At 49.1% G+C, this 281307-nt stretch overlaps 10 protein-coding genes and 1 long non-coding RNA gene across 17 annotated transcripts in view; 5 read left to right on the top strand and 6 right to left on the bottom strand.

Annotated features, from left to right (window-relative positions):
* The window catches only part of PRR30 (proline rich 30), an 8985-nt gene extending 4390 nt beyond the window's left edge, over positions 1 to 4595 (top strand). The window contains exons 5-6 of the mRNA XM_082217466.1: positions 2112 to 2331; positions 2368 to 4595. Of these exons, the coding sequence (XP_082073592.1) occupies positions 2112 to 2331; positions 2368 to 4416 (2269 nt within the window). The 3' untranslated portion in view covers positions 4417 to 4595. The remainder of the gene's footprint in view (positions 1 to 2111; positions 2332 to 2367) is intronic.
* A 1393-nt stretch (positions 4596 to 5988) lies between these two features.
* Positions 5989 to 19502, top strand: ESCO2 (establishment of sister chromatid cohesion N-acetyltransferase 2). Of its 2 annotated transcripts, none has more exons than XM_082217577.1 (11): positions 5989 to 6094; positions 8771 to 8830; positions 10073 to 11069; positions 12658 to 12754; positions 12939 to 12999; positions 13183 to 13306; positions 14157 to 14288; positions 14727 to 14816; positions 16035 to 16172; positions 17258 to 17442; positions 18664 to 19502. In XM_082217577.1, exons 2-11 carry the CDS (start codon positions 8787 to 8789, stop codon positions 18794 to 18796), a joined length of 2001 nt encoding a protein of 666 aa, XP_082073703.1. In that variant the 5' UTR covers positions 5989 to 6094; positions 8771 to 8786; the 3' UTR covers positions 18797 to 19502. The 2 variants fall into 2 exon arrangements, with proteins under 2 accessions (XP_082073703.1, XP_082073702.1); XM_082217576.1 differs by having other exon boundaries at positions 5999 to 6094; positions 8712 to 8830.
* Positions 19503 to 20860: 1358 nt separating this feature from the next.
* On the bottom strand, positions 20861 to 35794 carry PBK (PDZ binding kinase). Its single transcript, XM_082217868.1, has 8 exons — positions 35678 to 35794; positions 34313 to 34384; positions 32352 to 32448; positions 30550 to 30692; positions 28403 to 28572; positions 23493 to 23622; positions 23123 to 23293; positions 20861 to 21496 (listed from the first exon to the last, which is right to left on the bottom strand). The coding sequence occupies exons 2-8, from the start codon at positions 34368 to 34370 to the stop codon at positions 21291 to 21293; spliced, it is 975 nt and encodes a 324-aa protein (XP_082073994.1). The 5' UTR covers positions 34371 to 34384; positions 35678 to 35794; the 3' UTR covers positions 20861 to 21290.
* Positions 35795 to 39041: 3247 nt separating this feature from the next.
* Positions 39042 to 93900, top strand: SELENOI (selenoprotein I). 3 transcript variants are annotated; one of them, XM_082217800.1, is made up of 10 exons: positions 39042 to 39222; positions 71254 to 71322; positions 71715 to 71823; positions 73948 to 74022; positions 75277 to 75539; positions 82064 to 82172; positions 83843 to 83891; positions 85332 to 85512; positions 87618 to 87800; positions 89415 to 93900. In XM_082217800.1, exons 1-10 carry the CDS (start codon positions 39166 to 39168, stop codon positions 89535 to 89537), a joined length of 1218 nt encoding a protein of 405 aa, XP_082073926.1. In that variant the 5' UTR covers positions 39042 to 39165; the 3' UTR covers positions 89538 to 93900. The 3 variants fall into 3 exon arrangements, with proteins under 3 accessions (XP_082073926.1, XP_082073927.1, XP_082073925.1); XM_082217801.1 differs by lacking the exon at positions 39042 to 39222 and adding an exon at positions 49443 to 49550; XM_082217799.1 differs by lacking the exon at positions 39042 to 39222 and adding an exon at positions 49650 to 49776.
* A 2165-nt stretch (positions 93901 to 96065) lies between these two features.
* On the bottom strand, positions 96066 to 96658 carry LOC309529688. The gene is made up of 2 exons (XR_014218309.1): positions 96535 to 96658; positions 96066 to 96485 (listed from the first exon to the last, which is right to left on the bottom strand). It is a non-coding gene; the product is annotated as an uncharacterized lncRNA (long non-coding RNA).
* Positions 96659 to 97396: 738 nt separating this feature from the next.
* On the bottom strand, positions 97397 to 101895 carry LOC309530039 (sterile alpha motif domain-containing protein 12-like). 2 transcript variants are annotated; one of them, XM_082218490.1, is made up of 4 exons: positions 101560 to 101895; positions 100631 to 100805; positions 99450 to 99741; positions 97397 to 97692 (listed from the first exon to the last, which is right to left on the bottom strand). In XM_082218490.1, the coding sequence occupies exons 2-4, from the start codon at positions 100712 to 100714 to the stop codon at positions 97688 to 97690; spliced, it is 381 nt and encodes a 126-aa protein (XP_082074616.1). In that variant the 5' UTR covers positions 100715 to 100805; positions 101560 to 101895; the 3' UTR covers positions 97397 to 97687. The 2 variants fall into 2 exon arrangements, with proteins under 2 accessions (XP_082074616.1, XP_082074615.1); XM_082218489.1 differs by having other exon boundaries at positions 100631 to 100781.
* Positions 101896 to 110089: 8194 nt separating this feature from the next.
* ADGRF3 (adhesion G protein-coupled receptor F3) lies at positions 110090 to 134240 on the top strand. Of its 2 annotated transcripts, XM_082217463.1 has the most exons (12): positions 110090 to 110305; positions 113555 to 113773; positions 115108 to 115317; positions 117628 to 117771; positions 117892 to 118088; positions 122935 to 123120; positions 125861 to 126625; positions 127346 to 127972; positions 130009 to 130050; positions 130747 to 130794; positions 132778 to 132835; positions 133426 to 134240. In XM_082217463.1, exons 1-11 carry the CDS (start codon positions 110107 to 110109, stop codon positions 132814 to 132816), a joined length of 2676 nt encoding a protein of 891 aa, XP_082073589.1. In that variant the 5' UTR covers positions 110090 to 110106; the 3' UTR covers positions 132817 to 132835; positions 133426 to 134240. The 2 variants fall into 2 exon arrangements, with proteins under 2 accessions (XP_082073589.1, XP_082073588.1); XM_082217462.1 differs by having other exon boundaries at positions 132778 to 134240.
* Positions 134241 to 134384: 144 nt separating this feature from the next.
* On the bottom strand, positions 134385 to 158426 carry HADHB (hydroxyacyl-CoA dehydrogenase trifunctional multienzyme complex subunit beta). Its single transcript, XM_082217755.1, has 16 exons — positions 158287 to 158426; positions 154702 to 154776; positions 153811 to 153852; positions 152049 to 152145; positions 151181 to 151225; positions 150243 to 150342; positions 146983 to 147070; positions 144947 to 145134; positions 144328 to 144508; positions 141516 to 141637; positions 139865 to 139944; positions 139696 to 139743; positions 137383 to 137470; positions 136743 to 136817; positions 135129 to 135293; positions 134385 to 134895 (listed from the first exon to the last, which is right to left on the bottom strand). The coding sequence occupies exons 2-16, from the start codon at positions 154766 to 154768 to the stop codon at positions 134860 to 134862; spliced, it is 1422 nt and encodes a 473-aa protein (XP_082073881.1). The 5' UTR covers positions 154769 to 154776; positions 158287 to 158426; the 3' UTR covers positions 134385 to 134859.
* Positions 158427 to 158643: 217 nt separating this feature from the next.
* Positions 158644 to 193255, top strand: HADHA (hydroxyacyl-CoA dehydrogenase trifunctional multienzyme complex subunit alpha). Its single transcript, XM_082217511.1, has 20 exons — positions 158644 to 158777; positions 165336 to 165377; positions 166552 to 166622; positions 166920 to 167053; positions 168956 to 169094; positions 169859 to 169978; positions 170077 to 170179; positions 171419 to 171541; positions 171652 to 171770; positions 173631 to 173687; positions 177690 to 177799; positions 177936 to 178070; positions 179434 to 179605; positions 181890 to 181976; positions 183597 to 183737; positions 185158 to 185226; positions 186822 to 187017; positions 188649 to 188763; positions 190662 to 190807; positions 192756 to 193255. The coding sequence occupies exons 1-20, from the start codon at positions 158693 to 158695 to the stop codon at positions 192899 to 192901; spliced, it is 2310 nt and encodes a 769-aa protein (XP_082073637.1). The 5' UTR covers positions 158644 to 158692; the 3' UTR covers positions 192902 to 193255.
* Positions 193256 to 194011: 756 nt separating this feature from the next.
* Positions 194012 to 235796, bottom strand: GAREM2 (GRB2 associated regulator of MAPK1 subtype 2). Of its 2 annotated transcripts, none has more exons than XM_082217464.1 (6): positions 235575 to 235796; positions 226617 to 226757; positions 214351 to 214481; positions 211377 to 212585; positions 209712 to 209875; positions 194012 to 199115 (listed from the first exon to the last, which is right to left on the bottom strand). In XM_082217464.1, the coding sequence occupies exons 1-6, from the start codon at positions 235687 to 235689 to the stop codon at positions 198251 to 198253; spliced, it is 2625 nt and encodes an 874-aa protein (XP_082073590.1). In that variant the 5' UTR covers positions 235690 to 235796; the 3' UTR covers positions 194012 to 198250. The 2 variants fall into 2 exon arrangements, with proteins under 2 accessions (XP_082073590.1, XP_082073591.1); XM_082217465.1 differs by lacking the exon at positions 235575 to 235796 and adding an exon at positions 227607 to 228295.
* A 6919-nt stretch (positions 235797 to 242715) lies between these two features.
* RAB10 (RAB10, member RAS oncogene family) lies at positions 242716 to 271341 on the bottom strand. The gene is made up of 6 exons (XM_082217991.1): positions 271133 to 271341; positions 251122 to 251182; positions 249325 to 249463; positions 247445 to 247534; positions 246064 to 246165; positions 242716 to 245208 (listed from the first exon to the last, which is right to left on the bottom strand). Exons 1-6 carry the CDS (start codon positions 271257 to 271259, stop codon positions 245125 to 245127), a joined length of 603 nt encoding a protein of 200 aa, XP_082074117.1. The 5' UTR covers positions 271260 to 271341; the 3' UTR covers positions 242716 to 245124.
* Between the last annotated feature and the right edge of the window lie 9966 nt (positions 271342 to 281307).

Genomic DNA, 281307 nt, shown 5'->3' with positions numbered 1-281307 from the left:
AGGCTGTTTAGGGCTTTCAAGGTCAGCACCAACAATTTGAACTGTGCTTGGAAACGTACTGGGAGCCAGTGTAGGTCTTTCAAGACCAGTGTTATGTGGTCTCGGCAGCCGCTCCCAGTCACCAGTCTAGCTGCCGCATTCTGGATTAATTGTAGTTTCCGGGTCACCTTCAAAGGGAGCCCCGCATAGAGCACATGACAGTAGTCCAAGCGAAAGGTGAAACACAAACCGAGCGGATCAATTTTCCAGGGGTTCCAGGCACAGGGTCTATGTTTCCTTTTGGAAATGATGCACATAAAGACACCACAGATATATGGTTTATTCACACATATATACAAGCTGAGCCTACGATGTAGGGCTTCACAGCATTAACATCCCCAAAGGGCCTTGCTTCGCCAAGCCACAGCCTTGGAGTCAAACAGATATCAAGCATCTCTCTGTTTCTCTCAGGAAAGGGACCCCGAGGGTCATCCAGTACAACCCCCTGCAATGCAGGAACCTTTTATCCCCACATGGGACTCAAACCCATGACCCTGAGATTAAGAGCCTCATGCTCTACCAGCTCAGCTATCTAAGTTCCCATTACCTCACCAGGAAGCTAGCCTAGCTATTCCGAGAATTAGATGTATGCCAAGGCTTTCAGCCTAATGCCAACTCATAACAATATTTTATTATCTTTGAACTTTTGTCCCTCTGGGCAACGGTGCTTTGTGGTTTATTTCTTTTTACCCTTCTGTTTTCTTTCACAATGTTCTTCTTCTTGTTCTAAGAAAACTGCTCCCTTTCCCTTATGGGGTATTCTAGAACCTGGATAGCATGGGTAGGCAAACTAAGGCCCGAGGGCCAGATCTGGCCCAATCGCCTTCTTAGTCCGGCCCAGGAATCAGCGTGTTTTTACATGAGTAGAATGTGTCCTTTTATTTAAAATGCATCTCTGGGTTATTTGTGGGGCATGGGAATTCGTTCACCCCCCCATATAGTCCAGCCCCCCACCAGGTCTGAGTGACAGTGGACTGGCCCCCTGCTGAAAAAGTCTGCTGACCCCTGCCATATAGAGTCCTTTTGTAGGTTCTCTGTTATTAGGAGAAAACAGCAGAGGCCAAGCAGGGAATATTGAGAAGCAAAGCAGCTAGTAAACCTAATCTTTATTAAACTGCTGCAACAGGGCCCCCGCTCCCCACACACTGGAGGGATAACCCCGAACAGTGGTGTGCAAGCTCTTATATAGACTTTTGAAATTGCCCACCCTGTAGCCCAAGAGCAACCCCCAAAACATCATACATACATCACAGGAGGAGGCTATCTACAGTAGAACTCCTGCCTGCCAGGATACCTGATAATGGTCACTGATTACATTACCTGGGCAGCCTGGTCATTCTTTTGTGATGCTTAATACTTTACAGATAGGTAGCCGTGTTGGTCTGCCATAGTCAAAATAAAAAAATTCCTTCCAGTAGCACTTAGTTGATCTTTAAGGTGCTACTGGAAGGATTTTTTTTATTTTGCTTACTACTTTAGTTCCTGAATCCAGGTCACAGGCTCACCTTATTCATACACAAATACCCCCTTAAGAGAGGATTGCAACTAAAAAGACAATGGGAAGGCTTTCCCCATTTGCCTCCCTTCCTGCAGGGGAATATTTAAGGTCACTGGGAGAGCTGAAATGGCTTCAGGATTGCTCTCCCGTACCTTTTCAGACACATGGTTCATATAATTAGATAAGTGTGCGTTTATGAGTACAGTCATACCTTGTGTTGCGTTTGCTTCAGGTTGAGTGTTTTCAGGTTGCGTCCCGCGGCAACCTGGAAGTACCAGAAAGGGTTACTTCCAGGTTTCGCTGCTTGCGCATGTGCAGACGCTCAAAATGACCGCATGTGCAGAAGTGGCGAATTGTGACCCGTGTACGCGCAGACATGGATTGCGTTCTGTTCATGTTGTGAATAGGGCTCCAGAACGGATCCCGTTCGCAACCAGAGGTACCACTGTATTCTATATTTGAGACCTTAAGATTCTTATAACATTCCGTTGTTGGTGACAAACAAGACGAACTGAAAGAAGGCCTGTTCTGACCACCTTCCTTTGCCTTTCTGCCTCTCCCCTACCCTCTCCAGGATCTCGCGGACCCCGTCCAATGTCTCCATGGGGTCCGTCACCTCCATCTGCAGCTGGGGCCATTCCTCAGGAGGAGGAGGAGGAGATATAGAGGAGGAAGAGGTCGAAGTTGACACCACCTGCTACAGCTGGTCAGCAGTGGCCCCCTCCCTGGCTCCTACCTCCCTGAACAAAGCAGCGGCAGCCCCAGCAGCTCATCTCCCCAAACCCCCCAGGGGGGTCTGCCACCAGCCCCACCACCAACCCCATCACCAGCCCCACCACCAGCCCCACCCCTGCCCCAAGCAGGACTCCAGCCTGTACCAGAAGCGGCTGCAGGGGCAATGGGGGAGCACCACGCCCTGCTCAGACTCCACCACCAGGCGCATCTGTACCCCCCCTCCCTGGCACCCCACCAACAAACACCCCAGCGGCCCGGCCCACCCACCAAAACCGCCCAACAGGATCGGCTTCCTAGACTACAAGTCCCAAGAGCTGCTCAACTGGCACGTCCACACCAAGCAACGCCAGAAGGAAGAGGACGCAGTGCTGGCAACGCTCTCTCGCCGGGACCCCAGCCCCAAAGGCAGGGCCTGGGTGGTCAGCCTCGAAGCTCCCAAAGGCGGGGTCCCTCAGTGGGCTGCCAGCCCACAGCTGCCCACAGGCCAGAGGTCGCGCAGCCGCACGCCCCCTCAGCCCCACCCGGCAGGCCACCAGAGCCCGCCCAAGACCCTCCACGTGCGCAGCCCGTGCCCCAGGCCCCCCACACCGCCCCGGGAAGAGCTACTGACTCCCCCCATCCTTGTATGCAAGACCGTGAGTCACAGCAGCCTCCGGGGCCTGGCCGCGGGCGAGGTGGGCAGTGAGGCTGCCAAGGAGGGCCTGGAGACTCTCCTTGGCCTCTTCGGCCCTGGCAAAAGCCCCCTGGCCAAGGAGCTGAGCAGACCCGGCACCCCCAAGGAGAAGCAGAGGGATGTCGGGGGCAGTCGGAGGCCCCACAGCAACCCCAAGGAGACCAGAGCCGCCAGCCCAAAGGCCAGAGCTGCCAGCCCAAAGGCCAGAGCCGCCAGCCCAAAGGCAAGAGCCACTAGCCCAAAGGCCAATCCCTTGGAGATCGAGATCAGCGCCACCCTGGACCGCAAGGTGCGCCGCCTGAGCTGGGCCGACGCCACTACACCCGAAGCCCCCAGGCCGCTGGCAATCCGCGACGTGATGAGCACCACCCGCCCACCAGTCCTGGACCCGTTATTCATGTGCCAGGCGCAGCTGGAGATGCCCTGCTTGGCCCTGGGCCCAGCCAATGTGCAGCAGGAGGTGTGCCAGCCTGCTGTGCCACCCGGCAAGACCCCATGCCTGGCCCACGCGCTGGTGGAGTCGCTGGACCAGGCGCAAGCCGTGCAGGACCTACACCAGGCCCTGGCCAAGGGGCTGGGGAAGGGGCGCGGCCGGCCGTGCGTGGAGTACCCCGTCTGCCTGCTGTGCGGCCGCTGCACCCCCTACTGCCCCCACCCGCCCACGCGGTACAGCCCTTCCCTGGTGGTCTACCCCCGGCTGAGCGTGCGCGAAGGCGAGGTCCACATGGGCCTGGGCTTCTTGCTGAAGATCAAGCGGTCCGAGGCCAACGAGTGGGGGCTGGTGTGCAAGCCGGACGCCTCCCGGACGCGCCCGGGCAAAGAGGGGCTGCCCTCCAAGCCGGACAGGAGCAAGGGCAAGCGGCGGAAGAACAAGGCAGCCGCCCCCCAGCCTCGAGACCCAGAGAAGGTTGTCCGCGTGCACAGGCAGCAGTCGGCAGAGAGGCTGGACACGAGGCCTAAAAACCACGGCCGGAGCGTCCCGAAACCCGTCCCGCCACCGAAAATGAAGCCCGAGCCGGAACTCCGAATGCCGGCCCCCAGCACGGTGCTTGCCGTGCCCCCCAAGAAGCGCCCCAACATCCTGAAGCGGCTGCTTCTCTGCATCAAGAACGCCTGGGCGAAGGTGCGAGGCAAACCTGTCAAGCCCCCCAAGAGGCAGGGCTCCCCGCCTGCCCTGCCCAAGTCCCCCGAGAGGCCGTGGTCCCCTTCGTCCTCTCCCGACGACTCCAAGCCCCCAAACCACGAGGGGATCTTGCTCCACAGGCAGGACTCTCTGCTCACAAATATAAATGCCTTGGAGCCCAGCCCCAGGCAAAGTTCCCGGAGGGTGTCTCTGCAGCTCGGCACGCCCAAGGCGCCACGGAGCCCCCAAAAGTCCGGGGCGCTGAAGAAATTGTCCAGGCAACCCTCCCCGGTGCAGTTCAAGAAGGCCTCGTCCAAGCAGAAATCCCACAGGAGCAGCGTGCCCTAAGGGCCTCGGCAAAGGCGCTCAGGCCGCTTGCCTTGGCGCGGAAAAGGCTCCGTGGCCAGAGGGCTGGGGAAGGGACTCTCCTGCAGAGACCTTTGCTTTCCTTATCCTACTCCACAGGCGGGACACAGCTGGTCTGTGTTGCTTCGTTCCAGGCTGCAAATAAATTGGCTGGACGTTTACATCTTTGTTCCCCCATCCTCTTGCCGGTCCATTTGCACTTTCTCTGTGAGCTTGTGGGTGGGGGGTGTGGGTGGGAGTGGGGCAGAGAAAGAGGCCAGCTAGGTCAGCATCCTGTTCTCAGATGCCCCTTTTGGGTGTTAACGGTGAAATCTGAGGGCTCCCTTGGACAAAAACCAAGGACCCCAGCCAGGAATAGCAGAGCAAAACAGCAGCCAGGAGGCTTGGTCTTTATTGAAGACTGTTGCGACAGGACTCCCACCTGCCACCAGGTGAAACAGGATGGAAACCCCAAACAAAAGAGCCCCCAAACTTTTATTAGCTGCTCATCCCCATGTTACACCCCACCCCAAACTACATTACTAATACATGAGAGGTCTGGGGGCAGGAATCTGAGTACAGTGGTGCCCCGCAAGACGAAAAACTCGCTAGACGAAAGGGTTTTCCGTTTTTGCGTTGCTTCGCTAGACAAATTTCCCTATGGGCTTGCTTCGCAAGACGAAAACATCTTGCACTTTTTTAAAAAAGCCGCTTGAAGAGGCGCAGACCGTGCTTCGCAAGACAAAAAGACTCGCAGAACGAATTATTTTCGTCTTGCGAGGCACCACTGTATCCTGGACCCTGCCCCATGGTTCTCTTTGCCCTCCACCAAACACCCATCAAGTGGAACAAAAGAGGTATTTACACTTCCCTGTTTCCAAGTTAATCACACCCTTTTGTTTTCATCTGGAATGGCTACCTGTCTGGCACTCAGGTATCAGGATGCCAGGGATTATCCCTCAGGCAGAGGGGCTGCTGAGGAGCTGAGCTCACAGGTCTAGATGAATTTCTGAAGTTTCCCCAGTGAGCCAGTACAGAGATACATTGATCAGTATCGTGCAGCAGAGGCCCTTTGAATACATGGGAAGAAACTCTAATGAGGTGTTTTGTGGGGATAAATCACAAAAGTCACAATAGTGGACATTTGTTTCTGAGTAAGCAAGCAGAGAAGCAGCAGCGACCCTCTCTGAGATTATTTGGAAGGGATCACTAAGGATCATGTAGCCCAACCCCATGCAATGCAAGAAACTCGGGATCTCCCTGAGCTGCCCTGAGCCTAGCAATCCAGCCAGCAAGCCATCAGACGCGCAAGTTGATCCGTCGGAATCCGGGCAAGCACGCTGCCTGCCCCTCCCGTTGCTCCACGAGAAAAACTACAATCCCCACAATGCCTTGCACCCAAACCCGGGCTTCTCCCATCACTTGATTGGCTAGGACTTGTTGACAGTGAGAGATTGGCGCTTTCTATTGGTCGGGGAGCCCGCGAAAGGCGGACTTCTTCCTTTAGCCCCGCCTCCAGAGGCTACGCTCTGTACTCGGGCCAATGATCGCCGAGGCAGCGATGGGACTGGCGGCGCGGCTGGCCAATGGGCGTGAAGGCGCGAACGGGGAGCGTTTCGAACGGAGCCGCGGCGCCGTGAGGGGAAAAGAGCGGCGGGAGCTCTGAGGTGGGAAACGTGAGGTAAGGAATGGAGCAAAAAGGGCGGCTTTTGTGAGGGGGAAAGTGGCGGGAGGCGATGTTTTTAGGGTTTTAATGGTGCCTGAGATCTCCCTAGGCTCCTTTCCCGGGCGAAGAAGCCTCGGTCGAGGCGCCTCGGCCCACTTTGGCGCGGAACTCCCCGCACGTAGAAAAGGAGCCCCTCAGGGAGAAAGCGCGGAGGGCTTGACCTCAGAGATAAAAGATAAAGCGATAAATAAAACGAAGGAGGGGGAGAAGAGAGACATAGAAGCGGCTCTTCTCCCTCCTGCCATGAAGCTGGGGTTCAGGACAGAGCCAAGAAAGGCAGGGGGAAGCTGCGGAACTCCCTGCCACCGGAGGCAGCGGTGAGATAGCGGGCGGGCGGGAGCAGCCAAAGGCCACGACAGAGGGAGAGAAATAACTATATGGAGAAGCAGAACCTCTCCCCCCCCCCATATGTGTGTGTGTGTTTAATCTATATAAAGATAGCTTTAAAAGAGGATTAGACAAATCCACGGGGGAGAGGGTTGGGGCTGGACTAGATGACCCCTGAGGTCCCCTTCCTGTTGGGTCTGGTTTCAAACCCTGAACTATCTTTGCAATAGAGAGCCAATGAATTGCAGACAGGGAGCATCCATGAAAAGATCTTTATTTTACCTAAGTACAGTGGTACCTCGGGTTACAGACGCTTCAGGTTACAGACTCCGCTAACCCAGAAATAGGGCTTCAGGTTAAGAACTTTGCTTCAGGATGAGAACAGAAATCCTCCGGCAGCGGGAGGCCCCATTAGCTAAAGTGGTGCTTCAGGTTAAGAACACTTTCAGGTCAAGAACGGACCTCCGGAACGAATGAAGTACTTAACCCGAGGTACCACTGTACATAATAATAATAATAATAATAATAATAATAATAATAATAATAATAATTTATTATTTGTACCCCGCCCATCTGGCTGGGTTTCCCCAGCCACTCTGGGCGGCTTCCAACAAAGATGAAAAATACACTAAAATGTCACATATTAAAAACTTCCCTGAACAGGGCTGCCTTGTACAGAAAGTGTGGCCGGCCCTGGAGGACTCTTGGTAACAGGCTTTTAAACATTCATTTTCTCCTTACACCGCCTGCAGAAGCAAATAGAGCTGGTTATTTTATATAAAAAACCGGACCAGTAATCATTTCTGACCCCACATTCCCACTCTACAATTCTCTTATTCTGCGCTTGCGAGAGGCAAGGGATAATAATAATAATAATAATAATAATAATAATAATAATAATTTATTATTTATACCCCGCCCATCTGGCTGGGCTTCCCCAGCCACTCTGGGCGGCTTCCAAAAGAATATTAAAATACTATAATACATCAAACATTATCTCTGTGGTTCTCCCATCAGACGCAGCAATGCTTCTGAATACAGTGGTGCCCCGCAAGACGAATGCCTCGCAAGACGGAAAACCCGCTAGACAAAAGGGTTTTCCGTTTTTGAGCTGCTTCGCAAGACGATTTTCCCTATGGGCTTGCTTTGCAAGACGAAAACGTCTTGCGAGTGTTCTGATTTTTTTCGCTCCCCCCCTTTTTCTAAGCCGCTAATAGCCTTTTAGCCGCTAATCCGCTAAGCCTTTAATAGCCGCTAAGCCTTTTTTAAAAAATAATATTTTATTAGGTTTTATCCATAAAAAAGTTTAGAAAAATACAAAAAACGAAAAAAGTACAAAATTACAAAATACAGAAAAACAAACATTAAACACAAAATAGAAAAGAAAAAAGCACATATAAAAAGACAAAAAATCCTTCTTTCTTAATTTCTCTTCTTTGATTAACTTATTTTCCTGACTCCCTCACGTCTCCCATTTTTGTATCCCTTTTAAAAGTTAGTTCAGCAAATTCATGTCCTGTTAGTCTATCTATTTATTAATCCAATCTTATAATTTACCTTGTTGCTAAAACCCCTGCATTTCATTTCAATGTCCTCAACATTCAAAATTTTTACAATATTTCTGCAAATACATTTTAAATTTCCTCCAATCTTCTTCCACCGACTCTTCTCCCTGATCTCGAATTCTGCCAGTCATTTCCGCCATCTCCATATAGTCTATTAGTTGCATCTGCCATTCTTCCAAGGTGGGTAGGTCTTGTGTCTTCCAATGCTTTGCGATGAGGATTCTTGCTGCTGCTGTAGCATACATAAAAAAAGTTCTATCCTTCTTTAACACCGATTGGCCAACTAAGCCTTTAATAGCCGCTAAACCGCTAATAGCGCTAAGCCGCTAATAGGGTTGCTTCGCAAGACGAAAAAACCGCAAGACGAAGAGACTCGCGGAATGGATTAATTTCGTCTTGCGAGGCACCACTGTAGCAGTTGCTGGAAAGTGTGCTTTTTCTCTAAGCTTCTTGTGGGTTTCCCTGTGGGGCATCTGGTTATCCGGATGGGCCCCCATTTAGCCTGATCCAGAAGCCTCTCCTTCCTTAAGCGAAAAGACCCAGGCTGTTTTATGCTGCTGTCCCAAGGCTAAAGGGTCTACCAGTGTAAACTGGCCTGGGTGGGGGAATCAGGAATATCAGTGGCTTGCAAAGATAGGCAAGGGATGCAAACATGAGCTCTCCTAATCCCGGCTCTGCAGGCAAATAGACCACACCTGTCAACACAGAACTGACTAACGCACCTGCCTCTGACTCGTAGGCGCTTCGCTGAGAACATGGCGTTTGTTACTCCGAGGAAGCGAAAACGCAGTATTGACAGGTGAGATTGCCGTTGCAAGTTATCCGAGAGCTTTAGCTACTGTTGTGAATTGAAAAATCAGAGGGATTTATTTTTATACATGTATTACTGTTGGTTTTGGGATGCTACAAAACGATTGGAATGTACAACATCCTGCTCTCTTCCTCTTAGGTACTTTCATTCTTCACTTTCCGAATTAATGATTAAGAAATTTGGTTTAACGTTGTCCAAATTGGAGTAAGGTGTATTGTAAGTGTTATGTACTGAAGTTCTCACCCTGGGCCAGCAGGGGGATACTGTAGATAGTTTTTCACTCAGGTCCACATATGCAAATAAGGAATTGAAAGTGACATTCAGTGATTGGATAGTTACAGAAAGTTGTTACTGTTGCTTTGTAGTTGAGCTCCATATAAGCAGGCTGGCTGAACCCTTCAGTTCTGTTCTGGCCTGTGAATAAACAAGAGCTGTTTGAAGAATCGCTGTGTGGTCTGATATGTTCACCCACAACTCAACAGTAAGAGACACTGTTGTGTTATTTCATTTAGATCCAGTTTGTGATCTCCAATATTTTGCATAATTTCCTGTGATAATACAGGGAACCAATTATGTTTCTTCTGAATTCACTGATTGCTTAACATAATTTAATAGGAAGAACAGAGGAAGGAGTAGGAACCCATATCCTTACAAGTAAATCTTTATAACTTGATTTTTTTATCATCTTCCAATATGTATTTGTCATCTTACACATCCATCACATGTGGAAATGCATCAAATTTCAGTATCTTCAACTGGCTAATCTAGCTCTTTTAAAAGATTGCATAGATTCTGCTAAAATTAGAATGATGTCATGTGCAAAAAGTTTTATCCCCCCCCCCTTTAAGTAAAGAGTCAAATATTTACTTTATATTGTTGTAATGGATTACACTTCCTCACACCAGCCAGACCCCAATCCCCAGTCCAGTGCCCGAACCATCAAGGATGTAATGACTGTCCCTCAGGAGCCTCTGGGTAATGTAACGGAAATTCTTACTGTGATTTTCTTTTCCCAGAGTCTCCTGAAGGACAGTATCCACCACACTGGGAGAGCCTTCATGGTTCACTAGTTGTATCTGAAGGAAGCAATTTAAACTCAGTGCACTAACTTTTCTTTTATATGGTCTGTGTATGATACTTCGGATACGGAGTCGTCACCAGCTATGGTTGGTGTTTTACTGTGTTATGTTTATGCATAGTGAAAATAAACATTAACTTTACATTTTGCAGCTTGTTACTAGTACACAGGAATCCAGCGAAAAAACTGATGATGGAATTCGCTAAGGATCTGCCTATGACAGATCCTGCAGGACACCGTACTGTATCTCAGATGCTGAGTTTCCAAGATGAAGAAAAAGAAAATCAAAACCTGTCCCAAGCATCAAGAATATCACAGAAGCTTGATAAGTCTCCACTACAAGCAGCCGGTGTGCCAAAGGGGATACAAAGGGAGTTTCCACAGAGAACGTCTCCTGAGTGTGGCAGCGCATACCGTTCCATTGTACCCCCCAGCTCCTTTTACAACAAAGGGAAGCAATATCTAAACCTACTGGAGAGGAAACTAGCAAATGAAAGCCATCCTCTGAATCCAAGAAATGATGTCGGGAACCTACCTGTTGCCAACAAGACTGAGACAACACAGCTGAAAGTGATGACGAACAGGAGCAGGCCTTCAAAAGCATCCAAGCGGCCTGCTGCTTCCAGGCAGGCCAAGGCTTTGCCGAGAAACACCAAAAAAGCCAAGGTAGAGGTGGTGCTTCCCAAGCCTGTGGAGGGGAATAAGGATGCTAACTGTGCTATTCAAAATAAAGTGGAGACTGCTTTTAAAGTATTAAGCATGAAATTCAAACCTGTGCCGAAGCTCCAGACGGGAGCAGCATTCTTTGCCACTGGAAAGAAATGGCAGTCGGGTTCTAAGAACATACTTTCATCTCTATCGTCCCCCTGCTCAGTTAGCAAGCCCACAGTAAAAGAGAGACAGGGCAGACACCCAGCTCATTCCAAGCTCTTTTTGTCCACTGAAAGCGAAGCAACGGAAGCAGACAGGAAAGGAAGCCCCAAAGAGAAAAAACATGATCGTGTGGAAGATGGTGTGAAATTGATCTGCAATACAAGCCAGGAGACTGTGTGTGAAGGGAACCTGTTGCAAGATACCAGCCCTCTCCAAACGTCTCATTCTGGTTGCTCAGAGACTCTGGTAGAAAAGGAAGCTGATGCTGGAACTCAGGTATGTAGAATATATGAAAACTGGTAACCAAAGTTTGCATTTATGGAACTTCTGCTGCGATACACATTTTTGGAACTTCGCTGTGTGTAGACAATGTTTTGTCCATTGAATATTTATTTAATTTGTATACTGCCCTTCACCCGAAGAGTGATTCAAACATAAAAATACAAAATGAGAACAGAAAATACATAATGCATAATAAAGCAAATAGCAAATACAAACCAATAATCCCCCTCCCACAAACACATTTTAAAAAGCCATAGAATGGTAATCAGCCAGATGCCTGGTTGAAGAGAAATGTTTTCACTTGGTGCCTAAAGATATGTAATGAAGGTTCCTAGTGAGCCTCCCTGTGTGGAGCAATCCACAAAATGGGAGCAGAAAATGTCCTTGTGTTGTCACCCTCCCGACCTCTCGTAAAAGAGGCATAAAAAGAAGGGCCACAAATGATGATTGCAGGGTCTGGATCTGTTCATATGGGGAGAGGCGATCCTTCAGGTATTATGGTCCTGAATGGTGTTGAATGCACTGTACATCAGCAGGTTATATGCCATCCTTTAATTCTTTTTTAAATCTCACAAGCAAGCAAAGAACATTTCAATTAATATAACACAGTATAATGAACACTTTATATTAAAGCAGGTGTTAAAACCAGTAAGATCCAATAAAGCCATAAATTAAAACTACTTCAGAAAAAAATACTGAAAGGCCAAGGCCAAAAATTCATAAAATTTGATATCTGGGTAGCCTCTCTGCTGTAGGCTTTCCATGTATGAGATGTCTGAATTGGGGGTGGGGGGAGGATGGGAACACCTCTAGTCACCACACATTTTAACTTTCAGCAACTTGGAGACTTGAAAAAGGGTCTCATAATGTTCAGCGTGCTCTGGTCCATGGGGTCACAAAGAGTCAGACATGACTAAACGACTAAACAAGAGAGCCAGTGTGGTGTAGTGGTTAAGAGCGGTAGTCACGTAATCTGGGAAACCGGGTTCGTATCTCCGCTCCTCCACATGCAGCTGCTGGGTGACCTTGGGCCAGTCACACTTCTGTGAAGTCTCTCAGCCCCACTCACCTCACAGAGTGTTTGTTGTGGGGGAGGAAGGGAAAGGAGATTGTTAGCCGCTTTGAGACTCCTGAAGGGGAGTGAAAGGCGGGGTATCAAATCCAAACTCTTCTCTTCTTCTAAACAACAACAACGTTCAGCAGTAAAAATGAGGAATTTGCAGAAATCTCTGCCTTCCATTCACAGAATTCACTGGGTCAACAAGCCTGTTAGCATGGCAACAGTTTTAGATATGTTACTATGCCATGGTCACTCTGGCATTCCAAGACAGCTAGTGAATCTTATTAAATCCCACCTTTCTTCCATGACATGGAAGGTGGTGTTTGTAGTGGTGGTTTTCTCTTAAGCCACTGACCAGACCTAGATCTGTGCTTTTCAGCAAGGTTGCTCCATTGCTTTTCTTCATATCATTCCCTGAGACCTTAAATGGAAACTTCTGAAGGGGTAACCAAGTAGCAAAACTTATTATTGGGGCACCTTGAAAATTTGCCTACTCGAAAAAACATTTGTCTTGTTCATTAGGACCCTGAAGAAGTCTTGCAGGGATCACCAAAAAACGTGGACAAGCATGAGACTGCCTCTTCCAGCAAGCTTTCTAGTACGATAATCAAGGATAAGCGTAAGTAACATTGAGAATATATTACAATTTCAGATGCATCTGTTCTGTGGTCATAGAAAGCTTGGTAGGCCACCCTATCCTGTTCATCATAATATTCTGAATAGAGAAAGTTCTCCGTGTCATTGGGACCTGGGACAAATTGCCCATGGAGGATAGAAATCACAATATTTTTTTCTTTCCTCAGAGCCATCTTCAGCAAGTGACACCCATCCATTTTTCAGTACGCCTTCCAGCAACAAAAAACGGTATGGCAATCTTGTTCTGATATTCAGTTCTGATATTCTGATATTCAGTAGTGATATGTAGGTGAAAAGAGTTCTTCAGTTTTGATACTTTTCTTTATGAACCTGTTTCCCCCTGTGAATATTTACTATATAACCCATTACTACAAGATAAATTCCTTATATCATGTATTTCTTAAATTTCAGGCCACACAGTCTCTCAGATGAGCAGTCTTCAGCTGTCGCATTCAGTCCAGTAGGACAGAAGGTCCCTGCCATTCTGAGAACCAGCAAGAAAACAAAGGAACTGAGCAAAGATCAGATGATCATTGTGAGTATATTTCTGAATATATTGTTAATGACTGTCAGGTCAACTAATGCCATGCAACTTGGAGCTTCTATTTTAGAATAGAAAAGCCCATCTTAGCTGCTAATCAGCTTTATATGCACTCCTAAATCATTGTACAGTGGTACCTCGGGTTACATACGCTTCAGGTTACAGACTCCACAAACCCAGTACTAGTGCTTCAGGTTAAGAACTTTGCTTCAGGTTGAGAACAGAAATCGTGCTCTGGCGGCGCGGCGGCAGCAGGAGGCCCCATTAGCTAAAGTGGTGCTTCAGGTTAAGAACAGTTTCAGGTTAAGTACGGACCTCTGGAATGAATTAAGTACTTAACCCGAGGTACCACTGTACATGGAAGTGAGAGCTGGACCATAAAGAAGGCTGATCACCGAAGAATGGATGCTTTTGAATTCTGGTGCTGGAGGAGACTCTTGAGAGTCCCATGGACTGCCAGAAGATCAGACCTCTCCATTCTGAAGGAAATCAGCCCTGAGTGCTCACTGGAAGGACAGATCCTGAAGCTGAGGCTCCAAGACTTTGGCCGCCTCATGAGAAGAGAAGACTCCCTGGAAAAGACCCTGATGCTGGGAAAGATGGAGGGCGCAAGGAGAAGGGGACAACAGAGGACGAGATGGTTGGACAGTGTTCTCGAAGCTACCAGCCTGTTTGACCAAACTGCAGGAGGCAGTGGAAGACAGGAGGGCCTGGCGTGCTCTGGTCCAGGGGGTCACGAAGAGTTGGACACGACTAAACAACAACAACCACTGTGCAGTTTTTTCCTGATGCCTCAGGCCGGTTTGGACATGGCAACATGGTAACTCCCTCTTTCCCCTGACAGGATGCTGGCCAGAAACATTTTGGTGCCACTGTCTGCAAATCATGTGGTATGGTCTACTCAGCTGCAAGCCCAGAAGATGAAACACAGCATGCCCAGTATCATCAGCGGTTCCTGGAAGGAATAAAATATGTGGTAAGACACAAACTAAATGCACCATGGTATTCTTTGTGAATTGATTTTTTCCCTAGAGCATACCTTGCTATATAGAACAGGGAATTCTTAGCTCAACAATCCAGCACACACTACAGCATTTTGTGTGACTTGCCATATTAAAATTATAGAAGTACTTCACTTGAGTGTCTTTCGCATGGCTGAGACTCTTCATTGTGCCTTCCAGATGTTTTGGAGTACAACTCCCATTGTCCCTGAATATCAGCCTTGCTGGCTAGGACTGATGGGAGTTGGAGCCCAACATCTGGAGGGCCAGAGGTTGGGTAAGACTACCGTAAAGGGACATGCAGGTTGTTTTAATCATGACTTTAATATATATAGTGGTTTACAACTCTCACGAATTAAACTCTTGGGGATCTACACTTTTTGCCCTCTTCTGTCTTTTTCTACTTTTGATAGAGCTGGAAGAATGAACATGTCGCTGCAGAATTCTGGGATGGAAAAGTTGTCTTGATTCTTCAGGATGATCCAAAATATGCCATCAAAAAGGTGCGGTGCTGACTTTTCTTCTAGTCTTGCTCCTCCAAATGGGAGTGGTCCGCTACTTGATGCAAAGGAAGAATCTGGAGCATACACTCCTGGTTCTTTTTTCTTTTAGTTGTGGATTGACCCTTCTCACAAAGGTGGGTGTGGTTCACCCCAAACAGCTTGGTAGGCCTGCAGGTTGGAGATTCTCCACAACTGGTGTAAAATATTTGCCCTACCTCCAAGTAAAATGAACTAATTTTAAAGTGTGTACAGTGGTACCACGGGTTACATACGCTTCAGGTTACAGACTCCGCTAACCCAGAAATCGTACCTCCTATTAATAACTTTGCTTCAGGATGAGAACTGAAATCGTACAATGGCGGCAGTGGGAGGCCCCATTAGCTAAAGTGGTGCTTCAGGTTAAGAACGGACCTCCGGAATGAATTAAGTACTTAAACCGAGGTACCACTTTATGTGTTCTTTTTTTTCTTTTTTCTTTTAATAAGGGAAAGTCTCCACCTTCCTCACCATATCAGTTCTATTTCCTTTTTCTGGCTCTTTTCCTTTTTAGTTTGTTAAATTTGAATTTAAATAAATTACCGTGTTTGGAGCAAAATTAGGATGTTTTTTCCAGCCACACTTCTTGTATTGTTACAAAAAAAAATACCTGTTGCCTCAGATTTTAGGATTTACCGTATTTTTCGCTCTATAAGACACACATTTTCCCCTCCAAAAATTAAGGGGAAATGTGTGTGCATCTTATGGAGCGAATGCAGGCTCCTTGGCTTCAGCGATAGCAACGTGAAGCCTCCGAAGCGCAGTGGGAGCGCTCCGGAGGCTTCGGGTTGCCTTCACTGAAGCCTCCGGAGCGTGGCGGGAGCTCCCGCTGCGCTCCAGAGGCTTCGGGTTCCTTTTGCTGAAGGGTAGGCGCCCCTTCAGCTAAGCGGGAGGAGAAATGGAAGGGGCTCCGTTTCTCCTGCCGCTTCGCTGAAGGGGTGCTGCACAGAGGGGGAGAATTTTTTTTTCTTGTTCTCCCCCTTTAAAACAAGGTGCGTCCTATGGTCGGGTGCGTCCTATAGAGCGAAAAATACGGCAATCAAGAGTTCTTCAGTTGTTTCTGTGGATAACTGCTGGAAGGCACAGCTGCAATGTATTTAGAAAATAATGTTTGTTATGACCTGGATTGAGTTTTGTCTGGTTTAGTTGCTGAGCTTTATATATCACATTTTCCTTGCACAGGCTGAAGCTGTACGGGAGCTTGTAGATAATGAGCTTGGATTTAAACAAGTTGTGTTGCGCTGTCCAACCCAAACATATCTGTTTGTATCCACTGAAAAGAAGATTGTTGGCTGTTTAATTGCTGAGCCGGTCAGACAGGTGAGTAACTTGTCAAGTGGAAAGAGCGATAATCTGGATCAGGGCAGACCCTTGATACAGGAGTTCATCCTTAGAGGTGTTTATGACTGGGCAAAGAGAAGGAGCAATGCAGTTGACTGGACCTCTTTCAGCCATGTGTCTTGCTACTTGAATAAAGCAAACCACTTTAGTCCTAAGAACCCGGTCTGCTGGTAACTCTTACTGCACTGAAAGCAGGATTTTGTCACTTGGAGCAAACTCTTTTGACAATATGGAAACCATTTAAAAGGAGTTGGGAGTGTCTGCTGTTCATTCTTAGATATGAAGGGAAACATATTGCTAGAAACGGGTAGTAAAAGTTCCTCATCAAGTTTGATAAATGTGGAGTGGAGCTCTGGCTGCAAGTCTCCACCGTGCCTGCCAACTCCTCTTTCCGCTTGTAGTTCTAGGTCCTTGCTAGATGGGACTCAGCGGGCTTATCCTTTCCTTAGCTAGTGGATTCTGTTGGGTCAGTTCCCTTTACGGAGAAAGAAGTGTCATCTGCTTAACGAAAGCTGCACAATATACCTCTTCCAGAGCATTAAATCGCTCTTGTCCTAGATAAAGGAAAAAGTAAATGGGGAGGAGAGGCCAATTGCAAGAAAAATGAATATGCACATTTTCTCTGCTGTCTTGTATGTCAGAACAAATCTGTCTTTTAGAGCCTTTTAGCTGGTCCCTTTTTCTGATCTAAGAGCATTCTAAATGAGTTTCTGGGCTGGTCCCATTCCACTGTGGCTCTCCCCCAGAGATGAGCCCACTCACACATTCCCATGCTTAGATGGCTGGCTGTTCATACCATTTTAAGTGTGGCAATTGTTAATCTGTTGCTGTAAAAATAGCTTTTTAAAGGCTAACAAATGTTTTATGGATAACATTTGTAGGTAGCTCTCTACTTCAAGAATAATTGAGGCACATCTGGCATTTGGTACAGACGCTCCAAACATGATGCTTTGGGCATCGTGGTGCGTCCCATTGAAGCCTTGCATAAAGCGTGCTTTGTTAGAGGCTTGCTGCTGTTTTCCCCACCCCACTGCCTTGTTATGAGCGTATCCTGTTGTTCCTAGGCTTACCAAGTGCTTTCAGAGCCTCCACCAGTGTCAGGGTCTCCTACTAATGACAGTCTGGAGCCTCAGCGTGCCTGGTGCTGCTCAACAAAGCCAGAGAAGGTGTTTTGTGGGATCAGCAGAATCTGGGTGTTCAGTCTGATGCGGAGAAGAGGCATTGCCAGTCGTCTAGTGGATGTGATGAGGTAAGGAAATGTAATATCTGAAATAAAAGTAGAGAGTGTTCTCAGATATGACCTTCTGGGATTACAGCCAGTTTTCAGCTTGCTTTAAAGGAGGTTTACCAGCAGGTAATACTTAGGAGCTTAAGATCTGATGTATGAACCACAATACAGCAGGGTGTTGAGAGAACCTTGGACTTAACTGCCTCTCTGACTCCCAAGCCTGGTGCATATGCTTTGGTCAGTGATAGTTTGGGGCTCTGTATAACAGAAACGAAACAATCTTCGTTCCTCCTCACCCCACCCCAAGGCCCACTTTCTGATGCAGATCACATCCTTGCAACCACCCCATGCATAAAACATTCTTCATGAACCAAGGCTTGTGAGAATACATTACCATACAAGTATGCCCCAACCACGAGAGGTTTGCAGATCCTATACAACACATTGAAGCTTGGTGGGAGTCTTACCGTATTTTGCGCCCCATAGGACGCTCCGGCCCATAGGACGCACCTAGTTTTTTTTGGGGGGGGGGAATAAAGAAAAAACAAATTATTTCCCCCCCAGGTGCGGGGCTGGAAGAACCAGGTCAGAGAACAGTGGGAAGGCACGCTCTGTCTCCCCGCTGTCCCCCGAGCTTGTGGGGCTGGCAATGGGGAGAAGTGCGCTGATCCCGCGACTGCAGGCAGCTCTGCACCGCCATCCGGAGCGGGGCGGGACTTAGCGCCCCGCTCCCGATGGCCGCGCAGGTCTGCCTGCAGTCCCAGGACGGCAGGCAGATCTGCGGCGCCATCCTGAGCGGGGCGGGACTTAGCGCCCCGCTCCCGATGGCCGCGCAGAGCTGTGCTGAGCGAGGGACTGCAGGCAGCTCTGCGCAACCCTCGGAGCCGGTCTCCCGAGGGTTGCACAGAGCTTCCTGAAGCCTGCATTCGCCCCATAGGACGCACCCAGATTTCCCCTTCATTTTTGGAGGGGGAAAAGTGCGTCCTATAGGGCGAAAAATACGGTAAGTTTCCGATAACACTAGTTTTTTAAAACAAGCTTTTCCTTCTAATCCAGAAAAATGTGCCCCCTATTTGTGAGTGTTCAGTGATGTGGGAAAAGGCACTCCTTGTATGTCTGGTGTGTTCCCCATTTCTTTAATACTGACAAATTTAAATATACAAACTGACCGTAAATTGAAATGAGCATGAAAACAGGATTGGATCCTTGCATTACATTGATAACTTTTCTTTTCTTTTCCAGACGTACATTCTTATTTGGCTCTTTTTTAAACACCAACGAAATTGCTTTTTCTGACCCCACACCAGATGGCAAGCTGTTTGCAGCCAGGTATTGCCAAACACCCAACTTCCTTGTTTATAATTTCATTAGTTAAGGTCAGTTGAGGGTGTCTTCCTACGAAGATTCAACAAGCTATTTTGTCGTTTTCCTTGTGTTATATTCTGCATTTTAACATTGTAATATAAATTAGGAGCAGCAACAAACCATGTTTGTGTTGCTTTAAAAAGTTTTATTCTGAAAGTTGAAACTTTCAAAGTTGATTGTAAGTTTTAGATGGTACGAAGAGAAGGCCAATTTAATCTATCTACAGCTGACATCTGCTTGAGCTATTTGTATCCTCTGCCTCCAGCGTTCCAAAACTTTGAACTCCTTCTGTCAAGCCTATTACTATAATAGAAGGTTGGCTTCTTTGTTTAGCCGGCTGGATCTGAGGTGAGAGTTTGAAGCCAGGGGCCAGTGCTCCTTCAGATATTGGACCTAACGGTCAGAGATGACTGGAGGTGTAGTTCTGCAACATCCAGAAGGTGACTGATTCTCCATTCTTGCTTTAAGCTAAAGAAAGTCACTCTTGACAAAGAGTAAAATCTTCCTTACAGAATGGAGGTAGGAAGAGTCTGAGATGTTCTAATGCTGCTATGGGCCAGTTAAATAGTCTTTTTGCACCTGTTGGTAGCGCTTCAGGCTACTTTTGCAATCCTAAAGCATTGGGTTTTTAATCCTGAGCCTGCGTCTGGGAACTGCTGCAATTATTGCACTAAACCTTGTTCGAACGAGTCTGTTCAAATAAAATATTTGTGTAATTTTGTCTCTTTGAGTTCATGTCAATATTGCTGTGTCTGGTGGGGTTTGTTGGCGTCCATCTGTCTTGGGAGACGATGGAAAAATGAAGGAGGCTGCCTCTGGGTTTATCAGAGTAGAATCTCTGAAACGAAACCCTCTTCAGTATCATGGTCCTAATCCCCACATGGAATCCTTTCAGATGTCTTGTACATGAGGTGGGATCGTCTTCTATAACCCACACTGCTTTTATGTCCACTATTCTGTACCAAACACTACTTAAGTTTCCCCATCTTGGCTCAGAGCCTTATGGCATCAGCATATAAACAGCTAAACTTTGTCTGCCTGTATGGTTGTCATGCCATTTTGTTTGCCATTGCAGAGTTCTATCCCACCCTACATGAATGATCTGGAATAGGAACACCCCAATATTTGTCCCAGTTTCTCCTCAGTAATTAACAAATCTAAGCCTCAACTCCACCATCTCGGCTGTCTTGTCTAGTTTTGACTCCCAAGCATGTTGTAAGAAGAACTGGGAGTATACTAACAAAGGTACTGGATTTCAACTTCCTACCTAACAAGCTCCTTGGAGGTTTGGACTCATCTGGGAATGAAACCCAGACTGTCAAGATCCTTAGCCCAAAAAGTACCGTATTTTTCGCCCTATAGGACACACTTTTTCCCCTCCAAAAATGAAGGGGAAATGTGTGTGCGTCCTATGGGGCGAATGCAGGCTTTCGCTGAAGCCTGGAGAACGAGAGGGGTCGGTGCGCACCGACTCCCTTCGCTCTCCAGGCTTCAGGAGACCCCCACCGCCAGCCCCGCAAGCTCGGGGGACAGCACGGAGGCACAGCGCACCCAGGCTTAGCTTCGCACAACTCTCCGCAAGCCGTGGGAGCCCGGCGCTGGGCTCCCACGCTTGCGGAGAGCTGCATGTTCTGGGGTCGGGGGAAGCTCGGGCTTCCCCCGCCCCAGCCCCGCGCCTTTTTTCCCCTTTATTCCCCCCCCCCCCAAAAAAAATTTAGGTGCGTCCTATGGGCCGGTGCGTCCTATAGGGTGAAAAATATGGTAGTTGAACACAGAGGGACCTGACTTTACATCGGACAGGAGAGCCCAGTTTAAAACCAGCAGCCACAAGAATGAGAATGCAGGTGCGTGGGTGGTGCAAAGCCAAAAGATAACCAAGGAACATCACAAAATAAAAAAAAATACCTTCCAGTAGCACCTTAGAGACCAACTAAGTTTGTTACTGGTATGAGCTTTCGTGTGCATGCACACTTCTTCAGATACATCAGATACAAGGAACATCACCTCACTGCCAAACAGCCAGAGGAAACAGGCATTTTCTAAACAAGAAAATAAACCAGTTTTTGTGCCAAACTGACAAGTTTGAAAGGTTTTATTTCAACAGCCACAAATGTTCTGATATTTACTCGTAAGAGAAAAGTACAAGTCAAGATCAAAATGAACAACGCAAACACAACCAGGACAAGAGGAGGAGCAGGGAAGGGAATTGAAAGACCTGACCATGTTGCTTTATATTTACAATACTGAAAAACTAACTACAAGGCTGCGGTGTGTGTGTGTGTGTGTGTCACTTAAGACACAACTTTGTGGAATACGGAATATTTACAGTCGGTGTCTAAATAGCTTGAAATGAAACCTTGTTAAAAGCCCCCCGTTCTAATATAAAACTATGGGAAACTAAAAATCCATATCCCCATGTATGAACACTACACAGAAAGCAATAAAAGAAACTTCTGAAAGAAAATGAAGTTGCCATAGTAGCGCAGGGTTGTAGAAGAGGGCACTTATTGTATGGATCCTTCCGCCTCCAAAACATCCACGATATGTGCCGCTGCAGGGCGCTTTTCCGGCTCCTCCATAGTGCAGAGAGAAAACAGCTCAATGACCTTTTGATAGGAAGAATCCAACTCTTCCATGTTGAGTGGTGGCCGAGTCCCAAGGGCAGCGTAATAAGCGTCTTCATCAAAGTCATCTTCATCAAAAGAAGACTCTACAGAGACATGACAAACAGGCCTGAGCAAGCCAGTCACCAGATGAAATAAGGGCCCTCACGGTTGCTATGCTGGTATCGAAGGAGGAGGGAAAGGGGATAGAAGGAGCATGCTCTAGGAAAGGCACAAAATTAAATCAGTTGAGGATCTTTTTAAAATGCAAAACTCAAGCAGACTGTTTTACACACACAAAAGTATTTCTCTTATCCCCTGGAAGTGTTAAATAAGTACAACTGAGTAAAAGTTGTATTACCGTATTTTTCGCTCCATAAGACGCACTTTTTTCCTCCTAAAAAGTAAGGGGAAATGTCTGTGCGTCTTATGGAGCGAATGTGTGGTCCCTTGAGCCGAACTGCCCAGGGGCGAAAAGCAGATCGTGCTTTTAATTTTTTTAAGAAAGAGGGAAGGGGGTGTTGAAACGAAGCCGCTGAGCAGCTGATCGGCAAGCGATCAGGAGGGAGATAAGGGACACTAGTGATAAAGGAGGCTGCCTGGGAGGGGGGAGGTAAAAGCACATGGATCCTCAGGAATTTTGCATTGGGTCACCCCAAATTCAACATCAGATCACATAGCATGTCCATGGCTACAGCCTGCACCAAAAAAATCCCCTGTTTCATGGGGCCAAAATGGCGCAAAAACATGGTTACAAAGCATGGATCCACATGGATTTTCAGGATTTTTGATTTGGGCTACCCCAAACTCACTGTCAAATCACATATGTCTGTGGCCACAGCATGAACCACAAAAATCATACATCCACTGTTTCATTCAGAATATTTTTTTTTCTTGTTTTCCTCCTCTAAAAACTAGGTGTGTCTTATGGTCAGGTGCTTCTTATGGAGCGAAAAATACGGTAAATCTTTAAAGTATTAGGCTGTAAAATAATGCTCAAAAGTCCCTAGGCCAGAGCCTGTTCCCCAAGACCATAGAAAGTTTGGCCCAACAGAAAGCCAGCTTCATGAGCAAGTCTGTGTGGGAATGTTCAGGAGAGGATATATTGTCTGATTATATCCTTATCCAACTTGTGTTAACAAGTTTCCCAATTTCAGCAGAGTAAAACATTCCCCTTTATTTTAAGTTTGCAACGGCAGCGTTTGCTCAGGCTCGCTAAAGCCTCTATGATAACTATTCTGGTAATTTCCCCTTATTCCCTCATAAAATATAAGAGACGACACAGTCTTTTACAAAAGTATGAAAAGAGTTTACTCACATTCTGTTCACAATCAGATCCCAGAAGGCAGACTTAAGCTTAATGAAATAACATACACTTGGAATCTATCTTATAGGAAGATAGTCCCTTTGTCCTCTCTTGGCTGGGAGCCAAGAGGGCATCTTTCACTCAGTAGATGTTGCTTCTTCGATGAAAGTAGTGAGAGAGAGGTAGATGGCTGCCCTGCCCAGTGCTTTTAGCATTACCTGCACAGGTGAGGCCACACCCACCTCTAGTCACATGTAGAGGAAGTCTGTCCCAGCCCAGAAGGAAACAGGAAGTTTACCTGCTGGCTGGACAAACATTCCTCCCCATGTGTAAACATGTACACTCTAGGAATGTTGTACTTGACTGCTCTTGTGTTTCACATCCCACAGTCTGCACTCGGCTGGACCAAAAGGAAGCACAAACACACCTTCATCTTCTTCCTCCAGGTTAAGATGAGGTATCGAGAGAGTCATCATTTCCCAGAGTGTAAGCCCAAATGCAAAGATGTCAGCCTTGTCGGTGATGGGCCCATCTCCCTCCAGAGCTTCCTTGGGCTTCCAGGGCTCTGTGCCAATATAATGAGCTTCTGGGTCACTCACTGCATGGAAACAGAAAATCCAAATCAAGATATCAAGAGCCATCCTCATGACCTGGTGCACACCTCCCAGTTGCCAGGAGTAAAGCAGAGCAAAGGCAGACACAGAGATCCAGGGGCAGAAAGCAGAAGGGAAGATGCAGCAAAGAGGACTTGGCCATTGAGACAGCAGCCGTAGGACATTAAAAGATGCCACACATACCCATCATATTCTCATCCAGAGGCAGTGAAACGCCCACGTCGCAGATCTTTATTGACTCAAAATCACCTTTAATGACAACATTGGAAGATTTGATGTCACCGTGCAGCAAGTTCTTGTCGTTGTGTAGATACTGAAAGGCAGAGGTTGGGATGAGTGCCTTGCTACTTTAATTCTCTACTTTACGATCTTTTGAGTGATAGTGCAATCTACAATCTATCATTGATTTGTAAGAGAAAACTGGATTCGATAGGGCTCACTCTAACTGACTTTGAAATCTCTGATCCCAAAGATACATGGGAAATTATCAGAAAGACTCTCACAGAAAAAAGTGTTCTCTCCATGCTTGAGGTTGCAAAGCACAGCACCTGCTCTCCTATCCACTTAAATCTCCCTTTGTGTAGAGATTTCCAAAAGGGATACATGACAAATTTGAAGAAACATGAATCGTGTAGGCTGTTTATGTTGGCCAGATTCAACATGTTTCCCTCGATGGTGGTCAGAGGAAGATACTTAGCTATCCCAGAATTAGAGCATCTCTGCAAATGCAGAAAACAGGAACCCGATACTCTAGAGCATATATTCTTTTCCTGTGATTTCGGCAGTTATGCCAGAAAACAATTATTTGAGGCCCTAAAATTTAATAGACAGATTTTTACACAACCAACTGTTCAGGACCTGCTGGCGGACAGCGATGATCAAATTACATTAATAGCGGCTGAATTTTTAAGTGCTGTCCATGAAGAAAGAATGGGCCATGATAAAGAGACTTAGTGGTTTTTAATGGTAGGTGATGTTGCTGTGTTGTATTATCTTTGTACATCGATTCATTTCTTGGAGTTAAGAATAGGACTAGGATAAATTGTGTTCGTTGAGCCCGTATTTTATACAGTCTGTATATGATGTTTGTTAATGAGTGGTGTGTTATGCCTAATAAAGGATTTTGAATATAAATAGAGTGCCTTGCTACCAAAGGGAATCAGAACCGAAAGATAATTTCAAGGCAGGTGTGGGCTTTAATGCAAGTCTCTCTTCAGAAAATGCCTCTCAAGTTTTCACCTCAAGTGCCAAGCACTGTTAAGGCAAAGAGTAGAGATTCAAGGCCCCCCCGCTATTAGGGATCCTGCCCTAATTCACTCAGGATCCTTGGACCCACACATCTTGGAAAGGCCTCATCTTTAAGCAAAGTAGATGCTGGTAGACACCCCAATTTAAAATCCTGCAATGTGGTACCTTCAAAGGAGACAAATCGCGTCAGTAAGTGATTTCAGTGAGTTAAAGCAGCTTGCGATGGTGCCAGCATTGCCAAGAGACAGAAATGTTAAAAAGGCATGTGACCAACATAAGGTGACAAGCCAGATAACTCACCTAGCTAACTGTAAACCCCCCACTGGAGTTTTGGAGTCTTGGTTGACCACAAACTTGACATGAGCCAACAGTGTGACGCGGCAGCTAAAAAAGCCAATGCAATTCTGGGCTGCATCAATAGGAGTATAGCATCTAGATCAAGGGAAGTAATAGTGCCACTGTATTCTGCTCTGGTCAGACCACCCCTGGAGTACTGTGTCCAGTTCTGGGCACCACAATTCAAGGAGGACACTGACAAACTGGAACGTGTCCAGAGGAGGGCAACCAAAATGGTCAAAGGCCTGGAAACGATGCCTTATGAGGAACGGCTAAGGGAGCTGGGCATGTTTAGCCTGGAGAAGAGGAGGTTAAGGGGTTATATGATAGCCATGTTCAAATATATAAAAGGATGTCACATAGAGGAGGGAGAAAGGTTGTTTTCTGCTGCTCCGGAGAAGCGGACACGGAGCAATGGATCCAAACTACAAGAAAGAAGATTCCACCTAAACATTAGGAAGAACTTCCTGACAGTGAGAGCTGTTCGACAGTGGAATTTGCTGCCAAGGAGTGTGGTGGAGTCTCCTACTTTGGAGGTCTTTAAGCAGAGGCTTGACAACCATATGTCAGGAGTGCTCTGATGGTGTTTCCTGCTTGGCAGGGGGTTGGACTCGATGGCCCTTGTGGTCTCTTCCAACTCTATGATTCTATGATTCTATGATTCACTGACTTCCTCAGGACACCTCTGCCAAATTCCCCTCCTTCTGTCGAGTCATCCCTACTCAACTGTCCTCCTGAAATTCCTGCCCTGGTTCCTTGCCGCTCTTTGTAAATAGGGGTCACATCACTTCCGTGCGTTATATGTTTCTGAGCACAATTCAAAGTGTTGGTGCTGACCTTTAAAGCCCTAAATGGCCTCGGCCCAGTATACCTGAAGAAGCGTCTCCACCCCCATCATTCTGCCCAGACACTGAGGTCCAGCTATGAGGGCCTTCTGGCGGTTCCCTCACTGCGAGAAGCCAAGTTACAGGGAACCAGGCCTTCTCAGTAGTGGCACCCACCCTGTGGAACACCCTCCCATCAGATATCAAGGAAATAAACAACTACAGTGGTACCTCTGGATGCGAACGGGATCCGTTCTGGAGCCCCGTTCACATCCTGAAGCGAACGCAACCCACATCTGCGAGTTGTGATTTGCCGCTCCCGCGCATGACGTCATTTTGAGCGTCTGTGCATGCGTTAGCAGCGAAACCCAGAAGTAACATCTTGGATGCAGTTCATCTGGCCCTGGAGACTTGAATACATCTAAACTAGACAAGTATTCTTGTACTATCTCCTTAGTTATTCTGGGCTGTGTTTCCTTTGCTGAATCATTTGCTCCAAATTCTTCAGGTCGGGCATTGTTTTCTTTATCGGAGAAGACTGAGGCAAAGAAGGCATTGAGGAGTTCAGCCCTTTCTGTGTCCCCTGTTTGCATTTCACCATCTTCTCCTCTGAGTGACCCCATTGTTTCTTTGTTCTTCCTTTTGCTACGAACATACCCATAAAAGCCTTTTTTGTTGTTTTTAACCTCTCTAGCAAGCCTGAGTTCATTCTGTGCTTTAGCTTTTCTGACTTTGTGTCTACACGTGCTGGCTATTTGTTTGGATTCCTCTTTGGTGGTTTCCCCCCTTTTCCATTTTTTGTACACATCCTTTTTTAATCTTAACTCAGTTAAAAGTTCTTTAGATAGCCACCCTGGCTTCTTTAGGCACCTTCCATGTTTCCGTCTCATTGGTATTGCCTGACGTTGTGCTTTTAGTATCTCCCTCTTAACAAACTCCCAGCCATCATGAACTCCCTTTCCTTTTAGTATTGTTGTCCATGGGATCTCACCCAGCACTTCCCTAAGTTTTATGAAGTCGGCTTTCTTAAAGTCAAGAAATTGAGTCCTAGTATGCTTGGCTGCTCCTTTCCGCTGTATAGTAAACTTCAGAAGAGCATGATCACTCGCGCCTAATGATCCTTCCACTTCTACCCCACTAACCAGGTCATCAACATTGGTTAGGACCAGATCTAAAATGGCTGTTCCTCTTGTTGCTTCTCCCACTTTCTGGACAATGAAGTTGTCTGCAAGGCCAGTGAGGAATCTGTTTGACCTTAAGCTCTTGGCTGAGTTTGACGTCCAACAAATATCCGGGTAATTGAAGTCCCCCATTACTACTATCTCCCTTCCTTTTGCATGCTTGGCCATCTGTTCCAGGAAGGCATCATCTATGTCCTCCGTTTGGCTTGGGGATCTATAGTAAACTCCCACAATGAGGTCTCTGTTATTCTTCTCTCCCTTAATTTTGACCCAAATGCTCTCACTTTGGCTTTGAGGTTCTAAATCTTGGATCTCTTCACAGGTATACACATCCCTGACATATAACGCCACTCCTCCTCCTTTCTTGTCTGGTCTGTTTCTCTGAAATAGATTGTATCCCCCCATTATTACATTCCAATCGTGGGACTTATCCCACCAGGTTTCAGTGATGCCTATTATGTCATATTTAGTTTGCTGTACCAAGAGCTCAAGCTCATCTTGTTTATTTCCCATGCTTTGCGCATTAGTGTACAGACATTGAAGTCCATTAATCATTCCTCCGTGTCTCTTATTTAAGGATTTTTTCCTCCCACCACTAGGTCTGCGTGCTGTTTGCTCCATTTGGTCTATGACATTTGGATGATCACTACTCTGCATTCTAAGGGGCTTTCCAACCGTGAACCAGTCTTCCCCAGTCCAAATTCCCTGTTTGCCCCCTTCACAGCTTGCTGCTCCTGCTGTGAACTAGCCCAGTGTTTCCCAACCGTTGTTCCGCGGCACACTACTGTGCCGTGAGACATTGGCTGGTGTGCCGTGGGAGGGAGGCGGGCGAGTCGGGCGGTGAGAGGCGGCGACGGCGAGGATCCGCGTCGAGCCGGGGGCGGCTCCGCGGTGGTGGTGCCGAGCGGCGGGGCAGCGCGTGCAAAAGGGAGGAGCGCGAGACAGCGGAGGAGGAGGAGGCCGGCATGTCCGGGCAGCAGCAGCAACAACAGCAGCAGCAACTCCCGGCGACGGCTCCTCAAGCCCCGCCGCCGCCCCCTCCTCCGCCCGCTATCGCTGCCACCACCACAACAGCCGCCGCCGCCTCAGTTGCCGCCGTCCCTCAGTCCCTCGCTCTGCTTCCTCCTCCCACCCCCAAAGCTTGGAGGTTCCCCGGCAAGGGGGAGGGGAAAAACTTTCACTTTCGTGCGTCCCTCCCGGCGTGACGCTGTGCGCTGACGTCACGGGGCGGGGCTTTAATGGTGGTGTGCCGCGAGATTTTTTTTCAGTAAACAGGTGTGCCGTTGCCCAAAAAAGTTTGGGAAACACTGAACTAGACCTTTATTTGTCTCCCAAAGTCCCTTGGGACCTCTTATCCCTGACCCTCCAACCTCAGTCACTTCCCTCTGAGAGAGACTCTTCCCTTTGCTTCAGAACCAGAGAAGCCTTTTAGCCAAGCTAGTTTTCTCGAGACCAATGACTCTCCGGTCGCTACAGCATCACACGCCAGCCTCCAGAGACCTACCTTCAGGCCCCTTGCCATGTGCAAGGCAACTTTCAGGATGGTGGCAGCTGGAAAGGGCCCCAGATGTTTCGTGTTCCTTTCTTCAATTAGGTCATTGAGAGACTTTTCTCCTCCGTATTCCATGGCCAGGCACATGCTCCCATCTTTAGCTTCTGCAAACGCACGGTAGCCTTCAAAGACAAGCGCACAGCCATTTGTTTATGGGCCAGAAAAGCTATCTCCATTTAATACCAGCCCACATTGCAGTTATTCCCAGGTTTTATCCTTGTCACACAATTTCCCCCATGTTCACATATTCCTATTTTATTGATGAGGCTTCTAGCGCTATTTCAAAACAAGATAAAAGATAACACATATTTATAATACAGTCGTACCTTGGTTCTCGAATGTAATCCATTCCGGAAGTCTGTTTGACTTCCAAAAACGTTCGAAAACCAAGGCACAGCTTCCAATTGGCTGCAGGAGCTTCCTGCACTCAATTGGAAGCTGCGGAAGTCGCGTTGGACGTCCGCATTCCAAAGAACGCTTCAAAACTGGAATACTTACTTCCAGGTTTTCAGCATTCAGGAGCCAAAACGTACAAGTACCAACCTAGGTACAACCGTAATGGTATTAAAAGTACACCTTGGATAAAAATAAGGATAAAATAAAATAAAATAATAATGATAAAAATTTTGCAACTACATATGCCTCCCTAGGACACGGGTGGTGCTAGGATGCGGGTGCCGCTGTGGGTTAAACCAGAGAGCCTAGGACTTGCCGATCAGAAGGTCGGCAGATCGAATCCCTGTGACGGGGTGAGCTCCCGTTGCTCGGTCCCTGCTCCTGCCAACCTAGCAGTTCAAAAGCATGTCAGAGTGCAAGTAGATAAATAGGTACCACTCCGGCAGGAAGGTAAACGGCATTTCCGTGCGCTGCTCTGGTTCACCAGAAGCGGCTTAGTCATGCTGGCCACATGACCCAGAAGCTGTACGCCGGCTCCCTCGGCCAATAAAGCGAGATGAGCGTCGCAACCCCAGAGTCAGCCACGACTGGACCAAATGGTCAGGGGTCCCTTTACCTTTATGCCTCCCTAGGGAGAAAAACGGGGCACCACCATCAAGAAGGCTCTCAGCTCATCACCCATCTTAACTCATGGCAGAGAACGTGGAAGAGCATCCAAAGATCACTTCAATAGACAGGCAAGTTGGTAGGGTGCTTTGCAATTCCCAGCCACTAGTTGTGGCAGGTTCCCTATTCACATTTTACAGCTAGGGAACAAAAGCTGTTTGGACACCCCTGAATAATTTAATCCCATTGGCAGCAACAGAGCCGGCCCTGTCCTCATGGGCTTAAAGGCAGGCTTCTTCAACATGCCATAGCCTGGCAGTCCACAGCTGGTCTACCACCGCCAACCCTGCCCACTGCTACATTCCCATGGGACAGAACAGTGGACCGTACTCTTTAATGCCAGTTATGGCTGGCCCATATGAGGCTGCAGGCTCCGGCATGTCTGCACATAAGCAAATATCAGCCTGGGAAAACCCTTTGAAGGTGACCCAGAAACTACAACTAACTCAGAACACGGCAGCTAGACTGGTGACTGGGAGTGGCCGCCGAGACCACATAACACCGGTCTTGAAAGACCTACATTGGCTCCCAGTACGTTTCCGAGCACAATTCAAAGTGTTGGTGCTGACCTTGAAAGCCCTAAACAGCCTCAAAGGCCCAGTAGACCTGAAGGAGCGTCTCCACCCCCATCATTCAGCCCGGACACTGAGGTCCAGCTCTGAGGGCCTTCTGGCGGTTCCCTCACTGAGAGAAGCCAAGTTACAGGGAACCAGGCAGAGGGCCTTCTCGGTGGTGGCACCCACCCTGTGGAACGCCCTCCCACCAGATGTCAAAGAGAACAACTACTAGACTTTTAGAAGACATCTGAAGGCATCCCTGTTTAGGGAAGCTTTTAATGTTTGATGTATTACAGTATTTTAATATTTTTTGGGAAGCTGCCCAGAGTGGCTGGGGAAGCCCAGCCAGATAGGTGGGGTATAAATAATAAATATTATTATTATTATTATTATTATTATTATTATTATTATTATTATTATCCCGCCTCTGGCTAATAGGTCTGAATGAGGACTCCGCATTTCCCCCCATTCAAAGCTTACCCACAATGTTTGGGTGCTGAAGGGTTTTTAGAATCTTGGCTTCTTCATTCAGCCTTTGCTGATATGTACTTCTCCGGCTGGCGTCACATTTGAGATTGATCTTCTTCACAGCCCAGGGAGAGCAAGAGATACCTTTGGGAGACCTGGAAGCAAACTATGGAAATCAGAGAAAGGGATCTGGGCAAACCAGATTTCTTGGATCACAGGAACATGTGTTTTCTTCCTGCTCTGAGGACGGCCGACGTAGCAGATTGAATCAGTTTTAATCAAAGGCCATATTATTATGGCATTTAGGAGGAAACAGCACATATTTCTCTTACCCCAACCCTAGATCAGGTGCTCTGACAAATCCAGAATTAATTTTACTATAGTATGTCTCTAAATACACCCTCAGTCCAGAAATCCTTTCAGATCCTCAGTCAATCCAGATTGCAAGTACATTGTAAGTACATATTAAGAACCACCAGGAGATGCCATATGAATTAGCCTGCGCAGCAGTTAAGTGTTTCCACCATCTGAGCCACAGGGAAAGACAACTCACCCAAATAGGCATACTGACCCAGGGGAGACCACCTTCTCTACCCCAAATCTGGCAGGTGCTTTACTAAACCAAATATTCCTGGCAGCCTTTAAATTACCGTATTTTTTGCACCACAACACTCACTTTTTTCCTCCTAGAAAGTAAGGGGAAATGTCTGTGCGTGTTATGGAGGGAATGCCTGCGGGTGGCGGGGGGATCTGCTGCAGTCGTGAGCAGAGGATCCATGATTCCCCATCCTTCCCTCCTCCGTGGCTCGTTTTGAAACAGCAAAGCGGGAGAAGAGCCGCTGAGTGGGGAGGAGAGAGGGACAGAGAGCCTGATTCTTTAAAGGAGCAAAGTGGGAGAGGAGAGGAGCCGCTTACACGAGTGTAAGCGGCTCCTGTCCGGTTGGCTCCTTTAAAGCAAGCAGGCTCTCTGTCCCTCTCTCCTCCCCACTCAGCTGGCTACATAGCAGCAAAGTTTTTCAGCTCGCTAAGCCGGGGATGAGCGGGGAGGAGGGAGAAAGGCAGAGCCTGCTTGCTTTAAAGGAGCAAAGTGGGAGAGGAGAGGAGCCTTCTCCCCTTATACCCCTCTTCTTCATTATTAACAGCATCCTTCTCCACCCACCCCACGCATGCTCCTTGTCCCTTGAGTGCTTTTCCTTCCCTCCCCACTTAAAACGTGGTTACAAAGCACAGATCCACATGGATCCTCAGGATTTTTGCACTGGGTCACCCCAAATTCACCATCAGATCACATAGCATGTCCATGGCTACAGCCTGCACCAAAAAAATCACACATCCCGTTTCATGGGGCCAAAATGGCACAAAAACATGGTTACAAAGCATGGCTCCACATGGATCCTCAGGATTTTTGATTTGGGCTACCCCAAACTCACTGTCAAATCACATATGTCTGTGGCCACAGCATGAAGCACAAAAATCAAACATCCTCTGTTTCGTTTAGAATATTTTTTTTCTTGTTTTCCTCCTCTAAAAACTATGTGTGTGTTATGGTCGGGTGCGTGTTATGGAGCGAAAAATACGGGTACTACCCTTGAGAGTATCTGTTTCTAGAAGCAATTGTTTTATTTTTTTAATTGCACTTGTTTTATTTTGAGATTTTAACTCCAATGTGCCCTGGGCTCCTTAGGGAGGAAGGGGCAAGATAACACATTTAATAAATACATATTCTTTCCCAGCCCCCAGCAGCATAAATCCACTCCACTTGGCAATATCAGTCTTGCTGCTTGAAGTCCCCACCATCCTTTAAGACAACTTACCTTTTCATAAGATAAACATTGACTCCAGTTCCATAGCCAAGCTTCTGCATGAAGGGAGAGGCCGGAATAGCTATTGAGGGTGAAGAGCCACTCTGCCCTGTATTTCCAAAAACAGAGATGTTGCTTTTGTTATTAGACATGCAAGAAAGATCGCCACCCCATGTAAAAAGTAGAAAACCCAAGAATTACCAACGATAGAAGAATGGCAGATGAAGATGATGGATTTTTCAGAGCTACCCGACCTAACCGGAAGAGTCCGCGACCAGAAAGAGGAGGAGTATCAGGAAGAGTGGATTAAATTTAATGATTACTTAGTTAAATATGTTAAGTTAAATTAACTGAAAAGAGCTTGCAGATACTTAATTGGCTTAGAATTTTATTTATGTTAAGTGATGAATTAATATGCTTAATTTCATAATGTGAAGATTTAAGGGTTTTAATGTTTAAGTTAAATTTTATAACAACTGTGATTTGGAAAACCGTTAAAAGGATATGCAATGAAATTCAACCAAGGGGATGCGAGGAAGTCACTTAACAATGTTAATAAGTGTAATTTTTAATAAGGCTATGATTTATGATTGTCTTATGTGTTTGTTTGTTTGTTTGTTTGTTTGTTTATAATGTTGTGAAAACAAAACAAAAAAATTTTTTTGAAATAGAAAGATCGCCACCCCATGTGTTTTCCATACACAACGGAAGAGTAACACACCTGAGACTTTCTTCCCCTTCTTAAGGATGGCAAACCCCCTCCTGCTACAAGTTTTTCAAAGAGAGCAGGGTATGGCAAGACTCCATTTGAATCCTTCTAACCAGCTTTCCCCAAACCTGTGCCCTCAAATGGTCTCCACTTCAGCCTCCACCTGCCCCACCCACTATGGCCAATGGTGAAGCATGATGGGACCTGTAGTCCCAATATTTAGAGACCATTCACTCACTGCCCTGGAGGAGAAAAGCAGTGGGAGCAAAACAGAAACCTCTCATCTGCTTCTGCCAGGGAGATTTAGCTACAGCAGGGATGGGGGCTCTGTAGCCCTCAAGATGTGGTTGGATGCCAAAGCCCATGAATCCACGCCAACAGCCTTGGTCCAGTATACCTGAAGGAGCGTCTCCACCCCCATCGTTCTGCCCGGACGCTGAGGTCCAGCGCCGAGGGCCTTCTGCAAGAAGCCAAGTTACAGGGAACCAGGCAGAGGGCCTTCTCGGTGGTGGCGCCTGCCCTGTGGAATACCCTCCCACCAGATGTCAAGACAATAAACAACTACAGTGGTAGCTCAGGTTAAGAACTTAATTCGTTTTGGAGGTCTGTTCTTAACCTGAAACTGTTCTTAACCTGAAGCACCACTTTAGCTAATGGGGCCTCCTGCTGCCGTGATTTCTGTTCTCATCCTGAAGCAAAGTTCTTAACCTGAGGTACTATTTCTGGGTTTGCAGAGTCTGTAACCTGAAGCGTCTGTAACCCGAGGTACCACTGTATTTTACTTTTAAAAGACAACTGAAGGCGGCCCTGTTTAGGGAAGTTTTTAATGTCTGATGCTGTATTGTATTTTTAATATTCAGTTGGAAGCTGCCCAGAGCGGCTGGGGAAACCCAGCCAGATGGACAGGGTATAAATAATAAACTACTATTATTATTATTATTATTATTATTATTATTATTATTATTATTATTATTATTATTATGTGGCCAGTGCTCAGAGATTCTGGGCCACAGATTCCCCATCTGTAACACAGAGGGAAACATCTATAAAGATGCTTAAAGATTCTTTTAAAGACTGTCTTCAGGCAAAAAGTCTTGTTTCTCTTAAGGGAGTTCTTTTTGGATCATCTTTTTATAAAGCTTTTTTTTAAAAAAAAAATCTTTCCTCTTGTTATTTATTATAGAGGGAAACATTTATAGTTCAAACGAGCACCCAATTTTGCCTGTAACACTCCCTAACACCCGTTGACAAAGCACAGCCTCACCTGATCTCTTTCCCACAGGTGGCTTGCTAGGGGTCTTGAAAGCAGTTTCTGCATCCATAGCTGAGAATTATTCTGTTGGGAGAGAAAGAAGAGTTCTTAAAGTCACAATTGCTCCCCCCACAGTTATTATTATCGCCATTATCTACCCACCGTTCAACTCTTAAGTTCCCAGGATGGGTAGGGCACTTAAAACCCCACGTTAAAAGCAGTTTTAAACAACTTTCAATCATAAAAATAAAGGGGGGAGTTCGGGGAGCATTCGGGCTGTGGGTGTGTAGGGACCATAGCTGTCAACGTTTCCCTTTTTCAAAGGGAAATTCCCGCATTCCAAATAGGATTCCTCGCAAGAAAAGGTAAAAGTTGACAGCTATGGGACGCAGGTGGCACTGTGGGTTAAACCACAGAGCCTAGGACTTGCAGATCAGAAGGTCGGAGGTTCGAATCCCCGCGACGGGGTGAGCTCCCGTTGCTCGGTCCCTGCTCCTGCCAACCTAGCAGTTCGAAAGCATGTCAAAGTGCAGGTAGATAAATAGGTACTGATCCGGCGGGAAGGTAAACGGAGTTTCCATGCGCTGCTCTGGTTCGCCAAGCTGTACGCCGGCTCCCTCGGCCAATAAAGCGAGATGAGCACCGCAACCCCAGAGTCTGCCACGACTGGACCTAATGGTCAGGGGTCCCTTTACCTTTATATGGTAGGGACTGGGGCTCGTGCAAACCCACTGCACCCCACTTCCCCATACATGACCACCATGACCCCCCAATCCTACGAACCCCCCCCCCGAAGTGCCACATCCCGGGGAGGGCACCTCTTCTAGGTTTCTAATTTCCACAGGGACTGGGAGGAAATCCCTAAATGAACTGCCCCCCCCCCAGCCAGGGTCCTTTGCAACCCCCAAAATAAAAAGCTGCGGCGGAGGTTTGGGAGGAAACAGGGGAGGATGGGGGGGGACAGTTAGGGGAGGATGGGGGGACAGGGGAGGATCTGGGGGGGCAATTAGGGGAGGATGGGGGGACAGGGGAGGATCTGGTGGTGCAATTAGGGGAGGATGGGGGGACAGGGGAGGATCTGGGGGGGCAATTAGGGGAGGATCTGGGGGGGCAATTAGGGGAGGATGGGGGGACAGTTAGGGCAGGAGCTGGGGGGGACAGGGCTTGCGAGCCCCCCAAGGCCCTGCACAATCCAAGGACCCCCCCCATCATCACCCCCCCTTCCTTGGGAACTTGGGGGGCGACGTCCTGGGGTCGCTTTTCCCCGCTTTCCTTCCTTTATTTGTTCGTGCGTTTTGAAGGGGGGTGTCGCCCGACGCCCCCTCCCTCTGCGACCCCCGCCCCCCCCCCGCGCGCCTCCTTCGATCTTCCCCCCACCTGGGAGAGCCGGACACCGCCCAGTCCCTGCGCAGCTGCCTCCGTTTGAATCTTGGCGGGAGCGAGAGGCGGCGACGGTGGCCGGCGAGGCTCAGGAAGGGGGCGGGGCAGGGGCGGGGCCAAGGGAGGAGCCAGAGATGGGAAAGAATTGGGGGACAAAGAGTTTGGTGGGGGCATTTGCAAGGGGGGGGGTGTCTGTTGTGTGCTGGAGGGGAGGGAGTGACACCCCGCAATCTTGATAAAAATTCCAGTAACAGATGCTTTATCGTTGGGTCTCAGCTTTGCTCGTGCAGGTTCTTCGCTGTTCACTTGTGTTCGTACTGTACATAAATTAAGTTAAATAGAATTCCCCTGGCAAATGGAAGGGGAAGAAATGGAGGCAGTGAGAGATTTTACTTTCCTGGGCTCCATGATCACTGCAGTCACGAAATTAAAAGACGCCTGCTTCTTGGGAGAACAGCAATGACAAACCTAGACAGCATCTTAAAAAGCAGAGACATCACCTTGCCGACAAAGGTCTGTATAGTCAAAGCTATGGGTTTCCCAGGTTAGCATAGGCTAGGCAAAACTATCACAAATGGGGAGCAGACATGAAGGAAAGAGGAATTATGGTGATTAAGCAATCTGTGGTCCTAGCAGTTTGGAGAGCAAATGGGCAAAAATATGGTCTGAAGCTCAACATCAAAAAAAGAAGATCATGGCCACTGGTCCCATCACCTCCTGGCAAATAGAAGGGGAAGAAATGGAGGCAGTGAGAGATTTTACTTTCTTGGGCTCCATGATCACTGCAGATGGTGACAGCAGCCACAAAATTAAAAGACGCCTGCTTCTTGGGAGAAAAGCAGTGACAAGCCTAGACAGCATGTTAAAAAGCAGAGACATCACCTTGCCAACAAAGGTCCGTATAGTTAAAGCTCTGGTTTTCCCATTCCACCGCCTCCCGCACTTTGGTCAAACTCATGTTCGTAGCTTCAAGAACACTGTCCCACCATCTCATCCTCTGTCATCCCCTTCTCCTTGTGCCCTCCATCTTTCCCAACATCAGGGTCTTTTCCAGGGAGTCTTCTCTTCTCATGAGGTGGCCAAAGTCTTGGAGCCTCAGCTTCAGGATCTGTCCTTCCAGTGAGCACTCAGGGCTGATTTCCTTCAGAATGGAGAGGTTTGATCTTCTTGCAGTCCATGGGACTCTCAAGAGTCTCCTCCAGCACCAGAATTCAAAAGCATCCATTCTTCTGGAGATCAGCCTTCTTGATGGTCCAGCTCTCACTTCCATACATCACTACTGGGAAAACCAGAGCTTGAACTATGCGGACCTTTGTCGGCAAGGTGATGTCTCTGCTTTTTAAGATGCTGTCTAGGTTTGTCATGGCTTTTCTCCCAAGAAGCAGGCGTCCTTTAATTTCGTGGCTGCTGTCCCCATCTGCACTGATCATGGAGCCCAAGAAAGTAAAATCTCTCACTGCCTCCATTTCTTCCCCATCTATTTGCCAGGAGGTGATGGGACTGGTGGCCCTGATCTTCGTTTTTTTGATGTTGAGCTTCAGACCATATTTTGCGCTCTCCTCTTTCACCCTCATTAAAAGGTTCTTTAATTCCTCCTCACTTTCTGCCATCAAGGTTGTGTCATCTGCGTATCTGAGGTTGTTGATATTTCTTCCGGCAATCTTAATTCCGGCTTGGGATTCGTCCAGCCCAGCCTTTCGCATGATGAATTCTGCATATAAGTTAAATCAGCAGGGAGCTGTTATGGGACTGCAATTCCCATCATCCCTGAACACTCGTCTTGCTAGCTAGGGATGATGGGAGTTGTACTGCAAAAACAGCTGGAGACCCAAGCTTGGGAAATACTGCTCTAAAGCATTGCAATACTGTACAGGAGAAGCAGCGCCAATCAAAGCGTGCCACAAAGCCATCAGATTGGAAAAAGACACAGATTAAAACCCAGTACTCGGGGCAGGAGACGCCGGGGAGGCCTGCGTGTTCCTAAAGGCTGGCAGGATGCTGATGGCGATGCGGGGCAAATTCCCTGGTATTTCATTTAAAGACTACTTGCAGAAATACTGTAAAATTAATGAATGTTAAAGGGATGTTGGATTGAAAATAAGCAGTATTGGTAAAAAGATTAACAAGAATATGTAAATACGGATTGACAATGGTTGAAAATATATAGTTTATAATAGGTTAAGATATTGAGTAAATAAAAATGATAGAGGGTAAGGATTTGCTGAATTAACCATGTGAACTGGAATACAAAAAAGGGGGGTGTGAGGAGGTCAGGAAACAAGTAAATGAAATATAAGACATGAAAATATTGATTTCTTTTTATTTTATTTATTTTTACTTTTTATGTATTTTGTCTTTGTATTTTTGTATCTCTTTTTCTTTTATTATGGTTATTCTTTTTTATTTCTTATTTTTAATTTTGTAACCTGTTATTGTCTGTAAAATTTCAATAAATATCATTTAAAAAAAAGAAAATTCCCTGGCATTTCATCCAGAAGCGCCGCAGCAGAGGAAAGAGGGCAGCGGAGGGCAGAGGAGCGCGGAGCCTGGGCAGAAACGGAAGGAGAGCGCCCCTTCCGGCGGAGACAGGAATGGCGCTTAGGGCAGCGGGCGGCGGAATGACGGAGGCAGGGAGGCGGGCGCAAGTAAAGAACAGCCGCCCGCAGCCTCCAATCCGGCGCCTGCAGCCCTCCGTAGCTTTCTCCCGCCCAATCAGAAGCTTCCAGGCAGAGTGGGTGGGCGGGAGCCGCCCATCAATCAATCAATAGGGAAGGCGGGCAGCGGGAGAAATTAAAGGACCCCTATTGGACCCCAAAGCCAAGAGTGACAGGGCTCGCTACCAATTGGGCGCCGGGGGATCGCGCGCGTCAGAGGGTGCCGCCTATGCCGGCAACGGGGGAGGGAGGTGCCTCGGAGACGTCACGGGCGGGCCGCTCTCGCGTCGCCGTCACGTGCCCAGAGGCGTCGTCGTCAGTTGCCTCTCCCAAGATGGCTTCTCCTGAGCGAGGAGCCGCGGAGGGAGGGAAGGGAGCGCCTTGCTGACGTCACGAGGGCCTATCTCGCGACGCCGTCACGTGCCCAGAGGCGTCGTCGTCCGTTGCCTCTCCCAAGATGGCGTCTCCTGAGCGAGGAGGCGCGGAGGGAGGGAAGGCAGCGCCTTGCTGACGTCACGGGCGGGCCGATCTCGCGTCGCCGTCACGTGCCCAGAGGCGGCGGCGGCGTCCGTCGCCTCTCCCAAGATGGCGTCTCCTGAGCGAGGAGCCGCAGGGGGAGGGCGGGGAGCGCCTCGCTGACGTCACGGGTGGGCTGATCTGTCGCGGAGGCGGGGCGAGGTACGGAAGCCGGCGAGGGCGGGCCGCGGCGCTCCTTCGCCAAGGCGGGCGCGCGCGCGCTGTGAGGGAGCTTGTGAGGGAGCTGCCCGGCGGCGCCTGTCACGGCGGCGAGGCGCGTCTCTCTCTCTCTCTCTCTCCCCGGCAGCCTCCGCCATGGGCGGCTACGAGTACGTGAGCGCCGAGCAGCTGGCCGGCTTCGACAAGTACAAGGTGGGCGCGCTGAGGGGGCGGCGGGGGACCGGCTGGATGACCTTTGGGGGACCCCTCTCCCTTCCCCGGGCTCCTTCTCCGGGCTGCACGCGGGAGCCGCCCTTCCTCTCAGGCGCCGGAGGGGCCTCCTCCTCCCTCCCGGCCTTCCTGCCTTTCCCCTCACAGGGCCGGCTATGGAAGCCCCCCCTCCCCTCTGGCCGGGCGCCTGCGGAACTCACCGCTACTGCTCCCCGCCGGGCAGCAACGCCGAAGGGAGCGAGCGAGCGGCTGCCACGTGTTTGCCGGTTCTCACGTGCCCGGGCTGCAAGATGGGCAGAGCCGGTTGGGGGGCTCCTTCGTGCAGCTTCCACGCCGGCCTTCCGGGGTCTCTTCTTCTCTTCGGAAGCCGGAGGGGTGGGGGCGGTTAGGGGGTCAAGCGAGACCCTTCAGCTGGACTGCGAAGCTCCCCGGGTGCGGCCTTGGGCCTCGCCGCCCGACCTCCTTCGCGGGGGTGTTGGGAGGGTGGAATGAATGAGGCGGCGGAGAATGGCATGGGCACCCCCTGGAGCTCCTTGACCCCAGTCACTTGATAGGATTCTAGAGTTGGGAAGGGACCCCCAAGGGTCATTTAGTCCGACCCCAGGCAATGCAGGAAATATACAGTGGCACCTCGGGTTACAGACGCTTCAGGTTACAGACTCCGCTAACCCAGAAATAGTGCTTCAGGTTAAGAACTTGGCTTCAGGATGAGAACAGAAATCGGGCTCCAGCGGTGCGGCAGCAGCAGGAGGCCCCATTAGCTAAAGTGGTGCTTCAGGTTAAGAACAGTTTCAGGTTAAGCACGGACCTCCGGAACGAATTAAGTACTTAACCCGAGGTACCACTGTATTTGGATGCGGGTGGGTTAAACCACAGAGCCTAGGACTTGCTGATCAGAAGGTCAGCGGTTCGAATCCCCGTGATGGAGTGAGCTCCCGTTGCTCGGTCCCTGCCAACCTAGCAGTTCAAAAGCACGTCAAAGTGCAAGTAGATAAATAGGTACCACTCCAGCGGGAAGGTAAACGGTGTTTCCGTGCTCTGCTCTGGTTCGCCAGAAGCGGCTTAGTCATGCTGGCCACATGACACGGAAGCTGTACACCGGCTCCCTCAGCCAGTAAAGCGAGATGAGCGCCGCAACCCCGGAGTCATCCACGACTGGACCTAATGGTCAGGGGTCCCTTTACTTTACCTTACCACTGTAATCAGATAGAATCGTAGGACAGATTCTCATTAATGATTCCCACGTTGGAAGAGAGTGTATGGGGGCAGCTGCAAGCACATGAGAATCCTCTCCTGCAGTGAGCAAGGGGCAGCCTGCGCATGGTCTCCACACAGAGGACTTGTGACAACTTTTGGGTTATTCAGGTTTCTCCTTCTTAGCCCTGTGGTACCGAGGTTCTAGAGGGACCTTACACATCCCCAAAGGGTCGACATGCGTTCTTCTCCTCCGTCCCCATCCCTGCTGTTATTTTAATTTTGCCAGACATGTGCTGACTGTCAGGGCTGCATCTGGTGAAAGAGCCATGTGGGAATGAATGGTGGAATTGCGAAATCTCAGTGGCTTAGTTCAGGCAATACCAAATGTTCTTTCCTTTGGCAAGGAGCAGATTGCAGGGCGTGGCTGGTAGTTACAACTCGGTGGTGGAGCAGTCGCGGGTTCAATTCCCATCCTCTCCAAGTCTGGCTCAAAAAGACTCATTGTCCAAAGTCCTGCGAAGCCATCACCTGTCAGCTAGAGGAACAGTGATCATGACTCAGTATTTATATCCCACCTTTTTGGCAAGGAGCACAAGGTGGTGTACCTACTTCTCCCAATGTTATCCTCATGGCAACCCTGTGATATATAGGGGTTTTTTTATGATACATCATGGCCAAGTGGGTGTTTGAATCCTGCTCTCCCAGGTCATGGTCTGGCACTCTACCCACTACACCACACTGCCTTTCTTAGCAATGTAGTGGCCAAACCACTCCTGCCTTTCCTCCCAGTCTGGGAGCGGGGTAGAGATGCCTATGAAACTCCAGGGCTGATCACCACCAACTTTTGCAGCTCCCAGGCTGCGAAGGAGGCTCATATTAAATGAGTCAGGGGAGAACCATGTGTGCCACCTTGAGCTATTTGGAGAGGAAGGTGGGATAAAAATGTCACCCTGAGCATCTCGGAGCTCCTTGGCTGAGTGGCAGCCAAATGGGCGGCTTCATTTTCCCAGGGAAAGGGCGACTGGAGTCTTGCTTGGCAGCCATGTGGCTGAGACACCTGGAGCACATTGCCCAAGAGAGGACCACACATGCTAGGCTAGCTGCAGGCCTCCTGCTCTTGTTGGAAAATGAGATTGGGCTGGGGCTTCCTTAGGCACAAACTGTCCAGGGGCAAAGGCAGGCTGTCACCCATTTTTTATCTTTGTGAACAAGGCTAGTCAATTGTGCATCCCTGTAGATGAGTGGAGGAAACCATTTCAGTTTGCAAAACAGACCCACTAGTGGGGTTTTCCTACAAATATCTGTTACTCTCCTGATGATATTTTAGGATCGGGGTTGGTGAAATACAGGGGGGGGGCGTGTAACCAACTGCTTCTCTGTGTCCCCAGTCTGCTCCCCCCTTCTCTTTCTCTTTCCCCCCAAAACCGCTTACTGTTCTTCCTGTTTCCATCCTCCCTGCTCACAAAGGCGAGGCCCAGCATAAATGTTTGTCGTCAGAGGTTAAAATTCATGCTGCCCTGTGCACGGTGGTTTTGCTCAATGCCCCCTCGCTTTTCTCTCCTGCTGTTGTCCCCTTGAAGCAAGCACATTTATATACAATTCTTAATTTTTCTGGTGCTTTGGAGGGTCGGAGGAGTGTTTTCTTGTTTTTCTGGTTGTTTTTTACTTCTTTAAATCTTGGGGTAGAATGCCTCTGTCTTTCCTTTCAGTAGGGCAGTTTTGCAGTCAGAACGGCTGGCCAGTCACCATGGTTCTGCAGTCCGTTGGGACTGTGGTTTTCTGCACAGATCATTCCTCTAAAAATCCACCTCTGAGTGGTCACCCACATCACGTTCAGTTTGCATAGTCGTAGTTGCTGAACCTTAGGCGTAGGAAGGCACCGTGTCTTGTCTGTGGCCCAGCTTGCCCCCTTAGGAATAATCCTTTTTGCTTCCATCTGCACCTTTTTGCCATATGTGAGACTCAAATGGTCAGACTTCCTTTCTCTAATAGAAGCTGGTTCAATAAGAGACAGAGATTTCCCAGTTTTGAATATTGCTCCGTGGTGCCGACACGCTTAGCTGCATGTCTTGCAATTTTTGTTGATAGCTGTGGATTTGGAGTGGCCTGATTATTACTAGCTTAACTTGAGGGGGCCGAGTCACCTTAGATTTTTGAATTGCTCTTGAGAGTTATAGGAATGAACTGATTATCTGAGAGGCAGCCTTTTTTGGGGGGACACAGCCTCTTTGTCAACAGGAGGAGCTCATCTTCTCCAGGCTAAACATGCCCAGCTCCCTTAGCCGTTCCTCATAAGCCATTGTTTCCAGGCCTTTGACCATTTTGGTTGCCCTCCTCTGGACAAGGACACTGACAAACTGGAACGTGTCCAGAGGAGGGCAACCAAAATGGTCAAAGGCCTGGAAACGATGCCTTATGAGGAACGGCTAAGGGAGCTGGGCATGTTTAGCTTGGAGAAGAGGAGGTTAAGGGGTGATATGATAGCCATGTTCAAATATATAAAAGGATGTCACATAGAGGAAGGAGAAAGGTTGTTTTCTGCTGCTCCAGAGAAGCGGACACGGAGCAATGGATCCAAACTACAGGAAAGAAGATTCCACCTAAAGATTAGGAAGAACTTCCTGACAGTAAGAGCTGTTTGACAGTGGAATTTGCTGCCAAGGAGTGTGGTGGAGTCTCCTACTTTGGAGGTCTTTAAGCAGAGGCTTGACAACCATATATCAGGAGTGCTCTGATGGTGTTTCCTGCTTGGCAGGGGGTTGGACTCAATGGCCCTTGTGGTCTCTTCCAACTCTAGGATTCTAGGATTCATGTCTGCATCTTAGATCGTGAGACGAACCCTACAGGATCACACCAAAGGCCCACCTGGTCCAGAATTCTGTTTTCTGCTGTTAATCTGGTATTCAGAGACATGACACTGGAACTCATAAATGGCCATTATGAGTACAGTAGTAGCTTTTGATAACTCTAGCCTCCATGATGCTCCCTAAACCATGGTTACCAGATTTTTTTCAATGAATCCAGGGACACTTTTTTTTTTTTAAGCTGAGTAGCAACAGGGAGTCAGTAGCGGGCAAGGGATGCAGGTGGCGCTGTGGGTTAAACCACAGAGCCTAGGACTTGCCGATCAGAAGGTCGGCGGTTCGAATCCCCGTGACGGGGTGAGCTCCCGTTGCTCGGTCCCTGCACCTGCCAACCTAGCAGTTCGAAAGCACAAAGTGCAAGTAGATAAATAGGTACCGATCCGGCAGGAAGGTAAACGGCGTTTCCGTGCGCTGCTCTGGTTCGCCAGAAGCGGCTTAGTCATGCTGGCCACATGACCCGGAAGCTGAACGCCGGCTCCCTTTGCCAATAAAGCGAGATGAGCACCGCAACCCCAGAGTCGGCCACGACTGGACCTAATGGTCAGGGGTCCCTTTACCTTTGCCTAGCAACAGGGAGTCAGTAGTGGGCATGGTGAGGAAAAAGACTCTGGGCCCAAGCATTTATGCATATTGTATAAAGGTACAAATCCCTTCTTTCGCATCCTGTGAAACATAAATGCGCAGAGTTTTTTTTTAAAAAAACTGGGCAATGGCCACCCACCCACAACTCTTGAGCCTCCCCCACATCAGTCAAAACAAAGGGGGAAGGAGATCTATACTGCCAGACGTCCCTGGTTCCCCTTCAGCAGTGGCAGCGGGAGTCAGCAGCCTGTAGCCAGCCTGGTAGTGCAGTTGGCTCTGGCTGGCTGCAGGAGCTGCTCGCTGCCATGGCGCCCCCCATTTTTCCTCACCGGAAGTCCTCGTATGATGTGTTATGCACAAGACACGTCATATGGGGATTTCTGGAGAGGAAAAGTTGCAGACACCACAGCAGCGAGCAGCTCCTGAAGCCAGCCAGAGCCAACTGCGCTACCAGGCTGCTGACTGCCGCTGCCACATTTCCTGGGGACAGATTTGCAAATCTGGAGACATTCCGAGGACGGAATTTGTCCGGGGACAGATTTGCACATCCGGGGAGTGTCCCCAGGAACTGGGGACGTCTGGTAACCCTACCCTAAACGTCTTTTTAAGCCATTGATGTTGATGGTGGTTGCGACATCTTAAGAGTATCAGATTCCATAGTTTAGCCGTGTATATATTATGTGAAGAAGGTTCTCTGATCATTTTGGTTGCCTTTTTTTGCACCTTTCCCACCTTCTATATTCTAATATCCTTCTTAGATGCAAGAGCCAGAATCGGTGAATTGGATCAGAAGCAGATTCAAAGGTCTCTCGACTCTGAATAATCACAGTGCTACAGCCTGTTAAAACCCTTTTCTCCCTGTCAAAACAGGCTAACCACCTAATTGTAGTTTCTGTGGGGCTTCGGTTTTGATTTCCAAGAAAGCAAATAACAGGAGACCTAGGAACTTTAAGCTGCCCGAGGACAAAATCAGATATATTTTTCAGTTAGGAAATTGGAGCTTATAACTGTGATGGTCACGAAGAAAAAACAGATAATGTGTAGGCAATTTCCGTTGAAGGTGAAGGCTGTCCGGATTAAACTTTCATTAGACACATAACACAGTTGTTTGTCCCTCTCTCCTGACCTCATTTTCTTTGGTTTCGTTGCCAGGGAAAATACCCAAAAGCCTGCCTAGAAAGATTTATATAGCTCCTGCCCCAACCCATATTGGGGCAGCCGGAATAATACTTTCACAAGGATAAGTCAGTGCACATGCACACAGATTTAATAATTCATCCTGTTAACAAAACCTGATTTCTGGAAAATCTGAATATTTATTCTGTAGTGATTATAACAGGTTATAACTCAGTCGGCAGAGATGTGCATGTTTCTGGAAATTTTGAATAAGACACTTTCTGGAAAATTTTCTAATAATCCTAAATCAATCAGAAACCAACTAGCATGTCTAGATTATTTATAATTCAATGCTTCCCTCATCCAACCCCCCACACATTCATAAATCACATTAATGTGCAATACATATTGAATGCTTTCAAGGGTTGGTCACCTGGAAAAATGAATCACAACTTTCAGATTGTCCAACTTGACTGCTGTACTTTTTATTATTATTATTTAACGAATTAATTTCACGAAACAAGGCATTTCTAGAAGTGGAACATGTTATTTGGTAAAACGAGGTACCGGTAATGGAAAAATTTCCAGCCCTTTCACTGGTGCTCAAGTTACTCTGTTGATTTTTTGCCACTAAATTGCATTGTGGTTTAATGAGGGGTGCAGGATTCCCTCCCCACCAGCTCCCCCCTGTGTCTGCTGTGGGGTAGAAGCTTGCCCCAAGCAGATGAGGCTGTGCAGCCTCCTTTGCAATTGACTCGAACGCTGCAAGATTCAATTAAAGAGCTGATTCCAGGTTTTCCTGTTGGAGCTTAAACTGAATACTCATACGAGGTTATCCTGGGGACACTGATCTGATGGTCTTTAATTGCAACAGCCCCATCGAACTCCACTGTTGAAAGCAGCATGGGTGGCAGCCCGGGCTTGTGCTACTCAGAGTAGACTCCTTGAAATTAATATACATGACTCCCAATCGAAAGAATACAGTCCCGACCCGCAGTCTTACAATCTAAAACCCACAGCACACAAGGAAAAAGGAAGAGGGCAGGATGAGGAAAATTAAAACTCAGACACCAGATTCTAAACCAGCAGTCGGCAAGGTTTTTGTGGCTTGGGCCGGTTCACGGTCCCGCAGATGGCGCGGTGGGCAAACGCTATTTCTAGCGCGGAGGAGGCATGCACAGCTTCTCATTGGCTTCAGGAGCTTCCTGCAGAAGAAGAAGAGTTTGGATTTGATATCCCGCCTTTCACTCCCCTTCAGGAGTCTCAAAGCGGCTAACATTCTCCTTTCCCTTCCTCCCCCACAACAAACACTCTGTGAGGTGAGTGGGGCTGAGAGACTTCACAGAAGTGTGACTGGCCCAAGGTCACCCAGCAGCTGCATGTGGAGGAGCGGGGAAGCGAACCCGGTTCCCCAGATTACGTGACTACCGCTCTTAACCACTACACCACACTGGCTCTCACTGCAGCCAACGGGAAGCCGGCCAGTGTCACGGAAGGCAGTCCCCGTGCCGGTTTAGCGCGGCACACGGGAGCTGACCAAGCTTGTGGCCCGTGGGCCTTAGGTTGCTGACCCCTGTTCTAAACATTTGCTCCGATAATGATCTGCTGGCATAGTTGTGCTGCTCTTGCGTTCGAATTCTGTTTGTGGGCTTCCCTTTGGGACATCGGCTTGGCCACTGTGAGAACAGGATGCCGGACTACGTGGGCCATTGGCCTGGACCAGGACGTTCCTTTTATGTTCTTAAGTGAAACTTCCTGATAGCAAAACAGCCTTCTAGAGCAGACACCCCAGTGCTTGTCTCTTCCGGAGGCCCCTTTTCCTGTCGGAGCCGAGGTTGGATTGTAGAGCTCTGCTGCCTTTTTTCTTCAGGGGTTCTAGGTAAGCAAGGAATTTCCCTGCCCTCTCATGCACGCCTTTGCACACTCCCCCAAACAAGGAGGCATTGTGCGGCAGCCCTGGCTTCTTAACGTTCAGAGTCCAAGCTGGAGCTGCGTGAGGCTCACGCTGCCGTCCTGTGACCCTGGCTCCCTGGATCCTACTTCTTCTCCAGGATGCAAAGTCCTCCACTCTTCCGGTTTCCAGCTCAATGCCTCTGGGTGGAGAGTTTAAGGGGAGCGATCAGTTCGCCTCATTCACTTTGACATGAGAACAAGCTGTTGCTGGAACGAGTGGGAGGTTTCCGAGAAGCCGAAGCAGAGCTGAATGCTGTGTTAAATGATGGCTTTTCATGGGGCAGCTTTTGCCTCTTATTATTAGGAAGCATATGGAGAACACCAAGATAAGCATGTGGCAACAGTACCTTAAGCTTCTCATGCCCTGGTATCTGTGTTCTCCGTTCAGTCCGCACCCCAAAATCTGTGTGCGTTTGACATGTTTTTATTAGGTTGCGTTACTGGAAAGCTGTTTGCTTAAGTCAAGCAATTCCTAAGCAATCAAATAATTATAATGACTAACTTGTAGCAGAGCAAATTCAGTGTACGTCTCCTCACCTTTCCTCCCGAAGGTATGTGCACTTTGGCCCCAGGTATATGAGGCTGGGTATATCACAACAGCTGAAAACCTGTTCGTTGTCAGGGCTCATGCCTCGGCTGAATTGGGGCACCAAGCTTTTGCCTTTTAAGAGCTAGGAGTCTTTTAGCAAGAGGAAGGGGTGGAATCGTGGAGCTGTAGAGTTGGAAGGGACCCCAAGGCTCATAAAGTCTGACCCTCTCCTCCTCCATGTATTTGTCTAATGCTCTTTTAAAGCCATCGAGTTTGGTGGCCATGCCTGCCTACAGGAATGCACTGCTTGAATACATTCTTTTATCTGTCCTGAGCCTTCCAACATTCAGCTTCACTGGAGCTGATGGGAATTAGGAGTCCCAACAACATTTGGAGGGATGCACAGTTCCCTCTTCTGCATTGTTGTTGTTGTTTAGTTGTTTAGTTATGTCCGACTCTTCGTGACCCCCTGGACCAGAGCACGCCAGGCACTCCTGTCTTCCACTGCCTCCTGCAGTTTGGCCAAACTCATGCTGGTAGCTTCGAGAACACTGTCCCATCATCTCATCCTCTGTCGTCCCCTTCTCCTTGTGCCCTCCATCTTTCCCAACATCAGGGTCTTTTCCAGGGAGTCTTCTCTTCTCATGAGGTGGCTTCAGGATCTATCCTTCCAGTGAGCACTCAGGGCTGATTTCCTTCAGAATGGAGAGGTTGGATCTTCTTGCAGTCCATGGGACTCTCAAGAATCTCCTCCAGCACCAGAATTCAAAAGCATCTATTTTTCGGCGATCAGCCTTCTTTGTGGTCCAGCTCTCACTTCCATACATCACTACTGGGAAAACCAGAGCTTAAATTATACGGACCTTTGTTGGCAAGGTGATGTCTCTGCTTTTTAAGATGCTGTCTTCTGCGTTACCGTGTTGCTAAACACAACACTTTGGTGGCCATTTCTGGCTTTGGAGACATTGTTTACTCCTCTTCAACTATGGAGGCAATCCTACAGCTGCATTGAAACTAGAAGCTCTGGCCTGTGAGAGAGAGGCCGAGAGTAACCTAAGCCTCTGAGCCTGGCCACTTCAGTGATATTCTAGACCTCTTTAGAAGGAAACCTGTCTTCGGTTTCTGGATATACGAGGGCTGGGCCAACATGCAGGCTGAGTAATGGCTCAGTAAGGCATAAATCATTGTTCACTTAGGAACATAGGAATCTGTGTACATGGTGGACGAATGCCAGGGAAAGCAGCACAAAAACAAATTCTGAAACGGCACCGTTTTTGTAGGAACAGGAAGCTGCCTTAAACAGATGAAGGATATTCCCAGATCCACCTGCCTTGACTCTGGGACCTTCAGCGAAGCAGATGCTCTCCTGCTACTGCCCTTGGTGAAGGGAAGAAGGAGCAGGGTGACAGTACTTCAGAAAGATACACAGGGACACTTGCCGTCTGGTTGTATTAAAGCCGCAAACATAAACATTGAATTAAGATGCCCATCCCATAATATCAGACATACGGGGCTGGCTTGTGGCTGCTGCATTTCTTACAGTTTACTACTGCAATCTCATATACGGCACTCTTAACTTTCCCCTGGGATCTGCAAGACTAAAAATAATTTGCTCCCCTAAGCGTGCTACCTTTATGTTCAGCAAAACAACTGTCAGCTGGTTTGAGAAAAGGGCGCTCAGTAGGAGGAATCCTCTCCTCTCCTGTCCTCTCCAAACCCAGGAAGGTGTTAACGCACATGATGTCGCGTTGGCTGTAGGATTTCATCTCAGTTTGCAGTTCAGAGAAGGTCATGTGTGTCTCCACCACCAAGCAAGTTATTTTGATGTGGAGCTTATTTTGATGGAGTTATTTTTTTATTTTTTTATTTTTATTTTTTTTGATGGAGTTATTTTGATGTGGAGCAAATCATTGTGGGATTTGTAGTTGGTGTAAGGATAAAAGCAGGTGGCGGGGGGAGAGAAGAGAACCACGTAGTCTATGCTGTTGGGATTACTGGAAATCCTGACTTGTTTTTAGTGAGAGGAAGGAGGAAGTTATAAAGGGGAAAGATGGTGCAGTGATGGGTAGGTGAGAGTCTTGTGGCGAACGGAGTGAGGATCCCAGGACTGTGGAACTGGCGCACAGTGGCAAATAGAAATTGCTCTTTTTAAAAATATGCTTGACCTGTGGTGCAAGATTTCCAAGGAGCAGCATCCTTTGGTCTGCAGGAGGGAAAAGGATGAGATGTTGGCAGCCACCCTGGCACCTGGACAGCAGGAAGCTAGGATGGAGATTGCAAGCACAGTTTAAGAACGTATGAACTGCTCTAGGGCAAACATATCACACATTCACATCTGAAAGCAAGGCTTCTGGGTGCTTGGGTGTGGTTCTTTGTTTGGGGGGCAGGAGGGCGAGGTGGCGGTGGATGCGTGGGTAAGCAAGAATCCCAAAGACTTGGGAGGAGGGAAGATTATATGGTGATGCAATGGCTGATAGCTGGGGAAGGAGATTGGGTCAGGGACTGCCTCTTTTGTAACTTTTGATTACAGGTAGCTGTTGGCAATGTTGCAGGTGTTTCTTGAAGCTCACCTGGGGTTGAAAGCTAGCCAGGAAGGTTGGGCAGGGCCACTTTACCTGCAACTCAAGGAGCAAGCTGGGGATTGGCATGCGCTGTCTTGAGGTTAGGGGACATGGGTGGCGCTGTGGGTTAAACCACAGAGCCTAGGGCTTGCCGATTAGAAGGTTGGCGCTTCGAATCCCCGCGACAGGGTGAGCTCCCGTTGTTCGGTCCCAGCTCCTGCCAACCTAGCAGTTCGAAAGCACATCAAAGTGCAAGTAGATAAATAGATACCGCTCCGGCGGGAAGGTAAACGGTGTTTCTGTGCGCTGCCCTGGTTTGCCAGAAGCGGCTTAGTCCTGCTGGCCACATGACCCGGAAGCTGTACTCCGGCTCCCTCGGCCAATAAAGCGAGATGAGCGCCGCAACCCCAGAGTCGGCCACGACTGGACCTAATGGTCAGGGGTCCCTTTACCTTTATCTTGAGGTTATAATTGAGGTATCCCATTCCTCACCACCACAAAAATAATAATAGTTCAGCTGCATTGTGTAATGTACTGCAGACCCAGGCAGTGGTCAACATGGGTTTTGAGGGAGGGCAGGGTGGTCATAGAGATGATATGATTGCATCAGCCTGTTGACTTGACTTCCTTTTGGTGGTTTTGTGTGTGTCCTTCTGGGGGTCATGTGGCCAGCTGTCGTGGGCCCTTGCGAGTTAAAGCTGCTTGCAGCCGGCTTCTCCATCCTAGGCCCCCACAACATGTGCTAGGAAAGAGTTTAGGCCCTGCGGGGCGATCGGGTGGGTCCTTCTCAGTTGCCCTGCCTGCGCTTTGGAGACGCATTTGTCTCCTTTCCTGGTGACCTTCCAAGATGAAGTGTTTTGTCCTGGCAAGCCTTTGGTTGGCTCTTAGAGTCTGTTCTTGTTTGACTTTTCTGGCAGCCTGTTTCCTTGGCAGTATTTGATTTATATTGTCTGCTGTCTCCTGGGAATTTTTTGTAGTGTGCCTCTTTATTGACGTGTGTGCGTCTTTCATCTTCTTGTGAGCCACTTTGAGTGCCTCATGTGGAGCAGGGATATAAACCAGGAGTGAGGAACCTGTGGCTCTCCAGATAATGCTAGACTACAACTTGTAGCAACTCCCTTCATGTGTGAAAAGGATCTGGGGGTCTTAGTAGACCACAAGCTTAACATGAGCCAACCATGTGATGCAACACCAAAAAAAGTGAATGCTATTCTAGGCTGTATCAACAGATGTTGAGTGTCTGTATCAAGGAAAGTAATAGTACCGCTCTCTTCTGCCTTAGTCAGACCTCACCTGTAGTCCTGGGTCCAGTTCTGGGCACCACAATTTAAGAAGGATGTGGACAAGCTGGAAGGTGTGCAGAGCAGTTCAACCAAGAGGTTCAAGGGTCTGGGAACTAAGCCTTATGAGGAGTGGTTGAAGGAGCTGGGTATGTTTAGCCTGGAAAAGAGGAGACTGAGAGGAGATAGGATAGTCATTCGAAAGGCTTCCCCAGGGAAGATGACGCGAGTTTGTTGTCTCCTGCTCCGGAGGATAGAACCCAAACCAATGGCTACTAGTTGCAAGAAGGGTGATTCCGACTAAACACCGGGAATAATTTTCCAACAGTCCGAGCTGTTTGACAGTGGAACAGTCTCCCTCAGGAGTTGGTGGACTCTGTTTCCCTGGAGGTTTTTAAGCAGAGGTCGGATGGTCACCTGTCATGGAAGCTTCAGTTGAGATCCCTTCACTGCAGAGGGTTAGGCTGCACAATTTCATGGTCCTTTGGTGAGCCTGGCTGGGGCTGATGGGAACTGCAGTGCCGCAACGACTGCAGAGGAACAGGCCAGGGAATGCTGGTCGTGGCTTCCCAGGGTTTCTTTCCAGGGACTTTTCTAGCACTACCTGGATATTGTTCCTACAAGGGTGACTAGGAGGCTACCTGTTGTTGAGTCAGAGCGCTGGTCCGTCTAGCGCAGCACTGACTTGCAGTGGGTCTCTGGGGCTTCAGACAAGGAATCTGCCTGGAGATGGTGTGGGTTGAACCTGGGTGTGATTCAGGCACTCCACCCACTGAGCAATGCACCTTCCCTGGGGAAGCATTCTTAGATGAGCAGGCAGCCAGAGGTGCATTGCAGTAAACTGCCCTTTTCTTGCTAAGGGAGCTGTAATTAGCTGGGCAGCCTGGCTGACTTTTAATTTATGAGCAGATCTGCGCAGGTGACCAGCACCTCCCCACCATTCTCCTCTGACTTTCTGGGGGCCCATTTGGGAAATTCCTTTTTGCGTGTTGCAAGAGCGCTGCTTTCCCGAATTGGGTGCAAAGTGTGAAACATCCCGCGTGAAGCATGATGGATTTTTTCAGGACTAAGCTACCAGACTGGTGATCCTCTTTTGAATGTCTGTAACCAGAGAGGGTTTTTTTTTGGGGGGGGGGTGTTCCGGTGATCAGAGAAGGGAGGTGAGTGGGACATTTCTCACTCTTCTTGTCCCCCTCCTTGCCTCTCTTGAGCCCAGCCCATCTGCCTCCATCTCCTTGGACAGAATAGTACCGGTTTCCGGAATTGATTTTGTACACTAATATCCTGCCTCTTCCTTCTGTCGGTAGGTAGCTTGCTGCCTCTTATTTATTACTGTCTAGCCACAGTGTTTGCTCTGTCCTGCCTTTCATTGAATACATGCACCCAGGAAGGTTTCTCAAACAGAGCAGGAACAATAAGTGCACAACCAGCAGACTGTGGAACAATAAAATGGTCTGTAGTGTCATTAAGCATGCATAGTTCAAGTTGGTTAACTGCATGCTGGGATAAAGCTGTCTTTGTTGCCCGCCGATAGGCAGGCAGCGAAGGAGCCTGGGTGGGCCCTGTTGTGCTGGGAAAGCAGGCAGGAAGCCTCCATCTCCATCATCCTCCCTCCAGCAAACTTGAAAGAGCAAAAGCAATAAGGAAATTTCACTAGAGAGGGGCAAGGGCAGGCATAGGCAAATTCGGCCCTCCAGATGTTTTGGGACTACAACTCCCATCATCCCTGACCACTGGTCCTGTTAGCTAGGTATGATGGGAGTTGTAGTCCCGAAACATCTGGAGGACCAAGTTTACCTATGCCTGGACAAGGGGAATGCCGCTCTGAAACCAAATTGGACGGGGATGATAAGTACTGTGTACTGTTCTGGTCTCCTCACCTCAAACAAAGACATTAAAGACCTGGGAAAGGCTCCAAAAAGGGGAAGCAAAATGATCAAGGAGATGGAACAACTGGTGTTGTTTTGTTGTTGTTTAGTTATTTTGTCGGGTCCGACTCTTCGTGACCCCCTGGACCAGAGCACGCCAGGCACTCCTGTCTTCCACTGCCTCCCGCAGTTTGGTCAAACTCATGCTGGTAGCTTCGAGAACACTGTCCCACCATCTCGTCCTCTGGCGTCCCCTTCTCCTTGTGCCCTCCATCTTTCCCAACATCAGGGTCTTTTCCAGGGAGTCTTCTCTTCTCATGAGGTGGCCAAAGTCTTGGAGCCTCAGCTTCAGGATCTGTCCTCCCAGTGAGCACTCAGGGCTGGTTTCCTTCAGAACGGAGAGGTGTGATCTTCTTGCAGCCCATGGGACTCTCAAGAGTCTCCTCCAGCACCAGAATTCAAAAGCATCCATTCTTCGGCGATCAGCCTTCTTTATGGTCCAGCTCTCATTTCCATACATCACTACTGGGAAAACCAGAGCTTTAACTATATAGTTAAAGCAACTGGTGAGCAAATGTTAAAATGTTTGCAGAGGACCCCTGCAGAGTGTTTGGTAAAATTCCTCCCCCACTTGCGGCCCACAAATAGCGAGGAGAGTTTTGGCTCACCCCTGGTATAAGCTGCTCTTCTGAGAAGCTCCAGGTAGCTGCTTAGCTTGACTATTTCCCTGTAATTGCGCTGTGCTTGCTATTTCCGCATGCAGCACATTGCAATTGTGTCATTTTTTTTATTTGTAGCTTCCTTGCAGGAGGGACCTGTCTTAAGGTCACCTGGTGAGCTCGTGGCTGAGGAGGGGAGGAGAGCCACAGTTTACCCGCACAAAAATCTCAAACTTGACGCGCCATGCTTGCTCCATCATCAGTTCACCTTTAGGTTGGGAAACAATTTGGGGCATTTCCTGAGGAAGCTGGACCTCAGTGGCGTTGGGGGGCTGCTAGAACTGCTGTGTGTGCGTGGATGCAGCAAGGAGCAGGTAATGCAGGAGTTCAACAAAACTGGCGTCCTCCTCAGCTTGCATGTGCAGTCCTTTCCTCCGGGTCGAGAGATGAGCCCAGGAGCTGTTCAAGGTCGCCTGCTCTGCTTCGCTGCAGTTTGCTCAGGGAAATACCTTTGATCATCGTGGAAACTGAATGATTTCCACGTAGGAACTTCAAATATTTGTTTTATTTCAGTGGCTGACAAAACGGAGATTAAATTTTAACAGTCAGGCATCGCAGCTCCTGCCTCCATCAGGTCCTCTGACGTGAATCAAAGGATGCTGTTGCCAAGGTGATTTTTGTTTAGATTTTGCTGCAATCTGCCAGAACCCAAACTTGTACGAAGCCCCCAAGCAGGATGGAGTTGATTTAAATGAAATCGATTTAGATCACAATTTAAATCACTAGTCAGTAAGACTTGATTAAATTCATTTTTTTTGCAGAAAGGTTCAAACTTGCTGGTGTAATCTCAATATTTACAACCAGATGAAGGTTTTGTTTTTGGAGTCATAAATTTTCAGAGTAGTTTTTACAGTTATATCAAAAATTACTGATTTGGTTATACCATTAGAAATACATAGACAGATAATTCTGAAATTATTGTTTATATTTAGACAACCTTTCTGCTGTACTTTATTGGAGAAAAATAACCATTTCCTTAATGACAATTGAAACAATTTATTTAACTAAAACAACCCCTCCTGCCTCTTTTCCAAGAGGCAGCCAGCTCTCTGAGTGTCTGTCCCTTGTGTTGGGCTCTGAGAACAGGCTGGGGATTCTGAGTGTCCTTCGCGCTCCTCTGCCCGTTGGTCTCTCTCTGCCTGAGCAGAAGGAGATTGTCTTGGATGTGGCACTGAGCACCACGGAACTGCTGTCCCAGGGAACAGGGTGGCCCACTTTGTGGTTGCCGTGACAACCGTGGCGCTGTCCCAGTACGTTATCGGCCTGGCGCACGTGGCAGGACACAATATTGATCTGCTTTTTTTCAGGCAGGGAAGAGGGAAGGGTGTTGGAAAGCGGAGAATTTTAACACGCAGTCCTTTGTCATTGTCAGACCAGTGTCAAGGTTTAGGCTAACAGCAGCCTTTTTCCTCTGCAAGGGGTGAGGGGATTTGTTAGGATCGTCTGGATCCGATGGCTGATGGATCCAGATGTATCTCAGAGGACTCTGGGCTGGGAGATTTTCCATCTGATGTGGCTGGTGCTTCTTTCAGAGTTGCCGTGTGGGATGTGAAGACGACTGGAGCCGTTGACGTGATTATATATTGCAGTCTATTCTGTTAAAATTCAAGTTCCGTTGAGTTCAAATTCTAACCTCATAATTACAATCTAAGAAATGAAGGAAGTAATAAAAATACTGTTGGAAATAAATATGAATACAGTGGTACCGCATGTTGCATAACCTCCTGGTCACAGAATCTTCGGGTTACGTCCATGGCAAACCTGGAAGTGTATACTTCCGGCTTTCGCCGCATGCGCAGAAGCGCTCTGCATGCCATGTGCATGTGCAGATGCAGCACCTCTAGTTACGGATGGCTGCCCGAAGCCCGGGGTGCGCAGCGCTGCGCTCCCCGGGCTTCGGGCTGCAGGCTGCTATCCGCAAGCCTTCGGAGCCTGGCGGGAACTCCCAGAAGGCTTGCGGATAATTTCCTGAAGCCTGGAGAGCAAGAGCCTGCATTCGCTCAATAGGATGTACACACATTTCCCCTTCATTTTTGGAGGGGAAAAAGTGCGTCCTATAGAGTGAAAAATACGGTAAATACAATATACTCCCATAGAGACTAGCTTACAGTGGGTTTAAAACCAAAATCGCATTTGGGTAGAAACTGTTTCTCAGGCGGCTAGTCCTAGTCTTTATAACCCTGGACCTTCTTCCAGAAGGCAGAAGCTGAAAGAGATCATTTCCATGGTGCGCACTATCCTGCGCTATCTCTGCAGCTTTCTTATGGCACCTGGAAGCATAGATTTGATCCAAGGTGGGAAGATGTGCACCCAATTATTCTCTCCGCAGTCTTTACAACCCTGGACAGCATTGTTTTTCCCCTGACCGTGCAGCTCCCAAACCACACACACACCACGTTTAGTGCAGTTCCATTAGTGGAGGCGTCCTGGGTGCTATTTGACCCGGTGCTGTTGGCTGTCTTTCGATGGTTGAGGCCTGAGGATGTGGGAAAGGCAGTTGGACGTGTTTGGCTGGTGGCTACCTGCCAATGACACTTGGACCGGTTAGGTTTTTGCAGCACATTCTCTGCAACATTATTTTTGAAAACAGCTTAGAAACCTAAGCTGATCGAAAAGAGGGCGGTGAGATTGCAACTGGGGAGTGGTAGATATGATCTGCTTGCAGGTTTCCCGTAATGGGCATCTGGGTGCACCACTGGCCTGATCCAGCAGATGCTCTTCTTGCGTTCAGCAGGACCTGAACACAAGAACATTCTTGATGCCCCACACCCACTGTGGTTTCCGGCAACTAGTATTCATAAGCATTGCTCTTTATGATGTGGTTGCTTCATTTTGTGTCCTGGGGGTTTGGGTTGGGTGTTCATCAATATGCGGATGACACCCAGCTCTACCTCTCTTTCAAATCAGAACCAGTGAAGGTGGTGAAGGTCCTGTGTGAGTGCCTGGAGGTGGTTAGAGGATGGATGGCGGCTAACAGATTGAGGTTGCATCCTGACAAGACAGAAGTACTGTTTTGGGGGTACAAGGGGCGGACAGGTGTGGAGGACTCCTTGGACCTGAATGGGGTAACTGTGCCCCTGAAGGACCAGGTGCGCAGCCTGGGGGTCATTTTGGACTCACAGCTGTCCATGGAGGCGCAGGTCAATTGTGTGTCCAGGGCAGCTGTTTACCAGCTCCATCTGGTAAATAGGCTGAGACCCTACCTGCCCACCAACTGTCTCACCAGAGTGGTGCATGCTCTAGTTATCTCCCACTTGGACTACTGCAATGTGCTTTACGTGGGCTACCTTTGAAGGTGACCCTGAAACTACAACTAACCCAGAATGCGGCAGCTAGACTGGTGACTGGGAGCGGCCGCCAAGACCACATAACACCAATCTTGAAAGACCAACATTGGCTCCCAGTACGTTTCCGAGCACAATCCAAAGTGTTGACCTTGAAAGCCCTAAACGGTCTCGGCCCAGTATACCTGAAAGAGCATCTCCACCCCCATCGTTCTGCCCGGACACTGAGGTCCAGCTCCGAGGGCCTTCTGGCGGTTCCCTCACTGAGAGAAGCCAAGTTACAGGGAACCAGGCAGAGGGCCTTCTTGGTGGTGGCACCCGCTCTGTGGAACGCCCTCCCACCAGATGTCAAAGAGAAGAACAACTACCAGACTTTTAGAAGACATCTGAAGGCAGCCCTGTTTAGGGAAGCTTTTAATGTTTAATAGGTTATTGTATTTTAATACTTTGTTGTAAGCCGCCCAGATGGGCGTGGTATAAATTATTATTATTATTAATCCCAGTTGGAAGGATGAAGGGGCATTTAAAAGTAAATAAATAAAGGGTTGTGGGGGAAGGGCATTATTTTTGAGGGGTTTGTGATTATTTTGGCTCTGTGTGCCATCTAAAACTCTGCAAGCACAATAACATACTATGAAACACCTTGGGAGCATGTGATTCCTTCTTTGGAGGTCTTTAAGCAGAGGCTTGACAACCATATGTCAGGAGTGCTGATGGTGTTTCCTGCTTGGCAGGGGGTTGGACTCAATGGCCCTTGTGGTCTCTTCCAACTTTAGGATTCTATGATTCTATGACTCCTGGTGTGGTCAACTCAGGGCCCACCAAGCATCTGATACATGAAACTCAAGTTCCTCCAGGTTGCTAGTAGTCATACTCAGTAAGATATAAATACTTTCTTGGGCAGTATCCAGACCAGTCAAGCTGCCTCCTTGCAACTGTGGGTTGACTGAGTTCATGTTGCCCCCGGTATCCTCTCCTCTTCTCACTCCGAGATGTGTTGGTCCACTGGGATAAAAACAAATTAAACCATCAACAGGATAATGTTCCCTGAGGAAGACCAGCTCAAAGCTACAGAGTAGGTAGCAAGCTTCGAAGAACTCATCTCCATTTTATGTTCAATAAAGATTATTGGGCTTGAGGGCATGGTAAGAAAAAGAAGCCCCCAGTATTGGCCAAGGTGTCATTTCAGAAATATAGGAAATGTCATTTCAGAATTAAAATGGAAGATGTTCTTTCTTGGCTCATGACTGTGGTCAGCATTCAGCTCTAGGTTTTACTTGGCATATACCAGGCATAGGCAAGCTCTGGCCCTCCAGATGTTTGGGACTGCAATTCCCATCATCCCTAGCTAACAGGACCAGTGGTCAGGGATGATGGGAATTGTTGTCCCAAACATCTGGAGGGCCAGTTTGCCTGTGCCTGATGTATACCCACTGACAATGCATCTAGCGAGGGCCTTCCCAGATAGCTCAGACAGCAGAGCATGAGGCTCTTAACCTCAGGGTTGTGGGTTCGGGCCCCACATTCAGGGTGAAAACAATTCCTGTACTGTGACCCTCATGGTTCCTTCCAACTCTACAGCGTGATATGATTCTACATTAATTTCAGTGGGTGCATTCTGAGTAAACCTTAGTTGAATACCACCCGTTGTATATATGGGATGGGAGCCTGATATGCATGGGGGACAGGCTCCATGTAGCAAGCTGGTGCTTGCCTCCCCCTCAAAAAAAATGAATGGTTGGGTCCTGGCCAGCAGATTCACATTGCATGGTGCTAAACTGCTTCAGCGAGCAGAGTGGTACAGCCATCCACTTAATGAACTCAGGACGCAAGGGAGAAACGTGCTAAGAGGAAGGCACACTTGGCAAATCCACACCGTGATCAATTCCTGCCCAGAAACCAATGCCCCCACTGTGGAAGGACATGTGGATCCAGAATTGGCCTCCGCAGTCACTTATAGACTCACTTTTAAAACCGTGTTTATGGAAGACAATTTTACTCGGAAAGAAGGGATCGCCAAAGTAGAAGTATAACCAAGGAGCCTTTCAGTCCATATTTGTGGCAGACCAGTTTGCATTGACACCGGCTTGCAGGATCAGTGGCTCTGACTCAGAGCATTCTTAGAAAACACTAAGGATATGGGAATGCTGGCAAAGAATTGTATCACGAAAGCTCTGAAGAGCTGGTAGGACTTGTCAAGGCTCCCAGTTGAGTGATCCTCTATCTGCATTGCGTGAAAGTTCAGGCAGGCTGCCTAGACGCAGCATCCTTCAGACAAGGGTGAACTGGGATGCAAGCTCGCCCGTCTATTTCAGGATGAACGCTTGGCATTTCTGTGGCGCACTTCAGGTTATTTCTGTAATCCTTAAAACACTTCCGTAAGGCAGACAAGTGCTCTCAGTCATTTTGAGTGGATATGCAATGGTGGTATACCCGCCTTAGGAGAGAGAACGCAAAAGCACTTCATGGTATGGCAAGTCCTGCTGGGCATGTTCAAACCCTTAAGTGTGCCTGAAGTGGCTCCTTGGATCATGGCCACAGAGAGCTTGCCACATCCAATAAAAATATTCTCATTTATTCCCTTCCTCCCCCACCCCACCCCTGTGTGTGTGTGTGTGTGTGTGTGTGAAAGAGATGTGGCAATGTAATTTGTCAATGGCTTCCATATGAAAGAAATAACCTGAAATGGTTAAAGGTATGACCTCTCAGTGGAGGTGTTTTTTTGGGGGGGGGCAAGTTTTCTCACACAGAGGCCTGTAATGAAATCAGTTTGTGGTCTTCTCCTACCTGGGGCAAGGTTCGGACCACCTTGGCTGTTCCTGACATACCTAGAGCTTCAACACAGGGAAAGCAGCCCGTGTAGACACCATTCCTTTGCTCTCTGCAGTCCTGGAAAGAAATCTTTGCTTTTGCCTTGTCAAAAGCCTTGATCCTAAGAAGAACCTTGTGCAGCTGGATCAAACCAAAGGCCTGTCTAGTCTTCCTGCTTCCCACAGTGACTGAGAAGAAGACCACAGGCAGGGCATGAAGGCAACAGCACTCAGTGGAAAAGGAGGATTTTGAAGACTCAAACCTTGGCTTTCAAGGCTAAATTAATTTTTATTTAGCATGTTTTTTATGCTGATTTAGAAAGCATTTCAAACAGTTGGAAAGCAAAGTGCAATCCATTAAAAAATGACAAGCAGTGAAATCTACCGTATTTTTTGCACCATAACACTCACTTTTTTCCTCCTAAAAAGTAAGGGGAAATGTCTGTGTGTGTTATGGAGGGAATGCCTACGGGTGGCATGCCTACGGATTTTCCTCCTCTAAAAACTACGTGTGTGTTATGGTCGAGTGCGTGTTATAGAGCGAAAAATACGGTAAAACTGTCTGACAGACGGCAAATAAAGAGCAGCAGGTTTCATCCCTGATACGGGCCAGCAAAAAGGGCCTCTTTCTGAAAGATCCAGCAGAGCAAACCTATTTTTGCAGGTCTCCAAAAAAGAGGAGAAACAAAAATGACAGGTAGCCGCAGTGATATGGCACACCTTTTATTAGGACCATCTACATTTTTGCACAATAGTGAGCAAGGTTGAACAAAGGTGACTCTGGCGTGTGAATCTAAATGGAGCCACAATTGAAGCCATTTCCCAGGCAGAGCTTTGAATGGAGGGGATTGGCTCAGTCCAGAATCTGCATTTCAGCGGCGTTGACTGCTCTGCCTGCCCTCCTCCTCTGGGATCCCAGCGGAATGATTAAAGTCTTGCGGCTCAGGCAGTCTGAGGCCTTTGGTGTGCTTCTGCAATGCGCACAAAGGACGGAGAGCTGGGAATGGCTCTCCCTCTAGCTTGCCACTTGGCAGCCGCTGCCGCCTCTTGCTGACATGTTAGGAGGCCAGCATCGTGTGCTGCAGCCCCAGAGAAAAACGCCACAGGGCTTTGAGCAGGGCTGCTTCCCTTGCACGCAAGTACCGTCTTCTCCCCATCTGGCTGCCTTTGGGAAGAAAGGGGATCCAGCAATTTCTCCCCTAGGGAAGAGGAGGCTCCCTCTTTCACATGGGTCAGTTGCATTGCATCAGGTGTGGGTTGCCTCTGTGCAAGCAAATTGAATTCTGGTGCTGGAGGAGACTCTTGAGAGTCCCGTGGACTGCAAGAAGATCTAACCTCTCCATTCTGAAGGAAATCAGCCCTGAGTGCTCACTGGAAGGACAGATCGTGAAGCTGGGGCTCCAAGACTTTGGCCACCTCATGAGAAGAGAAGACTCCCTGGAAAAGACCCTGATCTTGGGGAAGATGGAGGGCACAAGGAGAAGGGGATGACAGAGGATGAGATGGTGGGACAGTGTTCTCGAAGCTACCAGCATGAGTTTGACCAAACTGCGGGAGGCAGTGGAAGACAGGAGGGCCTGGCGTGCTCTGGTCCACGGGGTCACGAAGAGTCGGACACACGTTCTGCAGGCAAAAGCCAGTGATGCCTGATGCGGTTATGGGGCAGAGCTGAACCTAGTTGTACCTGGGGAGGCCAGAGAGTGGCGTCTGGCTGTGCAAAGATGGGCTGGATGTGGGGATGCAGCAGGCAGAACAAATGACATTAGCTGTGGATCTTGCACAGCAAGCTTTGCACCCCATAATTCCTCCTGCTGCACAAGACTGTCTCCCTCCTCTTTGGAGCACCCTGGCTCCTTCAAATTGTATAATTCAGCAACCTCTGGCTTCTGAAACTTCATCAGGCCACACACACATTTCAGTCCCAGGTTTCCATCCAAAGGGACAAGAAACCTGCCTTGGAAATGCGGAGTTTCTTGGAAATCCTGCATCCTAGCCAATGTGCATTGTTTGCCAGCAGCTATAGAAGGGTTGCGTGTATTAATATAGTTCCAAGCAGGTTTAGAATGAAGGCCAGGCCTGGAGCAGTTTCAATTCTGTGTTGGAAAAAGAAAGACTGGAGCCAGTGGGAACTTGTTTTGGGCTGTTTGCAGTGGTCCTCCCTTAAACTCCAGATACACGAGGGGCACAAAGCAAAGGTGTCACTCTTGCAAATGTTGTTTAGTCGTTAGTCGCAAATAGTCTAATTATTTTTACAGGAACAGATCCCTAATAAGGGTAGTGCACATCTGCCACAATCCAGACCTACTATCAAATGCAAAATGTTTCATAGTTTAGCATCCAGCTCACGGGTACCCCTTTCTAGCTCAGAGCTTGGAGGGTGGGTTGATAGTTTTGATACTAGGTTGTTGGTTTTTTTGCTATTACGTTATGAATTTTGTGCTTTTATGTTGTAAACTGCCCTGTGATCTTCAGATGAAGGACAGAGCTAAACTGTGGAACTCACTTGTGCAGGTGATGCTGAAAGCCAGAAACCTAGATGGCTTTAAAAGCGGAGTGTAAGTCTATCCATGGCCACTATCCATGATGGTGCGTGGAGACTCGCCGAGCGGACGGCTCAGTTCAGAGGTGGCTCATGGGCCATTTAAATGACCCCACATGGGCCGTTTGTGGCCCATAGGCCGCAGGTTGCCGACCCCTGGTTTAGCTCGTAGGTTAACTTTTGCCTATGTGATGCCATAGCCCAGGGGTCAGCAAACTTTTTCAGCAGGGGGCTGGTCCACTGTCCCTCAGACCTTGTGGGGGGCCGGACTATATTTTGAAGGAAAAAATTAACGAATTCCTATGCCCCACAAATAACCCAGGGATGCATTTTAAATAAAAGGACACATTCTACTCATGTAAAAACACACTGATTCCTGGACTGTCCGCGGGCTGGATTGAGAAAGCGATTGGTGTGGATCCGGCTCCCGGACCTTAGTTTTCCTACTCCTGCCATAGCCTCTAGAACAGGCTTCCTCAACCTCGGCCCTCCAGATGTTTTGAGACTACAATTCCCATCATCCCTGAACACTGGTCCTGCTAGCTAGGGATCATGGGAGTTGTAGGCCAAAAACATCTGGAGGGGCGCAGGATGGGGAAGCCTAGTCTAGAAGGAGGAGAGGAGTATCTGTTACCGTGTTTTTGAATTCCGACATCAGCCCAGGCTCATGTTAACCTTCCATTTGGCCCTGAGATGCTTCTGGAAACATGAGTCCTTTGAAAGGGTTGCGTATATCTACCGACAGACTTGTGTTTTTATCCTGATCGAGAGAGGTTTGGTTTTGCTGTCTTCCGGCTAAAGAAAATGTTGCTTCTGGCTGATTTACAATGGGCTTAGTAATTGAACGTGGCTAATTAGGAGGGGCATCATTGCAGGGCAGGCTTGAGCGAGAGACACAGTCTCCTGGCACTTGAGCCTTGAATACTGAGATGATAGCTGGGAGGACGCCTCATCAAAAGGCAGTTTCTGTCGCTTGGCTGTGAAATGCTATTTGCTGTGCTTTGCTTTATATGGCTGCCCATCAATAAAAATTCTCTCAGAGGCTTGCAAAATCAATTCCTCAGTATTTTTAAATACAAATTAATTAAAGCAAAAAAAATCGGTAAGAACAATGCCCTATTACAGAGACAGAATAAAACAGTTTGAAGCTCAGCTCAAAGCTGCACTTTGAGAGACTGCATAAGGCTTACTTGAAATTGCATTGAAACAGCAAAGGTCTGCATTTACTGTTAAATATTTGTGGGTTTTTTGCAGAATATAATCCCACCCCATGCCCCCAGTAAAATAGACTTGGATTTTTATATTTGCTGTTTTGTAACCAACCCTTTTACTGGGACACGGGTGGCGCTGTGGGTTAAACCACAGAGCCTAGGACTTGCCGATCAGAAGGTCAGTGGTTTGAATCCCGTTGCTCGGTCCCTGCTCCTCCCAACCTAGCAGTTCGAAAGCACGCCAAAGTGCAAGTAGATAAATAGATACCGCTCCGGCGGGAAGGTAAACGGCGTTTCTGTGCGCTGCTCTGGTTCTCCAGAAGCGGCTTAGTCATGCTGGCCACATGACCCGGAAGCTGTACACCGGCTCCCTCGGCCAGTAAAGCGAGATGAGCGCTCCAACCCCAGAGTCGACCACGACTGGACCTAATGGTCAGGGATCCCTTTACCTTTTAACCAACACTTTTATAAAGAAGAGAGGAGATTGGCATGATTTTTCATTGACTTCCAACGAACCTTACCTCTCTGATGTAATTATTTATTCTTCTGAGTTGCTGTGGACTCTCCTATGCTTGGGGTGAGTCACGAGGTGGCTAAGATCACGGATGATGTGAAATGGTTCAGGGTTCTTAAAGGGAAAAAAGGATTGTGAAAAGCTCCAATAGGACCTCTCCAAAGTGAGTAAATGGGGCAGCAAATTTAGTGTAAACAAGTGCAAAGTTATGCACGTCGAAGCAAAGAAATCTAAATTTCACCAATAGGCAACTCCCCATTTTCACAGGGGTTGCGTTCTGAGGCACCAATCCCGCCCTGCTCCACCCCCGCCCCCTTGCAGTGCCGAAATTGGTGCACGCATGCCAGTCTTGCTCAAATGGGGAGTTGCCTATGCACACTTGTGGGATTTGAAGCAGTGCTGATGGCCCAGGAGCCGGTTCTTGGGGTTGGCGTGAATAGCTGGATGAAGACATCAGCATAGTGCGCAGCAGCTCTGGGAAAAGCAGGCTCCATGCTTGGGAAATAATTTCTTACGAAAACAACGTCAGAATTAACAAATTATACACAAGAAGACTGGTGTGTAATTTCTTCAGAATTGGAGAACATTCATGGATGAGAAAAATAAATCATGCACTTTTATGATGTTTTAGACATTCATGTTCATACTAACATGCGAAATAAACTTCATGGAAAGGAACGGAGGGCCGTGCTCAGGTGCTTTCTCTGTAGGCTGGAGTTGCAGGTATCTTGTGTTCTCTTGGCAGCGGCTGGGCTCTGAAACCAGAGCAGGTGCTTCTGTAATGGGACCCGAGGCTACGTGATATCCAGGCTAAAGATTACACCAGTAATTGTGTCCCAAATACCTTCCCTCCTGCCAGGTGAACTTCAGACCATGCCAGCCAGCTGCCTCCTCCTCCTCCCCACCCCTCTTTGCCAGAAAATGTCCCTGCATTGAAAGTCTGTTTCTCTGGAAACTGTCTGTGCCAGCCTTATTCAAACTGGTGCCCTCCAGACATTTTGGACTACAACTCCCATCAGCCTCGACCATCGTAGACCTGCCGGCTGGGACTGATGGGAGTCGTAGTCCTGAACACCAGGTTAGGCAAGGCTGGCATCTAGACAGTTTAAAGTAGCACCATGCTACTGTTTTCAGAAGGAGAAGCAGAAACTCTGGGTTTACGTCTCTAATTGAAGTGCGTTGTTTTCAAACTGCAGCACAGGACTATACCTAATCAGTGGTGCTTCTAGAGAAAATGAGCGACTTGGCTGCGATGGAGATGAACTAGTTTATTGTGGTTCCAGTTACAGATATGTAGCCGTGTTGGTCTGCCATAGTCAAAATAAAAAAATTCCTTCCAGTAGCACCTTAAAGACCAACTAAGTTAGTTCTTGGTATGAGCTTTCGTGTGCATGCACACTTCTTCAGATACACTGAAACAGAAGTTGCCAGATCCTTCTATATAGTGAGAAAGTGGGGAGGGGTATTACTCAGAAGGTTTCAGAAATAGACTGGAAAGAGAAGCTGCTGAATTGCAACTCATTACCAAACTTAAAACCATGGAGAGACCTGGTCTGAACAAAGACATTGGATTCTTATCTCATTATATATGACTAAGCCATTTTTCACCTTCTCACCCTTTGCCTTTTCCTGTAAGACCTATTGCAGTCCTTAAGAGTCGTCAACAGGCTCATCTCAGCTATCTGCCAATCTCCCATTCCCACCACCCTTCTGAGTAATACCCCTCCCCACCTTCTCACTATATAGAAGGGTCTGGCAACTTCTGTTTCAGTGTATCTGAAGAAGTGTGCATGCACACGAAAGCTCATACCGTGAACTAACTTAGTTGGTCTTTAAGGTGCTACTGGAAGGAATTTTTTTATTTAGTTTATTGTGGTGTTAGTTTTTGTAGGCTGGAAGTTCTTCCACCAAACTGGAACCTTCTGTCCACCAGGTCTGCCTTAGTTTCCAGCCAGAAACCGGAGTTAGCATGGCCCCTTGACTCTGAAATGATGAGTTCCAAGACAGCACAGTGGTACCTTGGTTGTCAAACGGCTTAGTGTTCGAACAAATCGGCTCCCGGACGTCGCAAACCCGGAAGTGAGTGTTCCGGTTTGTGAACAATTTTTGGGAGCCAAACGTCTTCCGCAGCTTCTGGTTGACTGCAGGAAGCTCCTGTAGCCAATCGGAAGCCGCACCTTGGTTTTCGAACTGTTTCGGGAGTCAGACGGACTCCCGGAACAGATTAAATTTAAGATCCAAGGTACAACTGTACAAGGCTATGGATGATACCTTCCCTAGCTTCTGAGCTCGGAAAAAGGGCAATATATGTAAGACAAAGGAATGCTGTGTGATTTGGCATGGTTATGAGTTTTCTGGCCTGGTTTCCTGGCTAGTCTGGGCCATTCCTTTGAAATGGTAAATACCTATTGATACACAAAAGATGCTCATTTGGCAGGTCTGGTTTGCTGTTAACAGAAATTTGCCAGACCAACTGGAAGGATTTGTAAGTGAAAGAGCTATTGGGAAAGGTTTTCCAAGATGAACAGAGATGGTTTTGGGTTTCCTCATCCCAAATATTCAAATGAAGTTTAATTTTCTCAGGGAATATTTCCTAAATTTTGAAGGGCAAAGGATTGGTTTTCTGTGGAGTGTGTGTCTGCTATGTGTCTGCACCCTAAGAAAATTATAACACCCCTCAACCATGAAGCTTACCTTGGGCCAACCACCACCTCTCAGCCTCAAAGTTTACCTTGTATATCTCTGGGGCTGTCATTGGGGAGAGTGAAGTGGCCACCGCTTCAAATGACCCATGCCGAAGGCAGCCTCAAGCTGCAAAGTGCATTGAGGTGTCAGCCTTGCGTATCTGCAGGAGGAAAGACAAGGAGGTTCCTTCACTGAGGCCTGGGCTGATGGCTCAGGTTAGGAGTCCTCGTCATGCACTCACTAACTCTTTGCACCAACCACTTGCAAAATAATAAGTGACCTGATTGTTCGGCTTTGTAAGCTGAGTTTAGGGTTATTCTAGAAGGAGTCCTCCTAGGTGATTAAATTGAAACTTGATCTTGATTGCCTTCAGGTTTGAAGATTGATCTTGATTATCTTCTGGTGTGAAGATTGTGCCATCAAGCCAGCCTTCCCTCTAGTGTTGCTCTGTCCCAGATCACCCAGCCTTCTTTTCTTCCTCCGCCTCCTATTCAGCACTTCCCATAATAGTAATCTGACTCTCTGGTGCTTAAAAGCCAAACAATTGAGAAATGAATGGTCTGGGGCTGCATCTCAGCAGGAGCTGTCAAGGGAAGAATGAATGGGATTATTATCTTCATCTAGTCCTTGGTGCTGCCCAAAATTACAAATATTAAGGTTGACTGATCTGTGGCAGGGCTTGTTTGTGTGTAAGCACTGGTGGCAGTGGTACTCAAAACTCAAACCCAACACCACTATAACCCACGTTCTTCTCTAAAGCAAGCAGAATTCTGTGACCTCTTTAAATTACACGTATGAAGCAAAATAAAAAAATTCCTTCCAGTAGCACCTTAAAGACCAACTAAGTTAGTTCTTGGTATGAGCTTTCGTGTGCAAGCACACTTCTTCAGATACGTATCAAGCAAATTGCTGAGTACTGTAGATTTGGATGTCCTGGTCGGGTTTCCCCTCCTCTCTCGCTCCTGATGCTGCCAGGATACAAACCATGGTCTGGCTCAGCATTATGTCTCAAGCCGGGCTCATAGTCTGCTTCTCTCCAAAGAAACCATGAAAAGTAACAGGGCCAGCCCACCCATGAGGCAAGGTGAGGTGATCGTCTCAGGCAGCAGGATACACAGGGACGGCAGATCCAGCAACCAAGGAATGCATCGCTCACTGCCACAACAGCGGCTGCAGCAGGCTCCTTGCAGGCCAGATCAGCTGGTTCTCACCAGTCCTAATAATAATAATAATAATAATAATAATAATAATAATAATAATAAATAATAATAATAATTAATAATAATAATAATTTATTATTTATACCCCTCCCAACTGGCTGGGCCTACAGCTGCCTTTCAGCAGATAGGAGAAGCTGCTGGTCCCAAAAGACCAGTAACAGCATCTTGGGCTAGTCACCCAGCGCAAACTGCCTCACAGGGTTGTCGTACGGGTTAAATGAAGAGAGAACCATGTAATCCACTTTTAGCTCTGTGAAGAAAAAGGTGGACTATAAATAAATAGAGTTAGTAAGTAATAACCAACAAAATGAACCCCCAAGCACTGAGTTTGCTGGTGGTGCTGAATACCTGGGTATACAAACAGCTTTAAGACCCTAACCCAGCCTTTGCCAACCTGCTTTTGACGGCAACTTTCTTGCTATGGGAGTTGTAGGCAAAAGCAGTCAGTTGGCAAAGGAGGTCCTCATCCCGCCTTCCTTTACCTGCAGAAAAGAATAGATTTGGGAGAGAGCTTTGCTTATCAGGAGGTATGAAGCCAACAAGAGCAAAACCTTTTGGCTTTGCAGACGGGATGCTAAATGTTTGACAGGTTGCCTTCTGGTGTTCTGGTGCTGCTGCTGCTTGTCTGCCATAGCTCAAGGCACAATGTTTACAGCCCTTCCTGCAGGACCAAAATACTGGGTTTGCTACAATGCAGGCAAAGCAAAGCATTCGGCTTGAGGGATCTCTTCCACTTACTCCAAATGCTCAGGAGCAGCCTTTCCCGACTTCCGCAAGAAGGATAGAGATAATGGGATTTGAACAAATCTGCCAAGCACCCCCCTGCCATTAACTGAAATCTCATTACCTCCTAAATCGCTTGGTAGTTCCATCCTTGGAGACGGAACGGAGCTGGTGAATCAGGTGCCAGGGAGGTTGGCCGGACGCCACTCAAGAGACCCAGCGGTGTAGCAAGGCGTCACTTGCCTTGCTGGCCTGAAGCAGGTGGCTGTTGCACAGCAAAACTGACTTTCTGACTGACGTTGCCCATTTCTCAAGCGCTTCTGGGGCTGGACATGACGTTTGAGAGGGAGGGCGGTTGGAAGCATATATGGAGGGAAGCTCCATCATCTGGAATAATAACTCGGGTGGGATTATTGCAGCACCTTGGTGTGTTTGTTGTTATTGTTTAGTCGTTTAGTCGTGTCCGACTCTTCGTGACCCCCTGGACCAGAGCACGCCAGGCACTCCTGTCTTCCACTGCCTCCCGCAGTTTGGTCAAACTCATGCTAGTAGCTTCGAGAACACTGTCCCACCATCTCGTCCTCTGTCGTCCCCTTCTCCTTGTGCCCTCCATCTTTCCCAACATCGGGGTCTTTTCCAGGGAGTCTTCTCATGAGGTGGCCAAAGTATTGGAGCCTCAGCTTCAGGATCTGTCCTTCCAGTGAGCACTCAGGGCTGATTTCCTTCAGAATGGAGAGGTTGGATCTTCTTGCAGTCCATGGGGCTCTCAAGAGTCTCCTCCAGCACCAGAATTCAAAAGCATCCATTCTTCGGCCTTCAGCCTTCTTTATGGTCCAGCTCTCATTTGGTGTGTTTAGGAGTCTTCTAACGTGCGGTTGGTCCATGGGGTCACGAAGAGTCGGACACGACTAAACGACTAAACAACAACAACAAGCGTGCAGTTGTATGTGGCTGAGCTTCTGGCCTGTGGACGCAGGTTGAGCCAGAACTCTCTCCCAAAAGCAACCTCTGCCAAGCTGTTGGGCGCATGCCCTTGGCACCCTGAACCACCGCAATGGAAGAATTGCCCTCTCCTCCATGCTTTATCCCAGCTTTCTCTAACCTGGTGCCCTCCCATTCTTTTGGAATACGGCTCCCATCAGCTCCAGCCAGCCTGGCTGTGTTGGCCTGGGCTGCTGGGAGTTGTCGTTTGAGAGCACCAGGTTGGGAAAGCTGGTGTTTGGTGCGCATTTCTCACTATAAGAACATAAGAGCCTGCCGGATCAGGCCAGTTCCCTAGGAGTGGGGAGTCTGCCATCATAATGCTTGCTTTCCCCAGTACGTCTTGGGGACAGCCTGATCCCTGCATAGATCCAAGAGTGCCTCGTTTGACAGCCTGTTCCCTCCAGCTGCATCCTGCCTTGAAGCTCAGACTAGGCGCAGACGTGGCATTGGCACCTACCGTGTTTTCCCTCTGTCCCACCCCTTGCTTTGCTTACCATCTAGCCCGGTGGTTCGCAAAACGGGCCGTATCTCCCACCCATCCCTTTGGGGGGGGGCAGTGGGATTACCTGGGGGGGTGCTAAGATGCAGGGAGGGGGGACTGGAGGTATAAAAGACGTATCAGACTCTTAAAACCTGGTGTCACTACATCAAGTTATTTTTATTATTTATAAAGTTCCTATTCCACCCTTCGCCTGAGGACCACAGGGCATTTTACGATATAAACAAGGAAGCAAAAACAATAACCCTCGCTCTCACAATCTTTGTTCTTTATTGAATTTCATCCATTTTGTTGATTTAATTAAGTAGTTTAAATTGGATTTCAAATAAGTGTGCAGCTAATTGTTCCTGGATGGGTTTTCATCGTGTTATTGCCTTCCTCGGGGTGTTGTGCAAACCCCTATCCTGAATAAGACCTCCTATAGGACAGGGTGCATTGGGGATGAATTTGGTTGCTCAAAAAAGTTCGGAAACTGCTGCTCCAGCCTGATGTGATTGTTTTGGAGAACTCAAAAGCTTGCTGGTGACCTTTGTGCCATTTTGGTTGGCATGACACAAATACAGTGGTGCCTCGCAAGACGAAATTAATTCGTTCCGCAAGTTTTGCCGTCTAGCGAATTTTTCGTCTTGCGAAGCACGGTTTTAACGGTTTAACAAAGTCGCGAGACGTTTTCGTCTTGCGAAGCAAGCCCATAGGGGAATTCGTCTTGCGAGGCAAATCGAAAACGAAAAAACCTTTCGTCTAGCGAGTTTTTTGTCTTGCGAGGCATTTGTCTTGCGAGGTACCACTGTACGGCTTTAGGTATTTCTCTGTAGCTCTTGCTGGGTTAGAAAATCTCCAGCCTAACCTCTCTCTCCTCTCTGTTTCCTTCACAGTACAGTGCTGTGGACAACAACCCCCTCTCCCTGTACATCATGCATCCCTTCTGGAACACAGTGGTCAAGGTGAGTTGGCCCTCCTGCCTCCCTCCATGCCCTGTCGAGTGCGCTTTCTGTGCTTGAAGTAGACCTCTTGGCATCCCTGTCAGTGGAGAAGTTGCCAGTCCCCTTTCTGGCTGGCGCGGCCTCTTGCCTGTTCTGATCTGTGACTCATTCAGGAGCTCCTTCTCCTCCTCTTTGAGGGGGCTTAATTGTCCGGAGATGCACAAGCTACACTCATGGCCTGAACTCCTTTTTGTGTTGCTGCACGAAGGATAAGCAAGGAAGACGAACGTCACCCTAACTCTCAAGGAGAGTCTCTTTCTCCTCCTACCTAAACGTCACGGAGGGGGCTCGACTGTACATGGCTGATCAATTAATGTGGGTTTTCTGCATGTGTTTTTCCTGCTTTCTCACAGATTTTCCCCATGTGGCTGGCCCCAAACCTGATAACGTTTAGTGGCTTCCTGCTCCTTGTCTTCAACTTCTTCCTCATGGCATACTGTGACCCTGACTTTTATGCATCTGGTAAGACAGTTTTTCTTTAAACAGGAACAGCAAAAGCTGTATACACATTTACAGGCATGAAAGTGATACGAGCTGAGATGGCGCATGTTCTTCACTCTGTCTCTGCGCATTGATGACATCTTGACTTCCTTGTGTCTACGGTGACACACTCAAATGTCAGTTCTGGACTGCGGGAGGGGGGGGAGGCCCATGACTGTCTCATCACTCCACACATCTAAAGGGGAGCAGAGTATTGTGTGTGCCTAAAGGTGGCCAAGGGATGCGAGTGGCGCTGTGGGTTAAACCACAGAGCCTAGGACTTGCCGATCAGAATGTCAGTGATTCGAATCCCCGCGACGGGGTGAGCTCCTGTTGCTCGGTCCCTGCTCCTGCCAACCTAGCAGTTCGAAAGCACGTCAAAGTACAAGTAGATAAATAGGTACCACTCCAGCAGGAAGGTAAACGGTGTTTCTGTGCGCTGCTCTGATTTGCCAGAAGCGGCTTAGTCATGCTGGCCACATGACCCGGAAGCTGTACACCGGCTCCCTCAGCCAGTAAAGAGAGATGAGCGCCACAACCCCAGAGTCGTCCGCAACGGGACCTAATGGTCAGGGGTCCCTTTACCTATAAAGGCGACCAACACTGCTGGGTACCTTAGGAACGGCTACTGCTCTTGCGCTCAAATGAGGGGGCACCAAGCTGGGAGAGGCTGCCTTGAACTGCTGCCATAGTCCTAGCTCCCGTCATTGCAGGGGGTTGGGCTAGATGTCCTTTTGGGTCCCTTTGACTCTACAGCTCTAGGATTCTACCCAGATTGGCTGGGAATGCCAGGGTGGTACCCTGTGCCTTGGGAGTTGCCTTCCAGCCTTGGAAACCTGACAGCTAGGAGAAGGCGTTGGTGGCAAACCTCTTTACAACCTGGGTGATAAGCTCCAGGACTCTGCCCTTGGCTGAAATGAGCAGGGAGTTGTCAGTTTGCAGAGGTGATGATCACCAGTTATCTGATGGCCTTGATCTCTCTGTTGAAATCCCACCAGGAGTGTTGTGGTCCTGTTCTGGGCCTTCCCTATCCTTCCTGGAAGTGTCGCCTGTTCTTTGGCCTCTGAGCATCATTGGTCATCCCACAAGTTGGTGAGGCTTGATTGACAACAAAGACCTTTGACGCTGCTAGAGATTCTGTTGCAACATTTAAACCCCTGCCCCAAACTTAACTGCCAGGCTGATTTGGGCAATAAAGAAGACATCTTTCGGCAGTGGTTAATTGGCATCTGTTTTAAACCTCTTGTTGCAAGGTGTTAATGGTTTTATTGCTGCAAACTGCTTTGATATATTATTTTCTGTTCTACAACGGGATACAAATATTATTATAAATAAATAAAACAAATATAAGTCCCATCTTCTGGCTGCTCCTGTTGCTGCTGCTGCTGCTTGTGTGGCCTCCTCCTTGTCGTCCTTCACAGTTACATCTCAGTGAATCGTCCCAGTAAATTGTCCTGGATAGGCCTTGCAGCATCTCAAATCCAAACTCTTCATGTTTCCCGTTAACCTGTTTATTGTCCTGACCTTCATTTCTGATGCCTCTTCAGTCTTGGGCAGGGATCATGCCCCTTCCTGTATGTCTTATGCCAGGCGTCAGCAAACTTTTCCAGCAGGGGGTGGGTTCACTGTCCCTCAGACCTTGTGGGGGGCCGGGCTATGTTTTGGGGAAAAAATATGAACGAATTCCTATGCCCCACAAATAACCCAGAGATGCATTTTAAATAAAAGCACACACTCATGTAAAAACACACTGATTCCCAGACCATCCGCGGGCAAGATTTAGAAGGCAATTGAGCCGGATCTGGCCCAATCCAGCGTGTTTTTACATGAGTAGAATGTGTCCTTTTATTTAAAATGCATCTCTGGATTATTTGTGGGGCATAGGAATCCGTTCATTTCCCCCCCCCCAAAAAAAAATATAGTCTGCCCCCCAAAAAAGATCTGAGGGACAGTGGACCAGCCCCCTGCTGAAAAAGTTTGCTGACGCCTGTGGGCCTGAGTCTTCAGATGAAGGGCAGCATAAAATTTAATAATAACAGTAATGATTGTGCAGCAAACATGTCCCTAGAGGTTGTGTTGACGCTCAAAATGGTTTTCTTTCCACAGCACCCGATCAGCAGCACGTTCCGAACAAAGTGTGGGTCATGGTGGGCCTCCTCAATTTCATGGCTTACACGCTAGGTAAAAGCTGGTTCTTTACTGTGTCTTTGTGTCTGTGGGCGGTAGAAAGGGATGCGGGTGGCGCTGTGGGTTAAACCACAGAGCCTAGGACTTGCCGATCAGAAGGTTGGCGGTTTGAATCCCCACGACGGGTGAGCTCCCGTTGCTCGGTCCCTGCTCCTGCCAACCTAGCAGTTCGAAAGCACGTCAAAGTGCAAGTAGATATATAGGTACCGCTCTGGCGGGAAGGTAAACAGCATTTCCGTGTGCTGCTCTGGTTCGCCAGAAGCAGCTTAGTCATGCTGGCCACATGACCCGGAATCTGAACACCGGCTCCCTTTGCCAATAAAGCGAGATGAGCACCGCAACCCCAGAGTCGGCCACGACTGGACCTAATGGTCAGGGGTCCCTTTACCTTTAAGAGGCGGTAGAATGGGGTATTTGCAACAGTGGTCTCAGCAGTTGTAGGGGCCAAACGACTTGCATGCAGGAGCCCCCTTCCATCACCACGGTGTTCATGGCCCTGCTCTAACAATGGGTGCTTGCAAGAGGACTCTGCTTTCACCTTTGTACTGAAGCTGCTTTTAAAAGCACACCTTGAAAGAAGCCTCTGCTCAGACAGAGGTGGCCAGGGGTTCAGCTTCCCTGATTCTTTAAGTGATGCTTTTAAAAAAAAATATTTCCCCCTTTATATTTCCCCCAAATCACACACCCCCCAACAAAAGATTCATTATGAAAACCTGCATCCATGAACACCGCAGCTTACAACAGTATATATGTGTTAAATATATTCTTATTAACCGATCCACAAGCTACTATAAATCTTTGGGACTAGGCTTTGGTTTTCTGGAGTGCTTGTGAATGAAAGAAATCCCCACCGTTCTCCAACAAAGGTCTCTTTGTGCTTTGTTCCCCTTGCCCGTCTCAATTTGTGGGTCAGTTTCTCCGTAAGGGCATCGTGCCACCCTCTCTTGTACCAAGCGTTCACATTCGCGCCTCCTAAGCCCTCCCAGAACATGGCCGTAAGAGAAATCCCGTTAGCGGTTTATCCACCGAGTAGTCCTGATTCTGTTTAGGAGCACAGGAAGCGATCTTTAAGGTCTTGCAAGGCAGGCACCCTACCCCTGATCTAAGGCCCTCCGACAGATAAATACAGATTCTTTAACACAAGCTCTGGCTTTGGGGCTTGTGCCTCTCCTCCCAGCCAGCCACTGGGACTGCAGGGAGTTGACCCGTGCCTCTGACCCCCCCCTCCTTTCCTCATCCCCACCCCAGATGGCGTGGATGGCAAGCAGGCCCGGCGCACGCAGTCCAGCACCCCTCTGGGAGAGCTCTTTGACCACGGCCTGGACAGCTGGGCCTGCATGTTCTTCGTGGTGACGGTCTACTCCACCTTCGGCCGGGGGCCCAACGGCGTCAGCGTCTTCGTCCTCTACATCCTCCTGTGGGTGGTCCTCTTCTCCTTCATCCTCTCCCACTGGGAGAAGTACAACACGGGGGTTCTCTTCTTGCCCTGGGGATACGACATCAGCCAGGTGGTAAGTGCGGCGCTTCCTGACTCTCCGGTTCCCTCTTCCCACTTTTGCTCTACTTCATTTACAGTGGTACCTTGGTTCTCAAACTCAATCCGTTCCGGGAATCCGTTCGACTCCCGGAACCGTTCGAAAACCAAGGCACGGCTTCCGATTGGCTGAAGGAGCTTCCTGCGCTCAATCAGAAGCCGCGCCGGACGTTTGGCTTCCAAAAAATGTTAGAAAACCAGAACAGTCACTGTTTGCGGTGTTTGGGAGCCAAAACATACGAGTCCCAAGGCGTTCAAGAACCAAGTTACGGCCGTATAGGCTGCCTTCTCCTCCCAAGGAAGTCAAGATTGTGCACATAGCTCTCCTGCTCCCCATTTTGCTTTGGGGTTTTTTAAGTTTCAGAAAGTTTACAAATTTGATACGTATTTTCCCAAATCATGTTTGTTTCAGATTTGACTTCCCCTCCACCCCCTCCGTGGTTTTCACGTGTTTTCTAAAATTTCTGCGTATTATGGTCATTCTGTGTCCTGCCTACTCCACAATATTCTCCAACAAATATTTTGCCGATGTTCTTCATTCAAATCCTACCTGTGTTTTTACATGTTTACAGTCATGCTTTAACTATTCAACAAAAGGTTTCCAGTCCTCCTTATAGCCTGCCTCTTCTAGCACTCCTGCTCCCCGTTTTACCCCACAACAACTCTGTGAGTTATAGTTTGGCTGAGAGGCAGCAATTGGCCCCCAGAGTCACACCCAGTGGGAGGATTTGAACCCAGGTCTTGGTCCAGCACTACACCGCGGTGGCTGCCTATCACCTTTACCTGCATGTGGATTTGCTTTTATTGGTTTGTTTTTCATGTGCTGTTTTATTCTGACAATTGAGTATTTTTTATTTTTTTTGGTGTTGTGAAGCCCATTGTGGGGAAAGGGGGCTCGTTTGAGAGGCAGAGGGTGGAAAAGAAACACTCAAGCTCCAGGAAAAAACCTCTGGCCTGGCTTGCAGGGCTGTGTAGTTATTAAGGATGCCTTTCTGCAGTCGGAGTGGGTGGAGTGTTTGTCACAGCGGCACAGAGCGCCTCCTCTTAAGGAGGGTTGCCTTGGGCTAGTCAGTGTGACAACAGAATTTCACTGCTGGGAAAGACTTAACGATCTGCCCCAGGCCAGCTTGAGCAAGCCATGCCGGGAAACGGCAGACTGTTCCCCTCCAAAGATTACAAAACGGTCTTGGAAATCTTTGGAACTCTCTGCCTATTGATGCCAAGCAGGCACCCTCACTGTATTATTTCTGGCACCTGCCCAGGTGCTTAGAAAACTGGTGTGGATTTTAACCAGGTTTTAGTATTTTAACTTTTTGTATGTTTTAAAATGTTTCCCCTTGATTTCCTTGTTTTGTCTTTTTGTAAACCACATTGAGGTTTTTTCCCTTTTGTTTGCAACCAAGTGGTGTATAAATTTTTATGAAATAAATGAAAACAAAATAAAAAAATTCCTTCCAGTAGCACCTTAAAGACCAACTAAGTTAGTTCTTGGTATGAGCTTTCGTGTGCATGCACACTTCTTCAGATAGGAAGAAGTGTGCATGCACACGAAAGCTCATACCAAGAACTAACTTAGTTGGTCTTTAAGGTGCTACTGGAAGGAATTTTTTTTTATTTTGACTATGGCAGACCAACACGGCTACAGATCTGTAAATGAAAACAAAACATTGCGGGTAAAAGTTACAGTGGAGGAGTTCAAGAAAGTCTCTTGCAAGGAATTGTGGTGTTGAGTCAGATGGCGCTAGGAGGGACCGAACTGCAAAACAACAGGGCTGCAACATTTTATGGGGCAATTGATTTCCCAACAATTTGCATCAGTTTTTTATCTGTGCCAGTGATAAGCCAGGCAGCTGAGGAAAGGAAGCCAATTTCAAAAGCTTCCATGCAAGAGGCATCATCTTGGAAGAGGCTGTTCTGCCTTCCGTCCACTGCAACACAGCAGTCGCTTCTCCGATGGCGCCTGCTGTGACATCTGAGGTTCCCCCCCTTCCTTCCTGCTGCTGCTTCACATTTTAATAGATGAGTCTGTCAGCCAAAGCAGTCAACATTCATTGACTAAGATCTGCAGAGTCCTCTCTGACTTAATTACTTGGCTGACGTCGTTGCCTTGGAGTGGGGAGGAAGGGTGTTGTGCGTTCTGCCAGCCACCAACAAATCGGTCAGCTGTGCTTACGAGAAGAAATTGCTGGATCACATCAAGGGCCCATCTAGTCCAGCTTCCTGTTCTCACAGTGGTTGACCAGATCATCATCACCATCAATTTTATTTATACCCCGCCCTCCCCATCCAGAGCTGGGCTCAGGGCGGCTAACACCAATAAAATAAAATCACAGTAAAAACAGAAGGAAGAGGGAGGGAAAAAACTGCAGTTTAAAATGCAGCCTCATTTTAGTAGTAGCCCATAGATCAAGACCATAAGGGAAGGGAAACATAAGGGTCAGACTGAGTCCAAACCAAAGGCCAGGCGGAACAGTTCTGTCTTGCAGGCCCTGCGGAAAGATGTCAAGTCCCACAGGGCCCTAGTCTCTTGGGACAGAGCGTTCCACCACGTCGGGGCCAGTGCTGAAAAGGCCCTGGCCCTAGTTGAGACCAATCTAACCTCCTTGAGGCTCAGGACCACCAAAGTGCTGTTATTTGTGGACCTTAAGGTCCTCTGCGGGGCATACCAGGAGAGGCAGTCCCATAGGTACAGTGGTGCCCCGCAAGACAAATGCCTTGCAAAACGGAAAACTCACTACACGAAAGAGTTTTCCGTTTTGGAGGTGCTTCGCAAAGCGAATTTCCTATGGACTTGCTTCACAAGACGACAATGTCTTGCGAGTTCCTGCTGGTTTTTTCCCCTCCCCCCCTTTTTCTAAGCCGCTAAGCCGCTTATCAGCTGATCCGATCAGCAAATAAGCCGCTAATAGCGCTAATCTGCTAATCCGTCAATGGGCTTGCTTCGCAAGACAAAAAAACCGCTAGGCGAAGAGAATCACAGAACGGATTCTTTTCGTCTTGCGAGGCACCACTGTACGAGGGTCCTAGGCCATATAGGGCTTTAAAGGTCAAAACCAGCACCTTAAACCAGACCCTGTACTCCACCAGGAGCCAGTGCAGTTGGTAAAGCACTGGATGAATGTGATCCCACGGCAAGGACCCCGTAAGGAGTCTCGCTGCGGCATTCTGCACCCGCTGGAGTTTCTGGGTCAGCTTCAAGCCTGTGGGAAACCAGCAAGCAGGACCTGCGCATGAGAGCCCTGACTGTGGAGGCAGAGCAGAGTCATCCTGGCTAAGTCCCCATTGCTAGCCACCTTCATGGGTTTGTCCAGTCCTCTTTGGACCATCGCTGCCTCCCGTGATCATCTGCAGGCGCGCAGCTTCTGCCTTCTCTCCCTCTTGGCAGGAAAAATACCTCTGGGCAATCATTTCCCTGCTGTCCTTCCCCTCCCCTCCCCAGCCCACGGCCATGGATCGCTTTCTGAACAGCCGCTCACCACGCTGGAGCCTTGGAAGGGCCCTTTGCCCCCGGATGTTTGCCTCCTCACACAGGCAGTCAGAGAGGTTTTGTTGACTTGGACTTGGCTGAACAGAGACCTCTGCGCAATGCTGTCCCGTAAATTGCAATGGGGGGAGAAGGGTTGTTGTACCTGCGTTGGCCAATAGATTTTGCAGGTGGGAACGTAAGACTCTTGGGGCAAATTTCATTCCTGAGCCGAAAGGGAAGAAGCAGCTTGACATGTCCCTCTTCCTGTCCACCTTTGGTTGTGTGTTTTCGAGAGTTACATTATCTTCCCACAAGAGGCAAGGATGGCCACCAATTCATGGAGGAGAAGAGGGCTATTGATGGCTCTGTTCTGGAGGCAGCAGTACATCCAAATACCAGTTCCTGGGAAATGCAGAAATAATAATAATGATGATGATGATGATGATGATTTATTTATACCCCGCCTCTCTGGCTGGGTTTCCCCAGCCACTCTGGGCGGCTTCCAACAAAATATTAAAATACTCTAATACATCAAACATTAAAAGCTTCCCTTAAAAGCTGCCTTCAGATGTCTTCTAAAAGTCTGGTAGTAGTTGTTCTCTTTGACATCTGCTGGGAGGGCGTTCCACAGGGCGGGTGCCACCACCAAAAAGGCCCTCTGCCTGGTTCCCTGTAACTTGGCTTCTCGCAGTGAGGGAACCGCCAGAAGGCCCTCGGAGCTGGACCTCAGTGTCTGGGCAGAACGATGGGGATGGAGACACTCCTTCAGATATACTGGAAGGGGAGATGGTTGCTGTGGTGCCCTGGTCCTGCTTGCAGATAGGTTTCCCTTTGGAGCAGGCACAGGCAAACTTGACCCTCCAGACGTTTTGAGACTACAACTCCCTCCAAGTTTGCCTATGTCTGCTTTGGAGCATCTCATTGGCCCCTGTGAAAAGAGGACTCTGGACCTGATCCAACAAAACTCTTCATATGTTCTTAAGACTCATGTGAATTCAGATCCCTCCCTTTCTCATGGGAGTTACCATATTTTTCTGTCTATAAGATGCCCCCTATTTTGGGGGACTCAGATTTAAAAAATGGGGGAGGGAGAGATGTATCTGTGTATAAGACGCCCCCTAATTTTTGACATTATTATTAAGGGGGAAAAACCTAGTCTTATACATGGAAAAATACGGTAACTTTTACAGGCTGTGCAAATTGCCCATGGGGCTTAGCTCGCGCAGAGCGCTAATATTTCGGACTCAAATCCCTGTCTAAGCAGGAAGGCACTGACGCCTTCCTTGGAGGTTTTTAAGCAGAGATTGGAGGGCCATCTGTCAGGGATGCTTTGCTTGCATTGCAGGGGGTTGGACTAGATGACCCTCAGGATCCCTTCCAGCTTTATGGTCTCTTCAAAAAGCTCAGGACCAATTTTTTTAAAAAAATAATATTTATTAAATTTTCCATTTAACATTCCAATCAAATCACATCATATATTCCGACTTATACAAATTATTCAATAATTAAACAATCCAAATATTTCGGGGAGACTTCACCATGCTCTGAGGTTGGAGGGGATCTGATCATCTCATACTTCTACTGCTTCTCATATTCATTTCCGGTGGTTCCCATAAGTCATTCTGATGTTATTCATTCATTCATTCATTCATTCGTTATTTTCCACAGCTTCTGAGTTCTTCCAACAAGTGAGATAAATCAAACAATATGTTTCTGTGTGGTTTTATGTCCAGGGTTCCCCTATATAGAATTGCAGCGTCTCTTCACAGGCTGGTATTTCTGCCAAATCAGTCCAAGAATCCTCCCATTACATGCAGATGCAGATGTCCAGTCCATTCTGTCCAGATAAAATCCAGTCAAGGCCTCTGCCCCATACTTTCCCCAAACCAGTTGCCACTCAAACGTTAGCCTTTCCAGGGAAGGGTTTTAGTTAAAAATACAAACATAGAATATTGAAGACTCACCACCCCCACTCAGGACCAATATAAGTGGTTTTTATCCGCCCCTCCCATGAGGTCAGGGACGTGGGTGGCGCTGTGGGTTAAACCACAGAGCTAGGACTTGCCGATCAGAAGGTTGGCGGTTCGAATTCTCACGACGGGGTGAGCTCCCGTTGCTGGGTCCCTGCTCCTGCCAACCTAGCAGTTCAAAAGCATGTCAAAGTGCAAGTAGATAAATAGGTACCGATCCAGCGGGAAGGTAAACGGCGTTTCTGTGCGCTGCTCTGGTTCGCCAGAAGCGGCTTAGTCCTGCTGGCCACATGACCCGGAAGCTGTACGCCGGCTCCCTCGGCTGATAAAGCGAGATGAGCGCTGCAACCCCAGAGTCGGCCACGACTGGACCTAATGGTCAGGGGTCCCTTTACCTTTACCCATGAGGTCGCCAGGGAGTGGGCTTTGTGACTGAGCAGGGATGTGAATCCTAGTTTCCTGCCCCGCTTTCTCCCCTGCATGTCTGGTGGTGGAAAATGGGCTGAATCAGGTTACAAACAACCTCTTACCAAAAGCAAAAACTCAAAGGAGTGGTTGGCTGGTTCCTAGAACCTTTATAAATAAGCGTGTGTCTGTCTGCCTATTCAGAGACCACTTCACGTTGTGTTGCCGGTCTTTACAAGAGCAAACCTCTGATACAGACCAGTACAATCCCTGTGTTCCAGCTGAGGCTGCGGGTGACTCTCCCAGCCGTGGCGAAGCTGGCATCCTCAAGATTTTTCAGGCTTCAGCTCCCACCAGCCTCAGCTGCCGCATTCCAGGGGAGCTTCAAGCTGGGCAGGTTTGTGGGTCTGCTGCTTGCAGCCAGCAGTTGCACTGGGAATACATATGTAGGAACAGGGTGGGATGGAGAGGGGGAAATGGCTCTGTGGGGTCTGTTTTTCCACCCTAGGGGCATAAGCCCAGGCTCCTTTGGGCGATATCATAACGTGGCTAAGAGCTTTCTGATCGCTAAGCCATTCTATTCAAACACCAGCTGGCCGGATGAGTCTTTCCAGATGCTGCAATTCTGCCTCTCTCTCTCTCTCTCTGATTACTTTTCAGACCATTTCCATCGTGTACATTGTGACGTCTATTGTGGGAGTGGAGGCCTGGTACAACCCTTTCCTCTTCAATTTCTTGTATAGAGACCTATTCACTGCAATGATCTTTGGTAAGGTGCTTCCTCTAAAAGCGTGTATTTTAAAATTTCCTAATATCATACAGTGCCATAATCCCATGTTCAGCTTTCTATGTTTCCTTTTGTTTGCCATGTGCTCCCCGCACCCTTTCTTTGGAGTACACAAACTGGGTCACAATTGAGAAACTGCTTGCTCCAGAATTTTAGACCCTGTTTAAGATCCCTGAGGTATTCTGGACTTGTCGATAGTGGCAAGATTTCATTGAGGCTGGTCTGGGGCAAATTTGTTGTATAATTACAATGTTAGTAAAAAATCTGCCTAGCTTTTTATTTGCTATTTGTTTTTTCTTGGTCTTCCATCTTAAGGTCCTTGGTAAGGTTACATTGAGTGTGTATTGCAGGGGGTTAGACTAGATCAAGCATCCTCAAACTCTGCCATCCAGCTGTTTTAGGACTACAACTCCCATCATTCCTAGCTAACAGGACCAGTGGTCAGGGATGATGGGAATTGTAGTCCCAAAACAGCTGGAAGGCCGAGTTTGGAGATGCCTGGACTAGATGACCCATGGGGGTTTCTTCCAACTCTGATTCCTATAAACTAAAATGCAAAATAATGAATAAGCCACAAAGCATAAAATGGTGATGATTTTATTTTTACGCCGCACATCTGACTGGGTTGGCCCAACCACTCTAGGCTGCTTCCAACAAATTATAAAACCACAGTAAAGCATCAAACATCAAAAAACTTCCTGATACAGGGCTGCTTTCAGATGTCTTCTAAAAGTTGTGTAGTTCTATATCTCCTTGACATCTGAAGGGAGGGCTTTTCACAGGGTGGGTGCCACTACCGAGAAGGCCTTCTGCCTGGTTCCCTGTAACTTGGCTTCCCGCAGTGAGGGAACCGCCAGAAGACCCTCAGAGCTGGGGTGGAGGATGCTGGGGTAGACAAAGGCCTTTTGGCCTGAACAGGCAGAGCTCTTATTAACATCTCCTGCTCCCCTTTGCTGACCTCAGGAATCCACAGTATTTCTAAGTTGTTGCACTGATTCAGCTTTTGGGGGGTTTGCTGTATTGATGTTGAAAAAAAAGGAACCCGAACAGTCTCAATGTGAAATACAGTGGAACCTCGGGAAGTCGAACATAATCCTTTCCAGAAAGACATTCGACTTCCAAAACATTCGAATTCTGAGGCGCTGCTTCCAGTTGGCTGACAGCTAGGCTTTTTTGCAGATCGGAAGCTGCGTCGGATGTCCAGGTTCCAAGGAACATTCGAAAACCAGAGCACTTACTTCTGGGATTTTGACGTTCAGGAGCCGAAACATTCGAGAATGGAGCGGTTCGAGAACCGAGGTTCCGCTGTGTTTATTTTTATAGCCTGCCTTTTGGTCCTCAAGACAACTCACCTCTGCACACTGCCCATTAAAGCCGTATTAACAGAACAAAGCAAATGCATTCTTCCATGAAGGATAGAAATGGCCAGCACTGCAGGGTGTACAGCTGCTTAGCCAGCCCAACTAAAGCTTCCTTTTTCACCAGAAGCTGCTCCCCCCTTTTCGGAGACACTCGCATTCCCCTGCCTCAAGTTGCTGTTACAAATCCAAGGGAGGGTTGTGGAACAGGCTTTGCTGTGTGGCGGCGTCTGTCTTTGTGTGAAGGGAAACGCGTGCCTGAGTCGTAACCTGGCCCTCCTCTCTCCCCCTTAGGTTGCGCGCTGACTGTGACCCTCCCCATGAGCCTGCTGAACTACTACAAGTAAGTCCTGTCTGAGCTGGGTTGTCAGCACCCCATGCGACCGGCTGCCCCAGTTCTGCTGGGGTGTCAGCGCCACTCAGTGTCTCCCCCAGTGGGGAGAGTTTTGAGAAAGCAAAAGGGGCACGAGTGATGCCAGGGGCAAGCCTTTGCTTTTGAGACTATGGAGCAGAGAGATTGGCTGCGCCCGCTCTCTCAACCAGCTGGGCCTCTTGGACAAAGCCAGGCCTCCTATATGTATTTTATTTTATTTATTTTGAGGATTTTGTGCCCCGCTTTTCAGCCAGGAAGGCTCACAGAGTAGCATAAAGGTAAAGGGACCCCTGACCATTAGGTCCAGTCGTGGCCGACTCTGGGGTTGCGGCGCTCATCTCGCTTTATTGGCCGAGGGAGCCGGCGTACAGGACTAAGCCACTTCTGGCGAACCAGAGCAGCGCACGGAAACGCCGTTTACCTTTCCGCTGGAGCAGTACCTATTTATCTACTTGCACTTTGGCGTGCTTTCGAACTGCTAGGTTGGCAGGAGCTGGGAGCGAGCAATGGGAACTCACCCCGTCGCGGGGATTCAAACCGCTGACCTTCTGATCGGCAAGTCCTAGGCTCTGTGGTTTAACCCACAGCGCCACCCGCGTCCCCACAGAGTAGCTTACATACTATCAAAACAAGACCGTCTCGCAGAATTATACTGCCCTCCCAAAAAACCCACAACACACAAGGAGAAAGGGACAGGGAGGAAAGAGGAAAATGAAAACTCAGGCACCGAATTCTAAATAGTTGTTCCTCTAATGACCAGCTGGCCCAGTTCAGGGGCAGGAGGTGCCCGGTGGAGGAACTGGACCTCCGGAAAAGCTGGTGGAATGAGCCCCGCTTCTTTTCTGTCTCTCCCACTGAGGCAGCCCGAGGCACTGGCTGCCCCAGGTGACCTTTGAGGGGAGAGGAGACCTGATGGGGCTGGCCTGCTCCCGATGGAGGGAGCTTTGCTTCTCAGCCCTAATCTTAATTTTGCTGGCCACACTGCAGCCTTGCAGATGAGACCCCATTGGAAGAACTATATCAGGTTCTGCCTCCTTCAGAATTAGTCTGATGGTGCTCCCAGCTGCCTTTCATGGGACACCCCCCCCCCTTTTTGAAAATTTTATTTATTAAAAGTCTCTTATACCGCTGTGTCATTTAAAAAAATCAAAGCGGTTCCGTACAAAGTTAAAAACGGACATCAGTTAACCATTGCGGAAGGATGCATTTGTGATTGCCTGGCAGGATAGAAATGTTTTCAGCAGATGTTGGCACAGAAGCTCCTGCTCAGTCTCCAGTGGCAGAATGTTCCACAGGACTGAGCAGGTGACACTAAAGGCTGGGGTTTTTGTTGTCGAACGAGCCTCACCAGCTCTCGACCGGCAACGCTCCTGCAGGCGACCTCTTGCTGACGCCTCTCCCGCCTTTCAGAGCCTACAGAAGCAACACCCTGAAGCACCACTCCTTCTACGAGGCGATGCTGCCCTTCCTCTCGCCCGTCCTCCTCTTCATCCTCTGCACCATTTGGATCTTCCACTCGCCGACGCAGATCCTGGAGACCCAGCCCCGCCTCTTCTACTTCATGGTCGGCACGGCCTTTGCCAACATTTCTGTAAGTTCCTTCTGCTGCAGAGACGCGTGCGCAGAGGGGCTTGGCGGGGCAGGAGGAAAGCCGCTTTGCCTCGGGGTGGGGAACCCTGAGTGCTGCCCTCCGGCCCTCTTTACCCAGCCCTCCGCAATCTCCCTTGGCCACGCTCCTCTCTGGCCCTGCTCCACTTCATTATTTTCCCCCTGGCTTCCCCTTACATCCTTGAGCTGTAATCAGTTCCTCCTCCTCCGGTGGCAAGATGCGCGTGTCGAAACCTCTGGCTTCCATGTGGCTGGACTCTAACCTCCTTGTGCAAGAGTTCACCCAGGAGACCGCTTTGCCCTGCATGTGCCACTGCTTTGATCAACGGAATGGGCACTGCTAGAGGCGCCACACGAGACCCACAGAGCATTGAGGGCGGCAGCACCTAACCTTAGGAATTCCCTGCCTCTTGATACCAGGCAGACGCCTTCACTGTCCTTTTCGGCACCTGCTAAAAATATTCTTCTTTAGACAAGCCTACCTGGATGACAGGCAGGATGATGTAAACTTTCATCTTCTGTTTCAGTATTTTAAGTTGTTGTTTTTTAAAGCGTTGTTGTATTCTCCCCCCCCCCCCCCGATTTCACAGTCATACCTCGAGTTAAATATGCTTCAGGTTGAGCGTTTTGAGGTTACGCTTCGCGGCGACCCGAAATTAACAGAACATGTTACTTCTGGGTTTTGCCGCATGCGCAGATGCTCAAAATGACGTCACGCGCATGCACAGAAGCGGCGAGTTGCGACCCGCGCAGTCGTGGGTTGCGCTCTACTCAGGATGCGAATGGGGCTCCGGAACGGATCCCGTTCGCATCCAGAGGTACCACTGTATTGGTTTATCTTTTTGTAAACCAACCACTTTGAGGTCTGTCCCAGCCCCACCCCCCAAATCAAGCATTGTCTAATTTTTATGAATTACATAAATAAGAGTCATGTGGTGCAGGCTGTCCGCTGAGGATCATAGGATAATAGAATCATAGAACTGTAGAGTTGGAAGAGACCATGAGTGCCATCTAGTCTGACCCCCCTGCAATGCAGGAATCTTTTTGCGCAACGTGGGGCTTGAACCCATCACCCTGAGATTAAGAGTCCCATACTCTGCCGACTGAACTACTGTGAATCTTTTAAAAAATAAATTATTTTTATTTTTTGACAAAGTAATAATCATAGATAAATAAGAATAAAAGTCTGCGCCCCATCACCGAGACCATTCCATTGTAACTATCCAATGTCCCAGAATTTCAACACCTCTTGCAATGGTTTGACCCCTTTCCGTTTTAACAGTGCAGATTCTACAAACACCTTCCATATCTCCTCAAAATCATTTCTCCTGCATATTCCCCATCTTACCTTAACAGCACATGTTAAGTTATCATTCATAGCTATATCCCAGACCTCTTTATACCATCCTTCCATTTTATATTCCCCTTGCCCCTTCCGCTTCCTAGCTATAATAATTCATGCAGCTGTCAATAAATTTGTGAGCAAGCACTTGCGAACCTTCCACCCCATCGTAAATTCAAAATAATGCTACCTCTGGGCTTTCGGTCAGCTTTAACCCCGTGATTTCTGTTCTCTTTAAACACCCTTTGTCAAAACAAATGTGAATCTTTTTAAGAAAGAAGCTTTTTAGGAAAAGCCAGCCCCTCTCTTTTTTTAGGAAAAAGCTTCCCTATCCCTGGTCTAACTTTTCAGGTTCCCTGAACTGAGGAGTTTGCTCAAGGGGCAAGGAGGAGAGCCTCAAAGCCAGGAGGGTCCCGGAGTCCCCTTGACAACTATATGGCTTTGCTTGTGCAGAAAGCACCTCCGCTGCCTGCCCTCCAGCGTTGCCCTTGGATTCCTGCCCACGTGTAGGACTGACTCTCTGTTACAGAGGATCTGTCCACGCTGCAGCAGTAGAGTTCTGCCAGAAGCCCTAGAGCGGTGCCTCTGGAGCAGTGAAGTTCTAGAGCGGCTCCCTGAGTGGTGCTCCAGGAAATGGCCCTGGATGGATTGGAGCAGCTGTTGGTGGAGCAGTGCCTTGCCTTGGAGAGCGGACTTCTCCTCCCATCCTGGTCCTCCCTTACCAGCTCTTCCTCCTCTCCCCCCAGTGCCGCCTGATCGTCTGCCAGATGAGCAGCACCCGCTGCCAGCCTCTCAACTGGCTGCTCTTCCCGCTGGCCCTGGTCATCTTCGTGGTGCTGACGGGCGTCTTGCCGGAGAGCGAAACCTTCCTCCTCTACCTGCTCACCACCTTCATCACCATGGCGCACATCCATTACGGAGTCGGCGTGGTAAGTGATCCCGTGGCACGCGTCTGTGTGGCACAGGTAAAGGTAAAGGGACCCCTGACCATTAGGTCCAGTCGTGGCCGACTCTGGGGTTGCGGCGCTCATCTCGCTTCACTGGCCAAGGGAGCCGACGTTTGTCCGCAGTTTTTCTGGGTCATGTGGCCAGCAGGACTAAGCCGCTTCTGGCGAACCAGAGCAGCGCACAGAAACGCCGTTTACCTTCCCGCCGGAGCGGTACCTATTTATCTACTTACACTTTGAGGTGCTTTCGAACTGCTAGGTTGGCAGGAGCAGGAACCGAGCAATGGGGAGTCAAGGGGATTTGAACCGCCAACCTTCCGATTGGCAAGTCCTAGGCTCTGTGGTTTAACCCACAGCACAACCCACAGGCAAGGCAAAGGGGAGGCTATAAAGGAGGAGGACGCACATTCACAGCAAAACTGCCAACATTGGCCCCTTACCTTAGACTTCCTGCCCATGTAGTTCTGGGCAAACCAATCCGAATCCATCGCCTTCATATTAGCTAGAATCTGCCCCTGGGAGGGAAAAGAGAGAGGAAGGATGATGCTCTGGGCAGCAACAGCAGATAGAGTCCTAGAACTGTTGGGCTGGAAGGAATCCCCAAAGGCCATCTGCTCCAGCCCCCTGCAAGGCAGGAATCATAGAATCAGAGTAGGAGGAGACCACAAGGGCCATCGAGTCCAACCCCCTGCCAAGCAGGAAACACCATCAGAGCACTCCTGACATATGGTTGTCAAGCCTCTGCTTAAAGACCTCCAAAGTAGGAGACTCCACCACACTCCTTGGCAGCAAATTCCACTGTCAAACAGCTCTTACTGTCAGGAAGTTCTTCCTAATGTTTAGGTGGAATCTTCTTTCTTGTAGTTTGGATCCATTGCTCCGTGTCCGCTTCTCTGGAGCAGCAGAAAACAACCTTTCTCCCTCCTCTGTGTGACATCCTTTTCTATATTTGAACATGGCTATCATATCACCCCTTAACCTCCTCTTCTCCAGGCTAAACATGCCCAGCTCCCTTAGCCGTTCCTCATAAGGCATCGTTTCCAGGCCTTTGACCATTTTGGTTGCCCTCCTCTGGACACGTTCCAGTTTGTCAGTGTCCTTCTTGAATTGTGGTGCCCAGAACTGGACACAGTACTCCAGGTGTGGTCTGACCAGAGCAGAATACAGTGGCACTATTACTTCCCTTGATCTAGATGCTATACTCCTATTGATGCAGCCCAGAATTGCATTGGCTTTTTTAGCTGCCGCGTCACACTGTTGGCTCATGTCAAGTTTGTGGTCAACCACGACTCCTAGATCCTTTTCACATGTACTGCTCTCAAGCCAGGTGAGGTGCTGCTTCCCCATCTTTCTGCCCAGGAGCAGAGCAGGTGAGGAAAGAGATATGGGGCAAATTGGTGGGCAGAGCACAGAGCAGAGGAGTAAGTGCAGCTGCCCTGCAGAAGGAGCGTTGTATGTAGAATTTGAAGGCAGGCAGAGGAGAAGGAAGGATGGGGCTTGGAGGGGAGGGGGCCATGGTCAGGGGTCTGCCTTCCTGCGACACACCCCCCCCTCACCTTGCCCGTTCTCTCTACCTCTGCTTTCTCCCCCTCCCAGGTGAGTCAGCTGAGCAAACACTTCAACATCCGCCCCTTCTCTCTACGAAAGCCCAGCTCCGATTGACTAGACGTGGAGGCGGGAGAGAAGAAATCTGGCCCACCGCCTGCAGGGGCTCTGTGAACGCAGCCCCCCCCCCATGTAAATACACTTCAGCCATCACCATGGAACTAAAATTTGACCCACTTTGGGTGGCAACGAAGCCTGGCAGCCTTGCAGAGGGACGGACCCTTCTTGCACCGCCTCTCTCATGGATGCAAAGGTGGCTGGGCAGGGGCTGAACCACCGCGAACATGTCCTGAACCAGCATGATGCTTCCAGACCAAGCATGGGTCCATGCCACCCAGAGCTCTCAAGGGAGACACCCCAAAAACCACAGACAGGCGCCAGGGGTGTCTCTGAAGCCACACAATTGCCGCAACACATCTTCAGGTTACGCTGAGGACAGTGTGGCCCCCTCTCCGTGGACCCAGCCACGCAAGAGGGGTTTTTTTGTGTGTCAGCTGCTTTAAGTAAGGGGCTTTGGTGGCGGTAATCACACAGTGAAAATGTGACTATTCTATGTAGGCTATATTATCCTTCCATTCACTTCCTCCTCTCCTCCCACCCACCCCTGTTGCGGCTTCCACATGGCCAAACCAGATGTTGAAGCAGGCAGATGCTGTCTCCACTCAGCGGAGGAGGAGCCTTCCAGCGCACCCTGTCTGAGCTGCTCTGGAGAGCAAAGCTGCAAAACCTCCTTCACCTTTCCGGCAGGATTACGTTGCGGCAAGCGACACTCTTCTGTGGGATAACCTTTGGGGTGGGGGACCGGCTGTTTCCAAGAACTGTTTTGTCAGGCGTATAACCCTTCCATGCGGGTCCATTCCGAGTAGCTCTGCTTCCTTCTAGAGGAAATAATCGAGATCTCCTTTCGTCGAAACGACAACTGAGCTCTGTGTTTGCCTCCATGCCCGGCTCTAGTAGCTGAAGGTGGCTTTCCTCTGTGTTTGTTACCCAAATGTTGTGTTCAGCCATCCTAACCCTGCTTGAACTCTGTGTGGTGGTGAAGTCTGCGCTGATTCCCCCTCCCTTCTTCTGTTTAATTTCATGAACAAGCCTTGTTTTGGGGTGGGTACGCCTGTGCGTCCTGGTATGAAGAGGGCAGCCGAAACCCAACTCTTTTGGAACGGTGGCACCTGGAAGAAACGCAAGCGCAGCAAAGGATGTTCCTACATGATTCCGAGGGCAGGGGCTGCTTATGGCTTCTGCTCCTAAAATGAGAGGGGGCGACCCGCTCTTGTGGATGACACATTCCACTCTGGGGAGAGAGAGAAATGGGAATTGTGAAATGACTATTTAACCTTTCTTTTTGTAAGCTTAAATCATTATGTCAACAAGCAATGTGAAAATCCAGGAGCCAGTGCTCTTTTCTGCCTCCAGCCCCTTGTAAATAGATCCTCCCCCCCCCTTCTGTTTTCTTCCCACACCTGACTTTAAATGCCTTTTTTAATTTCTTTTGGTGTGTTAATGAGCAAGGGAAGAGCTTGTTCTGACCCTTAGTGAGGCACCTCTCAAAAAACCAGCAGGAAAGAGCACTGGCCTCTGGGCATGGATGATGAAACAGAAACAGGTTCTCATTCTTCGCTTGTTTGGTAAATGTTTTCATGGCTATAAAAGGTGAACCAGAGATGGGGATTGGGGAGACTTCTCTCTCTCACTCACTCTTTTTTTTTAATTAAATGATTTTGCACAGAAAAAGTTGGGTGTACAGAGGAAATGAGACGTGCTTTGAATACTTGACGCTATCACAGCCGAAATGAAATGCAGCAATCAGTTGATAATTTTGGTGCACTGAGTTAGACCCACCCCAGAGCCGGTTTCCGATTCTGGAGGCGGCTGAGTCAGAGGGAGGGTCTCCTTTATTTTGTGTGTGTTTGACTAATGAATCATTGTGAGAACATGTGTTCCTCTTTACTTTCTCTCTTTGCTTTGGAAGCAGGGGTTCTCAAATTGACAGTAACTGGCGGCAAAATTGCACAGGCCCTGATGGCATAAGACGAGATGACGATAATGATGTGACTCACTAAATCATTCCTTGACGTGCTGCCTTGGAAACATCGTCCATGCTCCAAGGCGCACGTCCAGAGGGGGCCAGGCCAGCACTGAGTGGACAAAAGGACAAAAGGTGTTAACTTCCTGGCGTCTCCCAAGGCAGGCTTTGCTTGGCTGTCGCCTCTCAAAAGAAACCTGGTTCTGCTTCCCTTACCTTTCTTGGCTTCTTGATAAGGAACCTGGTGCCTTAAGAAGATTTGCCTCAAGTTGGAGAAAAGGTCGGCTGTCTTAAGCAGAATGTTGGAAAAGTAGTTGTCCAAGTTAAAGGGAGTACAGCGTGGCATCTTCAGCTGCGGAAACGGGTTTAATTTCTGCTGTTTCGCCATCTTTGTTTGAAGCTCATTTGGCAATCTGGGAGGGACTCCGATGCACCATTTAACCATTATTATTTCTGTCTCGGGTTTTGGTGGCATCAGGGGTTTTTTGTGTTCATCTCAAATATTCTTCGAAATAAAGGTATTGCATGTTGAAGAGGTGAATGTGTGCCCGCTGCCACTCTCAGCAGGTGATTGTAAAAACGCTTCGAGGAGTCCCGTCTTCTCCTTCCGATATTCCCTCTGCGATTGAAAGAGGCATCGGAGGCAGCGCTCGTGACACTTCCTTAAACTACTTGCTCCACATTTTGCAGTCCTTTGCCGCCGTCAGAAATCACTGCCCCACGTTTTTGTACGTCCCGAGAGCGAAATCTTCCTTTCTCTGCCTTGATTCACTACTGCTGCCTGTGTAGCTGCGGATGCGCTGCTGGTTGGCTCAACCTTTTAAGACGCAGTTCTCCGGAGGCGTGGGCAAAGGAGCTGCGGGGAGCGGCACAGCACCCCACCCCAAATCAGTGCCCCGCAATCCTACAAGGTTCAGGCTTTGGTAGTAGCAACCTTTAGTCCAAGCAGTGGTTTGCACAGAGACACGGCCAGCTTTCCCTGTTACTCAGAAACTCCCTGGCAGGCAGAGAGGCCTAGATGTAGAAAGTCCCTGTGCTTTGCAGAAGCACCTCTCTTCCCCAAGCCCAACTGCAGGCTTGACTAAGATGAATCAGAGCTGGAGGCAAACAGCTTGACGGCTGAGTGACAACTGGCCTTCAACCCAGGCTGCTCCTCGGCTGCCTCCCCCCCCCCCCGCCTTGATTGCAGAGCAGGGTGTTTGGCGCATGAGTCTCCACAGCTGTGGGTGTGCAGGTCATGCGTGTGGGGCTGGGCAGCTATTCCAAAGTGCCATTTTCATTTGAAAAGCGATCCTAGGAAGTAAGATATTTTGTGATAACTTAGAGCAGGGGTGGGGAATAGTTGTGTGCCCCCCCAATCTTGTTGGACTCCTGCTGCCATCAGCCGCAGCCAGCATTGTCTAGAGTGATGTGAGCAGGAGTCCAGCAAGATATGCCCCCCCCCCAAGGTTTCTCGCCCCAAACTTAGATACTACTGTTTGCAATCTCCCCACTCAGCGGGCTCCACTTCTATCTTGGATTGGTCTGTTTCTCTGCGTAGGACAGACACACGCCCTGCCGGTGTAGTTCAGGCCTTCCCCATGCAGCAAGTTGGAGAGCATCTTTGCCCCCCCCCGAATTGGAAAGGGGGCTCTCGGTTCAGAGCTCACCCCTTTAGACAGGACTGGAGAGCTCTCACCTGGAAGGCTTCAACAGCACATTTCAGATCTCTTGCGGTTGGGGAGGAAAGTAGCCGAAACCTTTTCTCTGCGTTACAGCCTTACTCTGAAAATGCAGGCAATTGGGAACGGGGATGTACCATGCATGCATTTTGGACCAGTTTACCTTCTGGGTCTCTGTGGCCCTGGCAATTTTTCTTTTTTTAGAAGCTGATTTTTAAGCTATCACGTGAAAGGTGAGGTTGGAATCCTTCCTTCTCTCCAGTGTATTGCATTGTATTGGGGCGGGGGGTCACGTTTTGAATGAGTAGCCTTGCTCGCTGCTTCTTTTGTCCCCCGCTAAATATGAGGGCGAATGTTCAGTCCCTTGGGCCTCGTTGGTGCTCTCTCTGCCAGGAAGGACCGTCCTCGGACAAAAGGGGGGGTCTCTCCGGCCGGTATTCTGCAAAGCACCGGTTGCGCCAGACTCTGCCAAGGGCTGGGTTGTGTCAAAGCAAACGGACTGTACAGACCATAATTATTATTAGTGAGAGAAAATTGCAATAGGAAACCTGTACATTTCTCGCGGCAGATTTCTGCGCCACCCCTTCTTCACGCTTCCATCAGGATTCATGTCTGTCTCATATGTACATTGTTCGAGGTTGACAGTCTTGCAAATGGATTTGGATTCCATTCCATAAAATGCTATTGGTGAATATTTATTGTATTTAAAAGCGGAAACAACAAAGCTTCAAAAAAAAGAGAACCTATTATGAAATAAAACTTCAATTAAAAAAATTTCCCATGCTTTTTAACATCTCTGTCTCCTCATCTCTGTGGGCGTTTCTGCTGCGGAAACAGTTTGGGGAGGGGGTTTGCTCTTGCAGATGCTGAATTAGTGACTGGAAGCTAGCAAAACGGCTGCAGCTTCTGCCACCATACTCTGACCAGGTTGCTAGGGCTGGCTGGAGAGAAAGGTGATGGTGGTGGTGGTGATGATGATGATGATGGAATGCCCTCCCATCAGATGTCAAAGAGATAAACAACTACCTGACATCCAGAAGACATCTGAAGGCAGCACTGTGCAAATAATATATTTTTTTTTATTATTATTATTATTATTATTATTATTATTATTATTATTATTATTATTCCTTTTCCCCAGACCTGGACTCAAGGTCTTAATATTGTTTTAATTCTTCCTAGAATTAAAACAGTACAAGAAACAAATTTATAGATAATAAAAACACTATTAAAAGCTTTTTCCTTTAAAAAAAAACAGTTCCCCAAGAAAGGCCTGTCGGAACAAGATCTTAATGGTGGAAAGACAAGGAGGGAGCCCGTCTGGCTTCTCTAGGAAGGGAGTTCCAACGTTGCCCTGGGAACAGCCACTGAGACGTCCCTACCAAGTGAGCCTCCCCTGAAGATCTCAAAGGCTCGTTCATATGGGGGAAAATACTGTTTCAGACGGCCTGGTCCTAAGCCACCAGGCGAGATCCTTGCTCCTGTTGTTTTCTGGGCTTAGGGGGAGCCAGAGAGAGGGTGGCTCATAGCTTGTCTTGCTGCTTTGAAAGTGTTTGCCATCTCTGTGGTGTGTGTTCCCATAGCCCAACGGAGCTTCAGGTGTGTTCACCTGAAGGAGCATCTCCACCCCCATCACTCAGCCCGGACACTGAGGTCCAGCTCCGAGGGCCTTCTGGCGGTTCCCTCCCTGAGAGAAGCCACGTTACAGAGAATCAGGCAAAGGGCCTTCTCGGTGGTGGCACCCGCCCTGTGGAACGCCCTCCCACCAGATGTCAAAGAGAAGAACAACTATCTGACTTTTAGAAGACATCTGAAGGCAACCCAGTTTAGGGAAGTTTTTCATGTTTGATCTTTTATCGTGTTTTTAATATTCTGTTGGGAGCTGTCCAGAGCGGCTGGGGAAACCCAGCCAGATGAGCAGGGTATAAAAGTAGTGTAGTTCTTTATCTCCTTGAAATCTGAAGGGAGAGCGTTCCACAGGGCAGGTGCCGCCACCAAGAAGGCCCTCTGTCTGGTTCCCTGTAACCTCACTTCTCACAGGGAGGGAACCGCCAGAAGGCCCTCAGAGCTGGACCCAGGTGTCCGGGGTGGAAACGCTCCTTCAGGTCTACTGGGCCGAGGCCATTTAGGGCTTTCAAGGTCAGCACCAACACTTTGAATTGTGCTCGGAAACATACTTTGGGCCTTTAGAGATTTTTAGGAATCTGAGACCAGCCGCTGCCTAAGTGCTACACAGGGAGTTGATTGCCTCCCAAAGGCTGGCCAAGGAGGCTGAGGATCAGTAGAGTGGGTTTGAGACCAAAGAAGAATTTGCGAAGGGGCCTTGGTTGGTCCTGGCCAGAGGGGGTGAACTAAATGACCTTTGCGGTCGCTTCCAACTCTATGAGTCTATTCTTTTAAGTGTGGGGTGCCTTTTTAGGCTAGGGGTGCAGAGATGCGAGAAGGCCTTAAATGCAGTGCTGGTTCCTAATCCTAATGTTCTCTGCCTGCTGGTTTCTTTCTCTCACTCACCACCTTGTGGCTGAACAACTCTCTGCAGGGCAACATCCCAGCTCCAGCAACCGTCCCTGCTGCACACGTCAAGTTTGCAAAGATAAAGGAATTTAAACACGCAAGGACTCAGCCTCATATATACTAAAGCAGGGGTCAGCAAAGTTTTTCAGCAGGGAGCCAGTCCACTGTCCCTCAGACCTTGTGGGGGGGCCGGACTATATTGGGGGGGGGGGGGATGAAGGAATTCCTATGCCCCACAAATAACCCAGAGATGCCTTTTAAATAAAAGCACACATTCTCCTCATGTAAGAACACACTGATTCCCGGACTCTCTGTGGGCCAGATTTAGAAGGCGATTGGGCTGGATCCGGCCCCCGGGCCTTAGTTTTCCTACCCATGTACTAAAGTAATATTTTTGTATGGTACACTGTAATAAAAGGTGATTTAATTTTGCAGGGCAGGAAATAGGTTATGTATCTGTTTTATTTGTAGCATCATACAGTGGTGGTGGTGGTGTTTAGTCGTTTAGTCGTGTCTGACTCTTCGTGACCCCATGGACCAGAGCACAGTGGTACCATACAGTGGTACCTTGGGTTAAGTACTTAATTCGTTCTGGAGGTCCGTTCTTAACCTGCAACTGTTCTTAACCTGAAGCACCACTTTAGCTAATGGGGCCTCCCGCTGCTGCTGCACCGCCGGAGCACGATTTCTGTTCTCATCCTGAAGCAAAGTTCTTAACCCGAGGTACTATTTCTGGGTTAGCGGAGTCTGTAACCTGAAGCGTCTGTAACCTGAGGTACCACTGTACTGGGCTTCCGGGAAGCAAGTCCTGTCGAATTCAAAATGACAAACACTTACTCGAACAACAGTTTCGTAGCTTTACGTCTCGGCAAATCAGTCAGACGCCTGGTCCACCTAACTCAGTGTGGCCCACCTTGACTGGCAGGATCTCTGCAGGGATCCCCCCCCCCCAGCCTGCAGCCCCCAGATGTTGAGCCTCGTACCTTCCGCATGTCTAGCAACATAGCTTCCGCTGCTGGGCTGCAACCCTTCCCCATACCTACTGTAGCAGGAACCCCCCCCCCACCCCAATCATTCTGTTTGTACAAACTTCACACACTCACACATTACATACACCACATTTCTGTTATAAATTCATAGAAAAATCAACCATACATCGGATTTGCACTGTTCCATTTTTATTTTACTCCATATGACAAAGACTATCAAAGGGGGGTGGTGGCTTGGTTCTGGTCGGCCATAATCCCTTCACCATCCCAGCACATCCACAGGAGCCCTGCCCAGTTGCTATGTCAACCCTGATAATCCCAGACAGAAGACAATCAAAATCACAAAGAACCTGTATATGGCAGTGGATTCAGCACAGACTGAAACAAAGGACAATAATCAGATTTTCCCTCTGGGGGCAGGAAACTGCAAACCCCCTTTTGTCTCCTGGAAGTGACTCATGGGCAGGGGGAAAAGAGGAACCAGCCAGGTGACAGGACACTCAGGTTACCACCATAACTCCTCCCTCAACCCCTCCTTTCTGTAATGTATGCATGATGTTTCTGGGGGTGGGCTTGAGCTAGAGGAGGGGAATTTCAAAAGTTTTTATAAGGTCTTGCAGCCCATTGTTCTGGGTCTTTCCTCTCTCTTGCCAGTGAAGGGAATACCCTGTTGCAACAGTTCAATAAAGGCCAAGCCTACAGGCTGCTGTTTTGCTCCAAGTTATCCTGGTTGGTGTCTTTGTTTTTGTCCAAGAGAGCCCTCGGATTTTTCCGGTAACACTACGAAGCGCGGGCCATCCTCCTCTGACCAGATGTTTGCAGGAGGCCCCTAGGAGGCTACAGGCATGGGGGGCAGCCCCTTCCCCGAGAAAACCCACATTCTGCCACGAAAGCCTTTGCCCCCGGGGCTGCAAACTGCCGAGTCCAAACCCCAAAGCAGCTCCTTCCATTCTGCAGTCCTTGAAGCCTGGCCTGGCACTGGGCTTTGGGCTCCACCGTCCTGCTCAGAGGTCCAAAGCGTGTTCCTTTTTTTGCATCCCAGACAGAGCTGCTCACTTGACAGCGGGGCTCCCTCGATCACGCTGTGTGTGGAAGAACGGAGAAGGGGTTGTTTAGTTTCCTTCAGAAATATTGCAAGACCGCTAATTAAAACACTTCCATCGGCGGAACTGGCACGGCTACAGGTGCGATGAACACCCGCTCCGCATTTTAAGAACTCGGACTTAAACATGGCAGCACCTGCCCTGTGGAACTCCCTGCCTAGTGACACCAGGCGGGCAACTTCCCTCTCCTCTTTTCAGCACCCACTAAATAAAACATCTACCTATCCAGATGCTTAGAAAGTTGGTGCAAGTTTTAACCTGGTCGTAGCCTATTGTTATTTAAACTTTCCATTATTTTTTTTAAAAAATGATATTTATTAGTGTTTCACAAACAATAAAAACAAATTCCAACATTTAAACTACAAAAACAAGACAAATAAAAGATACACAGTAGAAAAACAGTTGATAGAAGAAAGAAGAAAAAAGAAAGACTAAAGAATAAGAACAAAGAGAAAAGCCAGAAATCAAAACTAAAAATAGATTAATATTTTCAATTCTTATATTTTCTTCACTAGTTTCTTGACCTCCTCACACCTCTTGACCTCCTCACACCTCCCATTTTGTATTCCAGTTCAAATATTAGATTCAGCAAATCCTTACCCTCTAACATTTATCCTTACTCCATATGTTAACCTATTATTATAAATATCCAATTCCAATTATCAATCCCTATTTACATTTTCTTAAGCATCTCTTTGCCAGTACCACTTATTTTCAATCAAACGTCATTTCAACATTCATTATTTAAACTTTCCAAAGTGTTGTTAATCTTTCTAATTGATCATTTCATTGTTTTGTCTGTTTTGTAAGCTGCTTTGAGGGTCTTTTCAAATAATCCAACAGTGTATAAATTTTATTACACACCCATTCTTTTTAATTTTATTTTATTTTACCACGTTTCATTACAGCTCTATTCCTGTGGTTGCACAGATGATACAAAAGCAAGGGAATTAAGATTAATGTTTCTGTTGGATCCACTTTGCATTCAGCATATGTACTGATAATCACTGCAGAATTTTGCTTTCCAAATGTTTATTTGTTAAGACCGAGCAATATTCTGCAGAATTCATGTTCCATGTCTGCACTGATGCCGCAAAATACTCTTTTTTGTCTCCTGGTATCTTTATCCTCTCTCTAGGGATGCAGGTGGCGCTGTGGGTTAAACCACAGAGCCTAGGACTTGTCGATCAGAAGGTTGGCGGTTCAAATCCCCGCAACGGGGTGAGCTCCCGTTGCTCGGTCCCTGCTCCTGCCAACCTAGCAGTTAAAAGCACACCAAAGTGCAAGTAGATAAATAGGTACCACTCCGGCGGAAAAGGTAAATGGCGTTTCCATGTGCTGCTCTGGTTCACAGAAGCGGCTTAGTCCTGCTGGCCACATGACCCAGAAGCTGTACGCCGGCTCCCTCGGCCAATAAAGCGAGATGAGCGCCGCAACCCCAGAGTCGCCCACGACTGGACCTAATGGTCAGGGGTCCCTTTACCTTTATCCTTTCTCTCTGTGTGTTTTCTTTCTTATTTTTCCTTCTGTAATTTCCCCCCTTATAACTTTAAAACTTCAATTTTTTTAATGTGGGGGATAAATTTTCTTAAATAAATCAATGCCCTCGGTCTCCCCAACCCTACACATTCTGCTTCCGTTCCAGTCCCAGTAAGGACTTTGACAACACCCAGTAACTGGGGACAGTTATGGGGCACCCGTGCAATTCCCCACCTGCTTTGGGTACCCATCCTCACCTCCTGTAATGTCCAGCAAGTCTTTCATCTCCTGCTGAATGCGGAGGTGCAGGACTTCGCGCAACAGCTCCTGCCGCAAGCTCCAGGGCGCAACTCCCATGCGCTCCAGCGTCTCGTCCGTCAGACGCAGCAGGGCCTTTCCAGATATGGCGTGGCTGTGCGCCGCTTCCAGAAGGGGCTTCCCCTGAGCCCCCAGGGACCCTCGTCTCAGCCAGGAGCAGACCTCGGAGACGGTCCACTGGGCCACTGGCCGCCTCACCTGGTCCTCCTCTTCCAAGTCCTCCTCCAAGCCCTGCAGGGCAGAAGTTTGGCAGGCTGATTTCTCTGCCCTCCGCTTTTGAATTCACCCCATCCAACCTCAAGCACGGACATAAGAAAGTAAAAAAATCTAGCGTTTTGTTTGGAGCCCTTTAAGATGAGTTGAGCAATCCAGAACAGTTCGGCTCCCTCTTACTCTCCTCCTTTTGGAGAAAATAATGTGTGATTTTGCTCTGTCTCCTTTGGGGTTCTGGGGATCTGGCATGATTCCCAGATCTTTGCAGTTCTTTCTAGTACCGTAAGTACCATAATAATTAAGATTATTTGCTAGCAGTTTGCAGAAATCAATTATCTCCAAATGTGGCGGCCTCGGATTTACGAGTCCAGAGTCTGTGCCATGCAGCAGAAGGCAGCTTTTTGGAGTCTCTCTGCAGCTGCCACCCGGGCTCGCTTGTCAACAGTTCTGATAATCAAGATGTTTCTCTTCCTTAAATTATAACTAGTATCTTGTAAACTGTGGCTCGACCTTGCGTTTGGCACTGCCTAGCAAAGTGCTCAGCCCACCCAAGCTTCATGCAGCCTCACAGTTTAGAGAACAATAAAACAAATATTAAGGATTAGAATATTAATAAAGGAGAAGAACTTTGTAAATGTTAGGAGTCAATTTTATTAGAAATATGTATTTGGAGAACTGTCATACAGGTGGTATAATGAAATTCAGTTAGAGGGGATTTGAGGAAGTCAGTTATCAATGTTATGAGAATAAGATATCTAAGAAATAATCCTTTTTGTGTTTAGTTTATTGTATTGTAAAGTGTTTTTCTTTGTTGTGTGTTTTGTAATGTCTTTTTTGTCATAAATGTGGAAAACCAAAAAAAATATTTTGGGGTAAAAAGAGGTTGGCATAGAATAAATGCACTCACCGCGTCTGCAGTTCCGGGCGCTGCCAGTTGAGCTGCCAGGCCGTTCAGGACCCCTGCCAAGCCGCTCCCGGGACTGGTCTCCATGAGGACCCTGCGGTGGAAGAGGCAGGGGTCGGAGGCTGCAGGGTGGTGGCGGCAGGTGTGGGGCTACCTGCAGACAAGGCGGGAAAGAGATCTAAGCAGAGAAAGAGGAAGGGGTGGAAACAGAGACGCCTGAGCTGTCCCCCATCAGAGGCTGGTTTCCCCCTGGACGCTTTTTGAGTAAATGCAAAGGGCTGTAACAGAAAGAGCTAAAGGGGGGGAGAGACCCCCTCCCAACTCAGCTGCCAAACTGCCCCTCTAAAGCAGTCTCAACCAGCGAGTGACATGCTGGCTTATCAGTGGTGGTGGTAATAATAATAATAATAATAATAATAATAATAATAATGATGATGATGATGATATTTATACCCTGCCCATCTCATAGAATCATAGAATCCGAGAGTTGGAAGAGACCACAAGGGCCATCGAGTCCAACCCCCTGCCAAGCAGGAAACACCACCAGAGCACTCCTGACATATGGTTGTCAAGCCTCCGCTTAAAGACCTCCAAAGAAGGAGACTCCACCACACTCCTTGGCAGCAAATTCCACTGTCAAACAGCTCTTACTGTCAGGAAGTTGGAAAAGACCCTGATGTTGGGAAAGATGGAGGGCACAAGGAGAAGGGGACGACAGAGGACGAGATGGTGGGACAGTGTTCTCGAAGCTACCAGCATGAGTCTGACCAAACTGCGGGAGGCAGTGGAAGACAGGAGTGCCTGGCGTGCTCTGGTCCAGGGGGTCATGAAGAGGTGGACACGACTAAACGACTCAACAACAAATTGTTATCATGGGGGACTCAGGCTGAGCATCCGGTCGACTCCTGACAGGCTGCAGCCTGTGAACTCACCTGCTTCCCCACTCCAGCTGTCTCATCCGTCCCCAGCGAAGGCTCCAGGGGCTTCGTTCAGCTGTGCCCCCCACCGCAGAAGATCTCTCCGGTTCTCCTGCCCGTCTCCAGACCTGCCTCGGAAATGATCTCAGCTGTTTTGCCTTGGTCTGCATGCTCCTCCCTGGAGTTCAGGCCCAGGCAGGATCGGACTCCATCTCCTGGCTTGCTGCCAAGCCACTGACATGCCCTTTCGTGTTCCTGATAGAGCGAGTGTTGCAGAAATCTGCTAGAAGGCTGCTCTCCTTCTCCTCTTCCCCCAGCATGCGAAAGTTTGCCTAATCTGATAAGCACCCGAGTTTCACTCGTGCACAATCTTCAATGCACACACCCATGTGTGTGGGCGCACAATATCGCATCCCTTTTAATGACAGGGCAATGTTTAAGTGAATAGCCCAACCACCATGTCTGTAGATTGTGAAAAGGAAACTTTGCTTCAAATCCCTTGGGGTGTAGGAACAAACTCTGATTACCGTAATCCCTGAGGAACAGAAGGCCCTTTGCTCCAAAAGCTGTGAGCACTGTTATACGAATTTTAACATCTTAGATATGTAATAAATGTTCATAAATGTACCAAGCAAACATGTACATAAATATATAAACCACATGTCTGAAACCCCACAGAAAAAAGTCCTGAACAAATTGACCTCAAATATTTCTCTGCAAGGTCAAAGTGGGAAACCTCCCCGTTGTCTCTTTCCTCACAAATCCTGTCTTAAGGGCACATTTAAGATATGAACAGGGTGTGAGCCTGTGACCTGGCTCAGGAACTAAGTATTTATCATTACAAAAGACTGGCCAGGCTCCCCAGGCAAATCAAGTGACATTTAACAGGTAACCTGCCAGACAGGAGGTAAACAATGCACTCAGATTTCTGTTGTAGACCACCCTTTCTGTGATGTAGGTATGATGTTTCTGGGGGTGGACTTGGACTCCAAGGTGGGCAATTTAAAATGTCTATATAAGGGCTTGCACACCTTTGTTTGGGGTCATCCTCCTTTCCTGCGTGTGAGGGGAGCACCCTGTTGCAACAGTCAATAAAGATCAGGCTTACTAGCTGCTTTGCTTCCCAATATTCTCTGGCTGGCCTCTGTTATTTTCTCCGACCGATGGAGAACCTGCAAAGGACTCTATAAGGGCTCTTGTGTCCCCTATAAGCGAATAAGGGCAGATTTTTGTTTATTACAGTACTGCCATTTAAATGAGTTCTGGTGAATATCAGGGGAGCCTGCAGGATCAGGCCAAAGGCTAGTCCAGCATCCTCTTCACACAAGTGGTCAAATGCCCCCAAGAACCTAGGAATCCAGATAGAGTGCCTCTGGACCTGGAGGTTCAGAAAGAACGTAATAAGATTCCACTGGATCACGCCAAGGGGGACCCATCAAGTCCAGCATCCTGTTCTCACAGTGGCTGAGACGTTGCCCGTGGGAAACCAGCAGGCAGGATCCAAGCAGAAGAACAACTCTCTCTTCCTGCACTTTCCAGCAACTGGTGTTCGGAAACATGGAGTGCCTCCAACATTTAAAATGCACCCAGCGCCAGCAAAGGTAAATTAAAGAACTGCATAATGCTTAGAAGACATCTGAAGGCTGCCCTGTATTGGGAAGTTTTTAATGTTTGGTATTTTACTGTGTTTTTTATATATATGTTGTGGAGGGGCGCGGGTGGCGCTGTGGGTTAAACCACTGAGCCTAGGACTTGCCGATCAGAATCCCCGCGACGGGGTGAGCTCCCGTTGCTCGGTCCCTGCTCCTGCCAACCTAGCAGTTCGAAAGCACATCAAAGTGCAAGTAGATAAGTAGATACCGCTCCGGCGAGAAGGTAAACGGCGTTTCCATGCGCTGCTCTGGTTCGCCAGAAGCGGCTTAGTCATGCCGGCCACATGACCCGGAAGCTGTACGCCGGCTCCCTCGGCCAGTAAAGCGAGATGAGCAGCGCAACCCCAGAGTCGGTCTCGACTGGACCTAATGGTCAGGGGTCCCTTTACCTTTATATATGTTGTGGGACGTGGGTGGCACCGTAGGTTAAACCACAGAGCCTAGGACTTGCTGATTGGAAGGTCGGCGGTTCGAAAAGCTTGTTTCTTCCAATTCTTCGCTAATAATATTCTCTTTTGCCAAGCCCAGCCTGGCTCCAGTGCCATTGCCCCCCCACCACCACTCTACCTGTGCTCCAGCCCCGCCCACAAGGAGCTCCCACCTTGAGCACACAAGCTTTGGGGCTGCATCCTGCCTGGATTTCGGACACCCAGCACAAACATTTGCATGCCCGATACCAGGTGCAGCCTGCTGGAGACACCTGGCCAGGGATGATCTCCGGCAGGCTGGACCACTCAGACATCGCCATGGTCCCTTCCCTCTCTGTGCTGCTTGCAAGCTTCCTGCCCCTGATTTTGGGAGTTGCTTGGGATGGAGATGAAGCCCCCAAGGTAAGTCTCTTGCATTGATTCTCCCCCAGGGCGTTCTCCTCCCCCTACATTTGGGGGGGGGGTCCTAAAACTTGAGCAGTTATGGGGGCCCCCTTTGCAACCAGTAAGGAGGTCTAGCCAACCAGTTACCTTCTTCAGTGGGGTTGTTCCATGACGGATCACCACAATTCTGTAAAAAACAAAACAAAAAAACCCTACTGCATGTCAGATTTTGATTAAAATCGCTGTACTTGATGATCTCACATGTCAAAGTCACTGCTGTGAATTGTTGTTGTTGCTGCTGCTGCTGTTACATTTATGTGCGGCACATACTTCCAGCACATATAAATAATGAAAAGAATGAAAGGAAATTCGATTTTGATGAATCCCTGAATTGAGTTTTATTATTTCGGTCACAGACCAATTCCAGCCCACATACAATATCGAGGTAGTCATAAAACACAATAGGGATACATTTGAATTTGCAGTTAGGTATAACAGGGACAATGCAGATATAGCAACAGTTAAAAAATATATCAATTAAAGCTTAGTCACTAATACATAACCTAAAATTATCATTTAAAACCTTAATCATTATGATAGCACAGCTTGTTCCCTAAGTTATATGGCAATCGCACAGAATCTGGCTACCCAAATCTGAATGATGAATCCCTTGTTCGTATATGTTTGAGAAATTTGTTCTTCTCTCTTTTGTTTGTTTTTTATCATGATTTTTATTGAGTTTTCCATTTTTCATTACATTTTAATTACACAAATCCATAACTTAAAACATTGCTCACACAAAGCACCGACCTCCTTCCCTCCCTCTTTCCGACTTCCAAACATCTTTTACCAATTCCTCACTTTTCTATGTTCTTCTCTCTTTTGTATTTGTTAATAAGTTGGAAATTCGGGGGGGGGGACTGTTAAAAGAAAAAAAGAACTGGTCAGGTTCTGGCCAAGGGCTTTGGAGCCGACGGAGGTTGAAGCCAAGTTATCCTTACTACAAAGCTTTGAGTCATTTTAACCGGTGTGGCTGTGCCTCCCCAAACATCCCAGGGGGCTGTGGCTTGGTGGTGGGGTGTGCTGAGAGGGATCCCAAACGGGGACCCCTTGACACAGGCTGGAGGGCTTTGCAGAGCACCCATCCACAGGATTATGGGGGCACAAAAGGGAAGCCTTCAGACCATTGTGGATAAGCCCAGAGTGTCATGAGGCCACCTTGCAAAGGATGCTTGCCTCACAGGAACCCAAATTTGCTCCCCCCCCCCTTGACCCCCTTCAAGGATTGCCCCATGGAAAACGCGCCAGGCCTTCCCCAACACCACCAGGGCTGCCCCACCTCTTCTGCAAAAAACTGAGTTTTGCATGCAGGGTGTGGGACATATCCTGCCCTTCCAGAAGCCAGGAAGAAACACATGTAAATCTTCCTGCAGAGGATGTTTGCTCTCTGAGATGTCCTGTTAGGGACGTGTTGCCTTTCAGGTTGATGGGTCTGTGTGAGTGGAGTCAGGATCCCAAGGAGGCTGGCAATGAAGGCTTGTAGGTCCTGTAATAAACGGAAATTTGCCTTTATTCCCTTACGGGGGACACAAGAGCCCTCATAGAGTCCTTTGTAGGTTCTCCATTGGTCGGAGGAAAAAACAGAGGCCAAGCAGAGAATATTGAGAAGCAAAGCAGCTCGTAAGCCTGATTTTTATTCATCTGTTGCAACAGGGTGCTCCCCTCACACGCAGGAGAAAGGAGGAGGACCCAGAACCCAGGTGTGTCTGCCCTTATATAGACATTTTAAATTGCCCACCTTGGAGTCCAAGACCACCCCCAGAAACATCATACCTACATCACAGAAAAGGCGGTCTACAGCAGAAATTTGAATGTTCTTTTTTTCCTGTCTGCCAGGTTATCTGATGATGCCTTATGGCAGTCTGCCCATTTCTTTGAGATGGTGATTTCCCAATTCCTGAGACAATGGGAAGGTTTCCTCACCCCCTCCCTCCTTGCAGGGAAAACATTTGGCCAGTTTGGGAGTCAAAATGGTTTCAGGGAGTCAAAATGGTTTCAGGGTGGTCTTCCTGTGGTGCTCCAGACATGTGGTCCCCATATCTATGTACATGCTAGATTGGTACATTTATGAACATTTATTATACATATAAGACCTTAAATTTTTCATTTCAGTCCCAAAACAAGGGCTGAAGAGGGAGACACGCACCCCATAGAAGAGGGAAAAATGGAGGCTGCAATCACACCATGCATTTAAAGCCCTCCCCCACCACACAAAGTGTCCTGGGAACTGTAGTTTAAGGGTGCAGGGAATTGTAGCTCTCTGAGAGGTGAACTATAGTGAAGGACATAAGGAGAGCCTGCTGGATCAGGCCCGCGGCTCATCTCGACCAGCATCCTGTTCTGACAGCGGCCTACCAGATGCCCATCACTGTGGGAGGGAGTTCCATAGTTTATGTGCTGCGTGAAGAAGGACTTTCTTCCCAGGATTGTTCTTTGGAGTGGGGGTGGGGCAATGTGCTTTTGAATGTAAGGTAAAGGTAAAAGGTCAAGGACCCCTGGACGGTTAAGTCCGATCAAAGGTGACTATGGGGTTGCGGCGCACATTTCGCTTTCTGGTCAAGGGAGCTGGCGTTTGTCCACAGACAGCTTTCCGGGTCATGTGGCCAGCAGGACTAAACCGCTTCTGGCACAACGGGACACCATGACGGAAACCAGAGCAGCGCACGGAAACGCCATTTAACTTCCTGCCGCAGTGCTACCTATTTATCTATTTGCACTGGTGTGCTTTCGAACTGCCAGGTTGGCAGGAGTAGGGGCCAAGCAATGGGAGCTCACCCCGTCACCAGGATTTGAACCGGCAAACTTCCGATCGGCAAGCCCAAGAGGCTCGGTGGTTTAGACTCCAGCGCCACCTGCGTCTTTTATCTTTGCATCAGGTTAACCACTGTGAGAATAGAATGCTGGGCTATACGGTCTGCTGCCCTGGTCTTGCAGGCTGGTCTAATGTTCTTAATGAAGTGGCTTCATGTAAGACGCACTCTTTCCCTCCTAAAAAGTAAGGGGAAATGTGTGTGCGTCTAATGGTGTGAATGCAGGCTGCGCAGTGCTCCCTCTCACTGTTCTAGCTTCTGGCTTAGCCCCTCAGTCCCTTCCCCCACCTCCTGGAAAAGCCCCCAAGAGCCGTGCTCCCTTTAAAAATACTTTTTTCTTGCATTCCCCCTCTAAAAACTAGGTGCGTCTTACGGTCAGGTGCATCTTATGGAGCGAAAAATACAGTATTTATCTGCTTGCACTGATATGCTTTCGAACTGCTAGGTTGGCAGAAGCTGGGGCAGAGCAATGAGAGCTCACCCCGTTGCAGGGATTCGAAGCGCCACCCTTGTCCCCTCACTTTTAAATGTATGGCATGTGTGGTCCCAGTGCATCTGTGAAACTGGGTTCCAGTTCAGAAAAGGCCACTTTCTGGCACAACCTTAAGGTCTCGCCTCTCTTTCCTCCTAGTGCCTCAGAAGTCGCTCGGAGGGTGTCGGTTCTTGTGGGCCCCGAGTCAAGAGACAAGCTGGTGAGTAAAAAGCGACCCTCAGAGGCAGGGCTGGACTCAATGTGGGTTGAGCTGAGGCAGTGGAGGTGGATGGATCCTGTCCCTGGATGGCCAAACAGACCTCCCCCCCCCTTTGAGTCAAAGGTTGAGTCCAAGACGCACTGTTTGGACTCCAGACTGGAGAAGCACATTTCACCTCCTTGCTTCCCTCTGCCCAGTCATGCGCCCAAAATTAAAACACCCACATTCCATAAGGTCTCCCACAAGGAACCCCGGGGGCCACGCAGTCTGGCCCCCTGCAATGCAGGCAGTGGCGGAACTTGGGGTCTCAAATTTCAGCTTCTTTTGCCGCTGCATCACACGGTTGGCTCATATTAAGATTGTGATCTGCTTGCTAAGACCCCTAGATCACAGTTAGGCAACCTAAGGCCCATGGGCCATAAGCTTCCCACAGGGGTCGTTTAACTGGCCCACGGGCCTCCCCCGAAGCGAGCCTCCCGCTTGGCGAGTCCCTGCGCGCTGCGCTAAACTGCCACAGCGTGGTGCAGAGACTCACTTCCATGGCTCCGGAAATCGTGTCTGCACATGCGCGGACGCCAGAAATCACATCTGTGCAGACACAGACACCAAAAATCGCATGCGTGTGTGCGCAATCCGGCCCACGCAGGGATCTCCGCTGGAGTGAACGCAGGGATCTCTGCTGGAGTGAACCTTGCCGACCCCTCGTCTAGATCCTTTTCACATGGCGAGCCAGGTGTCCCCCGTCTTATATTTGTGCATCTGGTTCTTCCTGTCCAAGCAGTGCCAGATTTACGTAGAAGCTAAACAAGATATAGCTTAGGGCTCCACTCTCTTGGGTCCCCCCAAAAAACATACTTCTTCTTAGTTGTATTTCAGTTCAACAATTACCGTATTTTTTGCACCATAACACTCACTTTTTTCCTCCTAAAAAGTAAGGGGAAATGTCTGTGCGTGTTATGGAGGGAATGCCTACGGGTGGCATGCCTACGGAGTTTCCTTCTCTAAAAACTACGTGCGTGTTATGGTCAGGTGCGTGTTATAGAGCGAAAAATACGGTACTTTGATAAAATGCATATTTTGTTATGTGCAAATGACTTTAGATACCTATTAGGTACATAAAGGTAAAGGTAAAGGGACCCCTGACCATTATTTCCAGTCGCAGACGACTCTGGGGTTGCGGCGTTCATCTCGCTTTATTGGCCGAGGGAGCCGGCGTACAGCTTCCAGGTCATGTGGCCGGCATGACTAAGCTGCTTCTGGCGAACCAGAGCAGTGCACGGAAACGCCGTTCACCTTCCTGCCGGAGCAGTACCTATTTATCTACTTGCACTTTGATGTTCTTTCGAACTGCTAGGTTGGCAGGAGCAGGGACCGAGCAACGGGAGCTCACCCCGTCGCGGGGATTCGAACCGCTGACCTTCCGATTGGCAAGCCCTAGGCTCTGTGGTTTAACCCACAGCGCCGCCCGCGTCCCAACGCACACACACAAACACGCACACAATCTATTAAAATATACAGGTCATTAGAAGAAAAAGATTGATTTTTAAAAAAGCAACCCATCCCCCAAATCCTGTTGGAATAAGAAGTGGTGCGCTGACTTACCCAGGGGCCACCCAGTGTGGGGGGTGCTGAGGCAGGACCCCCCACCCCATACAACTCACTGGCTCCGCTCTCACCCAGCTGCCCGGCGCAGGGGCGGAGGCATTGCTCTGTGCCCACGCTTGTCTGCTTTCTCTCCCAGGCCTGATCCGTGGCGCTGCCTACCTCAAGCTCTCCCCGGGGTCCTCAGCGCCCTTAGACTCCGTGCAGGTGCAGCAGTTCCTCCAGGCGGTGAGCGTCCCCCGGGAGGTAGCTGGCACATCAAGCAGCATCACCAGCCTGGACATCACTACCAGTGAGTAAAGGAAAGAGGCTCCTGGGGCTGTTCCAGAGCCACCTTCCCAAACCATCTTGCTCTCTACCTGCTTCAAGCTTCTGGTCCTCAAGGGGTTGGGTTTGTTGTACCTTGACTCTGTGTCTCCAGGCTTGCCTTATCTGGTGAGATCATCTTCTGAGGCTTTCCTTCGTGTGCCTCCTCAAGAGGTCCGGAGGGTGGCAACACAAGATCAGGGCCTTTTCTGAAGTGGCTCCCTGTCTGTGGAATGCTCTCCCCTTTGTGCTTTCAAACTGCTAGGTTGGCAGGAGCTGGGACCGAGCAACGGGAGCTCACCCCGTCGCGGGGATTTGAACCGCCGACCTTCTGATCGGCAAGTCCTAGGCCCTGTGGTTTAATCCACAGCGCCACCCGCAAATACATGCCTGTAAATAATGCTTACACATGTCTCTGTCCGCCACTTGTAAGAAGATTTATTCACTCTGCTGATAGAGAATGCCAAGTCTGTAAAGGTATCTGGGGCTTGTGTCCAAGGGAGACCGGCTGCCGGCCAGTGGCTGGAGCCAACTGGGGGCCTGCCTGATGCCCCCATCTCCCGGGCAGTATCCCAACACATCCTTCTCCTTCTCTCTCCCCCCAGAGTGTGACGCCCGGCAGTGGGAGATGATGGCGTTTGGCTACAGCCGGACTTGCCGCTGTCTCCCTGGCTACCAGTACAGCGACAGAGACTGCTCTCGCTTCCAGGGGTGTGGGGGTTTCTTCCAGGCTGCGGCCTCCCTGGTCTTCACACCCCCTTGCGACTGCCTCCGCTGGACCTCCGAAGACCCCGGCTACTGCCTGCCGCTGCTGGAGGCAGCCACAGGTATGCAAAAGCCCACCTGCTGTGGCATCGGTACACTGCAATGCGCCCTGGCTGGGGCAGCCCTTGGGTCTGGGACAGGGAACATAGGACCCCATTGTTTTAGATATATATAATTTTATTAGTTTTTTAACATACCATTTCCAACAATAATTAAATGTACTTTTACATCTTATTCAATTTTTTTGACTTCCATCAGTCTGAAAATTTTCCAATCTAATCTCTTAGTATGCATTTCTCACTTTCCCTATTACATTTAAAACGCATAACCAATATCTCTATCTTTTCCTACTTCGCATATTTCTCCTTACAAAACCTCTTGTAGTCCTACTACAGTGGTGCCTCGCAAGACAAAGTTAATTCGTTCTGCGAGTTTTTTCGTCTTGCGAATTTTTCGTCTTGCGAAGCACAGTTTCCCATAGGAATGCATTGAAAATCAATTAATGCGTTCCTATGGTCAAAAAAAGTCCAAACAAAGCCAAATTTGGTACAAAAAGAGTTTATTAAGTGCTCTTTAAAGTCACACATACTGTAAAGAGCAGTTCAAAAATTGAAGGAACAACAAATTAAGTTTCTAAACATGACAGAAAAACATTTAAAAAACAACAAAGTGTACAGTACATTTTCTAAGACTCTGGGGGACAATTTGAAGAAGGTTCCTCTTCCACTCTTTGCTTCTTGCTGAAGAACCTGTCCATGGTCTGCTGCTTCATCCGCCTTTTCAGCACCTCCCTGAAAGGCGACATGACCCTCGTATCAAAAGTGTTCGCAAGGTCATGTGTCAGGTCCTTGTGAGGGTGGTGCCGCTGTGCAAAATCCTGCACATCTTCCCACTTCTGGCAAATGTCCATCAGTTCTTTGGAGGACAGCTGTTCCTCAGTTGCTTCCTCCTCCGCAGGAACATCAGAACTGGCAGCCTCTCCATGCCTGACTATGCTGTGGATTCCAGATCTTGCCGTGAACCGGTCAAACCAACCTCTGCTTGCCTTGAAGACTTCTGGCTCGCCTGAGGTTCCTGGCTGTTCCCGGACGAGGTCTGCGTGCAAGGCCTTGGCCTTCTCACAAATGACGGCCTCAGTCACTGTGTCCCCTGCACGCTGCTTCTCTTCTAACCAGATGAGCAGCAACTTCTCCACCTCCTCCAGAACAGCTGGGCGGTTCTTCACGATCCTGGTGACTCCCTTGGCTGCATCAGTCGCAAGGATCTTCTCCCTCATCTTCAGGATGGTCCCGATGGTCGATGGGTTCCTGCCGTACTCCCTGGCGAGGTCTGTCACACGCATTCCACCGTCGTGCTTCCGGATGATCTCCTTCTTCATTTCCAGCGTCACCTTCGCCTTCTTCCTCTCGCCGGCCTCTGCAGCAGCAGTCTTCTTGGGCCCCATGGCAGCACAGCTCCTACCTTCGCAAACCCAACCAAAAAAAAAAAAATCAGTGCTTCACATCCAAAAAATTCAAAAGCACCAAACCTCCCAGAAAACACACAAGCTTCCAGATTCTTGCAAACCCCTTCTCAACAATTCCCTGACCCCCCCCCCAGCCACCCACCACACAGAAATCCAAACCCAGAAATCTTTTTTTTTAACAACAGCAGAGTGCCCCAATGGTCACAAAAAATCAGAAAAATGAGGAAAAAAAACACACAAGCTTCCAGATTCTTGCAAACCCCTCTCCAACACCAAGTCCTTGAATTCCAAACACTCCAACCCAAAATCCAAACCCCCCCAAAAAAAGTTTTAAAAGTTTAACTTACCAAATGGCTGCAAAAGAAGTTTTTGCAGCCAAATCACCAAAGTCTTCAAAAACCTCAAAAAAGGCTACCACACCGCGTGCTATGAGTTGCTCCTCAAAGTCAAGTCGCAACTGCACTTCTTCAAGCAATGCACCCTGGGTATTAACGGTGTTAAGAAAAAGGAAACAAACTTGCAAGACGTTTTCGTCTTGCGAAGCAAGCCCATAGGGAAATTCGTCTTGCGAAGCAACTCAAAAAACGAAAAACTCTTTCGTCTTGGCGAGTTTTTCGTCTTGCAAGGCATTCGTCTTGCGAGGTACCACTGTATCGTAATTTGTTGGTTATAATTGCTCTTCAAATAGTTCGTATATTTCTTCCAATCTTCTGTGAATCTCTGGTCCCGCAGGTTTCGAATCCTTCCTGTCATTTTGTCCAATTCTGCGTAGTCCATTAATTTCGTCTCTCATTCTTCTTTCGTCAGAATTTCTTCCTGCTTCCACTCTACGTAGCCAGGTTCATGAAATAGACCCTTTGGTGTCAACGGCCCGGTCCGGTGGAACTCTCTGCCACTGAGAATTCAACAGGCACCTTCTGTGCCAAATTTTAAATGCCTGCTGATAACCTTTCTATTCCACAGGGCCTCTGTGGGCAGTACATCCTTCCACAATGCGTAACCGATGTCCCTTCTTAACTTTTAAATGGTTTAAACTTGTTTTTTTTACTTTTTTATGATTCCACTGCCTGTTTTTTTATTGTTGTAAACCACTGTGATATATTTTTGTGATACAGCAGTACATAAACATATTTATAAATAACTAAATAAGTGCCTCGATTACGGTTAGATTTTTTTCTTCGCTTTCGTTGTTAAGGCCGGTTTTAATGTTATGCTTTGTGTTTATTTGTAAGCAGCTTTGAGTTGTTGCGACAAAAAAAGGGACTAATAAAACGGATAATTAATAATAATGGTAATTTTTATATATATATACATTTTTATTGGTTTTTTTACATATCATTTCCAACAATCATTTAACATAACTTCTTATCTTATCCAATACAATATTTTAGACTTCCATCAACCACCTCTGACGATTTTCCGTTCTTTATCTGCATTTCTTAATTTCTCTATTACTCTTAATTATCATTAATTAATAGTTCTATTCATAGTCTTTCTTGCAGTATTTCAAATAGTCCTCCTTACAGAACTTCTTGCAGTCCCACTAGCGTAATCTGTTCTTTACAATTGCTTTTCAAATAGTTTGTATATTTACTCCAGTCTTCTAAGAATCTCTGGTCCAATAATAATGGTAATTAAAGGGGAGGGGGAAAGGGGCAGAATGCTTCTTTCCCTCTCTTAACCCCCCCCCCCACGCACCTGGGAGGTGGGCTAGGCTGAGAGAGGCAGGGACTGGCCCAGCGTTGCCCAATGGAAGCTCCTTGGCCGAGTGGGAGGATTCGAACTCGGGCCTCTCCTAGTCCGACACTCTAACAGCCGCACCACACTGACATCCTATCCCTTCCAGTTGCAGACAGCCAGCAGCTGCCTCCGGAAGTGGCCTCTGGCGGGGCTGACCAAGACCTGACCCTCTCCTTCAGCCTGAAGGATGGAGCCACAGAGGTGACGTTCTACCTGCTCAGCTCCCAGGGAGCCAAGGAAATCTTCAACGGGACTCAAGTGACTCTGCTGCAGAACGGCTCTGAGGTGGAGCTGAGGCTCTCCTCCGTCTCCCCGGACTGGGCTGGTGCTGTATCACTCTTCCCTCTCTCTAAGGAAGGAATGATTTCGGTCTAAATATGTGTCTGTGCATGGGCGTAGCCGGGGGGGGCAAGGGGGCAGCTCCCCCCCCCATAATCAATAAAAAATCAATACAGTGGTACATAATCCGTTCCGGAAGTCCGTTCCAAAACCAAGGCGCGCTTTCCCATAGAAAGTACAGTGGTACCTCTACTTACGAACGCAATCTGTTTCCGGGCGCGAACAGTCCGTAAGTAGAGTGCGCTACTGCGCACGTGTGAAGTGTGATACAGCACTTCTGCGCATGCGCGAAGTGCGATAGAGCACTTCTGCGCATGCGCGCAGAGGAAAGAGCTGATCATTGTCCTTTGTTCCAGTCCGTGCTGAATCCACTCCCATATGCAAGTTCTTTGTGATCTTGATGGTCTACTGTCTAGGACCATCGGGGTTGGCATAGCAACTGGGCAGGGCTCCTGTGGATGTGCTGGCATGCTGAAGGGATTATTGAAATATACTCAGAGTCGCAAAGTGGTTTCATGCTATTTATTCAGCTCATAGCGGTGAGGAGGAATGAATGAATGTCCCCTCAAAGTATCTGCTTTATATACATTATTTACACAATGGGCTGCCCATGATTGGCTAATTCTGGAATTCTACTGTAAGCCAATCAGGTTGTGGATTCACTTCTATCTGGAGCATGATTGGGTGGTTCCTGCCAACCAATCATACTGCTGCATTGTTCTAGGACCAATCAGACTGCTGCAATTTGGATCCTATTGTTCTAGGACCAATCAGGCTGCTGCATTCTGGATCCTATTGTTCTAGGACCAATCAGACTGCTGCATTCTGAATCCTATTGTTCTAGGACCAATCAGACTGCTGCAATTTGGATCCTATTGTTCTAGGACCAATCAGACTGCTGCAATTTGGATCCTATTGTTCTAGGACCAATCAGACTACCGCAGTTTGGATCCTATTCAACTCAGTACATAACACCCATCCTATATCAAACCTTCCCCATTTTGTAGTCCTTCCTTCATGGACTAAAATAAAATAAAACGGTGCAGATCCGATGTATGGTTGATTTTCTATGAATTTATAACAGAAGCGTAGCGTATGTCGTGTGTGAGTGTGTGTGTTGAGTTTGTACAAACGGAATGATTGGGGGAATATTTATTGTGTTAAATATAAATATTATATTTATTGTGTTGCTCCTGCAACACAAGAGCTGCGGTTCCTGCACTGCCTGGGGTTGGACTAGATGCCCTTTGGGGGAACCCCCCCTTCCAACTCTGCAGTTCTCGGACTCTGGCTCCCAGTTCTGACACGTGTCTCCTACAGGAAAATACATCTGCCGCTACTTGCACGAAAACACCATGCACGAACTGACCAAGGAGGTGATCGTTCCCCTCGGGGCGACAGACCTCGTCCAGACACGGTCACAGCTCTCCATGAACTGCAGCTCCCCTGAGGGCCTGACTCTGCGGTGCTGCGTCCGGAACAGAGGAGGAGAGCTGAGAGCATCCTGGAACCCGGGTGCCCCAGACCCAGGTGGGCGAGGGGAGGGCAGGGAGCGGCTGGTGAGGCCCATCAGCCTGGGAATGGGCGTTCTGCGCAGCCGTTTTATTTAAATTTCAATTTAAATTAAACTGCATTTTAAATGTGCATCTGAAGAAGTGTGCATGCACACGAAAGCTCATACCAAGAACTAACTCAGTTGGTCTTTAAGGTGCTACAGGAAGGAATTTTTTTATTTTGACTATGGCAGACCAACACGGCTACCTCTCTGTAACTGCATTTTAAATTGCATTTTAAATTGGGTTCCCCCCCTCCCTCTTTCCCCCCCACCCCATTATGTTTTTACTGTGATTTTATTTTATTGGTGTTAGCCGCCCTGAGCCCAGCTCTGGCTGGGGAGGGTGGGGTATAAATAAAATAAAAATAATAATATTATAATATTAATATTATTATAATTATTATTATTTCATAAAATTAATGCACGGCTTGATGGTAAACGAACAACGACAAAAACTCAAAGTGGTTTCCAAAAGGATAAAACAAGAAAAAATATGCGATGCTTTTAAACATACAAAAATGAAAAGACTAAAACGGATTAAGATGAACAACTTTCTCAGCGTCTGGGAAGGCTAGTTGAAACAAAGAGGTTTTCAGACCCCTGCTTGAACTCTATAGGCAGGGGCTGCCACACTAAACAACCCAATTCTTGCGAGTGGGAAAGAGGTCTAAGGTGGCGCTGGAAGTAGCGCCAGTTCTGCTGATCGCAGGGGATCTTGTGGGTGCGTGTAGGGTGATGCAACCTCGCAAGGAGGGTGTTAAGATAGCAGAGGGGGCCCTCCTGGTAGTTCTTCCCCCCTCGTGCATTAATGTGTGTGGCCCAGATGATGGCCTTCTCGGTGGTGGCCCCCAAATTGTGGAACTCACTCCCCACAGAGTTGCCAGCCGGGTGCCCAGCCAGCAGTACCTGAGAGCAGCAGAAACTTTCCCCACTTGGGATTCCCAGCATTTGTTGTTGTTGAGTCGTTGAGTCGTGTCCGCCTCTTTGTGACCCCCTGGACCAGAGCAGGCCAGGCACTCCTGTCTTCCACTGCCTCCCGCAGTTTGGTCAAACTCATGCTGGTAGCTTCGAGAACACTGTCCCACCATCTCGTCCTCTGTCGTCCCCTTCTCCTCCATCTTTCCCAACATCAGGGTCTTTTCCAGGGAGTCTTCTCTTCTCATGAGGTGGCCAAAGTCTTGGAGCCTCAGCTTCAGGATCTGTCCTTCCAGGGAGCACTCAGGGCTGATTTCCTTCAGAATGGAGAGGTCTGACACTGACAAACTGGAACGTGTCTAGAGGAGGGCAACCAAAATGGTCAGAGGCCTGGAAACGATGCCTTATGAGGAACGGCTAAGGGAGCTGGGCATGTTTAGCCTGGAGAAGAGGAGGTTAAGGGGTGATATGATAGCCATGTTCAAATATATAAAAGGATGTCACATAGAGGAGGGAGAAAGGTTGTTTTCTGCTGCTCCAGAGAAGCGGACACGGAGCAATGGATCCAAACTACAAGAAAGAAGATTCCACCTAAACATGAGGAAGAACTTCCTGACAGTAAGAGCTGTTTGACAGTGGAATTTGCTGCCAAGGAGTGTGGTGGAGTCTCCTACTTTGGAGGTCTTTAAGCAGAGGCTTGACAACCATATGTCAGGAGTGCTCTGATGGTGTTTCCTGCTTGGCAGGGGATTGGACTCGATGGCCCTTGTGGTCTCTTCCAACTCTAGGATTCTATGATTCTATGATCTTCTTGCAGTCCATGGGACTCTCAAGAGTCTCCTCTAGCACCAGAATTCAAAAGCATCTATTATTTGGTGATTAGCCTTCTTTGTGGTCCAGCTCTCACTTCCATACATCACTACTGGGAAAACCAGAGCTTTAACTATATGGACTTTTGTCGGCAAGATGATGTCTCTGCATTATAAGATTCCTGGCCCTTAAGATCTATCTAAAGATTAAACTACATCAGAGTAACCTACTATCTTTATGTACTGAGGATGCCTGATGAAGCAACTTGCCTGTGTTTCAGAATGCTTATCCATGCCTGTCAGGTGTAGAGAAAGCAAATAGCAGAGATGCGGAGGCCTGTGGGATTCAATCAGAAACTATTGTCAATGAATCAAACCCAGTGAATGCAATGCTTTCATTGCTGACACAATGGCTTGTTCCATATTTCATAATTCCTCATAGCAATCCCACCGGACCCCCACACTCTGGATATTTGCACCCCTACATCCCCCCGCCAGATCTTTCCCTTCCTTCTTCCCACCCTCCCTGCCCTGAGCATCTGACCCCTTCTCTCTCCGCAGTTCGCCTGGGGGGCAACGGAGACCCGCTCTGCCACTTCCTCGCCCTGAGTTCCTGCCCCAGCAGGGACACCGCCTACCAGTGCACTTTTGAAAGCGACCACCTGGGAACCGTGCAGACCACCGTGTCTGTGGGCCCGATTCAAGGTAATGGGGAGACAGGGGAACTGGTGGACACAGTCTGCGCATTTCTGGCAATCCTTTGAGAGCTGGACGTGTTCCATGAAGGCTGTTTCTGCCTGTGCGTGTGTGTTTCTTGTGCCACAGCCGGAGATCGCTTCTGCCCCGGTGAGAACTCTACAGGCAGGTGGGATGCCACGAAGGCAGGGCAGGTGGCTGAGCTCCTGTGTCCCGAGGGAACCGATGGAAAGATGCTCCGGTCCTGCTCTCCTGGAGGGACCTGGGAAAGTGTCCAAGACAACTGCACGGATCACCGACTGCTGTCTGGGTTGCACGAGGCACAGGTAAGGGGTGGATTCTTCTGGGCTTCTCTCTTTTTCCCCCCCAAAAGATATTTATTAAAGTTTTTAAAATATAACAATGAAAATGAAAAATAAAAAGAAACAAAATACAACATACAACATAAAAACAGTTAAAAACAAATAATTTCCCATAACATATCTTCCTTACGCTTATTTCCCCAGACCTCCTCATACCTCCCTTCTTTGTATTCCACTTCAATTTGTTAGTTCAGCAAATCCTTACCATTAAGCTTTTACCCATTTGTAAACCTTTTTTTTCCGTATCTCCTAAAGCATTACAGCTGGAAACCCCTTAGTTTCTGTCCAACATCCTTCTAACATTCACCTTCTGGGCTTCTCTCTTTTTTAATATTGAAATAAAAAAATTAAGGATATATATATATATGTTCATGGATTTGCCAGGCAAACACTTACATAAATGTATGGGCCACATGTCTGAGGCAGCGCAGGAGGCCAGACCTGGAGCCATTTTGACTCCCAAACTGACCAAATGTTTTCTCTGCAAAGTCAAAGGAAAATGGAAAAGCCTCCCCATTGTCTTTTCATTCATTAAACCTGCCTTAATGTCAAATGTTTGATGTATTACAGTATTTTAATATTTTGTTGGAAGCCGCCCAGAGTGGCTGGGGAAGCCCAGCCAGATGGGCTGGGTATAAATAATAAATTATTATTATTATTATTATTATTATTATTATTATTATTATTATCTTAAGGGTATATCTGTGTATGAATAGAGTGAGCCTGTGACCTGGCTCAGGAACTAAGTATTTGTCACCACAAAAGACTGGCCAGGCTCCCCAGGCAATCCAATCAAGTAAGCATTAACAGGTAACCTGCCAGACAGGAGATAAACAACGCACTCAGATTTCTGATGTAGACCGCCTTTTCTGTGATGTGTGTATGATGTATGAAGAGGTGGTCTGGAGCTCCAGGGCAGGGAATTTAAAATGTCTATATAAGGCCTTGTGCGCTGTTGTTCAGGTTCCTCCTCCTTCTCCTGCGTGTGAGGGGAGTACCCTGTTGCAACAGATCAATAAAGATCAGGCTTACTAGCTGCTTTGCTTCTCAATATTCTCTGCTTGGCCTCTGTTCTTTTCTCCGACCAATAGGGAACCTACCGTATTTTTCGCCCCATAAGACACACTTTTTCCCCTCCAAAAATGAAGGGGAAATGTGCCTGCGTCCTATGGGGCGAATGCAGGCTTTCGCTGAAGCCTGGAGAGCGAGGGGGGTCGGTGCGCACCGACCCCTCTCGCTCTCCAGGCTTCAGGAAGCTCCGCGCAACCCTTGGGAGACCGGCTCCGAGGGTTGCACAGAGCTGCCTGCAGTCCCGGGATCAGCGCAGCTTTGTGCGGCCACCGGGAGCGGGGCGCTAAGTCCCGCCCCGCTCTGGATGGCGGCGCAGAGCTGCCTGCCGTCCTGGGATCAGCACAGCTCTGCCCATCGCCAGCCCCACAAGCTCAGGGGACAGCGGGGAGGCAGAGCGTGCCTTCCCACTGTTCCCCGACCTGGTTCCTCCAGCCCCGCACCTGGGGGGGGGGGAAATAATTTTTTTTTCTTTATTTCCCCCCCCCAAAAAAAACTAGGTGCGTCCTATGGGCCGGTGCGTCCTATGGGGCGCAAAATATGGTATGTAAGGACTCTATAAGAGCTCTTGTGTCCCCCATAAGGGAATAAGGGCAGATTTTCATACACACACACACACACACACACACTTATCAGATTTCTACAATTAACTGATTTTACAAGTATTTTGACATTTCAAAACGTGACTTCCTTTCCCCTCTTTCTGCGGTTCCTTACATTTATTTTTAATATTTTCCGCATATCCAAATTAACCTAACTTACTCCTTTATTCATCTTCTTTAAATATATACTCTTATGAAACTGCAGGTTATTACAATGATCCTGCCATGTTCTTATAGAATTCTTCCGGGCTTCTCTTGAACTGAGGTGGGCGGAGGGCACCCATGTGCCACCAGGCCACGCTAAAGTCTCTTGTGTTGTTAGACCAAGCCCTGGACAGCATGTTATTTATTTATTTCGCAAAATTTATACACTGCTTGGCTGTTGTTGTTTTTTAAAAAGCCTTTCAAGAGTTAACTGTACTCTCTCGCCCTTCTGCTGGAGAGGATGCAAGCTTAAAGGCACATTCCTCCATGTGGGGTGGAATTTCTGTTGCTTAAAGATTTGTGGACCTGAAAGTCTCCATTGTCAGCCATCATTAGAAGCCAACTTCTTGTACCTCATATGGGAAACAATATCAATCCCAATGTTGAGCCTAAAGGGTTTGTTCTGTACTGAGTTGAATAGGATCCAAATTGCAGCAGTCTGATTGGTCCTAAAACAATAGGATCCAAAATGCAGCAGTCTGATTGGTCCTAGAACAGTAGGGTCCAGAATGCAGCAGTCTGATTGGTCCGAGAACAATAGGATCCAAAAGGCAGCAGTCTGATTGGTCCTAGAACAATAGGGTCCAGAATGCAGCAGTCTGATTGGTCCTAGAACAATAGGATCCAAAAGGCAGCAGTCTGATTGGTCCTAGAACAATAGGATCCAAAAGGCAGCAGTCTCATTGGTCCTAGAACAATAGGATCCAGAATGCAGCAGTCTGATTGGTCCACAGGAGCCACCCAATCCAACTCCAGGTGGAAGTGAATCCGGAAACTGATTGGCCTACAGGAGAATCCCAGAATTAGCCAATCCTGTGGGGCCCATTGTGTAAATAATGTATATAAAGCAGACATTCTGGGGGAACTTCCATTCCTCCTCCTCACCACTATGAGCTGAATAAAGAGCATGAAATCTACTCTTGACTCCGAGTATTTTGAGGGTTGGTCTCACTGCTTCTTATTTTAAATTTTTTATTAGTTTTACATGAAATTATATAATTAACTTTAACAATTTCATAAAAATAAAAAGCTTATTTCGAACCTTCGGACCTCCTCCCCTCCCTGCCTGGGTTCCAACGAAAATATCTCTTTTTCTGCATCTTTTACCGTTATCTACGTAATCGTAGTTACAAAAGTTCATTTCACATTACAGGTGTGTCGTTGTAACCCTGCCAATTATTTTTTTAAACTGTCTACAGTGGTCTTTTAAGTATATTAAAAAGTTATTCCAATCTTTTAGGAATACTTGATCTTCCTGCTTCCTGATTTTTCCCATCAGTCTCGCCATCTCTGCATATCCCATAAATTTGGTCTGCCATTCTTCTCCGCCATCATTAGGGGCCAAATTCTTGGACCTGTTCCCATGTTAGCTCTGCTATCAATGGGAAACGATATCAGTCCCAATGTTGAGCCTAAAGGGTTGGTCTTACTTCTTATGTTTTTGATTTGAGTCTCCACTGAAATGAGGCTGTATTTTAATGTTTTAATGTTGTGTCTTAATCTTGTTTTTAAGTTGTATTTCAATCAATTTGTTTTTATATCGGGTGTTAGCCGCCCTGAGCCCAGTCGTGCCTGGGGAGGGCAGGGTACAAATAAATTATTATTATTATTATTATTATTATTATTATTATGGCAGCCGTGAGACAAATAGTTGCTTCCAACTGGGGTGGAAACGCCCCCCCCCCCATGGGAACTTGGACCCAAGATTTGTGGCATCTAGCACTTAAATGCTTATCAAAGAAAGACATGTTTCACTCTGTACGGTCTTGATCTATATCGTTCATTATCCTTAATCTCCTCTCTGTCTCAGTCACAACAGCAACTATTGAGAAATAATTTTAACACTGTAGACTGGAGTACACACTGTGGACGTACATTTAATTAACAATATTAATAATGTGAGCTTAATCTGTAATGTAAAAAATTTCCCAAGTCTGTTTTGAAGCCATGTGGATGATTAATTTTTTTAAGCTTGATGTCTTAATTATGTTTTTTAGATATGCTGTAAGCCGCCCAGAGTGGCTGGGGAAACCCACCCAGATGGGTGGGGTGTAAATATTATAATTATTATTATAATTATTACTGCATACAAGGCTTTAAACATCCAAATATGCATTTGTCCTGTTGGCCAACAGTTTATGGTTGGCAATTATTTTTTACATTTTTCAGTAGAGCTTGTAATGAAAAAATAAAACCTCAAAGTGATTTCCATGTGACAGCCCTTCAGATATTTAAAGGTGGCTCCAATATCTCCTTTCAGCCTCCTCTTCTCCAGGCAAAACATCCACAACTCCTTCAATAAGGCTCGGTTTGCAGAACCTTTATGTTCTTTTTTTAAATAATATTTTATTAGGTTTTATCAATAAGGAGATTCAAAAGAATACAAAAACAGAAAAATACAAAGTTACAAAATACAAAAATACAAACATTAAACACAAAAAAGACAGGAAAAAGGAGAGAAAAAGAAAAAAAACACATAAAAAAGAAAACAAAACTCCCTCTTTTTAAATTTTGCTTTAGTTAACTTATTTTCCTGACTTCCTCACGCCTCCCTTTTTTGTATCCCTTTTCTTAAAATTTAGTTCAGCAAATTCATATCCAGTGTAACTTGTCTATTATCAATCCCATCTTACATTTTACCTTGGTGCTAGAACCCCATCAGTTCATTTCAACGTCATCAGCATTCAAAAATTTTACAATGTTTCTGTAAATAACTTTTAAATTTCCTCCAATCTTCCTCCACGAGCTCTTCTCCCTGATCTCGAATTCTGCCAGTCATTTCCGCCAGAACCTTTATGTTCTCGATCGCCCACCTCTGTATATGTTCCAGCTTGCATTTTTTTTAACAGCCAGTGGGTATTGTGGCATCCAGTGGCAATGAGTTCCATAGGAAGCCACCTTCGGCCTAATATTCTCCCTGCTCTGTTTGTGTGCAGCTGCTCCAGGCAGGGCTGGGCAGCCCCCAAACCGAGGTTCCTTGGATGATAGACTGGCTGAAGGCGGAGTCTGGGAACATCCAGGGCAAAAAACCCCGGGACCTCCTGGCTGCGCTCGACATGATGGACATCATCTCGGAGGTGGCGCTGGGAGCCCAGATGCGCCTGGAGAGGAGCGTTGTGTCTGTGAGTAGCAGCACCCAGGGAGGGAAGGGCGGGATTCCTGCAAAGCACTCAGCGGGGGGCTTATCCTCGGGCTTGATCTGGAAGCTGGAATTAGTGCAGAATTCTGCAGCACAATTGCTGGCAGGAGGGAGGCTTGTCGGCATCGCAACCCCTGTCCTCAGGGATCTGCCTCGCCAGAGTGGTGCATGCTCTGGTTATCTCCCGCTTGGACTACTGCAATGTGCTCTACGTGGGGCTACCTTTGAAGGTGACTCGGAAACTACAACTAATCCAGAAAGTGGCAGCTAGACTGGTGACTGGGGGCGGCCGCCGAGACCATGTTCAAATATACCACACTCCACCACACTCCTTGGCAGCAAATTCCACTGTCGAACAGCTCTTACTGTCAGGAAGTTCTTCCTCATGTTTAGGTGGAATCTTCTTTCTTGTAGTTTGGATCCATTGCTCCGTGTCTGCTTCTCTGGAGCAGCAGAAAACAACCTTTCTCCCTCCTCTATGTGACATCCTTTTATATAATAATAATAATAATAATAATAATAATAATAATAATAATAATTTATTATTTATACCCCGCCCATCTGGCTGGGCCTCCCCAGCCACTCTGGGCGGCTTCCATAAAAACCAAAAATACAATAAAATATCACACGTTAAAAACTTCCCTGAAGATGTCTCCTGAATGTCAGGTAGTTGTTTATCGCTTTGACATCTGCTGGAAGGGCGTTCCACAGGGCGGGCGCCACTACCGAGAAGGCCCTCTGCCTGGTTCCCTGTAGCTTTGCTTCTCACAATGAGGGAACCGCCAGAAGGCCCTCAGAGCTGGACCTCAGTGTCCGGGCAGAATGATGGGGGTGGAGACGCTCCTTCAGGTATACTGGACCGAGGCCGTTGAGGGCTTTAAAGGTCAGCACCAACACTTTGAATTGTGCTCGGAAACGTACTGGGAGCCAATGTAGGTCTTTCAAGACCGGTGTTATATGGTCTTGGTGGCTGCTCCCAGTCACCAGTCTGGCTGCCACATTCTGGATTAGTTGTAGTTTCCGAGTCACCTTCAAAGGTAGCCCCACGTAGAGCGCATTGCAGTAGTCCAAGCGGGAGATAACCAGAGCATGCACCACTCTGGCGAGACAGTCCGCAGGTAGATAGGGTCTCATCCTACGTACCAGATGGAGCTGGTAAACAGCTGCCCTGGATACAGAATTGACCTGCACCTCTGTGGCCAGCTGTGAGTCCAGAATGACTCCCAGGCTGCGCACCTGGTCCTTCAGGGGCACAGTTACCCCATTCAGGACCAGGGAGTCCTCCACACCTGCCCGCCTCCTGTCCCCCAAAAACAGTACTTCTGTCTTGTCTGGATTCAACCTCAATCCATTAGCCGCCATCCATCCTCCAACCGCCTCCAGGCACTCACACAGGACCTTCACCGCCTTCACTGGTTCTGATTTAAAAGAGAGATAGAGCTGGGTATCATCCGCATACTGATGAACACCCAGCCCAAACCCCCTGATGATCTCTCCCAGCGGCCGCATGTAGATGTTGAAAAGCATGGGGGAGAGGACAGAACCCTGAGGCACCCCACAAGTGAGAGCCCAGGGGTCTGAACACTCATCCCCCACCACCACTTTCTGAACACGGCCCATGAGGAAGGAGCGGAACCACTGTATGACAGTGCCCCCAGCTCCCAGCCCCTCAAGAGGAGTGATATGATAGCCATATATTTGAACATGGCTATCATATCACCCCTTAACCTCCTCTTCTCCAGGCTAAACATGCCCAGCTCCCTTAGCCGTTCCTCATAAGGCATCGTTTCCAGGCCTTTGACCATTTTGGTTGCCCTCCTCTGGACACGTTCCAGTTTGTCAGTGTCCTTCTTGAATTGTGGTGCCCAGAACTGGACACAGTACTTCAGGTGAGGTCTGACCAGAGCAGAATACAGTGGCACTATTACTTCCCTTGATCTAGATGCTATACTCCTATTGATGCAGCCCAGAATTGCATTGGCTTTTTTAGCTGCCGCGTCACACTGTTGGCTCATGTCAAGTTTGTGGTCAACCAAGACTCCTAGATCCTTTTCACATGTACTGCTCTCAAGCCAGGTGTCCCCCATCTTGTATTTGTGCCTCTCATTTTTTTTTTGCCCAAGTGCAATACTTTACATTTCTCCCTGTTAAAATTCATCTTGTTTGTTTTTGCCCAGTTCTCTAATCTGTCAAGGTCGTTTTGAAGTGTGATCCTGTCCTCTGGGGTGTTAGCCACCCCTCCCAGTTTGGTGTCATCTGCAAATTTGATCAGGATGCCATTGAGTCCATCATCCAAGTCGTTGATAAAGATGTTGAATAAGACCGGGCCCATGACAGAACCCTGTGGCACCCCACTAGTCACTCTTCTCCAGGATGAAGAGGAACCATTGATGAGCACCCTTTGGGTTCGGTCAGTCAGCCAGTTACAAATCCACTGAGTGGTAGCAGAGTCAAGACCTTTGCTTCTCAATATTCTCTGGCTGGCCTCTGTTATTTTCTCCTACCAACAGGGAACCTAAGCAAGGACTCTATATGGGCTCTTGGATACCCCATAAGGGAAAAGAGCAATTTTTGTTTACAACACACCACCTCTCACTGATTGTTTAGCTGCAATGGCTGCATTGCTGGGGCTGGGCTAGATGACCCTCAAGGGTCCCTTCCAACTCTTCTACAATTCTAACCATGACCCAGGTTAATGAGGAAATCCCTCCTTCTGCTTTCAGAATTTGCTGGCTGCTGCCAACACAATGCTCGACGTAGACCCGGGGCCGGAGTGGTCTGCAGTGGAAGCCCTGAGCCCGTCGGCCGCTTCCAGGCTCCTGCAGTCCATTGAGAACCTCGCCAGCCTCCTCCTGCCGCCCTCAGGCAGCCCCTACAACTTGACGCTCCCCAACCTTGAGCTCCAGAGTGCCCAGATGGGCCCTGAGTTTGAGGACTTCAACAAGGGCTTTGACACGGACCCCCCTCTCCGCGTCCACATTGAGGAGGAGGAGTTGTTGCGCTGCGGGCAGAATGTCACCGTCACCAGCCTGGTGCTGAAGAAGCTGGGCAGAATCCTGCCAGGCAGCCGTGGCGCCAAGGCCAGGCTGGGCAGCTTAGTGATGTCCAACTCCGTCACGGCTTCCAACGGGAGCGTCTCGCAGGTGGAGGTGGAGATGACCTTTGGCCACTGGAACGGCACCGGCGAAGGGCAGGAGGAGGAAGACGAGGAGGAGAGGGTGGCGCAGTGTGTGTTCTGGGACCACAGCCTGCACGGCAGGGTCGGCGGCTGGTCAGCCGAGGGGTGCCAGACCTCCGGCGCCGAAAGCACCACCAAGTGCACCTGCCGCCACCTGACTTCCTTCTCCATTCTCATGTCTGCCCATCCTGTGCCAGACAGCTTCGCCCTGACTTTCCTGGGCACCTTCGGGGTCTGCGCCTCAATCCTGGCTCTCATCGCCACCCTCGCCATCTACTACCTCGTCTGGACTTCGGTGGTGAAGAACAAGGTGAGAGACAAGCAGGCTGCGCCGTTCCGAAATTTGGAGTTGGGAGGAAAGGCAGGGCCGGATTGAGGTTTCATGCGGCCCCAAGCTGCTGAAGGTAATGGGGCCCTTTATATGTCCAGCTGTCCTTTGCCAACAACAAATTGTCCCTGTTTTTTGTGCTGAATATATGCTCTATGGTTATTTATGGACCTCATAGGTATCTCAAGCCATTTGCGCATGTTGCCCTGCAACCAGTCCCTGCAGAATGTCGGCACCCTATATATAGAAAGGAGCAAACCAGGGATATTTTAGGGAGCAGGCTAGCAGGCAGGGCCCATGACTTGCATCAGGCTTAGGCAACCTTCGGCCCTCCAGATGTTTTGGACTACAATTCCCATCATCCCTGACCACTGGTCTTGTTAGCTACAAAAATCTAAAAACATATCAAAGATAATCATTATAAACTCTAACAGAATTAAAACAATATAAAAAAACACACCTATTAAAATACAGACAATAAAAAACAGCACAGCACTATTAAAGTTTCCTTCATTGGAGGTTTTTAAACTGAGGTTGGAGGGCCACCTATCAGGGATTCTTCAGCTGTGTGGTTCCTGCGTTGCGGGGTTGGGCTACATGACCTTTGGGGTTCCCTCCCAACTTTACAAACCTGCGATTCTAGGGCCCCCTGAGTCCTGCCTGGCCGCCTCTCACCCTGACCAGCCTTCTCCCATTTCCCAGGTGTCTTACTTCCGCTACACCACGTTGGTCAACATCGCCCTGTCTCTGCTGATGGGCAGCTTCTGGTTCCTGGGCGCCTCTCGCCTGGCGTCCGACCCCGAGAGCAAGCTGTGTGTGGCGGCCGCCTTCTTCACCCACTTCTGCTACCTGGCCATGTTCTTCTGGATGCTGGTCCAGGCCCTGATGCTCTTCCATCAGCTGGTCTTCGTCTTCCACCAGCTGAGCACCCGCTCTGCCCTGCCCGCCATGGTCTCGCTGGGCTACCTGTGCCCCTTCGCCATCGCCGTGGCCACGGTGGCAGCCTTCCTGCCCCGGGGGGGCTACCTCCATCAGGCTGTCTGCTGGCTCTCCTCCCGCAGCAAAGCCATCTACGCCTTTTCCGTGCCCGTCTTGGCCGTCGTGTCGGCCAACGCGCTCATCCTCTTCGTGGTGCTGCTGAAACTCATGAGGCCCTCGGTGTCCGAGGGGCCGCAGGGAGAGGAGTGGAAGGCTCTGGTCAGCATCTTCAAGGCCCTGCTCATCCTCACGCCCGCCTTCGGGCTGACGTGGGGGCTGGGCGTCATCACCATGACCTCGGAGGCCTCACAATTCACGCATTACATGTTTACCATCCTCAATTCGCTCCAGGTGGGTGTGGAGCAGGGCCAAGGTAATTGTGTGTGTGTTTGTGTAACTGGGAGTCAGAGTGCTGCCACACAGGTTAGCTCAGAAGCAAGGTAACTGGGAGGTAAAGGTAAAGGGACCCCTGACCGTTAGGTCCAGTCGCAGCCGATTCTGGCCAAACTAACAGAATTACCGTATTTTTTGCACCATAACACTCACTTTTTTCCTCCTAGAAAGTAAGGGGAAATGTCTGTGCATGTTATGGAGGGAATGCCTACGGGTGGCATGCCTACGGATTTTCCTCCTCTAAAAACTACATGCGTGTTATGCTCAGGTGCGTGTTATAGAGCGAAAAATACGGTAATTTTAATAGGGACAAATGCAAGGTTCTGCAATTAGGCAAGAATAATAATAATAATAATAATAATAATAATAAATTTTATTTATATCCCGCCCTCCCCAGCCGAAGCCGGGCTCAGGGCGGCTAACAACAATAAAACAGTACAAAGGTACAACATAAACAACATTCTAAAATCATTCATTATAAAAATTAATTAATTCAAGCCACTAGCAACCATTGGGCCAGAGCTCTGCGAAGATTGCCGAGGGAGGGAGTCAGGCTGTGCCCTGGCCAAAGGCCTGGTGGAACAGCTCTGTCTTGCAGGCCCTGCGGAAGGATGTCAAGTCCCGCAGGGCCCTGGTCTCTTGTGACAGAAGAACACCTGGCTTGACAACAGCACATGTGAAAAGAATCTCGGGGTGTTAGTAGACCACAAGCTGAACACAAGCCAACCGTGTGATACAGCAGCAAAAAAGGAGAATGCTATTCTAGGCTACATCGAGTATAGTGTCCAGATCAAGAGAAGTCATAGTCCCACTCTATTCTATCTTGGTCAGACCCCCACCTAGAATACTGTGTCCAGTTCTGGGTGCCACCATTTCAGAAGGATATTGACAAGCTGGAAGGTGGGCAGAGGAGGGAGACCAAGATGATGAAGTCTCTGGAAACCAAGCCTGATGAGGAGCAGTTGAAGGAGCTGGGTAAATTTGGCCTGGGTAAGATGAGACTGAGATGAGATAGGACAGGGGTAGCCAATTCCCAAGAGACTGCAATCTACTCACAGAGTTAAAAACTGGTTCACGTCAAAGTTTTTTTAGGAATGAGGAGAGACTTGTTTTTGGGTGGGTGCATCTTCAAATATCCCAGAGGGCAGACTCTGAAGTCCATAAGATGCACTTTTTTCTTCCTTAAAAGTAAGGGGAAATGTCTGTGCGTCTTATGGAGCCGAATTGCCCAGGGGCGAAAAGCAGGTCATGCTTTTTTTTAAAAAAAAGAAGGAAGTGGGTGTTGAAACAAAGCCGCTAACTGGCAAGCGATCGGGGAGCGAGATAAGAGACGCTAGCAATAAAGGAGGCTGCCTGAGAGCAGGGAGGTAAAGACAGCAAACTTGCAAGGAGAGGAGACAGGAAGACTAAAGAAATGAGGAGAGAAATTAGAACAAAAGGAGGAGCAGAAAACCAGCTCCAGCTAAGGAAAAGACACTAAGGCAAACAAGAGGGAAGGGGGTGTTGAAAGGAAGCAGCTTTCTTTCGGCAAGTGCCCATCGGCAAGTGATGGGGAGGGAGATAATGGACGCTAGAGATAAAGGAGGCTGCCTGAGAGCGGGGAGGTAAAAGCCCATGGATCCTCAGGATTTTTACATTTTACATTGGGTCACCCCAAATTCACCATCAGATCACATAGCATGTCCATGGCTACAGCCTGCACCCAAGAAACCACACATCCACTGTTTCGTGGGGCCGCAATGGCGCAAAAACGTAGTTACAAAGCATGGATCCTCAGGATTTTTGCATTGGGCTACCCCAAACTCACCGTCAAATCACATGTCTGTGGCCACAGCATGAACCACAAAAAACATACATCCACTGTTTCATTCAGAATATTTTTTTTCTTGTTTTCCTCCTCTAAAAACTAGGTGCGTCTTATGGAGCGAAAAGTACGGTATTTTGTTTAAGACCGCTGTAGGGTCTTCACTAAGCAACATTCTTCTCTGTTACAGGGGGTCTTCATTCTGATTTTTGGCTGCCTCATGGACAAGAAGGTAAGCAGCACCCCCTCCCCAAATTGGCAGTGTTTTGTTTTGTTTTTTTCCAGCCAGGAGGGTCTCAGAGACCTGGAGTGGGGTGTGATGTGGAGGCTGTTCCAAGCACAAAGGTATGAGGGGCTTTTCACTGCATCGCCCACAGGAGAGAAGGATCTTTGCCAGTCCAAGCACCGGTCACTGAGACCCACAATGGGGGTGGGAGATGCACTTGGGGGGAAAAGCTTCTTCTACATCAGGCATAGGCAAACTCGGCCCTCCAGATGTTTTGGGACTACAACTCCCATCATCCCTAGCTAACAGGACCAGTGGTCAGGGATGATGAAAGTTGTAGTCCAAAACATCTGGAGGGCCGAGTTTGCCTATGCCTGGTCTACATCTCTGGGGCAGGGGCTGTGACCCACAAGTGGTTTCTTCAGGCCGCTTGAACACCACCCAGCTGACTTTGCTCCTTTTTTAAAGAACATTGTGGCTGATCATTCACTCCCCAGGGCAGGTGAGAACTTACAATCACAAAAAAGGTGATGGAAACTGTCGCTTTGGACCGATGCCCCCCCCCCAGGACAGGACATGCGAATGGAGAGGTGAAAGGGACGCTGGTTCATACTGCAAAAACACCCTAGCAGAGGGTGTTCATGGCCAGGACTGTCACATGTTACTCCGATGGCCTCAGGTGTCACTGTCTGTTTCTTGCAGGTGAGGGGAGCGCTTTGCAAGCGTCTGTGCAAGTCACCTGCAGCTCAGGTAAGCAAGGTCCCAGCTGTTCCTCCATTTCCCTGCCTTCGCACCACCGACTTTGCTGGGAACGAACGGCCACCTCCCCTTTCTCCTGGTGTCCAGGCTTGGAGGCCATGGATCCTTTGCTGAGGCCCTTTGCTTCAGCCTCCTATTTATCCAGAATCTGATTACCTGCCACTTGCAGCCGGCTCTCCCTCTGGAGAAGCCTCCAGGGCTTCTTCTCACCACAACCCTTTCCTACAGCTTTTCCAGAGGCCCAGCTCCATCAAAAACCTTGCCAGCAAGGAAAGAGCTTCTTCACACAGTTCATAAACTGTGGAACTCCCTGCCACAGGAGACAGGGACACCCACCAACTTGGATGGCTTGAAAAGAGGATGAGACAAATTCATGGAGGAGGACAGGGCTATCGATGGCTAATAATAATAATAATAATAATAATAATAATAATAATAATTTATTTATATCCCGCCCTCCCCATCCAAAGCCGGGCTCAGAGCAGCTAACAACAATAAAAGTAACACAGCATTCTAAAATCAATTCATTCTAAAATCAATTCAGAATCAAATTAATGGCAACCATTGGGTTTGAGTTCTATGAGGATTACAGAAGGAGAGAGGGGGTCAGGCTGTGCCTTGGCCAAAGGCCTGGTGGAACAGCTCCGTCTTGCAGGCCCTGTGAAAAGATGTCAAGTCCCACAGGGCCCTAGTCTCTTGGGACAGAGCGTTCCACCAGATCGGGGCCACGGCCGAAAAAGCCCTGGCTCTGGTTACGTAGGTACGAGGGTCCTAGGCTGTATAGGGCTTTGAAGGTTAAAACCAGCACCTTGAACCTGATCCTTTACTCCACCGGGAGCCAGTGCAGCTGGTATAGTACCGGATGAATGTGATCTCGCAGCGAAGACCCCATAAGGAGTCTCGCCGCGGCATCTGCACCCGCTGGAGTTTCTGGGTCAGTCTCAAGGGCAGCCCCATGTAGAGCGAGTTACAGTAGTCAAGGTGGAGGTGACCGTCACATGGATCACAGTGGCCAGATGGCTCTGCTCTGCCTCCATAACCAGAGGCAGCGATGCTTCTGAAACCCAGTTTCTGGAAGCCACAGGAAGGGAGAGCGATGCTCTTGTGGTCGGATCCTGCTTCCCATATGGTCAGCCACCAGGATGCTGGACTAAGGGGGCCATTGGCCGGATGTAGCAGGCTCTTCCTATGCTCTTACAGAACCTCCAAGTCCAGATGCAGTCTATCACTTAGTATTTTTACGGGAATTTGGCTTCAAGAAGGACACTGACAAACTGGAACGTGTCCAGAGGAGGGCAACCAAAATGGTCAAAGGCCTGGAAACGATGCCTTATGAGGAACGGCTAAGGGAGCTGGGCATGTTTAGCCTGGAGAAGAGGAGGTTAAGGGGTGATATGATAGCCATGTTCAAATATATAAAAGGATGTCACATAGAGGAGGGAGAAAGGTTCTTTTCTGCTGCTCCAGAGAAGCGGACACGGAGCAATGGATCCAAACTACAGGAAAGAAGATTCCACCTAAAGATTAGGAAGAACTTCCTGACAGTAAGAGCTGTTCGACAGTGGAATTTGCTGCCAAGGAGTGTGGTGGAGTCTCCTTCTTTGGAGGTCTTTAAGCAGAGGCTTGACAACCATATGTCAGGAGTGCTCTGATGGTGTTTCCTGCTTGGCAGGGGGTTGGACTTGATGGTCCTTGTGGTCTCTTCCAACTCTAGGATTCTATGATTCTATGGACTAGATGGTCCCATGGCCCGAGCCATCAGGTTCTTCTGAGGTCCTTAGGCTACGCTCCTTGCTGCTGGGTGAAGCGGCTTCTCTCTCCCCTGGGCTTTGGGGGGGGGTGAGGGAAGGCAGGGGAGCCAGAGCAGGGTCTCCCCACTGCTTCCTGGGATGCTGCCAGGTGGAATCCAGGGGCAACAGTAAAATGGTAGGGCCGGTTTCTTCACCCTCCTGTCTCTCCCAATTGGGTCCACAGACCAAGAGCGAAACGCTGGACTCCAAACTCAGCAACTGAGAGGCTGGAAGTCGCACAGGTAAGCAAGAAAGTGGGGGGGAATGTCCTCTGGCCAACCAAAACGTTAAGGGTGGCCTATTAGGTCCAGTCATGACTGACTCTGGGGTTGCGGCGCTCATCTCGCTTTACTGGCCGAGGGAGCCGGCGTACAGCTTCCGGGTCATGTGGCCAGCAGGACTAAGCCGCTTCTCGCGAACCTGAGCAGCGCAAGGAAACGCTGTTTGCCTTCCCGCCAGAGCAGTACCTATTTATCTACTTGCACTTTGACGTGCTTTTGAACTGCTAGATTGGCAGGAGCAGGGACCGGGCAACGGGAGCTCACCCCGTCGCGGGGATTCGAACCGCCGACCTTCTGATCAGAAAGCCCTAGGCTCTGTGGTTTAACCCACAGCGCCACACATAACTTGCAAATCACAAATCTCAATAGTTGTCGTCCCTCAAGTTTGGGGGCCCAGTACAAAGCTTTGGGGGCCCTTTTTGTATTGTAAACAAGATGCCTGGCTTTGGGTGTAGGGTGGAAAGTTAGAGAGCAAAGCTGGCTTGGAGGACAGAAAAGGGTTGTGTATTGTGTGTGTTTTGAAATTAAGATAAATTCTTCTCATCTTCCAGCCCCACAGCTTTGGGCAGTAGAAAATGGCTCTCGGCTTGCCACCCTCCTCCTCCCCCCTGCCCAGTCAAAAACATATTGCAGCTTTTGGAAACCAGCAGCAAAAGTTCCTTTTATGAAATGTGGGAAGCCAGTTTTGCCATCCACTTTTGCCTTCAACCATGAGCACCATGACAGCAGCGGGACTTCAGAAGGGCAACACAGGATCAGGCCTTTTCTGCAGTTTGTGGAATGCTCTGCCCCAGGAGGCTCGCTTGGCCTCTTCATTATACACCTTCAGGTGCCAGGTGAAAATGTTCTCTTTCAACCAGGCCTTGGGGTGACTGACATCCGATATCCTTTTAAATGTATTTTGTGCATGGAGGGGGAGTTATCAGGTTTTTTTCTTATTTTTCTTATATATTTTGTGTTTTTTATCTTGCATTTTTACGTTGTGAACCTGAGATCCATGGAGGAAGGCAGTGTATAAGTTTAATAACTTTAAAGAGCAAGCTGGTGCTGTATAGTGGTTAGCGTGTTGGACTTGGGCTGTGAAGCTCATGGGGTGACCTTGGGCTGGTCACTGCCTCGCAGGATTGTTGTGGGGATTAATTTAGGAGGGAGGAACCTGCCATGTGCGCCACCTTCAGCTCCTTGGATTAAAAATAGGGGGATAGAAATGTAATGAATGAATGAATGAATAAATAAAGGAATAACACTGTAAGCGCTTACAAGAATTAAATGATGGTAGAGAACAACTGAACCCCTGTGGATGGAATGGTGGGGTATAATAATGGCTGAAGCAAACAGATTCCCCCCCGTGAGCCGGTATCACCCTGCAGGAGCCAAGAGACCTGATCTCTGAGGAATCCCCATTGTAATGTTGGTAGTGGTGGTGGTGGAGGGGGTCTGTTGCAGGCTGCCTGCCCCCTCAAGGACTGTGGAAATAACTGGAGAGAATAAGACACACACTCGCCATCCCCACCTTGTATCTCTCATTTATTAAGGCACAGGCGTGGAGACACAAACGCTCCACCTTTGTTAACAGTCCACTTCCTTCGTGCTGAGCCCTCGCCCCTCGGGAAAAATTAAATATCCCAGTTGACTGCAGTTCAGATCGAAACACTATTGAAAAACGGCAACAGTCTTAACTTTAAAAACCGAACCATTCATTTCTGGACTTACTGCTGCTTTCGGAAGTCAGAGCACTCCAAATCTTTCAGGTGTTCTCATGCAAGAATGCAAGGGGGACGTGTCCTGCATTTCAGAAGATAAACTGCAGAAGGCCCCTCTATGGACTAGGCAGAACTTCCAAGGGTCCAACTGCTACTAGAAAATATGTACAAAGGCCATTGGGCGTCCTTTCGAGGAAGGACCAGGGAGGGATTCTGGCATTAGCGCATTGAAGCGGGACGGCTGTGTCACGAAGGGCGAGAGGAAGACAGCCCTGGATGGGGTTACTGTGGGTAACGCTCCACGATCATCGCGTGGCCCTGCAGGCAGAAGAGGAACAGGAAAGGGTTTATTCATTAAGGGACCTGCAGGTGGAGGAACAAACTTCTCCCCTCCCACAGAGAGGCAGGAAGGCAGAAGGGGATGGGATTTCTGGGAAAGGAGGACAGCAAAGGCTGCTATTTAGCAAGACCCTGCAAGGGCTGAGATGCCAACGGCAAGGCAGGCAGGCGGCAGTCCCACTGGGAGGGCGTGGTGGTCTTCTTGGGCTTACCTGTCCTCCAGCGGCGCATGCGGCCACTAGGCCGTACTGCCCTCCTTCCTTCTTCAGCCTGTGGGCGGCGGTCATGACCAAGCGGCAGCCGGTGGCCCCAAAGGGGTGTCCCAGGGACAGCGACCCGCCCCAGTTGTTGAACTTCTCCAGAGGGGGAGCGCCGACCTGCAAGCAGAAGGCAAGAGAACGTAGGGCCCTGAGTGCGAGTTACCAAACTCACCCCCAATGTGGGGAAGGATCAAGGGGGGGTCCTTCCAGGTCAGCCACATCAAGACCGCCAAAGGAGCAAATGGTCCCAGATCTGGCAAGCCGTGGGGGCAGTGAGAAGGGAGAGAAAGCCCTGGCCTTGAAAACTGGGGATGGAGTTCAGGGGTTCCCCAAACTGTGGTCTTCAGGCCCCCAGTGGATTGCCAGTTTCATTCAGGTGGTGCACGGGGTGCCAGTGAAGCGCATGTTCAATTTGAATTCCATTGAATTCACTGCGTAATACAATGAAATACAGTGGTGCCTCGCAAGACGAAAAGAATCCGTTCTGTAGAATCATAGAATCCTAGAGTTGGAAGAGACCACAAGGGCCATCGAGTCTAACCCCCTGCCAAGCAGGAAACACCATCAGAGCACTCCTGACATATGGTTGTCAAGCCTCTGCTTAAAGACCTGTGATTCTCTTCGTCTAGCGGTTTTTTTGTCTTGCGAAGCAAGCCCATTGACGGATTAGCGGATTAGTGCTATTAGCGGCTTTTAGCGGCTTATCGGATCAGCTGATAAGCAGCTTAGCGGCTTAGAAAAAGGGGGGGAAGGGAAAAAACAGCAGGAACTCGCAAGACATTGTCGTCTTGCGAAGCAAGCCCATAGGAAATTCGTTTTGCGAAGCACCTCCAAAACGGAAAACTCTTTCGTCTAGCGAGTTTTCCGTCTTGCGAGGCATTCATCTTGCGGGGCACCACTGTAAATAAAAGAAGCAAAAAAACTACATTAAAAATCACACAGCTTTGAGCACAGTGCATTTTCAACTGGTCCTTGGGGAAAGATTTGGGAGCTACTGATCCAGCTCCAATCATCGTCTCCTCAATAATATTAATAATAATAATTTATTATTTATACCCCACCCATCTGGCTGGGTTTCCCCAGCCACTCTTCAGCAATGTTGCCTCTGCCCTAGGCCCTTTCTATTCTGCAGGCAAGGCAAAAAGGTAAAAGGTAAAGGGACCCCTGACCATTAGGTCCAGTCGTGACCAACTCTGGGGTTGCGGCGCTCATCTCGCTTTATTGGCCAAGGGAGCCGGCGTACAGCTTCCGGGCCATGTGGCCAGCGTGACTAAGCTGTTTCTGGTGAACCAGAGCAGCGCACGGAAACGCTGTTTACCTTCCCGCTGGAGTGGTGCCTATTTATCTACTTGCACTTGGACGTGCTTTCGAACTGCTAGGTTGGCAGGAGCAGGGATCGAGCAACGGGAGCTCACCCCGTCATGGGAATTCGAACTGCTGACCTTCTGATCGGCAAGTCCTAGGCTCTGTGGTTTAACCCACAGCGCCACCCACAGGCAAGGCAAAGGGGAGGCTATAAAGGAGGGGGACGCACATTCACAGCAACTGCCAACATCGGCCCCTTACCTTAGACTTCCTGCCCATGTAGTTCTGGGCAAACCAGTCCGAATCCATCGCTTTCATATTAGCTAGAATCTGCCCCTAGGAGGGAAAAGGGAGAGGAAGGATGATGCTCTGGGCAGCAACAGCAGATAGAGTCCTAGAACTGTAGAAGCATTAAAATCGAGATGTGGAAAATATGGATACAAGGAGAAGCATGGCTAAGATGTGGAGATATGCTTCAGAGATACAGACCGTGGGGAGCTCCGAAAAATTAATAATTATAATTTGGACTATAATTTGGTCTTTTTTCAGTTTTTTATTTTAATTGGAGTATTATGATTGGACATATTAATTGGATGTTTTTTATTGGAAAATCAATAAAAATGATTTTTTTTAAAAAAAAAGAACCCTAGAACTGTAGGCTCGGAAGGGGCCCCAAAGGGCCATCTAGTCCAGCCCCCTGCAAGGCAGGAATCCCTGTCACGCAATCTCTATTTAAAAGTCTCAAAGGAAGGAGGATCCAACATTGGAGACCACTGGTCCAGGTCCCACCCTTTGAATCCGGAGACAGCAAGCTTGTTCAGTCTTGTACACGGCAGCCCTTCAGATGTCTGAAGATGGCTATCCTATGGCCTCTCAGCCTCCCCTCTCCAGAAATACTTACTGCAAAGGCCTCGTGGAATTCAAACACATCGATGTCTGCCATTGTTAAGCCGGCCCTTTCCAGGACTTTGGGCGTCGCGTAGGTTGGCCTGGGAGGGGAGCAGAACGGAGAGCGGTGTTCAGAGCGGCTGTGTATGCAGAAAGAGCTGCCTGCCTGGGGAGGAGGCTTGCAGGGGCCAGCCCCGGGGGCCGCTGCCTGTCTCACCAGCACCCAGAAAGCCCTTCTGGGTTGAATTTGCACCCTGTCCTCTGCTAAGATGCTCAGGGCTATTTTTAGTTGCTTAAGGCCTACAAGACACAATACAGTCATACCTCGGGTTGAAGTAGCTTCAGGTTGAGCGTTTTCGGGTTGCGCTCCATGGAGACCCGGAAGTAACAGAGCGCGTTACTTCCAGGTTTCGCCACTTGAGCATGCGCTCAAAATGACATCGTGTGCATGCGCGGAAGCGACGAATCGCAACCCGCGCATGCGCAGACACGGGTTGCGTTCGTTTCAGGATGCGAACGGGGCTGTGGAATGGATCCCGTTCACATCCAGAGGTACCACTGTACTGAGATGGGGGCGGATGGGCAGGAGGAATCGTGACACCCCAACCAGAACCACTCCAAAGTGCAATAAGGTTTTATGCAGTTCCTCTGAGCTGCCAGGACTCAGGCTTGGCCCCCTCTCTCAAGGCCTCGGTTCCAAAATCCAGGGACCCAAACTGGGGTGCGGGTGTTGCTGGCAAACTGGTATTTCTTGCCACTAATCAGAATTCACCTGTTCCAACTTGGCCGCCTCCCCTGAATGACTCTGGGATGGGGCTGATGTCAACCACACGAGTCCCACTCCATGGAAAGAGTAGACGGGGCTTGGCATGCATGCCCAAGAGTCAAAGAGATGGGTGGCCCCTGCCTTGCCTGCCTCGGGCCCCTGCTACTTGCAGGACCTGAAAACTGCCCAACCCCAATCACCCCAGGAATATCGGAACTGCCCACTGAGAGCCAGCGTGGCCTAATGGTTAGAGGAGGCACCCCAAACTCAGCCCTCCAGCTGTTTCTGGACTACAACCCCCATCATTCCTAGCTGACAAGACCTGTGGTCAGGGATGATGGGAATTGTACAGGTGAAACTCGGAAAATTAGAATATTGTGATGACATGGCTCCCCAAATCAGCACAGACTGTGGAAACTTCACAGTGGACTTCAAGCATCTGGCATTGTGTGCCTCCCCATTCTTCCTCCAGACTCTGGGTCCTTGGTTTCCAAATGAGATGCAAAAGCTGCTCTCGTCAGAAACGAGATTTGGGGAGCCACGCCACGCCGCATTGAGGAAGTAATGAATGCAAAAGGAGCCCAAACCAAGTACTGAGTACATATGCATGCTTCTCAGAGCTCCAATATTGTTCTATTTGCAGTCTTGTTTTGCTGATTTCAGTTAATATTCTAATTTTCTGAGATTGTGAATTTGGGGTTTTCACCAGCTGTACGCTATAATATCACAATTATAACAAATAAAGGCTTGACATATCTCGCTTTGCATGTCATGAGTCTATCTCATATATTAGTTTCACCTTTTAAGTTGAATTACTGAAATAAATGAACTTTTCCACAATATTCTAATTTTCCGAGTTTCACCTGTAGTCCCAAAACAGCTGGAGGGCCAAGTTTGGGGATGCCTGGGTTAGTGTGTTGGACTAGGACCTGGGAGACTGGGGTTCAAATCTGCACTCAGCCATGAAGCTCACAGGATGACCTGGGTCCAGTCGCTGCCTTCTCTCAGCCTCACCTGCCTCACAGGGCTGTTGTGGTGCATTAAACGAGGAAGAGGAGAACAATGCACATCACCTTTAGCTCCTTGGAGAAAAAAGTTGGAATAGAGGGACCCCTGACCATTAGGTCCAGTCGTGACCGACTCTGGGGTTGTGGCGCTCATCTCGCTTTCCTGGCCGAGGGAGCAGGCGTACAGCTTCCGGGTCATGTGGCCAGCAGGACTAAGCCGCTTCTGGCGAACCAGAGCAGCGCACGGAAACGCCGTTTACCTTCCCGCCTGAGTGGTACCTATTTATCTACTTGCACTTTGACGTGCTTCCAAACTGCTAGGTTGGCAGGAGCAGGGACCGAGCAACGGGAGCTCACCCCGTCGCAGGGATTCGAACCGCTAACCTTCTGATTGGCAAGCCCTAGGCTCTGTGGTTTAACCCACAGCGCCACCTGCGTCCCACAAACACAACAAATAAACAGGAAGCTTTGGGAGAGGGCAGTAGTGCCTGCGTGTGGATGGAAAGGCAGCCTCAGGTCTTTCGAGAAAGAGGAACAACCGTTTGCAACATACCCAAGCAGGAGCTGGTCCTTTGGGTCCTGGGAGACGTACACAAAATCCCTGAGGGAGAAAAGCAAATCAGTTGGGGGTTCTTGGAGGGAGGAGACTGAGGAGGGAAAGGCCTGCCACAATTTCAAAAGGGGTGGTGTGGAAAAGCAGAAGATGGATGCCCGCATAGTACCTGAGGTAGGCCTTTGGTTTGTACCCCATCGCTAAAGCCTTCTCTTCGGACATCAGCAGCACCGCCGAGGCCCCGTCAGTCTGGGGGAAAGGAGCCAAGAATATTCTGTCAGCAGAGAGCAGGGACCGCCCCCCCACACACAATCTGCTATCTCTGTATTCAGCTGCACTACAAATGAATTGTAGAATTGGAAGGGAGCCCTAAGGGTCATCCAGCCCAACCCCCTGCAATGCAAGAATCGCAATCGGGAAAAGGACGTTGCATTTGAGTGAGTTTCAACCTCAGGAATTCAAAAGGAAGGCTTAAAATTCACTGTCATTCTATGACATGTCGAGATCAAAGCCTCCTTCTCAAAGAGGCAGCCAGCCTGCAGCTGTGGTGCCAGAGAAGGGGAGAGACAGCTGTTTATTTGGGAGGGGGATATTGATACATGGGGCCTAATGCAGGAGGGGTGGGGGGGGGAGAAAGCTGAGGTGGTCTTTCTGCTGTTGTTGGGCCATAACTCCCATCCCCCTTGACCATTGGCCATCCCGGCCGGAGCTGATGAGAGATTACGCTCCGTTCATGTTCAATGCCAAACAATGGGCTGGCAGCAGGCAAGTGAGCGCCAAGCACTGGCAGTCTCTCCTCCCATCCCACTGGCCCCCTGGGGACAGGCCAAAAGAGGGACGCTGTATGTCTGTACAGAGCCAATTGTAGTTTGCTGGCAAACCAGAAGTAAGACCTCTCTCTCTCTTTGCAAAGTTAAATTCCTTTACCTCTTTTAGCCCTATCTATCTATCGATCGATCTAAAAGGGACGTGGGTGGCGCTGTGGTCTAAACAACTGAGCCTAGGGCTTGCTGATCAGAAGGTCGGCGATTCGAATCCCCACGACGGGGTGAGCTCCCGTTGCTCAGTCCCTGCTCCTGCCAACCTAGCAGCTTGAAAACACGTCAAGTGCAAGTAGATAACTAGGTACCGCTCTGGCGGGAAGGTAAGCGGCATTTCTGTGTGCTGCTCTGGTTCGCCAGAAGCGGCTTAGTCATGCTGGCCACATGACCCAGAAGCTGTCTGTGGACAAACGCCGGGTCCCTTGGCCTACAGAGCGAGATGAGTGCGCAACCCCAGAGTCGTCCGTGACTGACTGGACCTAACAGTCAGGGGTACCTTTCTATCTATCTATCTATCTATCTATCTATCTATCTATCTATCTATCTATCTATTTTAAATCATATAAATACAGATCAGCTAAATCTTGGGCCACAGAGTGCTCTAAGGCAGTGTTTCCCAACCTTGGGCCTCCAGCTGTTTTTGGACTACAACTCCCATCATCCCTAGCTAGCAAGACCAGTGGTCAGGGATGATGGGAATTGTAGTTCAAAAACAGCTGGAGGCCCAAGGTTGGGAAGCACTGCTCTAAGGATGCAAGAAGAGCCTTTAGCTGGATCAGGCCCAGGGGGCCCCATCCTGCCCAGCAACCTGTTCGCAGAGGAGCTGACCAGATGCCTGTGGGAAACCTATGGGCAGGATTCAAACACAAGACCGCTCTTGCCTCCTGAGGTTTCTGGCTATTCAGAAGCATCGCCGCCTCCAACTCTGGTCGATGATTCCAGTGATTCTAGCACAGCTGAAAATCCCTTGTTCAAATCATGCTGTGTGTGGTGCCTTACCAGGAAAGAAGAGTTGGCGGCTGTGACTGTCCCGTAGGGCTTGACAAAGGCAGCTTTCAGCCTCCCCATCTGCTCCATCGATGACGGGCGGACTCCGTTGTCCCGCACAACCGTGTCCCTGCCTGGCAGAACCAAGAAGAAGAAGAGTTTGGATTTGATATCCTGCCTTTCACTCCCTTTAAGGAGTCTCAAAGCGGCTCACATTCTCCTTTCCCTTCCTCCCCCACAACAAACACTCTGTGAGGTGAGTGGGGCTGAGAGACTTCAGAGAAGTGTGACTAGTCCAAGGTCACCCAGCAGCTGCATGTGGAGGAGCGGGGAAGCGAACCCGGTTCACCAGATTACGAGTCTACCGCTCTTAACCACTACACCACACTGGCTCTCAAGGATTTTTAGAGCCCTGCAGCGTCCCAATATTTGGCTAGCTATTTTCAAACCAGTATATAAGCTTCAGGCTTCCTCATTTATGCCCAAGGATTCCCCCACCTCAGCAACCTTCCCCATACCTACAGGCCCTCTCTTCCCTATCCCCACCCCACCCAATTTGCTCCTAGAAGCCCTTCCTTTCGCTAGGAATTTCTGCCTTTTCCTGGGGTCACAGCAGCCAAAGTGGTACACCCAGATTCAGGATCAAAGTTGGCCAAATGATAGAAGCCCCCCTCCTGTGACAACCAAGCAGCCAAGCCAATCACTGTCAGAGGTGTCAACCCCATCACTGAAAACCTCTTAAGGTAAAGGTAAAGGGACAACTGACCATTAGGCCCAGTTGTGGCCGACTCTGGGGTTGCGGATCTCATCTCGCTTTATTGGCCGAGGGAGCTGGTGTGCAGCTTCCAGGTCATGTGGCCAGCATGACTAAGCCGCTTCTGCCGAACCAGAGCAGCGCATGGAAACACCGTTTACCTTCCCGCCGGAGCGGTACCTATTTATCTACTTGCACTTTGACGTGCTTTCAAACTGCTAGGTTGGCAGGAGCAGGGACCGAGCAACGGGAGCTCACCCTGTCGCGGGGATTCGAACTGCTGACCTTCTGATCGGCAAGTCCTAGGCTCTGTGGTTTAGACCACAGTGCCACCCGCGTCCCTAGAAAACCTCTTAGCTCGCTGCTATATGGACATGAGCCCAGATACAAAGGGTAACGCTTTCTTTTAAAGCAAATAAACCCAAATTTCTTTAAGAAGGTGGCAGGAGTGAGGGGAAAACAGGAAGCTTCTGTCCAGGGATGAGGGTATTTGGCTTGTGACACTGAGAAACAAGCTGGTGCCCAAAAGCTTTCGCCAAAGGCTGCAGGCTAGTTTGGGGTCTGCTGAACTGACTTGCTATGACCTTCCCAGGAGAAATCATCCTGTGGGTTTGCTTATATTACCTCATCAGGTTAAAACGCAAAATTTATAAAGAACTTTTAAACAAAAAGAAGAAAGGGGAATCAAGCTACCCATGTGATAGTAGCTTTTGAACAAATTAATGCTAGGAATTGGTGTGCTGCTTGACGTTCAGCTTCAAGACTGCAATTTTATGTTGCAGCAGCTCACAAGGAGATGAACGAAAGCTGCCCGTTGATTCACATCAGGGAATTGGGTGTACTCTGGTGAGAGCTACTGTGGCCTCGTGGTTAAAGTGTAGGACCAGGGCGAGGGAGAACAGGGTTCAAATCTCAACTCAGCCATGAAGCTCCCTGGATGGCCTTGGAAGCCAGTCCCTGCCTCTCTGCCTAAGCTACCTCACAGAGTTGCTGTGGGGATGGAATAGGGAGAACTTTGCATGAGCCTCTTGGAGAAAAAGGTGGAATGCACATGGAATAAATGCGATGCCTCGCTCCATCACAACACCCACCACGTCAAAACGTCTGTGGCTCTTTGAGCAGGTTTGGAGGGGGCGCTGCTCTTGCTGTGGTCCTTAAACGTCCCTGCCCAGGGCAAGAGAATGGCAAAAGTGCTGCTTCTTCCCATTTGGGGGCAGCTGAGCAAGGGAGAGATATTTAAGATCCAGGTTTTCGGTTGTTGACGGGAAGACGACACGGACCTAGAGAACCAAGGAAGGCTGGAGAGGAAGGGAGGGAAGTCTCCAGCACAGTGGCTCCCATAGTGGGTGGAATAGCGCCCCAGGGTGGGGGTTTCCTAAGGGACACCAAGAGTCAAGGGCTTGGCAGGGGGCAGGAGGTGTAAATGACTCTCAGACTCTGAAAGGCTGGTATCACTAGATCAAGTTGATCCATTTTGTTGAATAAATCAAACTAAATAGTGTTAAGGGCCTTCTCAGTAGTGGCACCCGCCCTGTGGGACGCCCTCCCACCAGATGCCAAAGAGAAAAATAACTACCAAACTTTTAGAAGACATCTGAAGGCAGCCCTGTTTAGGGAAGCTTTTAATGTTTAACAGATCACTGTATTTTAATATTTTGTTGGAAGCCGCCCAGAGTAGCTGGGGAAACCAGATGGGCGGGGTATAAATAATAAATTTATTATTATTATTATTATTATTATTATTATTAGGGTTTTAAATAAATGATGCAATTCATTGTTATTGTTTTGAATGTTATTGTGTTATCTTCCTTAGTGGGCCATGCAAACCACGATTCTTACTAATGTTTTTTATGGGGTAGGGGGCAGTGGGGATGAGTCTATGGAACCAAGGGGGCAGTCGCCCCCAAACGTTTGGGAAACATTGCTCTAGCGCCTGGGTGTGGCTGGAAAGGAGCTGGGCTTCCCCCTCCTGCAGCAGATACTTCTTCCCCCCTCCCTGTCCACAAGTTCCCAAGCGACGCCCCACGAATTGCCCAGGGGTTCCTCCCAACAGGACCCCCACCGCGGTACCTGGCACTTTGAAGGACACGAGGTCGGTGAGGAGCCCTTCGTCCTGGGCCTTCTTGGCCAGGCTGTGGGAGCGCAGGGCATACTCATCCTGCTCCAAGCGCGAGATGGCAAAGGCGGCTGCCAGGCGGTCTGCTGAGTGGCCCATCGTCTCGCTGGTGGAGAACTCGGCCACGGCTGGGAGCTGGGGGGAGCCAGAGAGGGCTTGGTGAAAATCAGGAACTAGTATTCAGAAACATCACTGCCTCTGACGGTGGACACTGTCGAAAGCCCTCTCCTCTATGAATGTATAACCCTCTTTTAAAGGCAAGTTGGTGGCCATCACTGCCCCCTGTAGTTCCATGGTTTAACTATATGTGAAGAAGGGACTTGGTCTGCCCTGAATTCTCCAGCACTCAGCTTCTTTTACAGCTTCTTGGTTTCCTTGAGTGCTGGGAACTGAACACGAGACTAACGGTTGTTTTAGGAGCTGAATACATGAAGAACACAGGACAGAGACACTCAACTGTCCCACTGTACGAGCCACCAGCCAGCCTGATGTCACTTGGCTTGTCCTCTTTTTCTCCTCACCGAACAAGCAAGAGGAGAGAGAAATGGGGTTAGCCTTGCTCATTGTTTTTACCTCTGGAGCAAAGTAATCCGGACGGATCCTGGAGATCAGGGACAGCCTCTGGCCCAAGCTTTTTGCCCTGGTGAGTCCAAGCATCGTCTTCCTCATTTTCCGGCTGTGTCTGATGGGGACGTCGGACATCAGCTCAACGCCACCAGCCACCACCGCGTCCATCTGGCCTGATGCAATGAGACCGACTCCTGCAGAGATTGGGAGGAAGGAGGCGCCCAGGAGTTACACTTCCCAGGGGAGAAAAGGCAGCATCGCCTCCTGCGTGAGAAATGCCCTCCCTGCCACTGCCCTTTGGGTGCCTGCCCAGGGGGAGCTCTCACTCGCCAAGGAATGGCCAGGCGCTCCGTTTAAGCTCCTGAGTGTCCTTTGCACCCCTATGTTGCCACAGCAGGGCAGCAGGTGGCCGTGGTCTGAGGGAAATGGCCTCATGGCCTCTTTACGCAGACTCCAGCCCAATCCGTCTAGAACAGCCATTCTCAACCTGTGGGTCCCCAGATGTTGTTGGACTACAACTCCCATCATCCCTGAGCTAGCTAGGGGTGATGGGAGTTGTAGTTCAACAACATCTGGGGACCCACAGGTTGAGAAAGGCTGGCCTAGAGCATTTACAGAAAGGTTATCAGCCTTCCAGATTTAGAACACCTGAAGCAACACATTCGCCAATTCTTCCTTGAAATCTTTGCTCAACGGCCACCATTTCCATCCATTTTTACCGAGCGCAGTGTCTACTGCAACTGCGAAAATTTATTGCCCTCTAGTTGCTCCCATTGTAAGTGGAGGGGGGTGTTTCTATGGGCTGTTTCGAGCCTTCTTCCTTCCGTGCTCACCCTCCTTGGTCAACCTGCTCCTTTGTCTTGCTTAGATCTCACCCATTTGCTGTCCTAAGTGGGACGGCAGCAAGAACCTGCCAGACACCCCTTCTGCATAGGACCAGGCACAGTGGTCCCCAAACTTTTTCAGACTGCTGCCCCCTTGGTTCCATAAACTCACTCCAGTGCACCTACCCTACCCTATGAAAAGCATACAGTGGTACCTCGCAAGACGAATGCCTCGGAAGACGAAAAACTCGCAAGACGAAAGAGTTTTTCGTTTTTTGAGTTGCTTCGCAAGACAAATTTCCCTATGGGCTTGCTTCGCAAGACGAAAACGTCTTGCAAGTTTGTTTCCTTTTTCTTAAAACCGCTTGAAGAGGTGCAGTTGTGACTTGACCGTGTTTCGCAAGACGAAAAATTCGCAAGACGAAAAAACTCGCAGAACGAATTAATTTCGTCTTGCGAGGCACCACTGTAGTTCAGAACTCTGCTCTGCACAACCCTCTGATGAAGATGATAAGACAATAAAATTCATAACATTAACCATCCATTGCACAATTACTCAAAATCCAATGAAAACTATTTAGTTTAATTGATTCAACAAAAGGGAAGACCTTGATCCAGTGAAACCCGCCATTGCCAACAGCTGGCCATCTTGTGATGACTCAGAATCGTAAATACAAACGAACGTGACCAAAGGAAATAAAATTGAAAGCGATAAGAACGGCAAAACTTAAACTACGAAGCAAGGAAGCTGTTCCGCTCTGGGCTCCAGCCTGGTCAGTTGTAAATAAGAGATCAAGGTGCTAAGAAGGGTCCACTCCAGTGCCCCCCTGCCCCCCGCTTGCCTCTTAGCCTTCCCCTAGGTAATCCCACTGGCCCCAGGGGGTGGTACCACCCACCTGGGAACCACTGACCAGGCACATGTCCAGTCATCAATCCACAAGAAGGTACAGTGCTGCTTACCAGAGAGAGGTGCATTTTTGGCTTTTGCCAACATGTGTTCAAACATTAACAGTTTTTTAAAAATAAAAAAGGTGCTTTTTGAAAGAAGAGGCTGCTGTTTCTGGACAGAGCAGAGAGCAATGAACTCCCACTTAGGAGACCCCGGGCAATGCCTTGCTTCCTGCTGGAGAAGCATGCTACAGGTTCTTTGCAACTCTACAGCCAATTGCTGTATGTCCCCTTGTTCTTCAACCGTGCCCCCCCCGACAATGCTGGTACCTGTTGTCATCGCCTGGTTTGAAGAGATGCATGCCATGGTGACCGTGTGGGCAGGTGTCTTGTCAGAGAAGCCAGCTCCCAGGGCAGCCTGCAGAGAGGAACGCAATGCAGAAACCTTAGCAAACAGAGTGCTGAGAAAGAGCTTTATCTTTACAACACTTCCTGCGGTGGGAAGCGGGCTATGACTTGTGCATCAGATGACTTTGCAGAAATCTCGTGAGGGGCAGCTGGGTCTTGCCAAAGGCCACTTGACATAGTATGTGGCTGTGGAATTGGCGGAAATGACTGGCAGAATCCGAGACCAGGGAGAAGAGTCGGTGGAAGAAGATTGGAGGAAATTTAAAGACTATTTACAGAAATATTGCAAAATTAAGGAATGTTAGAATGATGTTGGATTGAAGTTAAGTGGTTTCTAGCTGTAATGGTTTAAAAGAATATGGAAAAAACTGGATTTTTAATAGGTAAAAATTTAATGTTATAATATATTAAGATTAAACATCAGGATAATAAGGAGGGAAAGGAATTGCTGAACTAATAAATTGAACTGGAACACAAAAAAGGGAGGTATGAGGAGGTCCGGGAAACAAGTAAATGAAAGATAAGTGATGTAAAGATGGAATTATTTTTAACTGTTTTTTATTTCCTATTTTTTCTTTTTTCTTTTTCATTATGTAATATTGTGAAAGCTTTAATAAATATTTATATAAAAAAAAGACATAGTATGTGGCTGAGCAGGGAGGCGAATTGCTCTTTGGGTCTGTACAGACAACCACTTGCTAGCACAAGAAGCCTGCAGAAACTATGATTCTGTTGCTATTCAAAAGTAGGGTAGTGGCCAATGAAAACATTTGTCCCCTTAGCACACATTCTGGAGTCTCTGCTTGTTCACTGGGAGCACTCACCTAATTGCGCTTTAAGATTTAAGCATTTCAGAAGAGACTGGTCTGAGGGTGAAGACAAAATATCCGCAAAATGTGACAAGTTATGTACGCTGAGATCCAGTGGTGCAGGACGTGGGAGACCAAGGTTCAAATCCTTGCTTGGCCACGAAGGTCACTGGGTGACCCTTTGGAGCCAGACACTGCCTCCCAGCCTAACCGACCTCTCAGACCTGCTGTGGGGATTGAATGAGGAGGGGAAGAACCATGTCTGCCACTTTGAGCTCCTGGGAGTAAAAGATGGGGTACAAACGCAATAAAATGAATAAGATAACATGTAATTGCCACCCTGGGCTCCTTCAAGAGGAAGGGCAGGGTATAAAGTGAATAAATAAATCCTGTTTTTACTCCATACATTTAAATCAAGCTGACAGAAGGGGAAACTCAACATTTGTCAGGAGGAAAATATTAAGATTGACTGTATCAAGTTGATGGACAATGCCAAAATGGCAAAAATGACCAGAAGAATCAGAAATCAGGAAGACCAAAACTTTAATAACGAATCGGGAAAATTTATATTTTGTCTTAAAAATAATTGTAAACAGTTAAAGCCGTTAGGACTGGAATAACACTTTTATTTTAATGGTGAATTTTGGACATAATGGAGAGGTAAAAGATTTGAATTATTATAAAAGATACAGGAGGAAATAATTAATAATAGGAGCCACAAAGGGGAGGAGGGAAGTCCAAGAGATTCCTTGGAATCTTGTTTTTATGTTGCATGTTGGATATGTGACTGTATGATTTGAAAACCACATAAACAAATTTATAAAAAACAAAAACAAAAAAGATTGACTGCATCACCCATGTTTGCATTTCTCTTGAAAAAGAAGTTGCATTAATGGTTAATACGTCATGGCGCTCAGCCTAATGACAATTATGACCAAGCTTCATAATCTCTGGATAAAGGATAACTTGGGGACGAGGGCTGGGAAAAGCCCATCTCTGATGTTTGATGTATTACAGTATTTTAATATTTTTTTGGAAGCCGCCCAGAGTGGCTGGGGAAGCCCAGCCAGATGGGCGTGGTATAAATAATAAATTATTATTATTATTATCTACCAGAGAGGAGGAGAAGAAGAAGAAGAGGAGGAGTTTGGACTTGATACCCTCCCTTTCACTCCCCTTCAGGAGTCTCAAAGCGGCTCACAATCTCCTTTTCCCTTCCTCCCCCACAACAAACACTTTGTAAGGTGAGTGGGGCTAAGAGACTTAAGAGAGAAGTGTGACTGGCCCAAGGTCACCCAGCAGCTGCATGTGGAGGAGGGGAGACGCAAACCCCGTTCACCAGATTACGAGTCCACTGCTCTTAACCACTACACCATGCTGGCTGGTCTAGTGGGAAACTGTTGCTAGCCAGAGTCTGCAGAGCCCTTGGCTAGATGAGCCAATGGCCTGGCTGAGGATTTCCACGGGGCTGGACCTGATGACCCTTTGGCTCCCTTCCAACACTACAATTCTGTGATGCTACAGGATAAGACAGCCCCCGCCATGTGTCCATGACACAGGAGGAAAACACCTGAGTCATGGAGACATTGCCACAGACTGCTGCTCCTGAGACACAGCCAAGTGGGTGAAAGTTCAGGACAGAGCTGGAAGTTAAAATTAAAAACAAGGGCTGGACTGAGCAGCCCGTGAGATTGGAGCCAGCAGACTGCGGCAAACGAAGCAGGATCCTGGAGAAGCACTGCCAGGCTGGAGCAGGCAGCTCTATACAGCGTCCGATGGCACTGGACTTTCCCTGCCAGACAGCCGCGCAAACGGTTGCTTGGCCTTAAGAGAGCAGGCGCAGGTACTGCAAGACGTTCTGGCCACGGTCAGAAACCAGGGATCATTTGCACGCAAAACAAAGTCATTGGCGGAGGATTGCCAAGGGTTGCTGATAAATAAATACTGACAATTTCCAATGTTTGCAAACTACACGTATGCGGACAGGCGTACTGGCAACATCAAATATTTTGTAAAATGAACAGGGATCTCAGCTGGCAAGTTCAAAGTCTGCTGATACGGGCTCTCTTTTAGGGGAGGGGTCATGGCTCAGTGGCAGAGGGTCTGCCTTGCAAGCAAAAGGTCCCAGCCTCTCCAGGTAAGGTGGGGAGAGACTCTAGCCTGAAACCCTGGAGAGCCACTGCTGCCTGATAGTGTAGACAATACTGAGGCAGATGGAGCAAGGACTTGTTATTAGGCAGTTTCCAGGGAATTTACAGGTTGACACCCACCGTGATTTGCCCATTCATAAAACACACAACTGGTATTCAAGCGACCGCAGAGAGATGTTCTGCTGTGTAGCTGCCTAGCGCTTCTTTCAATAATTTAACATACCTCTCTAGCTACATTGCTGGTTTTCACCTCCTGGATAACGGTGCCAAACACAATGTAGTCCACAACGTCCTTGGGCACATCAGTCCGGTTCAGCAAGCCTCTGCGGGGAAAAGTCAGAGAGGGGGAAAATCAGTGGTAGGCAGGCCAAACCAAGAGCATTTCCCTCTGAGTGGTTATTTCACATTAGCTGGGAAGCAGCTGGGTTTAGAAGATGAACCTGCTTTAGGGTTGCTATACGTTTGAATTTTCTGGACATATCCAGCATCTGGCCAGAAATCAGTAAAATGTCTGGGGAAATCCAGATGTATGGCTGCCCATGTTGGCAGTGCCATTTTCCATAAAAAGATCTCAAAAACGGCAATTTGCAATTTTGCCGAAAAAGCTCAACAGCTTTGCACTGTTTGAAATATGGACTGCAAGAAGATCCAACCTATCCATTCTTAAGGAAATCAGCCCTGAGTGCTCACTGGAAGGACAGATCCTGAAGCTGAGGCTCCAAGACTTTGGCTACCACATGAGAAGAGAAGACTCCCTGGAAAAGACCCTGATGTTGGGAAAGATGGAGGGCACAAGGAGAAGGGGGCGACAGAGGACGAGATGGTGGGACAGTGTTCTCGAAGCTACCAGCATGAGTTTGACCAAACAGGGAGGCAGTGGAAGACAGGAGTGCCTGGCGTGCTCTGGTCCAGGGGGTCACAAAGAGTCGGACACGACTAAACGACTAAACAACAACAACAACCTGTTTGCTCAGCAACAACACAGCAGCAGAGATCCAGATGCTGTGTACACCCAGATCCACAGCTTCCATAGCAGCCATGTTACCCCACTAGAATATTTGTTTTATCACTCCAAGTAAATCTAGAGTGTAACTCCTGCCATTCAGGGGAAAAAAACTATCCAATTGTTGTTGTTGTTTTACCCATTAACTCACTACTTACTTTAGTGCCGCTCTGGCCAAGTCATGTGGCATCAAGTCTGCATACCTGACGATTAGAGAGGAAAGGAAAACATTAAGGTCTGAGCAATGCAATGATTTTATTTTATTTTATTTTGCTCAGTGCAGGGTGAACAGATCAATCAAATCTTTATTACGGTCACAGACTAGCATAAGCAGGGTGGGGTACAATCATTTAAAATCTGCAAAACATTCTGGAAAGCTAAAATTATTAAAACAGAAGGTATATATAAAAGACTATAATAATCTAAAAGAAGCTAAAAGATTCTAACAGAAGGGTTAGGAACGTTAAACGGATGTGGAAGGGCATGAAAGGTTTGTATATAAAAGGATATGACTATCAATTTACAAAGCACTCTAATATGGGTGTTAATTAAATCTAGTTTGTGGCACAGGTCATGAACAGAGAAAAATGATGTGACCAGCAACCTTTTAACGTTGACTTTTAATCGACAAAATAATATAACCAATCAATAACTAATCATAAGTAATTCTACATTGCTACGAGTGCTGTTTTGGATCATAAGGCTGGTCCATGAAAATATACTGAATTACTTAATGGAAGAAAAGTCCACTGCAAAAGTGGACATTGCCTGGTAAATCTTGGCAATGCCGCATAACTTTTCAGCCACTCACTGCTCTATGGATGGGCACAGGACAATGGTATCTGCCTCCTCGAGTCTCTTATTTAGATGCCAGGATAGTAAGCACAACATCTGCAGTTAACTTTAAATTAATTTTATTAACCATAAGCTGCACAGGCATTTTCTCCGTCAACACCAGGTTTCCCCTGAGACTTTGTAAGTTCTTTACAAGTCCCCAGACTTTACAAGGAAGGATTTAATGCTTACGAGGTTCCTGACTGCAGAAATGGAATGCGAACCCCGTCCACCACCACAATATTCTTCACCCCATTTTTAGCCAAGGTTTTTTTAGTCTTGGGCTGAGCTGTGGAAAGAGAACGATAAATGACTACTGACTGAGACAGAGCAACATTTCTGTTATTAAAAGGCAAGGAAGAATGCATGGATTTTTGAGTGAGAGTCCTTTTTGAGTTTAAGCCAGGAAGGGGGAACTGTGGGAACTTCAGAGACTGCTGGCTTCTAGTTCCCACCATCCCTGACCACTGGCCATGCCTGCTGGGGCGGACTGAAGCCCAATCCAACAAGACCTGGAGGCCGACTAGTTCTCCATCCCTGATTTCAGTCAAAACCTGAGTTTAATTCCCCATCAGTCACTATTCAGTCTGAGAAGCATTCAAGAGTGTGTGTTCAGCTATGCCCAATCTATTGGCAAAACATACTCCTGAAACAACATACACAAAGTTTCATGAACACTGAAAAGTGCTAATCCTTATAACCTACTCCCAAATGCTGAAAAGTTGAAGGAATTGAGTATAAAGAAAGAAATAACTTTTACGGACAAGGTTGCTAACATAACAATAAATGGCCTATTAGATATTGGGGCAATCTTGGATCCCCAAACAGCAAATGCAATTTAAAGCCAGGCAAACAGGGACACCCAGTTTCTATTGCATAAAGAGGGTCTCACTTCGCAAGGTGAGGTTCTCTACCAGAACACCAGCTCTTGTGAATTCCGCACAGGTATGTTTTGCAGTGAGCACAAAATGTTCGCAGAAACAAGACAAAATCAAAGTCTAAAGTACATCTCGGGTGTGGGTAGTGCATGCCTAACCCAATTCAGTGGAAGAAGACACTAAGTAAAGAGACTTGGAGACCTGGTTGTAAAGAGGACCCAAGGTTATCTTACTGAGAGCCTTGAGACTCTCTTCCCAAGAACCTGCAATCAGTCTCATTAAACTGTTATTCCAGTTTGACCACTCCCTTAAAAGATTCCTGTACATCACTGGGAGTGCCGGCCTGAGATCACAGAGAGTTGCAACTAGATCCCTAACAATTTTGTAATAATGTAAAAGGCAAAACAAAAAAACTATTGCTGGAGCTAGAAAGGATTTCTCTCTGAGTTTGTTGCTGTTGTTTTAAGAAGACAAATCAGAATCAACTGAGAGCTGCAATGCACTTACAGTCATACCTCGGGTTATAGCCGCTTCAGGTTGCATTTTTTCGGGTTACAGACTGCCGAAACTCGGAAGTACCGAACGGGTTACTTCCAGGTTTTGGCAGTCACACATGCACAAAATCGTGCTTTGCGCATGCACAGAAATGCTGAATCGCAATTCGTGCATGCGCAGATTCACTGACGCGGGCTGCGAACACTGCGGGTTGCGAACGTGCATCCCGCACGGATCACGTTCGCACCCTGAGCATCCACTGTACTTGAAATCAACCAGTGGAATTTCTTTCCTAGTTTGACAGGGGATCTGTATAATCCTAAGCCTCCAACACACTCCCAAGCTAGTTGCAAGACTACACCAGCCCTGAAGTTGATGTACTTTATTCCCCAGCCACTGCCTGCCGTCCGTGGGTGGGAATTAAAAACCAAACCCCAGACCACAGCAGGAAAAGAAGAAAATGCCCCTTCTCTGGCCAGCATGAGCTGGCAGGGCTTACGAAGGACAATTTCTCCAACAGAGCATCTTCTCCACCCCACCTCCACCTTAGGGTTGCTCTACTGGTGATGTTATTGGTTTACCTGCTGTCTGTAACTGGGGCGAACAGCTGAGGGATCTTACAGCTGGAAGAAAAGCAGAACAAAATCCAAGTTAGGAACAAAGCAACAGCACCAGAGATTATCTCAATTACCAAAGATCAAAGAGACTCTAATGTTTAGGATGAACAGTGGCCGGAATACAGCTGCAGCTTTTCTTTGGACTCCATTTGGATGACAGTGCTTTCAAGTTCAGATCACTTCCAAATGTGCAACTGGCCTATTGTGCAATTGATTGTCCTGGTTTACAGACAAAGCAATCTGGCACAGATGTTCAGATGATGAGGCATTAAAACAAAAGGAATCATTTAGGCAGGGCCACTGGCATCCTAGTATAGTTATAGTGCAAGTTTTCTATGGCAGATTGTGCCCAAAGCAGCTTGAAATAAACATGAAGTATAAAAACAGAGTGACATATTTAGACACAATTACAAGACGCTGCAAAAGTTTCAAATAAGATAAATGCTTCATGCTGTCAATGTTACAGTTACAGTGGTGCCTCTCAAGACGAAAAGAATCCGTTCTGTGATTCTCTTCGTCTAGCGGTTTTTTCGTCTTGCGAAGCAAGCCCATTGACGGATTAGCGGCTTTTAGCGGCTTATTGTCTTATAGGATCAGCTGATAAGCGGCTTAGAAAAAGGGGGGAAAGGAAAAAAAACCCCGCAGGAACTTGCAAGACATTTTCGTCTTGCGAAGCAAGCCCATAGGAGATTTGTTTAGCGAAGCACCTCCAAAACAGAAAACCCTTTCGTCTAGCGAGTTTGCCATCTTGCGAGGCATTCGTCTTGCGGGGCACCACTGTAGTTACAACCCACTATGACAAATCTTTTAATATTTGTACAAATTTGGTGCCTAACCAGAAGCAGCTGGACTTACCTAATCGAGCAGCCCATGGTGAGATAGCAGGAAGCGTTCTGGCAGAGCAGCTCAGCATGGATGTCATTTTGGAATCTGAAATGGGGGGGGGGTAGACAGCTAGTGATTTATCTTGCCTGGCTTGTTAGCAACATTCATGTTCGTCAGCCAATTCAGCTCACATGCCCGGTCCAGGAAAGTCAAGGTCATCACTCCCCCCCCCACCCCACTTGCTTTCCAAAGCCACTGCCAAGTCTTCGGAAAGATCACTGGGCAAGCAGAAACCACAAGCTGAGACACAATGATGTGGTTCTTTCTCTACAGTGCAAAGATGCAAAACCGATTAAATGACTGCAGACCCCCCCCCCCAGTATTTTATGGAAACTTTTTGCAGCAATGTTGCCCAAGGGGCAAAGTAGCCCTATGTCTTTGGTAAAACCAGAGAGTTTGCAACCCCAGTAAACAGAGTTTTCTACTGTTGTGTCTCTGTCTTTATTTGTTTTGAATCTCTGCCTGAACAGGCACTTAGCATGTTTAAGAAATGACAAAGGATAGCTTTACACATCAGGTTAAGACTGTAAAGAGCCTATGTTGTTTAACACTGTGCTCAAAGCATTCTCTCTCCATTCCAAGACAAGAAATTCAGCTTTATTAAAAGTCAAATACCTCAACAAAGAATTCTTACACGTGTTCGGCTCATAACCATGTTGCTCAACCCATTCATTTCCCTTATCTTTCATTCCAGGAACCAACCCCCCCAGCTCCATGTTACAAACAAGTTAGCCTTCGGAGGCGGGAGGGCAGGTCTGTTTTTTTGGAGACCAGCATGGCTCCTATTTAGGAAGTATATGCTGCACTGAAGAATTTAGGGGCCTGTTTTCACTAAGGTGAATATTGGTCCACAATACATCCGATATTAAAGGTTTTGTAAAGGAACAAGTTCCTCTCAATGCTGCACCAAGCTCCCTCCTTGCAGGTGGGTCCAAACCCTAAAATGGTTCTGGGACCACACCATCCCTCTGAACCAAATCCTACCCCACACTAGGTAATACAGTGGTGCCTCGCAAGACGAAAAGAATCCGTTCTGTGATTCTCTTCGTCTAGCGGTTTTTTTCGTCTTGCGAAGCAAGCCCATTGAAGGATTAGCAGATTAGCGCTATTAGTGGCTTTTAGCGGCTTATCTGCTGATCGGATCAGCTGATAAGCGGCTTAGCACTATTAGCGGCTTTTAGCTGCTTTTAGCGGCTTATCTGCTGATCGGATCAGCTGATAAGCGGCTTAGGGGCTTAGAAAAAGGGGGGGAGGGGAAAAAAACCAGCAGGAACTCGCAAGACATTGTTGTCTTGCGAAGCAAGCCCATAGGAGATTCGTTTTGCGAAGCACCTCCAAAACCTAGACTACCCCCATTAAGGTCTTTGGGAAAAGGCTATAGCTTAGTGGTAGAGCATATTCTTTGGATGTATAAGGGCTCAGCATAATATTAACAAAATGAACAGTTTCTTCTTGGCCTCCAGCATCTGCCATCAGCACAAAGCCCTCCCTTGCTCTCCATAAGAGCCATAGTATCCACCATGTTTCAAAATTGGAAAATATACTACCTGTAAAGAAAATATGCAACCAAATAACAACAACCACACAGCACACCACAAGCCCAGGTAGTTTCATAACATGTGAGGCTGGAGCAGTGTAGAGACTGGACTACAAATTACAAAATTACAAATTACAAATCCCTGGTCTGAACTTCACGCCGGCCATGGGGCCGTAGTTAAGTAAGGCACTCCCTCTCCCAAGAGTGTAACATGGGGAAAACAACAATTGCTACCTCACAGGGCTGTTGTAAGTATGGCAATAGGACCATGTACATTAAGCACTTTGAATGTTCTAAAGAGGCTATGAAGTATTCTGCACTGTAGTAACGATGGGACACTCTCTGTCCTTTCCTCGTTGTCAAAGTTTGTAATAATCATAATTTTATTATCTATACCCCTCCCACCTGGCTGGGGTTCCACTTTCCTCGGCCACTCTGGGTGGCTTCCAGCACATAAAAAAACATAATAAAGGATCCAGTTACAGATAGGTAGCCGTGTTGGTCTGCCATAGTCAAAATAAAAAATTCCTTCCAGTAGCACCTTAAAGACCAACTAAGTTAGTTCTTGGTATGAGCTTTCATGTGCATGCACACTTCTTCAGATACCAATAAAGGATAATACATCAAAAAATTCCTGATACAGGGCTGCCTTCAGAAGCCTTTGGAAAGTTGTGTATCTCCTTGACATCTGATGGGAGGGCGTTCCACAGGGCAGGTGCCACCACCGAGAAGGCCCTCTGCCTGGTTCCCTGTAACTTGGCTTCTCGCAGGAAGGAAACCGCCAGAAGGCCCTCAGCGCTGGACCTCAGTGTCCGGGCTGAGTGATGGGGGTGGAGACGCTCCTTCAGATATACAGGACCGAGGCCATTTAGGGCTTTCAAGGTCAGCACCAACACTTTGAATTGTGCTCGGAAACGTACTGGGAGCCAGTGTAGGTCTTTCAGGACTGGTGTAGTGGAAGCTTTTAAGGAACTAGGGCAGGGCTTTGTCAACCAGAATATAAATACAGTGGTACCTCTGGTTACATACTTAATTCGTTCCAGAGGTCTGTTCTTAACCTGAAACTGTTCTTAACCTGAAGTACCACTTTAGCTAATGAGGCCTCCTGCTGCTGACGCGCCGCCAGAGCACAATTTCTGTTCTCATCCTGAAGCAAAGTTCTTAACCTGAAGCACTAATTCTGGGTTAGCGGAGTCTGTAACCTGAAGCGTCTGTAACCCGAGGTATCACTGTACTAAAAAAAAAAAGGAAATTAAAGGCTATCAAGGCATGCCTCTGGTATCCCCCGGTCAGCAGAGGGCTACTGCCCCCAGGCCTTGCTTGTGGGCTTGCCATGAGGGAACCTGGCCGGCCACTGCAAGAACAAGAGACTGGCCTGGATGGGGCCCCGGGTTTGGCCTGATCCAGCTGCAGGGTCTCTTCTTAGGGCCTCGATTCTGACGCCAGGAGTTGTCGTACTGCTCTGACTGAGCTCACTTCCCTTCCATACAAAACCCCCCACCCCACTTCCTTCAGCCCAACAACACAGGGTGTGTGTGTGTGTGTGTGTGGTTGCGTCAGTCATGTGACTGTCGCCCCTGGTAATCCCTGGGGAGCCATAAATCCTCCCCGATCCCCTTGATCTCATCCCGCCTTTCATTCCAAAGGAGCTCCAGGGTCCGAACACGGCTCTCCCCCCCCCCCACGACAACAGCCCTGTGAGGTATCCTGGAGCTGTAGAGTCGGAAGGGGCACCCAGGGGTCATCCAGTCCAACCCCCTTCGGTGCAATGCATGGGGCTGAAGCTAAGGGAGGCAGAGGGCGGCTCAATGTCACACCCCCCCCCCCAGAGAGCGGCCTCCAGGCCTGGTCCCCATCCCCCCCTCCATCCCTCCAAGGCCCATGGCTCTAACCACTGGGTCACACAGCCACCGCCCCACCCACCGGCCTCCAACCCCAGTCAGGGCTCGAATCCGGCGCCCCACGGAGCTCGGAGAGCGAGGGGGACAACCGGCGGCCCTTCTCCTCCTCCTCCTCACCTGACGCGCCCGGCAGCCTCCTTCGCCCCTCCGACTCTCTCCCTCAGGCGTCGCCACGCCCCCTCCGAGAGCGCCTCGGCCAGGAAAGCCCCTTCCGGCCTCCGCCGTCGCCGCTGGGGCTGCCCCCGCTCCGCCTGACGCCGCGCGACGCTTCCCCCGGCTCATTCCGAGGAGGAAAAAAACCCGCGAGGAAAGGGCGAAGCGCACCTTCGCGGGCGACAAATGTCCACGTGAGGAGGAGGGCCGGGGGCGGCCGCGAGGGGGCGTTTTCCATCAGGCATCGCCGAGGACACCCCTTGACGTAGTCAAGAAGCGCCGGGGCGTCGCGGGAGGCCCCACCCCGCCCCCTGGACCAGGGCCCTCAGTCCTCTCGCTCGCTCTCGCTCGACCTCCGCGCTCGGCCAAGATGGCGGCTGCTGTCCGGGCCATCGGGAGCCTCACGCGCTTCACGCCCGCCCTCAAGTACTGCCGGGCCCGGGGCTGGCGCTCAGGTGAGGCGGGGGAGGGAGGGGAGAAGGGGGCGCCCGGGCCTCGTTTCCCAGGGGGGAGGGGAAGGGGACCCCCCCCGGGCCCCGCTTCCCCCCGGACCCTCCGGACCCCGTTCTCGGCCCCTGCTGCTGCTGCTGAGAGGCAGGGGGTCCCCTGAAGGTCATCTGCACCTCCTCTTCCCTTCCAGGGCCATAGCTGCCAACTTTCCCCCCTTTCTAAGGGAAATTCCCTTATTCCGAATAGGATTCCTCGCAAGAAAAGGGGAAAGTAAAGGTACTTGCTAATGCGAGTTAGAAAATATATTAATAAAGAATATGTCCTCTCCTGCCACCCTGAACACCCCCACATTGGGGTCTGTCCCCACTCTAGAATCTTATGATGCTATTCCAGGGCATAGCTGCCAACTTTCCCCCTTTTTTTAAGGGCAATTCCCTTATTCTGAATAGGATTCCTCGCAAGAAAAGGGAAAGGTTGACAGCTATGCTTGTAGCGTCTTTATTCTTTTCAGAGGAATTCAAGAGAACATACCAGGAACTATACAGACTGAGTTGTATAATAGTGAGAGGCTCACACGAGCCTGCAACCAGCTATCTGCTGTGCATGTAAAAAGGGGAATGTAGACTCTGCTAAGTAAAGGAACTTGCTAATGCAGGTTAGGAAAGATATTAATAAAGAATATATCCTCTCCTGTCACCCTGAACACCCCCACATTGGGGTCTGTCCCCACTCTAGAATCTTATGATGCTATCCCAGGGCATAGCTGTCAACATTTACCTTTTTTAAAGGGAAATTCCCTTATTCCGAATAGGATTCCTCGCAAGAAAAGGGAAAAGTTGATAGCTAGACCTTCCACCCTCTTCCCTCCACCCCCCCCCCCGGGGCCCTGCCTGGGCTCCTCGCTTCCGCAACCACTGGCCGCCCAAGGGTATCTCCAGCTGCCCCTTCTCTTTTTCCCCTTGCACTTCCCCCAATGGAATCCTTAAAAAAAAATTAAAGATTTTGTTGATTTACAAAAGTATGTGCAATGTCTCCCCCCCAGATCAGTTTCATTTGTTGAGACATTAGGAAGAGAAGGGGGAAAGGGGGGGAGATGGGTGGGGGTGGGGTCAGGTGGCGATGTTTCTATTTTACTTAATATATGTGGGGTTTGTTGTCAGCGTTGCTTGTGCAGGTTCTTTGCTGTTCGCTTGTGTTCCTTTGGTGGTGAGAGAGGTTGGGGTTGGCCCAGGGTGTGGCTGTCCATTTGTGGTTGGCTGTGGTGGTCTTTGTTTTCATGTGTGAGTGGGGTGGGTGGGTGTTTTGGATCAGGTTAGCCATATTGATTTGTATGCTGTTGGTGGATTTTTGTCGTTGTCTTGTTGGGCTGTGTATGTGATAAAGGGGAGACATACCGTGGTGAAGGCGTCGTCTTCTGTTTGTCGCCGTGTCAGTTTCAGTTTATTGGTTAATTTTTCTAGTAGGGCTGTTTCCCATACTACTTGGTACCATTGGTCCATGCTTACTCCCCCTTATGGAATCCTTGAACGGTAGAGTTGGAAGGGACCCCCCCTCAAAGGTCATCTGGTCCAACACCCCCCCCCCCGGGCTGGGTCAGTGCACCTGGCTGCTAACCAGAAATTTGCTGGTTCTGGCCCACCAGGATGTTTGCCTTGCAGGGGGTTGGACTAGATGACCCTCGAGGTGCCCTTCTAACTCTGCAATTCTGTGAATGCAGGAATCTCAGCTCAAGTCCCCGTGGCAGATGGCCACCCAACCTCTGCTTTAAAGGAAAGAGAGTCCTCCGCTTTTCAAGGTAGACCATTCCAATGTCAAAACAGCTCTGACTGTCAGAAGGTTCTTCCTAAGGTTTAGTTGGAATCTCCTTTCTTGCAGCTGGAATTTGAGTCCTACCCTCCAGAGCAGGAGAAAGCAAGCTTGCTCCCATCTTCCATGGAACAGCCCTTGAGCTATTTGGAGATGTCTATCCTATATCTCAGTCTCCTCTTTTGATTATTTTACAAAAGTTATACACCGCTTGATTGTAAAAAGAACAAACAAACAGCTCAGAGTGGTTTACAAAAAGATAAAACAGTAAAATCAAGGAAAATATTACAACCCAGCTTTAAAAAATAGAAAAGCTAAAATACTATAACAGATTAGGATTCCCTCAACTTTCTAAGCATCTGGATAGGCTTGCGAAAACAGTACAGGGAGGGTGTCTGCTTGATCTCAATAGGCAGGGAGTTCCTGTTCCAAAAGCAGAGGTGGTGAGCCTGTCAGCTGTGGGCAAAACTGGGCACCCTAATATGGTGCTGAGCCGAGAGATTGAAACCTCTCAGCTCAGCACTGTGATGTGGTGACTGACTTTGCCAGGCCTTGCATATGTGCATGAGAGTGACCTTTGGCCATTGGAGGATTGGCCAACCCTTAAGTAGTAATAATAATAATTTATTATTTATACCCCGCCCATCTGGTTTGTCCTGTGGGTCAAAATCCTTAGCTTCTCCCATTCTAAAGAATTTGGGGACTCAGAGGGAACTGGGAGACCCTGAATTCATGCTAGCGCTGCTGGATTATGGGACATGTAGAAGTGCCTCACTGTTGTATCAGACTTGAGCACATTCTGGTCCAGCATCCTGTTTCTAATAACAGTCAGCCAGATGCTTTTGGGGAGCCCATAAGCAGCGTTTGAAGGCTGCAGACGTTCCTGGCTGAATATCCCCATAATCCGAAAGGTTTACCTGATGTTTCTGCTTAGCTGTCACAGCTAATAGCTGTCGGTAGGTCTTTTACCAATGGATTTATGTAATCCCCTTTTAAAGCCATTCAAGATACTCTACTATTCTGGGACCGGCAGAAAGAGGAGTTGTGTACAGTGGTGCCCCGCAAGACGAATGCCTCACAAGACGGAAAACCCGCTAGACGAAAGGGTTTTCCGTTTTTGAGCTGCTTCGCAAGACGATTTTCCCTATGGGCTTGCTTTGCAAGACGAAAATGTCTTGCAAGTGTTCCGATTTTTTTTCGCTTTCCCCCCCTTTTTCTAAGCCGCTAAGATGCTAATCCGCTAATCCTTTAATAGCCGCTAAGCTTTTAATAGCTGCTAATAGCGCTAATCTGCTAAGCCGCTAATAGGGTTGCTTCGCAAGACGAAAAAACCGCTAGACGAAGAGACTCGCGGAACGGATTAATTTCGTCTTGCGAGGCACCACTGTAGTTTGGTCAGGCAAAGCAGGTATATAATCCAGTTTTCCATACCCAGCTGTGATCAGCCAGATTCTACTGGAGAAAAGCATGAAGACAACAACTCCCTTCTCTGCCAGTCGAGTAGCTGATACTTGGAACTGCACTATCTCTCGACAAAAAAGATTAAATTCAGTTACAGCAGAGTGTTTCCCTGACAGACATTCCTCACAGCTCTCTGCTCAAAAAGTTCACAAGGAAAGACGTTGAGGACTAGTGTAGCCTTGTGTGTTCTTTTGTGTATCAAGTTGTGAGGATTTTTTTGGGGGGGGGCTGACACACGGGGTGAACTGTTTCCTTCGCACCCTGCTTGTGAACGCCCCCATGGCACTTAAGGGGAGTGCATAGTGTGCCTGGACCAGAGGGAGCTTTTGGCTTGATTCCCAAAAGTGCATGTCTTAGGATTGCTTCTTTTGGGAAAATGAAATAGACTGTATTTGCCTTGCATCAGAAAAACAGCATAGTGGGTACCTGTCTAGGCTTTCTGGGGAGAGACACCTCCATGTGTCCTTCAAAAATGGTCTTAATTGTATGGGCAGAGTCAGGTTGCTTCCTTTCTAAATTTCATCCTTTTGTTATCTGAACATGCTGGGCATCTTCCAGGCCTTTGTTAACTGCAAATCGAAGGACACTTTCTAATCCTGTTAAATGTGTGCAGTCTCCCAGGTTTCCTCTGTACCCAGGCGTGTATGTTGTTGTTTTTTTGCAGTTGGATTTAAAGCCATCTCCTCCTAAAGTGCAACTTAAAAAACACACAAAAACCCCAACCTTCTGCAGAGTTTCTTCTAAATGGCAGTACAGTCGTACTTTGCATCTCGAACGACTTGCAAGACGAACGTTTCGGCTGCCGAATGCCGCAAATCCGGAAGTGATTGTTCCGGTTTGCAAATGTTCTTTGGAACCCGAACATCCGTCACGGTTTCCGATTGGCTGCAGCCAATCGGAAGCCACACCTTGGTTTCTGAACTGTTTTGGAAGTTGAACGAACTTCTGGAATGGATTCCGTTCAACTTCCAGGGTACCACTGTACAAGAAATATTTGGTGCTGTATGGGGAAGGCCCTTGTTCTCCAGGGTTTGTATTTCTGGGAGAGGGAAGTTTCTGGAAAACAAGGTGGGGAGGAGGGTTGATGTAGTCATGCCGAACGCTGTGTTGCAACATAACATTTGGCGATTGCCATGAAATGGCCTGCAGTCTGGAGCCTCTTAGTTCATTGTCAGGTTGTGGCAAGATCAGAAGCTGCTCTGGGCTTGAGCTGAATGGCATTTGCTCTTATGAGATGACGGATCCTCTTTCCTGCTATCTCGCATGTTGATAAGCAGCCAGAGAAGCAGTAAGCGTTAGGAACCCTAAAAAAAGTATAAGGTTTCTTTGTATTGTGTCACGGAAAAGGTCTGATTTTAAAATATTCACTTTAAGGGTGGCAAGGGCACTTACCATTATTGGGCCTGCCTAAAGGCTCACCCCCACTGTTGCTTGACCTGTATTTTGACCATATTGTGTCCCGAAAAGTTCCCCAGGGTCTGACAGCTTTTCTCATTGTTGCGCAGCTCTGCCTTACAGAAATTCGAAATTGCTTGCTGAATTGAAGATCCATTAAACAAAATCTCTCTTTAGATTTTCTGTGTCTCTGAGAAGATCCACTTCAGTGGGCAAGACTGTCCAGGGACACAACAAAGTGGAAAGTTTTTGGACCCCGGGGGAATTAATCTGTACAGAAAATATGATTAAATATTATCGAAATTTGGGTCGAGCAAAAGTGTGGATGAGGTCTTTGCTTGGTTTTTGTGATGCTAGTTCGAGCGCCTGGGCAAGAAAGGGGCAGGTCTTTCACATCCCAATAAGCATTTGTGAGCAGTGCATTTTCATCTGCACAGAATATGTGAAACATAACTCTGGCAGATAACTCTGGCATCTTTCTGAGCTGGCTCTGTTCTCAAGATAGCAGGAGCCCTCCAGCCCCCCCCCCCCCCAAGAGAGACCCTGGCAATTTCATCAGGTGCCGTGTCCAACCTACAAAGTGCCTGCATTTATGGGCATGGCAGGATGTAGGTGAAAGGTCCTTTCCTTTCCACTCTGGAAATGTGGGCCAAAGGACATGGCGCACCTCCAGCTATGGGGCTGGGTCACGAGACCGGCTTGCGCAAGGCAGCATATTTGGCCTCTGATGTGGTGGCTCCCCCTCCCCTCAGATGGACTTGGGACCCTCTGGAACAGGCTACCGTGTCTTGTTAACACAATGGATAGATCAGATCAAGTTTCAGAGCTTCACTTAATAATTAGCAATGCTCAGACTTCCAGGTGTATGTTGGGAAGCCATGCTTGGAAAAGGCTCATAGCAAACACTGTGAAACACCAAACGTTCCATGCTGGCTTGCGTAAACATGTGCAAAGTGATGTTAAGTTTTCAAGTCCTTTAAACCAGGGTGGATAAAAATCCATTGGATTTTTTAAAATTTAAATCATATTTTAAAAATTATTTAAACCAGATTTTTAAAAAATAAAATGCTTTTGGAGCAAAAATCTTTCTCAATAGAGTTTTCTACAGTCATACCTCGGGATAAATGCGCTTCAGGATAAGTATTTTTGGGTTGCGCTCTGCAGCGACCCGGAAGTAACGGAGCGTGTTTCTTCCAGGTTTCGCTGCTTGCACATGTGCAGACGGTCAAAATGTCGTGTCTTACGTTCTGTTCAGGATGCGAACGGGGCTCCGGAACAGATCCCGTTTGCATCCCGAGGTACCACTGTATTTAAGTTACATTATAGTCCAAAGGCTATTCATCAGGAAAAAAGGGTTCGTTTTAAGTTTTTCATGTGTACTAAAACTCAGTCTAAGTTTTTTAAAAAAACAAAACAAAAGCTTTAACCACATCAATTAACAAACATGGATACATATGCTATAATGTTATTGTTTTAGTTAAATAAATTGTTTAAATTGTTATTAAGGAAATGATTATTTTTCTCCTTCTAATAAAGTACAGCAGAAAAGTTGTCCATAAAGTCTGTCGATATATTTCTAATAGTATAACCAAATCAGTCATTTTTGATATAACTGTAAAAACTACTCTGAACATTTATTATTCCAAAAATGAAACCTCTATCTGGTTGTAAATATTAAGATGATACCAGCAAGAATTAGTCTTTTTGTAAAAAAAATTGATTTAAATCAAGTCTTACTGACTAGTGATTTAAATCGATTTGATTTAAATCAAATCCACCCTGCTTTCAACTGAGCCTCATCACTCAGAAAGAGACTTTGCCTGAAGGCACCAGCAGGGATGGGAAATGTTCTGATTTATTTGAAGTTCCAAAGTAACTCCGGGAATCTCTCTCTGTCTCAGGTTACGCCTGCCGAAACCTCAGCACGTCCTCCCCTCTTAAGTGTAAGTCAGTTCTTGGGTCTGGTGGGGGTTGGTGGCGATGACGGGGGGGGGGGTTCTGCCCTGGTTGAAAGAAATCTGGCAGAGAAGGCAAATTTTCTGGGGGGCGGTGTTTCCACCCTGGTAGTAAAAACAAAGAGACCGTAGTGACTTCAGTGTAGTGGGGGGGAACCTTTTTGCCTCCAGGATCAACCTTGCAGGCCTAATTTGACAGGTGGGTGGGGCCACCCACATGTCGTCACACAACGCTGTCATGGTGTCACGTGACTGACAGGTGGGTGCAGCCCCCCACCTCTCAAAACCCCCTCCATGGCCTTGCAAAGCACCCTTTGAGTAGGGAGGGACCCCGGGGTCATCTAGTCCAACCCCCTGCAATACAGGAATCTCAGCTAAAGCATCCAAGACAGATGGCCATCCAACCTCTGTTTAAATACCTCCAAGGAAGGAGAGTCCATCACCTCCCAAGGGAATCCATTCCACTGCTGAACAGCTCTTACAGTCAGAAAGTTTTTCCGAAAGTTTAGTCGGAATCTCCTTTCTTGCAACTTGAAGCCATTGTTTCAAGGAGAAAACAAGCAAACCACAGAGCCTAGGACTTGCCGATCAGAAGGTCGGTGGTTCGAATCCCCGTCACGGGGTGAGCTCCCATTGCTCAGTCCCTGCTCCTGCCAACCTAGCAGTTCGAAAGTACGTCAAAGTGCAAGTAGGTAAATAGGTACCGCTTCGGCGGGATGGTAAACGGCATTTCCATGCGCTGCTCTGGTTTTGCCAGAAGCGGCTTAGTCCTGCTGGCCACATGACCCGGAAGCTGTACGCCGGCTCCCTCGGCCAATAAAGCAAGATGAGCGCCACAACCCCAGTCGGCCATGACTTGACCTAATGGTCAGGGGTCCCTTTACCTTTCCCCTTCCTTCATTTGACCTGGACACTAGACTTCTGTTGATGCAGCCTAGAATAGCATTAGCTTTTTTTGCTGCTGCATCACACTGTGGAGTCATGCTCAGCTTGTGGTGCACCAAGACCCCTAGATCCTTTTCACAGGTACTGCTAGTAGGCCAGGTTTCCCCTCATCCTATATTTGTGCATCTGGTTCTTCCTGCCTAAGTACAGAACCTGACATTTTGACATTTGCCCCTCTTGAAATGTCCCTATAAATCTCTCTTTTCCCCCGCTCCAGCAAGAAGCCATGTTAACTATGACATCAAAGGAGATGTTGCTGTCGTGCGCTTTAACTCTCCGAATTCCAAGGTAGGTGTTCCTGTCGCTTCCCTGTGGGCTGAAGCGGTTTAAACTATGCAGAAAGGTTTAAAGGGTTGCCTGGGAGTCATGGAGACAGAAAGGAGGGAGACGGTCTGCCAGACCAAATAGAAGGGTGTGCTGCCGGCTGCTTGCGAGTACATTTCAAATCTTCAAGATATTTGGCATGCCACCGCCCTCCCGATGCTGTTCCATGTTGGCGAGGACTAGCAAGGGCCATTCTCCTTCCAGAGTGGGAGCTTTCCCTTTGCCTGCCTTGGCTTCAGCTTGCCTGTTCATTTCCCCCAGGTCAACACCCTCTCCAGGCAGCTGCAAGACGACTTTTCCGCCGTAATGAACGAAATTTGGGCCAACGAGGCCGTCAGTAGCGCCGTCCTGATCTCGTCGAAACCCGGCTGCTTCATTGCTGGCGCAGACATCAAGTAAGTTCCACCGGGGCGGGAAGAGGGGTCCTGTTGGGTGGAAAAATGGGCAAACCGGTCGCGTGCTTCGGGGCAGCCTTTGCCCGCTTGCTGCCCTCCAGATGTGCTGGGCTCCCATCAGCCACAGCCTCCCCTAGTGGGAGCTGTGGTCCAGAACATTGGAGGTGCACCAAGTGGGCAAAGGCTGCTTTAGGGAATGGCTTCCCAATCTTTTCGGGTCTGTGGGCACGTTTGCCAATGGGGCTGGCTGTTGTGGACACCACACACACACACACACACACACATTGCAACCTGTTCTGTTGGCTTTCAAACCTCGTTTTGGTGGAGGGGACTCTGTGGGTGTTGAGTTGTGGAAGTCAGTTGGTAGTTCACCACACCTCAACCTGTGTGGTGCATCAGGAGAGTAAGCGGAGGCCCAGCAGAGATTTTCTGTTCCCAGCAGCTTCTTCCAGAGTTCCCGGTTAAGGAAAAGCTCCTCTCCCATACAGTAACACAGTGTTTATTGCTAACACTGTCACCATCCTAGTTGACGCTGCTGTCCCTAACCCACAGCCTCTTCCCCTGACTCTCGCAGATTCAGAGTCAGACCCCCAACAGCAAACAGAACATGCAAGACAAGACAAGCAACAGGACATAATGAAAGCAATGCCCTAGATGGGAGCCTTCTCGGTAGTGGCGCCTGTCCTGTGGAACGCCTTCCCTTCAGATGTGAAGGAAATAAGCAGCTATCCTATCTTTAAAAGACATCTGAAGGCAGCCCTGTTGAGGGAAGTTTTTAATATTTAATGCTGCATTGTTTTTAACACTCGATTGGGAGCCGCCCAGAGTGGCTGGGGAAACTCAGCCAGATGGGCGGGGTATAAATAGTAAATTATTATTATGATATTATTATCCCTGCCTGCCACTACTTCAGATTGGAGCAGCTGCTGCCCTCGCCGTAGTTGGCTGGTGAAAGGTGCCTGTTTTGCAGAGCCTTGGTTACACAGAGGTCTACTTGGGACCCAGAGCAGTAGCCTAGCTGGTGACAGGTAGTCCAGAGGTAGCTATCTCTTCACAAGTGAGATGTTAGGACCCTGCAGGAACAAAAGCCGACTCTTGGGGAAATACCTCCAGAAAGGAAGTCCCCTGAGAGGTTGGGCCACTTCACACTGTTAAAGTTTGTGGGTCGTAAATCCTTTGACCCACGGAGTCTGCTGCAACGGCACTGCAATAAATTAGATTTATTTCCACTCCGACAAATTTCAGTGGCGCCCACACGCTTCCACTCGCACGCTGCCACTCTTCTCAGTTGTCGGACGTTAGCAGAGTCCGCACGCAGCGTAAGAGGGCTTTGTCTGTGTGGTGTGTTCAATAACTCCGCTCGACACCAGTGCTTCTAATCTAACACTCTTTATTTAGAAGCATACAAAAACGGAAATGAAAAACCTACAGAATCCAGCTGCATGCCTGCAGCTTTCTGCCTCTAACAAAACGAAACTACCTTGCTCACATTCTCAGACAGACTGCTCTCTGCAGCCCCCAGAGAGCATGGATCATAGGAAAATGCCCGGATCATGTGGGCAGTGCACCCAGTTAGTAAGAACGCTTCCTGGAGTGTTAACTCTTAACTGTCCAGAACCACAACACACACACACACACACACTCCCTCACATGCCCCAGGGTCTGGGACAGCAGATCTGTGTTGCAGCAGAGAGTCTGATAAAGCGAGGAGACGGTTGCGCCCAGTTGCAGCACACACCTGCTTCCTTAGCAGCAGTCACACAGAGTTGGGCGAAGGAGGAGCCCTGTGTCACTGGCCAGGCGTCTTGAATTGCTTCTCTGCAGAGGTAGGATGACTTTGTAAGGTGGGCAGCGGTGCGCCTCGTTCACAGACACGAAACTCTCTCCTTGTCCTGCCTGTAGCATGATTGAGGCCTGCCAGTCCAGCCAAGAAATAACTCTACTTTCTCAGGAAGGACAGAAGATGCTGGAGAAGCTGGAGAAATCGCCAAAGCCCATCGTTGCTGCTATCAGCGGCTCCTGCCTTGGGGGAGGACTAGAGGTAGGGAGGAGCTCTGCAGCCGGGAAAGCCTCTTCTCCATAATGAAAGGGAGAATGGTGTGCATGTGACTGTGTTCTCTGCATTTGCCATAAGGGAAGGATCCTGGCTCGCCTCCAGACCAGCTGCTCTGCGTCCAAAAGGCCCTGGTCTCAGTCCCCAGCATCTCCAGTGTGGGAGAGCCAGTGTGGTGGTGTGGTTAAGAGTGGTGTTACTCGTAATCTGGTGAACCAGGTTCGCTTCCTGTAGCATCACAGAATTGTAGTGTTGGAAGGGAGCCAAAGGGTCATTGGGTCCAGCCCCATAGAAATCCTCGGCCAGGCCGTTGGCTCACCTAGCTTAGAGCTCTGCAGACTCTGGCTAGCAACAGTTTCCCACTACACCAGCCAGCGTGGTGTAGTGGATAAGAGTGGTAGACTTGTAATCTGGTGAACTGGGTTCACTTCCCCATTCCTCCACCTGCAGCTGCAGCTGCTGGGTGACCTTAGGCCAGTCACACTTCTCTGAAGTCTCTCAGCCCCACTCACAGAGTGTTTGTTGTGGGGGAGGAAGGGAAAGGAGAATGTTAGCCGCTTTGGGACTCCTTCGGGTAGTGATAAAGTGGGATATCAAATCCAAACTCCTTCTTCTTCTTCTTCTCTTCTTCCATGGAGGGCTGGGAACGCCCAGTCCTGTCCAAACTTCCTGAGAGCCCTTGAGCATTCTAAGCCAGATGAACGCAACCGCCTGACTGTGCATTCAGGAAGTTCCCTGTGTTCCCTTTCCAGGTTGCCATTGCTTGCCAGTACAGAATAGCAACCAAGGACAAGAAGACTGTCCTGGGAACCCCAGAGGTGCTGCTGGGGCTGCTGCCGGGGGCAGGAGGCACCCAGAGGCTGCCCAAGATGGTGAGTGGGTGAGCACCCCACCCAGAGAGGGAGGGAATCTGCCTTTCCAGCATCCCTGCTCTTCTGGCATGTAAAACTCATTTCCTTCCATGTTTCAGGTGGGGCTCCCTGCTGCCTTTGACATGATGCTGACCGGAAGAAACATCCGTGCTGACAGAGCGAAGAAGATGGGGCTGGTGGACCAGCTGGTGGATCCTCTAGGTTAGCTGGAGACGCTTCTAGGTGCACACACCTGCCCCGTGGCCTTGCACCTGGCTTGGCGTGGTCTGTGACATTGCAGGCCCCAAGGCAGGGGCGGGGAACCATCGCTGAGCTGCAACTCCCGTCAGTCGCAGCAAATACAGCCAGCGGCCAGGGATGGTGACGGGACTTGTAGGGCAGCAACACCTGCAGGGACAAAAGGCCCTGAGGCTGGAGGGGGGAAGCATATCCTGCAGCCGCTGCCGCAAGCAATCTCGCTGCCACATTCTGTCTCTGGGCCAACCATTGCAGTAATTCAGCCATGTGGTCAAGCTGTCGCAGTCTAGGAACGTCTGTGGCTGCCTTACAGATAGGTAGCCGTGTTGGTTTGCCATAGTCAAAATAAAAAAATAATCCTTCCTGTAGCACCTTAAAGACCAACTAAGTTAGTTCTTGGTATGAGCTTTCGTGTGCATGCACACTTCTTCAGATACACTGAAACAGAAGTTTCCAGATCCTTCTATATAGTGAGAAGGTGGGGAGGGGTATTACTCAGAAGGGTGGTGGGAATGGGAGATTGGCAGATAGCTGAGATGAGCCTGTTGACGACTCTTAACGACTGCAATAGGTCTTACAGGAAAAAGCAAGGGGTGAGAAGGTGAGAAATGGCTTAGTCATGTATAATGAGATAAGAATCCAATGTCTCTGTTCAGACCAGGTCTCTCCATGGTTTTAAGTTTGGTAATGAGTTGCAATTCAGCAGCTTCTCTTTCCAGTCTATTTCTGAAATTCCTTTGTAGTAAAACAGCTACTTTGAGATCTTGTATAGAATGTCCTGGGAGATTGAAGTGTTCTCCTACTGGTTTCTCTGTTTTGTGATTCTTGATGTCAGATTTATGTCCGTTTATTCTTTGGCGTAAGGTTTGGCCTGTTTGTCCAGTATAGAGAGCTGAAGGACACTGTTGGCATTTGATGGCATACACAATGTTAGACGATGAGCAATTTTATAGAAGGATCTGGCAACTTCTGTTTCAGTGTATCTGAAGAAGTGTGCATGCACACGAAAGCTCATACCAAGAACTAACTTAGTTGGTCTTTAAGGTGCTACTGGAAGGAATTTTTTTATTTTGACTGTGGCTGCCTTAAACAGTCGACCAAAGGCTCCAGTGAGAGAGCTGGATGCAGGATTCTCCCTTAGGGAGTCTGTCTCCTTGGAATGCACCTTCGCTTCCTGCTAAAACAGCACCTCTGCCTTCACAGGGCCAGGGATCAAGAGCCCCGAGGAGCGGACGCTGGAGTACCTGGAGGAAGTGGCCATCACCTTTGCCCGAGGCCTCGCCAAGAAGACAATTTCTCAGAAAAGGAACAAGGGGCTGATGCAGAGTGAGTGGTCTGGCCTGGCTCCGGGGGCAAGCTGCCCTGGCCCTTGGCCTCCCTGGAGTCGGCCCCCTGGGTCATTTCCTCCCTTGAACCTGCTTTGCGTTGCCTTGCAGAGATGATGGACTATGCCATGGGCATTGCCTTCGTGCGGCAGCAAGTCTACAAAACGGTGGAGGGCAAAGTGCGGAAGCAAACGAAAGGCCTCTACCCGGCTCCCCTTAAGATCATCAAGGTGAGGGCCATCTGTGCGCATGAGGGAGGGCAGAGGGAGTGTTGGGATACTGCCGTGGAGACGGGGGCATTTGGCAGGCCCCCAGCTGGCTCCAGCCACTGGCTGGCAGCTTGGCGATCTCCGGTTCCCGGAACAGCATCAATCAGCGACACAAGCCTCAGATACGTTTAGAAGCTGTGCACGCTCTTATCAGCAAAGTGAATAAATCCTCACAACGGAAGTGGCGGACAGAGACATGTGTAAGCATATTTACAGCATTTATTCAGCATAGTTTGGGAACAAAGGAAAAAAACATGTCTGCTTCCCTTCGTGTCCAGCAAAACAGCAGGAAAACAAAAACAATATACAAACGGAAGTTCCCAGCAAGTTTGTGCTGGAAGTAAACAGGCGTGTGACACACAGCAGTCATGCCTGCTCCTTTTAAGGTGGAACGGAACTATATTCTAACAGTGAGCACACTTGGTTTCTGCCCTGCGTGTGGCAAAACACTGGCATCTCTAGTTCTGCCCGTCTTTAGGTGGGGTTGGACGAGTTGACCTTGGACCCACCCAACTTGGGTGGCCAGTAGCCAGGACGGCCGTCCTCTGCCAGCACAGTTGGCAGGGGATTGAATTAACTTGGGGTCTCTTCCAACTCAGCAATTCTAGGAGGCAGGATACCAGCAGCTGGTGATTGCAGAGTGCTATGGCGCCCCCACAGACTCCACCATCCCTGCCTCAGAGTTTCCATTTATCTAATACTATTCCGTTTGATTCCTGTGGCATTTGAGAAGCCTGGCCATTTAGGCAGCCGGCCCTCCTGCCGGCTTTCATCGTGATTTTTTTTATCATGATTTCCACCATCCTGAAGCGCAGGCAGGAAGGGATCAGCGAGGGCTGGGCTGCGGGGTCTGTCTTCATCAACACCAGCTGAAGGGGGAGGCCTGCCAGCGTATGTGGGTGCCTCTTTGGCACTGGCTGGAAGGGTCTCTGGTGCATTCCTGCCCCTCCCCACCCACTTGCCTCCCCACCTTCCTTGCACTGCCTTTCGCCGTTCCTTTCCTGCTGTTTTTAATCTTCACTTGTAAACCATCAAGATCGCCTTACTGCAGATAGGCCCACTCAAGCCACTCTTACCCTTAGGAATTCCCTGCCTCTTGATACCAGGCAGACGCCTTCCCTGTACTCTTTTCGGTGCCTGCTAAAAACAGTCTTGTTTAGACAAGCCTACCGAGATATTTAAGGGACGCGGGTGGCGCTGTGGGTAAAACCTCAGCGCCTAGGACTTGCCGATCGTATGGTCAGCGGTTCGAATCCCCGCGGTTGGGTGAGCTCCCGTCCTTCGGTCCCAGCTCCTGCCCACCTAGCAGTTCGAAAGCACCCCTAAGTGCAAGTAGATAAATAGGGACCGCTTTATAGCGGGAAGGTAGACGGCGTTTCCGTGCGTTGCACTGGTGCTGGCTCGCCAGAGCAGCTTCATCATGTTGGCCACGTGACCCGGAAGTGTCTCCGGATAGCGCTGGCCCCCGGCCTCTTAAGTGAGATGGCCGCACAACCCTAGAATCGGACACGACTGGCCCGTATGGGCAGGGGTACCTTTACCTTTACCGAGATATTTAGAAAACTGATGTGAGTTTTTAATCTTCTTTGAGTCTGTTGTTATTTTATCTTTTTGAAAAAATTTAAGTTGTTGTTCTTACTGATAATTTTGTTGCTTTGTCTTTTTTTTTTGTAAGCCGCTTTGAGGCTTGTTTGTTTTGCAATCAAGCGGCGCATACATTGTAGGAAATAAATAAACGTTAAACCACCCTGGGCGTTTCAAACTGAAGGGGGGTATAGAAATGTTTCAAATAACCCAAGATGTTGTTCCTCTTTACTTTAGGTTGTGAAGACAGGCTTGGAACAAGGAAACGAAGCTGGCTACCTTGCAGAATCCCAGGTAAGCCTTTTATTGCCTGTCACTATGGACATTGAACTTTGTAGTCTGTGCTTAAAGGGAGACGGACTCCGTTGAGAATTGTAGTGTTAGATAAGAAGGTCCCCCGCCCTCGCCAGCAATCTGTACGAAATAATCACCTCCGAATGCCTCAAACAAGTCACCGTATTTTTCGCTCCATAAGACGCACCTAGTTTTTAGAGGGGGAAAGCAAGGGAAAAAATATTCTTTAAAGGGAGCGCTGAGCAGAGCCTGTATGCTCAGCACTCCCTTTCACGATCCGCGTGGAGCGTGTGTGGCTTTTCCCGAGGAGGGAGAAGGGACTGACGGGCTGCCCTCCTCACTCCTCGGGGAAAAGCCCCCATGAGCCGCACACACGCTCCACGCGGCTCTTTAAAGGGAGCGCTGAGCAGAGCCTCCCACCTGCATTCGCTCCATAAGACGCAAACACATTTCCCCTTACTTTTTAGGAGGGGAAAGGTGCTTCTTATGGAGCGAAAAATACAGTAAACCACAAACGACAAACCTTTGCATGAAGTCCTGATCTGCCTGGCTCAGTTTTCTCGTGGTGGGGTGGGGTGGAGGCTGAGAAAAAGACTTGATTCCCCCCTTAGCAACCCTCCCTTAGGACTTCACCAGGGGGAAGCCCACCTCACAGTTGCAAGAGGCATCCCGTTCGAATCACAGCAAAGGCCTTAACTGTTCACATGGTGTCTGATCACAAGATCTGGGTGCTCAGAGGCCCTGTTCAGGTTTCCAGTGAGTCCACAGCGTTGTCTTGGTGCCAAATGTCACACCAAAGTCCCATGTTTTTTGCTGGGGGGCGTGTAGAAGAGGGTGGGGAGGAGGACCAGGCGGCCAGGAGAAGGAGGGGGCTTGGGAAGACTGGGAAGGGCAAGAGCAGGCTGTGGCCTGGGAGTGGGGGAGATGATGGCAGCATCTAGGGCTGCGGTAGCTAAATAACTCACTTAAGCTCCCATTTGGAGTGACTTAAGGGAAGCATGGGACGTGGGTGGCGCTGTGGGTTAAAGCACAGAGCCTACGACTTGCCGATCAGAAGGTCGCTGGTTCGAATCCCTGGGACGGGGTGAGCTCCCATTGCTCAGTCCCTGCTCCTGCAAACCTAGCAGTTCAAAAGCACGTCAAAGTGCAAGTAGATAAATAGGTACCACTCCGGCGGGAAGGTAAACGGCATTTCCGTGCACTGCTCTGGTTCGCCAGAAGCGGCTTAGTCGTGCTGGCCACAAGACCCGGAAGCTGTACGCCGGCTCCCTCATCTAATAAAGCAAGATGAGTGCTGCAATCCCAGAGTCGGTCACGACTGGACCTAATGGTCAGGGGTCCCTTTACCTTTACCAATTAAGGGAAGCAGCTGCTGCTGGAGGGGAGCAGAGAATTGTTGCGTTTCCTTACAGTTTATTTATATGCCACCTTTCAGCCGAAAAAGACACCCCAAACAGCACAAATGCAAGCAGACCAATGGAAATGCAATACAATAAAAACAAAACAAAACCTTAACACTACAAAAGTCCAGGCGACTACCCACTTATGCGGGGGTTAGGTTCCAGGCTCCCACGCACATAAGCAGAATTGTGTAAATTGGGGACGCCTTCTAAACTAAGGTTGCCAGATTTTTTCCAATGAATCCGGGGACACTTTTCAACTTCCTACTGAATAGGTGGATTTTGTCAGGGGACTCATTTGTAAATCTGGGGACTGTTCCTGGGAAAAGGGGATGTCTGGTAACCTTATGCTAAAGCCCCTTCAAACGCCCTCTCTGCCATTCTCTCTGCCACCTGTATGATAAACACCGTATCCCATAATATCTACAACTAGAGTTGAAGCCAGAGGCTGGAGGATGCGTGGAAAAGCAGCTGGTGCCTGCATTGGCTCTTAAGCAGGGATGCTGAGCAGCCGAAACAAAGCGCTTCTGCATGTCTGGTCTCTTCGAGGTTTCCTCTGCCCTCACTGACACCCTCTTTAGGCTGGGGGTCTCTTCATGAGAGGGTCTCTCTCCCACTATTTCCGTGCTTGAATTGAATTGTTTAATTATTTCCTCCTGCTGCACATATATTCGGTCAGGTGTGAGTAAAAGTAAAGGGACCGTTAGGTCCAGTCGTGGCCGACTCTGGGGTTGCAGCACTCATCTCACTTTACTGACCGAGGGAGCCGGTGTACAGCTTCCAGGTCATGTGGCCAGCATGACTAAGCCGCTTCTGGCGAACCAGAGCAGCGCACGAAAACGCTGTTTGCCTTCCCGCCAGAGCGGTACCTATTTATCTACTTGCACTTTGACGTGCTTTCAAACTGCTAGGTTGGCAGGAGCAGGGTCTGAGCAACGGGAGCTCACTCCATCGCAGGGATTTGAACCGCCAACCTTCTGTTCGGCAAGTCCTAGGCTCTGCGGTTTAACCCACAGCGCCACCCACGTCCCAGGTGTGAGTAGAATGCACTAATATGCATTCATTTTGCTGCCACAAAGGCAGCAGATTACTGCCCACGAAAACATTAAGGGGAATGCCAGAACCAGTCTTTTAAACGGCACTTCTTTGAACGGTCCCAGAGAAGAGGTGGGGCAAAGCTGGTGGAATAGCTTTGCTCCCAGTGTCTGGCCCCTGTAGCAAATCGTGTCTGACATCCCCAGTGACCCTTTGGCTTGAATGCAGAAGCCGTTGGCCCTGGTCGCTTCGGCCTGCACTTTAGTGAGCTGTTCTCACCGCTGCTTAGAAGCTCCTGGGCTGAAAAGAATAATAACAGTGGGGATTGGGGCCGCCTCTGCCGGGCCAAGTACAGTTTGCCACGGGCAGACATTGGGCTGGCACCCTCTTACACAGACCCACGCAGACTTTGTAGCCTCCTTTTCTTTGGGGGTCCTAATTTGCGGCTGGCTTCTCTTGACCACTTAACTTATGCTGGACAGACGTTCCTCCTGAGTCACTGGCCTCCAGATACGGAAAGGTAACGTTATGGGGGAAAGGCACCCCGTGCTTTTTCCAGTCTCCCTTCCCATCCACCTTGTCAGTTCTCCATTTCCTCCGCTGTTGTTCTCGCTCTGGGTGGCTGATGTGGGAGGTTTGCAGTCACCTCTTGCCACTTCCTGGCTTTCCCACCGTTCATACTTGTCACTTTACTTTCCCCTGTTTCGTTTGTCTTGGGAGACGCAGGGTTGGACCCAGAAAGCCGCCTTTCTTTATTCGTACGCCCGGGCTGCTCAATTCCCTTTTGCGAGGGACCTCAGGGTGCGAAAGCAGCTTATTATAAACTGTGCATATTGTGTGCACTTGCAAAGTTTGCTGTATCAATGAAGCCTGTGTTCACATAATAATAATAATTTATTATTTATATCCCGCCCATCTGGCTGAGCTTCCCCAGCCACTCTGGGCGGCTTCCAGCAGAACACTAAAATACATTAACATATTAAACATTAAAAGCTTCCCTAAACAGGGCGGCCTTCAGATGTCTTCTAAAAGTTTGGTAGTTATTTTTCTCTTTCACATCTGGTGGGAGGGCGTTCCACAGGGCGGGTGCCACTACCGAGAAGGCCCTTGGCGCTGGACCTCTGTGTCCGGGCAGAACGATGGGGGTGGAGACGCTCCTTCAGGTCCACTGGACCGAGGCCATTTAGGGCTTTCAAGGTCAGCACCAACACTTCGAATTGTGCTCGGAAATGTACTGGGAGCCAGTGTAGGTCTTTCAAGACCGGTGTTATATGGTCTGGAAATCTGTGTTTGCAGATTTCCAGATAGCTCGGGGACATACAGAGAGGCTTCTTCTTTTGAGCTCCTGCCCTGGGTCTTTAATATCAACATCCCACTGGAGACAGAATTGTCCTACACCCCTGCATCCCTGGTCCTTGATTTTCCCAGCCATTGTCGCCCTCCGGCCTCCGCTGTCGCTGAAGCCTCGGTGGGCCTGTCCATTTCCCCCTCGTTGCTTTCCTTGGGGCATGATGCAGAGATGGGCAGGCCCTCTGACCGCGGCTGCCTCTTCTCCCTTCCCCTGCAGAATTTCGGGGAGCTCGGGATGACTTCTGAGTCCAAGGCACTGATCGGGCTGTACCACGGGCAGGTACAGTGCAAGAAGAACAAGTTTGGGCAGCCAAAGCAACCCGTCCAGTAAGTCCAGCTACAGGTGGGGTAGATCTGTGGCAACCCATTTGCCTCTGCAGGACGGGGGAGAGACTCGGGTTCAGTGGTTGGTCGCTCTTTATCCCCCCCCCTCCAGAAAAACACCCCTTCCTTCTCTCTACAGGAACCTTGCCATCCTGGGGGCAGGCCTGATGGGCGCTGGAATCGCCCAAGTCTCCGTGGACAAGGGGATGAAGACCATTCTGAAGGACACGGCCCTGGAGGGCTTGAGCAGAGGACAGCAGCAAGTCTACAAAGGGTAGGCTCATTGGCAGCCCTGTGCTGTGTGGGGTCCAGGAGGGATTGAAATCTGAGCCTCAGCAGGGGCCTAGAAGTGGTGCGGTGCAGCTAAGCAGTGCAGAATGCATCTCCCTCGTTGCTGAGGACAATTCAGTGCTTCTCCATGTCTAAAATGTAGCACTGTGGAGAGGGGCAGGGGAGTTCCAGGCTAGGCAAAGCTGCGCATTTCTTGCTTTGGGCTTTAAGAACTTGGCCTGTGTGCGGCTCCTTCCTTCCTTCCTTCCCTCCCTCCCAGATTGGGCTCTCCTTGCTCCCCACAAAAAAGGGACTGATTTTTGTTTTTTAAAAAATAATCTTTATTAATTTAAATTACACACTTAAACAAAGAATTTACAATCTCATACTACAAAAAGAAAATTAAAGAAAAAAGAAAAGAAGAAAATACAGAAAAAAGAGAGGAGAAAACAAATTTACGTACATAAAAAAAATTAATCTTCCTAATTAATACTTAATCAAATACTTAAATAAAAAAGACTTCTAACAAAATGAGTCTTCCAGTCATTCTCACTGTACTGTTTATACTGTCGTTTTTTCCGCGCAGTTTTATATTCTTTAATATTGTTCCTGTCTACTCCACAAACGGTGTTTGTTGTGTTTGCCCCCTCCTGCAAAGGGGCTGGGGGGTCAGCTCTGATGCATGGAGGGTCCTCTCTTCCACTATTCTGGCTTGAGCTTGCAGAGGTCCCAATGCGCCCTCACAGAGGTCGTTCATCCACTGACAAAATATCCTGGCAGCTGCAAAGCTAAGAAGTGAAAAAGAGGAGGGAGAATTAGGATGCCGCTTAGCTTACTGTTTTTCCTTAACACCAGGAGTTCCTCTCTCAGGCGTGGACTTGCTTCGGCTTGGCTCCCCCTTCTCTCCCCTTCCTTTCTCTCATCCCCCCCACTGGGAGGGGACAGGAGTGTGTGGCGCTACAGCCACAAACTGACCCCAAACAGAAAGACTAAAAGCGGAGCTCAAAATCAGAGCCTGGGGAAATGGAAAAGTATTTGCCTAGAGTTGTGAACACCTGGAAGGAGGGTGACCAGGCCACCCGCCTTCATTATAAGAATTATAGAATTGTGGAGTTGGAAGGGAACTCTAAGGGTCATCCAGCCCAACCCCCTGCAATGCAGAGGGGTCGCAGCACTTGGCTGGCTCCTTCCCCAGACAGGCCTTTGCTCAAGGCTCCTGTTTAGGGAAGCTTTGAATGTTTGATGCATTACTGCATTTTGATATTGTTGGAAGCCGCCCAGAGTGGCTGGGGAAGCCCAGCCAGATGGGCGGGGTATAAATAATAAATTATTCTTATTTATTATTCCGCCTCCCTCTCCTTTCCCAGCTTGAACGACAAAGTGAAGAAGAAGAGCCTGACGTCGTTCGAGAGGGACATGATCCTCAGCAACCTGACGGGGCAGCTGGATTACAAGAACTTTGGGACGGCGGACATGGTGATCGAGGCCGTCTTTGAGGATATCAGCATCAAACACAAAGTGGTGAAGGAAGTGGAGGCGGTGAGTAGGAGGCTGGGCTGGGGGGCCACTTGCGTGAGAGACCGGGGCTGTCTTCCAGAGGCTGCCCTTAAGCGCTCCTGTGGCCCCACTGCTTCCCCACCTGCAGGGGGCGGCCTTGTTCCTTTGCTGGGGCTGGAGGTGCCCTCAGGGTCCTTCTCTGGTGTACCTGGTCCCTGTCCAGTCAGCATGGTGGGTGCTGGGAATTATGGGCTGCCCCGAAGGTTGGGCAGTTAGCCCGGTGGTGGGGGGAGAGGTGAGCATGTGACTGCTTGCGCCTCCTCCCCTGTAGACCTCTGCTCGTGGGCCACCAAAGTCAGGGACAGCAGTTCCCAGCTTTGGGGTGTTTCAGTTGTCCTGGTCTTCCAGCATTTTGCAGTAGAGCCCATGGCTGTGTGAAGGTTCTCAGGGGGTGTATGTGTTATTTATTTCCGGTCTTGAAAGACCTACACTGGCTGCCAGTACGTTTCCCTGCACAATTCAAAGTGCTGACCTTTAAAGCCCTAAACGGCCTCGGTCCAGTAGACCTGAAGGAGCGTCTCCACCCCCATCGTTTTGAGGTCCAGCGCCGAGGGCCTTCTGACGGTTCCCTCCCTGCGAGAAGCCAAGTTACGGGGAACAAGGCACAGGGCCTTCTCAGTGGTGGCACCCGCCCTGTGGAACACCCTCCCATCAGATATCAAAGAAATAAACAACTATCTGACGTTTAGAAGAAATCTGAAGGCAGCCCTGTTCAGGGAAGCTTTTAATGTTTAACAGACCATTGTATTTTAATACTTTGTTGGAAGCCACCCAGAGAGACTGGGGAAACCCAACCAGATGGGCGAGGTATAAATAATAAATTATTATTATTATTATTATTATTATTATTATTATTATTATTATTACTATTATTTCATAATATTCCTTCACTGCTGATTGCAAAAAAGAAGCTCAAAGCAATTTACATGAACGATTAAGAAAGATTTAAGACTTTCAAAAAGCTAAAATAGCAGCAGGCTAAAAAGAGATTAGAACTCGCATCAGCTTTCTAAACATCTGGGTGATTTTTAGCAGGTGCCGAAAGCTGCACAGTGAAGGTGCCTTACTTGATATCAACCGGGAGGGAGTTCCAAAGTGTAGCCACACAAAATAATTGTGTTATTACAGACACAGAACAGGTTGTTATGTGACACTCACAGCAGTGCCAGTTCTGCCAATTGAAGCCGCCAGGTGGGCGCATGTGGGGCAAGATGACCTGTGGAATTATCCCAGAGTGGCATGTTCCTCTCTGAAGAAGAGCGGTTATTGTCAAAAGGTTGCTAATGGCTGTGAAACAGGAGCGGAGGTGAGGGCTGGGGTTTACTGCAAACAGCTGGGTGATCTAGGCATTAATGCTACGTAAAGACTGCAGTTAGACAGACAGCGCCAGACCTCCTGGGTCCCTGTCCTGCCCCATGGCAACACCCTCCTTCCCCCCAGCTGCAGCCTTCATGGGGACCTTTGGATTCAGTGGCCACCAAAAACCCACTGGCAACACCAACAAGGAACTGCAGGTATCCGATGTGCTTCCCCTACGCATCGGAGATGGCGTGAATTGGCTGCACGTCCTCACAGAGCCTGTATTGACCTTGAGGCGTCTGCTGGTTGCAATCCAAGCTCTTCAGTTGCAGGGGGAACCTCTGCCCCTGCCTCCCTCTCCAGAACTCTCCAGGTTATATTTTCTGAGAATCCTCCAGAAAAGCAATCTCTCAAAGGACATGTTAATGGCATTTTATCATTGCACTGTGGAGAGTGTATTAACTTACGGTCTGTGTGTGTTGTTTGGGAGCTGCACGGTCAGGGAAAAAACAATTCTGTCCAGGGTTGTAAAGACTGCAGAGAGAATAATTGGGTGCACTCTTCCCACCTTGGATCAAATCTACGCTTTGAAGGTGCCCTAAGAAAGCTGCAGAGATAGCGCAGGATAGTGCGCACCCTGGAAATGATCTCTTTCAGCTTCTGCCTTCTGGAAGAAGGTCCAGGGTTATAAAGACTAGGACTAGCCGCCTGAGAAACAGTTTCTATCCAAATGCAATTTTGGTTTTAAATGCAGTGTAAGGTAGTCTTTATGTGAGTATATTGTATTTAAAAATGGGGTATCAGAGTTTTTAGGGGGCTAACCAGGTTGGGATAGCTGGGATAGCAGGCTTGTTGGTTTCTGAATGTCTGGTGTAGATTTTTTCAATTTCGTTGTTCTGTATGGGACAATGACAATAAAGATTTATCATATTGTATCGTAACCTAACCTGTGTGTTATCTCCCCCAGGTGGTCCCCCCTCACTGCATCTTCGCCAGCAACACATCGGCGCTCCCCATCAATCAGATTGCCTCCGCCAGCAAAAGGCCGGAAAAGGTGAGTCCTGGATCTGTCTGCCATCTTCTGTCTTCAGTGAGCCAGTGTGGTGTAGTGGATAAGAGTGATAGACTCGTAATCTGGTGAACCGGGTTCGCGTCTCCGCTCCTCCACATGCAGCTGCTGGGTGACCTTGGGCTAGTCACACTTCTCTGAAGTCTCTCAGCCCCGCTCACCTCACAGAGTGTTTGTTGTGGGGGAGGAAGGGAAAGGAGAATGTTAGCCGCTTTGAGACTCCTTCGGGTAGTGATAAAGCGGGGTATCAAATCCAAACTCCTCCTCTTCATCCATCCATCCATTCATCATATATCAGGAGTCCTCAAACTTTTTCAGGATGGGGCTGGTCCACTGTCCCTCAGACCTTGTCGGGGGCCAGACTATATTTTGCACACACAAAAAAGAACAAGGGACGATGAGCAGCACGTGAAAGGGCTCCAGAGAGGGGCTGCTTTAAATGGCGGCCGCTTGAGAAGGGCGCTCAGCCAACTGCGGCTCCTGTGTCTTGCGAGTGGCGGTGGTGGGAAGATGAGCAGTGCACAAAGGACTCCGGAGAAGGGCTGGCACCAACAAAGCCCAGCCCCCTTCCTTCTCTAGGCAGGGCGGGAAGCCAGGAGGAGGGAGGGAGGAGGCGCCGCTGCCGGGAGAGGGAGGGAGAGAGAAAAAACCCGCAGACCGACGATCCATGTGGCAATTCCTGGACCGTCCACAGGCCGGATTTAGAAGGCAATTGGGCCTGATCCGGCCCGCGGGTCTTAGTTTGCCGACCCACGCCATCCATCATCCATCCACCCATTGCATTTTTATCCCACCTTTCCTCCAAGGAGCTCCAGTACGTTCGTCTCCTCCCCATTTTATTCTCACCACAATCCTGTGAGGTGGGCTAGGCTGAGAGAGAGTGATCGTCCCAAGGTCACGCCCAGTGAGCCTCGTGGCTGAGTAGGAGGATCTGAACCCTGCTCCCTCCCAGCTCTCCAACACGGCCTAGGACCCTCGTACCTACGGGACCGCCTCTCCCTGTATGCCCCACGGAGAGCCTCAAGGTCCATAAACAGCAACACCCTAGAGGTCCCGGGCCCTAAGGAAGTCAGATTAGCCTCAACCAGAGCCAGGGTCTTCTCAACACTGGCCCCAGCCTGGTGGAACGCTCTGTCTCATGAGACCAGGGCCCTGCAGGATCTGATTTCTTTCCGCAGGGCCTATAAGACAGAGTTGTTCCGCCTGGCCTTTGGATTGGAAGCAACTTGATCCCCTTCCCCTCTTTCCTTTCTCCTCCTGTGATGGAACTCCCATTTGGGGACTTCCCTGGCTTTTTTCTGGCCCGCGTAGGACCAGACTGGCTAGTTGGCCTTGGTGAAGATTTGACGTTTTCACCCCCAAAAAGTTTTTGATTTGAGTTCCTACTGAAATGAGGCTGCATTTTAATGTTGTGCTTTAATCTTGTTTTTAAGTTGTATTTTAATCAATTGTTTTTATACCTTGTGTTAGCTGCCCTGAGCCCGGTCTTGGCTGGGGAGGACGGGGTATAAATAATAATAATAATTATTACTACTACTACTACTACTACTACTACACCACACTGGTTTGCATCCCGCCCTGACCTTACCTGTCTTGGTCCTCCAGGTGATTGGGATGCACTACTTTTCCCCCGTTGACAAGATGCAACTCCTTGAGATCATCACCACAGACAAAACGTCCCCGGACACGGCAGCCGCTGCAGTCGCCGTGGGCCTCAAGCAAGGGAAGGTCATCATTGTCGTGAAGGTGAGCTCTGTTTTGGTTTTCCGGGAACAGTTTCCAGCTGGGTCACGAAGGGCAGAGGCTAGACCAGCGATTCCAGAAGGGGGTGGTAGGGTCTCCTTCCAATTCCGAGGGGGCTTGCTAGGAGGCAGGGGGTTGGCAGGGGGAACTTGAGGTGTAAAGGACAATCAGACCTTGAAAAGCTGGCATTGCCAGATCTAGTTCGTCTATTTTGTGGAATTACCTGGGAAGGCAGCCCATCTAGGAGAAGGAAGACTCTGACCCTAAACCTCCACTGCCTTGTGGGACATCTTTGCAAGAAGAAAAGGCCGCTAGAACACTGGTGGCCAAAAATGGGAAGAGTGAGGGGACTCCTTCAATCTCAGCGTGGCAGATCAAATTTTGCGAATATATTGAACTAGCCAAGATGACAGCATCAATCAGATTGCAACAAAAACAAAAATTAAGAAAGGAATGGAAATGTGTTGAAGAATATATTGTACATCAACCTTCTGATCAGCAAGTCCTAGGCTCTGTGGTTTAACCCACAGCGCCACCCATGTCCCTATAATCCCCATGTTACACCCCCCAAACTACACCACTCGTACATCACGGTTACATCATGAAAGAGGAGGTCTGGTGGCAGTAATCTGAGCATCCTGGACCCTGCCCCATGGTTCCCCTTGCCCTCCACCAAACACCCATCAAGTGGAACAAAAGAGATATTTACATTTCCCTGTTTCCCAGCCAAGTTCTTCACACCCTTATTTCTGGAACGGCTACCTGTCTGGCACTCAGGTGTCAGGATGCCAGGAATCATCACTCAGGCAGAGGGGCTGCTGAGTAGCTGAGCTCACAGGTCTATATGAATTTCTGAAGTTTTCCCTGTGAGCCAGTACAGAGATGCATTTATCAGTGAATTCTTACATTTGGTATCGTGCAGCAGAGGCCCTTTGAATAGATAGGAAGAAACTGTGATGGAGTGTTTTGTGGGGATAAATCACAAAAGTCACAAAAGTGATTGTGCTGATTTTGGTGGTGGGCTGCATGTGCATTGATATCTGCTGGAGGGGCAACCCCCCCCCCAAAAAAAAACAAACCTATACATAAATCCCTGCAACAAAGATGAATAAAAGATAATTCTTTTATTGTTAATATGGATTGCCACTGTCAATAGCTGACAGTCCCGTCTCCCCCATGTGTCGGGAGCAGATGGTTCTGCATCTAGCAAGACTAGTGCCCTGCAGGTGGGCAGAGTCTCTGCTGCCCTGCCCTCCTTGGCAGACTTGGCCACCAGCATTGCTCCATCTAGCTCCATCCATCTACACTGACTGGGCTTTCAGGCAGGGCACCTGGGGATTGGCCTGGCGCTTTCTTCTTGCAAGCCCCCCCCCCCCCAAGCTACAACCCTTCCTGGCTTCACCTTCCTTCTTCCCCCCTGCAGGACGGCCCGGGCTTCTACACAACCAGGTGTCTCGCACCCATGTTGGCCGAAATCGTCCGAGTCCTCCAGGTGGGTGTCGCTTGCCAAGGGTGGGGTTTCTAGAGCATCTTCCTAAGGGTGCTCTTGGGGAGATGTGGTGGGTGGGGGGAGCCTCTGCACTTCGAGACTTGCAAACAGGTGGACTCAGCACAGCCGCTGGGGCTGTTGCATTTGGTTTCCTTTTTTCTTTTTTATTCAAAATTATAACAAGACACATTAACCAAAAACATATCATCCTTGTTTTCCCCCCATTTTTCCTCACTCCCCCTCTCCCACACAAAACCCACCCACCCCAACCCCCCCCCACCCCGACTTCCCTCAGTTCCAGTCTTGGGTTTCTCTGTGACTGCTATTTAACTGATTATTATCAATAAAAGGTTTGTGAATGTTTATTCAAAACCTGCCAAGAAGTCCAGTTCGCTTTGTTGCATCTTCAAATACTTTGTAAAGGGTTCCCATTCATCCTTAAAATCACAGTTATCCTTGTCCCGTAGCTTATGTGTCAGTTTTGCCAGTTCTGCATAGTCCATCAATTTTTCTTGCCATGATTCTTTAGTTGGGGTTTCTTCAGTCTTCCATCCTTGTGCTACCAGAACTCTCACGGCCGTTGTCGCATACATGAAGACGTTTTTCAAATTTTGGTTTCCTTGGCCCATTCCTCCGCCCCCAGCCTTCACTGCCCCGAGAAGCTCTGAATCCAGGCAGAGGAGGAGGACCCTCCTGGAGAAGCCCCCACCTGGCCCTGTGGGCCTGCGAGGTGCCTTTGCTGGATGAAGCGATTAAACGATGCTAGTTAACCTGCGGAACTCACTTCCACAGGAGTTAGGGACGGCCGCCAACTTTGTGGTTGAGAGGAAAGGCAAATGAGAGGGGAAACAATAGGAGTTATTTTATTATTATTTATTAGGTTTACATACCGCCCCCATCGCAAGTTCTCAGGGCGGTTCACGGGACAAAATTATGCCTGACATGGAGAAAGTGGATGCAGAAAGGTTTATCTTTCATTCGGCCCGGGCACTGAGGTCCAGTGCCGAGGGTCTTCTGGTGGTTCCCTTGCTGCCAGAAGCCAAGTTACAGGGAACCAGGCAGAGGGCCTTCTCGGTGGTGGCGCCCGCCCTGTGGAACGCCCTTCCACCAGATGTCAAAGAGAAAAATAGATACCAGACTTTTAGAAGACATCTGAAGGCAGCCCTGTTTAGGGAAGCTTTTAATGTTTGATGCATTACTTTATTTTAATATTGTGTTGGAAGCCGCCCAGAGTGGCTGGGGAAGCCCAGCCAGATGGGCGGGGTATAAATAATAAATTTTTATTTTATGATTATTATATCTCCCTCTCTCATAAGACTAGACATCACAGACATCTAATGATGTTGAGGGTTAAGGACAGGTTTCCCTCTGGGGCGTCAGGGTGGCCAGTGTGGGAATAGACCCCCGGACTAGATGGGCCCCTGGCCTGATCCAGCTGCCAACTCCTCTTTTGTCCTTATGGGACGGGCCCTTCCTGGCCCTCCTCTCGCCCTTCCCCGGTCGTTCCCCCACCCCTCCGCCCCGTCACCGGCAGCAGTGCCTCCCCAAGTGCCCCCTGCTTTCCACCCGCCGCTGACCCACCTCTCTCTCCCTCTCAGGAAGGCAACGACGCCAAGAAGGTGGACGCCATGTCCACTGGCTTTGGCTTCCCCGTCGGAGCTGCCACGCTGATCGACGAGGTGGGCGTTGACGTGGCCACGCACGTGGCAGAGGACCTGGGCAAGGCCTTTGGCGAGCGCTTCAAAGGGGGCAACGTGGAGCTGATGAAGGCCATGGTGGACAAGGGCTTTCTGGGTGAGTGTCTGAGCGACAGCCTCTTTCTGGAAACTTGCGTATCGACAGCAGGCAAGGAACCAACACACCCTCCTTGCTTCCGTTTGGGGAACAAACTTCTTCCGGGCAAACGGGGCAGAACAAATCCTGGGCACCTGGGTGTCGTGACCACATCGGTCTCACCCAGTCGCCACACTGGGCAACCGTCGAGCGGCTGTTGGGATACTGCCAGGAAGACGGGGGCATCAGTCAGGCCCCCAGCTGGCTCCAGCCACCGGCTGGCAGCCGGTCTCCCTTGGAACAGCATCAGTCAGCGACACGAGCCTCAGATACGTTTAGAGACCCGTGCAATCTCTGTCAGCAGAGAGTGTAAATCATCACACAGCTGAAGAGGCAGACAGAGAAATGTGTAAGCATATTTACAGCATTTATTCAGCATAGTTCAGGAACAAAGGGAAAAACATGTCTGCTTGCCTTCATGTCCAGCAAAACAGCAATACAGTGGTGCCTCGCAAGACGAAATTAATTCGTTCTGCGAGTTTTTTCGTCTTGCGAATTTTCCGCCTTGCGAAGCACGGATTCCCATAGGGTATTTTTCCTACGAAAAAGGAAACAAACTTGCAAGACGTTTTCGTTTTTCGTCTTGCGAAGCAAGCCCATAGGGAATTTCGTCTTGCGAAGCAACTCAAAAAACGAAAAACTCTTTCGTCTTGCGAGGCATTTGTCTTGCGAGGTACCACTGTATAGCAAAAGCAACGTACAATGGAAGTTCCCAGCAAGCCTATGCTGGAAGTAAACAGGCGTGTGACACTCAACAGTCATGCCTCTACCCTTTTAAGGTAGACTGGAACTATATCCTAACAGCGGCAAAGGGCCATTAGGGTGTTGAACTGGGACCTGGGAGAGACCCGGGTTCAAATCTCCACTGAGCCGTGAAGCTCACTGGGTGTGTTTAGGAGCTAGTCACTGCCTCTCATTCGTTTTGTTTGTATGCCGCTTTTCCACCAAAAAAAATCATGCTCAAAGTGATTTGTAGCAAAGAAACAGAGATGCATTTCAAACACACAATACGAAAGCTTCTGTCTCTGGGTTCAGTCTTTAATTCTGCAAACAAGCCTGGAATCAATGGCTGTGGGAGGAGGCCCCCAGGCTCTCGCCTCCTCCTTCCTCTGCCACACACTTCTTCACTCATTCATTCATTTATTGAATTGGTATACCGCCCTATACCCAGAGGTCTCGGGGCAGTTCACAATAAAAACCACATATATAACATCAAAAATAAAAATAATCCAATACACCCCCAAAAGCCGCCTTTTAAAGGGTATAGGATGTTGATTAACATTTTTGCCTGGTGCCCAAAGGTGTATAATGAAGGCGCCAGGTGAACTTCCCTGGGGAGAGCATTCCATAGACAGGGAGCCACTTCCGAGAAGGCCCTGCTCTCGTGTTGCCACCCTCCGAACCCCTCGAGGAGGAGGCACACGAAGAAGGGCCCCAGAAGATGATCTCGGGGTCCAGGTCGGTTCATAAGGGGAGAGGAAGTCCTTGAGATTTTGCGGTCCTGAGTGGTTTCACTTCTGTACCTTCTGGAGCAGAGGGGGCCGCCCAACTGCTCCTCACCCCTTTACACCTCTGTGCAACTTCTTTCGCAGGCCGCAAAGCAGGGAAGGGCTTCTACCTTTACCAGGAAGGCGTGAAGAATCGGAGCGTCAACACCGGCATGGACGAAATCTTGGAGAGGTTCAAAGTGGCCGCCAAGCCAGAAGTGTAAGTTCAAAGAAAGGAAGGCCTGAGTGAGTGAGGAAGAGGCCAGAGCTGCGGAATGAAGGCCCAGGAAGCTGGTCTGCCCTCATTCCCCAACTGCAAACCAACAGGCGCAGCTGGCTTAATTCTGAGTTGGGGCAGCGGTCTGTCTTGGCTAGTTCTGTCCATTCTGGCTGACAGCAGCTCACCAAACTGTTGGGTCAAGAAGGCACCTCTCCCAGTCCTGCCCTGTCCTATCGGAGGTCTTCCAGACATATATATTTAAAGGTAAAGGGACCCCTGACCATTAGGTCCAGTCGTGGCCAATTCTGGGGTTGTGGCGCTCATCTCACTTTACTGGCCGAGGGAGCCTGTGTACACCTTCCGGGCCATGTGGCCAGCATGACTAAGCCGCTTCTGGCGAACCAGAGCAGTGCATGGAAACACTGTTTACCTTCCTGCCAGAGTGATACCTATTTATCTACTTGCACTTTGACGTGCTTTTCGAACTGCTAGCTTGGCAGGAGCAGGGACCAAGCAACGAGAGCTCACCCCATCGCGGGGATTCGAACCGCCGACCTTCTGATCGGCAAGCCCTAGGCTCTGTGGCGTAACCCACATCGCCAGCCACGCATATATATTTACTTGGTGCTAAATCACTTGGAGACTTCTTTCTTAGAAGAAAGCAAGATGGTGCAATCGTATCTTCATGTGTGTTTGACATGTGCGATTTCAGCCATGCACAGTTGAAGGCAGACTGGTTGGGACTGTGCATGTTAGATCCAGGCAAGGTTGTGAGCTTGAGAGCTTTCTTCGCACCAGGTCCCCTCGGGGTTAGCTGGTGCAAAAAAGAGCTTTTAAGTTGCCTGCTTTACTTAATGGGCAAGGCTTGAGATCCGGGAGTGCGCTCCACCTCACCCACGAGCCACAGGGCAGTTCTGAGCATTCAGTTATGCGCTTTTCCTTGTGACTTAACCGCTGCCTGAGATGCGATTGCACTGCACATGGATGTAAGCTAAAACCTTAGCTTACTAAAATGATTATACCTCCCCAGAGTTTGCTAACTGGACCCAGGTGCAAAAGTGGGTCGGATTCAGTATGGGGGTTCAGGACTAGAGTGGCACTGCTCCTGAATTGCCGGGGGTTGGACTAGATGACCCTCGGCGCCCCTCTTCGAAATCCTGGCTGATCCAGCCACTCTCTGCTCCACGACTTCCCCAGTGGCCTTTCCCCTCCGCTGCTCCCTGAGCTGGAGATGCTGTATATATAGAGTGGTCAATGTTAGGGTTGTGTTGTGTTGGTTGGATGGTAGAAAGCTGGTTGTGTTTTGTGTGTGTAAAAGCTGTCGGTCGTGGTTGGAGAAGAAAACTTTTTAATAATAATAATAGTTTATTATTTATACCCCGCCCATCTGGCTGGGCTTCCCCAGCCACTCTGGGCAGCTTCCAACAAAATATTAAAATACCGTAATACATCAAACATTCAAAGCTTCCCTGAACAGGGCTGCCTTCAGATGTCTTCTAAAAGTTTGGTAGTTATTTTTCTCTTTGACATCTGGTGGGAGGGCGTTCCACAGGGCGGGTGCCACTACCGAGAAGGCCCTCTGCCTGGTTCCCTGTAACTTGGCTTCTCACAGGGAGAGAACCACCAGAAGGCCCTCAGAGCTGGACCTCAGTGTCTGGGTAGAACGATGGGGGTGGAGACGCAAGAATAAAAGCAGCAATACTCTGCAAGAATACTCTTTCTCAAGGACTCTTTTGTGCCAATTAAGGTCTGAGACTAGGCAGAGGAGTAAAAAGGAGGTCAGAACCTTTTCTTTTTCAAACACTAACATCTGCCTCCCGGGGACCTTCTGCCTGGCTTCCCCACCCCCACCCCCACCCCGGCTGATGGCCGTCTCTGAGCTCCCTCTCTCTCTCCAGCTCCTCGGAGGAAGACATCCAGATGCGCCTGGTGTCCAGGTTTGTGAACGAGGCGGTGCTGACCCTGCAAGAGGGCATCCTCAGCAACCCCGTGGAGGGGGACATCGGGGCTGTCTTCGGGCTGGGCTTCCCCCCCTGCCTGGGAGGTAAGAAGGCCCAGGATCGCCTTTGTTCTTCTCCTAAATGCGTATCGTCAGTCATAGCTCCCTCGTCCTCAGCTAGGCTGTCTACCGTTCAGAGGAAAACTGGCCGGCTTAAGAAGAGCCTGCTGGGGCAGGAAAACAGGCCATTTGGTCCCTCATCCTGTTCTCACAGGGGCTGACCAGGTGCCCATTCTGGGACGCCAGCAAGGAGGATTTGAGTGCAAGAATGCAGCTTTGATGAAGAAACATTGCTGATTCTGACCATGGAGCCAAAACCGCCTTCCTGGCTAGTGGCCATCAATAGCCCTTTCTTCCTCCTTGAATTTGTCCAGTCTTCTTTTAAAGCCATCCAGGTTGGTGGCCACCAGAGCTTCCTGTGGGAGGGAGTTCCATAGGTTAACTCTGCGCTGCAAAAACGAGTCAATATATCTTTGACCAGGGCCTGAGAGCAGCAGCCTTGGCGCTAACAGGGTTGCCTTATCTCATCTGCTAGCTTGGGGTCGGCTGCAGAGGTTGCCTTCTGCCCACTCCCAATAATCATAATAATTATTTATAGCCCATCCATCTGGCTGGGTTTCCCCAGACACTCTGGGCATGGCTCCCAACAGAATATTGTTGTTGTTTAGTCGTGTCCGACTCTTCGTGACCCCCTGGACCAGAGCACGCCAGGCCCTCCTGTCTTCCACTGCCTCCCGCAGTTTGGTCAAACTGGTAGCTTCAAGAACACTGTCCCACCATCTCGTCCTCTGTCGTCCCCTTCTCCTTGTGCCCTCCATCTTTCCCAACATCAGGGTCTTTTCCAGGGAGTATTCTCTTCTCATGAGGCGGCCAAAGTCTTGGAGCCTCAGCTTCAAGATCTGTCCTTCCAGTGAGCGCTCAGGGCTGATTTCCTTCAGAATGGATTGGTTTGATCTCCTTGCAGTCCATGGGACCCTCAAGAGTCTCCTCCAGCACCAGTATTCAAAAAACAGAATATTAAAAAGTTGATAAAAGATCAAACATTAAAAGCTTCCCTAAACGGGTCTCCCAAAAAGGGCAGCTGCCTGATAAGTCCTTTTTGCTGGCATGAAGGATTTTTGAAGCAGCCACATGGAAATGCCTTGATCCCTGGGGAGAGCCTGGGGGGGGGGCGGGCGGCTGTCTAGTTGCCCAGTTGTTCCAGTGACCAAGATGGGGAGTCTCTCCTGCCCCCCTTCCCCTGTTCTCCTATGGGAGAGGCGGTCTTGCACCTTGTAGCCGTTGGCTCTGCGAGGACACTTGCAGTTCCGGGGAGAGCCCTCTGCGGGCGGCAGGGGTCCCCACTTGCTCAGGAGACCTTGCTTAGCACCCCCCCAATCTTTCTTTAATAATAATTTATTTTAAGTTTTCCATTTTAAAGATCCAATCAAATCACATTGAATATTCCAAATTGTACAAATACATATCATAAAGTCCAAATATTTTGCCAAATTATATTTTTTTTGTTGGGGGTTCCCATGCTTCAAGTTCAGTGGGGTCCAATCATCTCATATTTCTACTGCTTTGAGTGTCCACTAGTCCTTTCTTTAAACCTTCTTGTTATTATCCTTCTTCTTTCATAGCCTCTGAGTTGTTTCCACAGGCGAGCTGAAATGAGCAATAATATGCTTCTGTGTGAACTTTGTATGACTCTCCCTTTTTTTTTTTTTTTTTGCAACTGGTAAGTCTTTTATTTGCCATATGTCCTCACACGCTTGTATTTATGCTGAATCCACCCAAAAGTCCTTCTCGGGTGGCAGACGCCATCTTTTCTCAATTCCGATGAAATAGAATCTCGGTGTTTGCTCATTAATTTTCTCAGACAGGTTGCACCAAACATTAGTCTTTCCAGGGGAGGTTTGCCAATTCAAACTTGAAACACAGATATAACAACAAAGTAGGAGCTCGCCTCCCCCTATGACTATTAATCCCCCCCCCCAATCTTTCACTGCAGGTCCCTTCCGGTACGCAGACTACTACGGGGCCCAGCGGCTGGTAGACCGCATGAGGAACTATGAGGACGTCTACGGGAGCCAGTTCACGCCCTGCCAATTGCTACTGGACCACGCCAAGGACTCCAGCAAGAAGTTCCACAAGTGAACGTGCCTCTGGCGCCACCGTCCGTCCGACCCCCGGGAAAGGCGGGGGGAGGCAGGAGGCCTGCAGGAGAGTCTCCCGCCTGTAGCTCAGGGGTTTGTGGGTCTTAACCCTACAAGTGCCTTAGCCGCGCAGGCACTGTCTCCCCAACCCCGGCTCCGACCCCCTCGTCAGGCCGAAGGTCAGCCTCCGATTAATCCAGGGTCTTCTCTGCCCGGCCTCAGCCTGGCGCCCCGCCAAGCCTGCCAGCGGCTTCGGGTCTCGGGCCAACGGCAGCTGATTCTGGGCCCAGGACTGGCCTGCGGTCGTGACCCACTCCCAAAGAACCCCTAACAATAAAACCCCAGTGTCTTGTTCTGTGGGTGAGCTCTGGTCATTTATTTGTGGCTGAATTTTCACCTCTAGCGGGGAGTTGCAGAGAAGTCCCATCAGCATACAGGTGAAACTCGAAAAAATTAGAATATCATGGAAAAGTTCATTTATTTCAGTAATTCAACTTCAAAGGTGGAACTAATATATCAGATCGACTCATGACATGCAATGCAAGATATGCTTCTACTTCTCAGAGGCCCAATCTTGCTCGATTTGCAATCCTTGTTTTGCTGATTTCCTTGAATATTCTAATTTTCTGAGATTGTTAATTTGGGGTTTTCATAAGCTGTACGCCATGATCATTGCAATGATAACAAATCAAGGCTTGACATGTCTCGCTTGGCATGTCACAAGTCTATCTCATATATTACTTTCACCTTTCAAGTTAGATTATGGAAATAAGGGAACTTTTCCACGATAATTCTAATTTTTCGAATTTCTCCTTTAGACCAGAGTGCTTTGATTTGGTGAGCGTCCCTGGAATTAGAGGAGGGGTGACCCAGAGTGTCATCTAGGCCACCCGCCCTGCCCTGCAGGAACGCCGTCTTCAGTGGGGAGTGCCAGGGGTTCCCCAAGGGGTCTGCCTAAACCTCCCAGGGGGTCCATGGCACCATTCACATTACGATTCAATACGATACAATATCTTTATTGTCATTGTCCCACAACGAAATCTGCATAAGACATTCTAAAACCCCCTAAAAACTCTGAAACCCCATTTTAAAATACAGTATACTCCTATAGAGACTCCTTATACTTCGTTTAAAACCAGAATTGCATTTGGTAGAAACCGTTTCTCAGGCAGCTAGTCCTGGTCTTTATAACCCTAGACCTTCTTCTAGGAGGCAGAAGCCGAAAGAGATCATTTCCGGGGTGCACACTATTCTGCGCTATCTCTGCAGCTTTCTTATGGCACCTGGAAGTGTAGGTTTGATCCAGGGTGGGAAGAGTGCACCCAGTTATTCTCTCCCCAGTCTTGACAACCCTGGACAGCGTTGTTTTTTCCCTGGCTGTGCAGCTCCCAAACCACACACGCAGACCGTAAGTGAATACACTCTCCACAATACAATGGTCAAATGCCATCAACAGGTCCTTTGAGAGATTGTTTTTCCGGAGGATTCACAGAAAATATAACCTCTTCATCAGGTCTAACAAAAACTGCCATAGATATATCAATATTTTCAAAAGCAAGGGGGTTCATGTCTTGGCTTTTGAAAAACAGGAGGTCTGCAGTACTTGGGAACCAGGGGGGTAGACAAAGCCGATCCGAGTGCGAATTGCGCTGTGCTCTCGTGGGGAGGGGGCGGAGGGCTTCCCGTTCTCCCTCGACCCCCCCCCCCTTGCTTGGCTGCAATACGTCATAATGGCAATGGGGGGGGCTATGGCAAGGTGGTTGCTGTGGCTCCTTACCCAGCTCATAGGGTTCCTCCCCACCTAGGGTCACCACGCTGGCCAGGCAGCTGCGTCCTGTTTTCCCACCGCTATGGGGCCCCATCCACTTCTGCCAGCCTCCAGCTGTCCCTGGGCTCCTGCAGATCTCCAGCTGCCAAGGCTTAAATGGCCAGGGGTGAACTCAGAAGTCTTTGCCATCAGGATATGTGTCCAAGGTGCCGCCTCTACCAAGGCTCTCCCCCTGCTCTGTTCAGCTTCGCACTGTGGACTCCCCCTTGCAGCAGCTCTCCAGGAGGTCTCTGCCCCCCACATCCGATGCAGATCCTGCCGGCGGGGACCAGTGGTGTAGCGTTGATTGCCAGTGCCCCGGGACAGGCAGGGGGGGTCACACATGTACCAGGGAGGCTCCAGCCCAGCGCTCACTGCCAATGGTGCCAGGGCGAAGCCATTCCTACCAGAGCAAGGGGACGACGACGTGCTGAGCCGGCTGCCCACCTTCATGGGGGAGACTGGCCACTCGACATGGCCCTTCGTGGATGGAGAGGAGCCGTACTGCCTTGGCACCTGGTTTGCGCCCCCTCAAAAATTGTGCAGCCCCCCCCTGACACCCCCCACACTGCCCCTGGCAGGGACTGTACCTGGGCTGCCCCACTGCCAGTCCCCATTTCTCCTTCACACACACACCCCAACCCTCGCAAATATAGCTGGTGCTGCACCCGGTATTCTAAAGCAACCTGATTAAACAATCACATCCCGGGCACAACATGGTTTCTTAAATAAACTGATTTATTTGACTACGGCAGTGGCTAAAGTCGAAACGAAGACGAGCGTGCTGCAGGCCTCCAGGCTGGAACCCCGAAGTCGCCGTCCTCTACTAAAAAGTTACAGGAATAAGTCGCGGCACTCTTGGGGGAGTGATGCGGAGAGTGTCTGCTGGGAGGCAGCAGAGCTGAACCGCAGGGCTGGATTAGTGAAACATACCAGCTCACAAGAGGCGCTTGGGATGAAGACAACCCAGCTGCCCACAGGTGGTGCTAAAGTGCCGTTAGTGAGCTGCCCCCTTCCCAGGGCGGGGCATGCTGGACTCTGGCTGCCTTGTGCCAGGAGCAAATAAATTAACGTTAAATAAGCTGGAGTTCTTGTTATTAAATATACCAAGAAAAAAGCACACCCAGAACTCTGGCCAGTATAAGTTTCAGTAGTGGGAGTTGTCCCTACTCGCAAATCAATAGTCAATTGTAACAAAAACTAATCCCTTCAAAAGTATGTATTCTGAGAAGGATTACAAACTCAAATAGAGCTTACAAACTCAAATGCATAAGGATATGTATAAAACAATAATTCGTTACAGAATTAGAAGAGTTTATAAGTAGAGATAAGTTCATGCTAGTCCATAGATTTGACGTGAAGGTCTTAGTTTCAGTCACTGAGCAGAAGTCAGAAGTCAATTATGGATCAGAAACCAGGACGGGGCCCTGTTTCGATGTATTCACCTTCATCAGCTGGAAGCATCAAACATCACATGAAAATACATTCAAATTCTAAATTATCATAAATTATAAAACAGTCATAAAACAGTATTATACAACATTTGGTTCCTTACCTAATTTTTAAGCGATCGTGTAAGTCTGAAGAATTTGTATAAATATATCCTGTTGTTTTCTACGTTTGATTTGCGAGGAGGGACCACTCCCACTACTGAAACTTATACTGGCCAGAGAGTTCTTGGTGTGCTTTTTTCTTGGTATAGGAGAAAATAAATTGACACAGGCAGCAAATACCCCCAAACCTCTCCATGGGCAAATGAAGGAGTTGCTGAGGAATTCTTGAACTGCGTGCATCTGCAGTCGCACTGCCCAAGCGTAGAGTTTGTAGCTGAGAATTTGCCACTCATACTTTCTTTAAGCTTCTAGACCTCACGGCAGTAGAGACATGCTTTAAAAGGTGGGGGGGGCGGGTCTGTGTGTTGAAGGCACGAGAGGGGCAGCTTCAGTGTTCCGTGCAATGCAGCCAAATCCACAAGGGCAGTTTTTGCTGAATCCCCCATCAAACGTCAAGCAAAGGCACCTCTTTCAAGACAGGAACTTTCTAAGCTTGCTGCCCTTCCATAGGCAGCAAGATTCCCCCATACATTGCATTCAGGCAGGTAAGTGCTCACCTTGCCAGCATTCCAAAATGCTCGGAAAAAGCTGTAGGAAAAAGCAGTCGTCCTCTGAGGTCCTTCTTTGTGTTCCTCCTCCGCTAGAACTGTCCGGAGAGCAGCAACACGAGAACGGGGCCTTTTCTGCAGTGGCTCCCCATCAGGACTGCTCTCCCCAGGGAAGCTCGCCTGGTGCTTTCACTCCAGATCTTTAGGTGCCAGGCAAAAATATTACTCTTCCCCCAGGCTGTTAAATCTATGGCCTTTTCAGTTGTGGGAAGGTATTGCTCTTTTTTTTACTATTACGTATTTAGTGTTCTAGGCTGTATACTGCCCTCTGGTCTCTTGCTGAAGCGTAGTGTGCTAATTTCATAAATAATGATGACAGGGGCCCTAGACGAACCACAAGAAGCTCCCACCGCTATACCAGCTGGGGTGGAGAGGCTCTGGCTCCGTGGGGCAGCGGATGCTGGAGGGCAGGCCCCTCGCGCTGTAGACCTAAAGCACTGCCTCCCACAAGACCCCTCGCTTGGGGAGAGGGCCAGCACCACAGTCGCCGGCTGCCTCGGTTTCCCATGCGCAGAAAAGCTCCCTGGCTCCCATCTGCCTCATCTTTCAAACTGGCGGCCCCACAGCAGTGAGACAGATCTAAGAGTGGCCTGTTTGCTGGAATAAAAATGGGAGCTGGGCAGCTCAGAGGGGCTTCCGTTGGTCCAAATGAAGGTGGAGCTCTGGGTGAGAAATGGGGGCTGCGTCACAACTCTCCTCCCAGCCCACTTTTGCACTGCTTTCTTTTCCTCCACACTGGACAACCGGACACCACATGCAGGAATGGCCAATGCGCTAGCGCTGGGCCAGGGCAGACAGAGTCGCCCAAAACACTCGTAGGTCTCCTTCAGACCCTTCGTCATCAACATAAGAACCTGCCGGATCAAACCGATGGCCCAGCCAGTCCAGCAACCTGTTCTCCCAGTGGCCAGCCTGATGCCCTCATGGGAGCCCCACACGCAGGATTTGAACACAAGCCCTCTTCCCGCCTGTGGCTCCCAGCAACTTGCATTCAAAAGCACTGCTGCCTCTTAAGCATGGGGGCAGAGCAGAGCCCCCCCATCGATTCCCTTCTCCTCCCTGGATTTGTCTAATCCTCTTTGAAAGCCATCCTGCAGCAGTGAGTTCCACCGTTTAACCTCCTGGCTCCTTCCTTCCTTTTCCACTGGGTTTATGCTTCAGGCTCACCCATCCAGCCCTCCCGCCATTCATGCCCTTGCTACTCTCTGCCCACCAGCGCTCTTGGGGGTGGGGGAGACCCGCTCGCAAAGTGCCCCAGCACCACTGCCCTCTTGCGACAGATCCAGAGGCCTCTCCCCACATTGCCAGGCAAAGCGACCCCCTTCGCCTGCAGGCCCAGCCCCTGCGGACCTCCCAGGCTCCTCCTCCCACCCCACCCGGTTCTAGATCTTGGGGCGCCAGCCCTTGATGAACTGCATGATCTTCTTGACCTGGAGCTTGGTGAGGCGGAAGTCCTCGCTCAAGATCTCCTCCGTCAGCTGCACGAAGATGCTGCCGTCAATGCGCTCCCGCGCAAAGAAGCTCACCACGTCCTCCGAGAGCCCGATGAAACGCAGGCAGCGGGAGACCTCTTCCAGAGACAGGACGGACAAGTCGGCTGGGGGCTGCCAGGGAGAGCCGTCCCCGCTGAGCCGGGCGGGGGGCACCTCGATGACCCCCGGGGCCAGATAGAGGCGGGTGGCAGCACCCAATTCTGCGCCACAGGTGACGGAGGGCGGCAGGGGCATCCGGAGGGGGACATGCTCGGGGGGCTCGAAGGCCTGCTTGGCAGGGCGTGGCGGGGGCACGGGGCTGTAGCGGGGCTCGCCCTCCGGGGAGGAGGAGGAGGAGGAAGCAGCGGTGCCCTCAAAGGGGTCAAAGGTCTCGGGGGAAGAGGTCTTCTGCCACTCGAGGGGCTCCAGCCACTCGGAGGAGGCCGGGTTTGAGAAAGGGTTGAGCGCCCCAAAGGGGGCAAAGCGTTTCTGGGGCGCCTGGGGAGGCTTCAGGCGAGGGCAGCTGCGGTAGCTCTTGAGGGCGCTGGCGTCGCTGCCCGCCAGCAGCGGGGTGGGCCTCCCCGTGGCCACGCTCAGGTCACTGTACGGCCACGGATCCGACCACGAAGAGCCCTGGGCTTGAGACTGGGCCGGGGGGCTGGCCAGCGGGCGACCAGAGGACTCCCCCGCTTTGCAGTCTCCCCAGGTGCAGGGGTAGCAGTACAAGGAGTAGGAGTCGGGAGATGGAGAACAGCTGCCACTCTGCGGCCTCGACCTGGGAGAGGAGAGGAGAAGGGAGTGCAGAAGTCAGAGGCGGAGCTAACTCAGGGATCTCTGCAGGGGTCAGAGGGTGTGTGGTTTGCACACACACCCCAGAATTCTGCACCCAGAGCCCCCCGGCAACCCCCACGCTATGCCACTGTTCTAGACTGCCTTTACCCACTGTCAGGGGTTCAGGAGCAGAGGCAAGGGCAAGGGAGGAAACAGAGAGCGAGGGGGAGGAGGCAGAAGAAAATATGAGTGATGACAACGACCCGAGATCTCCGAGTCTTTCCAGTGAATCAGAAGATTCACAGAAAGGAGCACCAGTGGCCAGGGCAAGGGGGGAGCCTAGGGGGACACCCCAGGAAGATAGAGCCAGAGGGGACTCAGAGGGGAGCAGTTGGAGATCGGGACCAGCGTCACCGCCAGAGAGCAGGGATGAGGAAGGGCACCAGGGATCAAGCGCTGGCAGCTCACAACAGGAGGGAGGGCACGAGTCAGGAGTGGCCACACCTCCATCAGGGAGCGAAGAAACGGTCAGACGGAAAGTGGAAGGTTGGGCGCGCGCGCCAAGTTCAAATGCACAGGAAAGTGACGCAGTAGGCAGCCCGGAGAGGGAGCCAGGTCCTAAAGCCCGACGCAAGGAGACAGAAGGGTCCGGGGGGTCGGCGTCGGAGGAGTCCCGGAGGGAGGAGACCCCGGGGGGCAGAGGGACCCAGAGGAGAACAGTCAGGCGGAAAAGGTGGAGCAGGGCTAGGATATTAAGTTGGTGCACAAGGGGCGGAGACTCAGACGGAGCTTCGCCGATCTAACCATAAGACGTAGAGTTGCACGCAGCAGCTTGAGAATGGAAACTGTAACTCAATAAAGACTTTTACTTAATGATCGCTGGCTAGCGTGATCCTCTGTGAGCTAGGATCGGGGAGCAACTCTGACAGTAAGCTCCGTCTGCTAAATTGTGGGCATCTACGGCCTCACGGAGAGGAGAGAAAGCGGGTGCCTACTAGCGAGCTCACGAACGGCAGACAACATGACGGCTGAACAGCAGATAGCGGAACTCAGAGAAGCAGTGACTCGACTGAATGCCGAGGCACTTGCATCCAAGAAGAGAGAGGAGGACGCAGCTGCCGCCTACAGGGATCTCCAGGTCAGGTTGGAAGTGCTTACTAAGCAAGGGCAACTGACACCCAAACAGGAGGGAATTGGGTTGGGGAGACGCACAGGCGGTCTGGTCTCTCACTTCGATGGGAATCTGCAACAGTACCCCAACTTTAGAGCAGATGTAATGTGTGCACTGCAACTGCTGAACAAAGACTTTAGAGATGAGCAAGAGACAGTGGGATTCATCATGTCCCATTTGCATGGAGATGCTAAAGCATGGCTGCGCAATTTGTGGAGGGATAAGGATCCGGCGCTCCAAAATGCGGATGCCTTTATTAAAGCGATGGATGGGTGCTTTTTATCAAGCATTGACGTGGATCTTGCTCGGCAGCAGATACATGGACTGAAGCAAGGGAGGGCCAGCGTAAGGCAGTACCATGCCCGCTTTTTCGCTTTGGTCAGTGCCCTGGAATGGGACAGAGATTCGGCTCCTGTAAGAGACCTGTTTTGGGAGGGCTTGCACAACTCGGTTAAAGATGAGATTGCGAGGGGGGAGAGACCCCGGACCACGCAGGAGATCGTTCAGAGGGCGCTGGCGGTGGGGGTGCGGCTGGAAGAATGTCCGTGGAGCAGGGACGAAGGGCGCAGCGGGCACAAACCAGCCAGGGGCTCCTCCTTCCTTCCCAGAGAAGCAGCGCGTGCGCAATCCACGCCTCCGCCAGGAGGAGGGGCGGAACCTATGGAGGTTGGAAGTGCAAGGGCTCAGTCAGCAGCCAGAGCCCTAACACCGGCAACAGTGAAAGCGAAGCCTCCTAGAGGGAACAGGAAGTGTTATATCTGCGATGATCCACAGCATATGGCGAAAGAGTGTCCCCGGAGGCTCCACAAGCACACTGCAGCCTCAGCAATGGTAACTGCAGCAACGCAGCAAGGAGAACCACAGCAGGGAAACGACGCAGTCTGGCTGGAGGAAGAGGCACTGGGGCCCAGCCAGACGTGTCAGTGAAGCAGTCCCCAGAGATTTTACAGCCCATGGACCCCCTCCCGCCCAAGCCAGTAGTGAGGCTCACCGCATCGCTCCAGCTGCCCAATGGAATCACCATGGACGTGCCCATTACCATCGACTCAGGCAGCAATGCAGACTTCATAGGGCAGGACTTTGTCGACCGGCACGCCATACAGTTGCTGCCTGCCACGCTGCCCCTGCAGGTTGTCACGGTGGATGGCAGGGAGCTGTTAGGGGGGCAAGTGGTGAAGCAGACGCCACCTATGGTGCTGCGGCTTGGAAATCACAGGGAAATCATCAGCTCCAACGTCACTCAACTATCGGACACGCCTATTGTATTGGGCATGAGTTGGCTGGACAAGCACAGCCCGGCGCTGGCTTGGTACCAGAGGCAGCTGACCTTCGGCTCTTCCTTTTGCGCTGAACACTGCATCATGCCCCGGCAGGAAGGGGAGCAAGAGGAGTCACAGATGCCGCTAGGCACGCTGCAAGCGGTTCCCCACAAGTACGCAGAATTTTTGGAGGTTTTCTGCGAGAAGGAGGCAGACAGGCTACCCCCCCACAGACCATATGACTGCAAAATTGACCTGCTGCCGGGGGCGGCGCTGCCCAAAGGGAAGCTGTATTCCATGTCTGAGGACGAACTGCAGGAACTCAAAGAGTTCATAGATCATAATTTGGAGCGCGGTTTCATCCGAGAGTCCAAGGCAGCAGGGGGCAGTGCTGTATTCTTTGTTAAGAAGCGGGACACGCCCCAAAACGGCTTGTAGTGGACTATCGCATCTTAAACAGTGTGACCAAGCCATCGGACTTCCCCATGCCCCGAATCGACGACCTCCTCGCAAAGGTACGGAAGGGCAGCGTGTTCACCAAGTTGGACCTGCGAGGGGCGTACAACCTCATTCGCATGCGGGAAGGAGATGAGTGGAAGACAGCCATGTTCACGCCCCTGGGCACCTACGAATATAGAGTTATGCCTTTTGGATTGCAAAATGGCTCCCACGTGTTTCAGGCGTTCATGCATCACGTGTTGGCGGGGCTCCTCTACAAGACGTGCGTCTGTTTCTTGGATGACATCCTGATCTTTTCGGAATCGCAGCAGGAGCATGACGGACACGTCAAGGAAGTGCTGAGCAGGCTACAGCAGCATAGGCTTTACGCCAAGCTGGAGAAGTGCCAGTTCGACGTGACGGAGGTGGATTTCCTGGGCTACAAGTTGTCTGACAAGGGGCTCGCCATGGACAGCGCCAAGGTTCGAGCAGTGTTGGATTGGAAAAGCCCACACAACCAGAAGGAGGTCCAAAGGTTTGTCGGCTTCGCGAACTTCTATCGCAAGTTTATCAAAGGCTTTGCTATGCAGACGGTGGCCATCACGGACACGCTCAGCTCCAAGAAAAAGAAGTTCATCTGGACAGAGCAGGCGGAGCAGTCCTTTCAGGCACTCAAGCGGCTCTTCGCGTCGGAAGAGCAGCTGCTTCATGTCAACCCCAGCAGGCCGATGAGGGTGGAGACAGACGCCTCGGACAGAGCCGTGGGAGCAGTCCTGCTGCAGAAGGACCCGCAGGGGGTTTGGAGGCCGGGAGCGTTTTACTCCAGGAAGCTCAGCAAGTCCGAACAGAACTACACCATCTGGGACAGGGAGTTGCTGGCCATTCATGCAGCGTTCAAAGCGTGGAGGCACTTCCTGATCGGCGCCAAGCACACGGTGCAGGTCTGCACGGACCACAAGAATCTGGAGCACTGGCGCACGGCGCAGTTCCTGAACCAGAGGCAGATACGTTGGGCTGAGTTCTTTGCGAACTTCGACTTCCGAATAGAGTATGTCCCGGGGGACACCAACATCATGACGGATGCTCTCTCCCGTAAGCCGCAGTATCTGGAGGAGGCAACGCCAGCGGCCGCCATGCACATCTTCGCACCAACAGTGTGGGCGTGCGCTGCGGCAACAGTTGACCTGGACGCGGTGCGACGAGCGTTGCAGGATGACTCCTTCGCGCAAGCAAAGATGGCAGAAGTGCACAGGGGCACGGCAGCGACCGACGAGTTCCAGCTGCGAGATGGATTGCTCATCCGTAAAGGGGCTATCTACGTGCCGGGAGACGAACTTCGCGCCAAGGTACTGCAGCAGCTGCACGACGCGCCCACTGCCGGGCACTTTGGCAAGGAGAAGACGGTGGAATTAGTCGCCAGAGACTTCTGGTGGCCCGGAATGAGAGGGGAAGTCGCGGACTACGTGGCGAGGTGTGACACCTGCCAGAGGGCCAAACCAGCGCACAGACCGCCGGCCGGACTGTTGGAACCGCTGCAAACTCCGTTCGAACCATGGGAGAGAGTGGCCCTGGACTTTGTCACGGATCTGCCCAGCTCGAGGGGCAAGACGGCCGTGCTGGTGGTGGTGGACTTGTTCTCCAAGATGGCACATTTCATTCCGTGTGCTAAGGTGGCCACGGCGGAGCAAACTGCCAAACTGTTCATAGACCACGTGTTCAAGGTTCACGGTCTGCCGCGGTCTATTCTGTCCGACCGAGGGCGACAGTTCATCTCGAATTTCTGGCAGAAGCTGATGGGCTTCCTGAACGTCAAGATCAACCTGGCGTCGGCTAGACACCCGCAGACCAACGGGCAAGCGGAGCGGGTCAATGCCATCATGCAGCAGTACCTGAGATGTTATGCGAATCAACAGCCTGCGACGTGGGTGGATTACCTGCCTCTCGCCGAGTTCGCCTACAACAACACGAAGCACGTGTCCACGGGGGTCACGCCGTTCTTCGCCAACAACGGGAGGCACCCCAGAACCTTCCCGGGACTGGAAAGAATGGGGGAGGGGGAGCCGCAGACAGCAGATGCGTTCGCGTCAGAGTTGCAGGAGGTCCACGATCAGCTGCGGCGGCACCTGGAGCTGGACAAACACAGAAGGGTTGGCGAAGAGATCCATGTGGGAGACTGGGTCTGGTTAGCAGCCCATGCAGTGCCGGCCAGGTCGTTGGCGAAGAAGAAACTAGGGCATAAGCAACTGGGGCCCTACCAAGTCGAAGAGCAGGTCAACCCGGTGGCTTTCAGGCTGGCGCTTCCGGAGGGTTCCAGGATGCATCCGGTGTTCCACAGATCGGTGCTCACTCCCTACAAGGCACCTCACAGATTTCAGGAACCAGGCACGGCACCAAGTCCACTCCGAGAGAGAACCGAGCAAGGGGGAGTGGCACAGGAGGAACGCATCAACGAAGTCACAGAGATTTTGGACTCTAGATGGGGGGAAGAGGGGGTAGAATACTTTCTCGCCAAGGAGGGCACCCCGGCCAGTGCCAACAGCTGGGTGCCAGGCTACGCTCTAGACGAACCTCTGCTCAAAGAAGAGTTTCATGCCCTCTTCCCACACAGGCCCATGCCAGCTGATTTTTTCGACGACTGGCTTTTCACGCCCACGCTTTCAGCCAGCACGTTCCGGGGGTTCGACTCGGACGAGGAACCGACATGCGACGCACGTTCCCCGGAGGGGTCGCCCTCGGGATCTGCCTCAGAACCCTCGTATTGGTGGGACGATAGACCAGAGGAGCAGTGGCGCAGAAAGTGGCTGGAGGGTCCAGGACGAGCGACGCCTCCAGGAGGAAGCGAGGGAGAGACGGACATGGACGTTTTCGGGGACGACCCGGATTTCGAGCACGGCGGCACAGAGATGGAAGCGGAGGTGACCGTCGTCAACGAGAGCAGGGAGGAAGAACTGGAAGACTTCAGATGGCGGCCCGCCACGGGAAGCGAACTGTATCCGACATTCGTCCCCCTGACACAGCAGCACCCAGCTCCCGCACCGGAAGGAGGGGAGGGGGGAAGAGGGGGCTTCGAGGGGGGGATGGATGTCAGGGGTTCAGGAGCAGAGGCAAGGGCAAGGGAGGAAACAGAGAGTGAGGGGGAGGAGGCAGAAGAAAATATGAGTGATGACGACGACCCGAGATCTCCGAGTCTTTCCAGTGAATCAGAAGATTCACAGAAAGGAGCACCAGTGGCCAGGGCAAGGGGGGAGCCTAGGGGGACACCCCAGGAAGATAGAGCCAGAGGGGACTCAGAGGGGAGCAGTTGGAGATCGGGACCAGCGTCACCACCAGAGAGCAGGGAAGAGGAAGGGCGCCAGGGATCAAGCGCTGGCAGCTCACAACAGGAGGGAGGGCACGAGTCAGGAGTGGCCACACCTCCATCAGGGAGCGAAGAAACGGCCAGACGGAAAGTGGAAGGTTGGGCGCGCGCGCCAAGTTCAAATGCACAGGAAAGTGACGCAGTAGGCAGCCCGGAGAGGGAGCCAGGTCCTAAAGCCCGGCGCAAGGAGACAGAAGGGTCCGGGGGGTCGGCGTCGGAGGAGTCCCGGAGGGAGGAGACCCCGGGGGGCAGAGGGACCCAGAGGAGAACAGTCAGGCGGAAAAGGTGGAGCAGGGCTAGGATATTAAGTTGGTGCACAAGGGGCGGAGACTCAGACGGAGCTTCGCCGATCTAACCATAAGACGTAGAGTTGCACGCAGCAGCTTGAGAATGGAAACTGTAACTCAATAAAGACTTTTACTTAATGATCGCTGGCTAGCGTGATCCTCTGTGAGCTAGGATCGGGGAGCAACTCTGACACCCACTCACTCCAAAAAGTTAGCCAGTCAGAAGTTCCCTTTGCAGAAGGCACAGGATGCCACAAGACTTGTTTTAATAATAGTAATAATCATAATAGTAATAATAATAATAATAATAATAATAATAATAATAATAATAATAATAATAATAATAATTTATTTATACCCCGCCCATCTGGCTGGGTTTCCCCAGCCACTCTGGGCGGCTTCCAACAAAACACTAAAATACAATAACCTATTAAACATCAAAAGCTTCCCTAAACAGGGCTGCCTTCAGATGTCTTCTAAAAGTTTGGTAGTTGTTCTTCTCTTTGACATCTGGTGGGAGGGCGTTCCACAGGGCGGGCGCCACCACCAAGAAGGCCCTCTGCCTGGTTCCCTGTAACTTGGCTTCTCGCAGGGAGGGAACCGCCAGAAGGCCCTCGGTGCTGGACCTCAGTGTCCGGGCTGAACGATGGGGGTGGAGACGCTCCTTCAGGTATACAGGACTGAGGCCGTTGAGGGCTTTAAAGGTCAGCACCAACACTTTGAATTGTGCTCAGAAACGTACTGGGAGCCAATGTAGGTCTTTCAAGACCGGTGTTATATGGTCTCGGCGGCCGCCCCCAGTCACCAGTCTAGCTGCCGCGTTCTGCATTAGTTGTAGTTTCCGGGTCACCTTCAAAGGTAGCCCTTGTAGAGCGTATTGCAGTAGTCAAAGCAGGAGATAACCAGAGCATGCACTACTCTGGTAAGACAGTCTGTGGGCAGGAAGGGTCTCATCTTGCATACCAGGTGGAGCTGGTAGACAGCTGCCCTGGACACGGATTTGACCTGCGCCTCCATGGACAGCTGTGAGTCCAGAATGACTCCCAGGCTGCGCACCTGGTCCTTCAGGGGCGCAGTTACCCCATTCAGGACCAGGGAGTCCTCCACACCTGCCCACCCCATTCCCCCAAAACAGTACTTCTGTCTTGTCAGGATTCAACCTCAATCTGTTAGCCACTGTCCATCCTCCAACCGCCTCCAGACACTCGTCTCCAGTGTTTCCCCCCATTATTACTTTCCGTGTGGCACTCAAAGAGAACTTAATGAAGATGATGTATCGCTGGTACATTACACCGACTAAACTTGCCAAAATGTAAAGGAATCAAGATAAAGCTTGTTGGAAATGCAAGAAATTTCCTCCATATGTGGTGGATTTGTACTAAGGTGAAAGCCTTCTGGGATATTATATATAATGAACTGAAAAGGTATTTAAGTATAATTTTAGTAAAAAAAAAACAACAGAGGCATTTTTGCTGGGGTTAATTGGTGAGGAAATTTAAAAACAAAATGCAAATTTTTAAATGTATGCCACAACGGCTGCAAGAATACTTCTGGCCCAGAAATGGAAGCAGCAGGAACTTCCTACATTGGAAGATTGGCAGATAAAGATGGTTGAATACGCAGAGTTGGCAAAGCTGACGGGGAAGATCCGGAATCGGTGTGATGAACTGTTTCAAAATGACTGGAGCGAATTTATATTTTATATGAAAGAAAACTGTAAACATTTGAAAACGTTTGTAGGTTTGAGTTGAAATGTTTGGTAATGTGAAAACAAGGAGCGAATGTCACAAGAAGATATAAGGTAAAAAAGTGGCTGTAGCAATGCGAAGAATTTGTAAAAGATGTTTGGAAGTCAGAAAGAGGGAGGGAAGGAGGTCAGTGCTTTGTTTGAGCAATGCTTTAAGTTATGGATTTGTGTAATTAAATAGGGAAAACACAATAAAAATTATGTTATATAAAAAAAGAACTTTCCGACAGTAAGAGCAGTTGGATACTGGATCGGTCTCCCTCGGTCCTCTCCTTCTTTGGAGGTTTTCAAGCAGAGGTTGGATGGACATCTGTCAGGGATGCTTGAGCTGAGATTCCAGCATTTCAGGGGGCTGGACTAGAGGACCTTTGGGGACCCTTCCAATGGTACAATTCTAGGAGTCTATAATTCTATGAACTAACAGGCACCCAGAACCAAAAGTATGCTTCCCTCATCCAGTAAAACAATTGAAATACTTAACTAACTGACCAATCATGTCAGTTCTGCTAACAAAAGTCCTGCGCCCCCCACAAAATAATTCCTGGCTATGCCATGTCTTAAAGGCCCAGCAGGTCTGGGAAAATCCAGGGGGTTGGCTCGATGGCCCTTGTGGTCTCTTCCAACTCTGTGATTCTATGATTCTAGGATAGACAGGCTCCCTACAGGACTGAAGGTCTCAGGAATTCTTCCAGGGTCACCTGCTGCTGTTTCCCCTTTTTGCAAAGCTTGAAAGCCAGCACAATTTTCCAACATCCAGACAGAAAAAGTCCAGCATCTTTCCAAACCCTGCAGCAATATTTTTAGCACCGGGATTTTTGCACCTCCAGAAGCAAACTTAGTGGCAACTTTCCAGCAGAGAAAGTTATCAGGAGTCCAAGTCTGTGGCCACGTGGGGGCGCTTTTGTGCCAAGGACTAATTTAGCCAGCTCGCCCTGGTGATCATCTAATGTTTATTGGATGGATCTTCCCCCTAAATTGATTCTTAAATTCTGAATTTATTGTTATTCACGTCTTATACTGCATTTTATACTGTTTTTTGTTGCATCAATTAAGTGTTTTAAATTTGTTGTTAGTCGCCCTGAGCCCGGTTTTCTGAACCGGGAAGGGCGGGGTATAAATAATAAAATATTATTATTATTTATTAAGGTGAACAAGAGGAGAACCAGCTTTCCTGGCAGTCAGCTTTCACCAATCCTCGATCGTGCCCTCAGCAGCCTGATGACCCAGGACCAGGTGGCTCTCCCCACATGCCCATGAAGTCCCAACACCTGACTCAGTTCTTCATTTAAAGCAGCTGGCACCAACCTGCCACCCATCATAGAGTTGGAAGGGACCCCCGAGGGTCATGTAGTTCAGCCCCCTGCAATGCAGGAACCACAGATGAAGAACGCTCAACAGGTGGCCAGCCAACCTCTGCTTACAAACCTCCAAGGAAGGAGAGGCCTACCAGCTCCCAAGGGAGAACTGTTCCAGTGTTGAAAAGCTCTTGCCGTCAGAAAGTTCTTCCTGATGTTCACTCAGAATCTCCTGCGTTGTAACTTGTAGTCATTAGATTGGAGCAGGAGAATACAAGCTTGCTCCCTCTTCCACATGACAGCCCTTGAGATACCGTATTTTTCTGTCTATAAGACACCCCCATGTATAAGACTCCTCCTATTTTTGGGGACTCCGATTTAAGAAAATGGGGGGAAGATACTATCCGTGTATAAGACGAGCCCCAATTTTGAACCTTATTTTAGAGTAAAAAAAAACACGGAAAAGTACGGTATTTGAAGATGGCTCTCATATCCTCTTCTCCAGGCTAAGCATTCCCAACTCCTTCCATCGTTCCTCATAAGGCTTAGTTTCCAGACCCTTGATCCTCTGGGTCGCCCTCCTCAGCACACCTTCCAGCTTGTCAACATCCTTCTTAAATTGTGGTGCCCAGAATTGGGCAAAGTATTCCAGGTGTGGTCTCTCCAAGGCAGAATAAAGTGGGATTATTCCTTCCCTTGATCTGGACATGAGACTTCTATTGATTCAGCCGAAAATAGAATTAGCCTTTTTTTTTTTTTTGGACTACAACTCCCAGCATTCCTGAGCACTGGCCATGTCAGCTGTTGCTCATGGGCATTGTAGTCCAGAACCTCTGGCAGGTGGCTGGTTCAAGACCTTGTTGGGTTCATAACCAGGCTTTCCTTTGTGCCAAAAACTTACACGAAGGAAGGAAGACGGAGAATAAGAGCACTCTGGAGCATGGAGCTCTCACATGGCTTCAACTGAGAAGCCCCAGCCAGCTCTATGGGAGGGACGGGAAAACCCCAGGGTCCTCAGCCCCCCCCCCCTTGGGAAGCAACTTACCCATCACGCAGTCCAGGCGAGTAGTAGGAGAGGCTGGAGCTGGGAGAAGCAGCTCCCTGGAGCTTCGGGAAACGCAGGGGCACCGGAGGGCTGGAAGCGGCCGGCGCATGGCCACCCCGGGGTGGAACTGGGGGCGCGACGAGAAGGCGGCACTCCTCCCTCACCTGGAAAAGATGGAGAGGGGGAGAGAGAGATTCATCCGCTTTCTGCAGTGGAGATAGACAGCTGGAAGCCAAGACCAGAGCGATCCGAAGGGCAGAACACACACCTCTAAATGGGGACACAACAAGAGTCCCAATAGGGGGGCAACTTTAAGAAAGAGGCATGCCCCCAAAGATGAATGCCAGTGGCGGCTGGGTGGGCAGAAAGGGGCATTTGCAGAAGAGGCTTAGCAGATGGAGTCAGTTCTCCTCTGCAAGTCTCCACACAAACACACCATCCAGCTGGGTTTACTGTCACTGTCGGAGCTCAGTTTTGGGGGGAACTGATTAAATACACATCCAGCCATTCACCCCTAAAAGCCCCTCTCTGCATTTGCCTTGGGAGGGAAACTCAGGGGTCACCCACCCCTTTGCCCGATCATATCGTGTCCTGATTAATTCCCCCAAATCCAAGAGGATTTCTGGTTGTTCTGCATCTCTGCCTTGCAAAAACCTAATCTTACGCACTGAACTGAAGTGCAGGTAAGCAAAACCCCTCTTTGGGTTTTCCGCACAACTGGTAAGATCTTGGACCAGTAGCAGCCAGGAGATGGGAGGCAGGGAAGCAGCCGGCCAGGGGCTGGGGCTCCGCCATTTTCACTGCAGGGAGGCAAATTCTGTGCAATTTGTCATTTCATCCTAAAACTTGACTCTCCAGATATGGAACCTTCTCTAGCCAAAACCCCCAATGCTAGCCATAAGCAAAGCTTAGCAGGACAGCTGGGGGGGGGGGAGACTCCAGAGCTGCCCCAACCCAAAATCTTACAGCCTAACACTTTTGTAGGCAGACCTCAAATCGGTCAATCTCAAAAAGGCGCCACAACCACATGGAGCAGGCAGCCCGAACTTCTGAACTGCTCCCCTTTCTTGGTTTGTTTAGGGTTGCCATATTTTGAAAAGCGAAAATCCAGACACAAAAATCGCTGATAATAATAATAATAATAATAATAATAATAATAATATATTGATGTTTTTGAGCTATTTTTAAGAGAGATCAGCAAAAACAACACTGTCGACATGGGTTGCCACACGTCTGGATTTTCCCAGACATTTTGCCGAATTCCGCCTGGACACTCCTTCCGAATGCAGTACACTCATACCTCGGGTTACAGACGCTTCAGGTTGTGCGTTTTCAGGTTGCACACTGCGCCAAGCCCAGAAGCACCGGAACAGGTTACTCCTGGGTTTTGGCGCTCGTGCATGCGCAGAACCACTAAAATCGTGCTTTGAGTATGCGCAGAAACGCTGAATCGCAACCTGCATGTGCACAGATGCGGCGATGCGGGTTGTGAACGCTGCAAGTTGCGAACGTGCATCCCGCACGGATCACGTTTGCGACCCGAGCGTCCACTGTATTCCAGATACGTCCCCGCGGGTCGTGAACGCTCCCCGAGCCTGTGTCCCCAAACCGATCCAATCAAGCTCCTCCACATCCCCTTTCCCGGTCGCCTGAGGCGTCCCTCACCGCTTCAGACTTGGGCGGGACCGGGGGCGGAGCATCTCCCGCAGGCTCCTCCCCCAGCAGGCCCTGGTGGCACGGCGGCGGGGACCCCAGGGGCGAGGCGAGTCCGGTGAAGGAGATGAGGTCTCTCTGGCCCGGGTTGGCGCTCTCTAAGCCGGCCGGCTTTCCGCTGGGCTCCGCGTAGCTCCCGCGGTTCTGGTTGGTCCACAGCTCCTCGTAGGGCAGTTCCGGAGACCGGAAGGCCGGCTCGGTCCAGTCGGGCGTCGTGTATTCCCGCTCGGCGTCCGGGGCGTCCGGGAAGAGGGCCTCGTGGTGGTCCTGGCGGGAAGGGAGGAGCGTCCTCTGGCTCCTCCCCCCGGAGGCGGGGTCCTGGCGGGCGCCCCCGGAGGTGCTATAGAGGCAGAGCGAGAGGCGCTGGAAGGAGTGCGCCAGTTCGTCGCGGGCATAGCCCTGGAGGCAGAGGCGGACGCGCCGGGGACTGGCGCACTCCTCCGCCAGGTCCGCCTTGGCCTCGCGCACCGCCTTGGAGTATTCGTTGGGGTCGAAGCACTCCTGGCAGAGGGCGGCACTCTCGCGGAGGAGCTTCTCCAGGCGGGCGTCCCCTCCGCCCCACAGCGCCCCCTCAGGGAGGAGGAAGCGGGGCATGTCCGTCAGCAGGAGGAAGTGGAAGGGCGCCACGGCGTCCCTGCGCAGGATGCAGCAGAGGACCACCGTCTTGGAGATGATGCTGAGCAGCTTGTAGCAGTGGCCCTCGCGGATGGCGTGGAGGTCGTAGGGGTTGCGCGGGGGCCGGGTGGGCACCGTCACGTTGACGGGCAGCCGCACCTTCTCGATGATGCTGCGGATTGTGTGCTCGCCCTCCTGCATCTGAAGCTCCAGCGGGGAGCGGGTGCTGAAGCGCCCCTTGCACTGGAAGGGCAAACTGAGGCTCTCGTTGGTGCGGTGGTTCATGCAGATCAGGCAGGGCATCTTGCCCTTCAGCGGACGGCTGCCCCCGCCACCGGCACCGCTGCTAGCACCACCACCGCCCGCGGTGCCTCCGCCAGCGACACCCGCCTTGCCCAGCTTCCGCAGCAATGTGTTAAAGCGCGACTTCTCCTTGGCGGCTTTCGCACACAGGATCTCGGCCTGGCCCATGAGTGTCAGCTCGTCCCCAGCATGCAGAGTGAAGTTGTACACCTCGCTGTCCTCGCTGAACTCCCCCGAGACCACCTGGGAGGAAGAAGAGGGTCAGCCAGGAGATGGAAGAAGGGGCACAAATATAGAACAGGGGGAAACTTTGCTTGCCAGTAAGGTAAAGGTAAAGGGACCCCTGACCATTAGGTCCAGTCGTGGCCGACTCTGGGGTTGCGGCGCTCATCTTGCTTTATTGGCCGAGGGAGCCGGCGCACAGCTTCCGGGTCATGTGGCCAGCATGACTAAGCCGCTTCTGGCGAACCAGAGCAGTGCACCGAAACGCCGTTTACCTTCCCGCCGGAGTGGTACCTATTTATCTACTTGCACTTTGACATGTTTTCGAACTGCTAGGTTGGCAGGAGCAGGGACCGAGCAACGGGAGCTCACCCCATCATGGGGATTCGAACCACCGACCTTCTGAACGGCAAGTACCTGGAGTACTGTATCCAGTTCTGGGCACCACAGTTCAAGAAGGACACTGACAAACTGGAACGTGTCCAGAGGAGGGCAACCAAAATGGTCAAAGGCCTGGAAACGATGCCTTATGAGGAACGGCTAAGGGAGCTGGGCATGTTTAGCCTGGAGAAGAGGAGGTTAAGGGGTGATATGATAGCCATGTTCAAATATATAAAAGGATGTCACATAGAGGAGGGAGAAAGGTTGTTTTCTGCTGCTCCAGAGAAGCGGACACGGAGCAATGGATCCAAACTACAAGAAAGAAGATTCCACCTAAACATTAGGAAGAACTTCCTGACAGTAAGAGCTGTTTGACAGTGGAATTTGCTGCCAAGGAGTGTGGTGGAGTCTCCTCCTTTGGAGGTCTTTAAGCAGAGGCTTGACAACCATATGTCAGGAGTGCTCTGATGGGGTTTCCTGCTTGGCAGGGGGTTGGACTCGGTGGCCCTTGTGGTCTCTTCCAACTCTAGGATTCTAAGTCCTAGCCTCTGTGGTTTAACCCACAGCGCCACCCGTGTCCCTTGCTTGCCAGTAGCACATGTGAAAAGGATCTAGGGGTGTTGGTGGACCACAAGCCTAACCAAAAAAACCTGATGCTATTCTAGGCTGCATCCACAGAAGTCTAGCGTCCAGATCAAGGGAAGGAATAGTCCCACTCTATTCTGCCTTGGTCAGACCACACCTGGAATACTGTGTCCAGTTCTGGGCACCACAATTTAAGAAGGAGATTGACAAGCTGGGAGGTGGGCAGAGGAGGGCGAGTCAGGGGATCAAGGGTCTGGAAACCAAGCCTGATGAGGAACGGTTGAAGGAACTGGGTATGTTTAGCTTGGAAATTAGGAGACTGAGAGGTGATATGATAGCCATCTTCAAATATCTCATGGGCTGTCATGTGGAAGAGGGAGCAAGCTTGTTTTCTCCTGCTCTGGGGGGTAAGACTCGAACCCATGGCTTCAAGTTAGAAGAAGGGAGATTCCGACTAAACATCAGGAAGAACCTTCTGACAATAAGAGCTGTTAGACAGTGGGAAGCAGAGGCTGGATGGTCATCTGTCAAGGATCCTGCAGCTGCAATTGCTTCCAATTTTAGAATTCTGCAATCCAGCAGCTGAGGTTTTGCGGTGCTTTCCCCACCTTATTATGGGGCAGGAAGGATCCCCAACACGGCTCAGGTCTTTGCCAGGTGAGCGGAAGGAAGCCAAGCGAAGAGGCGGGATTTCAAGTCGAGATGGAGAGACCTGGCTCCCTCTCAATGTGGAAATGGCTGCCCTTCCATCCCTTTTGCACTTGAACCCTGAGCCGAGATCTCCCCACCCACCCCCCGGTCCCCTTGAAGCGCCACTGACCTTGACGCTGAAGGTGATGGCCTCCATGACGAAGACCCTGTCCGGGAAGATACTGGCCACCTCTTCCACGCTGTTGAAGTACTGGACAGGCTCCCGGACATCCCTGTCCTGGTCAAGCAGCTTGAATTTTCCTGCAGGGTGCAAAACACACACCGGATCGGTTAAGGGAGACCTGCTGCTCCAGGGGTCAGCTCAGGGGGTCTGCATCTCCCCCGCTTTCCTGAGCCCGGCCAAACCCAGATTTGCCTAGCCCAGATCGCTGCCTCCAACGGTGGTCAGCGCCCAAGGGAGGAGATTCCTGAGCCTGACACAACGGGCACCTGGTCCCCGTGTTTATAAGAAGTATCCTGCCCTTGAACTTGGAATAATAATAATAATAATAATAATAATAATAATAATAATAATTTATTATTTATACCCCGCCCATCTGGCTGGGCTTCCCCAGCCACTCTGGGCGGCTTCCAACAGAACACTAAAATACAATAACCTATTAAACATTAAAAGCTTCCCTAAACAGGGCTGCCTTCAGATGTCTTGTAAAAGTTTGGTAGTTGTTCTTCTCTTTGACATCTGGTGGGAGGGTGTTCCACCAGGGCGGGTGCCACTACCGAGAAGGCCCTCTGCCTGGTTCCCTTTAACTTGGCTTCTCTCAGTGAGGGAACCGCCAGAAGGCCCTCGGCGCTGGACCTCAGTGTCCGGGCAGAACAATGGGGGTGGAGACGCTCCTTCAGGTATACAGGACCGAGGCCGTTGAGGGCTTTAAAGGTCAGCACCAACACTTTGGATTGTGCTCAGAAACGTACTGGGAGCCAATGTAGGTCTTTCAAGACCGGTGTTATGTGGTCTCGGTGGCCGCTCCCAGTCACCAGTCTAGCTGCCGCATTAGTTGTAGTTTCCGGGTCACCTTCAAAGGTAGCCCCACGTAGAGCACATTGCAGTAGTCCAAGTGGGAGATAACCAGAGCATGCACCACTCTGGTGAGACAGTCTGCGGGCAGGGAGGGTCTCATCCTGCGTACCAGGTGGAGCTGGTAAACAGCTGCCCAGGACACAGAATTGACCTGCGCCTCCATGGACAGCAGTGAATCCAGAATGACCCCCAGGCTGTGCACCTAGTCCTTCAGGGGCACAGTTACCAGGGAGTCCTCCACACCCGCCCGCCTCATGTCCCCCCAAAACAGTACTTCTGTCTTGTTAGGATTCAACGTCAATCTGTTAGCCGCCATCCATCCTCCAACCGCCTCCAGGCACTCACACAGGACCTTCACCACCTTCACTGGTTCTGATTTAAAAGAGAGGTAGAGCTCAGCTTCATAGAATTGTAGAAGTTCCAAACAGGGCCGTCTTAAGCATAAGTCATTCTGCGCTGGCACCCCACGTTGGGCAGTGCTGGGAGCGTGCGCCAACAGCGGAAAAGCCAGCAAAGGTGCACACAACAGGATGCGTCACACAGCACCCACAATGTTACACAGCCCTCTAGGTGCAGCGTGCACAGCCGAAACAATTAGCCGCCATGCAGCTGCGGCAAGAGCCAACAGCCGAGCGGAGCAGAGCGGTGGATCGGCATGAGTTTGGGGGCCAGTGCTGGTGTCCGGGGAAGAGCCGCCCACGGCGCTCCAACAGGCTCTGCTCTGCTCGGGTGTCGGCGGCTCTTCTCCGGACTCCAACACTCGGCCGCGGACTCTCGGCCTCCTGCCCCTGAGATCCAGGTGCCCAGGTGCCATGCAGCCCTGGTGCCAATGGTTAAGACGCCCCCAGGTTCCAACCCCCTGCGATGCAGGAATATGTGGCTGTCTCTTCAAATTATTATGGCTGATAACCATTGGGGGAGAGTTCCTTCTTGCACTTGTCCAGTTCTTGGGGGAGGGGGGATGTAAGGGGAGCCAGGCTGGGTCAGACCAAAGATTGCTCTATTCAGCATTCCTGATTCTCACAGTGGCTCCCCCCCCCCCCGCAAAAAAAATGCCAGGAGTGTGTTAGACCCCAGCAACTGCTCTCCAGAGCCCTGATGCCTCTGACTCGGGCAGGCAGCCTACAGCCACTGTGGTCCATCTATTTATTGTTATTTGTTTCATGCATTTTATAAACAAACTTGTGTGTGGTTTTTTAAAAAAGAACCACAAAGCGGTTTACAAAGAGAATGAAACAATAACATGACAGTGGTACCTCGGTTTTCGAACGTAATCTGTTCCGGAAGACCTTTCGAGTTCCAAAACATTTGAAAACTGAAAGCTCAAAATGGAAAACTCAATATGGAAAACTCAGTAGGGAAGCCGCTGTTAGGATATTTCCATTCCACCTTAAAAGGGAGCAGGCTTTGTGAGTCACAGAGTCTGCGCATTTCCTGTTCACAGGATGTTTATGTTTCCTATTGCTTTCGTTTTCTCTCTGTGTTGGAGACACTGAAGCAGGCAGTCATGTTTTTCTTTGTTCTGACCAACGCTGAATAAACTTGTAAATATGCTCTCCTGCGTGCAAATTCTGCTGTGAATTATCTGCTGATAGAGTGTGCATCAGCTCTGGAATGTCACAAGCTATTTTTTGGAGCTCGTGTCGCTAATTGCTGATACTGTATCTATGGGAGATCGATGGACGTCCGGAGACAGCTTGGGGGCCATGATGGACTTTGTCTCCCTGGCAGTATCCCAACAGCCGCGAGGCATGTTTGACTTCCGCAAAGTGTTTGAAAACCGAAGCATTTACTTCTGGGTTTACAGCATTCGAAAACCAAAATGTTCGTCAACAGAGACGTTCGAAAACCAAGGTACCACTGTATCAGTAAAAAAAATAATTCATTGAAACGTTCAAAGAATAAAACCAGCAATAAACTAAAAATGATCAAAACATGCATCCACATTCTACATGCCTGAGCAGGCTGTTCTAAACAAAAATGTTTTTTTGCAGGCACTGAAATGAGTACAGTGAAGGCCTGATATCAATAGTCAGGGAGTTCCAAAAGGCAGGTGCTGCCGCATTCAACGATCAAGATATTGCAAAGGTGGGGAGGGTCTTTGGTGGTACCTGCAATGCTGCCAGTGCTGCTGACGGATGCAGCCAAGTGGCCGCATGTGGGGCAAGAGAATCGCACAACTAAACGGGTTCCACATTGTACTGATAGGTAAAGGGACCCCTGACCATTAGGTCCAGTTGTGACCAACTCTGGGGTTGCGGCGCTCATCTCGATTTATTGGCCAAGGGAGCCGGCGTACAGCTTCCAGGTCATGTGGCCAGCAGGACTAAGCCGCTTTTGGCGAACCAGAGCAGCGCACGGAAACGCCGTTGACCTTCCCACTGGAGCAGTACCTATTCATCTACTTGCACTTTGATGTGCTTTCGGACTGCTAGGTGGGCAGGAGCAGGGACCAAGCAACGGGAGCTCACCCTGTTGCGGGGATTCGAACCAGCGACCTTCTGATCGGCAAGCCCTAGGCTCTGTGGTTTAACCCACAGCACCACCCGCATCTGTACTGATAGTTAGCAGCAATTAGACAAACTGATGGTGAAGAAATGCTACCAATGGCTACTAGCCCTGATTATTATTATTATTATTTATTGAGTTTATATACCGTCAAGATCAAAACATAATCAGAATGAAAACAACCACCCAATAACACACACACACCCCTGAAAAGAGCCACAGTTTAAAAGGGTAGAGGATGGCTAGTGATGGGGGTCATTTCATGTGCATTGAAAGTGGGGCGGAGTCCCTCTGCGCATGCTCTGTAGCCCTCTTGGTGCTGAAGACAATGCTCTTCTGTGGGGTTATCCCCATGGAACGTGGCCACCACATTGCACCTATTTTGCAGGGAGTCAATATAATGAATTAAATCAGCCCCCTCCTCCTCCCCCAGCGGCAGCAGAGGCAAACTCAGCTGCGTTTATCGGAAGAGCTCCCTTCTGCCCACCCCCCACCCCCCGCCTCCAGAAGGTTCCCTGAAGACCGAGAGAGAGACACGGACATCCCAGAACAGAGAGGAAGCGAGCAAGAGACGTCCCAATCAATGAGTCAATTGCTTTCCAATCATTTGGAGCCAGCAGCTAAGCTTGCTGACATAGGGCCTTGGCAAATGGCCTCCGAAAGCTGGAGCGCTTGGCAGCCCCGGGCCTTGAAATCATCTCGCATGGAAATTCTTTAACTCAAAGACATTGAATGAAGCTGGGAGATTCAGGGCAGATCAATGGAAGTCTTTCTTCACTCAGCACTTTGTTAAACTGTGGAACTCCCTGCCACAGGGGGCAGTGATGGCCACCAAATTGGAAGGCATCTAAAGAGGATTAGACAAATTTGTGGAGGAGGAGAGGGCTCTCAATGGCTTCCAACCACAAGAGACTCAGGGCCGGATTGAGGTTGGATGAGGCCCTAAGATGCTGAAGGGAATGGGGCCCTTTATATGTCCAGCTGTCCTTTGTCAACAACTAATTGCCGCTGTTTTTTGTGTTGCATATATACTGCAGACGCCTGCTTCTTGGGAGAAAAGTGATGACGGACCTAGACAGCATCTTAAAAAGCAGAGACATCACCTTGCCAACAAAGGTCCGTATAGTAAAAGCTATGGTTTTCCAGTAGTGATGTATGGAAGTGAGAGCTGGACCATCAAGAAGGCTGATCGCCGAAGAATGGATGCTTTTGAATTCTGGTGCTGGAGGAGACTCTTGAGAGTCCCATGGACTGCAAGAAGATCAAACCTCCCCATTCGGAAGGAAATCAGCCCTGAGTGCTCACTGGAAGGACAGATCCTGAAGCTGAGGCTCCAATACTTTGGCCACCTTATGAGAAGAGAAGACTCCCTGGAAAAGACCCTGATGTTGGGAAAGATGGAGGGCCCAAGGAGAAGTGGACGACAGAGGACGAGATGGTGGGACAGTGTTCTCGAAGCTACCAGCATGAGTTTGACCAAACTGCGGGAGGCAGTGGAAGACAGGAGGGCCTGGCGTGCTCTGGTCCATGGGGTCACGAAGAGTCGGACATAACTAAACGACTAAACAACAATATGCTATATAGTAATTTATGGACCTAATAGGTATCTCAAGCCATTTGCACATGTCGCCCTGCAACCAGTCCATGCAGAATGTCGGCACCCTATATATAGAAAGGAGCAAACCAGTGATATTTTAGTGAGCAGGCTAGCAGGCAGGGCCCATGTCTTACATCCTAGGAGCCTATACAACACAAAACACTGTTGCTGTAGGTAGGCTTTATTTTATTTAGTTTTTATCTTATATTTTGGAAATGTACACCCAGAAGAGGCGAGAAAAGGACGCTGTATCAGGAGCGAATTGTGCCCCCCTCCCATGAGATTATTGCCTCCTCTGGATTCCTAAAAGTGGGACTCCCTAGGAACAAAGCTCTTTGCCTCAAAGATGTGGGAACTGGCTACGGTTTACTCAGCCGTGCAGGGAAACGGGGACTGGCTATATTTGCCGAGAAGCCCCCTTCCCTCCCATCACTCGCTCATGGCCCTAGGTTGCTTCGACTCCCCGATTCCAAGCATCTCACACCCATTTCCCAGGGCCAAAAGCCTTCTTTACTTTCACCGCTCCCCCCAGAAAAGATCGTGCCTTAAGCCAGGCAACGACCCCCTCCCCTCCGCAAACATGTCTGTCTCCAGAGCCCACCCCCCTCCTGCAACAGCCCACCCCAACTCCAGCAAACAAGGGGGATGATCGAAGACAGGATACACAGATGGAGAAAAGCTGCTATGAGGATTGGGGGGGGGGGAGGAAGAAGCAGAGTGAGGCAGAGAAGCTGCCCCCCCCCATTCTGGAGACAGCTGTGTCCATCTTCTCTCCAAGGAAGCAGAGATGTGGGAACAGGCTGTAGCAAGGCGGGTGTGTGTGTGTGTGTGTGTGTGTGTGTGTTGTGGCACCAGCTGGAAGAGGAGCAAAGGCGGGCGGGATGGGGGGGGGAGAGAGAGACTTGTGACTGTTGCAGGAATTTATGTATAGGTTTTTTTGGGGGGTTGCCCCTCCAGCAGATATCATGCACATGCAGCCCACTACCAAAACCAGCACAGTCACTTTTGTGACTTTTGTGATTTGTCCCCACAAAACACTTCATCACAGTTTCTTCCTGTCTCTTCAATGGGACTCTGCTGCAGAATACCAAATGGAAGAATCTACTGATCAATGGATCTCTGTACTGGCTCACTGGGGAAACTTCAGAAATTCCTATAGACATGTGAGCTCAGCTCCTCAGCAGCCCCTCTGCCTGAGTGATAATCCCTGGCATCCTGAGACCTGAGTGCCAGACAGGTAGCCGTTCCAGAAATAACAAACCCAGATGAAGACAAAAGGATATGATTAACTTGGCTGGGAAACAGGGAAATATCTCTTTTGTTCCACTTGATGGGTGTTTGGTGGAGGGCAAGGGGAACCATGGGGCAGGGTCCAGGATGCTCAGATTCCTGCCACCAGACCTCCCCTTTCATGATGTAACCGTGATATATGAGTGATGTAGTTGGGGGGGGGTGTAACATGGGGATTAGCAGCTAATAAAAGTTTGGGTTCTCTTTTGTTCGGGGCTTCCATCTTGTTGCAGCTTGTGGCAGGTGGGAGTCCTGTCACGACAGTCTTCAATAAAGACCAAGCCTACTGCTTTGGTATTCCTGGCTGGTGTCCTTGTTTTTGTCCAAGGGAGCCCTCAGATTTCGCCGTTAACACCACTCAGTCCGTCCCCATTTGCCCTGCTTTGTCCCAGCCAGACCCTGGGAGGCCAAACAGCCAAGGAGTCAGAGCAAGGCAGGACTGAGGTTCCTCGTGCCTTTAGAATCATAGAATCATAGAGTTGGAAGAGACCACAAGGGCCATCGAGTCCAACCCCCTGCCAAGCAGGAAACACCATCAGAGCACTCCTGACATATGGTTGTCAAGCCTCTGCTTAAAGACCTCCAAAGAAGGAGACTCCACCACACTCCTTGGCAGCAAATCCCACTGTCGAACAGCTCTTACTGTCAGGAAGTTCTTCCTAATGTTTAGGTGGAATCTTCTTTCTTGTAGTTTGGATCCATTGCTCCGTGTCCGCTTCTCTGGAGCAGCAGAAAGCAACCTTTCTCCCTCCTCTATGTGACATCCTTTTATATATTTGAACATGGCTATCATATCACCCCTTAACCTCCTCTTCTCCAGGCTAAACATGCCCAGCTCCCTTAGCCGTTCCTCATAAGGCATCGTTTCCAGGCCTTGGACCATTTTGGTTGCCCTCCTCTGGACACGTTCCAGTTTGTCAGTGTCCTTCTTGAACTGTGGTGCCCAGAACTGGACACAGTACTCCAGGTGTGGTCTGACCAGAGCAGAATACAGTGGCCCTATTACTTCCCTTGATCTAGATGCTATACTCCTATTGATGCAGCCCAGAATTGCATTGGCTTTTTTAGCTGCCGCGTCACACTGTTGGCTCATGTCAAGTTTGTGGTCAACCAAGACTCCGAGATCCTTTTCACATGTACTGCTCTCAAGCCAGGTGTCACCCATCTTGTATTTGTGCCTCTCATTTTTTTTGCCCAAGTTTAGACACAGGTTGGGTGATATTGGCCCATAGGTGGGGAGAGACATACCTCCCAGGTCTGCCAGAATAAAGTGTTGGTCTGCAGGAGCCACTCCCTTGGAGAGGTGGGGGCCTGCTTAGGGGGACTCAAGATTACTGTGGGGTGCAAGACTCCAGTCCCACAAATCTTGCCCGGTATTGTCATCCCACATTAATGCAAGAACAAATAAGAGCCTGTGCTGGATCAGGCCATAGCCCGTCTGGCCCAGGATCCTGTTCTCACAGGGGTGAACCTGATGCCTGTGGGAAGCCAGCAATCAGGATCAGGGCCGGATTTAGGCTGGATGAGGCCCTCAGCTACTGGAGGTAACGGGGCCCTTTCTATGTCCAGCTGTCCTTTGTCAACAGCAAATTGTCGCTGTTTTTTTTGTGTTGAATATATGCTATATGTTAATTTATGGACCTAATAGGTATGTAAAGTCATTTGCACATAACAAAATATGTATTTGATCAAAGTAATTGTTGAACTGAAATAGAATTAAGAAGAAGTGTATTAATAGTGAAATACAACTAAGAAGAAGTTGCTGTTTTAGGGGTTGTTTTTAAAAGTGTGGAACATATTAATCCGTTTTGCATTACGGTACTTTCTATGGGAAAGAGTGCCTTGGTTCTGGAACACTTTGCTTTTGGAATGGACTTCCAAAACAGATTAAGTTTGAGAACCAAGGTTCCACTGTATATAGAAAGGAGCAAACCAGGGGTATTTTAGGGAGCAGGCGAGCAGGCGGGGCCCGTGACTTACATCATAGGACCCTGTACAACACAAAGCACTATTGCTATGTGTAGGTTTTATTTTATTTGTCTTTATTTTATATTTTGAAAATGTACATCCAGGGTTTTTTCCCCTTTAATTTTTTTTGGGGGGCCCAAGAGACTGGGGCCCTAAGCTAGAGCTTATTTAGCTTATATGTAAATCCGGCACTGATCAGGATCCAAACACAGGAGCAACTGTCCAGCAAGGAGCATCCAGGACAGGGGTGGGCAACCTAAGGCCCGGGGGCCGGATCCTGCCCAATCACCTTCTCAATCCGGCTCGCGGACGGTCCGGGAATCAGCGTGTTTTTACATGAGTAGAATGTGTGCTTTTATTTCAAATGCATCTCCGGGTTATTTGTGGGGCATAGGAATTCGTTCCTTCCCCCCACAAATATATATATATATATATACTCCAGCCCACCACATGGTGTGAGGGATACGGCTGAAAAAGGCTGCTGATCCAGGAGCATTGCAGAGCCATCCATAGCCCTCTTGTCCTCTTTTAAAGTTGGTGCCATCACCGCCTCCTGTGGCAGAGAGTTCCTCAGTCTGCACTGCCCTGAATCTTCCAAGATTCAGCTTCATGGGATGTGTACCGGTTCTAGTGAGAGACAGCCATTTGCACACCTCTGAGCCAAAACTGACTCTGTGTGTGTATGTGTGTGTTTCAGACAGAAACCTCTTCTCTTCCCCCCCCCCTTGCCGCCGCACCATCTGCTCCGATTTTATGAATGGGCCAGCCCAGCAGGTTAACACGCTTCCCTGCTCCGCTCCCCTCCTCTCCTGTCCCATTGCCTTCCCCAAGGAACAGCGATTAGCTGGGGCTCCCATGATTTATTCATCCTTGCGCATCATTACCAGAGATGGGAAGCACTTAGCGGGCTCATTAAGGGCCTGGGATGATCTCAACCCTGCTAATTCCCAACTCCCACTTGGGTCACTCTCCTCCTCCTCCTCAGTTCAGGGCCTTCCAGACCGGCGCCAACACTTCCACCCCCCACCTCGCTGGCCTTCCACACCAGGCACCTCTTTCCAAGCTCTTGCAAGGCCAGGATTAGGCCTGGCGTGTCCTTAATTCTGCATTCAACACTGCAAGGCAGGCCATGGATATTATTTTTACACCTGCAGGACCAAGGAGGAGAGGGAGCAAGCTTTGAATGCCAACCCACCCAGAGCCCCCATGCGTGCAATGCTGCCAATATATATTATTATTATTATTATTATTATTATTATTATTATTATTATTATTATTTACTTATACCTGGCCCATCTGACTGGGTTACCCCAGCCTTTCTGGGGGGCTTCCAACAAAATACGGAGGTGGGAGAGGGACCTGGAATATTTTGTGGCCAAATTTTGGGCCACCCATACCCACCTGGGTACCTCCAGATAGAATTACAGAGTTGGAAGGGACCCTAAGGGCTGTCTAGACCAACTCCCGGCATTACAGGATTCACAGGTGTTTAGAGACACAACTCAATTGCTACTACAATTCTAGGCTGCATCAACAGAGATCTAGTGTCCAGATCAAGCAAAGTCATAGTCCCTCTCTATTCTGCCTTGGTCAGTCCTCAACCTGGAATACTGTGTCCAGTTCTGGGCACCACAATTTAGGAAGGATGTTGACAAGCTGGAAGGTGTGCAGAAGAAGGCAACCAAGAGGATCAAGGGTCTGGAAACTAAGCCTGAGGAGGAACGGTTGAAGGAGATGGGTATGTTTAGCCTGGAAAAGAGGAGACTGAGAGGAGATAGGATGTTGTTGTTGTTTAGTCGTTTAGTCGTGTCCGCCTCTTCGTGACCCCCTGGACCAGAGCACGCCAGGCCCTCCTGTCTTCCACTGCCTCCCGCAGTTTGGTCAAGCTCATGCTGGTAGCTTCGAGAACACTGTCCCACCATCTCGTCCTCTGTCGTCCCCTTCTCCTTGCGCCCTCCATCTTTCCCAACATCAGGGTCTTTTCCAGGGAGTCTTCTCTTCTCATGAGGTGGCCAAAGTTTTGGAGTCTCAGCTTCAGGATCTGTCCTTCCAGTGAGCACTCAGGGCTGATTTCCTTCAGAATGGAGAGGTTTGATCTTCTTGCAGTCCATGGGACTCTCAAGAGTCTCCTCCAGCACCAGAATTCAAAAGCATCCATTCTTCGGCAATCAGCCTTCTTTGTGGTCCAGCTCTCACTTCCATACATCTCTACTGGGAAAACCAGAGCTTAAATTATACGGACCTTTGTTGGCAAGGTGATGTCTCTGCTTTTAAGAAGCTGTCTAGCTTTGTCATTGCTTTTCTCCCAAGAAGCAGGCGCCTTTTAATTTCATGGCTGCTGTCACCATCTGCAGTGATCATGGAGCCCAAGAAAGTAAAATCTCTCACTGCCTCCATTTTCCCCCCTTCTATTTGCCAGGAGGTGATGGGCCCAGTGGCCATGATCTTGGGTTTTTTTGATGTTGAGCTTCAGACCATATTTTGCGCTCTCCTCTTTCACCCTCATTAAAAGGTTCTTTAATTCCTCCTCTCTTTCTGACATCAGGAGATAGGATAGTCATATTCAAATATCTCAAGGGCTGTCACGCAGAAGAGGGAACAATCTTATTTTCTCCTGCTCTGGGGGGCAAGACTTGAACTCATGGCTTCAAATTATAAGAAAGGAGATTCAGACTAAAAACATCAGGAAGAACTTTCTGATGGAAAGAGCTGTTCATCAGTGGAACGGTCTCCCTCAGGAGGTGGTGGCCTCTCCTTCCTTGGAAGTTTTTAAGCAGAAGTTGGGTGGCCATCTGTCTCAGATGCTTTAGCTGAGATTCCTGCATTTCTGGGGGTTGGACTAGATGACCCCAAGATCCCTTCCAACTCTACAATTCTAAGATTTTATGATATCCCATCAGTTCAGCTGGTGGAGACTTAATGGCTTATCATTGTGATTCCTGAGGCTGCTGAATAAAAGGTAACTGAAATGATGGATCGCGGAGGAGATGTAGCCGGACCAAATTAAAATATATATAACACTCAGTGATCCGTGGCAACCTTGATATTATCAACACCATGGTCTAACCAACCAAGCTATTCGGGCTGACAAAGTTGGAAGGTACCCCAGCGGTCATCTAGTCCAACCCCCTGCAATGCAGGAAATCTCAACTCACGGTCTCCCATCCCAGCTGAAATCATAACGGATCCTGCTTAGCTTTGCAAATGTGCTAACAGTTTCATTGCTGCACCATTGTCCTGCAAGTAGTGGATCTATGGAGGAATGGCTGGGGACACCCAGCCAGATGGGCAGGGTATAAATTATTATTGTTATTGTTATCCCTCATATTTACGGGACTTCCTCTCCTAGTCTGCCCCTTAAGGTCCATGAATAACCATAGTTTAGAGGTCCTGGGCCCTAAGGAAGTCAGACTATCCTACACCAGGGCCAGGGCCTTCTCAGTGGTGGCTCCGACCTGGTGGAATGCTCTGTCCCAGGAGACCAGGGCCCTGCAGGATTTAACCTCCTTCCGCCGGGCCTGTAAGACAGAGCTATTCCGCCTGGCCTTTAATTTGAATTCAGCCTGATCTTTTATTCCCCTTCCTTCCCTCCCCCTCTCCTTTTTAAGAAGATTACCCGCTCTGAGACCCCACAGCTAATTCTCCCCTGGTCTCCTCACTGGCCCAAATAGGACTAATTTGGCGATCATCTAATGTTTATTGGATGGATTACCCCCCCCAATTGATTTTTTGATTCTTGATTTTATTGTTATTTATGTTTTATACCATATTTTATGCTGGTTTTTTTTGTAGCATCAAATAGGTGATTTAAATTTGTTGTTAGCTGCCCTGAGCCCAGTTTCCTGAACCGAGAATGAAGGGGATAAATAAAAAATTATTATTATTTACTGTTATTGTTATTATTTACAAGGCCTGCACCACATTCTGGGCCCCTGGGGCTTCCTGGCCCCTCCGCCATCTGACACAGGCTGTGCCCCCTCCCCTGCCCAGTTACCTGGGTACTGGAGGGGAATGTCAATCTTGGGGCCGATGACGTAGTGTCCCTCCTCCAGGCTATGGGCTGTCACTGTGGTCCACTGGCGGCAGGAGTGGATGAGGAGCACGTCCTGGTCGCTGACACCTTCCACGTACTCTCCTGCGGCAGGAACAGAGGGAGACATCACCACAGCGTCCCGGCGATGGTGCCCTCCCCAAGGGTCTCCCTGCCCACCGTTCCCCCCCCCCCCGGAGGGGGGTCAGTCTACAAATCTCAGAAAGACAGAGCTGCAAGGGACCACCAAGGGCCATCTAGTCTGACCCCCTTGCAATGCAGGAACTGCAGTGGAATCCTTTCGGGATTCTGGAAGCAGCTTTCACTGCCTGCGTGGGGGCAGGTCTGGTTTACACAAAAGATGAGGTTCCCACATTGCAGGGGGTTGGATTTAGTGACCCCTGGGGTCTGATCCAACTCTATGGCTCTGTGGAAATGAAGAGGAGTCTCCATGAACCCTGCAGGGACAGCCACCCTCTCAAAGAAGGCAGCAACTTCTCTCCCCAGTTGGCTAGCCATGCAGTATTACGACGACGATGATGATTAATTAATATAATAAATCATAAAAGTAAAGGGACCCCTGAGCATTAGGTCCAGTTGTGACTGACTCTGGGGTTGCGGCGCTCATCTCGCTTTATTGGCCAAGGGAGCTGGCATACAGCTTCCAGGTCATGTGGCCAGCAGGACTAAGCCGCTTCTGGCGAACCAGAGCAGCGCATGGAAACGTCGTTTACCTTCCCACTGGAGTGGTACCTATTTATCTACTTGCACTTTTGACGTGTTTTTGAACTGCTAGGTTGGCAGGAGCAGGGACCGAGCAATGGGAGCTCACCCCGTCGCGGGGATTCGAACCGCCGACCTTCTGATTGGCAAGTCCTAGGCTCTGTGGTTTAACCCACAGCGCCACCCGTGTCCCTCATAATAATAAATCATATTATTACATTAATATCCCACCTTTCTTCCAAGGAGCTGAAGGCGACTTACGTATTCTCCTTCTCATTTTATCACAACAGCCCTGTGAGGCAGCCTGGGCTGAGAGGCAGGGATTGGCCCAGTGTCACCCGGGGAGCTCCATGGCTGAGTGGGGATTCGAACCCTGGTCTCTCTCCTGTTCTGGGACACCGAGCACTAGGCAACAGAACCCCTCTGCGCAAGATCAGAAAAGCATCTTAAAGGCCATTTCGGGAACCACAGCTCACTTCACCCGATGCCAAAAGCCCTTATAGTATTACCAGCTGCAGATAAAAAGACGTATTGGCAACTCCACGTTCCTTACCAACCAAGTTTTACAAGCCCATCTCCCCAAAGACATTAATAGTGGCACATTAAGGATGCAATTTTGAATTCTGGTGCTGGAGGAGACTCTTGAGAGTCCCATGGACTGCAAGAAGATCAAACCTCTCCATTCTGAAGGAAATCAGCCCTGAGAGCTCACTGGAAGGACAGATCCTGAAGCTGAGGCTCCAAGACTTTGGCCACCTCATGAGAGGAGAAGACTCCCTGGAAAAGACCCTGATGTTGGGGAAGATGGAGGGCACAAGGAGAAGGGGACGACAGAGGACGAGATGGTGGGACAGTGTTCTCGAAGCTACCAGCATGAGTCTGACCAAACTGCGGGAGGCAGTGGAAGACAGGAGTGCCTGGCCTGCTCTGGTCCAGGGGGTCACAAAGAGGCGGACACGACTAACAACAAGGATGCAATAAGAGGCAAAGGCCCGTCCAGTCCAGCGTCCTGTGCTCACAGGGGCCAACCAGATGCCCATTATGGGAAACCCACAAGCCGGAGGTTCTCTTCTCCTGGCATTCAGCAATATTGCTGCCTCCATCTGTGGAGACAGAGCCATCCTGGCCAAGAGACATCAATATCCCTCTCCTCCTCCATGAATTTGACTGGTCCTCTTTTAAAGCCACCTCCGTTGGTGGCCTTCACTGCCTCCTGTGGCAAGGAGTTCCACAGTTCAACTCTGCACTGCGTGAACACAAAGATTTGATGGACTATGAAAGAACTCAAGGAAAGGAAGCGACTGAAGAACAGATGTAAAGGCGAACTAGAAACCAAGAGCCGTGCGGTGAATGCGGTGGAAGTCTTTTAGAATATTTTAACTAGGATTTATATATTGTAATGTTTGAAGTATAAATTTCGTATTATTGATTATGAAAAGTATTTTTTTTTCTTTTTCTTTTTTTCTTTCGTCTCTTTTATTTTCTAGTCTGCGTGTTGGAAAATGCGTGGACAAATGTGTTTACAGTGTTATGTATTGATTTTTGTTTCTATTTCTTTTTTCTTTTTATCTTCTTGTAATGTTTAATAAAAAACTAATTAAAAAATCCTTACATAGCTATTCATTTGAAAAATGACACATCTTTGGTTTAGGGTTTTTAAAACGCTGTATTGCTTTTGTGTAACAAATAAATAGAAGAAAAAGAAGAGTTTGGATTTGATATCCCGCCTTTCACTCCCTTTAAGGAGTCTCAAAGCGGCTCACATTCTCCTTTCCCTTCCTCCCCCACAAAAAAACACTCTGTGAGGTGAGTGGGGCTGAGAGACTTCAGAGAAGTGTGACTGGCCCAAGGTCACCCAGCAGCTGCATGTGGAGGAGTGGAGACGCAAACCCGGTTCCCCAGATTACGAACCTACCACTCTTAACCACTACACTACACTGGCTCTCAAATAACTATATAAAGTCAAAACCAAAAACCAAAAATTTCTGCACTGCATGAAGAAGTCTTTTCTTTCCTGAATCCTCCAACAAGGACTTTCACACCACAACAGCCAGCCGATAAAAAGACCTAGCGCTTCCCCACCAAGCCAATTTTGCAAGCCCTGCTCCTCCAACCATTAAGCGAAGCAGACTGATGCCACACAGAAGATCGATTCCACACCCGAAGTCTGTGGGGCTGCCTGTTTGCAGGACAGCTGCATGGCTGGCTGAAGGGGGCATTTGCAAGGGACTGCCAGCTATTAAAACTCTGAATGCCACAACCCATATGCATGAGGTCCAGGACATTCGCAGGGAAACCAAAATGCTTGTTTGCAAAGCTATTGTACCACCAACCTTACTGTATGCTTGTGAAATGCGGACCACCTATAAACACCATCTCCAACTCCTCAAAAGATTCAGTGTGTCCGAAAAAAATTTACATATCACCTGGGCAGACAGGCAAACTAATGCCAGTGTAGAAGAAAAGATCACCAGTGTTGAAGCAATGATTCTTCAACATCAACTTCGTTGGACTGGTCATGTTGTTCGGATGCCTGATTATCGTCTACCAAAGCAACTACTCTATTCCAAACTTAAAAATGGAAAGCGTTATGCTGGTGGCCGACAAAAGAGGTTTAAAGACTCTCTCAAGGCAAATCTTTAAAAAATGTAATATAAACACCGACAACTGGGAAACACTGGCCTGCGAGAGCTCTAATTGGAGAACAGCCTTTTCCAAAGGTGTCATGGGCTTTGAAGACACTCGAACTCAGGACGCAAGGGAGAAACGTGCTAAGAGGAAGGCACGCTTGGCAAATCCACACCATGATCAACTCCTGCCTGGAAACCAATGTCCCCACTGTGGAAGGACGTGTGGATCCAGAATTGGCCTCCACAGTCACTTACGGACTCATTGTTAAAACCGTGTTCATGGAAGACAATCTTACTCGGCTCTTGAGTGATCACCAAAGAAGATTAGAATAAGAATAAATTTTATAAAAACTCCAAATGCCACAACCCACATGCATGCAAATCCACCAGTCTCCCTGTCTTGAGGTCAGCATCCCAGGAAAGCACAGGGAGAATTTGGACGGCAGGACAGGTAGCCAAGCCAGCGGCCTCTCTGGCCTCCCCTCTGGCCCTCCGAATTGCTCTTCCGACTGCGGGGCTCATCCTCCGCCTCCCCCCCCCCAGCCAAGCCCAAGGTAGCAGGCCTCTGGCTCTGCCTGCCAAGAGAGAGGCAGGTTGCCCTGGAAACATTTTGCTCTTTGTTCGTGCTCAATGGCCAGAGCTCCAGCCCAAAGGCCTGCCTGCAACAGCCGCCTTATTGGCACCGAATCCGGGACGGAGGCCTCCTGGAGAGGAGGCAGAGTGGGCAAACATTTCGGAGGTACCCCCCTCCCACCGTCCAAAGGCCACAGCTGAGGAAACAGAGGCACCACCCTCTCTGCAAGAGCCCTGGCCCCTGGGAAGGCAAGGCCAGGCCAGCTTCAGGTTCAGCCGAGAAACACAGAATTGCCGAGTTGGAAGGGACACCCGAAGGTCATCCAGTCCAACCCCCTGCAGCAGAAATCGCAGCTAAAGAATTCCTGCTTTTAGTTTTCCATTTCAGGCCTAGTTCAAGGGCTGCAAGTGGCGCCCAGTTCCCTTCGTTCGGTTGGTCAGTAACCTTTCGGAGGCTCACAAAACTTTAGGGCATCACCACCGCCAGTCGACAAACTGTTTTAGAATGTTCAAGACACGGCTAAATATTGGAAAGGGAATCAGTTACCCACTAGGGGATAGTGGTTGTGTAAGCTTTCAGAATATTTAGAATTAGCCAAATTGACACATCTAATAAGACGAAAACCAAAAAGTGAAGTGAAAAAGGAATGGGAGTGTCTAAATGAATACCTTAAAAGCCAGGGTTCGAGCACAGAAATCTGGCTGAGTCTGGAATAAGCTGGTGATTAGGGTAAGAAAGGATAAGAAAGAGGGATTTATATCTGGAAGCTAGGATAGAAATGTGCTGGAGGTGCTGGGGGAGACTCTTGAGAGTCCCATGGACTGCAAGAAGATCCAACCTCTCCATTCTGAAGGAAATCAGCCCTGAGTGCTCACTGGAAGGACAGATCCTGAAGCTGAGGCTCCAAGACTTTGGCCACCTCATGAGAAGAGAAGACTCCCTGGAAAAGACCCTGATGTTGGGAAAGATGGAGGGCACAAGGAGAAGGGGACGACAGAGGACGAGATGGTGGGACAGTGTTCTTGAAGCTACAAACATGAGTTTGACCAAACTGGGGGAGGCAGTGGAAGACAGGAGTGCCTGGCGTGCTCCGGTCCAGGGGGTCACGAAGAGGCGGACACGACTAAATGACTAAACAACAGGATAGAAATGATAAGGTAAACAGGAAGACACAATGAGAGGTAAAGGAGGTGCTGTGCGATTGGTGGAAGTCAATGTTTGTTTTCCTTTTTAGTTTTATATTATTAACTTGTAAGATATGGATATATATTTTTTTAATATCAGTTTTTGTGTTTTGCATATTGTTATTTTTCCGATATTTTTCGTGCTGTTGCTGTGTACCAACAAAATTTATAATAAAATTTAAAAAATAAATAAAAATAAAAATAGAATGTTTGAAACACTTCGTTTACAACATCCCTTCAAGGTAGGCCAATAATGTAACCTCTGGATCGAAGTGGGGAGACAAGGTTTGAGAGAAACAGAGAACGGTTTGCTAAAAACCACTCCCAGTGACCATAGGAGCACTTTAAGCTGGTGGTGGGGGGGGGGAATTCCTTGTGGCTTTCAGATGCTGGCTCCCTTAGCCACAGAATGGCCCTTCCAGGAAGGATCTCAGCCCTGCCTCCCTTGAGCCCCTTTGGGTTCAGCTGGATGACCCTTTGGATCCCTTACAGCCCTATAATTCTATGATCCCAGGGCTTTCTCTGTGGGAGAAGTAAGGCGGCCAGTCTCTGGGGCTGGGGGCTGGGCCAAGGGGTGCTGGGAGGCCAGCTGTGGCCTCTGCGCTTCCCCAAATGGACACCACCACCACCCCCCTGGCATGCCAGCCGCAGTAACCAGGGAAATCCGCTCCGCTCGAAAGCCTTGGCAGCCGTCACACTGAGGAGAGGAGCCCTTTGTAGGGCTGCAAAGGGGTGGAAAGAGGCTGTGCAAAGGCAAAGAGAGAGAAACAAACGCACACTGCTTATTTTGAAAGTTTAAAAAGCCAGCGCGCCTCACATTCAGAACAACAGAAGTGCAAAACCCTTCGCTGAGCAAAACCAAAGAAAGCGAATTCCCAGAGGAGGCAGCAACCATGGAGACCTGCACACTCAACACCTCCATCCCAATTCAAATCCGGGCCAGGATCCCACCATGCTAACCTTTAGCTGAGATTCCTGCACTGCAGGGGGTTGGACTAGAGGACCACAGGGGGTCCCTGGGCACCTGGGAAGGGCCCATCTGGTCAGGAAGCTTCTGCCCAAGAGTGGCTAGCAAGATGCTTGCAGGAAGTCCCTTGCCCCCGGCAGGGAATGAAGGCATTCGGGGGTAGACTCTCTTGGAACCTGGAGGTTCAATTCAGCAGTCATTGGTTTGAAAGGGAAATTGCATACATTAAGGGCGAGAGGTCTGGTGTTGACTAAGTCAGGTAATGACTAAGTCATCATGGGGCAGTGAGTTCCACCAGTTAACCCTGTGCTGTGTGAAGAATTATTTTACTTGGCCAGTGTGGAAGGGGCAGTGGTGGCTACCAAGCTGAATGGCTTTGAAAGAGGACAGAACAGATTATTGTTATTATTCTCTGTGTAGATTAGCTTGTCTTTTACTGCATTGTGAAAAGCGTTAATAAAACTTTATATAAAAAAGGAGCAAGTCAGTGACAAGAAAACTGGAAATCTGGCAGCTGGATGGGAGAAAGGAGCTGGAATGACATTTCCTCTTCTGCCAACCTGGGAAGTCTTTAAAATATATATATATATATTTAGGGGACATGTTAGAAAGGCCCCTCCCCCAGTAGTCTTAAGCCTCAAACCTTTGCACACAAAACCATTAACCACAGGATCCGCTGGGTGCATTGCTCCACAGCCTTTGCATATATGTCATGAAAGAGACACTTATCAATCCGACAGATGGAAAGGAAGCCTGAGGACATCTAGCCCACCCTCCTCCTGCCAGCAGTGGCCTTCCTCACCTAAAACCCCTTTCCCAAGTGAAGGAGGGGAAACCACCTGTGCTGGGAACAAGCTCCAGCCGTAGGCACCCAATATCTGAGGAGAGCTGCTACATGGAAGATGGGGCAAGCCTGTTTTCTGCTGCTCCAGAGGGGAGGCCCCAATCCAGCAGATTCAAAAGACAGGGAAATTCCTAGGGAACATCAGGAATAACTTTCTGACAGGGAGAACTGTGGAGGGGTCTCTCTCTGGAGATTGTGGACTCTCCTTCCTTGGAGGTTTCTAAGCAGAGGGTGGAGGGCCATCTTTCAGGGATGCTTGAGCAGAGATTCCTGCATTGCAGGGGGGTTGGACTGGATGACCTTTGGGGTCCCTTCCAGCTCCCCAATCCTATGATCCTTGGACACCTGGTGGGAAGCTCCCTTCTGGCCGAGGTCTCAAGCATCAGAAGCTGCCTGTGAATCACTGAACAGAGCTTCCCCCTTCCGCTCTCCGCGTCACCAAAGCCCTCCGGTGCCACAGACCCAAGTTGATCCAAACTAACCCTGGCAAAACTTTGTTGGCGCCACTGTGCAGATGCAGACTATCCTAATTTGTCTAGTCCTTTTCCAAAGCCATCTAGGTTGCTGGGTATCACTGCCTACTGCGGGAGGGAGTTCCAGAGTTTAACTATGTGCCAGTGGATTTAATAAACTCAGCAGAAACCCACGATGCCAGCTTGCCCGGAAAGAAACAAGAGGCTGGGAACTCTGGGGTCGCAAGAAGACCGCAAGAGCAGCTGACCAGGCTGGCAAAGGGGAGAGTCCCTCGCCTCCCCCCCCCCCCAAGCAAACAGGCCTGAAGGCTGGACAGAGGCAGAAAGCGACATCTGTCTGTCTCCCCTGATCTTGGGGGCGGAGGGGGACAGGGCCTAATCCTGCTGCGTCCTTTTTTAGCAATCAGACAGCTTGGGAAAGAAAGGGGTTTTGGGGGGGGAGGTTGTATCGTCTGCTGTTGTTTTCCCATCCTTCCCCCGCTCCTGAAATTCATTCCCTAGCAAAGGGGGGGGGCAGAAAAGAGACAAGCCGGTTCCCCCACCGCATTAGTATGCAAGACGCCACCGACGGCTCAACTCCCCATTCTTCTCACGGTGTACAAAACCCGAAGCCAGCCGGGCAGCCTGCCACGGAAAGCGCCCCCCCCCCTTTCCCTCTGAAGGGCGGACATCTGCGGGCAAATCCTCCCCAGCAATCACAAGGGAGAGAAAGTGGGGCAGCGGGAGGGAGTAGGGTGACTCTAGGGCGCGGGGAGAGAAAGAGAGTTACCAGGAGACACGACAAAACCATTCACACGTTCCCCCCCGCACCGCACCCAACAGACAAAAACGCACCAGTTTCCAAAGTTCCCCATTGGCACAGGGACCCCCCACAAAAGGGTTAGGAGAAAAGCAGATTACAGAAGCCCCCCACCAAGACGAGAAAATGCTTCCCCCAAGAGCGCGGCAGAAGGAACTGACAGGTCGCCTTGTCCCAAAGTAAAATATACGCGGCGGGGACGGGACTCTTTGGCGCCTGGCGCAAAACCAAGAAGGGAGACGAGGGCGCGTAAAGATGGTGATCTTCCAGGTAGGACGAGGACCTGGGTTCAAATTCCCACTCGGCCATAAAACTCGCGGCTCGTCCGCTGCCTCTCCGCCTCACCGGGTTGTTTTGCTTGCGGGTATTAAATGAGGAGGGGGAGCACCTTTCACGCCCCCTCCAGCTCCTTGGAGATAGAGGCGAGATGCGAATGCAATACAATAAATACATAAGCCGCCCGCCGAGAGCGCGCTGCTCCGCGCCCGTCCGAGGCGCCCCGAGGTCCGGCGTGCGCCTGGCACGGGTCGGGGACCGCGCGTAACGCAGCAGCCTCGCCGGTAGGAGAAGCGAGGCAGGCGCCTCCGCGCACCGGGATGGGGGGCGGCCCCGAGGGGCTACGCAGGAGAAGGTCCCGGACCAGTCCCCGCCATGCTCCTGAGCTTGCAGGGGAAGCTCCGTCGAAGCGCCCTCCCCGTGCCAAGCGCGCGCAGCCCGCGGAGACGCACCGGGCCCGGGGCGCACAAGAGCCGGCAGGCGGCACTTGGCCACGATGAGGTCCAGCGGCAGCGGCGGCCCGGAGCTCCACGCCACGCGGCCCAGCGCCGCCGCCAGTCGCTCCATGCTGCCCTCCGCCGCCGCCGCCGAGGCATCGCCTTCCCTCCGCCGGAGACGCGCCCGAGCAGCCGCCGCCTCGTCCGCCCCGTCGGGGAAGCAGCCGGCGAGCTCCTTTCGCGCTCCGGACGCCGCCGCCGGGCTGGCTGCTCCCCGGGATGGGATGGGCCAGGCACGCCCCCGGGAGGGGCCGCTTCGACGCCCGCCCCTGCCCCTTACTCCGGGGGAGACCTCTTTGCGCCTGCATTGGCAAGTTTCTCTTGGGATGCCCTGCCTGCGTTGCTTACATCATCATTAATCAATCATTTAATTCAAATTACTAGTCGTTTTATTTTGCCCAGGGCAGCTCAAAAAGACTTGCAAACAAAACCCCACAGAGAGGGAAGGGGGCTGCTGGTTTGTGAGAAGGGGTCGTTATTGCTTTTATTATGCGTTTTGTGTTTTTCTCTTGTCAACCGCCCTGAGATCAAGAGAGGAAGGGCATTATTCAGATTTAATAATAATAAAAATAAGCCCGAACTACATCAGAAACATCCCCCCCCCCCACTTCCAAAGCCCCTCCCCCCCCATTAAAGGCCACAGACCTGGCAAGAGAGGAAGGTTTTTTGGCTTGTCGTTTGCAGCATTTGTATGGAGATTTTTTTATTGTTGTAGAGTTTGTGGAATTGATTTCCCTCTTCTCAGAGTTGGTGTTTCCCTATCTGTTTTATGCCATAAGGTGGTCTATGACTGTGTTTAATATAATAATAATAATAATAATAATAATAATAATAATAATAATAATAATAATAATAATAATATATTATTTATACCCCGCCCATCTGGCTGGGTTTCCCCAGCCACTCTGGGCGGCTTCCATAGAAACCAAAATACAGTAAAATATCACAGATTAAAAACTTCCCTGAACAGGGCTGCCTTAAGATGTCTTCTAAATGTCAGGTAGTTATTTACCGCTTTGACATCTGGTGGGAGGGTGTTCCACAGGGCGGGTGCCACCACCGAAAAGGCCCTCTGCCTGGTTCCCTGTAGCTTTGCTTCTCGCAATGAGGGAACCGCCAGAAGGCCCTCTGCGCTGGACCTCAGTGTCCGGGCAGAACGATGGGGGTGGAGACGCTCCTTCAGGTATAATGGGCCGCATTTCCCCTTTATTTCTGCTTCCTGCCTTTAACCAATTCCTGATCTGACCTTTATTTATTCTTGCCTTTGTCTCCCCCTTTTCCTCAAAGGAGCTTGAGTTGGTGGGCCTGGCTCTCCCCCCCCCCTTCAATCCCTACAACAACCCTGTGAGGCGGGTCAGGTTGAGAAGCCACTCAGTGAGCTCCATGATGGCCGAGTGTCCATTCAAGCCCTGGTCTCTTCCAGGTCGTGCCTGATACTCTCCTTGCTACACTGGAACCTTTCCTTTGAGGCATAGTTCTGTGCCCTTGAGAAGCTTAAATCCTGCGGCTTCTGCCTCTTAAAACCCACATAAAGTTATCTGATTAATATTTGTTCCAACTTTATTGTATGATCCTTTTTCATAGAATCCTAGAGTTGGAAGAGGCCACAAGGGCCATCAAGTCCAACCCCCTGCCAAGCAGTAAACACCATCAGAGCACTCCTGACATATGGTTGTCAAGCCTCTGCTTAAAGACCTCCAAAGCAGGAGACTCCACCACACTCCTTGGCAGCAAATCCCACTGTCGAACAGCTCTTACTGTCAGGAAGTTCTTCCTAATGTTTAGGTGGAATCTTCTTTCTTGTAGTTTGGATCCATTGCTCCGTGTCCGCTTCTCCGGAGCAGTAGAAAACAACCTTTCTCCCTCCTCTATGTGACATCCTTTTATATATTTGAACATGGCTATCATATCACCCCTTAACCTCCTCTTCTCCAGGCTAAACATGCCCAGCTCCCTTAGCCGTTCCTCATAAGGCATCGTTTCCAGGCCTTTGACCATTTTGGTTGCCCTCCTCTGGACACGTTCCAGTTTGTCAGTGTCCTTCTTGAACTGTGGTGCCCAGAACTGGACACAGTACTCCAGGTGAGGTCTGACCAGAGCAGAATACAGTGGCACTATTACTTCCCTTGATCTAGATGCTATACTCCTATTGATGCAGCCCAGAATTGCATTGGCTCTTTTAGCTGCCGCGTCACACTGTTGGCTCATGTCAAGTTTTTCTCCCCTCTCAGTTTATTGCTATCAGAAAACAGGCTTCCGTCGTAACCCTGCCCCAGCAGTGGTATTTTGGGGAGCTGGGATAGTCACCCTCCTCTAGACATAGGCCTAGGGAAACATTTTGCAAGACAGCAGAAGCAGCTTTGCAGAGCCTGAAGCATCTGAGAAACACCCCCCTTTCTCTTGAACCTGCTCCTTCCAAACTCATTTTTTTACACAGACCACATGGCAGAATGCCTCCCGTGTCAACCAGCGGAGGAGGAAAGGCTGAGGCAGGAATTTACGCAGGAGAAAAGTCACATTAACTCTGCTGTTCTTCATTAGATAGGTCTTCTTTCTGTGTATATTTTGACGTGTTCCCCTCCCCTCCGTTCTGTCAAGAAAAGCAATTCTCTGTTGGAGGATGAATTATTGCATTCTTCAAAGCAAAATTTCAACCAAACAGGTTATAAAGCAGCGCAAGGGTGTCTCTGAGCATGTACGGTGTGCATTAGCCAATCTGCAGACGTGAGTGGTGGGCTGGTGGCATTTCCAGCAGATACTTGGTGTGTGGCTGGGCAAGCTGGGTTTTTTTTGGGGGGGGGGTGTAATTAATGCTTTTATTGAACAAGGTCTGAGTTGAGAGGTTTGCTGTGCGCAGATACCATTTGAGGAGAGAAAAAACACAAAAGAAATGCCGTCCATCCTCCCGACCCATTTACTCCACAAGCCCCATAGGAATGAAAAAGACTCTGTCTGGCAGAGACATCAAGAACAAGCCCTGGCTTGTCAGCCCCCCCCCCCTCCCCGTAAACATGCATATATGCCTTACTTTTACAAACTTGGGGGAGTCACTTGGGGCTCACTTTTGCATTAAATGTGGACTATGGGGGTTGTTAAATGCTTAACCAAGTGCCCCCATTTTGTTTTTTTAACCACCACTTTGGCCCTGCAAAGAGGGAGATGTGATCTCACATATCAAAACCATGCTGGAGGCAAATAAAATGTAATCTAAGGTGCGTTTTAAGAATGAAATGCACACATTTCTGCCCTCAACCAGCTAGATTGAGTGATACTGCTGCTCACATTCATTCGCTCTCTACTCTTTTGGGGGAGTGAACGCATGTAGTACTTTTAAGGCCACAGTTAGAACTGCAAGCTGTTCACTTTTCAGCAGAAGCCCATGTAAAGCTGAATTACTTTTGCAAACATTTGCCTTGTGATTAATGGAAGAGGAGCACCCTCTACTGTCGGACTGAGATTCTGCAGAAAGAAAGGACAATTCTTTATCCCTGTAGCGCTGTTCAGAGTGGTCAGGAATGACCAGAGTGAAAAAGCCCATAAGGGCCAGACCATTAGAAGGAGCGGGAGGAATCCGGCAGCACAGCCAAGCTGGGAGTCATGGGGCACAAGGCAGCTTGTTTCGGATTGTTACTGCATTTAAGTTACAGATAGGTAGCCATGTTGGTCTGCCATAGTCAAAATAAAAAAAATCCTTCCAGTAGCACCTTAAAGACCAACTAAGTTAGTTCTTGGTATGAGCTTTCGTGTGCATGCACACTTCTTCAGATACACTGAAACAGAAGTTGCCAGATCCTTCTATATAGTGAGAAGGTGGGGAGGGGTATTACTCAGAAGGGTGGTGGGAATGGGAGATTGAGTTGCAATTCACCACCTTCTCACTATATAGAAGGATCTGGCAACTTCTGTTTCAGTGTATCTGAAGAAGTGTGCATGCACACGAAAGCTCATACCAAGAACTAACTTAGTTGGTCTTTAAGGTGCTACTGGAAGGAATTTTTTTATTTTGACTACTGCATTTAAGATTGCTGCAACGCGCTCTATGATGAACACGCTCTTCATCCAGAAGCCTCAGGTAATGCATTGCTAAGAGGCCTTGTCTGCATAGAAAACCTGGCTGCTGATTTGCAACCAGGACAGGTTCAAGGCGTTGCTGTTAGCATATAACAACTTAGGACCAGTTTACCTACGAGATCCCCTTACCCCAAATGTGCCCACTCGACCGCTTTGATCAGTGGAATGGGCACGACTACAGGCGCCACGTAATGCTCATCCCACATCTGTAAGCTCAGTAGTTTATTGTGGCAGCACCTTCACTTTGGAACTTGCTGCCTGTTAAACCTTCATGGTTTAAACCTCTCATTTGAATCGGAACCAGCGAGGGAGGTGAACGTCCTGTGTGAGTGTCTGGAGATGGAGGATAGATGGCAGTTGATGGATTGAGGTTGAATCCTGATTCCTGACAAGACAGAGTAACTGTTTTAGGGAGACAAGGAGCCATCAGGTGTGGGGGACTTCCTGGTCCTGAATGGGGCAACTGTGCCCCCAAAGGACCAGGTGCGCAGCCTGGGAGTCATTTTGGACTCACAGCTGTCCATGGAGGCACAGGTCAAATATGTGTCCAGGGCAGCTGTCTCCCAGCTCCATGCGGTACGAAGGATGAGCCCCTCCCTGCCCACGGACTGTCTCGCCAGAGTGGTGCATGTTCTGGTTATCTCTCGCTTGGACTACTGCCATGTGCTCTATGTGGGGCTACCTTTGAAAGTGATCCAGAAACTACAATTAATCCAGAATGCCTCAAATAGGTCAAAAACCATTTGCTAACCGGAAGTCTCACGTGGAGGTGCCTCTTCCAACTTTCCCACGGAAATGTCAGTAGTGCAGGTATGAACAATGTTGCAAATGCTGTTGCATGGCAGGTGACAGGTGTGGACAGGTGTGTGCTGGATGAGAAAATGGGATCAGGCACAACAGGAAGGTAAATGGATTTTATCTTGCAGGTATTCCCCGCAGGGCTGCAACTGTGCCTGGAGAGAAGCTGCAAAACCCTGAAACATTCCAGCCGCTTCATTTAGAACTAGAGTCACCGATTTTACATTGAAAACCTCACCCCCAGGTACAAATACCCAGTTAATGACATACCTTCACACTGCGAATGGGAGATGTTGGAAATCAACCCCTAAAATACTAACAAGATTGAGTGGGTGACAAAAGTAGCCTGCTCAACTTACGGTAATTTATCCAAAGCTTACTGAAAGCTTCAAGGAAGCATATAGAGTAAGGAGACCAGTTATAAGTCAAAAAGTTTGCTGTGTAGGCCAGGGGTTCTCAAAGTGAGGGGCAGTGCTTCCGGGGGGGGGGCAAAGGGATTACCTAGGGGGGCTCTAAGAGGAAAGCAGGAGGCAGGGGGCGCTGGAGGTGTCAGTGACTCTTAGATTTTGAAAAGCTGCCATCACTGGATCAAGTCTGTCCATTTGGCTGAATTAAACTAAATAGTTTTAACTGAATTTTGAATAAATGTGCAATCTGTTGTTACTGTAGGGGCGCACTGGGGATAAGTTTATGGAACCAAAGGAGCAGCTGCCCAAAGTTTGGAAACCACAGATGTAAGCAATAGGATTTTGTTTTTTTTAAACATTTCTTTTGTATGCAGTGTCAGCGCATAGCTTATGTGCGCATTTATCAATGAAAGTAGTCCCAGTAGCTGCGTTCCCCAGCCAAGCAGGGGATTTTGGTGCAACGCAGGGACTACCGGGAGGTCCTGTTGTTTGCCAAACGCAGGAATGCCAGCTGCCATCTCCTGTTCTTGTCCTGCACGGGGGACTCTGGGGCAGATCTGTAAAAGTGACTAAACCGGAGAGGGCCAGGGAAAGAGGTTCCCATAAGCCAGGGAGGCAAGCCGAGCAAGATGCTGGGAACCAGGAGGAGGAGCATGGCCTTGATGGAGCCTCACAAGCCAGTGATGGTGCTGGCCTTGCGGCCCCTGTTCCATCAGTAGCCCTGCTGGGAGCTGGGCATGTTTAGCCTGGAGAAGAGGAGGTTTAAGGGGTGATATGATAGCCATGTTCAAATATATAAAAGGATGTCACCTAGAGGAGGGAGAAAGGTTGTTTTCTGCTGCTCCAGAGAAGCGGACACGGAGCAATGGAACCAAACTACAAGAAAGAAGATTCCACCTAAACATTAGGAAGAACTTCCTGACAGTAAGAGCTGTTTGACAGTGGAATTTGCTGCCAAGGAGTGTGGTGGAGTCTCCTCCTTTGGAGGTCTTTAAGCAGAGGCTTGACAACCATATGTCAGGAGTGCTCTGATGGTGTTTCCTGCTTGGCAGGGGGTTGGACTCGATGGCCCTTGTGGTCTCTTCCAACTCTAGGATTCTATGATTCCTGCCCTTCGAGGGTCAAGCCCCAAGAGCTTCACCAGCAAAAGGAGGAAGGGGGAACGACCCACCAGCTGCAAGGCAGAGAGAACGAAGAGTCAGTACACTGTTTTGGTTAGTCTTGGACTGGGGTCTGAGAGGACAGGGTTCAAATTTCTGCTCAGCCATGAAGCTCGCTGGCCGACCTTGAGCCAGGCAGCTTGCCAGGCTAGCCTACCCCACAGGGTTGTTGTGAGGATAAAACGGGGAGGAAGAGAACTGCGCAGTGCCACTTCGAGGAAAGGCGGGTGATCCAGCCATCTCCCCGCAAAGCCCAGATTCTGGGGGCTCTGTGGATTGGATTCAGCTGCTGGGACGAAGGCGGCTCCATGGATGGAGTGCGACCAGGTGTTGCCATCACTAAGGAGAGTGCTTGGGCGAAGAGAAGGCACTGCAAAGCACCACCCTCAGAGCAAACTGCTGGGGGGGGGGCGGGAGGGTGCAAGGTTGGAGAAGGGCTGCTTCATCACCTGGATAGTGGGAAGAAGCTTCACCCTTCCAAGGCATGGCTGGGCGGTGAGAGGTGGAGAGGTGCCCCCGGCAAAAGGGGCGGCCAAAAGGGGTTCCACACTCCCAGCCAGGAGGGAGGGAGAGGGGGCGGCCTTCTGCTGTTACAGGAAATACTCTGAAAACATACAAAACCCACATCACATTTGTCAACATGAATAGAAATAGACCAGCTAGAAATATTTCAGTTTATTTAACTTGTTAAGTAGAATATGAATTTTTAGCTAGTAGTACCAGAGAGTGGACTGTTTTGTTTTTTAACTGCTTGGTGCTTCATGAACACAGCTTTTACAAAGGATCTCAAAGAGACTCATACAGGAGGGCCAGGCCCAGGAAGCAAATAAAAAAAGCGCACGTTTTTAAACAAAGGTTATACAAAAAAGGATTTCGATGCAGACTCCACATTCCCTTTTTTCTCTCTCTTGGTAACGTTAGAAAGTGCAGCTCTGAAAAGGTAGCCAGCCATTTTCTATTTACAACACTAATCAGTAACACCATTACGCAAGGAACAAAAAACGGCACTGGTTTTTTGTCTTTTTTGTCCCCTCAAGTCACCCAGTTATTTTGCCTTTGCTTCAACAGCCACTCAGCTGGGAGAGGTTAACAAGCGCGGGAAGAGACAGACTGCTCAACACAGGAGAGAAAGCGAGCGAGAGAGAGAGAGAATGAGAAAGGACAGTTCCTACGCAGGTGACACCAGAGAAAGGCAAGAGTTCCAAACACTTTTCGTGTGTGTGTGAGTGTGTGGTTTTAATTAAAAATTAAAATCAGCATCACCAGCTGATTTAATTAGTAGAGGAAGTTTTCTAAAAACAAGGGCAACAAGTTGATCCTCAAGCCAACCTCTGGAGCACCCCTGGGTTGGGGGATGAGGAGGGGGCCGCAGGAGAGGCTGCGCTGCAAGAGGCCCCTCCTGCAGTGGGTTCGCAGGCAGGCTGGGCGGTGGGGAGAAGGCAGTCCCAGTAAGGCACCCCGCGCAGCACGCGCCTCAAGAGAAACCAGCTCTCGTCCCGACCCCGGCTCTGCCCGAAGCAAAGGAACCCCCCCTCTCCACGGTCTCAAGGCGGGCAACATCTCTGCGGAAGAGCTGGAGCAAGAGGCAAGGCAGTCCTGCCCCGAGGGGAACCCAAAAGCAGAGCGTGCGCCCGTTTGCTCCTGCAAAAGGGAAAAAAGGAAGAGAGGAGGTGCTGTGTTTGTTCGCCGTCCTTCCGCATCCGTTGAAAGAAGTTACAATTGCCCAGGGTTGTAAACAAGGGATGTTTTTTATTGTGAAGAACTCAAACACAGAAGGAGAGCATCCTAGGGGTGCGACCAATCGACTCACCTGCCCTCTTTCCCCCCACCCCCACCCGTCTTAAATATGTACTAGGCTACCGAGTCACCTGCCTGGAGCAGCAAAGAGAACCAATTCTGTGTCGAGGGCTGTGGATTCGTGAACCGCCTGGCAGAGTCATACATAAAGATCAACAACAGCCACATCATCATCATCACCATCCTCCATAGGAAACTAGTGCATGCAATTAATTCTTCCATTATTACCATAAACCCCAATAACTACGCAGGAGGGAGGGGGGGGATAGTAGCGGGCCTGACGTTTGCTAGACAAAGGTTAGTAGATACTTCACGTTTTACCTCAGAAAGCTAGAATCCGTGATCAGTGCTTCGAATTAAATTTGGCAAACGTACTGTGTTGCCGTCTCTTAACACATCACACCATAAAATAAAAAAAATAAAATAAAACCGGCATGCAAGCGAAAAAGAGAGAGAAAGAGAGAGAAAGGAAATAAGGAGGAAATTGGCAGAGAGAAAGAAAATGGCAGCAGGAACTGGTCAGCATTTTAAGCCCCCCCCTTTCCCTCCCCAGGGAAGAAGGAGACCCCAAGCAGACTGGAATCTCTTGCTCTAACCCCCTTGTCCTCAATTCACTACATCAATCACAGTAAAGTCATCACAGGAGAGTTTGATAGTTTAAATGTGGCGGAGTCAAGTGGGGGGGGGGGCAACTCTCCTGTCCCGCTTCCGTCAGAGCAGGAAGAGGGGAAGAAGGAAAAAAGGGGGAGGGGGAGAACCAAAGTTCCTTTCCACATAAGGCACAGGACAAAATAATAAAACCCCATTTACATACTCAAGGCGAATGGATTTTTTTTTTTTTTGCCGATGCAAATATGGTGACTTAAGCACAGAATTCATTAACAAAACCCCACTGCTGTACAAAATAAACTGTTAATGCTAAGTTTTATTCTTGTACAATTTGCAGAAGGAGCTGAAATGATTTGCTCTAAGTTTTAATGTTAAGACTGGGCTATAATACAACCAGGATGTGACGCCGAGTTGAGCTGGTACATTAAAAGAAAAAAAGAGTCAGACATGATTTTAATACAGTTTCCAGAAAAATTATCGTCAGCGAGTTCTCCCGAAACAGAAGAACAAAGGAAGAGTGGAGCCATGTTAAGATGAGGAACAAAAAAAAAATTATTTTTTTTTAAGGTTAAAAATGGGCAAAGTGGTTTATTCCACAGCAAGAAGAAGAGGAGGAGGAGGAGGAGGAGGAGGAAGATGGCGCTTGGCGAGGAGGGAGCACGTTCAGCAGCACTTGCTCTTCCATCCCGTCACGCCACCTCCACTGCTGATATCTACATTTTCACTGTTGGGCTCTTTTACAGGGGTCTGCAACAAAGCGGCAAGACAGGGGTTAAGTCAGAATTGCAATGCTCCTTCAGCCAGTGAACATCAACAGCACAGCGACCAGGCTTCAAATGAAGGTTTCCCAAACTCTTTTGGACTACAACTTCCATCACCCCTAGCTAGCAAGGCCAGTGGTCAGGGATGATGAGAATTGTAGTCCAAAAGCATCTGGAGACCCCAAGTTTAGGGAAACTCTTAATGGGCAACGAGCTTGTTCTCAGGGTACATTACGTTATGGGCCTAGGAAGGGTCATGGCTCCCTGGCAGAGCGAAGTTCCCAGGTGCAGCCAGCAGCATCTCCAAGTAAGCCTATCAGAGGCCACACCTGAAACCCTGGAGAGTCACTGCTGCCAGTCAGGGCAGACAGCACTGATCTCAATGGACCAGGAGCCTGACTTGAAATAAAGCAGCTCTTCCTTGCTCTCCTGCACCAACATGCATGGTATTTAGCCACACACTGATTTCTATAGCGACTCTGGATTGTGTCCCTCCCCTCCCCTCTCCTCTCCCCGCAGGCTATGATACCTGGGGAAAGGAATCACAGAGTAGGAAGGGACTTTGAGGATCTAGTCCTCCCCACTGCAAGGCAAGAATATGTAGCTGTCTTTTACGGGGACTGAACTTGCCATCTTGGCACCACCACACTTGAATCCAATGAGCTACCCAGGCTCAGGAGGCCGATATTGCAGCTCTAGGCAAAAGTCGGGGAGGAGGGAAGGGGAAGCACAAACTGGGGGCCCCTTTGTGCCACTGAGCCTCAATGGCTCTCAGTCCAGTTCCCGTTGTCCTGTTCAGCTCCTGCCCCACCTCCCACCCAGCAACCAAGCCCGCTGTTACCTTTCGAAGAATGTCTTCTGCTAACGTGAGGAATGCCTTCTCAATGTTAATATTTGCTTTTGCGCTAGTTTCAAAAAACCTAATACCGTGCTCCCTTGCAATCTAGGGAAAAAGGGGAAACAAACAAAGCTGTGAGGATGGCAAATGCTTCACTGCTGCGTATCAGAAATGGGCGGCTAGCTCTGTCCTGCTGCCCAAACACCCCCCACAGCAGTGAGAAGAGATCCTTCAACCTCAGCAATAAAAAAATTACAAGGCAGGACAGGAATGTTCCCAAAGAGGTTTACATGCAAGAACATAAAACATTTGATACATATGGCATGTCTGCTGGATGCTCAAGTGAGGTCAGTGTGGTGAGCAGAGGCCTGTTCCAGCCTGGGTTGCTTTGCCTGCTAAAATTTAGAAAGAGACAAAACTAATCCAGCAAAGGAGCTCCGTCTCTGAGCCGATGTCAAACCACTGTAAGGATGTGCGGAGAAGACACTCAGGGGGCCCCTATGAGAAGAGGATGCTCAGCTTATAAGACTGGGCTAGTTTACTTAAGGTGACTCACAGCCCTAGCCTGCGGGACGAAATGTAGGTCCACAGGCAACTCATGACCGCTTGGGGTAACCCTGAGCTCCCTCCGGAAGCCGGGCATACTCTGCTTTGAAGGGGTGGGGAAGAGGAGACAGACAGGAACATTCACAAAGCTTTTCAAAGACTGGCCTGCGTGTTTGGGCGTAGTGAAAGGACAACTCAGTGTAAGAAACGCTAATGGGTTTTGCAACGTAAGTTACCGTATTTTTCGCTCTGTAAGACACACCTAGTTTTTAGAGGGGGAAGAAATATTCTGCGCAGAGCATGTAAGCGGCTCTCGCTTTTCCGTCCCTCCTCCCACTTCGCAGCTGCGCAGCGCCTCTTGTTCTGCTGGCTTCCCAGCAAAGCGGGATGAGGGACGAAAGGGAGCCCTTACAAGAGAGAGCTGAGCAGAGCCTGGCAGTGGCTCTTGCTGGGTTCTCCGGGAGGTGGGGGAAGGGCCAGAGGGCAGCCCGTCAGTCCCTTCTCCCTCCTCGCGGAAAAGCCCCCAAGACACACGCTCCACGCGGCTCTTTAAAGGGGGCGCCGAGCAGAGCCTCCCGCCTGCATTCGCTCCATAAGACGCACACACTTTCCCCCTTACTTTTTAGGAGGGGGAAAGTGTGTCTTATGGAGCGAAAAATACGGTAAGTGGCCTGGGCCTGTGGAAATCTGTGTCCGTTGCAGATTAGCCACAGACCTCCACCCTGAAGGCAGACCACCTGGTGACAGCTGCCCATAGGTGACTCCAAGCCCAGGGGTCTCCTCCTCCTCCTCGGCCTGCTCTTTGCCCCCTGCAGAGTCCAGCGGAACTGCCACTCACCTGTTCGCCTTTTGCTTTGGGCACCACCCTCTTGTCATCCATGTCACACTTGTTACCTAGCAGCATCCTCTCCACATCTTCGTTGGCATGCTAGAGGGCGGAACCAAAGAAGAGCACCGTTAAGTCCGTCTTCACGGCATTGCTCCTACTCCCTCCAGAAAGCAAGGCTGACCTCGCTACGCCATCGTGAGTGGCCTGTCACATAGAACAGTATCTGGGAGAACCATGCAATCATAAATGATGGGTTACTGTGTGATTCGGCTTCCATGTTAGATTACTGCATGCGCTCTACGTGGGGCTGCCCTTGAAGACGGATCAGAAACTTCAATGGGTCCGAAGCACAGGGGTCAGAACACTGGCTGGGGTCACCTTTAGAACTCAAAGCCTGTTCTAAAACTTTTGGCGAATGCTGAAGACGCACCTCTATCCCCTGGCCCTTGACACCTGAGATGTAGGACCCACCCTACTCCTGTGAACATCACCTGCTTCAAATGGTTGTAACACAGAATAATAGAATTGCAGAGCTGTAGTCCAACCCCCTGCAACGCAGCAGTAATGGAGAGTGGCCAATCCATTTATTATTATGAATGGCAATAAGAATAAATGTATTATTTAAGAAGGCCAATGTCTTGAAAATAGGGAGAGAAAACACTGCTATTTTATGTCCGTTTGCTCCATTTAGTGCTTTGTTTCTAAAATAATTTCCCTGCTACCTTTCTGAGGACAGTCTACTCAAGGTGGTTCACTTTATCAAAACAGCATAAAAAAGAGTTTATTTGTTACAATGCTAGACAGTAGCCCAGAAGTCCATTTCCCCGACCCCCTCTGCCCTACCTCTCAAGCTCATGCTCTGATGTGCCCCATAAATAATAATAAATAATAATAATAATAATAATAATAATAATAATAATAATAATAATAAATAAATAAATAAATAAATAACTTTTTTTTATACCCCGCCCTCCCCAGCCAAGACCGGGCTCAGGCCGGCTAACACCAGATATAAAAAAAATTGATTGAAATACAACTTAAAAACAAGATTAAGTACAACATTAAAATGCAGCCTCATTTCAGTAGAAACTCAAATCAAAAACTTTTTGGGGATGAAAACGTCAAATCTTCACCAAGGCCAACTATCCAGACTGGTCCTACGTGGGCCAGGAAGAAGCCAGGCAAGTCCCCAAATAGGAGTTCCATCACAGAAGGAGAAAGGAAAGAGGGGGAGAGGATCAAGTTGATTCCAAGCCAAAGGCCAGGCGGAACAACTCTGTCTTACAGGCCCTGCGGAAAGAAATCAGATCCCGCGGGGCCCTGGTCTCATGAGACAGAGCGTTCCACCAGGCCGGGGCCAGTGTTGAAAAAGCCCTGGCTCTGGTTGAGGCTAATCTGACTTCCTTAGGGCCCGGGACCTCTAGGGTGTTGCTGTTTATGGACCTTGAGGCTCTCCGTGGGGCATACCGGGAGAGGCAGTCCCGTACGTACGAGGGTCCAAGGCCGTGAATCCAATGAAGGGGAAGGAGGCCTTCAGGTGCCAACTCCCAGATCTGAGTGGGAGGCTGCTTCCAGAGAGTGGGGCCAAGTGAAGGCACCTAGGCATCAAATCTTGCCCCACTGGGCTGATTCTCTGTATCAGGAAACAAGCCAGCCCTGTCTGTGCTGAGGGAGAGCTGCATGGTACTTCACAGGAGGCGGAGATAGCGATCGGAGGCTACTAGGCAGGAGGGTCACGCTCCACTTCCAGCAGGCTTTCCTTGCGTTCTTAACATAAGCACTTTCTGTTGAGGCAATCCTACCCTGCCCTGCTCTTCCAAGGGTGACTTTTTGCCCCCCCCCGAGCTCTCAAAATGGGCAGCATTAGGGTCCCCCCCCCCACGACTCACCTCATCTATGTTTCTGAGCCATTTGCTGATGTTTTCAAAGCTTTTGGCATTGGTGATGTCATACACTAGCATGATTCCCATGGCACCTCGGTAGTAGGAGGTGGTGATGGTGTGAAACCGTTCCTGCCCTGCTGTGTCCCTGTGGAGAGAAGGAGAGAAACATGCAGCAGCAGCAGCCAAGCTCCAAGGGGCAAGCACAGAATGGGGCCACAAAGGGCCTTCAGCATTCGATGCTCTACTGCCCTTGAAGACACCCAGTGGCTCTCTTTGGAGAAGCAATGTCGGTTTCATGATACCCGTTTTGTGATTTTTGAACTGGCAATATATCACAAATCATGATATGTGTTAGGGCTGGGCGATATATCATTCAAAACTGGTTTCAAGTCCATATTGTGATCCTGGTTTCATGATTTTTGACTTGGCAATATATGATGTGTGTGCAAGCACTCTGCAAAAACCGTGAATAATAATAATAATAATAATAATAATAATAATAATAATAATAATAATAATTTATTATTTATACCCCGCCCATCTGGCTGGGCTTCCCCAGCCTCTCTGGGCGGCTTCCAACAGAACACTAAAATACAATAACCTATTAAACATTAAAAGCTTCCCTAAACAGGGCTGCCTACAGATGCCATCTAAAAGTTTGGTAGTTATTTTTCTCTTTGACATCTGGTGGAAGGGCGTTCCATAGGGTGGGTGCCACTACCGAGAAGGCCCTCTGCCTGGTTCCCTGTAACTTGGCTTCTCGCAATGAGGGAACCGCCAGAAGGCCCTCTGCGCTGGACCTCAGTGTCCAGGCAGAACAATGGAGGTGGAGACGCTCCTTCAGGTATACAGGGCCGTTTAGGGCTTTCAAGGTCAGCATCAACACTTTGAATTGTGCTCGGAAACGTACTGGGAGCCAGTGTAGGTCTTTCAAGACCGGTGTTATATGGTCTCAGCGGCCGCTCCCAGTCACCAGTCTGGCTGCCGCATTCTGGAAACCAGCCAAAGCCTTGACATAGCTCCATCCTTTATTTCAGACACTGTGGTATATCAGTATATTGCGATGTTTAGCTGGTGATATATCGTGATGTCGAAAACCAGCTCTAACCCTCATTACCCTTTGAATCCACACAGGATACTTCCCCACCGCCCTCTGCCCAATAGACACCTTCACCAGACAGCATGACAATTAAGGCCCCAACTCACCACAGCAGAATTTCATCACCCAGCTGTAATGCTTCGTAGGAAACCTGGCAAGCACAGCCATGGGAATTCCTAACGGCAGGTCCGCTGTGCCCACCTAGGCTGGCTTACCTCTGGGGCCATCTCTCCTTGAGCAACCCAAGGCATTTCTAGGCCAGGTGTGGAGGAAGAACAGAGTGCTATAACCTCCATCTTCCAGACCACTGACTCGCGTATGATGACCAGGCAAGTGCTTACGTATAAACCTGCCTGTGGACAGGATGCAAGTAAGCTGCGCCAAATGTTTGTCTGTTTAGGTCAAAGGCAGACTTTGGGGCTGCAGAAGAATTGCCTGCAAATGCCTAAGTTGCAAGACTTTCCTCCAGTCCTGTTTACAGGTCTCTCTCTCCCTGCTGTGGCTGATCTCTTCTCATTGTGTTGTCTTCCTCAATTAGTCACAGGGCACATACTGAATGTTATTTATGTTACATACTGTCTGGCTAATCGACCCTTTTCACTGTAGCTATGAGAGTCACAGAGCACATCTTGACATTGCCAAAGCATCTCACCCCCTTTTTCGCATCAACATAACCCCCCCACAAATTCTGATGTACCACTTACCATATCTGCAGTTTGATCTTCTTTCCTTGCAATTCAACTGTTTTGATCTTGAAATCTATCCCTAAAATATAAAAGAAACAACAGAAGTCATGACATGCCCAGAAAAACTATACTGAAAAGTGCAGTTATGGCAAATCCACCATCAAACCCCCCAACCCCCACTATGGGAAATCTTGACACCTTGCTTCTATACCTGCCACAAATCACCAGTCCGTATAGCCTACAAATAACCTTACATTTTAGCCAATCTCCTGGCCATTCCTGCTAACATGGCATTTGGTGCGTCAAGCTACAAAGCCATCTCACTAGTGCCTGTAGCTTATTCCAAGTTATACTGAAACTGAGTTGTCTTTTTGCAGATTCCTCCAAGTCATTAAGCTGTGCGCAAGTGCAGTTCAATAACACCTATAGCACACAGCAACTTCCGGATTAAAGAGTAGGTGAAGTCTCTTCAACCCAGGCTTTTCATAAGGCATATGAGGTGTGGTCTGTATTTTTTATTTTTATTCTTTGCTGTGCTGTCAAACAGACAGTTAAGGTGCTCTGTTGCGAATGTTAGTTTATGCGACCTGACAGTTACGTATGCGTTTTTGATTTATTATGTGACCCACCCTGGGGCTGGGAAAGAAATTTAATACAGGACATAAAGACTCTCCCTCTGTGAATACTTCCGTAAGAGGTGAGTTTCTGAACATGTGTAAACAGGGCCACAGGCAGCCCAGGCAACACCAAGGTCCGAAGCTAAGGCACATGGTCTCTCTTGAACTGTAGTCCTTCTGAGGAAGAGCAAAAGGCTCTTCTTTTTAGAGTCTTTGGGGTTCTGATTCATGGCTGACTTTTCCTAATTTTCTGATTATACTGACTTTCTTCTGTATTGTTTGTTTTCAGTTTCTGCTCTGTTATTATGTTCATTATACAGTGGTGCCTCGCAAGACGAAAAGAATCCGTTCTGTGATTCTCTTCGTCTAGTGGTTTTTTCGTCTTGTGAAGCAAGCCCTTTGACGGATTAGCGGATTAGCGCTATTAGCGGCTTATCTGCTGATCGGATCAGCTGATAAGCGTCTTAGCGTCTTAGAAAAAGGGGGGGAGGGAAAAAAACCAGCAGGAACTCACAAGACATTGTCATCTTGCGAAGCAAGCCCATAGGAAATTCGTTTTGCGAAGCACCTCCAAAACGGAAAACTCTTTCGTCTAGCGAGTTTTCCGTCTTGCGAGGGATTTGTCTTGTGGGGCACCACTGTAGGTGGGTGTATTTAATTTACCGTAAGCTGCTTTGCAGGTTCAGAACAAAAGGTTGGAAAGGAGAAGAGGAAACAAAAGGTTTGTCCTACTTTAGTATTTTCAATTTGAGGTCAATCTCATTCATCCTGGTCCTCTGCCTCTCCGGGATTATCTTAAAGTTTCATCAACATTAATTTTTAAAAATGGTAAACAAAGGAAGTCACCAATTTCTCATGCAATTCATATTTCCATTTAAGCACAGCACTGTAATGTTAACTGACAATCTGTCTGCTGTCTAAATAGACTTGCAAAGCACCCACAAAAAGATTTGTGCATATGCTGTTTGAGAACTTCTATAAAAGGGTGGTTTAATAATGATAACAATCAATAATTATATGTGTTCAAAAGGAACGTATATGTTCCGCTCACAAGGGAGTGGGATGCAGCGGCTACATCCCAGTCAGGTACCAGGATTAATAATAATAATAATAATAATAATAATAATAAATTTTATTTATATCCCGCCCTCCCCAACCGAAGCCGGGCTCAGGGCGGCTAACAACACTAAAATAGTGCAACATTATAAAAACATCATAAGAATTAATTAAAATCAGAATTGATGGCAACCATAAACTAAAGTATTGTAAAGATTGCCAAAGGAGGGAGTCAGGCTGTGCCCTAACCAAAGGCCTGGTGGAACAGCTCTGTCTTGCAGGCCCTGCGGAAAGATGTCAAGTCCTGCAGGGCCCTTGTCTCTTGTGACAGAGCGTTCCACCAGGTTGGAGCTGCAGCCAAAAAAGCCCTGGCTCTAGTTGAGGCCAGCCTAACCTCTCTGAGGCCTGGGACCTTCAAGATGTTTTTATTTGAGGACCGTAAGTTCCTCTGTGGGGCATACCAGGAGAGGCGGTCCCGTAGATACGAGGGTCCTAGGCCGTATAGGGCTTTGAAGGTTAAAACCAGCACCTTAAACCTGATCCTGTACTCCACCGGGAGCCAGTGCAGCTGGTATAGCACCGGATGAATGTGATCTCGCAGCGAGGACCCCGTAAGGAGTCTCGCTGCGGCATTCTGCACCCGCTGGAGTTTCTGGGTCAGTCTCAAGGGCAGCCCCACGTAGAGCGAGTTACAATAATCCAGTCTGGAGGTGACCGTCGCATGGATCACAGTGGCTAGGTCAGGGCGAGAGAGGTAAGGGCCTGGCATTCATCATTCGACATGTGGCATCATGAGAGACGAACCTAAATCAGGAGCACTATAGTTATGCTTACTTCAGCTCTCCCACAGTACCCTGCCTACAATCCAGAATTACAGCCAACACAAGATTTTGCAAAAGCTTTCTGTTAGAAAAATGCCCACATTGGTCTTAAACCAAAACTTGAACCTTCTCAAAATCTGAGAGCACTACGAGCAAATGTCAAAGCTACACTCATATGAGCACAGCAGTTACTGGGAATAGATAAAATATTGTGAAATCTTAATGAACTGAAACATGATCTTGGAGCAGCAGCAGAAGCATCACCAAAGCGAACAAACTTTCATACTATGGAAAACAAGTCCAGGGCCGTCTCAATATGGGAAGTCCAGCATGTGAAGATACCTTTTACATATAATAATAATAATTTATTATTTATGCCCCGCCCAAAATGTAAGCTTTTAAGTGAAGACAGCTAACATATCCTCTAGGAAATGTTTCATAACTTCAGACATGTTTGCTGAAGTTAGTATGAAATACACGTCATGGAAACAATTTTAAGCTGAACTGGAATTAAGTCCCTGTTCCCCTTTGATTTCACCTGGAGGACTTTCACACAGCCAAGTGTTCAGCTCCCCAAGTGGCTTACAGAGATATGTCAAGACAGCCCCTGCCTTCAGCCTTGCAACCTAAAGGGCGTGATGACAAAAGGAACAGGGGGTTGGGGAGGCTGGAGGGAAAGGGCAACTGCGGCACTGTGTCCACAGAGTCCTTGCAATAACCAGAGGAAGCAAAGCAGAGTTCAAGGAGAGGAGGAGGAGGAGTGGAAAATTATTGAGCTGATGCTGCAACTCAGCTTCCCATCTTTCCTCTGCTACAACTTGATGAAGCACAGTTGCTGTTGTAGCCAAGCAACTGCTGGTGGAAGGAGGAACCAGAGGTGGGGTTTTTTCTTTCTTTCTTGGAGCAAAATGGGAGTTCCTCCACCTCTATTGCAAGCAACAAACTAAACACTGGAAGTGAAACAGCATCACTGGGAGACAGGTAGGATGGACACCTGTCATGGATGCTTGAGTTGAGATTCCTGGATTGTAGGGACTAGAGGAGCCTTGGGGTCCCTTCCAACTCTAAGATTCTATGACCTAAACCAAGGATGTCCAACAGGCCGATCGTGATCTACTGGTAGATCCCCAGGAGGTTTTGGTAGATAACGGTTGATCGCTGGCTCCCTTTCCTTATCAGGGGCAAAAGAGCATCCTGCCCAGTGATGGCGCTGAAGGTCCTGTGTGAGTGTCTGGAGGCGGTTGGAGGATGGATGGCGGCTAACAGATTGAGGTTGAATCCTGACAAGACAGAAGTACTGTTCATGGGAGGACAGGAGGTGGGCGGGTGTGGAGGACTCCCTGGTCCTGAATGGGGTAACTGTGCCCCTGAAGGACCAGGTGCGCAGCCTGGGAGTCATTCTGGACTCACAGCTGTTCATGGAGGTGCAGGTCAATTCTGTGTCCAGCTCCACCTGGTATGCAGGCTGAGACCCTACCTGCCCATGGTCTGTCTCGCCAGAGTGGTGCATGCTCTGGTTATCTCCCGCTTGGACTACTGCAACGCACTCTACGTGGGGCTACCTTTGAAGGTGACCCGGAAACTACAACTAATCCAGAATGCGGTAGCTAGACTGGTGACTGGGAGTGGACGCCGAGACCACATAACACCAGTCTTGAAAGACCTACATTGGCTCCCAGTACGTTTCCAAGCACAACTGAAGTGTTGGTTGTTGTTGTTTATTCGTTTAGTTGTGTCCGCCTCTTCATGACCCCCTGGACCAGAGCACGCCAGGCACTCCTGTCTTCCACAGCCTCCCGCAATTTGGACAGACTCATGCTGGTAGCTTCGAGAACACTATCCCACAATCTCGTCCTCTGTCGTCCCCTTCTCCTTGTGTTGGTGCTGACCTTTAAAGCCCTAAACGGCCTCGGTTCAGTATACCTGAAGGAGCGTCTCAGCCCACATCATTCTACCCGGACACTGAGGTCCAGCGCTGAGGGCCTTCTAGCGGTTCCCTCCCTGCAAGAAGCAAAGTTACAGGGAACCAGGCAGAGGGCCTTCTTGGTAGTGGCACCCGCCCTGTGGAACGCCACCAGATGTCAAAGAGAACAACTACTACCAGACTTTTAGACAGCATCTGAAGGCAGCCCTGTTTAGGGAAGCATTTAATGTTTGATGCATTACTGTATTTTAATATTGTGTTGGAAGCCGCCCAGAGTGGCTGGGGAAACCTAGCCAGATGGGTGGGGAATGAATGAATGAATGAATGAATGAATAATTATCACCATTATTATTACGCCCCTTCACCCCACCCTCCATTCTTGAATGATCTATAGAACAGAAGACGGAGTTTTCTTTCTGAGGCTGATTGTTTGTATTTTGGTGAGCAACTTTCCCCCATTCTCCCCCCAAAAAGCTCAGCATCTTTGGCCTGAATCCCTAAAAAACCGAGACTTTCCTCCCTAAAAGAACTCAGCAACTTTTCCCTGAACCGCCACCCAAAGGGGTAGATCACTGCCAGCTTTTTATTCTGTCAGCAGATCGCAGTCTCTTAGGAGTTGGAAATCCAGAGCAGGCAGTCACAAGCTGAACTGCCATTCCAATACACTCACTCACTCCTGCTCCAAACCAAGACCAACTTCGTCTCAAGTCTCAATCAAACTTACCAGGTTTCAGAAAATATGAATCACTACATGACGTTCAGGAGCAGCTCATGCACAATACAAGGGATTCTGCACTGTGGTTAGGAGAGCAGGAAGTGTGCACATGCACACACTGTGTGCCAATGAGGCAGCCAGGCTAGGAAGTAAGGATGCATAGCAACATTTCTGTGCCGGTCCTTGTGCACAAGAGGGGGCCAGCAGGAGACTCACGCCAACCCTGGCGCTTATAGCACCACAAAAACAAATATTCAGAAGGAATACTAAGGGGGAATTCCCAAGAACAGAGCCTGCTGGTGGCCCACCTGGGAGGTGGGAGAGAAGGCAGGAAGGAAACGGATGGAGTTCCCTGAAAGGGACCCTCTGGCTGCTGGAACCCCGAACAGGAGCGACACCCCTTAGTTGCCAGTAATCTCTGCAGAACAACAGCAACTTATTGCTCTTCCTCACAGCATCTCACACCTATAGAATAAAGGACGCCTAATATGAGTTCCTTCCAGATCAAGCCTAAATGAATGTCTCCAAAGCCTCAAGCACCACCTCACGTGACCCTCATTTCTCTTTCTACAAACACAGTAGCAACAGTGTCACAACCAACCTTCACTAGTTTTGCTAGCAAACACAAAGGTGATTTTTGGGGGGGCAGTGGGGAGTGCCCACTTTCCCCAGCCCTATGTCTGCATAAAATCTGCAGACAACTCAGCTAGGGATTGGCATTGCACTCTTTTTGTTTCTGCAGTCTTCTTCACAGCACCTAAGTAAAATTAGATTACTTCTGTCCTCCAACTTGGCGGATTTTTCGTTGTGCCTGCTCTACTGTGTGTGGAGGGGGAGATTGCAGGGTTGAGCTACAAGAAACTCGAGCCGTGGTTCCCAAATGTTTCCCTCCTTCCAGACTTGAAAACTGCAGATGTTTTTGGTCGACAACATGATGATTTTTCTACACTCTAACCCAGGGGTCGGTAAGGCTTACCTTGCCTGGGCCAGTTCAAAGCCGCGGAGCCCCCTCCGTGGGCCGGATCGCGCACCCATTATTTCTGGCATCTGCACAAACGTGATAACCGGTGTCTGCATCTGTGCAGATGTGATTTTCGGCGCCGCAAAAATGAGTTCCTGCACCGCGCCGGTTTAGCACAGCGCGTGGGGACTAGCCAAGCAGGTAGCTCGGCTTGTGGGCCGGCAAAACGACCCCCATGGGCCACTTGTGGCCCATGGGCCTGAGGCTGCCAACCCCCTGCTCTAACCACTAGGCCACACTGGCTTTGCTGAACAGGTATTTCTACAAGAGCAGAAGGGTCACCTTTATTACTAAGGCCTCACACACAGCTACTACCTGAAGAAGATGCACCAGTCACCCAATGCTTTTCAGTACCAAGAAGAAGAAAAAGCTGGAGGAAGCACCTAATGGAATAATGATCCTCTAACTAGCTGGTACTGGGGACAATGCAACCGTCTCAGACGTGACATCTTAGAAAACACTCATCTTCTCTAAATTATGCACAGAGACAGCCACAGATATAGGATAAGAAGGTTTCTGCAGATTTTTCCATCTAGATGCTAGCAAGGGAAGTTATTGAGTGATATCCAACATTAGTGATACTCAGAATAGACCCCAACACAACCAATGGACTTAGGAAGTTAAGCTTGTTGATTTCATCGGGTCTAGTACAAGTATGAGTTAATTGGATCCAGTTACAGATAGGTAGCCATGTTGGTCTGCCATAGTCAAAATAAAAAAAATCCTTCCAGTAGCACCTTAAAGACCAACTAAGTTAGTTCTTGGTATGAGCTTTCGTGTGCATGCACACTTCTTCAGATACACTGAAACAGAAGTTGCCAGATCCTTCTATATAGTGAGAAGGTGGGGAGGGGTATTACTCAGAAGGGTGATGGGAATGGGAGATTGGCAGATAGCTGAGATGAGCCTGTTGACGACTCTTAACAACTGCAATAGGTCTACAGGAAAAGGCAAGGGGTGAGAAGGTGAAAGATGGCTTAGTCATGTATAATGTCATCTCCCATTCCCACCACCCTTCTGAGTAATACCCCTCCCCACCTTCTCACTATATAGAAGGATCTGGCAACTTCTGTTTCAGTGTATCTGAAGAAGTGTGCATGCACACGAAAGCTCATACCAAGAACTAACTTAGTTGGTCTTTAAGGTGCTACTGGAAGGAATTTTTTTATTTTGAGTTAATTGGAGTCATCCAATGTGTATTTAGTTGCATATGCCACACCTAGCATATCTGTTCTGAACCGCACCCAAGCCCAGAAGACTGGCTGAACGCTACTGAAAACCAACTGCTGGGAATTGCCAGTGGGCAGACTGCTGCTGCGGTGCTCATATCCTCTCCTTGAGGGTTTCCCAGAAGAGGCAACTGGCTGGCCACTGTGAGAACAGGATGCTGGACTAGAAGGGGCACTGGCCTGATCCAGGAGTAAGCTCTTCTTATGCTCTTCCTAACAGAAAGAGCAGGGCCACTATGCATTCACAAGAAAGATATAGAAGAGATTTGCAGGACTGGGTGCAAGGCAACAAGGGATTCCAGTGCAGTCCAACTGACATGTCACCAAATAGCTTCCAATGAAATGTGTAAACTAAATATACTTACAACACCACCTGTAGCATGAAAGCTGGCAAGTATTTAGCAGACCTAAAACTCTTCTCCCACCTTCACAGTTTCTCAAGCATGGTTCAAGAGGGAACCGGCTGTTCCTACCTGTAGTTTTAACTCCTCCTTCTGCCTCTGACTCTTAGGACTGCAAAGAAGGCCAGCTGGCAGCCCTGATCCAAGCATTCTGGCCTGGGGGAAAAGCAGAACCGGCCAGCTCTAACCTAAGGCAGAACAATGGTACAGACTAGAGAGAGACGCAGATCAGCTCCACTGAGATGCCATCTTCGGAACTGTTACGTGGCACCACTGAAACAGCACAAATTATAGCACTGCTCTGGGGCGATGCACAAGTTTATTTGAACACCGCAAACCACGCCTAACAGATACAAGGACGTCTTCTCAGGAAGGCATTTACTCATTCTTTACTCTGAACAGAACAGAACAGAGTCATTCTCATGTCTGGACATACAGCCAATGTTATGTGCAGTTGCTCCAAACTATGTTGAAGAGGCAGTTTAGGCCAAGTGTGGTAGAAGACAGAATGTGTTCTGCCATGAGACCACTGGCTCTGCATTTTAGTTCTCCTAAAGGGACTTCAGCAGGTACTCTGGCTTTGAGAAGCTAGACCCTGGGAGCTGGGAGGATTCCAGGGAGGAAAAACAAGAGCCCATGCAAGACTGGTCAGTCTACCCTCATAGATGTGTCAGCAAAACAAAAATATGTGCTATTAAAAAGGAAGTATTCTGAAAGATGAATCATAGACAAAACATGGCCTTCCACCCCAAGAGGGCAAAAATTACTAACCTAAGGCAGGGGTAGCTAACCCAAATCCTGGATCCAGCTCCTTTCTCCAGGGTCCCCAGTCATTTGGGAGTTTTTAAAAAAGGATCCAAAGAATTTTAAACCCTGCAGCAACTTTTGATCTGGCTAATTTAAAAGGGGCAATTTTCACACTCATGTACAAACGCTGGACAAGTGGGGAGGCTGATCTAACTTTATTCTACCCACTTCAGTGAATAATGGGTGGGGGGGGAGAATCATGGAAATAGAATTGGAATTGTAGAGTGGAAGGGACTCCTAGGGTCATCTAGTCCACCCAGAATCACAACATTCCACAGAGTCACAACACTCCAGAAACAAGCTCTAAAAAACAAGACCTCAACATGAATCCAAACACACTGCGAGCCACACAGAATATTCACAGCTGAAACAATGCCCCGCTTATCATTCACTTCAGGTCTAACATAGTAAACAGCTCCCATCTAGAATAACTGCAACAAGATTTGCCTCCAGGAGAAGCTGCCTCAATGCCCGATTCAGATGACGCCCAACTTGAAGAACTGATTCAAACTGGAACTCTCCCATCTATGTCCCTTTACAGAATCAGCCAAGAGGAAGATACCTTCCCACAACGTCTCAGAAGAACTCCACAACAGAACCCTCAATGTTAGCGAGACAATCCAAACGGAGGATAAACATTAAACTATCCTTAAACAATTAAACATGAAAGACTTAATGGATATGATACCTTTGGCAAGATCTCTTTCTCCTCCCAGGGTCCATCAAAGAAGCATGAGCATTAATCAAAGTAAAAGAAAAAAAAAGAGTTTCTAGATTGATTCCATGCACGCTTACTGTAAAAATAGCTGCTTCCAAGTCCACTGCCACATTCACTACCGCCAGCAATCTAGACTGTTGCTGCCAGAGGTTCAAGGTAACCACTTGCATAAATCTATAAACCCGGTTTCTAAAATCAATAAGAGTTACTTATCACTAGCCATTAAATGCACGCCCAATCAGGATTGGTACAGGAGAGGGCTCCAGGCTTCCCAGCTTTAGCAAAATGCCTAAGAAGCCACCCCAGAGCTGGGCAATAACCACCCAGAGGCCTCTGACCAAACCTTCACATTCAAACTCCTGGCACTGTGCTGATGGCACACTTAGGAGTAGCTCTCAGGACATAGGAGGAACTGCAGGGGAGGGTGGGAAATTTCTCCAGTGCTCCATTTTTCTGCGACAGTTAAAACTTTCTGGAACATTTTTTAAAAAACAACAATAATCCACAATTTGCTTTAGGGTAGATAAAAATCAATTATTTAAATAAATAAATAAATAAATAAATAAGGATGCTTTTGGAGGAAAAACCTTTCTAAATATAGTTTTCTATTTAATTTACATTATAGTCCAAAGGCCTTTCATCAGGAAATAAGGATTTGTTTTAAGTTTTTCATGTGTGCTAAAACTCAGTCTAAGTTTTCCCCCCCAAAAATCGTTTAACCACATCAGTTAACAAACATGAATACATACGCTATAATGTTATTGTTTTAGTTAAATAAATTGTTTAAATTGTTATTAAGGAAATGATTATTTTTCTCCTTCCAATAAAGTACGGCAGAAAAGCTGTCCAAATATAAACAGTTAACTTACCAAACCACAATAATTTCATAATAATCTTTCTATGTATTTCTAATAGTATAACCAATTCAGTAATTTTTGATATAACTGTAAAAACTACTCTGAAAATTTATTATTCCAAAAATGAAACCTTCATCTGGTTGCAAATACGCAAGAATGAGTCTTTCTGTAAAAAAAAGATTTAAATCCAGTCTTACTGGCTAGTGATTTAAATCAATTTGATTTAAATCCAATCCACCCTGTTTAGGAGTAATTTAAGAAACTGAAGGCTGCGGAGCTGCTGAGATTTTACGGACATCAACAATGGGAAAGATGTACACTGCTTTTTAAAAATACGGAAATAAATCAAGATATGGCACAGCGGGATTAAGCACCACACTCTAGAAGAAACACCACCTAGTTCTTCACAAGTGATGCATTACTTATGGAACTCATTATCCAAAGGGTGAGGTTACCTCTGGCAGAGGCAGTTTTCAAGATTGCAGTTACTTTCCCTGATAGCTGTGAGTAGAGCTTCCATCTTCAGGAGTAGTTTGTCTCCAGCACCTGATAACCAGAAGCGAACAGGAGGCCACTGTCTCCACCTTCTCAGGGTCCCTTTCTTAGGTGACCACTGCTGGGAACAGACTTCTGGACGAGACAGCCCTTAGATTTCATCCGCAAAGACATTTCTCACATTTTTATGCTCAAACAGCTTAGGCATTTGGTGGTCCAGAACAGCCCATCAATATCTTCCTGAAACTTTGCAGATCCTCCAGCACCTATAGGATTTAACTCACTGTTCTACTGTGCAAATGCAAGCATCTCCCCACTTCCAGGCATTCTACTCACACACAACCGCACATATGTGCGGCACCGGGAAATAAATAAATAAAATCCTAACAGGAAATGGCAAGAGAGAGTTGGAGAGTCCTCATTGCGCACAAGGAGACCCTCCCAGGAACCCAAAGAGGACCTCAGTGAGGGTGGAGGAAGCCCCAAAAAGACATGAGGCACAGAAGGGCTTTGTTTAGGCTGCTCAGCCTCCCTGCCTAACAGCTGATGTACGGGGTAGGGCAGTTGCCGCTTTCCCATATGTCCTCCGGGCTTCAGCCGGGGCCACAGCTTCAACTCTATAGTGGTACCTCGGGTTAAGTACTTGTTCTGGAGGTGTGTTCTTAACCTGAAACTGTTCTTAACCTGAAGCACCACTTTAGCTAATGGGGCCTTCCTGCTGCTGCCGCGCCGCTGGAGCACAATTTCTGTTCTCATCCTGAAGCAAAGTTCTTAACCTGAAGCACTATTTCTGGGTTAGCGGAATCTGTAACCTGAAGCGTATATAACCTGAAGCGTATGTAACCTGAGGTACCACTGTAATTGAACAGAGAGTTGTGTGGGGAGAGAGCTGGAGATCAGGAACACATAGGCATTTAGAGGCTTTTAAGAGGGTGTTCCCCACTTTGCGTGATTTCACTTAAGCGTGCAGGGGCCAGAATGTAACACCTTGCATAAGCAGGGTGACGCCTCTATAAACTTTTAACGTGACTGATGCTACTGCCGCAATATAGCACTTTTTGCAGAAGTCTTAACAAAAAGCACAATTGCAACGAACCGTTCCAGAAAGAGATAAGCTTTGCACGGGGCCCAAGAACACCACTCACAGACAACGGTGCATCGGTTCCCATGGCCAAGAGAGGGAGGGCCCGAGAACATTCAAGCAAAGCAAAAGGCGCCAAGGTCACCTTAGCGTGAAGAGCTAGAAAAGTTAACAGTTTGTCACAAAAACTGTAATGCTATCTGCTCAGCTTGAACACACTTGGCATTGGTCTCAGCAGCAGCCAATGAAGTAACACCCTTGCCAAGACTTCTAACTTTGCAAGTAAAGGGATAGGGATCCCTTCAAAATCACTATTAATTCAGATTACGAAAACTGGAAGAGAGACTCCTTCCTCTCCCAACACAGTCACTAAAGGCTTGTTCTATGCCTCTGGCAACAATTCAGCTTTGATATTTACACTGGGGGCAAAGAGTCCATCAAACTCTCCCAGGTATGACCAATCAATTGGTAGAGCACGATGAGACTCTTAAATCTCGGGGCCATGGGTTGGAGCCCCATGTTGGGCAAACGATTCCTGAATTGTGGGGGGTTGGACTAGATCAGTGTTTCCCAAACTTGGGTCTCCAGCTGTTTTTGGACTACAACTTCCATCATCCCTAGCTAGCAGGACCAGTGGTCAGGGATCATGCGAGGCATGTGCCCTTCCTATAAAACAGAATAACCCTTGGTGGGGGGTTTCGGCTGAGGGGACGACCAGAGTTTTTATTGCAATGGCTTGGTTGTGACTCTCACTACTCGGGTGGGTTGTGTCCTCAATGGTTATTTTCCATCAAAACTGTACAACTCTTCCCCCCTTAATTACTAAGAGATCTGGAGAGGGAAACCAAGGACTTGGTCACGTTTTCTATATTGCCACATCAATGTTCAAGTTTGCAGTGAACGGTAAAATGCTCAAACATATCAAGGTAACTTCTAAATAGTATCTGACCGTCAAATATAGCAACACAAATCTTATTTAGATTTATGCTAACTGTGCCTTTCTTCGTGACTTTCAGTTGTTTTAGATTTATAATTTTTATGCCACTTAATAAAAAATATTTAAGGGGCTCTATTGATGAACCCAAAAACCAAATTTAAATGCTGGTTTATTCTGCACTCTATCAGAGGATGAGAAATCCTGCAATTTATCATCCAGAGAATAATTTAACATACCATATTGCCCATTAACAAGAGGGTTCAATCAGATCTTGTAAGATAAGTAAATGCAAGCACTGAAATGCAAGTTTCACTGTGATCAGAAAGAGATCTTGGCCTCTTCAACAATTCTACCTTTTGTATTCCCATTCTTCCACTCCAAAAGAGCTAACAGCAACTTCTCGGTTTCCACAGTCTCTTTCAACATTTCACAAAATGTATGCTGCAAAGGGCTATCATTCTTTGCGCCATTTTGATGGTTGATCCCAAAATTTCCTTTCAAGACACCAAAGGGAACTCAACTGTCCATGCCTGTACGGATTTGAGATGCGAGAGGTGGCAGTTGGTATTTTTTTACGGTTAAACAAGATGAATTCACTGTAAAAAACAAAACAGTGTACTTCAAGGGGTCACGGCCTGCCTGAGTGAAATGTGATTTATACATTTTAAAAGGAACCATAATCTCTGAATATCATCATTCCTGTTCCTGTAAATGATTAGCTATTTTGGGAGGCCAGAAAAAAGTGTCCAGAGTTGTTTTGAACAGAATGAATAGAGGACAAGGACAAGGTTTGAACAAACCTTTTGCAACTTGGGCAAGGAGTTTGAACCACTCTGGTGTCCAGGACCAGTCCCCACTTACTGGCTGCTGCAGCAGATCTGGTGCCTTGCTTCACATCCAGCCAGGGAGTAGCAGGGAGTGCAAAGGAAAACACAACAGTGAGAAGGCTGTTCCTGGCAAATTCTGTGTCCTCTACCTCCTACCACACACAGAATTGCTGGAGCGGGCAGCAATTTGGGACCAGGATGAAACAGAGCCATACCCCTGCAACACGGAGGGCAGTAGCAAGGATGCCTGCGACCACACATTTCCCAATCTGACCTTATCGGGGCTTTTTTTCAGCCGGAGTACAGTTCCGGCTCCTCTCAGATGAGCGCCATTGTGGGCCAGCATCTCCCCTTGCCCGTTTCTTGCCTTTATGCCCAAAATGGACATTTCAAGTCAAAACGGAAGCTGGCCAGTGTGTACAAGTCTACACTTTTCCTTAAGCTTTCCAGCCAGGTCTCTACTATTGCACACATGGGTGTTTGTGCCTGGCTCTTCTGAACTGCCCTAGCCATCCGTCCGAATCTAAGGAGTTGGGGACGCATTTATTTGACCTGCACAAGAACCAGGGGCGACCCCCCCCCCAATCAGCTTGCCATGGTTTTTAGCACCTCCACAGGCAGTAAACGCAGCTGTTGTCAAACTGGCATCTGTTCAGGGCTGACCAGAGTCGCCTAGCGATTTATTGTAACAACTTCGTGGTGAGTTCAAGCACCTATTTTTCTTGGAAAAGAACACTGGACCTTACAGAACAAAGTGTCATATGAGCAAGGAAATCAAGAGAGGAAAAATAAGAATACTGACGGATGTTGAGCTGCAGCTGTTGGGACTTTGGTCTGATTCAGAGAATCTCCCAACGCCTGAAAGATCAGGGAACGAGTCGCAAAAAGTCTCAGGTTGTGCCATCTCACTTCCCACTCTCCCTCCTTTGCATATGAGGAAAGTGAAAGCATCCACCAACCAGTGCCAACTCTTAAGGACTGTGGTTTGCTCCAACCAATTCAGGTTAGCTAAAACAAACCAGGATATTAAACCATGGCCACCTATATTAGGTTTAGGAAACTGTCTGAACTGAGTCGGGAAGAGCACATTCAGATCTGAGCATTTTGGAGACATCAATCCTTGACCATACAGGATGCCCAAAGCTGAAAAAAGACCACAACATCTTTCTGAAGTTTAAGACCTTAAGACATCCAACTGCACAGTATCTTTAATTTAGTACCACAAACTCCCACAGATATTCAGTTTGCCTGGTGGTTAACTCTGGAGCACTGCTGCTGTTGAAAGAACTGTTCTTTCCAGCCAGGCGCTCTGGACATTAAGGATATGGATATGGCTCCTTCTTGGCTGCACAGCTATCCTATTTCATCACATTCTCTCTCGGGACGGTTTTTATACACACAGGCAGTCTCTCTCAAAGTTGCTGCAACACATTTAATAGGCTCAATATCCATTCTAATATTTTATATATATCTCTCGTGTGTGTGTGTGTGTGTGTGTGTGTGTGTGTGTGAGAGAGAGAGAGAGAGAGAGAGAGAGAGAAAGAAACCTTAGATACAGCTCTGTATCATGTGCACTTGCAAAGCCAGTAGGATACCAGCAAGGAGTAGTAAAGTGCAGAAGTCCCAAGTTGTTCAGCCAACCCAGGAGATCTGTGTCACAGGCCAGCTGAAATAATTTCTGAATGGCAAGCTAGTCAAGTGACAGACCTGGTGTGCTTTACCAGCTGTCAACAAGGAGCGCTTGCACCATGTTAAGCACACAGGAAGTTGATATCTACCCCTAAACGTTCCAGGACCATGTGCATGCCCCATGGCAAATGAACCCCAGAAGTGTTCCACGAAAGCATCACCTGCACTTTCGAACAGCCAGCTGCCAATCAAGTTAAACCCATGATAGATGGAGCAGAGTGGGAAGAGAGGATTCTCAGAATCTCTCTCTAACATTGGTTAACCCAATGCTGCAATTAACACACAAATACATAAGCACAACCTAAGAGCATTATTCTGCATGTAGTGCAATAGAGCTTTCCTGGAGAACTTTAAATGTCACATCTTGCCTTTGAAGACAAATGCTCTGCCCTATTCAGGGAAGTTATGATGACTTGGGGATTTTCACACTGGAGGCTATTTATAGTATTCCTAGCTAGGGTACTGAAGTCATCTGCCCTCCCCTCAGCAATTTACTTTTCAAATAGAAGTGGACCACAACTAAAAATAACAAAGTGTCCTAAATTATTGGCAAGCTGAAAGGTGTGCCATGACACTGCCAAAAGCACTATGCCCTTATTTTTTAAGATCCAACGTTGCCCAGAAGTAGAAATGCGTCTTAATCATTGTGCAAGATCAATAAAGTAGAAAGCGTAGGAACTCAGCCATTGCTGAATATGGTAAGCCTGTTCTGAATTTTGCTCAACCTGGGAATGAACAAATCTGTCAAGACTTGTTTAAGAGCCATCACACAAAGCCTGAAGAACCAAAGTATGGGGGGCGGGGAGTGTCCTGGATTTACCTACTGGCAGGTAGACAGCAGCAAGCCACCCAAACTTTTAGCTGAGTAATGTTTGATAATCCAGCTGTGTGTCTTGCAGAAAAGTTGCTACTGTATGTATGGCTGCTACAGAGATAGTGTTCTTCTAGGCTTAGTAATAAGAAGCTTCACTGCAGGCCTTCAGCATTTGAATAGCATATCTTTAATGTTTGTCAGATTGATGGTCCCATCTCTATGAAAAAGATCCAGATTTGTTCATGCCCACACAAACCTGTTAGCCATCTGTAGCCCAAAAAGCAGGCGTGGGGACCTTTGTAAACCAACTTCCATGCTTCAGAATCTCCTTTGTGTGACTATTTGACACAGGCAACCTTGCAAATGACTATTTATAAGCCTGAGCTGACACAAAGCTACAACTAGAAAGACTGAACATAAAAAATTACGGTTCAATTTTAGAACAGTGAAGCCAGATGTCTGCAGAGCAACCGCCAGCTATAAACAGTACCTAAATTAAGCCCACAGAGCAAGAAAAAATGCCAACTACTGTACATCTCATGAAGTGGGCTCTTTCAATACCAGTTCTGCCAGTTTTAAGGTGCCACAAGGCTCTTGCTTCCACTGCAACAGTTGTTAAGAACTATTTCCCACATTATTATTTCCAGTACGGTGTAGGGCTTTAATCCCCACTCTGCCGTGTCACTGGGCAACTTTGGGACATGCACTGCCACTCAGCCTAACCGACCTCTCAATGCTGTTGTGAAGACAAAATTGGGAGGAGAACTATGTCGGCTACCTTGATCCCCCTGGACAAAGGTGGGATATAAATGAAATAAAATAATATGTTAAAATGCAAATGTAAAATAAGTGTGAACATGTTTATCCTAATCAAGGCGCAATAACCTGCAGCTCCCTGTTCAGGCCATTCCATGTTTACATCTGTACAGTGTGCGAAACAGCTCTAGGATGTCTGACCTTCAAAACTCAGATAAAATATTCCACCACCACAGACAAGTGTTTACGGAGTAATCAAATCTTCATAACACACAGGCAACCTGATAAGAGACATCAAATATTAACTATTATTACTCATGCAAACTGAGTATAATCCTGCGCAACTCTGGTCAATTAAATCTTAGAGAGGGAGAAACCTCCTCAAGGGAAGTGATCTGGGATTCACAAATGATGATCTTCTACCTTTCCCTGCTGTTTAGTAGTGCAATACCTTTAAACCTGGAGTTGTGCGTGGACAAGGTCACATAGAATAGTAGCACAAATCCCATCTTTCCAGTTTATGTCAGGAGAACAACTGAAGTGTGTAACTGTGCTGCTCAGCAAGTACAGTAGTACCTCAGGTTAAGTACTTAATTTGTTCCGGAGGTCCGTTCTTAACCTGAAGCACCACTTTAGCTAATGGGTCCTCCTGCTGCCGCTGCTGCACCGCAACACGACTTCTGTTCTTATCCTGAAGCAAAGTTCTTAACCTGAAGCATGATTTCTGGGTTAGCGGAACCTGAAGCATAGGTAACCCAAGGTACCACTGTACTTGAACTACTGCGCAAAGCCTTATAATCAGAGCTCAATCTATCCTAAACAGCAACTAAGGGTCCAACAATTTGTAGACTGAAGTTTATCAACTTTTGTCTCCAGGAAGCAGAAGGAAAAGAAAACAGCAAGCAACAGAAACATCCTGGTGGGCAGCCGCTATTTGTGCTCGGCCTCTTCAAATACAGGCTTTTAAAAGGGTGTTGAAATCCTCTCTTCACTCCTGCCTTTCCTTAAGACTGTTAATGGCTTGTGAAATTCAGAGCAGGTTTTTCATAATAACTGTACACCTATCTGATGCATCTAATGCATGTTTCTTATGTACATTGCTTTGGGAGGGTTTGGCCTTAAAAAGTGGATTAATACTTTTAATAGAAGGGAGACAGATTGCCACCTACTGTATTGTAAAACTGACTGCTGTGTTTTAATATAAAATGTTTTTTGTGCAGTTTGTATGAAAAGCAGTGTATGAAAATATTAAACAAAGATCACATAGCTGTAACTAGCAGGTACCTGGCAGTGTATTGCTGTGAGGCACTGCTGCCCTGTCCAGGAACTACCATGAAACCTCTGCTTGTAACTTGAGATCTTGGGGGAAATGAGTTCGCATAATAAGGGAAGCAAAGCATGTGAAACTGTTGATCTCCAGAGATTGCAAAATAATTAAATTGAACCAATGTCAGAATAGTGTGCAGCAAAAATATCCTATCCGCAGGAAAAAATTGCAAGTATCTTCATGAAAGGCTGGGCGAGAAAGAAACAAACAAACAGGTTTATTCTATTAGGGCACCTGGGACTTCATTTCCTGAATCAGAATTGCCAACATTATTAACAATGATTTAGAAATCACCTTCTAAATCACCATCTCAAGGCCACTTACAAATAAAAGTTAAAAATACAAAAACAACAAATCCGGTTAAAACAAGACTAAAACCCTAACAAGGGCAGATAATGTATTGTGTCTTGAGTTCAGCCCATTAAGGACCCCAAATTTCATTCCAAAAGCAAGCCCTTAGGGATTCCGATAAAGGCTTCCTCTCCTCCAACACAAAAACCTCCTCAAGTCTGGTGAATTCTCAAAAAACAGGTGGGGGCATCTGCATAATTTATATAGGCCAGTGTTAACACTTCCTGTACTAAGTTTTCCATCTACAGTGCATACACACAGCCTGGGCATAGCTCAAAGCAGACAGCAGGATTTATGTTGGCTCAAGCCACACCTATCTACTATAGCAATGTTAAGACATCAAACAAAGCAAAAAGCAGGCAGCAGTTGTCTCCAAGATAATGTTTCTTTGGTCTTTGATAAGTCCTCCACGCCCATTCCCAGCCTGCCAGTCTCCATCGGCCTTAAGAGTACAGCAAACTCAGCACTGGAAAAAAATCCTAAAATATTCCTCACATTGAAACTACTCTGTGCTGAAATCAACACCATCTCTTTGAAAGCATTTCTAGAATTTCACCCCTCTGAAGATAAGGAATTGACAGTCAATATTCATAGTCAGCTATTCCTCCATTTGAGGCACAATAGCTGGAAGCAGATACAGATAATAGCGTAAAATGTGATATGCCGAAGGATAAAGGGCTCCATGAGCACTAGGGGGTGTGGTATGAGTAAGAGCCCTCAGGCGATGCTGAGGTCACTCCAAGAAGTCAGCCTGGTGTTTTGGAAGATGCAGCGGTGGATGGGCAGGTGCCAAAGATGCCAATGGACAAGAGTGAGGGGAACAAAACAGCGCAGGGCTGCAAAGGAATCAAAGGCTGCTGCCAAAGGGGGCAGCGACCAGGTCAAAGCATTAAGAGCATTCCTCCAGCCCGCGCCTCCCATTCAGAAAACAAAGCTGGACAAATATAACCCCGCTGTGCAGCCAGAGTGACAGGTGGGGCTGCTATGACCAGGGCAGGGAGCCCGCGTGGCAAAGCAGACACACCATATGAAGACTACCGGGGCCAAGCACTAGCAAGCACTCAGATGGCGGGGATTGGCTGGGGGGTAGATACAGCACAAGGAACAAAAGAGGACGCTTGGAGGCTGACAGCTATGGGGCAGGATGGGGAGGGTGGTCAGGCAGGCAGTGGAAGAGGAGCAAGTGGGGAGGTATAGCCCACCTTTCCAGGATGGAGGGCGGTGGGTGGGTGGGATACAGGGGGAGGAAGACACAGGGAGGGGGTGAGCCCACCTTTCCAGGATGGGGAGGGTGGTACTGCAGGCATGGTGGAAGGGGAGCAAGTGGGGAGAGAGCCCACCTTTCCGGGATGGAGGGAGGTGGGTGGGTGGGATGCACGGGGAGGAAGACACAGGGGTGGGGTGGGGGGAGAGAAGGGGAGTCATCCAGGGGAGCCACGAAGCGGGATCAGGCCCAAGCCCCCCCCCCAGTCCCAGCATCCTGCTCCCCCCAGCCAGACGCCCCCGCGGCCAAGGGTCGCCCCTCCGGCGAGGGAGGAGGGGCCCTGACCCCGGAAGAGGGGGCTCACCCTTCCCCCCCTCCTCACCGATGGTGGAGATGAAGGTGGTGTTGAAGGCGTCGTCGGAGAAGCGGAAGAGCACGCAGGTCTTGCCCACGCCCGAGTCGCCGATCAGCAGCAGCTTGAAGAGCAGGTCGTAGGTTTTCTTCGCCATGGGGGCCCCCCCGCCGCGCCGCGCGCCCCTCCCTCGCCAGGCTCCGCCTCAACAGGCCTCCCGCCCGGACCCCCCTCACGGGCTCCGCCGCCCTCGCGCGCCTCTCCGACTCTCCCTCGGGGCCCCGCCGGCGCTCGGGAGGCACAAAATGGCTGCTCAGGCGGCGGCGGCGGCGGCCGGGATGGGCGAGCCTGGGCGGAGCGGGCGGCGGCGGCGCGAGGGCCCTGCGGGTCGGGGCCGGCTTCTCCTCAAGGGGCGGCGGCGGTGGCAGCGCCCGGCTTCATACCCTCCCTCAGAAACGCCCGCGCGCGCGCTCCGGAGGCCAAGAAGAGGAGCAGGCCGCACGCAGCACGCACGGGCCGACTGACTGACTGACGGGCGGACTGGGCGGAGGCGCCGTGTGCGCAGGCGCGGGCCGGGCGGGAGCGCGCACGCCGCCGGGCCTCTCCCTGCCTTTCTTTGCCTGCCCAGGCGCCGGAGGGGGCGGGGCTGCGCGCTGACGTCGACGCCGCCGCCGCCGCAGGATGTCGGAGGGCAAGGCCGGCGCGCGCCCTCTCGCTGGCTCGCCTCAGCCGCCGGAGCTCGGGCGCATGCGCGCAGACCGACCCCCTCCCCTCGGCTCGCCCTGGTGGCCCTTCTAGGCGTGCGCGGGGAGGGAAGGGCTGGCTCACGCACCGTACGTAACGCTGCGCTGGGCGCCTCCAATGGGAGAGCGGCGAAGTGACGCCAGCGGCCACGCGAGCTCGCGGATCTGAGGGAGGGAGGGGGGAGAAGTGGGCGGGGCGTCGGGCGGTCCCTGTTTCCCTCACTTTGTCTCCCGCGCGCATGCGCCCCCGGAAAAAGACCGGTTTTCGAAAACATGAGGCGAAGAAGCCCCGCCCATGTCCCTCCCGGATTGGCTGAGACTCCTCGATCGCGGTTGGCCAGCTGCGGGATGACGTCAAGGGGAGGAAAAAAGGAGTGGGCATGCGCAAAGCGAGACGGAGTTCTCACGCCGAGGGAGGGTTGGCTGCGCTGCGCTCATTATGCAATTAGAATATGCATGTAAATTATATATTTGCATATATGCAAATTAGATGTACCAACAAAGGACCGTGTAGTTCAAGCTATGGTTTTCCCAATCGTGATGTATGGAAGTGAGAGCTGGACCGTAAAGAAGGCTGATCGCTGAAGAATTGAATGGAAAGTAGATGTTGCAACGAAATTGAATTGAATTTTATTGTTATGGTCACAGACCAGTTCCAGCTCACTTACAATATCAGGAAAATCATAAAACACCACAGGAATACATTGAATTGCAATTGGGTATAACAGAGACAGGTCCGTATAGTTAAAGCTCTTATTATGCAATTAGAATATGCATTATCAACATCTTTATCAACGACTTGATAAAGGCTCGGTTTCCAGACCCCTGATCATCTTGGTCGTCCTCCTCTGTTCACCTTCCAGTTTGCCAATATCCTTAAATTGTGGTGCCCAGAATTGGACTCAGTATTCCAGGTGTTTTCTGACAAAGGCAGAATAGAGTGGAACTATTCGTTCCCTTGATTTGGACATGAAATTGATGTTGATGCAGCCGAGAATAGCATTAGGGTTTTTTTGCTGCTGCATCACACTGTTGACTCATGAGAATCTTATGTTCTACTAAGACCTTTAGATCTTTTTCACATGGACTACCGGCTGGCCAGGTGCCACCAGCTCCCTCAACCTGAAGCGAGATGAGCACCACATCCCATAGTCGCCTTTGACTGGACTTTACCTTACCCCCATCTTATACTTGTGTAGTTGGTTATTCCTGCCTAAGTGCAAAATCTTACATTTGTCCCTATTGAAATTCATTTTCTACGGTTGCCCCCTGCTCTCCAATCTGTTAAGGTCATTTTGAATCCTGATTCCGTCTTCTGTGTCATCTGCAAATTTGATGAGCATTCCCTCAATCCAAGTAATTTATACGGATGTTGAACAACAACGGGCCCAGGACAGAACCTTGCAATACCCCACTTGTCCTGTTATTCCAGGATGGCGAGGAACCATTAATAAGTATTCTTTGGGTTCGCTCAGTCAGCCAGCTACAAATCTACCTAGTAATTACTTCACCCAGCCACATTTTACCAGCTTCTCCGCAATCATTTCATGGGGTACTTTGTCAAAAGCCTTACAGAAATCAAGATACAATACGTCCACAGCATTCCCCTGATCCACCAAGCTTATAATTCTGATCAAAAATAAAGAAATGAGCATCGTCTGGCATGACTTGCTTTTGAGAAACCTAGGGTGTTTCCTGAAGGAGTGAGTTCCGTAGTCTGCCCATAGGGCAGCAACATGGGTGGTTCACCCACAACATCCATTCTCTCCCTTCCTTGACCGCACACCAGGGACAAAACCTTCATTCAGCTCCATTTCTGCCTCCTGAACAGTCTCCACCTACATACAGAATATGTAGCGGGCTTGTTGGAACATGAGTCCCTGGTTTGGTTACGTGTCACTTTTTTATATTTTAGAACGCTGAGCTATGAATCAGGAACTCCCTGGTTTGAAACTCGCCCAAAGCTCAACAATGGCCCACCTACGGTACAAATATGTCTGGATTTTTTAGTCTTGAAATGTGGCAACAGGTTTTCTCTCCTGCCTTCAGCCCTTCGCCACAACTGATATTCCTGCCTTGCAGGGAATTGGACTAGATCAGCCTTTCTCAACCTGTGGGTTCCCAGATGTTGTTGAACTACAATTCCCATCACCCCTAGCTAGCTAGCAAGCTAGCAAATAAATAAAAAATTATTATTATTATTGTCTGATGTTTTATTGTATTTTTAGTATTTTGTTGGAAGCCGCCAAGAGTGCCTGGGGAAACCCAGCCATGTGGGTGGGGTATAAATTATTATTATTATTATTATTATTATTATTATTATTATTATTATTATTATTATTTTAACTGATAAAATAATATGTTTAATACAAGAAGGAGAAGATTTAAAGATGTTAATGTTTAATTTAAAGGGTATTAAAATTGGGATTTGGAAAACCGTTATAAGGATATGCAGTGAAATTCAACAAAGGGGAAACGTTTATTATTATTAGTCAGGGTCAGCCACTGTGAGAACAGGATGCTGGACTGGACGGGCCGTTGGCCTGATCCAGTAAGATCTTCTTGTTTGTATATGCTGTATATTCTTGTTTCTATATGCTACATATGATTATTATTGCTTCCAAAAAGACGTGTGCTGTAGCAGTACACTGCAATGCCCCACTGGAAGTTTCTTCCTTCTCCCTAAGTCACATTGCAAAATAATTGTTCCAGACCCCCGTAGATTTTTGCAAGAGGCCTCATTACCCAAGCTTGGCATTTTGCCCGTCCTGCTGGGATCCCCGTTGTGCCTCTTTTCTGATGCTCTGGGGCAGAACTTTCCCGGGAGCCGGGTGATTTTGGTGCCCAGGAATGTGATGCTGTCGCCCATGTTGCCCAAGTGTTTTTCCAGCTCAGCAGGTTATCTGTGTGTCAGGGAGACGCTCCTGGCTTTTGTCTTGTTTTTGGGTTTTGACACAGACTCTGCATGAGCAGATCACAGCATTCCTGCTAAGGGGATTAAAGAGTTTAAAAGTGCACTCTGTCAGCAAAATGGTATTTACGGCGGGAGGATCTACCTTACAAAAAGAAGCACGTTAGAATGTCCCAGGCTGACCTCGGAGTATTTCATGCTTTACAAAAACAACAAGGAATCTTGTGGGCATCTTAAAAGGCTAGGAATCTTCTTGTGGTGCAAGCTTTTGTGGGCTGCAGCCTATTTCATCAGGTGTGTGGTTATCCTAAGCTGCATATGTGGCTGGCAGAGGAGGGCTGTACAATGGGGTAGGAAGGAAAGGAAAATCAGAGAAGTACAGAGAGTGATAATTACATGATTAGCAGTGGCAACAGACACACAAAAAGGCTGGTTGTGTTGATAACACAGACATCGTGGCACTGGCAAGCCCAGGGGTCCTCAAACTTTTTCAGCAGGTGGCCGGTCAGACCTTGTGGGGGGCTGGACTATATTTTGGGGGATAATAATAATAATTTATTATTTATACCCCGCCCATCTGGCTGGGTTTCCCCAGCCACTCTGGGCGGCTTCCAATAGAATATTAAACCTATTAACCTATTAAACATTAAAAGCTTCCCTAAAGAGGGCTGCCTTCAGATGTCTTCTCAAAGTCTGGTAGTTGTTGTTCTCTTTGACATCTGGTGGGAGGGTGTTCCACAGGGCGGGTGCCACTACCAAGAAGGCCCTCTGCCTGGTTCCCTGTAGCTTTGCTTCTCATAGTGAGGGAACCGCCAGAAGGCTGGGCAGAACGATGGAGATGCTCTTTTAGGTATACTGGACCGAGGCCGTTTAGGGTTTCGAAGGGCAGCACCAACACTTTGAATTGTGCTCGGAAACGTACTGGGAGCCAGTGTAGGTCTCAGGGCCCCCCTCACAGATTGTCTCTTAATACTTGGTTGAAATTTTCTTTCAAGATCAAATCAATCTTATTTTGATCCTTTCTCTCAGGGGCCCTGAAAGGCGTGGGGCCCTTAGGCCAGTGCTTACGCTGCCTGTTTGGTAACCTGGCACTGCAGACACCTTCTGCCTGGGACGGAGATGCAGAGCTTCCGAAACATGACCCCAGGTCAGTGCCACGGTCCACGGCATCCGTCCTATTAGGCGCAGAGAGTCGTGGAGCCCATTCAAAAGGCAGAAGGGGGGGGGATTGGGTTGGATGTTGCAACCGGTCAATTATTCAACAGCCTTTTTGTTCCCCTGATGCTAATTTCTGCCCATGCAGAGAGCCGCACTCTGCCAGCTGCTGCATCCCACAGCTGACCTTGAGGCCACCTTCCCAGCTGCCACGGATATACCCAGGAAGTGGGGAATTGGGGGGGTGGGTGTGTCGTGGGCACAAGGAGACCCTTTCTCTCCTGCAGCCCACATCTGCTCAGCCCCAGGCCTTCGAAGCAGAGAAAATGCACCAAACATTCCTCCTTGACCGAGAATTCCAGGCCAATTCCTCAAAGGATGAGGAAGAGCTGGAAAAGGTTCAGGAAAGGGCAACCGGAGGGAGCTTGTGTTGCTGTTTGTTGTTGCTGATTGTGCTTGCTGTAACGCCAAGATGGTGTCTCAGGTGTGCCTGAACTGCCACGCTGACCGCCAAGCTGCTGTGAACCGAATGATTAACCTGGAAGTCTATGCTAGCTAAGGCTGGCGCTGTGGGTTAAACCACAGAGCCTAGGAGTTGCTGATCAGAAGGCTGCGGTTCGAATCCCCATGACAGGGTCAGCTCCCGTTGCTCGGTCCCTGCTCCTGCCAACCTAGCAATTCAAAAGCACATTAAAGTGCAAGTAGATAAATAGGTACCACTCCGGTGGGAAGGTAAACGACGTTTCCGTGCGCTGCTCTGGTTCACCAGAAGCAGCTCAGTCATGCTGGCCACATGACTCGGAAGCTGTATACCAGCTCCCTCGGCCAGTAAAGCGAGATGAGTGCCGCAACCCCAGAGTCAGCCACGACTGGACCTAATGGTCAGGGGTCCCTTTACATTTACCTAATCCCCATGTTATCCCCCCCCCAAACTATATCATTCATACATCACGGTTACATCATGAAATGGGAGGTCTGGTGGCAGTAATCTGAGCATCCTGGACCCTGCCCCATGGTTCCCCTTGCCCTCCACCAAACACCCATCAAATGGAACAAAAGAGATCTTTACATTTCCCTGTTTCCCAGCCAAGATCATCACACCCTTTTGTCTTCATCTGGGTTTGCTATTTCTGGAATGGCTACCTGTCTGGCACTCAGGTATCAGGAGACCAGGAATTATCCCTCAGGCAGAGGGGCTGCTGAGTAGCTGAGCTCACCTGTCTAGATGAATTTCTGAAGTTTTCCCAGTGAGCCAGTACAGAGATACATTGATCAGTGAATTCTTACATTTGTTATTGTGCAGCAAAGGACCTTTGAATAGAGAGGAAGAAACTGTGATGAAGTGTTTTGTGGGGACAAATCACAAAAGTCACAAAAGTGATTGTGCTGGTTTTGGTAGTGGGCTGCATGTGCAGGATATCTGCTGGAGGGGCAACCCCCCCCCAGCCTGTACATAAATTCCTGCAACAGCTGATTCTGATCTCCATGCTTCCTCCATCTCATGACTTCCCCTCACACCTTTTTGCCATGTGCCTCCCTTCCCACAGCTCTTTCCCTCCCTCCCTCCTCACTTTCTCCCAGGGAGCAGAAGGAGGACTTGAAAGGGGCCTTTGTGTGTCGGAAAGCAAATACGGTCCCATTGTCCCTTCCTTCCCCTCCACTGCTGCCATCGCTGCACATCCAGTGAGCAGCAGCAGCAGGACAGAATATCAGGAATGGATGAAGCATCACCGGTGCCACTTGTTTATGTCCTCGGGAGGGTCACAGGTTGTTCAGAGCAGGTGTGAACCCCTGGAGGCATCAGCGAGGAAGAGGCGAGTGAGGCAGCTGTCAGGCAGCCGTTCCTGGATTGCGGCTTCAAGCTCTACATAGAAATCTCAGATTAGTCAGCATGTAAAATCAGAATCCAGGGTGCGGGTGATGCTGTGGGTTAAACCACAGAGCCTAGGACTAGGTCAGCTGTTTGAATCCCCGCGACGGGGTGAGCTCGCGTTGCTCGGTCCCTGCTCCTGCCCACATAGCAGTTCGAAAGCACATCAAAGTGCTAGTAGATAAATGGGTACCACTCTGGTGGGAAGGTAAACGGCGTTTCCATGCGCTGCTCTGGTTCGCCAGAAGCGGCTTAGTCATGCTGGTCACATGACCCGGAAGCTGTACGCCAGCTCCCTCGGCCAGTAAAGCGAGATGAGCGCCACAACCCCAAAGTCGGCCGTGACTGGACCTAATGGTCAGGGGTCCCTTTACCTTTAAAATCAGAATCAGCCTTGGGGGGTGAATGTGGGCCCCCAGACGTCTCTCTCTCTATGGCTCCTGAGATTCTGCCCAGGCCACACCTCCACCCGAGGCCACGCCTCCCAGCAGCCCTGCTCCACCCACCTTCCTCAAGGGCTGCTGCCTGCCTGGGCTGTCTCCTTAAGCTGTGGCCATGGCTCTGATTTTTCTATGGCGGGTTGCATAGAAACCAGGGTTGTCAAGACTGCGGAGAGAATAATTGGGTGCACTCTTCCCACCTTGGATCAAATCTACGCTTCCAGGTGCCATAAGAAAGGGGCAGAGATAGCGCAGGATAGTGCGCACCCCGGAAATGATCTCTTTCAGCTTCTGCCTTCTGGAAGAAGGTCCAGTGTTATAAAGACTAGGACTAGCCGCCTGAGAAACAGTTTCTACCCAAATGCGATTTTGGTTTTAAACACAGTGTAAGGAGTCTCTACGGGAGTATATTGTATTTAATTATAGGGTATCAGTTTTTAGGGGATTTAAGCAAGCTGGGATAGTTGGGATAGCAGGCTTGTTGGTTTCTGAATGTCTGATGTAGATTTTCTTAATTTCGTTGTTCTGTATGGGACAATGACAATAAAGATTATCATATCGATTATCGTATCATTTCGTAACCTCAGGTTGAGTGCGCAAAGGTAAAGGTAACATGTGCTCAGACCACTTTTTCCTCTTGCCCTGGCGAGCCAGAAGGTTGCCCGGTGGCGAATGTGGTTTCTGCTAAGAACAGCTGTTGGGAGGAAGGCGAATGGGTAGGCAAGGGGGCATGAGGACCCTTCAGTTCTGGCCTGCGTGGAAAAGAGACCCTCTTGCTGCTTCCCTGGGGCCCTGGCAGCCCTGTGAAAAGAGCTGGCGGAGGTGCTCAGAGCCCATCAAGGGCCACATAAGAAGTGCTACAGGATCAAGCCAGTGGCCCACCTAGAATCCTAGAGTTGGAAGAGACCACAAGGGCCATCGAGTCCAACCCCCTGCCAAGCAGGAAACACCATCGGAGCACTCCTGACATATGGTTGTCACCTAGTCCAGCGTTCTAAGTCTCTCCTGTTTACTCCTGTTTATGACCTCCGGGGTTTTGATGAATGCATGAATGCATTCCTCCTTTTATTCCTATTTTATTTACTCTGGACTACTACGCATGCTCAAGTAGGAAATAGTTTCTTTGTAGTTTTAACTTTAACTTTGTCTCACGGGTTTTTTTTTGAAATGTTGGTGGCTGCCACAGCCTCCTGCAGCAGGAAGGCTAGATGACGTTACAGGTAGGTAGCCATGTCGGTCTGCCGTAGTCGGAAACAAAACAAACAGAATGAGCTTTCGTGGTGTCTGAAGAAGTGCGCATGCACACGAAAGCTCATCCCAAGAACAAACTTAGTTGGTCTCTAAGGTGCTACTGGAAGGAAATTGTTAATTTTGTTTAGCCTAGATGATGACATTGTCAGGGGTCTGGGGAGGGCGCATCACTGCCCCTCAGCTGAGAAGGTGGTGACTCTCCAGAATTTCTGGCGCAGCTAAATGGGCCCCAAGCACAGGCCTCGCAGCTGAGCCCTGCTTCGGAGTGATTCTGGCTACGTGGATCTCAGCCGGGCTGTAAAAACTGCAGCCGGCGCAAAGGAGCTGTCCCTGCTTGTGCAATGCTGGGTGTGTCCAGGGCCGCCTCAGCGTGACTCAGACTCCTCCGTGAAATGCAAGAGCCAGCCAGCCCAGGATTACTTCCTCACCCCAGAGCTGGTTTTAGCCCTTGTTCGAGGGGCTATGGGAGGGAAATCCGGCAGCCCAGTCTCCTGTGCTCCTCTATCCTTGCTGCATGTTCCCTGCTGACTATAATAGTAATGCAGTGGTACCTCGGGTTAAGTACTTAATTCGTTCCAGAAGTCCGTTCTTAACCTGAAACTGTTCTTAACCTGAAGCACCACTTTAGCTAATGGGGCCTCTGCTGCTGCCACGCCGCCGGAGCACAATTTCTGTTCTCATCCTGAAGCAAAGTTCTTAACCTGAAGCACTATTTCTGGGTTAGCGGAGTCTGTAAGCGTATGTAACCTGAAGCGTCTGTAATCCGAGGTGCCACTGTCATAATAATAATTTATTATTTATTTCCCCAGCCACTCTGGGCGGCTCCCAATTGAGTGTTAAAAACAATACAGCGTTAAATATTAAAATCTTCCCTAAACAGGGCTGCCTTCAGGTGTCTTCTAAAGAGAAGATAGCTGCTTATTTGCTTGGCATCTGAAGGGAGGGCATTCTACAGGGCGGGTGCCACCACCGAGAAGGCCCTCTGCCTAGTTCCTCACTTCTTGCAATGAGGGAACTGCCAGAAGGCCCTCAGCACTGGACTGCAAAGAAAGGGCTTCACAGCACAGTACTATGAAATCACACACACACACACACACACACAGAGAGAGAGAACTCTGACATTTTCCTGCTTGAAAACACAAAGCCTGTAATCAGCCAGGGACCATTCAGACAGGGCTGTGCCACATTTTTCATGATCCAAGCTGCCAGGTGCTGCTGCTGCACTGCTGCTGCTCCACTTTCTAGCCAGGGACGGTCTCGGGGGGGGGGGGGGCAGGACTTTCTGGCTTCTTGGCAGAAGGTGAAGAAGAAGAGTTTGTATTTGATATCCCGCTTTATCACTACCCGAAGGAGTCTCAAAGTGGCTAACAATCTCCTTTCCCTTCCTCCCCCACAACAAACACTCTGTGAGGTGAGTGGGGCTGAGAGACTTCAGAGAAGTGTGACTGGCCCAAGGTCACCCAGCAGCTGCAGGTGGAGGAGCGGAGACGCGAACCCGGTTCCCCAGATTACGAGACTACCGCTCTTAACCACTACACCACACTACACCACCAGGGACTTACTGCCTCTGAACTGTGCTGCTGGCCAATAGAAATGGGAGTTTCAATTTCCCTCTTCCCTCCTTGCTCCTTTGTGCGTTGTGTTTTTCTCAGATTGTAAGCCTGTGGGTAGGGGGAACATCTCGCTATGATTTTATGTAAGCCTCCAGGTCTGGGAGATTTTTCTAGCCGAAGAGCAGGGCACAAATGCTCCAAATCGGTGTTTCCCTAAACTTGGATCTCCAGCTGCTTTTGGACTACAACTCCCATCATCCCTAGCTAGCAAAACCAGTGGTC

Source organism: Podarcis vaucheri (genome assembly GCF_965113315.1).
Source record: "Podarcis vaucheri genome assembly, chromosome: 3".
In the NCBI taxonomy this organism is placed as follows: Eukaryota; Metazoa; Chordata; class Lepidosauria; order Squamata; family Lacertidae; genus Podarcis; species Podarcis vaucheri.
This window is presented reverse-complemented; position numbering and strand designations above follow the sequence as displayed.

Bases quoted from the DNA above. Each gene is read 5' to 3' on its own strand.
- ADGRF3 (XM_082217463.1), top strand. From the start codon at position 110,107: ATGATGGCGTTTGGCTACAGCCGGACTTGCCGCTGTCTCCCTGGCTAC. The intron at 117,772-117,891 runs GTAATGGGGAGA...CTTGTGCCACAG, and splicing joins GTCTGTGGGCCCGATTCAAG to CCGGAGATCGCTTCTGCCCC. The intron at 130,795-132,777 runs GTAAGCAAGGTC...TTGGGTCCACAG, and splicing joins GCAAGTCACCTGCAGCTCAG to ACCAAGAGCGAAACGCTGGA.
- GAREM2 (XM_082217464.1), bottom strand. From the start codon at position 235,689: ATGGAGCGACTGGCGGCGGCGCTGGGCCGCGTGGCGTGGAGCTCCGGG. The intron at 226,758-235,574 runs GTGCGTCTCCGC...TTCCTGCCGCAG, and splicing joins TCTTGTGCGCCCCGGGCCCG to GAGAGTACGTGGAAGGTGTC. The intron at 214,482-226,616 runs GTAACTGGGCAG...TGCACCCTGCAG, and splicing joins CATTCCCCTCCAGTACCCAG to GAAAATTCAAGCTGCTTGAC.
- PBK (XM_082217868.1), bottom strand. From the start codon at position 34,370: ATGGATGCAGAAACTGCTTTCAAGACCCCTAGCAAGCCACCTGTGGGA. The intron at 30,693-32,351 runs GTAAGTTGTCTT...GTTTGCTTCCAG, and splicing joins AATGTTTATCTTATGAAAAG to GTCTCCCAAAGGTATCTCTT. The intron at 23,623-28,402 runs GTAGGTCTCTGG...TCTGCCTTTCAG, and splicing joins ACATGGCAAGGGGCCTGAAG to TATCTACACAACGACAAGAA.
- RAB10 (XM_082217991.1), bottom strand. From the start codon at position 271,259: ATGGCGAAGAAAACCTACGACCTGCTCTTCAAGCTGCTGCTGATCGGC. The intron at 249,464-251,121 runs GTAAGTGGTACA...TTCTCTCCACAG, and splicing joins AAGATCAAACTGCAGATATG to GGACACAGCAGGGCAGGAAC. The intron at 246,166-247,444 runs GTGAGTGGCAGT...CTTTTTCCCTAG, and splicing joins CCAAAGCAAAAGGCGAACAG to ATTGCAAGGGAGCACGGTAT.
- LOC309530039 (XM_082218490.1), bottom strand. From the start codon at position 100,714: ATGGAGACCAGTCCCGGGAGCGGCTTGGCAGGGGTCCTGAACGGCCTG. The intron at 99,742-100,630 runs GTGAGTGCATTT...TCTGCCCTGCAG, and splicing joins CGCCCGGAACTGCAGACGCG to GGCTTGGAGGAGGACTTGGA.
- ESCO2 (XM_082217577.1), top strand. From the start codon at position 8,787: ATGGCGTTTGTTACTCCGAGGAAGCGAAAACGCAGTATTGACAG. The intron at 13,307-14,156 runs GTGAGTATATTT...TTCCCCTGACAG, and splicing joins GCAAAGATCAGATGATCATT to GATGCTGGCCAGAAACATTT. The intron at 17,443-18,663 runs GTAAGGAAATGT...TTTCTTTTCCAG, and splicing joins CGTCTAGTGGATGTGATGAG to ACGTACATTCTTATTTGGCT.
- HADHB (XM_082217755.1), bottom strand. From the start codon at position 154,768: ATGACATCCATGCTGAGCTGCTCTGCCAGAACGCTTCCTGCTATCTCA. The intron at 145,135-146,982 runs GTACCAGCATTG...CAATCTCTGCAG, and splicing joins AAACCAGGCGATGACAACAG to GAGTCGGTCTCATTGCATCA. The intron at 141,638-144,327 runs GTACCGCGGTGG...TGGTTCTGCCAG, and splicing joins CGTGTCCTTCAAAGTGCCAG to GCAGGGACACGGTTGTGCGG.
- HADHA (XM_082217511.1), top strand. From the start codon at position 158,693: ATGGCGGCTGCTGTCCGGGCCATCGGGAGCCTCACGCGCTTCACGCCC. The intron at 167,054-168,955 runs GTAAGTTCCACC...TCCTGCCTGTAG, and splicing joins ATTGCTGGCGCAGACATCAA to CATGATTGAGGCCTGCCAGT. The intron at 169,095-169,858 runs GTAGGGAGGAGC...TTCCCTTTCCAG, and splicing joins GCCTTGGGGGAGGACTAGAG to GTTGCCATTGCTTGCCAGTA.